This window comes from Falco peregrinus, chromosome Z (genome assembly GCF_023634155.1).
Source record: "Falco peregrinus isolate bFalPer1 chromosome Z, bFalPer1.pri, whole genome shotgun sequence".
Classification (NCBI taxonomy): Eukaryota; Metazoa; Chordata; class Aves; order Falconiformes; family Falconidae; genus Falco; species Falco peregrinus.
In genome coordinates, this window is record NC_073739.1 from 2308358 (window position 1) to 2596715 (window position 288358).

Here is a 288358-nt window from a genome sequence, read left to right on the forward strand (position 1 = left end):
TTGAAAGTCCTTTTTTAGGCTGTGTTATGTACTGAGACACAGCGTGCAACGCTGTGCTTTCCTGCTAGGGCTGTCCTGCTTAGGACCTGGACCTTGTTTCTTATCATGTGCTAGTCATCAAGGCACTCTGCCCTGGTCAATCAAAGTAAAACTAAGGTTTAATTGCAGTGGGCTGATTTCTCCTGTTAGCTCACCGACGCATAGAGTAACCTTTCCACTAAAATCCCCTTTCTGACTTGTAACATAGACTCTGTGAGACTTCTCCATGCTTACCCACTCTCCATCCAAGATTGCCAGAGCTCTGGTCTTATCTTTCTCTCCAGCTGCTCAAAATGTTTGAGATTATTCTGGCATAAAAAGATTTTTTTAAAAAAATCTTTATTATTTTTCTCCCTGCACTGTACACCCACCCACCCCGCCCCCAACATGTTGCTGTACTTTGGAGCAAAATCCACATCAGAAATGCAACATTTCATATGGGGAAGAAGAGGAAGTCTAGCTCTTGTCACTTCTAATCATAAATGGTGGTTCATCAGAACCTTCCCTGGCTTCAGACACCTTGTGTGGGTTCCGCTGCGCTGGCCATGGCAACTCTGAATGTCTCTCCTGTCTGCTGCTCTGTGAAGGCACAGATCCTGTGTCATACCCACCAGCCCAGCACAGACAGCTTGAATGCCCCAGGCTTATAAAGTGGCAGTGTTTGTCTCCTGCTGGCAATTAATTGCTCCTCTTACATTTAACCTATGACGACCTCCGCTGTTGAAGACCTCCATAATGCCTACTGCAGGTTATATTGATCTATGTTTTCTAGTTGGTCTCAGGTACTCAGCATTTTCCGAAATCTTGAAACAAATGAATTTGTAAAAATGACAGTAATGCTTAAACACATTTTTTGGGGAAGAAGAGTAACAAAGAGACCAAGCAAAATGGATGGAAACTACTGAAGAAACACAGATTTTAAATTTTAACTCAGAGCTTGCTTCCTAAGGAGCAAACAAGTGGAAGTGTATTGCGTATGGGGCATCACATGCAACTGATGGCTCTTGTAGGTCTACACCACTGATCTGTATAGCCATAGTAAGTGTTTTGCAGCTGGTTCATATTCACCAAGAAAAACTGAACATTTATCAGTTCCATAGGACTATGTTAGTGGTCAGGGAAAAAGTCTGAAAGTGCGTGTGTGTTGGTCCAAAATTTTGGAGCCACAGGCTATCCAGCCACAGTAGTATCTACTAGATTTTTTATTATTATTATTATTTTTTTTTGGCAAACATCCAGAGTGAGCATACAGGTTGGGATTGTCACAAGTGCTGTGGCACACAAAGATGTTCCTGTGATGCTAACAACTCTCTTCACAAAATTGTCATAATACTGAAAAATAGAGCCTGAATTTGTAGTGCCAAACAGAATGCTGATGCAACTTAAGTTAAAAAAAGCAGTACGTATCTCTAGCATCCACACCTGGAAAAAATTCCTTTCATGAGCAGTCAGCAGGAGACATGCAGTATTAGTACACTTGGGAGAGCATTTCCCTGTGCCAGGGACTGATCACTGAGAAAGAGGGCAACAAGACTTTAGAGTCCTTTTTTTGGAGCTTATTCCCTGGACCCAGAAGAGAAGCTTGGAGCAGGAAACTCAATTATATTCCTTCTGTAGCTCTATGGTTTTTTAGAGAACGAGCACCAACAGTGAGGCTTACAAGTCGTACCGCTATCTTCCTCAATGGCAAGTGCAGTTGGCATTCTAGTATGCTAGAGAAACATGCAGATGACTAATCCAGATTAAAAAAAAAAACATTATCACTGAAATTTTTTGGCAACATTGGCATTTCTGGTGGAAATGTTTGAGGTTTCAAAATATTTCCTACATATATCATTTATGGAAGAGCTACGCCAGTTTTACATTGATGAGAAATTCTAATGAAGGGTAGAGTCCGGCTCTTGCTGGGGTCTACAGCAGTTTGGTGAAGAGTGCTGATTTATACGGTTCGTAGTCCACAATCACATTTAATCCAAAGAGCAGTTTGTGTATGGTTATAACCAATGAAGACCTAATGGTTTAAGAACTACGTACCATGGAAATATGTATGAACTCTTTAGCACTGAAACTGTTTGTTTTAAGGCCCACATTGCCAGATAAATGTCTACTATAAGTAAATATGACATGATGTAAGATGTTCCTTGACATAATCGTTTTCATTTCATCTTGCAACTGTGAACCAGCACAGCTACCACCCAGTCCTGACAAAATGAAAACCTAACCATGAGGCTGGGCATTGTTCAAATAGCTTTATCGTGTTCACATGGAATTACAAAACAGCCTGTAGATCTGGTTCTCTTGCCACATTGTTAACAGATGTTTTAATTTAAAAATGTGAGAATTTAGGTGTCTCTACAGCATCTCTAAAATGGTAATTCATATCCTTCTCTGCATGCATTTCTCTGAGAGACAGCTGGGGGCTTGACTTTTGAGGTCTTCATGAGAATAGACTGGTAAGGTTACACTGTAGGTTGCATGTCCTTCATTATCCCAGTGCAAGTGATGAAAGCTTCTAGTAACAAAAGGACATTTGGTAAACAAAGGCCGGCTGACTTTTGTATGAAGAGCAGATCTGCCTTTTTGTCCCAGTTATGCACAATGTGGTAGCCAACTTGCTATTTGCAAAGAGCCTGGGGCTGGAGAACCAGAGAGTCATTTACTTTCTGCAGATGATGTTTAAAAGCAGAGAGCAGCAGAAACAAGATTTTTTTGGCTGTGACAGTGGCCTTTCCTCTTACGTTTTGCTGTCTCACCTGACCACTGCTGCTGTACAGCACCATGGACTCCTGTCCTACGCATGAGTGAGGAGTCACGGTTCACAGTTTCACCCACTGTGGAAGAGAAGCTGGTCGTTTTAGCCGGATGAGTGTTCTTCTGTCATCTGCTCTCTACCACAGACTATGATTAGAGACCAGCAGCCGTGTATTTGTTCTCCTACTTGATTGAATTTTGACAATTAGCCATAATATTTGTGCAGGTTGGCAGCAACTTCTTTTGGTTTGATTTATTCCCTACCCCTTCCTTAATCATAATCAAGTCTCTATTCTAGTGGTAAATTCCTCTTTCATCTGCATTATCATGCTTGCCTAGAAAAACATACTCTTTCTCAACCAGATGTGATAGGAAAGAGAAAAAATTCTCCTATTTCTAGTCTCTTCAGTTTTCTTAGAGTTAAGAAGGTGAAAAAACAGCGGACTACTTAACTTCAGCAGTGTTCACTGGTGTTATATTAACTAATCCTAGCATTTCATTCACCCAAGACTTTAGAGATGTAAAGGACCTGAGGAAGGAAAGACCTTAATTTACTGTTTGCATCCTTTGTAGTCTTGCCATTTGATTTCCCTCACGGCCTCACAGTTTTCCTTGACTCTGTCTCCCAGGCTGCTTATGGAAAGGAGCCCACCGAGCAGGAGCCAAAAGAGCAAGGAACAATGGTCAACAAAACCCAAGTCCTGAGGAAACAAAACTCTTTCAGTGTTACAACCAGAAAAGCAGCAATGTTGAGTATCTATCATCTTGTACACTTCAATAGCTGCTGGTTTCCCTTCCGAAAAGGAGGAATAATGCAGCAGGTGTGACAATTTTAGGTGAGATGCTATTTCTATTAGGCTTAGCAGAAAAGTGTTATGCGAGTTATACTGCAGGAATAAATTGGTGATGATCGAACATCTGAGGAAAAGGCAGTGCTGCACATGAAAATGAAACTGGGAGAGAAAGGAGGCTTCCAAGTATAAACATAATGGAGCATTATTATCATAAAATACAGCATTTTTATCACAGAATAGTAGAAATGGGGCTAAGTGGATTCAGGAGGCTATATTTACACTTTTGACATGAATAATATTTGAACTATTTTATATCAGCTGAAAAAGGGACCCAATATACAGCTTAAAACCATTTTGGTGCCGTTTGGGTTTTGGTATTTCAGATACCAACAGTTGTTCGATTAATTCCCAGTACAAGTGAATGTAATTTATGTGCTCACCAATGGATATCGAGAAACGCAGAGGAAAACCCTGAGACCAGAGTGTTTTAATTCTACTTGTGTGTGGTTTATGTTTACGTGCTCCATCTTCCCTTCAGTAAATGCATAATTTTCCTCCAGTGTAGGATATTTTTCCTTCTCCCTAGTCCATACGCTCTTGCTTGCCAGAGCATTCTAAACTACTTCCATTAGTATTGCTGTAAATCACAAGGACACCTAAGATTAGTTAGCACTTTTGGAAGAGGTATAGTATCCAGCTGGACATTCATTGCAATTCTCCATGAGTATCATCTGGTAAAATCCTACACATTTGTGAGTTGTAAATTTGGTAGATGTGAATGCTGTATGAGAAGCATCATTCTTCATGCTTACATTGAATGGAAAAGTTTTCTCTCTGACACAAGAATACTTTATTTTGACATCGGAAGTACTAATGCCTTTTCTGAGATAAAAAGTGTCAATAAGGGTCTTATTTCTAAAGATAAAGCTTTTCAAGAGAATAAAACAACAGTCTGTTGGAATAGAAGTTTTTGGACGTAAAGCTGATTTAGGCATCCAGAAACAGTTTGTTCCAGGTGGACACGCAACAGAGAAATAACAGCTTGGAAGGTGGAAATGGCCAACGGCCAATGGCAGCACAGCACAACAGCACAGTACTTGAAAATTACGTGTATAATCTGTGATACAGAGACAAAATGGCTTCTTAAAGGTATCCTAGTTTATTATTGTTAAATTACTAAGGTCTGGACTGCAGTTTAAATTGACGAGTACTTGGCTAGAAGACCTGTGAGTAGATCCCACTCCTTCAGCAAATCTCTGTCTCTCTCTATGTACGTATACATAAACACAATGTCATAAGTGTTCTTCATGTTAGTTCTTCAGCTAATAGTCCATCAGCAGCCTTGGCCATCCTAGAGCTGGAGCTGGAGCTGGTGTTTCTTTCCTGCCCTGGGCTGCTAGCTCTTCTCTGCGTGCCTAACCCTGAATGCCATTCCCTGTGAAGCTACTGGATGTTCTGGCATGGAATGAGAAAAGGTCTATGCCCTCCCCTAAGGAAGGTCTGAAGCCTGATTAGCGCATGGCTGAATTGCTCCACAGACCTGCAGGCATGAGGGTGCACAGATGAAGGGGATGCTGGGGCTGGGAGTACCGCAGCCTTCCACATTCCCTGGTTCCTGCTCCAGGGTGAGACCAGCAGGTGTTCACAATAAACTAAAGCGGCATCAGGGCTGCTGCCTGCTTGCCAAAGGAGCGCTCCAGTGCCAGTTTGCACCAGAAGCCACACCAGAGTGCTCTCCGTTTGGAGCACGTCTTGCCACCCTCTGTGCTCTGCATGCTCCCTGATGCTAGCGGGCAAATAATGGGGGAAATGGATGACCTAGAATTTGCAAGCTGGGAATTTGGGGGACTTTGTTTTCTTTTTGGTGCCATTTTGTCTCCTTTGTGCCATCAGAATGATGAAAAGAAAATGCATCAAGTGTAGAGAGACTGATGAGGAGTTTGCAACAAGAGAGTAGGCAGGGCTTTGTGTTTAACTGTATGAATTCAGCGCTGGAAGAGAACTCGGGAGATCATTGCAGACAGCCTTCTGAAACAAAGCAAGATCACGCATAAATTGCTGAAGAGTTTTTTTGCTGACTCCTCAAAGCCTCATGTGAAGATGCCTCAGGATTTCTAATGGGGCTTAAGAATTGCTTAACAGCATATTCATCTGTTGAAAACTCAACTGATTTGCTTTGATGAGGTCTCTAATTTTCTCTGTGCCAGTTTCCCCATCAACAGAATGGTATGCTATAATCAGGAGTATTTTTAGACTGAATTATTCTATCTTCAAAATGTTTGAGATTGCATGTTAAAAAAAAAAAAAAAAAAAAAAAAAAGGGAAGAAATCCAGAATCTGTTTAAATATCACATTAGGAGGAACAGCAATAGAAAGGGTTCAGCCACTTCCAAGGATCAAATTCTGCAATGCAGCTTCTAGAACTGGGCATAGAGGGATAAAAAGAAAATCCAAACATGACCACTGCACACATTTGGAGCTTGCTGTTGTGTACCTTTGCCACTTTAACGCCATCTAAGCAGATTCCACTTAACTTTGCCCAATTCCTGGGCCTCAGGTGGCCTCACCAGTACTGGCAGATGAAATGATGTGCTGCTGCCTGGCTCAGACACACGGCGTTGACACAGGAATTCTCTGTGGTCCTGCACCCCTTTCAGTGTTAGGGGTGAAACTGTTCCAGGTATGAAGTTGGGTTAAACAGGGATGGGACCTTGCTGCTTTCACTGAGGACGATGGAAGATGTATAATGAGTGCGTTATGGGCTAAGAGAAGATAGATAGCTTGATGCTCACTGCAGCTAAAGGAAAAATACAGAATTTCATTTTCTCTTTCTGTGCTGGGTGGCTTTAGGTTACCTAATCTCATTTTTCCTCACGTGTTCAATAATGTTGCTTTCCAACTGTGACTTTTATTTTTTTCCCCAAATGTGTTGGTTGACTTCAGGTATAATGCTAAAAAAGGGAGCTGTGCTTTAAATGTATGAAATGTTACACAGTGCTGAAAGCATTCTGAAATAATTGCTTCCCAGGTGACACAAACTGGGTCTTCAAAAGTAGTGCATGCTACCGATCTAAAATCTGTGAGTACTCCGTAATTCACTGTCCTGGCCATGGCAGGGCTTAGGTGAAAGGCATATGTCCAAATGCAAGAAAGCGGCTGGAAAGGCTGGGGCCTGGGGTTTGGGGCACAGCACCCCCTGAGTGCTGGAGTCAGCCCAGTGTGGCTCTTCTGTGGTTTGGAGAAGAAGGTAGCTAGCTCTGGTTGGAAACGCCTACCTGTGCCGATCACTTTTACTAAAAAATGCTTTTGGCCCACTGTTTGGAGTGCTTAGCCAGAAAGGAGACATGGGTCCTTCATTGCCTTCAGCCTCGGGCGCTCACCCCCTCCACGGGGACGGCTCCCACCCTCTGGCCATAGAGAGCCTGCGGGAGGCACCGTGCAGCGCTCACCCTGAAGCTGGGTAAGTCCAAGGTAAACGATTAAACCCTTTGGATGGCTGAAGCAGCGTAAAAATCTAGTCCACGCCACCTGTTTTTTTCCTCCTTGCTCTCACATTTCCTTGTCGTGCTGATTTTCGCCGGGTATTTCGTTTTCCTCTGTCCCTGCCCCTTCTCACTGTGTGTTTTGCACTGTTCATCTTGAATCAATGGGGTGGTTTTGAAATGAGTTTGTCAGTTCTTAATCAAGCACAGACTTTCTGCTTGGGGAAGAGTTGCACGGGAAATGCTGAAGTTAGGGAGGTCTGGAGCATAACCAAACAGCTAGGTCAACATCTGCAAGACATGGACCGCAGTAGACATATGCACCGCATGGTCGCATATTGCTTATGATGGTGCTAAAATGGGTCTTAAAAGGCTCTTTGTTTTCCTGCTTCTCCATCCAGAGTTTGAACCCTGAGACTGATAAAGGGCAGGTCGTGGTTTTGGGCTTGTTAGGACACAGCCTGCTGTCTCAGCAAGGAGTTGGACTCCCCAAGACTAGTGAATTATTTAGTAATGGAAGTGAAGAGGACCAAGCTTCCATTCCTGTGCTCAGGTCATGGCACTCACCTGTCTGTGTATTATATTGTACTTTATTATGACAAGGAGCGAAGAGGTCTCTTTGTGTACACACAATTCAGAGCCCCTCACCAAGGCATACTAAATAAATATAATAAACTTGTCATGGGGAGCACTTTTGTGGTTTGTGACCTGGTTTTGCTTTAAAAAATGTTTTCCAAGTGTGAGACAAGTGGTCTGAATGAGTTTAGGGAATAGCCGGTACCGTTATGGTTCTTGTGAGCACGTATTGAATCATTCCATCAAGCCTGCAAGCCAGCACGATCATCACCTCCAATGTACAGAAGGGAAAACCAGGGAAACGCATGAAGCGCCTCACTCTCCACTCTCCGTGGTTGCAATGTGCTGTGCTAGGAAGAGGCTGTGCACAAGCGTGGCAGTCTTAAAATCTAACAGATTAAAACAGGAGTGGAAAATAGGTCATAAATGGGAAGGAACAACGCAGAGATCTTAATCAGTCGGGTCTTCTTCCCTTTTTAGTTGGATTTTGTATTTCTGCTCTGGGAGAAGAGGAGGCACTCTTCCTTGGCAGAGCTGGACTGAGCAGCTCAGGTGTGGCTGAGTAAGTATCTGTTTAGGTTCCCCCAAGGTTTTGATGCTTACTGGTTGAGTTGGTTTTTGTTTGGTTTTTTTCTTGGTGGGAGGGTGGGGAGTGGAGTAGGGTGTAGAGAGACACTTAGATGCAAGACTGGAGCTTCCATTGCCAAAGGGCACAGAAGAACTGAGCCTTAACTTTTGTGCAGAGACTCATGCACCACGTTCAACACCATACCACATACTCTGGTCATTAACAAAACTTCTACAGTTACGTATGCATAACTTGGCGCAGCTAGATAGTACCTAGTATCAATCAAATGTGGAGTTTTGTGGTCTTGCCATTTTCTACGTTTTCGGTAAACAAACCATGACCAGGTGCTGCCAAGTCACTATGACTTTGTTAACTTGCACTGTGTGGGTGGAGTTTCAAAAGCAGTTATTGATGGATGGATGTGAAATGAAGGCCAATGATGTTAGCCACTTTACATGCATAAAGACCTGCACACAAGAGAAGAGCTGTTTAGGGCAAGCTTGCTGTCAAACCCAGTGTTACTGAGTTTGCTAACGGACAAAGTAAGGAGGAAGAGCCTTCTGTTCCCAGTGGGGAAAGAAAGAGTTTAAGCGGCTGTAAATGCAAAAGTGAAAATCTGGGCAGGAGGGGTATGAAGGAGGTGGTGCCATAGTCAAACCAACAGACCAGGCTATGACCTGAAGCAGCTGGATTTCAAAGGATTTGTTCTTCCTTGTGAGGAGAAGAGGAGGAGACAATTCTTATTGCTTCCAGAAGTCACTATAAATTCAGAGATGAAAATCTTTTCCATGCCTCCAGTGTCTTTAAGGAGAAGTATCATTAAACTACCAGACTGATGTCAAAACTTGTTCCTTGGCAGGCAGATGCACGTTCTGTGTAGGGAAGTGGTGTGGGGAAGAATACATTTGAGTATTGCACGCTCAGAAACTCCTGAATGAGGAACCCAGTTCAAGCCCTCTAGCCCCAGGCACATTGCCAGTGATGATGGTAATTTTAACTGCCATCTCTGGTATCACAATTTTACATCGATAGTAACAAACAATTCAAATGTCAAGAATGGTTTATCATTAGAAAGGGATTTTTTAAAATTTATTTATTTATTTAATCCTGAAGTTTCACCAGTCTGTGAGAATCCATCATGAGAATTTGGAGTTAACATATGTTCCAAAGAGACGAAGATCAGTGTGTTCCCTTGGCTTCCTTTATTAGCTGAAAAGGGTGGGGGAAGGAAAATAAGCATGTAGCTTAATAGGAAATCAAAACTGGTCTGTGAGTGTGTCTGGTCTGACTTATTCATGACTGTGATACACATGTAAAATATGCTGGTGGTGCTACATAGTCAAAAAAGCAGCTTGCCAACACTGTTAAATTACTATATATTTCCTTTTAATTCCACTGGGTGTGACATTTATGTCCAAATACATCTTTCATTTTGTTGGACTTTTTGTTAGCCCTACTACAGTCCTGAAAGGTTATTTAAGTTTTTGCATGTGGGAGTGACCAGCTGTGAAGGCTTTAGAATTGAAAAGGGTACTTTTATATTTTGACCTGACTTGACTTTGCTTAAAAACAACAGGTCTTTTGTGTTTTAAAACAAGTCCATCTTGGAGAATAAATGAAACCATATATAATTTTAGCCTTTTATAACCTCCTTGTCTTCCTTTAGGGGAAAATACAGTATTTTAATCACCAAGTTTGCCAAGAATAAATGTTGTCATGTGATATGAATGTCGTGATAGGCTCCTTTGACTAGTTTATGTACGATGTAAACAGATGATGCAGAGGACATCAAGGAGCCTGGTTCAGTGTGTTTGGATTATACGTGCTTACATTGCGTTGAAAAAGAGATCAGTGGCATGCTATAGAGTTTAACTAGGCCTACCAAACTGGTGAATTGGTCTACAGCTGAACTGGTCTACCCAAACACGGCAATTTACTGAAATGCAGCTGGATATGCTTAGGGTTGTGCTGGAGACACATGCTGACTGCTTCCCACTCACTTAGCTGAGCTGGAGGGAAAACCTCTTTCCTCGTGGTGGAGCTTCCAAAGAGCTCTTTCAAGTAACAGAAATGATGCGATGTGATGAGACGCTCTGCTAGAAAGTTTTGCATCTGACAGAGGAGCCCATTAAGTAATTGTCTATTGACATACCAGGAGCTGGCAAGAGTAGTTGTGTCACTGGAAATGTTTATACCCAGACCCTTGAGAAAATGTTGGCGTTTCACTCCCACACCAGTGGGAATTACGTGAGTTAGTAACATACTCCTTTTGGGAGGTCTTTCTGATTTAGATTAATGAAGCATTTGACAATCTTCCTACAGCTACTGGTTCTTGTGCAGTAGGAAGCAGTGGGTGAGCTGCAGTGCTAAAGGCTGTTTTGTTTCTGAAGTCTCTGAAGCTTGAGCGACAACTCAGCCTGACTGATGTTTCAACAGAGGAGCCTGGGCTCCAACTGTCAGAAAGCCAGACAGGAGGGTGCAGCGCAAAGCAAGAGGTTACTTACTGCAGACTACCTGTGGTCTACTAGCCGAACAGGTCATGGAATTTAGGCAAGAGTTGTCTGGAGATACATTATGTCTTGTCAGATATTGATTGACTGAAAAATAATAAATGTGCCTTTGAGCACACAAGCCGTTCAGGTTTGAAAGCATCAACTGAAAGCCGAGTACAGGTTAGTTCTTTGTGTAAGATTTGTAATTTTGGACCTGAAGAAGATCCTTCCTGTCCAAAAACATGTGGGTTTTTTTTCCAATTGTCAGCAAGTCTTGCAGAATGACTGTATTTCTCCACACATTTTGCCTTGCTCATGACCTCAGGGCACCATGAAAAAAGGTATTATTCATAAAATCTAAAAACTGTCATCAAGCAAACAACTCCGGCCACATGTTCAAAACCTGTTTTTTCAATGTGTAGACATATCTTCTATACCCGGCATGCTGATCAGACTGCATTATATGAGCTAAAGGAAAACTACTTTTCTAGCCAGCCAAGTGCCATCAAATACATGTGGAACCTATACGGGCCTCATAATGTGTGTTGAAAGCACTCATCAGCTGCGCCTGCAATGACTAACAATGATCAAGTAAAACAAGAGAAAAAGAAGGTAAAAAACCAGGCTGAAAACCCTTCCTTAATGGGGAACGTTCTGACTAGATAATGTAAAGTCACCACATGAGTATGAGAAGCAGGTTTAGATCACACTTTCCTGGTATCTGGTGTTTTTTACCATGGTTAGCATTTTAAACTATTAGGAAGATTAATAGTTTAAATAGTTTAATAATAGATTACAGTTTTCTTTTTGTTTTTGCTTCTCCAGAGAGTACTTGCGGCATGGAAAGGGTGGTTTTAACTGCAAGCAGTAATCAGAGATCCAGGTATGTTCTGAGGGGTTCATCAGTAGGGAAACACCAGTCATAAGACTGGAAGCAACAGTAATCCTCACTGTATTTCACAGAATCACATTGTCACAGAATGGTTTGGGTTGGAAGGGACCTCAAAGACCACCCAGTCCCACCCCCCTGCCCCGGGCAGGGCCCCACCCCCCCCCAAAGCCCAGGCTGCTCCCAGCCCCGTCCAGCCTGGCCTTGAGCCCCCCCAGGGACGGGGCACCCACAGCTGCTCCGGGCAGCCTGGGCCAACTCACCACCCTCACAGGGGAGAATTTCTCCCCAGTATTTCTAACTGTTGCAACTGTCCATTGCAAAATTGCATGTTCAATGCTTTGTGTTTCTAGGAGTCGTAGAGAATGTCTGCAGGTTGCTTTATCTGTGAATAATGTGAACCAACTGAAAGATTAAAAACCTTAGAGCACTAACAGAGTAATTATTTCCTCTACCACGTTGCAACTTCGCCTCTTGGCCACAGTGTATTTCCACTGCTCACTGACTGTGGTTAATGAGGTAGAAAGAGCATTCATAGACAATAACATTGTTCCAAGGACATGAAATCTTCCAGTCACCCTTGGATTCCACTTTTTGTTTCCTCCATCACTAGCTATGTCTGCCCATTTGCTTATCAGTCTCTCCAGAACATCAGACCTTTACGGCAATCCCATCTCTTACTCATGCTTTACTCATTTCCCAACATGGCCATTACTGCTTTCCAATTTAGTCTTCCTAAATTCCCGCTTTGAATTTGAGGTCATTTAGAGTGCAGATGCTGATGAAAATTAACATAACGGTAATCCGCAGCTAGTACATGCAAGGGTATAAAATATGCTGTGTATTCAAAGAACAACACGTTATGTTTCAGGTTCTATCGCGTTATTTATTACCAGCTGCATTGTTAAGCAGTAAATCTGGATTTGCATGCAGCAAACAGATTGCCACATTTTGTTCCAAAATTTAAAATTTGTGCCATTTTAGCAAATTTTATCTTGGTACACCTTTAGTGAAGCAATACGAATACAGCCATGGCAGCACACAGCTCAGTTCAGTCAGTGCCTGAGAAGAGAAGGGCTTGCAAATGGACTCCTACTCTTGCCTGTAATTCTGTCAATCCACAAGACAGCTCAGGTATGTCTCTGAGCTGCAATCAAACATAAAATGCTGCAAAGACAGTGCATCTGTCACGTGCCAAACACAAGATGAAGAGTCCGTACCTGTTCCTTCTGCTCATGCAACTCTTGGAAGGGAGAACATTTAATATTTTTCAAGTTGTACAATCGTGATCCAAGGTATGCTCTTACTGGAAAATGCTCTTCTATAGTCCTGCATTCTCGTTGTTCTTGTTAGTAGAGAAAACCAGATGGGATCCCTTCTCTGATCTGCACTTAAAAACCACCACCTACACCACCCTTACCTTTCATGCAATGTATGCAACAAGTACAGGTGGGGAAGCTTGCCAAATGTTAGAGCCATCACCCATATCATTTAGATAAAAGGATAAAGCTCCAAGGTGGAAGTACTGTTCTATAATAGTAGGCACAACTATAGCATAAGGCATATTTAATCACTATTCCGTTCACTCCCAATGCACCTTCCAGCGCCTCTCCAAGGGAGAAGGTGTACAGACTTGCCATGGTTGTAAACTCCTGCCAGAAATTCCTGCTGCTGTCTCCTCAGCCACCTGTGACAGCCATTACCTACTCTGTCAACCTATGTCAAATCCTACAATTGCCCATCAGAATGACTGAATTGTCAGGTTGAAAGAAACCCTTAACAGTTCACCTAGTCCAACCCCCACCCCCCCGCCCCCCGCAATGAGCAAGGCCATCTTCAGCTAGATCAGGTTGCTCAGTGCTTGAATGTTTCCAGGAATGGGGCACCTACCACCTCTTTGGGCAACCTGTGCCACTGTTTCATGACGCTTATCATAAAAAATGTCTCCCTTACATTGAGTCTAAATCTATCCTCTGTTAGTATAAAACCTTTATCCCTTGTCCTATTGCAACAGGTGGTGCTAAAAAGTCTCTCTTTCTAATAAATCCCCTTTAAGTATTGAAAGGCTGCTGCTGTTTCAGGCTACTTTAGCACCTGCATCATTTGGTAGTATCATCATTTCACTTCTCTTAGTCTAGAGCTTGGAGCAAAGACCAAGTGCAAGAAAAGACTACTTTCCCTGACATCTCTTCTGACAGAGCTCTGTTGGAACTTACTTATTGCTCTTTGAAAATGACACTGTTCAGGCTGAGAGTTTAAGGATGACTTACGGCACAGCTTTAGCAAGTGTGTGTGCCCAAAGTTATATTCTCCCCTTCCTTCCCACAACATCTATACCTTGGCCAAATGTCACGGTATTCTTGGTTTCTCATGTCTCTTTTGCATGAGAAAAAAGAGAGCAAAGAAAGCAAAATAGCTTTAAGAGCTAATATGGGAAAACAGTATTTTCTTCATGTCATAGTAACTGAGAAGAGGTAGCAATTTCTTCAAAGCCAAAATTTTGAAAAACAAAGAACTCATCCTGAGGCAAACACACATCTAAAGCAGTCATTTCAAAACAACGGAGATTTGTCACAGCTTAAAACTCCTGTTTTCAGATACTTTCACTGGAGGCAGCTGTTGAGCGGCCCCACCATACGTGACGCTTACCTCTGCCTACAATCACTTCTCATGCTTGCATACAACCTAGTTGTTGCTGAACTAGTATTGCCAGCAGCTGCTAAGAAATGTTATTTACTTTGCTGCTGAAGTAGCACTGTTGAGCAACTATGCAGCTAGTATGCCATGAATATCCTATAAATGTTGTATTAAGTACAAAATAAAAACATCCCTAACTAGGAAGTATCCATCAACAACTTGCACTTAGGACGGAATGAAGAACTGCTGCATAAAAAGTAATTTTAAAGTTTGAACAAATGACAAACAGTAAGAGGCCTATTTGTCTGAAACCCTTCAATGATAAAATGCTGTGAACAGGACTGGCATCTGCAATACAGTGCGTTCATGTCAACAGTTTTAGGATTCTCCATGGGTTGTTTCACTGGTATTCCTAGCCACAGCTAAATGTAAGAGATTACTAAGAATTAATCTGGTAACTGGAACAGGTTGGGATGAACTGCAATGTGTGAATATCATACAAACACCATTATTTATAATACAGTCTTATAAATATGAAAGCCTAGAATATAATTGCTTAATATAAAAAGTTATCAGATGACTCTCTGCATATTTTGAACATGTATACACCTGACAGTCAAAACTCAAGACTCTTTAGGAATTTCCCTCCCCCCAGTCTAGGAATGGCACCTTTGAAATCCAGAAATGGGTTGCTTTGATGCTATGTTTGGAGCAGTATTCACATTTAAAGTTACAGAAATAGATATTGCCTCTCCCCAGATCTCCTCCTCAGTTTAAGGCTGCTATGCATGCACAGTATGGTCATCATCATACAGCTCTGTACCCCTCTGAACCTGCCTGGTTTACAGCCAGGGGTATTTATTTGGCCTAAACTGGAAAAATCTAGTTTTCCTGGCTCCAGATTAGAAAACAGTTTTGGATGAGTACTTCCAATGGTGATTTAGACATGCATCTATATGTGAGATAATACAAAGCTAATAACTCATAATCACTTTCTTTCTAAATGCAGGGTAATCTGGATCTATGAAACAAGTTTTTCAAACAAGAATAACAACAGTTATATACCTTTTACTCTATTTTACTGCCAGTCTAGCTACTTCTCATCACACATAGTTTCAGAACAGTAAGCATTGCTGAAAATTCTCTCAAACACAGAAGGTCCGGTGGAAACATACGTGTCAGGCAGTATACTAGATTACTAAAAATTTGCAAAATTATAGAATAAATGCTAAGGGCAAGCATTACTAAAGGTAATCTAATATTTATTAATATAAAGTATAATCTAATTTAGGTGTTTAACTTTCAGAATGCTGGAACCTGCTACTTCCTTATCTGCAGACTCCTAAGAACCTAACTCTTCACTTAGCTGATTTAAAAACCTTGTATCAAAATCCTTGTATAACAGCAGCAGACCCTTTAGAATCCTTTTCCCACAATCCTGGAAAAAGTTGGGGAATAATTAACCTGGGATGTAGAGGTCAAAGTGAATAGATATGATACTTTACACAGAGCAGTCCAGGTTCTTCAATCCCACATCTGTGCCTTCCAAGCAGCTAGCCAGACATCACTACAATTCACCAAAAGGGTTGTCGATCATTGGAACAGGCTGCCAGGGAAGTGGTGGAGTCACCATCCCTGGAGGTTTGAAATACCTCTTTGTATTTGAAATAGTATTTGAAATATCAAATATCAAATTTGAATTTGATCATCTGAAATATCAAAATTTGAAATATCACAATTTGAAATATCAAAAGGTATTTGAAATACCTTCGAAATAGCCCTGTAGATGTGATACTCGGGGACCTGGTTTACTGGCAGACTTGGTGGCATTGTGGGGTTAATGGTTGGAGTCAATGATCTTAAAGGTCCTTTTCAACTTAAATAATTCTATGATTCTATGAATCATGGTCCCCTGCCCTTATTAGTACCTTAAAAATAAAAACATTGATAGATCATTTGAGGAATTAAATGTTTAGGCAATAAACGCTGAATGTAACTGCTGCTAGAAGTCATATTTTTATTATATGAGTGCAGCTATCACAAAATGACAGTGATACTTCAGACAGCAAAAACTGAAAATACTTTCATAACATATCCCACACTCACAATATTCTTCATTCCTGTAATAGTGGTGTTATTGCTATCGCTAGATTTAACTTTTTTATGTTTCTACCTTAGATCAATCAAGCGATAAATTAAAAAACTTTTCAAGTGCATGGTGTAAAGAAAGCTCTCCTGAAACTCAGATATACAACAGACACCCTTTCAAGAGTTACATCAGGAGTGTCAGTACTGACTTGACATTAATAAATACAATGTCATCTGGAGTTAGTTACATTATGATCGCTAATATTGTACATGATGTTCTGTTTGCAGGAGGAGGGCTGTCCACTAAAAGACAGGCTATCCAACATGTGAGAAGAGACTTGATGACACTTTCCTATCTTTTCTTGCCAGAAGTTCTTCCATGCTTTGCTGTTTGGTAGTGGGGCGTATGGGACACTCTCCAGTCGCTACTGTACGAACAGGATGCTGAAGGCCATCGCGACACAGCAGACAGCCACGTAGGGGCTCTTCCGTTCACCTGAAAGGAATGAAAAAACCCAAACTAAACAAAAATTCAGGCATGACTAAACAGATGTAGACTGCTCCTAGCCTAACATGATAATTATCCCTTTGCACATGCAAATTAATATTTAACATTTTTAGCTGGAGAAATGCTATTATGACCACAGTTGTGTATGGAGGAAGAACAGGCAAGAGAGTGGGAAAACTAAGATGCAGGATAGAATATATATTGCTAAATAAAGAAGAGCTGGAGCTGTTTGCTTTAAGCAAAGGTCAATGCAAGGGCTTCTATCTTATTATAAACCATCTTTTCTGAGATGCTATTTCCAGGAAAACATTTGGGGGGGTGTGTGTGTGTGTGTGGAGAAGAATCTACTGCTGCTACCTCTCAGCATCAAGAAGAATCAGGAGGCAGGTATTGGAAAGCCGACCAAGACACCAAATCTTCTACTGGTCTAATTCCAGTTCTGGCTAAGGTCTATCACTGCTCAGAAGCTGTTCTGTGTCAGCTGAGGTGTACCACAGCACTGTCTGGCCATGACAGCTGCTATATGCAGCATGAATCTTCTACGCATGGTATCATGCAGGAGCCAGCTAACTGGGAGGGGGAGATCACAGCAGCCCAGACACGGCCAGATGTTTGCCTTTTTTCTCTGCTAGAGAGACATAACATTGTTAGCACGTGGAGAGGGTCTGGTCCACAGATTTTCAGGTTAGTGATAAAAATGGTCAACACATTACAGAAACTGCACAGACACCTCTATTTCTGACTCCTTCGAATTAGTGTTACAGTTTTCCAGGGCAGACCATGGGTGAAAGTTACATTACTCCAGTAACAGACTTACAATTGGTGGCAAAGGCAATCAAAAAAGATTTATTCCCACCCATTTGGCCCACAACAAAATGTTACAGAGGTCTCTTGCTCACCAAATAAACTACAAAAAAAAAAAGAATCTTAGGTAGTGAACTGTAACACAATCAAGGGAGTATTAGTAATGTTACTCAGACTGCTATCTATTCACATGGGCACTTCTCCCATCTAATTAGCCACGCTTTTTTACTCTTCTGCTTAAGCATTCCTCTTCATGGATCCACTGACTTCTCCCTGGAGAGCAGAGTCCCATGCACTGGATCGTACTTCATGCCTACAAAACTGTCAGGAAGTGTTAACACAGCAATGCCTCTTTAAAGTGAGAAGATTCCTGGTTTTATGCATTCAGAAGCATAAAGACAGAGCTGGAGCTGTTTGCTTTACACAAAGTTCAATTTCCTTTTGCTGTGTGAGGTCTCTTGTCTTACTAGAAACCACCTTTTCTGAGATGTTCGTTTTCAGAGAAACATTAAAGAAAAAACCTGCCAAGGCTCCCAAGTTTATCATTAAGGTGCAATCCTCAGAAAAGAAGCTGTCTCCTAACAGCAGGACCTTCAAATACAGGAGGAACAAACTTTTCCACAGCAAAAGAAAAATAAAACACTTGTGACACCTGCCATAAGTGGGAGTGCCTGCCACAGTGACATTACAAGATGTTGTCATGATCTGGCATATATTTAATTAAACTTCAAATAACTGAATGAATTAATGCCTGCAGTTTCACATCTGTTTAAAGTAAATTTTTGAGGAAGTCCACCTCCTACAGTTTAGAGAATTACAATTTTCATATGGGTTATACTTTCCTGCTCTTCGTTTTCTTGAAAGAGAAATCACCATGTGGCAGGATTAAACATAATTTTGCACAACTCTCTAAATATGTAACGACTTGCTGGTTATTAAAATCTTATGCACACGTGAAAAGGTTGTTTAAACATACTGGGCAAGTTAAGTGTAAAGGAAGTCAGTAGGCATTTTCATTTATAAAAGCCTACACTTTCTACATGCCTTTTTGATTAACACAGTGATAGGAACGATCTTCAAAGTTCATTTCCCATCCAGAGGATATGGTACCGTTATGTAAGGAAATGTAAAGCAAGGAACATTAAGATGCTACCTCCTCACCTGCTACTCTAAAACAAAGTCAAACTGGACCACTCAATGCTAAGTTGAAAACAAATTAAGTGCTTTACATGAAAAATAGAAAACAAAGCAGTTCAGTATGGGGCACAAGAGTGCATGCATTACCTTGGATGTAGCAAATGCAAACATGTCAATATGTTAAATGTGATTGGAAAGGAAGACTATATTCCAGGTGAACCGTAGTTCTTAACTTCATCAAGTTGACAGGGACCTCATAAAAACTCATGTACTCTCTTAAATAGTTTTTAAAATTATTTGCTGTGCACAGCTAACAGAAAAAATATGCCTGCACTTAAATAACTAAAAAGAAGATGGCAAGCCAAGGTGTTTTCTTCAACCTTGAACAAAGTTTGGTGCAGCTGAATTTTTAAATTTGCTTTTGCTAGTATAGCTCAAAATTAATTTCTAACAATGGCCACCTTGCCAGTCTCTTTCAATTGCAATATTAAAATTGGTTCTGCTATGTCTATGATCTAAATAGGGCAGTATCTGCAATCATTTTAACAACAGATCTTCACAAAAAAACTGGGTTTTGCGTAAATGCTTTTTGACATACTGAATAATGTATGTCACCTCCCCTTCAAACCTGAGAAGGCAGAAAAGGGAACCATGCATCTTTCCTTTAGGTTCAATGACAAGTAGGAAGATCTACAACTACAAGTTCAAAGTTTCTGCTCAGCATTAACAATGCAATTTGAAGAATAGTTTTGATGACAAATTTGTAATTTTTAAAAAACCTTGGATATATGTTAATGTTAAGACCGAACTTCTGTTGCATATTGCCATTCCCTTCTCAAATTCAGATTCAGAATAAGGATTAAAATAAATATAAACATGAATGTTAAGGGGAAATGTCTAAAATCAGATAGACCTCATCAGCCTGCATATAGATGCCACTTGACACCAGCAGCCTTGCATAATTCAAAAGCGCACAGAAGCTTAACTACAGAAAGGAGAGAAAAAAAGACATTTGTGATTAAACAGAACCTTCCTGCAATATGAATTCCATGTTTTATTACTATAAGGTAAATATCTGGCTTTTGTCAGTAGTTCATTAGAATTTCAAATACATAGCAGTTTACACGGGATCATTGATTTCTTTGTATGCTAATAAGAAGTATGCCATGTATGCCCTTGGTTATTTCACATACTAAAAATTGCAGAGCACGTACAGGAATTTACATTAGAAAATGCAGGCTTCCATGATGCTAGGTAAGATAGTCATGTGGCCTGCTACCTCCACTATATTTCATGGAAGTAAAACCTGCATTTTTTAAGATGATACACGAGTACGGGCTTCATTGCTACAAGGAAACATTATCCTCATAAATAATGCATACTCTAGAATAAGCACTGGTGTTAAAAGATTTCAAACAAAAAAATAATTACCAATCCTGGCGCATTTCCAGAAAATTCCCAATAATCTGTAGAGATAAAATAAATTCATTAAGCTCTTGGTTTAATGAAATACTTTAAGTCAACTAATTTTCTTTCTTCTGTGTTGAATGAATCCTAATTAACTGTAGTTTGTCAGCTTGACACTCTTCTCAACATCACAAAACACCAGATACCTGCATAGAGGGTTACAGGCAATGAAGTATACAAGTGGTAAAGTTCTTTCTGAGTCTAGCAAGGGTTTTTTGCATACAAAAAAAAACAAAGATGCTTTTATTCAGTCTCTGTTTCAAGTGTAAAGATTTCATCAGAATCTACATTCTACTTTAAGGTACCCCAGACAGAAAATTATGTAAAGAAAAAAACAGAACTAGAAGAATACTGGAGTAGGAAATACCAACAGGCCTCCATGTCATTGTATATGGGAAAGTCTTTATGTTAAGGTTTTGAAGCCAGTTCTCCTGCGGGTGTGAGAGATGATATACCTGAGTACCTTAAATTTAATGCTTTGTAGTCTACCTTGTATTTCCCTTGGCAATAGTAAATAAAAAAATGCCTTTTCTAGCAGAACACATTCATAAGTGTAATCTAATATAGAATACCTTTGTTGAAATACGTAACAAAACAGTTCTTCAGGTTTGTTTTCACTCTTTTACCAAGGTTTACTTTGCTCACGTCTCTCTAATGCTGCTTGCCCAGGGCATTAATTCTCACAAGTGGAGCAACAAAGGAGAAAAGCAGGATTCAACTATCCAAAGCACATCCGAAGATATGTACAAGCATGTATGCCACAAATTTATAATTTCTCTGTGTAACTAAAATAATCTCATACCAACTGCTCAAGAGGAGCAAGAGAAGAGTCCGCTTTAGAATCTGTGGAAGAAGAGGGGAGGAATACTGAAGCATCCTGAACTAGAAGCCAGACTTCAGCCTTTCACATGTTGGTCAAAACTGTGTTGAAAGCTTGTCTACAGGAAGGTTTCCTTCATAGCATGACCAGTTGCAATGCAGTAAAACCACCTGGATTCAACTATACTGTCTATTTATAGATTTATGGACTAAAACCCCCATAATTATTTTTCCTCCTTATCCCGATAAGTTTATCAGCAGTAACTTCAGCGTACATAATTTGTGGGGTTGTATCTACTACCTGCTGTGATGGCAGTTCTTCAAGTGCTTTCCCACAGTGCTCTGAACCCGTACCCACAATGATTTGATTATCTATCTTCCCTTGTCTTGGGCTCTGGCAATTGCCTTCTTTTTTTCCTGTTTAAATGCAGGCAGGTAGTTTTGGGCCACTTGCTCCTGCACACTTCGTCAACACACTCTGTACTTTTAAAAAAAGAATTTCTGAGCTACTTCATATTTTATGGCCTCTTTTATGGCCTTAGTTTACTTCAGCATTTCTCCCTCTTCCCATTTATCAGCCTCCCCTTTATTTCTGAAATAAAGGTCTGGTGTCAGGCAGGTGAGAACCAAGTATTCCAAGGGGCAACAAGTGACTAAGGTCTTCAAAGTCAAAGTGAAATGCTTTTTGATGGGCGCTACTCTTGCTAACCAATTTATTGTGAACAGCAATCAAGCGTTTTCATTTTTAGAGGGTTTTTTTTTTCATTTGTGCTTTAAATCATTTTACCTCAAGCCAAAAGTATTTCTGTATAGTCAAAGCTATTTTTTTCTGCTTTTATATAGCTCCACAAGCAGAAGTAATAAACCCTGCATGAAGACCATGGCTAAGAGGTCATACAGTAAAGTAACCTGCAGACATCTGTGTAGTTTTTGAAGATGCGTGCAGACAAAAAGGCATGCATGTGTAAATCTTAAAGAACAAAATACACATCCCCATAGTGCTGTGTAGATGGCACACAAGACTCTCAAAACTGTAGTTACCCTCTGCAAAATTTTTACAGATTGCATGCTGCAAAACCAACACAAAAACTTCCACAGCCCAGCCTCATGTTGCATCTCTCAAATACTTGCCCAGAACCTCAAAGAAATAAAACATTAGTGTCCTGTTCATATGCATATTAGAAGAATCTTATCTGGGAAAAACAGTATTAACTCCTTCAGGCAGTCTACAAATCTGTTGAAATTGCCTCACAATCTCAGCAAGGGAATATTTCTTTGCCTTCTCAGGGTTTTCTGACCATGTGTAAAGTTATGATTAAGTATTGTACATTGTCCCTCGCCCTAAAAAAAACCCTTGGTGAAAATACGGATTTTCCTTTATGATGTGGGTGGTACAGCAGAGTTAGAATGTGGGTTTCATCAGCTACCCTTACCGCAGTTAACAATTTATGACCTTAAAGTCAGCACTGACATGACGACTGACAAGCCTTCCAAAAGATGACAACAGTACTTTTTTAGAGGCTTGTGCTGCTATTGGAACAGCTCAGTACATCTGTTTGTCCACATAGTTTTCTGCTGAGCAAAAGCAAATTGAAACCTGGACCTTCTAAACAGCTACAGTCACAGCCTCTGAATGAACTGGGGAGCTCACATTGAAAGAAAAGCCTGTGCTGGCCTTCTGCTTTGCTGAATTTTTCTATTACTGTTCCTCTCAGGTCCACAACATGCACCTCTTGAAGTCCAAACCTGTTTGACTATCACAGAAACAATGCTGCCTTGAATGAATCTGCTCCAAAATAATCCCTCCTGCATGAAAATGAAGCAACTACTTGAAGTCATTTCACTGTTTGTTATTCTCCCTTTCATGCTCATCTTCATCTCTGTTTCGATGCAAGTGAAGTCTGTCAGTCTGGCTTGCATACCTGCTCTTTTCTGGCAGCCACAAGACAAATGTGCATGAGCTGCTGCATATTTCCTGGCTTTCAGTGTTAATGTTAAAAGCAGTGATTATGAAAGTGGTGTTGGTTATCTGGAGAACAAAAAACCCTCAGAAATGAAGCCCAGTAAGAGAAGAAAGGGTTAGTGGGGCTTTAGACTTTGGCTGCTAGACTGGGAGTGCTGCGAAATGCAGCTGCCATGTGTTTACCAGGACAACTCTGCTGGCACCGCAGGAGGGAGTGTGAGAGATACCCCACTGCAATGCTTATGGCAAGTCAAAGGAGATCTCCACTGCATATAAGCTAACACATCTTTCTGGTTGGCAGGGAGGAGAGAATTATGTTGTGGTACACATTCTCCTCTAAGCATGAGACAGTAAATCTCCACTTGCTTTCCCAACCTTAAACACTTTTGCTTCAGGACAAAGCACATGGAAACACTCAAGACACGTCAGGGAAAATGAAGGTTTAAAATTCTGTTTGGCTTGGTACGAAAAGACACATTTTGGCAGCCGAGTCGAGGGGATGAAATACAGTGTTATGAGGATCGGTGACATCACTTTGCAACACAGTCTCTCAACCAACAGAAACATGTTTCTTTACTTACTATCAACAGACCTAAATCTTCAACAAAGTTACCACTCAGTCAGAAATACAGTGAGCAACTATCAACATTTCTCCTTTCTGTCACTTCAATATTTTATTGCTATTTCTTATGCTATTAATTTGGAGCAGGGATAATGAGGTAAGATCATCTCTGTGGTAAAATGAAATATCACTAGTATTTTATTTTATCCAGTACGTCTAGACATTTCCATTTGAGCATGGAATATGTTAGCAAAGAGGGACAGGGGTTTAACAGCATATGAGCTCCACGTAAACATCTACCATTCAGGAAACAAATTTCATTGCTTCCAGGCCAACATTTTATTCTCCAGTACAAAGTAGTCTACATACATATATATATAAAACAAAAATAAAATAGTATGTCCAACATATATATAAATACAAACCTACAGATCAAACATCCCAACTCCTCCACTGTGTCAGCACCCTTTGAAAATGTTTTATGAAGAGAGTTCTATTGTATTCCAGAGAGATTTGCCTCAAGAATAAACAGAGTAGCTCCAGATTAAAGGAAATACTCCTTGCCAAGAACAGCACTAAAATTTTAATCAGTAAAATAAATATTCTTACTTCTTACTGTGTATACCTCATTGACTATTGTGTTATCTCCAACTAGCAGACACCCAAATTCCCCCTGCCCCACCACCAGCCCTTCATGAAGTCATCCTTTCTTTCAATCCTTACTTTTATCAAAAGAAATCTCTCATGTCAGTGACAATCTCATGTCCTCATATGAAAGGACAGAAGCATTTTCACGTTAGAACTCCAAATTCTAAAAAAAATTAAAAAAAAAAAATTAAATTTAAAAGCTAGCATACTCTGGCTAGCTTACACCGCTGCAAGAAAACTTGTGTGATAAAACAGCAATTCCAGAGGTTAATTTCAACAAAGGCTTTCAGAAGACAAAACACTCAGGGTTCTTGGTGACAAGAGTCTACTTAAAACTTTGACACTTTTTCTGAAATCAAATGCAGAAGTGACAGAAGATACTTAGGGAAAAAAACATTTTCTTTAACAACAAATGATCTAATGGAAAAAGCGGCCAAGTCAAAACACCCAGCGCCCAAAAGCCTGTCTGTTTTTTCCACCTAGAACATTACCAGCTAGAATTACCTCCTACTTCTATAAATATTATCTATCTCCTTTGTATTCACTTTAGGTAACAGTATTACTGTAATACTGTGGATGGCCTCAGTGGTTTCTAGGTCAAAACTGCCCAATCATTACTTTAAGACCACAGCAATTAAATCACAGTTCTGCATACTGTTGATTGCACCCAACATCCCATCACATTCTTTATAGCACAAAGAAAACTGGTAAGCCACTAACAGCATGAGTAAGGCATAGATTTGTCTCTGTTGGTGTTCCCATTTCCCTTCAACCCAAAAATTGTGCTGCCAAGCAGGGTAGAGAAGAACTGTTTTGCCACAGTATCGGCCCCACAACATTAAGCACATTCCATGAGAATGGGGAACACAAAGGAGAAAAAACACTCGTCACCTAGGAACATGTGCTTCATGAACAGAAGTCAGATGAAGTTAGAGTGACTAAAGGACAAAAATATAGGTTAGGTTTTGTGGAAGCTTTCAAAAATTCTTCCTTCATCTTAGGGAATACAAAACAATGACTTCAAGAGACCATAGAAAAAGATAGTGTTGCTGACCTTAATATCCATTTTTTTAGTTACAGATTATTGCTAATGCTGTTTCAAACCTGAACCTCCAAAATGCTGATCTTGAAAACAAAGAGCTAGCTTCTGCAGTTCATGTTTTCTTACCTATCCTAAGAACCAAAAATAAATCATTACAGCAATAGCAGCATGTAGGAATTTTTTTCTTTCTGTCAGTCATTTCTGTACCTTTAATAAGTATCTAACAAGAAAGTTATAAATCCAGAAAATCACTAATAAAGCAGTATTAGCTGGCTTAGGTAACAAATTCTCACTATACAATTGCAAAATAAGTGTTTGCAAATACCTTAGTGCATTCTATTGTAAGGTACAAAATGAAGTTTTTTATCTCTAAAGAAGAGAGAAATATTTAAAAGTAGGATTTGTATTATCACTAGAGGATACTAAAATGTTGCAGTTAAAACCAAACAGCTTGCGTATTTATAAAATGATCAGATTACATACCCTGTCTTATTTTTGTCCAGTAAGCTGGGAACCAAGGATCTGATATAGGCGCAGGTACATATGAGCAGCAAGATTACAGTCAGCAGGCTCTGAAAGTTGAAGATGGCAGACTATGGAAGAAAATTAGAAAAGAAAAATTACATCTTCACAGTACAAAACTTCCCCTCACTGCATAAGCTGATGAAAACAGGTGATCCTGTAGACAATACCCACTAAAACCAAAATAAACCTACAATGCTAGAAACTCTTTTTAACAGCCTCTTGCACACAGTGATGGAAGAACAAAGTTTTCCTTTCTCAATCCATCCTGAGAAGGGTAAAGAAACAGCAGGCAAAATGGTAACCTTACCGTTTTGCTCCCAGGGACCTGTTCCAAAGCCAGTTTGTGGAAACCCATTAGCAGCAGGCTAAGAGTTACAGAAAACAGATGTTCTGTCCTGGCCGAGAACACGTGTAAGTGCAGTCTGCATCCAAAGAGTATGGTGGTGGTGGTGGTGAAAGTGGAGGTGAAGAGTATTTGACAAGTAAACCAGTGGCAGCCAAGGCAGCGAATCACAAGAAATATGTAGGAGGATTGTTAATATACTGTTTTATGAAGACTACACCAAAAAATTCCACAATTTGTAGAAATACATACAATTAAGCCCACCTGAACTACAGAAAAGATAACTGATTCATTTTATCTTCAAATCACCTTTAGATTTTAAATTTAAAACATCCTCACTGTTTTAAACTTACGTACTTATTAAGTGCTCATTTTATGGAAAATGCTGGAAGAATGGGGGAATTGCATTAGGATGGAGAAGTGCTATTGTTTGATAGTAAAACTGATCTGCCTACTGGCAGTAAGAAAAAAACAGTTCCTGAGAAACTGCTGCATGATCTGGCTATTTGCTAAAGTTTAAAGTATCACTAATATGCAGGAAGTGCATCTCACAAACATTTTTTTTAGCTAAAGTCTGAGTCCTGTGTGGCCAACATCTTTAATCATTAACTTAAAAGCAACCATCATTGCTTATGTGAAGCAATCTTTTCCAGAAGTATAAACATTATAGGGGGAGAGAAGGTACTCATGTAAAGACTGCTGTAACTCCATAACCAAGTGCCAAACCTGGCAGAAGGATGGCTGATGCTGATTTCTAGTGAGTGCCACATCACCATTCCAATGAATGATGCACTAGCAGCATGGTTGGTTTTTTTTCCCCAATAGATGCACCGGAATTTTTAGTGGAAATATTTCCCTACTAGTCATTGTGATTTTAGCTTCTAACAATTAGTCCCAAATCTGAGACTTAAGATTCTTCTTACAATGTGAAAGTAATTCAGCTGCATGAAGCACGATGCTGCAGTTTTATTGGTTTGTGGTTTTTTCTGTTGTTGTTTGGTTGTTTTTTTAACTTAGCATGTCTCAACTGACATTTTGGTCAACAGGGCCAGGTAGTATATCAGGCAATTGCTTACTTCAAACAGCCTTATCTTCTCTGCTCAGCTACCCTCTTTTGCAAATCCTACTCGGTCTGAACTCCAAAAAAATGGCAAAGCAAATATAGTAAATTAACTTTTATTTCTGGAGTTCTGATCAATTTTTGTCTGAATATCCCATATTATTTTTGTACTGCTTAACCCAGAAAGCTGTATCTAATTAAATGTAAATATTTAGCACTTATGAAGGGATATTACATTGCAGTTTCCTTCTTCAAGAACACGATGGGATTTAAGAGCACATCACAGCTCCCATTTCCATAGCCTGGGGCACATCCCTGTTGATCTATGTACACTTCCCTACTATGTCAAAAAATTCTAATGTTTTGAAGCTCCGATAAGCAATTTCCCTAGATAGTTAAAGAGACATAAAAGAAAGTCAGTATCTCAGTTCAGTATTGCACTAACAGTAAATTAAGAGAGAAAACCAAGAAGCTCTAGTAGGAACAAAGCCACTGGAACATCCACAGCCTTTCTGATACTGGGATCTAAAACCTAGTGACAAAAAAGAATAACCTTAGCTTACAGAGAAGTCTCCATCAATCACAGGAAGCAATACTAGAACATGTGTATAACTGCCAGCCTGAATACATGCATTAGACAGGGCTAGATACACAAACCAATGTAAATGTCTAAGTTAACGGGGTCCAACAGGCGGCCCATGGGTGTGGAGCTACCCATGAGGAAGGAACAGCACAGAGAGGCTCAAGGAGCCTCTGCAGGCTGTAGGAGAGTTTTCAGCATCCCGGAGGGCATGTCCTCAAAGGCAGCACCAGCCACTGGCGTGGGTGCGCTACTGCTCCCTGCTGCCTGAAGCTGGAGCCCTCTTGCATCAGCCATCCCGCAGGAGCAAAAATTCCCAAGCCAGTTCCCTCGTTCCTCACGCTCTTTCTGTAACAACAGTCTGAGAGACAAAAAAAGGGACAGGGTGAAAATGTGATTAGGGTGCAGAGACAAGGTAAATAGTGGAGGAAGCTGAAGAGCAAATGGCAACTACACACAACAACTGACATGCAGGCAGGTTTCTGCGGTGAGTGCGAACATGGAGAGGGGATGTTACACAGCTCAAGTAGAGCGGTGATACAACACCGAAAGCCAGCCCTCAAGTTCTAAAGGTGAGGCTACCTGCCTTTCTGCTGATCCACAGCATTAGCTAAATCATGTTTAGTGTTCTAGCTTAGCTAGCAGAGTCATCATTTCTGTTGTACCATGTTGTAAATAATGACAGATTATTCACAAAGGACAAAACACTGCCCATCATTATTGGTAGACCCTTGCCTTTGTACTAGGCATAAGGTTTTGCCAACTTCAGAATCCAGGGAATTCTCAATTCTCCTGCAGAGGCAACTCTTACGACCTACGAGAGGCAGCATCTCCTGGCTCCTGCACGTCTAGGAACGTGATGGGGCCAGACCCAGGAGTGGCTGCCTCTCAGCAAAGCCAGATACTCCCTATCAACTGATTATTTTGATCAGTCCTCTGGGACAGACAGCTGCTCTCAACATCTCACAGTGCAGTGCCTGCCAGAGCTTGGTTCCCATGAATTCCTGCAAGCTTTCTCCTGCAGCTGCTTCCCAAGGAGGCTGGCGGTATCGGGTACTTCAACATATGAAAATGGCAGAAGGGCACACTTGCTTCCTCTTAAGCAGGGATTGTAAATGTATACTCATGAAATGTGTTATTAGTCAATCAATAGGGGCAGTATATAATTGTCCTTTGTTGGGCTCTTCATGTGTTTCTCCAGATATGCAGCGTAGGACGTCACTGTAATTACAGACGCCCTTCCACTGAAATGTGCTCTGAATTATACATTTATCCATACAGTGACTTTAAAAGAACAGACGTGCATATTTTAAAATTTGTTTACAATTCTGAACTGGAAATGGAAGTTTATTTCTGAAGTAGATGGCTTCACATTTCACATCTGAAGTAATTCTTAGGACCCAGCTGAATTTACAGAAAAGGGTGACTTACATCCGGCTGCTCCACCTGATGTAATTAAAGGTTGCTGTAAGAGTCATACATTACTCAAAATCCTTTCAAAAAATAGTGCATTCACATACCAAGCTATTTGGAAAATGTAATGTAGGTGGATTGCAGTTAATTTGATTCAACTGCATTCCTCTGATCCAAATGTAGTTGGAATTCTTCAAACATGTTGACTGGCTTAATGTAGATCCTACGATCCTCATTCCCATTATAAAGAAATTTCAGCAGACTGAGAACATGATGCTATCTCTCAGACTGTGTCCACACACTGGTGGAAAGATAACTAACTTCCCAGACTCAAACTGCAAAGGCAGAAAAGATCACCACTGGTATTATATTCTTGGTTTAGACAGTACAAGCTATGGCTGACATTCTACATCTGTGTCTGGCACATTTCTGACTTGGTGGAAATACCTCAATAGTTACATTCTCTGTTACTTCAGTAATTACACTTTTCCCCCTCCTCCCTCTCTTGTGTGCTGTCTCCAGGTAGTTGTGGAGCACTATCAAATCACCTGCAGCGTTAATGAGGTATTATATTCAGCTGAACGTGCAAGAGCAAGTTTTTTCATAAGTCTTTAGAAATTTAAGACCATGGATGTTAGCTTTGAGAGCTACATGCCCAAAGGCTCTTTTAAATCCTTCAAAAAATCAGCCCTTAAAAAAACCCCCCTCAATATTATTTCCCTGATCATATCATATCATATCTTACTAAAAGTAATTCCATGTAATACGCCATAGGAATAAAGAATGAATACTCTTGGAAGTTTTCATGTGTTGAGATTAGCAGTGGTGGCATGCATTATAAATACTCATGTGAATATATGGTAGTTAGAAGACAAACTACAGCTAGGGACATTTGAATGTGTTCCCATCTGAGCCCACATCTCAACAGCATAGCTGTCAGTAGAGAGATACTGGGGCAAACAGAGAGTTATAAGGAAAGAAATGGTCTCCAGTTGCCTATGGAGGATGCCATCGGTCACTCTGCTGCAACACAGGAGCAGGGGATGTTGTGACAGCTACTTTTACTGGAGTTTCTAGTTCATTTCTGGAGGGAGGAAAGGAGGAGTTTGCAGATGGAGTAAAAAGAAATTCATGGAACAGTATATGGTAATAAGATTTCAATATAATAAAGTATAACATACTTCAGTTCATTTAGAGTATGTATGTATGTAACTGAAAAATGGAATCACAATGGGCTGTAACGTTTGCACAGCCCCTCTCAACCTGCTCACGACAACGTTGTCACTCCTGCAATTTAGGCAACATTAAATTTACTACAGCTGGGGAGAAGAAAAAAAAAGAAAAAGAGGCAACTCAGAGTTCTGGTTATCAACAACTCTTGCACTTTATATGAGTATTTAATTCCATGTGCTGAAAGGAAGGGCACACTCAGATGACTGCCTAAATTTTTAGTGCTCACTAGTAAATGCGTATTCAACCTCAGCAGACACAGCTGTAATAGATGCAAGAATCCTAAACTATGTCTACAGTGAAAACAACAGCCATAGCCAAGACTTCCTGTATGTGCCTCGGCACTTTTTATTCACTCCATCACTCCTACATTCTCTGATTCAGATACTGTTTTGTTCCATGTCTTTGCAGGCAACACCACAGAATTACGAACCACTTAATGATGCAACCCTTGGGTAGCACTGTAATAAATTACATCTTAACTTCTGATGCGACTGTACGTGTCATGGAAGGACCCACTGAATTTCCCCTTGTGTCATACATTTACTTTCACTCAAAATACACCATGTATCATGGTTCTATAAAAGCTCTCCCAATTTATCTCAACAGACTGAACACTGAAACCAAAGATTTATCTTCCCTAGACTTCTAGTATTTACAAAATGATTACTCCATCTCTGATTGCAGTGCAGCCATGATTTCATCTGTGCATACTATAAAAAGAAAGGCCACTGTAGTGCCAGCAAGCTGTTAAACTTTGCCCCACAGTTACTATTACAATAATCAATTTCTGTGGGCAAACCCAGACAAATTATTGGAATATCCTAAAGAAATGATAACTTCATTTGTGCAATATGCGGTGGAATATACAGTCTTTCTAGAACAGTTTTCTTTTTTCCTCCTCAATATTATACAATTGATGGATGATTATGTTCTGTGGAACCAAAGAAACAAATACTGATACCCGACTGTTTAGCTGCAATTGTCATATTAACATGTGAGCAAGACTGTAGTCTTACACTGTAGTTAAAGTGTGGTTAAGCAAGAGCTGATAAAAATGAAAAAGCCTACATTAAAACAGTAACGTAGGCTTCAAATCTCATCACAGAATACTGAAATAAATCAATGAAAGAGGTCCTTAAAAAACTGAAAGAGGAAATCAATGAAATTTTAATGAAGAGGTCCTTAAAATACTGAAAGAGAAAATGCTTAGTATCACAGGTTTCCACTAGGTATTGCAATTCTTATTTCCCCAGTCTCAATCTAATTTTTAGGAGTATAATATTGAAAAAAAAAAAAGGAAATAAAACATGTAGCACTACTCCCCATCTGAAGATCAAAGAAATTGCTAGAACTTAATTAAAACATGTACATAATTATATTATTTTCAACCTATTCAGAAATAATTTGTTTTCCCACTGCTGCCAAATGCAATCTGATAAAAATGAATGAAAATAAGAATTTGTAAAAGAGGCATGCTAATTAGTACTGTAAAAAAAATACAAAACTTGCAAATCAGTTATGTTTGAAGTGATTATTGGCAAAACTACTCTGAAGAACTAAGCAAGAGGTGTTTAGACATAACTGGTTTGTGCTTTGTAAGTATCCAAATACCATCGAGGTAGCAGTTACTAGTTGTTCCAACATGAATAGGGTTTTTTACTTTGAGTTTACTGGACATTCACCCCGGTACTTACTTTCCGAAGAATTTAAGCACGGTATGTAATGCTCATTCACATTTCTGCCTAAAATATTCAAAGTTCTGTCTAAAATATATATTTTTGCACTGATAAAATTTAGGCTAAGGCTTTATTACAGTAATAGGGAGTCTTTCCTGCAGACATTTCTTGAAGTATACTGCCCAAATTAAATGGGAAGTATAGTACATAGGAATGAATGTATGCTTCCTGTCACCTGAAGACTAATACATCTGTTTAAAAGTAACCCATCTCTCTAAACAATTAGACAATGAATTAACACATGGAAGCAGTTATCTTCTCCTACAAAAGCTTTTGACTTTAACAGATTTAGGTTTTTTTACTGCAATTCAAATCTACAGACCAACAATGAAATGATACCTCAAGCTGACAACGCTGAAATTCCATGCTCACTTAATTCCTCCTTCTTTGCCCCAATACCTAGAGAAGTTTCAAAATTGAGCTTTTGGTGTGAGCAGCTAGCAAGTGCAGCACTTCACCAAAAAATCTTACAATAAAAAACTAAATTGAAGTTACAGTATCAAGCTTTTTTATCAGGGCTATTGTAACACATATGTGTATATGTCCATATATTTACTAAACATAGACTTGTTAGATGTAGCAGTAAATGCTTAAGATACCTTTTCCTCCCCACCTTCTTTGCAGATTATATAGCTTGCAATTTTTTTGTCTGCTGTCTTCCCCCATTAGATAACAGAAACAATTTCTATAACCCTTTTATTAGGATGTTGAAGCTAAGCATGTTCTCTAGAGTAACATGAGACTAAATAGTTTCTAGAACTATGAATGGAGAGGTGATACCCAGCCATTACCACAGAGCTCTCCAAAAGGACATAAGTCTTGACCTGCAGCTCTTCTACCTCACCTGCCCTAAAAATGTGTACATTGGAAATTTCTAGAGTGCAGTTGAGCAGGAGAAAAATTATCTGTGTAAAGAAAAAGGCATCTTTGGCCACGATGAGTAAGTTCTGGTTTCTCTTGCTGTTCATTGAAGAAGTATGCCTAATTATAAACTTGTACCATTCCTGTGTTTTTGGTAACTGATCAGCGTATTTCTGTCAAATCATTTAACTCTCCCTTCTGGAACAGTATGGAACTTGCGTACCATACTGTTTAGTTTCTTTACCTCATATTTACTAGAGAATCATAAGAAACAGAAAAACTGTGTGTGTGAATGGAAGATGTAAGTCATTCTAACATGCCAGCACATTTTCAGTCAGGTGACATCCCCACTCAAATAAAAGCTGGATAGAAAAAGCGTGAGTTTGTAGCAGAAGGTGCTACAGTAATTTGAACATAGAAGGAAGTCAAAGTTCTCAGAAAGTAAGATACTGAAATATTTTTGCTTTGTTGTATTGAATACTTTGACATTTGCAATTCAGCTAACATTCTATCTGCTGGTATCTGAGGAATTTACCAAAATAATGTTATAGGAAAAGTTTTACTGTCATACCAAACTCACAAGCAAGAATCAAAAACTAACTACAGATAGGGCCCATAGCACAACAGGAAAAAACCACACGCATTCTATTTCTCTGAATGTCTCTTATTGCCACAGAAAGCCTGTGCAATTCAAAGCTGAACTGCATTCCTGAACATCCTTACAGAATGCCTGAAAAGTTGCTGCATGCATTCAAGAGATGGTATGTTCCTTCTGTTCTAAAGGCTGCACAAAAAGCTTATCTTTTAATTTACCAATTAATTTACTAAGGATTTAAGTATACTGTTTATATACTTCTTTTTTTGACCATTAATAGTACAACCATCTCCTTAAAACATGAAAAATAAATACTTGTCTATCAGGAAAAAACATACGTAGTTAGTCAAGAAATAATGAAAAGCTCTACTAAGTCCCTGATGTCCCATGGCACCCAACAGGCCTACAGCCCCTCTGTAGGTCTCTTTGGCAGAGTTCAGGTGTGTGGCTTGGATTCTAAGCATCTGTAAGACAGGTATAATTTTCAGCAAGATGCCAGCAGTTTCCACTTCTCTCCCTGGTCACAAAATCAAAAATGAGAATTTTTGGTGAGTTTGAACACCAAGCTCTGTGCATCAGCAGAAAAACTTACTCAACACTGTAGCTATTACAGCGGATGCACATGGTGTCTAATGCTGCAGCCAATGAAAAAAACGTATTGTGACATAGATTATTTTATGGTAACTTCCTTTTTTGTTCAACTTAAAGTGTTTGGATCGTGAGTGGAAAATCTACGGTGTAATTCATCTACAATTAGTCTGCCCATTATTAACTTCAAAAAGGCTGCAGAAAAATGTGATCCCCACTTTTCATGCTATTACTAAATAAAATGAAGATATTTAATAGTAGACAGAATGCCAAAGATGTTTAATAAGGACTGCTCGGCATTTAGCAAAGAAACAGTTTCTCACAACTGGTGTCATTCCTGGACTGTTTAGGTATGTGGTAAAAGTAGAAAAAGCAGATTCATTGCACCCTAATCTTTCCAAATCTTTACAATGGCAGAAGAAATAATTTCTTCTGTTCTATAACCACAGAAGCAAACTATTGATGATATATGTTGATGATATATTTTCATATCATCTTGTAAACTGGCAGAGAAGTACCTATACTGAATGCTTCATGTAGTAATTACGACATGCCTACTCCACAGTAGCATTACAAATGCAGTGACAGATGGCATGAGATTTACTAAGCACCAATACTAGTGTAGTGAACAACATACTTCATCGTCCCTTCCTAACCACGGTGCATCTCCTGTTTCTCCCTTCCTCTCGCCTTTCCAATTATCTGACAAGCTTGTTATTCTGATAGGAGTACACAGACAGCAGATTCTTCTTGCTTTCTCCTCAATTAGCAGGTTTTGCTCCTACTGCTAGGGGCATGCCAGAGCAGCCGCGGGAATCAAACAGTATCCAGTGCAGGGACGCGAGTCAGTTGTTGCACAACTGGTGACAAAGGAGGTCCTAACACCTTCTTGCATTACAGCTTTGGCGCAAGACTAAAATCTTCAGATTTCCAGTAAAATCAGATTAGCAAGGTAGCACAGGCTTTATCAGATGAAAAATTTGCTACCGCAGCTGTAACTCCCTGAAATTCCAATTGCTTCTTGTTCAAAAAATTCAGTGGCTGATGGCATTATAATACTGACATGCAAACGTTGTTCACCATTAATCTAAAATAAATTCACAATACAAAGACACCTTAAGACTCTTAAGTTGAACTAGATGTTTATAATCCTATTTACCTTTAAGCCATGGTAAAAATCTATTAGCAATTTTGAATTAGGATTGATTCCTCCTTGTAACTTTGAATAAGCCAAACACAACTTTGTACTTGAAGACTCCTGAAAGCTCTTTTGCAGAGCAGTGTCTCAGATTCTGGTATGTTTATATCCAAGTGCTTGGTTTGGATCAATATTTACTGATGAATGTTTTTACAATTGGTTATATGAGCAATTCCCCTTCCTTCTATAAACACTATGCTAAGACAGCAACAAAGATTAGTACAGAAATGTTTGTCCTCATGGAAAGTTCCCAAATCAATTTTTTGGCAGTAAAGTGGGGCTCAAGGTCAGTCCTAGCCAGAGGGTGAAGGGAAAGAAGCCATCTTTGTCAAGTTTTCTGCAATTCTTTATTTTCTTAAACACCAAATTGCAATTACATACACAAAATATATCTACAAAGACGTTTTTTGTACCTGTACTGTTTGGCTCTAATACCACGTTTTTGCTATGAAGGAAAGCGAAGACCACCCTTCAACAGGTGAGAGGCTTATCATTAATTTTAACTACTTTAGGCTTCTTCCCCCTTTCTGCCCACCATGCCACATGGAAATTTTTCAACCCCACTAGGGAAAGTTTTGTTGAGTTTTCAGATACGTTTCGAGTCAACAGCATCAACTGACACAAGGATTTATGAAAGCCAGTAAACAATATATAATCTGCCTCTAAATAAATTAAGCAGCTGTGTCATTAGACTGCATCCCTTCTGTTTCCAGTATTTTTTAAATCCATTGAGCATCTTCTACGTGCTTTCAAAGTTGTTTTAAATTAAAATAGTAGTTTTTTTCTACCTACTGGCAGTGAACAGGAAAAAAACACAGGTTGCATTTTCACATGAAGGAAAAGATAGGTAGAAGACAACATATATGTATCTTCTGTTTGGCAGAAGCTGGCTGTCACCCAGCACAAGTTTTGACTTGCTTAATAAGGATATGGTAAGGAAGCCCAGGAGACAATGGCATGGAAAATTCCAAGGGGTAGAGTCCTTTGGAAATTACGCTTCAAAAAGCATGCTATTCACAGAGCTGCTGGTTTGCCACAGTTACAGCTCATTTTCTTTGGAGAAAGAACAAACTGGAGGTGTAGCTTTACTCTCTTCCATTTGACAATACACAGACAGAAGCTCTTTCCTATCTCACAGTCAAGTGTGAGCTCAAAAGAAAGTGTCATTAACTACAGCTCATGACTGGTAATCTCACCAGACAACAGTTTTTTTTTCCTAAAGAACCACGACACCAGAGGTAGAATCATAAAGAATCCAAAGTCCTGGATATGCCATGAGGGCTACTGTCTTCCCTGCAGAATTCAAACACTGCAAGACTGAGGAATCTTATTTTCACCTCTTTTGACATCAAATCACAAGAAGAATCTCATTAAAAGGTTCTTACTTAAGGTTCCTTGAAGGATACAGGGTAGCCTCTAACAAGCAACATGGACAAATGGAGAAAAAATTCTCAAAAGACCTCGTATGCTTGCCATAATATTTTTGCGAGATATAAACAGTGTTATAGTGAAGTGCTAAACTGAGCAATATAGATGTCACATTGATCATCAAGATTTTCTTGCCTTTTTTCTACAATTTCATATCCTTTTAAGTACTATGAAGAACAGCAAGGTGATGCTGTACTTCTACAGTATCTACCTTTCCAAGGCACTGATTAGAGGTGAGTTATTCACTTCCCTTTTGTCTCTTGTTTTCTGTAACCATGGTTTAGATCTTCTGAGATAATTTATGCCTCTTATCACGAAAAACCCTTTGTTCACTGCTTGAAGCCACAGATTAGAACAGGTTCATCTAGAAGATCTGCCAAGGAATGCTCAGGTGAGCAACTTCCAGCAATTTCCTGCTGGTGACAAGATCTGGAGCCTAGAAACATTTTTTGAACTGAACCGTAAGAAAGTTCACAAGATATTAATCTTTCAATGAATATGCAGGAAGTATAAAAAGATTCAGTGGTAGTTGTAAAATATACATCCCTGGTGATGGATAACCTGTCAATGGCAGGTTGGATGGGGCTTTGAGCAACCTGATCTAGTGGATGGTGTCCCTGGCTATGGCAGGGGGGTTGGACTAGGTGATCTTTAAAGGTCCCTTTCAAGCCAAACCATTCTATGATTCTAAGAAAAAATCTGAAAATGCTAGTCTTAAAATAATTCTGTGTTGAAATAAAAGTTAAGTACAAATCTTTATTTATACAGGGAAAGCACCCCCCCTTAGCTATTTGTTTTTCTTTTAAATTTAAAAATCGTGTATCTGCACGGCTCAAATAAAGACCTTTAGCTTAGCTGAGAGAGACCATTTCAGAGTACAGCTTTAGCTCTAAACCAAATACAAATCTTCCATTCGTATTCTCTGTACGTAAAATGAAAAAAAGGCAGAAACCATAGGAAGCAAACAGCAATGTTAGTATGCCTCTAGGTCAACTCCATGTATATATCACTCATACTTTCTGTTAGCAAACAGGACTAGGCCTCTGATGCTACTCCTAAGAACAAGAACAGCAGTCAATGTCAGGCCTTTGCCTGCTGCTCAAGAAGCAAGATGTCAAACATAGCCACGAAATCGGGGGAGACAGAAATCCTGAGAGACAGCGCACTGCCCCACGGAAAACCCAGGCTAGGCCGCATTAGACAGAAAACGTGTCAGGCTGGGGGTGGGAAAGGCAGCAAGGGGGTGCAGACATGCCCGGTTCAGGTCACTGCTAGGCCTGCTGCTAAGCAAGGCCGTACGGTGGAACTGGCCTGGGCTCGCTGCCCCGCGACAGCCGCGAATACCCTGAGGGCGTTCAAAGGCCCGCCCCAGATGGGATATGAAGGGCCCCTGGGGCGCCAGCGGGCCTGGGAAGCCTCGCTCGGCCAGACGCTGCCGGCCGGGGGGCACGGAAGCCGGCAGTGCCGGCGGGAGGGGGCCGGGGCCGGAGCGGAGCAGGCACCCCCCGCCCGCCCACCGCCCCGCGCTTACCATGGCGACCCGCTCGCGGACACATCACACTTCCGGCGGGCGGGGCAGGGCGGAAGCGCATTTACGGGGCGCCCCCTCCAGGGCATGGGCGGGGCCACCGTCGGGATTGGAGGTTGGCCATGTGAAGGGTCACGATTGGCAGCAATGGCCGAAAGGAGGCGGGACGAGAGGGAGAGGGTAAATTTCATTGGCTTCCACGTCGCCGCCAGGAGCGCGGCCTTTTCGGGCAGGCGGAAGCGGCGGGCGGCGGTGCGGGAGGAGGAGGTAGGCCGAGGCGCCCCGCCTCCCCTCGGCGTTGTGGGGGGGGGGTGGGGGGGTAGCCGCCGGTGGGCCCCGGGCGAGCAGGACCGTCAGCTCCCACCGGTGCCCCGGAGCCGGGACAAGCGGGCCTGTCCCCTTAGCTGACCCGCTAACGGTGGGGCCCGGCCCCGTTCCGCAGGCGTGGAACGGCAATGGTGCCGCTGGTGTCAGGCCCAGGGCAGCGTGGCCGCTCGACGCTCGCCCGTTCGCCAAAAGTGGTGGTTTTGGTGTTTGAGGCTTTTTTTGTTTGGTTGTTTTTTTGTGAGTTTGGTTTTTGTTTTTTTTTTAAATTTGTGCTGACGGTTTCCAGCGGGCGTCCCCGCCCTGCCGCCCAGTCCGGGCCGCTGTTTGCCCGGGGCCAGGGGCGGGGCGGGGGTCCGAGGGGCGGGCGGTGCCGCCGGGCACGGCGGGGGGAGCGCGGCCTCCCCTCCCCGCGGGCGGCGGCGGAGGTCGAGCCGCTTGCCGGTGAAACGTAACAGCGCATCAAGAACGCTTTACTGAGGCTGTGTTTTAGTAAGGTGCTTTGTGATGTGAAGTGAAGGTCCTGTTCCTCCTTAGGGAAAATCCTGACTGGCTTCCCTCGGGGAGGGAGTTGAGGAGAGGGAGTGGGCCGAGCAGAGCCCGGTCTTTGCCCCAGCCTGGTCTCCTCTTCTTGCGCTTGCCCCGTGCTCCAGCACCGTAGGGGTGTTCCTCTTCCGTGATTGTACTAGGTTAGTTGCGTTAGGTCAAGTTGAAAACTCAGGGGTAAAGGTAGTATATCTCCTTGTTGAGACCGCAGTGTATTTTTCTGTGACTGAAGTCACAGAATTACTAAAATTCCTGGATGGTCTAAATGTCTGACCTCTAAATACTTGCCTATAAGGGAACCCTGTTCAACTGAAGTCTTCAATGACTCTTGCATTTTGCAGCTGCTTTTGACAGTGCCTGGTCTACCATTGAGCCATACTAAAGGGATGGGCCTTCATTTTGGCTTGCCATGAAAAATACACGGAATTTGTTTTTTAAACCAGGGGATTATTATTTTTTTTTTTAGGAATTAACTTTGATCCTGTGAGAGACTTCAGTAAAGTGAAGACTACATGCTTTCTGACCAGTTCTGTCAAAGAACTTCATTGTAATAATATTGTATTTAAGAGTAAGATGCCTAGTTGTTGCCATCATGACAAACCTCTGAAGTTCTATGAACAATCTGTTCCTCCTGTTAGAAGTACACTGTATCTTACAGAACTTGAAAAGCATTAACCCTTTCAAAGATGATGGCTTTGGCTTGATGTCTCTGGCACTCGATATCTTTCAGTATGGGGGACAAACTGTGTTTGCTTGTCTGTTGAGCGTGGGACAGGTTTTACTTTTTCCCTTGGTAAGAGGAAACAAATTTTTCATCCTAACAGAACAAGCAGGGATAACATTTGACATATTTCCAGAAGCTGCTGTAGGAGGCTGCAGGGTAATGGGAGTGTGTATAAAATGTGTATAGTGGAGTCAAGGCAGTATTCTACTACAGCAAGTAAGAAAGGAAACATACACAATCCACTTCTAATGCTGTTAGTATTTTCTGAAGAGCAACTTCATTGTAGCAGCAACTTTGGTAACTACAATTTTGAGTTCTCTGTAGAATTTAAGATGGGTTTCCTTGTATAACTATTTTTTTTGGTCCTGTGGTTTTCAGATATACGGATTTTAGATTTGTTCTTATTTTTCTTGAGGTTGTGTAAGTCTAGTAGCTATGAAGGGTTCCATTAATTTGTAAATTTATCCATTGATGTAATAGGTAATCATCAAGACGCGTGGTCACTTTGTCCTAACATGTTCATACTTCATACTCCTATTTTGTTAGTGCATTACATTCACTGGATCAATTTCTTTTATTCACATGTTGAGGTTTTGGATGAAAGTTGGAATTCAATTAAAATGCAGAAAGACAGTTCTAAAAACAGATGACTTGCCTCGTACAACCTGTTGTCAAAGTGTCTGATATTGATGTCCCATTAAGGTAGATTTCTAAACTGAGAGAAATTACACCTATAATCAACATACAGTTCAACCTCTAATGCTTACCATGAACCTAGAATTTAGAGGCAGTAATACTTCTGAACTTGCTGATGTGTCTCGTTTTTCCTTTTTGGTTTCACTTTTGATTTTTCAATGTGGGTTAGTGACTGAAATTGAAAAATTATTTCTGTAACTGCAGAAGAGAGTGCAGCTGTCAGTTCTCAGTCACACTGTAGTCAAGCCTGCTTCCAGGTGATCAGCTAGCCTTCTCTAGTTCAGTAGTTTTGTTTGCAAACATGGCCTATATGATAGTTTTTATATACTATTATTTACTTTGATGGCTTCTGGTAAGTTCACATATGAAATCCATTGCAGATTTTTGCAAAAATGTTTTTTATTTACCTTAGCACTTTAGTTTTCAAGTGACGTTTCCAATGGTCTCAACCATTTGAAGAAGAATTTACATGTTGTATTAAAATGTTTTCAGCTGCGTGTGTCACTTTTGTGTGAAAAATGCCATTAGATCATTAATGATCTTGCAGGAGCCTTCGTGGCATCATTTAAAAGAGAGTGTAGCTAGCATGACAGTGTTTTTTAGGGATGCAGCTGTGATACACATATGTATTGATTGCAATATCAGGTTTCAGGTAGTGGTACTCCAGTTTTCCGGGTATTTCTTTCCTCCTAATTAATATATTGTCATGGAAAACCAGCTACAAGTGACTGAGATATCTCAGTTGGGTAATGTCTATAGGAATTGGCTGGGTATGCCTTCTTGTCTGTTGAAATCTTAAATCAGAAGTTTATATAATATATATATATAATGTATAAATTATATTGTTCTATGTAGCAATATTCAAATAGGTAGGTAAAAGAGTGTGATAAATACTGGTTTTCAGTGTTTGTTTTGTTAAAGAAGGTTTAATGATATTGTCTGGGCTTTGTAGCACATATGCAGTAAGAAACATTTTTGTAGTGTGATTTGCCAGTGAAGAGATTGCATACTGTTCAGTTGAGTGTTTATGTAATAGAGCATACTAAGGAATTTCTATAATGAAAGGTTAAAAAAAGGTGACTTCAGAGATTAAGCTTCTAGGTTGTTTTCAAATGCAGGAAACAAAACAATGTCCATTGCATGAGGGAGGCTATCTACATAACTTCTGTCTCATAGCTTTCATAAGAAGTAGGAGGATTGGAGAAGATAATTTAAAAATATCACAGGTGGGTGACTGACATGGCAGGTACATTTGTATAAACAAGTTTTTGTGCATAACAAAAGTGTGTATATATCGTGAAAAAAACATTTGCAAATAAGATATAGATGCAGGGTTGGTTGTGGTGTGGTTTGGGGTTTTTTTTTGTTTGTTTAGATGTGCTAGTTTGATTGGCCAAAGCTGGTAATGCCCTTTTTTGACTTTAATGTTGCATCCACTTCTGTTGTTCCTAGTATCTTCAAGTACAAGCATGAATGCATAAAAACTTATTTGCATAGTTGCTACAGCTACAAATTAGTTTAGCTGTCCCACTGGAATAAGGAGGCAGCAGAACATACAGGATATGCATTATTCAGGCAAGCGTGTAGAGAGTAGGTAGTGTTCTATATGCTGGCAGTGGTAGTAGAACATGGCATTTTGTTTGTTAATATCATTTTACAAAAAAGATATCTACATTTAGGTGTGGCTTCTGTTTCTTTCTGTTTCCTAACTCCCTCTGTCACCTAGCAAAAGTGCACACTGTATTCACTATAGTAGGATGAACCACAAGAGCTGCAAGATGTTGGAGGTTGCAGCTATTCTTAGCCAGAATGAATCCTCAGTCTTCACATCAGAGGTGCTTGAGAGGAGTGCTTTAACCTAGTATTGTAACATTTTAAAGAAATGTCATGTGATGTATGATAAGGGATGTTCACATAATGATGGTAATTCCTACACCTTAAAATTTCTGCTTTTTGTGGCAGGTTTCATGTGAATTGCTGTCCTCTGTCAGTATGATAAAGTTGTGTGAGTTGTGTAGGCTACTGTTTTATAGGAGTTGATTTAGAGTCTGGACAGAGTGTGAGGAATGAATATGCCAGCTATTATGCTATACTTGACGTGGGGTACACAAATACTGAGTTTATAGTTTGGGATGCCTTTATTTGTCGGATGACATGATAGTGGCTACATTGTGAAGATTGTGGAGAGAAGACACTTGCCTGTTAGTTTATATGCTCAACATTTTTGACTGCAGTTATGTAGAGTGTTTAGAATGGTGTGCTATGTGAAGCAAGGGCGTTACAGGCACATCAGGAGTTACTTTGACATTGCTAGTGAAAATAAACAGAATAGCAGCATCTTGGATCTTCAAGATGATGATTCTAGTGTATCCGTTGCTGAAGTACTTAAGAACTAAACCTAGCAAGGCTTATACATACACTGTTACGGTATACCAAGATGCATAAAGGGTTTTCAAAATTGCCTCAGCACTTAAATCCCATTGATTTCAAGCATTTATCTGGACTAAAACAAGTACATCCAAGTCAATACATCCCACTCATAAAAGAAAGCTTTTCCATAAAAAAAAAAAAAGCTTTTTAAAAATTATTTTAGAACAACACAAAAAGAAAAGATAAAGCAATATACAACTAAGAGGCTGATGCCAGGGTTGCTGAATAACTTAGCAAGGCATCCCATCCTTTTCTCACAAAATAACCCCAGTGTCACAGCTTGCAGTAGAAGTATGCTGTGCATGACACAGATGACCTGACATACACAATTCCAGTGTCACTGCTGCTGGTGCCTTGTCTTGCCAGCAAGTTTGCAAGAATGCTGGATAGCTTTTGGTGGTCTGTTTCAACCAATAGACTTCCATTTCAGAACAGATGAGAACATTTTAAATGGTTTGCTATACTACATCGTGGCTTCACTATGTTACATGTTATGTGCTTATGTATGTGCAATGAGCCTTACAGGGTCACTTGTTGTTTTGTCTCAATGCCTATTTCTGATGTCCTTGTTATCTTTCAGTGCCACTTGAAGATGAGAAATTTTAATCCTTACTACTTGTCACCTAGGGTTTAGCAGCAGGTGGAGAATATTTTTTAAGTGGTTGTGTTACAGCTCAGGAGCCCCAAATGAAAAAGCACCACACATCCTTGAAGAGTAGGTGGAATCACCAGCAGTTTAGGGTTGATTTGCAACATCTCAAACCATTATTTATGTCTTCAAGGTTAATAGGATGCAGCTGTGATTTCTTCACTGTTACATTTGGCAAAAAGTCTGTAGTGCTTGCTGTTATTGTGGGGAATGTGACATAATGCATACACATTTAAGTTATGATTTTGACTAACATCATAACATCAAGTAACAAAGAATCCAAGTTAGAAAGCTATTTTAAAATATCATGAAATGAAAATTTTTGTATCAAAAAATAGGTTTGCTCTAGTTCCATCCCTGGTCCCTGTGCCGACTTGAGCTGTGAACCTTTCCTGGATTAATTGGGATGTCTTTATGGATTTTATTACGTGAGATGAAAAAAAGGAAAGGTGGCAAAAGGCTCCTGTGAATTTGTAGATTATTAGTGGAACTTAGTATCAGATAATATATTATTAATGACAGCTGTCCAAGATATGTCAAGATATAAAAGACTTACTAGATTATGTATGGTACCATGTTGACACAAACGAAGGTGAAATTTGGAAGAGAATTACGAAACAAATTACTGTTTGCTAAACTGACAGTAATCTGATCAATGTGAAGAATGTATCTTGCAGGAAAAGTACCAAGTTGAACTGCCTCTGTCTTCTGAGGCATACTAGTAATTTCACAAAAAATTACTTGACTAAATAGTCCAAATTTCCAAAGTTTGGAAAATTACTGGAATATTTCTACATCTGCTTTGCAAACATCTAGGTGAGTTTGGAGGGAAGGGGTGTCCTCCAGCAGAGCAGACAGATAGAGCAGGGATTTGTAAAGTAACTAGTAAAACAGAGAGACCGATCTTGTGTGATTTTAAGAGTGCAGAGACTGAGAACTTTTGTGTTCTTGATCTAGACATCAGCCAAATCGCTTCCTATCTTGGGATGGAAAAATTAATGCAATTAGAGGAAGAGTGAGGCTATATATCCTATCACAGGCTGCATTTGTTTTTTAAAAAATGATTCAAATGATTATGAAAGGGATTGTTTGTTTACAGGTCTACAAAAGGATCTTAGAGGCCACCCTTTTCAGCACAGTAGCTGGACAGGAAAGAGGGAGCATGGGGCTTTCCAAATGCTGTCAGCTGTGTCAAGCTTATGGTGGAAACTTCACAAAAACCTGAGGAGAGATTTGTGTTGACTGAGCCAATGGGGGAAGCTTAGACAGCCGTTGGAGACAGCAAAGTGTATTGTGTGAGCATATATTAAATTTCTCCAGCTGTGAAATTTAACATTAATTTACAGAGTACAACACACAGTGGCCATAGGCATAATGGAGATTGGGCAGAAATGTTAATTTCACTGAAAGCTAGGTATTGCTGTCGTAGAGGATAATTATTTTTTGAGGTAAGAGGCAAGGACCCAGCTGAAGCATTCTTATTTGTATGTCTTGGTAATAAACCTACTTGACTTAAGTTTCATAATCTTCTGAAGGCAATATTAGAGGGAAGGGTTTTTTTTCCCTCTGCCTTTGTCAGGAAAGTATAGCGATGAAAACTGCGCTTTATATTTTATAATCTTTCTTTAATCTTGTCTGTTCCAGGGATTTGTTTTATTAACCTCAACCATCCTAAAAATAGACTTCTTTTTCCCTCTTTTTTTGAAGTAATGATATAGAAGAGGCTTTTTTTTGGTATGTTAATTTTTTGGTATGGAATTTTTTTGTCTGGTAATTCAAGGTTTGTGTTGTGATTTTGGTAGTTGATGCAAAACAAATGAATGTACTTGTAATGTTGGAAGGGTGGAAAATGCAGTGTGGGTATTGTATATAAAACTGTACTGTACTGAAATGGTTTGTTGGAACTTTAGAGAATTGACTTCTGCACAAAGTGGGGGGGGTTTATGCTCATGTATCTGCATTAGGTCAGAGCTGTCATATTTATTCACTGTTTCATTTCAGACAGTGATGTGCAGTAGCGGTTCTGTTAAGCTTCTGCAGTTGGGAACCAGAAAGCCCAGCAACATGAAGTGCAACCCAATATGCAGTGAAGCTTAAGCTTAACTGAGGCTTGTTTTAAAAATCTTTTCTCCTTTTGTTCTAGTTCAGTTTCTGGCCTACCCCCAGTATTTTTTTGTTTCATTGTTCCATAAGATCTGATTTAACTTACCTGGGAAAGCAGTGACTTACAGTCTTAGAGCAACACTTCTGAGACCTCTACAGTGATGCTCCACATATTTGCTTTGTAGTAATGTATACTTTAAGATCTCAAGATTGTATCTAACTCATGAAGTATCAAAGCACTTCTGTGCTGTATTTTCCTAATTAGTACCTAATTACCCTCTCAGTTCAAGTTCCAGTGGCATTTTTCCACTGGTGTGCCCCTGCTGTGTCCTCATATTAGTCTGCAAATTTCTTTTCACTCTGGTGCAAGCTAGCATTCTTTAGTAGTTGTGAGGGAAAACTAATATTGAAAAGCTGGCTTCCTTAAGTAGACCCCCTGCTTGGCATCAAGTGTCTTGGGCAAGGGTTTAATTTTTGAGAGTAGGTTTTGCTGATATTTTTTTTGCCTAGCCCATACTAGGGAAAAATAATCACCACAGGAAGGAGTCAGGAAAACTACTTCGAAAAGCGGTGTGCTGATACGTCTTGAAAAGTTTTGTATTTTTAAGTATAGAACTTAAAATGTAAAAAGCACAAGTGACCCTTGTGAAGCTCTTTCTAATCGTGGTTTGTAGACATAGTGCTGATGGAACACAAGCTGATAGATACGTGGTTGCTTAGGGTGTAGAATCAGTGGTAAATGAATTTGCTGTTTAGTGGAACTCTGTCCTTATTTATTTTATCTATTTTTTTAAAACAAAGTTGCTTGTGTTGCTTGTTTGCTCAGAGCTTGGTGAGGCTGTGGGACTTGTGTACTGAGCACCCTCCTTGCTGTACTACTGGCATGTCACTCATTCTTGGATATGTACTGGTGCTTCACTCCTTTTTTTGGTTTGTCCAATGTGCATGGTCACAAAGCCTAAGCTAAACTCGTGCCTTGCTTTCCTGTGGGTTTCTTGCCTCTTTTGACGGTGCTGCACCATAGGGCACCAGCATCATATAATCCTATGTATGTCTGCCTGTCATGTTACATTGAATATTGCGGCTCGGCATTCAAGGCAAATTAAACAACCAAAGCTGAACCTGTGCCCATCTGTGATTGAAACAGTTGAAATCTGTGTTCAGTACAGATGGATACGGATGCATGTCTGCCGTATCTTCAGACTCTGCTCAGGCTAATCCATCAGAAAAGTAATTAATTTTCAATACAAAGTGATAAACTTGGCTGAATAAAGAGCTTCACAATTAAAATTTAAGTGCATTGAAAGTGAGTATCGCAGTTCATTGAAAATGTCTTGTGACGTATTTTTCTGTGGAGGCCAGATGAAACAAAATCAATTATGTATAAATTAGTATGAGCTCTTTGTTTTCAGGAAGATCAGTGTTGCAAATAGCAAATGGAAAGAAAAACATAATAAAACTTTTGTTAAGTGAAGAAGGGGTAGTGCAGGAATTTTCTTCAAAGAAAATGCCTTAGGAAACTGTTTAGCAAGATAAAGCAGTTTGAGTCTAGGCCTGTTTTTTATTATTAATGTGACAGGGATGTGAAATTAAAATAATCCATCTTTTTGAAAAGACTTGGGTATAGAGGTGGGAGGAGAGGAGAATATATAAGCCTTCATATTTATACCTATTCTTGTCCCACTGGTGGCTACAGTTGGTGAAATTTGTTTTCCTAGGTTACTGGGCTCAATTTTTGAAAGCTCTTCAGAAATCTTATGTATAGAATTACATCCATCCTTATCTGGCTGACACTGATTTCTTTGTTTCATTTATCCTTGTTTCAGATTTGTTTCTCTTGCCTACAGAGCTATTGTGGATTCAATAGTACTGAATTTATTTCACTTTATTTCAAATTAAAAAAAAAAAAAAAAAAAAAGAGGCAGACTTCCGTAGAATCCTTTGCTAAGTGATGTTAAGTCAAACATTCACAGAAACATGTCAGATTGAGTGGGATTATAATAGGTCTATATGGGGACTAAAGAATAGAAAACAAAGGAAATCTGTAGGACAGATTTGTGTTGAATATCCTGATAATACTTAATCCTAAAGAAGGCAGTGTTTTGGAAAACAGATGATACCTCGACCAGACTACTATGTTATCCAAATATACATCAAAAAGACATATGTATCTGAGTATTTTTGGATGGGCAAGGATGGTTAAAACATGCTGCTTTTTCTTATTTATTTATTTATTAATTTTCTTTTTATTTCCTCAACTTTCCCATACTCAAATGGGTGATGCGAAGTTACTTAAAACTGCAGACATGCTTTTGGAAATGTGACTAAGACAGTAGGAATTCCTGATTCTTTCTTCCTACTGATTGTATATGGCAGGCTCAAAAGTTGCATCTGGCAGAATTATACAGATCTGCTTCCTTTTCTTGTTTATCTGCAAAACAAATAATTATTTTCATGCTGTCTTTTCAGAGAGATTATAGGGAAACTGATGTATATTTAGATTGTGGTTGGGGTGTGTTTTTTGATATTTTTTTTTTCCAGAATTATCTTTCTTAATAAACAGTCCAAGGTTTCAGTTTTCAAGGAAAGGCAAAGTAGGTGTGGCTTCATGCTGCCATTGGCTTTGGTAGGGCCTTGGAAAGCCAGGCTGACCTACTGCCAAATTAGAGTTACGAAATATATGTTGGGGCTTGCATCTCCCAGAGGCAACAAAGGTAAGTGAGTCTGGGTCTCCTAGGCATGCCTGCTGACTTTGCATCCCAGATCTGCCCACTTGAAGCTAGTGTGGTGGTTGTCTTTGATCCTTGCTCTAGTTCTATACACACTTTTTAGTAACTTCAGTACTAAAATTAACTTTTTCATCAGGAAATACTTCACTTTTATGTCTTAATTTTATTTTTCACAGGTTTACAGTTAGTGTATCCTGATTTATGTAGGGAAACCTTTGGATTTTTCTGATGTGCATTTTTGAAAGTGAGGATTTGACAGCACGCACACACTGAACTGTGTTAGTGTTAAGAAGAATTCATAGAAAAGAGTGAAAAAGAAAAGTTTGTCCCTTTTGGAAGTCTATCCAGATACTCCCTTACTTGCTAGTATATATTATTATAACTGCCCACTTGGGTGTTTGTTCTAATAGACGAAGGCCTTTTTTAAAAATCTTATTATAGCTTAAACGGTCTCCTAATATAGATGCTTATAAGTAAGCTTGGCAAGCCTGAATGCCTGGAGTTGGTAGTGGGTTAGGTCTGAGACTTCAAGAGGATGAAAGACACCAGGGTGGGCTTTGTCTCCAGGCTACAATTAAGATCAAAGCTTGTTAGTAAGATTCGTACTATAAAGGTTGTTGCCTGTCTGCTTCCTTCTGTTTCTCCTCATTTTTCAGCTGGTGACTGTAGTAAATAAGTCTGACAAGGGTTGCTCCTTATCGTTGATTCCAGATCTTTTTGTGGCAAATCTTGCATATTTTATTGGCCTATGGAGTCTCACAAGCTGAAGACTGCTGGGTTGTTTTGGACAGTTGCACAAAAAGTACGTGCATGTTTCCAATCCTTTTGTGGCTACCACGAAACAGTGGGAAGCAAGCAGTGCAAATGTTAGCCATGTGAGTCTTGCATCTGCAGTTGGGTCCAATGAGGACCAAATACTGATTGCAGCTGTCCTGAAGTCAATCGCTTGATCAAAAGTTGTCATGCAGGACTGAATTTTTAAAATAGGCCATTCACCCGTCTGCACAAAGTTATAGTCGTTCAATCACTTCTTCATATCCAGTGCCAATTTTTGATTAGTTTCCTTTATCTGCAAGACAAAGTTGCATTACTGACAAAATTGTGATCCTTGTGCTTTTAATATAGAAGAAAGTTAAACAAAAGATCGTCTAGGTACAACTTGGGTTGCATGTAATACAAAAATGTGTTAGCCTTCTAAATTTCATCAGGAAACAAAGCTCTTTCAAAAATTTTATCTTCTCTCGTCTTCAGATGTGTCTTTAAGTTACAGCTGAATGTTGTTATTGAATTTTTCTTCAGTGTCAACATAATGTGGCCCAGGGGATGGGAGGCTCATGGTGAGATGTGATAGGAAGGATGCTGTATTGTTTTCTTCATGTTTGTTGGCCCAATCATGTTCTTCCAAAATGAAAAGAAAAAAGAGGAAATCCTCATTAGGTTGATAGTAGTTCTTAGGTTAACTGAGTCGTATTTGAAGTTTTTGTCAGGTATTTTAATGCTCTTCCTTTTGAAGTATTGAAGTTAATGGAATTTTAAATTAACATGAGAGAATATCAATTTGTATGAAATATATCTCTAGAAATGTTCATAAATATAGACATCTTCTTTCCTTCTTTTAGAAAATGTGGTAATAGCCAGTTTTAATGTTTAAAAGCAATCTGAATTTTTCTTGACTGGTTTAAATTGGCAATTATCCACTTATCAGTACATATAGCATCTTCTGAATAGTACCTGTTCTCTGATTATAGGTTAGCCGTTCACTTTCTTCTGAGATTTGTAGTGTATGTTGTGGTCAAGCCAATGATAGAAAGGGTCACATTATAGACTTTAATAGCAGTGTGCTGTATGTGCTTGTCTTCTGTTCTGAACTCACTGTAGATAGCGCCCTATTTTTCTCAACAAGAAAGCACTTAACTTAATTGCTCCATTAGAAGGACACAGTAGCTCTTTCAGATCTGCTAGTAGCCTTCCATGCATAGCTGCTGAAGTTTGGAACACCTGCTGCCGAAGCAATTTGAAAAAAAGCCATTAGTCTCCATGGAAAAAAAATGAAGTGCTGGAGTTCAAAATATTATCAATGATGCTGTGTTGGAGCAGCCTAAAATATTTGGCTTTTGGTCTATGCCTAGTGCTATCCAAAACAACATATAAAATTCTTTGTAAACCAATCTTTAAAAGTGTCTTGTTTATTCAGAAGTAGCTGTGTACACTGTTTATTCAGAGAGTAGACTCCAGTCAATTGCACATCAGCCAACAGCTGATTTCTCCTTAGAAAGAAACATTGCCTAATGTAGATCATAGAAGCCAAAAAACAAAGAGACAAAGTGCTAAAGATAAACAGCTCAATCCTCAACTGTTTGAAGGCCTCAATAAAACCTCTGATTTACAAATTTGGGGTGGGACTCAGCTGTTCCCACCTGCAAGCTTGTTTCGAAGCCTTGGCTCTAACACCCAGAGGTGCTAATATGTGGTATGACCTCCTGTGCCCTTAAGGAGAAAAACACTGCTTTCTTATGGCCCTAATCAATCAGTTTCTCTGCAGTTTTCTTTATAATAATTAAGGGAGGAAGAAAGTACTGACTGCTCTCAGTTTGTTGAGCCAGCGAATGGAAAGAGCCTGCAGAGATGGTGTTGCTGAGTATTGAATGGCACTCAGAGGTACTCCTTTCGTCTGATTGACTCAGAGGTGCTTTTTAGACTGTAATAGTGAGGGTCTGATTTCATTAATTTAGGTTGTTCTGTAGCTATCAAAATATTCTGTTTTTTTGCAATGATGTTTTCTTTTTCACGAGCTTCAACAGCAACTGGGATGTTAAGTAGAGAGAGTACCAAAATTCAGGTGGCTGTTTTAACCATTTTAAGCACTAATACAGTTCTTACCTGTGTCCCTACCTTTCCACCCAAAGATGTGAAACTGACTCTTAAAAGTTTCAGCTCTCCCTCATCCTTGATTTTTTTTGGCTGTCTTTGATATGGAGATTATAATTTGGTGAAGATGGGGATGTTATTAAAACCTTAAAAAGCAGTACCAGCTTCTACAAGCTTGTGTGACCAGTTCTGTGGAAGGTCAGGTCCCAAGCTGACATGTATTTTTCAGACCCCTTTGTCTGTACATCTGCAGTTATTTCATTCTGCCTGAGTGTCTGGCCCTGAGTACTTAAAACAGCTGTGACGCTTAATGCTTCAGTTGTAGGTGTAGTGCTAATGGATTATTGGAGACAATAGCCACAACAGAGAAAAGGCTTGGTGTTCGTTTAAAAATTTACTGGTAATATTTCTAGTGGGACTACTTTCTGAATGTATAAAGGTAGATTCTTAGACGAGCACATGCAGGACTGTTGGCAGAAATTTTGCATGTGTGGTAGTTATTCAACAGGATAATTCATTGTCATAACTGGCCTTTTAAATTATTATTTAGGTATTACATAGGTACCCAACTGTTTCACTTCTAGAACCTACATTTAGGGTTTGGGAGGTAACGAAGTGAACAGAAACAATGGGAAACCTAACTTGTTGCAGCCTTGATGCTATGGTAACTGTCCAATTTGCGTGTATGTGACATCTTCTCCCATGGTAGTGACTAAAGAAGTGTAGATTCAATCAAGTTTCTTGGAGGTGTGTTATTGGTCTCCTGCACGCCTGGAGACAACACTCATTGGTAGCCAAACTAAAATATTTTTAAGGTGGGTGGCAAGGTTTGAGTGTGAATTTGGGCAAGGGGAACTGAAGAATCTGCTTTGGCAAATCTGTTCTTCATTTGCCCCTCAGACTTTTTGGCAGTGCACAGCATTTCCCTCACCACAAAAACCCTGGGGCAGAAACTCTGTTAGGAACACGGTCACCTTTTATGCACGGTCACCTTTTATGCACAAGTACTTGGTTTTTGAAGAGTCATATATGCTTGGCATGTTGAAAGCTGACAGGGTGATGAGAGACTATAGTAAGGAGGTAGATGAACTGAGATAGTTTAGTTATAAGGAGGGTATTATAGTTTACTTCAGTTCTTGAAGTATAGAGTGATACATCGTATAAAGATGTTGAACAAAGTTACTAGTGAATCCTGTGAATGTACAACTACCTTCAGGTATTCAGGTAGGAAGTCCCAACTTCCTCCCTCTGAAATTCATATTTTGGAAATACACTGGTGTAAGTATGCTATTACGTTTTTGCCTTTATAGTGGATGAGGTGCATACACTCACCTTAGAGTAAGTGAAAACAATATGCTTTGATTTAGTTTCTGTATTTTCTTTTATTAGTGGTAATTGCTAGTTGCTAAATAGTTAGGTAACTCCTTTGCTATCTTTTTTTTCCTATATTCACACATCAACTTTGTGAGGTTTATCCGTTTACTCACAACTACACTAAACTCTGTGGAAGCATTGTGTTGTTGGGAGATTTGTGAAAGAGGGGTTTGTATTTGGTTTTTTTGTTTGGGTGTGCTTTGGTTATTTTTTCCTTTTTTTTTTTTTTTTTTTTTCAAACAGGTTTTAAAAAAGCAGTAAGGTACAATGTTTTTATTTGCACTGATTTTTCTATGTGTTGTGTAGGTCAGACCAATTTTCATGAAGAAGGTTTGTTCCTCTTGAACTAAATAATAGCCATTATATAAAGCTAAGAATCCTTAAGCTTTTGCTGATGGGTTGGAACAATTGAGTGCCCGGAGATCTCAAGCAAGGCTGAGCTCTGCTTTGTAAGGCAGTTTCTAAACATGTAGTAGTAGCTAATACTTCTCTCAAAAGGTCAGTGAGCACAATGAAGGACTTAAAGGCTGGGAGAAAAAGTATTTTCAGTTTATGTTCTCTTGTAAAATTGTTTGTTCAAAGATGCACAATAAAATGTGTAAAAGCTTGACAAGTGTATTTTGCATTTTATTATGCAATACAGAACATTCCTCGGTGTGTTTGCTTTTATTGAAGTTGTGTTTTACCACAGGTAGACATCATATGGAATCTTTCTCAGTTCTGCTAACAGGCTCATCCGTTATGCTGGCAGCTGAGCTCTTAAGATTGATGTCTAAACAGAATCTTAATTTTTAGCTGTTCCACATCACTTGAGTGAAATATGTGAATATGGATGCATGCAAAACACAGTATTATGATATGAGATGAATTTCATCTCAGGCGTTAGAGACCTTTTTAGTGCATCTTTAAATAAATTCATTTCCTTTCTTGTGTGACTCTTGACATAATTTTTTCTGACTGAGAACTGACACTTCATTCTCTTTATCACTGTAATAAATAGAAAATAAAACTCCCTTGCTTTGCTTTCTGTTACAAACAATCTGCGTTGAAAAGACAGCCTCTGATTCACTGAGTGCGGCTCTGCTTTGTAGTAAGAATGAAATGCGACAAGCAAAAAGTCCCTACTGAACTATATATGTGCCTTAGTACGTTGTATGCGGTGTGTCTTGGTTGTCTGCAACTATTTATGTTTAAGTGAAAGAATAAAGTCTGTTTAAAAACACTTTCAGAGAAGGACTTTAATGAAAATATTTCATAAGGGACTCTGTATTTTTCCATAACAAGCAAAAAGGTACCTGGCAGGCAAAGGAGAAGACATGCCAGTGTGCTTGAATGTACTGCAGACATTACTGTGTTTCCTGTCCTGTGCTCTTTATTGACCCATGCCCAGGCAGTTAGTGCACTACATCTCTTTAAAATGGCTTTAGTTCTATAATGACTAATTGCAAAGGCCTTGCTACAGGCCTCCATGCCCCAAATACTTTATTTTCTGTTCTTGGTTATAGGTGCACAGATGTAGTGTAGATTTTTCAGAAGTGGCCAGTTGCTTGGTGGAGGAAATAAAAGACTACTTTTTTTTTTTACTCTAACTTATTTTTCAATATCGCTTTTAAGTAACTCTTCAGTTTGACACATACTCTGTGAATAGTAATAGAGTATCACATCTGTAGTAGTATATGCAGTGGTGGTTTATAGATGTAAAATCATCCTTCTTGGTGTTGTTGGTAGTTTATGATGCTTAGCTGTATGTACATGATTTTTTCCTTCTACTCCTATCATAGCTTTTGAATCGTAAACTCTTTGGAAAAATTTTCTAAATAGGGAAATGTTATGGTGCTTATGTGTACTTAAGCTTTCAGCCTAAAAAATGAAGTATTTGAGTATTTGGTGATAAAAATGTATGGGAATGCTGGAAGTGCCTAGTGACATGCTTTAGCCAAAGTTCAGCCTGGAATAGCAGGATATTTCCATGATGCTGCTCTTGTTGTTCAGAAATGCTATTTATTAGTGCAGGGTGATCTATATTGTGATTTAATTACCCACCAGAGGGACTTAATGTGTTGTTTTCATTAACCTTATTGATATCTATAGTGAATGTTTATATTATTGACAATGCAGCTGCTGTCTAGGTGTTAATGTAGCTTTATGCTTGAAAAACAAGTCATATTCATGTATTTTGCTGCTTTTGAATACTACTGCATGCATTTGCATTTTCAAATGTTGTTGGCTGCAGCGTTCAGCAAAGGTCAGACAACTGCAGTCAACTACAGTTAAAACTGTTCTTCCTAACCTGAAAATGCCGACTTTTGGGGAGGCCAGTGGTAGTTAAATCTGTATGTAGGTTTGGCTTTCAATGTCTATGAGCAAAGAAAGAGCAGTCCCCTGAGGGCCTGAACTAAGCCTGATCGTGATTACTTATTGCTACAGTTTAGATAGAAGACTTGAACTTTTAATACTTAATCTGCCCAAGCATCATTGTAGTCAGTGCATGTAGTTTAAATGCTTCAGTTGTGTTTTTTCCTGCTTTTATTAATTCATGCTATTTTTAGTGTATGTGAACTCGTAGCCCTTTTTCATTCATATCATTCTTTTAAAAAAACTCTAAAATTAAAAGCACAAAACAACTGAACACCCCAAAACAAACTCCTCAGGTACTGGACAGCATGAAGCATTCTCAATGAAAATGCTGTATGTCAACGTTAATGGCAAAATTGACTGTTTCTTCATTTTTCTTTGGAACAAATTGCCAAATGAAGCTTTAAAGTTCTTGAGTACTGTAAGAATTTGTTATTGTCAGATTAGACTGTATAAATACAGGGACCCTTTAGAAGGTCTTATGTCAAGTACAGATTGCCAGGTGCCTTTGACACTGAGCAAAAAATTCACTGTAGCATCATAAATTTTGTTCTCTGCAAGATCCAGGTTTCTACATAACTACTTTAGTTGCTGGCAGTCATTATAAACCTCTGCTTTGCAGTGAAACTTAGTAGCGTGCCTTCACATGGCAGTGGTCCAGATGAATATTGATTATTTTGAATTATTACCCATGCACTGTATGTTGGGTGATACCAGCCAGTAAGTTAAAAACATAGCCATGGGGAAGTGCTTGTGTATTGTAATTTTCTGTTCCCCAGCTTCCTGACAGTTTGTTAATTTGGGACTATTCAAATATATGCGATTGTTGGCACTGCTCTTTTAAACTTTACGTACTGTAATCCAGTTTTCTGTTTGGAAATATCACTAGTTCTCTGAAAAACTGAAATTGTGAGGGAAGGTAAAATAAAATTCTAAGTATGCTTATATTTGTGTCTTTTATATATTTATTTATTTATTTACTTATTTATGCAGCTAGTTACATGAAACTGCTAAGCACCTCTGGAAAATAAGCCACCGGTTATAATAAGATTATCTTACTTCCTGAACAGGTGTCTGGAAAATGGAGAAGACTTTGAACAGAATTCATCCAGTTTCTAATCCAGAAGCAACATATTTTCTTCAAGTGTCGTGGGAAAAAGATTTAGGTGCTGGCTTTGGTATAATACTTACTGATGGTCAATGTGCATGGACTGGGACAGGTAATAGTAGAAAGAAACAAAAATTTGAAATTATTACTATTATTTATTGTTTTTAAGCACTTTCTAAACTGTGACCCATAACGTGCATCAGAAACTTACAACCATTATCTCTCCCCAGTGATGGAGTAGATGGTTTTGTTATCTTTTGGTATCCTCTCGGACATGTTCAGAGATCTTTCAAATCTGGACAGCTTTTGTGTCAAACCCAATACTAAGTCATTTAGCATATGGATATGCAATGTTTTGTCCTTCCTCAAGAATATAATTTCTTGCAGTGATATTGGAGTACCACTTCTGTGTTTTATCCAGATTCCAGAACAAATGTGTCATGCAAGTTCCTTTTGGAAACAATAGTTCATGGAGCGTTTTTATATATGGTTTCATAAAATCTTGAGAGCTGAAGGTGGCTCTATTTGCTACTGAGGTGAATTTTTGAGAAGGAGAATAGACAAGAAAGTATTTTATTCCTAGGTCTAAGTTATCAGAAGAAAAAAAATAGCCTGTGAGATTCTTTCTTTCCCCACTTGGAAACCTAAGTAAGAGCATGGATCTCATGAGAGCATGCTTCTCATTCATGGGTAGCTGAAGAAGGAAAGATCTGTGTGTTCCTTTAGAAATGTATCAAATACTTAATGAAAAGGCTTTTGGTGGCAAAAATGTTTCAAAAGGAGGAAAAAATAACATATGTTACAGTGTATTGTAAGCAAAAATGTTTTCCTGACTTTTTCTGAATTATGAGAATAGTAGGCCATGTGGTTCCTTCCTTCCTTCCTTCCTTCTCCCTGCCCAGAGGACATTGTTTCACCCCAGTTCCTACATAAGCCAAGCTTTCAAACAGACCTGATACATATTAAAAAAAATAAATAAAATAGGACTTTGTGTAGAATATCTATATACAGATCCACACGATATATATGTGTGTGTCTATACTTTCTGTGTTTGAAAAGAAGCTTAATCATTCATTAACTTTCTTTTAAATACAATTTTCACCTTCCTTTCAGATCTAGGAAACATGACCAAGTTAAAATATGTCTACATATGTATTGAATCTACTCTTCCATATTCCTTTTAATGTTTCAAACACATTATTGAATAGGAGTTCCTGCACAAGACAAATATGTATATTTCAATGCTGGTTCCCTGTAGTCTGGCTATGACATGTTTTTCTTTCTTGATTTGACAACAGAATAGTCAAATTATGTATTTTAAAAATAACAATAAAAGAATGTTAACATTGATTAAATAACTAATTGAGCATACTGGTTTTTCTGTTTAAAAGCTTTTCTGGTGGTTCTTACGTAGATTTAAAATCCCCAGCTTAAAGAATCAGCTTTTTGTAAATTTTAAATCTGTTATTTTTCTGTAACTGGAAGAGTATAGAAAAAAATACGTGAACATGGTTCTCATTTTGTTAACTTCCTGCATGTGGCAGAATGGCTTGATGATGGTTTTCCAAAACAGAGGCCCAGTGAAAGCAAGAGGAATTCACTCTATCAAAAGGAAAGTAAGAAACCCCCAAGAGTCTTAGCATGAGCACTAGGTACTCATCCAAAGAAGAGTACTTCTGTTTCTTCTGCAAGAATCTGAATTTCTAAAGAATTCTTATTGAATTTATAGTCCTTTGAATAATTTCATTAGGAGTTGAAGTCCTTATGCATAGGGCTTTCTGGCTGTGCAGATCTGTGTTTTCATACACTCAGTGTTGGTTTAGATCACTTATTTCTAAGTTAGTGCATCATGTTTGAGACTGCTTAGATTCTAAATTCAAAACCTGGAGGGAAAGCAGTGGTCAGAGAATGCTTGCTATGGGAAATCCCTTTTGGGTTGTTCATGCTGTGGATTATTTTGCTTGGCAAGACCTACCAAGAAGTGAATGAGGGTTGCTGACTGAGTTGTCTTTTGCGGTTTTTGTGTATTTAATGTGATGATGAAAAGTGTTAGGAGTCCTATTTAAGGAGGGAAAAAAAGAAGTAAATCTTGGGGGGAGGAGAAGCACACAAATATGCAATATGATCTCATGTATTAACTTGGTATAGGATTAAAGAACTACAGCTATATAAATTTATGCATTTCATGTTTCTGTAACGATTGATCAGTTCTGCTAGCCTTATAAGATAAGGTAACATGCAGCATGTACAGGCACCACAGGAAAAAATAAAAAAACCACAGTGCTTTATTATAGTGTATTAGTATCTTTTGTTTTTTTAACTTTCTTATTTTAATGAAAAATCTAATTTTTTTCCTCAGTGTTGAAATCATTGTGGTAGGCATACACTTATTTTTGCAAGTATATCTGATTTATTTTTGTTCTGCCCCTCTTTGCCTCATACTGCAAGGTATTCCACATTTCTGTCTGTACTGTTTTGAGGGATTTAAAGGGATTGCTGATGTACCAGTGGCCTTTTCTCTCTCAGCTCTGCCTAGTGTCCTATACAAGCAATAAGCTAACTAATGTGGAAATGATTGGTAACTGTAGCTTATAATAAAATAGAAATGTTTTGATGGTAGATTTCTTGCCTGTCTTTCCCATTGCATTGCTATTTGTAGCGGATTGTTAGCTGTGCAGGATGAGTGTTGACCAGCACTGTAGCCCCAGTTGTTCACTAACATGTAGGCTCAGCTTTTTTCCTGACAGTATTTCTACTGTATCATATCAAAGTGCTGCTTTCAGTTTTAAAAAAACCCAAGATGCAGCTGTAAGTTGTTAAAGTCTTAAGCCTTTCTGATAACATCCATTTCATGCTTAAGTTATGTTTTAAAAATTTTGGAAAATACTTTTACTACTTCATCTGACGTACTTGGGTACGTTCAGTTATGTTGGAGCTGAGGGTTGAACACTTGTCTTGCAATGAGGTACAGAAGAACTGGTAGCATCTGTAATGGATAGTGTAAGTTTACAACCTCCAGCTTTGTAGCACCCCTTGTAATGGTACCAAGTTCTGTTCTGTAATTCATACCTGTCAGCCTCAATGCGTGAGGATTAATGCCCAACTGACATTGACTTAGTAGTTGCTTGCTTGTACATCTTTTCATGTCTGCCGTGCTGCCAGCTGGCTTTGCTTTTGTTCATGTCCCTGTATGCCAGCTGCAGCTGTGTCTGGGGCATAAGGAAGAAGGCAGTGATGCAGCATTGCAGCGAAATAGTGTGGCTTTGCACTCAGAAGTCCTGTTTGCAGGACAAGTACTGTCTGGCTATATGCGTGACCTTCTGTTTTGGACTCTGAAGGGTATTACGTATTAGAAAAAAGATGGTTGTGATGTCCATGCAGTGCAAAAAGGGTTCTGTTACACCTTGTTCCATTCCTCTTTCTCTGTGTTCTGTGTTCCTTTTCATAATGTTTTTTTTAACCCCCAACTTAATGAAGCTACTTACTTTTGCTCTGCTTAAATTTGTCTTGTTGGGTTGCAGGAATAAATTTGAATTCTTCAAATGATGACACTAAAATATAAATGTTTTGAATGTTTAGTTCATTAGGTGAATCAGCATATTTCAGTGCCCTAAAGGTCATCAGTATTAGCCTGTATACAAAAACATTTATGTGTGATTGTCAATTACATCTGTTACAATGGACAGCAGAACAGAGTTTCCATTTCGGGAGATGTGCATTTATGAAGGGCAGACGTATTGAATTTGCAAATCTGGAGGGACATACATACATAGTATGTCACACTTGTTTGTCCCTGGCCTCTTTTTCACAACCTCCTCCATTTCCCATCCCCCACCCACCCCACCCCCAGCCCTTCTCTGCAACATAGATAATGCAGCTTAAAATGTGAGGATATAAGCATCTTCCCCAATCTAGTAATACTGATTATAGAGTTATTTTGTTTCTGATTTATTCTAATGCACGCTCCACAGCACTTCTACATTCTTTTTAATGTATAATAACATTCCTGCAATTTCTTACATCTGCTGAATGTTTGTGTTTCTGAAGATCTGGTAAAATGCTGTGTATTTTGCCCTGTCCTTTTACTTTATGTTAGGCTAGTATGAGTGTGACAGGTTTTCTTTTGTGTTTTTAAAAGAACAGGGGAGCAGAAAACACACATTTTTAAGTGTTTTCTCTTTAAGGAGAATATGGGGAACTTTGTGACAGACTTCAGACTGCCATAAGTCTGACATTTTTCATCTTAGTGTGACAGAAGACTGACTGGCTCGTATTTATTGAGCCTAATTCTGTACTGTTTTTACTTTTTTTTTTTTCTTTTCCCTTACCATAACTCCAAAGCAGTTCAGTTGCCTTGCCTCCCTTTGCTTTCTAGCTTTTGAATAACACATTTGAATCTGTCTAGGAAGAAATGCCTTGTGCTAGGGGATAACTAATGTGATTCTGACCCACTAATTATCTTTTTAACTGAGCATATCTGCAGGCTCAGATTTTCAGCAGAAGGGGGTAGCTGCTCCTTGTGTCAGGTCTTTGTTTCCTTGCAGTGGTGACATCAGCATGCTCTCTCTTGCCACCTGCACCTCCTTTTTTACCTGTTAGCCTCTCTCTTAGGAACAGAGTAATAGAGTGGGGTGTAAAGTGACTGACTTGCCTTATCAGATTTTGCAGACATACTTAAGGTGATTAGCAAGTTAGTAGTTCTTTTTTGTGTGCAAAAATAGTTAATGTGTTTGTGAATAGATGACCTAACTGGTTATTGTGACCTGTTACTAAAAAAGAAAAAAAGTCCAAATCCCCCAACAACAAAAAAGCCCCAAATCCAACAAAAATCCCTTCAATTAAGTCTAAGATCGGTAAAGTCTACCATCATGTTTTCCATATTTTGAGATGTGTAGAGAGGAAGACTACAAAAGCTAATAGTTGTGAGTAAGGAAGAGCTGGTTGCGTAAGTCAAAGCGGGGGGCAGCCTTTGGCAGCAGTGGCTGTTGAGTTGATGTTCAGGATCGTGAGAGGAGAGAAAAGAGTAAGAAGTGGGATAACAACCCTAGATTTAAAGAGAGCAGACTTAGACCCTCTTCCAGGATCTCTTTGAAAAAATCTATGTGATACAGATCTGGAGAGAAGAGAGGTTTAGGAGAGAGGGTTGGTTTTTCAGAGATCACCTCCTCCAAACTCAGAAATGGTTCATCTCACTGGAACAGGAAATCAGGCAAAGGTGGCAGGAGGCTTGTATGGATGGACGAAGAGTTCCTGGATAAACCAGACATAAAAAGGAGTATGCAAGAGTTGGAAGCCAGGGTAAGGTGACCAAGGAGGGATACAGAGACAGTGACCAAAGACGCAGGGATGGGGTTAGGAAAGCCAAAGCCCACCTGGAATAGCATCTGGCATGGGATGTGAAGGGCAAGTAGGACTTCTGCAGGCTAATCAGTAGCAAAAGGAAGATGAGGGAAGATGTGGGCCTGCTGCAGAATGGGGCAGTGGACTGGTGACAGCAGACATGGAAAAGGCTGAGGCACTACTCAGTGACTTCTTTGCCTTAGTCTTTGCTGGTTCTGGTTACGATTTAGCTTTAGAAATCCCAAGCCCCTGAGATCAGTGGAAAGGTCAGGAGCAAAGGAGACTTACCCTTGGAGGAGGATCAGGTTAGAGAATATCTTAAGAAACTGGATGTCTACAAGTCCATGGGACCTGGTTGAATGTGACTGAGTACTGAGGGATCTGGCCTATGTCATTGTGAGGCCACATAGTGATCGAGGGATGTTTTTAAGGACTGGAAGAAATGTCTTTCCTATTTTGGGGAAGGATAAGGGGATGCATCAGGGTAACTGGAGGCTAGTCAGCCAGAGGGTGTTGGAGGAATAATCCTGGAAATCATTTCAAAAAATACTAAGGATGAGATGGTGAGTAGTCAGTATGGATTTACAGAGGGGTATTCATGCCTGACCTACCCAATAACTTTTTCTGAAATTACTAGCTTGTTGAATGTCGGAAGGGCAGTGGCTGGGTTTTTTTTTTTTTTTTTTTTAGGGTTTCAGCACTGTGTCCTCTAACACCTTTATGGACAAATTGGTAAAGTATGGACTAGATAGCTGGACAGTGAAGTGGATTGAGCTCAATGGGTTCAACCACATTTCAAAGTGTTGTGATCAGTGGCGTGAAATCTAGCTGGAGGCCAGTTACTAGTGGCCTGGTACTACAGGACTCGATACTGGGTCCAATACATAATAGATCTATCACTTGGATGATGACCCAGTGCATCCTCAGCAAGTTTACAGATGATGCAGAACTGGGGGGAAGGGTTGATGGAGGACTGGGTTGTCATTCAGAGGGACCTAGACAGGCTGCAGGAAGGCTGGGCTGAAAGTAATTTCATGAGTTTGAACAAAGGCAAGTACAAAACTGTATATCTAGGTGTGAAGAAGCCCCCAGCCTGTAACGGTGCCTTGGGTGACTGGCTGGAAGCAGGTCACTCTTTGAAAATCACCTGGGAGTCAGTGGTCAGGAAGCTGAACATGGGTCAGCAGCATGGCCTTGTGGACAAGAGGACCAACAGCCTCCTGGGCTGCATTTGAGAGTGTTGCCAGCAGGTCAGGGGAGGTGATCCTTCCCCTCTGCTCAGCCCTGTTGAGACCTGTGACGCAGTGTCCAGTTTTGGGCTCTCCAGTATAAGAAAGATGTGAACTTACAGTGTCGAGTCCAGTGACAGCTGATGACAGTGACTGAAGGATTTGAGCAACTTTAGTGCTAGAAGTTGAGAGAGCTGGGACTGTGCAGCCTGGAGGAGAGAAGTTTCGAGGAGATTTTGTCAGTGTGTATTAGTTAATGTCTGATGAGAGGGAGTAAAGAAGATGCAGGTAGGCTTTTCTTGGTATTTTTATACGATGGATTGATTTGATATATACTGCCTCCTTTGCAATATGAGGTTAGCTACTGTATCAAGAAAATTAAAGAAAAATGAGGCAATTTGAACAGGCTCATGTTTGAAATGCTGTTCTTACAGTATGATTTCCAATACATGTGCGGGCTTATGTCTCAATATGAAATTCTCTTCAAAGGCATTTGTATAGAGAAGAGATACAGTTGTTATAGTTATTAATGAGGATTTTAAGGGGGATACTTTTTTAGAGTCACTTGTAGTTCTGTGAAGGATGTGTTTTGGATCTTTTTTGTTGGGTTTTTGGTGTGTGTGGTCTTGTTTCCTTTGTTTTGGTGGGTTTTTTTGTGGTTTTTATTTTTTTTAGGCTGTCATAAACTAATGTCCTTTTCCACATCTTGGTCTCTCAAATGCTGGGCAGATGCTAGAAGTAACAATTTAGAGCAGTCTTCCTCAGAAAGATTGGTCAGAAGAAAATTAATCAAGTAAACAATCTAAAATACTGTGTTGTTAGGTGACACATTAAAAGACTGCATTATATTATACACATCCTGTCTTTAGAGATTTTGCTTCTATCTGTCTGTGCAAGAAACTCTGCACTCCTCATTAGAGTTAGTCGGCATAATGATCTCAAAAGTACTGAGGATACAGTATGTAAAATAAAATAAAAAGGAAGGAAAATAACCAGGGGCCCAGGTGGTAAAATCAAGAGCTGTTTCTTGCTGCTCCTAGTGAAAGGTGAGTAGTCTTGGTAAGCTGCCATTTCAGTTTGAGTGTTAACCAAAAGAAGATTTAGGAGGAAATAAATGATCAAAAGCAGCCAGGAAAGGCTATCAGGGATCTTAATGACAGTATATCTTTATTGGCCTGTTCTGTACTGTATTCAACCATTCTTCGTCTTCAAAGGAATGGAAAAAAGTCTTCTTTTTAGACCTGATGTAATGCAAACTGGAGGAACATTCCCCATTTAGTGGTCCTTGAATATGAATGGTAAAAGATGGATTCTCAAGTCTCCAGATGTAGCTTCATTTGTAAATTGATAGTTTATTTTGTTTAATGTTGTTGTAAGTTACAAACTTGGAGAACTGGATCAAGAATGTGTGAGGAGACAGTTGCATCTGTTGTTTTACAGGGTTTAGATTACGTACTTTCAAAGAGAACCGAGAGGGCACAATAAATCATAGTTAAAACATTCCAGTCTTTGTTGTAAGGTTAGTGTTATTCAGAATAACTTTAGGCAAGTAGAATTGTGGGCTAGTAGCAATAAACCATTTTGAGACAGGAAAAAAAGGGACAGGACTTAATTCTCATGAAAAACACTGTATTCCTGCTACATTTCCATTGGTGTCTGGCATACCGGTCTATGTCAGGGGAAGAATAGTCTACTAATATTTGCCTGTCCTTTAAGGTGTGTGAGCATGTGTTCGTATGTGCATATAAATATATATGCGTGTTCACATACACATATGCGTATTGATTTCTCACACGTTTCTTTCTGATAGTGTCTGAAGCTGACGTTTCTAGGGAGGCTGCCGACATGGAAATGGATAGAAAAAAGTATGTTGAAGAACTGAAGAAAGCATTGATAGCTGGAGAAGAATCAGCTGGCAAATATAACTTTGCTGTTTCAAGAGATAAAGAAAATATGGAGTGTCACTTCTCCTATGAAAAAAATCTGAAAGATGGCTCTGTAAGTATCGTTAAATGTTTAAATTTGAGTGGTAAACTGTGAGAACAACCATCTTGGTACATTTCTGTATTTTATTAGTTTCTTTAAAATTGAATAGATCTGTGATACATGTTTGAGATTGAATGAATATTGTGAACTCTGCCGTGGGCCAAACTAGGAACAAGTTTGTGGTTTCCCCAAAACCTGGTATCAATAGAACTATTGTTGCTTTCTTAAATGCTACTGAATAACAGTATTACTTCTCTATTTAAGTTTTTGAATAGTGTAGTGATAGGATGACAGATAAAGGTTTTAAATGAAAGAAAATAGTTTTTGATAAGATATTGGGAAGAAACTCTTTACAGTGAGGGTGGTGAGACTGGCCCAGGCTGCCCAGAGCAGCTGTGGGTGCCCCGTCCCTGGCAGGGCTCAAGGCCAGGCTGGACGGGGCTGGGGGCAGCCTGGGCTGGGGGGGGGGGTGTCCCTGCCCGGGGCAGGGGGGTGGGACTGAGTGGTCTTTAAGGTCCCTTCCAACCCAAACCATTCTATGATCTATGTTTTGAGGTTTTTTTAAGGAATGTATGCTTACACGTTAAAGCTGTAGTTTACTGTTAGGATGGTATGTTTCATAAACTGTAACTTTGCTTTTAATTCCTAACTTGAGAACTGTGCTTCCCATTTAAAATTCCGGCCCCCAATGCATTTCTTCTTTGCTTGCTTATTTTTTCTCTCTCTATCCTAAACTACATACGAAAAGTATATTAAAATTTAAGTAAGATTATCTTCAAATGCTAAAATGTAATTTTAAAATGAGCTTTTCTGTTGCTTTAAAGATTTTCAAAGCTACACTAAAATTGTTTCCTGCTTGGAAATGCATGAAATTGCAACTGGGAATGTGGTTCCATGTTGGTTTCCAGGCTGCAAAGGAAAAGACCCTCTTAAAGCAAGAAAAAAACCAGTATAATCTGTATCTGTAGACACTTTTGGTTATTTCAAGTAGTGGTTTTGTGTTAAAGCTTTTCTGGGAAAGAACCTAATTTAAGGCAGTCATCTTTGCTTATACGCTTCACCTCCCACACCCCAGAAATTAATGTTCTGCCTTTCCCCAGGTTTGTCACAGCTTCAGTTGTGCTAGGATAGCAGTGGGGCTGATTTACCACTCAGCCACATTAGTGAAATAATCTGGGTTTAAAAAGCACTGATTTAAAACTGCACTGATCCAGTTCAGGGCACAGTTCTGCAATCAGTTTCAGTGGCATTATGAAGGGCAAGAAAATTGTGGGCAGAGAATGGAGACAAGATTGCAGATAGAGAAGAGTAGGAATGTCTGGACAAATCTTTTCCCTGGGGAAAAAATCTAGGATGGGATTGTGTCTGAGTGCAAAGTGTCTAGAGATTGTCCCACCTGCTTTCTGTTATATTTCTTCTTACCATTGGGACATCCTTTGCTTCTCATTTGGCTAATTTTAGCAGGTATAATCTTTTAAGAAGCTGGGAGAGGTGTCTGACTTGGAACATAAAATGAAACCAAAGACACTACTTTCTCTGGGATGTTTCTCTTGGAAGTGGAAGCTGGAAATACTGTTTTCCTCTATATTGGAAATAGGCAAAGAATGCAGTACAGGTATTTGTCACAAACCTGAAACTGGAGAATGGATGTATTTTGTGTATGTCTCCTGGATAAGGAGAAACTCACTTTAAAGAGGGGGGCAATACAGATTACCTGATCAGTAGCAGCTCACTTCAAGTGCTTATTGTCAGTCTTGGTTTCATTTTAGTAAGCAGAGAAAGAGATTCAGTGGAATGAAGTTCAACTTCTTAAGGGTACTTCATTATAGACCTTTTTCCCTGTGCAATATAGGAAATTTTAGCACAATTTGGCTCTTGACTGAGGTGCTAAAAGTTAGTTGATATAAGTGTTCCAGTCTGCATTATCAGTATTTCTATGTATTTACGCAAGGCTTTATGGGCTCTGTACCCCCTTCTTGACACTTCTTGTGAGTGCACAGAGCTCAGTACTGTGCACAAAGGGTCTAGGTCAAAAGTACTGTATTACAGAAGGATTACAAGGTTAGGACCAAATTGTACTTAGAAAATCAGAGCAGTAATTTTAAGAATCCTGTTTTTCTTGTCTGTGTCACACATAATATATTCTAAATACCAGACAGATGAAATACATACTATATTTTTATTAAGGAAAAATATCTTCATATATGAGGGCCCAATTATTATGTGTTTCCATCAGTTAAGGCTTACAAGAAATTTAATTCATATGAAAACATCTTTATGTCAATTTGGGAAAATAATAATCTGGCCAAAGAAATTGAAAATACAAAGTGTCCTGATTGCTCTGCATGGTTTTAACTTTGGGTGACAAAAGAATTTGACTTTTTAGAAAAGATGTCGCTTCTTGGGTGAAAATACACGGATTTTTTTCATCCTCTACTAAACTAATGCCTAGAAATAAAATTGCCTAAGCTTTTCTCAGAATTACAAATAGCTTCAGGTGTATAAGTTTCAAACATTTTGCAAATTCTCTCTGAAAGTATTCAGAATGTATCTCTTTCAGCATCAGATTAGGAAATTAATCTTCTTGGGCTCTGTATATCCAGTGGGTTGAGGTTCAGCTAAATGTACGTTTACCACAGAGGAAGCCTAGAGAAACTACTCTGCAACTTAAACATGACTTAAATTCAGTGTTTGTCTCTTAGCCTTACTTATTTTTCTTACTGGGTATTTGTCTTTGTGTCTTTCATTTAGTCGTGGATATTTTTCTCTTTTCATATTTCAGCAAATGTATACATATGCAAACTACAACCTTCACAGTCCTGCAAAGAGCATTGTGGGGTGGCAGGGATGGGTCGAAGGTGGCAATGTGTGTGTGGAGAGAGGGGAACTTTTGGTTAAAGTACTGCATTTCTTTTGTTAGAGGTGCTACCTGCAGTCAAACTGAGAGATACAGTTAGTCTGCATGGTTTTTGTTTAAAAATGTGGACATAAAGAAGAAAGAACAATCATTCCTGATTTCGATAGTAGTGTACTTAATACTACTTCCAAGTTCCCTACTTCTTTTCTCCTACCTCATTATATTATTAACCACTATTGTGAGAAATGTCCATTAAATCATCAGGAATAATTAAATGGTTACTATTCTTAAACCAATGTTTTTATCATTTGATACACGACAAAAGAAGAGATCACAGAAAAGTGTGCATGAAGATGTGGTTGGTTGTGTTTGAACACTGAGTGTTTTGTTTAGTCTTAAATAATGCAGTTAAAAAACTACCAAAACTTCTGAAATGCATTGTTGTACTTTGTGAGTTATAAAATGCTTATCAATTCATGCAGCTATCTATTACTGCAAATTTTCTCAGGTACACAAGTGTCTAAGAATAAATTTTGTGCTCTTGGAAAATCAGTATGCCTTTTGTTAGAGGTATATATGCATGCCTGTGTACACACTTGATTATTTGAATTGGTTTTAATGAAACCTGCCTACAGCATGATGTTGATTTACCAACAGTCATCTAGGCTCATCTCAGCCAGTAATTTTCAGTGAAGTGCTCTGCTATAGTTCTTCATCTAGTCTGCATAAACCACTAATTCCTATCAAAAATGAAGAGTAGAATTTCCACAAAAGAATTTGCCTTTTTCCTTCTACATACCTCATAGATTCAGTTGAATTCTGTCCTGGGTCTGTATTAACAAATGATATCTACACAGTCTATAAATAATTGCTGGCTGAAAAGTCTGTGAGGTTTAGGTACAGAATGGGTATACCTCAGCTGATATGAGCATTTTAAAAGCATCTTAAAGAATTCACAATGGTAAATTCTTGCAGCTTGTAAGATATGTTGCTGCTTATTCTGTCTTCTTGCTAAGAAAACTCATATTTATTTTTAGATACCACAGTTTAAATGAATAGTCCCATATAACAGAGGCATTTATTATTCACACTAGTTAATAATAGTATGGTGTTTACTAGTTTTTGTTACTTTAATTCACAAAGAGAATGTGCCTGAGAAAGCAGAGAGAGTGATAAACTACAACTCCTTTTTTTATATCACATCCATGTTGAAGTATACTGCTACATCTGTGTACATCATGGTGTATCTGTTGATCCCTGTTCCTTGCAAATATCTGCACATGTGAAACATACTCTGTACATGATTACATGCTTTGTATATAGACTAGGGACTTGGTAAACAGATTCTAATTTGTTATAAATAATGAAAGTTTTCATACGATAGTGCATCGGAAGTTAGTGTTTAAAATTTTAAACCTTAAAAAACAGTCTTTACAGTGTTACAGATCAGTAATTTAATCATTGACTGATGTGGAGTAAAGTTAGCTATGTTGCCAGTGTCGCTTCATTTTTTTCCTCTTGATGACCATAATTTTCAGCTTGGTAATTACCAATGTTGAAATAATATATATATACACATATAATATAATTTATAGACGCATACATAATTTTCAGTGGCTTAGTGAATGTGTAAATCTGAAATACACTGTTTTCAATAGTCTGTTTTTCTGAGGGTTTGATTAGTAGTTGTTTTTTTTTTTTCTAATGATGCACTTGCACATTTATTTTCCAGTTTTCTGGTAGAGAATATCTGTAGGTGATTTTGGACTAGCGACGGGTAATTGTCGCTTGATAATGATAAATGGTAGATACAGATTTTTAGTTTCCATAACTGTACTAAACTGTGGTATTTGAAGTATTTTTTACCTTCTTTGGAGTGGCTTGCTTAAAGATCTGCTTCCCTAAAATAGAATTATGTGCCAAAACTGTACTGGGTGGTCTATAGGAGTGCAAATAAAAATAATGGAGTGACATTTAGCAAAGGAAAATGTAGGCCTATTATTGGGAAATATTTTCTGACATAGAAATATTGTTTTACTGCTGAAGTGTTTGCCAGAGAGAGTGGTAGCAGCCCTATTGCATCATTTACCTAAAAACAGACTGGGTAAAGGAATGGAAAATGCGCTGTAAGAAACTCTCCTGCATTGTCAGTATAGTACATTACGTGACTTAATAGGTGTTTTTCATCTGTGAAACCTGTGAATCTCAGTTTGCCAGCCTAGACTACTGTATATATGAGCTCCTGTGGTGCAATGAACGTCTTCACTAAGGAACTGGTATTTGTAGACAGATACACAAACACAAGTTGAAGAGTAATAGGGCAGAGGATGTAATTTTTGCAAATTTGCTTCATGAATATCATCTCCCATTAGGTGCCACAGGCTGGTTATTCAAAGTTTATTGTGTCATTTATAGTCTTAGATGGAAGTCTGCTGAGTGATTCTCTCCTATAGCAATGGAAGTTGGCATTGTAAACATCTCACCGAGGTAAGCTTACAAACAGGGCCTTGAAGATCGGTTTGGTTTTCCTTTCCTAGCCGATAGGGAAGAACTTGCCTGTGGAAATAAACAAGTTTTAGATTAAAAACCCACCTATGATTCCTCCAAAATTACTTCCCCATTTTTGGTACAGGCTCATTAAGGCTGGAATTACATTTGTTGGCCAAAGCCCTGTTTTGAAGGCTGGGGAGATCTGTAGCAACTTAGGGGAGTGTAAGAAGGCAGGTTGCATCCAGATTTGAAAACCCTGTGACAATTCTTTGCATAGCTTTTACCATCCGCACAAGTAAAGATCCGGGGAGTCATTCACAGCGTCTGTGTAGCTGTCATTCAGAAGACTACAGTTTACAGTTCACCTGTTCTTTAGTTGCTGAACAGGTAGACTCCTTACATGAACTCTTACCTACCACCGAAGTTAGATGCTTAAAAGTCAATGCTTGCAACTACTCTAGCCCTATTCTGATAGGATGAAAACAAACCTGTGTCTCCAAATCCTTTTAAAAATCTTTATAATGATTAATATATAATAATGATGTATATGTAGGATTTATGTAATGAATGATTCTGCTTAGGTGTTGATGCTGTTAGTTTTTTTTTTAATGGATGGAAAACTTAAGTGGTAGATAGATCTCCTCTGAATCAGACATGAATTATGTAACGTGTGTTTTGCAGTGTCACAGTTGCATGTAATTTCAAAAGTACCGTATTAAGAATCATCATCTAACTTAAGGGACATCCGTGAGGATTTTAGTACTTCCTTATCTTTTTGAAACAGTGATCAAAAAAGATAAAATGCTGTATATTTGTGAAACAAGCTTTATAAATACTTTTTCTAGCTGCATTGCAGCCTGATGTAGCTGAGCCTAAAAAATTATGCCTTTAAAAATTCTGATGTGTTTTGGGATTTATCTTCCTTATGACAGGTGGCTTTGCTGTAGGGCGTACAGCACTCTGCCCTTAGGAACTGTTTTTAGGGTGGTGAGGGCAAAGTATACTGTTAAGAGTCACATTAAAATAACAATGGGTTTGGTATACAGTGGGACTTGTGTGTCAAGCCAGCTGCAGTGCAAAATGGGCCACACACACAGAGATCTCAGTAAGGGGCCATTGAGGCTGGGCCAGCTAAACTGCTGCCACCTAAACAAACACCATCACAGAGTCAGTGATTTAGCGCTTGATCTAAGTAGGTGACCACTTGGAAGTAAATCTTTCCAAGTACTTTAGCGAGTCACTCCACATATAATAAATAATGGAAATCCGGCAAGATTTTTTTTTTGGTACTGGCAATTAAATTGATTAAATAGCCTTTGATAAACAATTATTTGAGTGCTAGCAGTTGTCGTCTTTACAGTAATGTGACAGGCTCTGGTTTTTTTCTTGCCTTTCACATAAATTTGTAAACAAGGAGGATATATGCTTAAGAAATTCCACCTTAGATGCAGTACTGTTGCCAATTAGACTGATGGAAGAGATGCTGTTACTTGTCTCTTCCATTTCCTGTGGCTGCTTTTCTGTGGTCTGTTCTGTGAGTGCATTATGAGCTTAATACAAGTTAAGTCGTTGGAGAAAATCATGCTAACCAGGAATCTTCACAGCGTACTGAATGAGTGCAGTAGAATTGGTAGAATTTATGCTGTCCGAACTGTCTTGGTTCAAGGTTTAAATAGTTACTTTGCTCCAAACCACTGAGGATATGTTGTTTGCATAACAAAGGTCATTGAGAGTTCAGATTGTTTCCCAGGCAATTCGACTAACTTGCTCAACTGAAAAGACAGAAAGAGAATACGATTAAATTTACATCACTGTAAAAGCAATGATTCTTCTGTATCACTTATATCTATGTCCTTCAGGATTTAAGAGTGTACGCTCGAATAAATTTTTTGGAAGCCCAGTTCAGAAATAGCTTACTAGTGGGCCTTGTATAGTAAAACTGTCAAGTGCTACCTTTTGTGTAATCTCAGACTTTTAAGTGCTACATAACTTTCTCCATCTCACCTGAATGAACTCTTTAGGACTTGTAGGTACTCTTCAAATGCATTGGATCACTTCTGTAGCCTTGAGGTAAGAAAAGCTGTTTTCAGAAAAAAAATCATTTTCTCCCCCAAAATATTAATATGTGTACAATAATTGACAAAATGCCTGGAAAATTTATTTATGCCGTTTTCCTTGTTAGGCTATTTGATTGTAATAAGCTATTTGGTTGTTTAGCTGTCTGGTTGCTGCTTCTGCTAAGCAGTAGTTTGGAGAACTGTTGGGGTGAAATGCATTTAAAATGCTCGTAGTATATACCTTTAAAAATGAGGGATTGTTGAAAAAGGAAGAATCAAAACACTGCAATGAATAAATACTCTTACATTTTCTCCCTACCTGTTAGGATTTGTGGATTTCACTGGAACTATCCAACTAAACAAAAATAGTAATTTAACTGGTTTTGAGGCCTATTGTAAATGACACTATCAAGGCCATTTTCTTGTTTCACGAGTGCAATGACAGTCTAAATATATTAAAAATAACTGTAAAATGTTCTTAAAACAGCAAAATAATGGATATTTATGTGATCTATACAAGAAGAAAAGGCAGTTGTCCTTTCTCCCTCCTGATGTTATTGTATTATCTTCCCTCCCTTCCTCAATTCCTTCAGATTTTTCCCTTTTAAGCATACCTGCTGTGCATTTCAAATCTCTATGTAGATATCAAGGCTTACTTTTACTTACACAGCTGAGTACAAATGCTTTCATTTTACGAGGAAAATCTTTAAATCATGGCATATTGACAAGCCTTAGTTTCCCAAGAAAAATATAGACGACAGTAGTTACTCTGGAAAAGATGACAAGAGTTACTCTGGAAAAGATTACTGTTTAGAAGTTTTAAAACTTGGTTACAAGACCCTGTCCCATATTCTCTGTAAGAATGCACAACAGTCAGAGCCTGAAGAACAGCAAGAATCTCACCTATATTTCTCTTCAGAAATGCTTGTACAGCTCCAGAGGAAGCATTCCACTTTCTACCTGCAAAGGCAGAGAGAAACCCTCAAGCTCAGGGTAATAAATGTTTGGTCATTTTTTTGTGCAAAGTACAAAATATTGAATGGATATGTTTTAAGCCTCAAAGCTTTGAGTAGCTGCTTCCAGTCAACTTCAACACACACACTAGTTCTGCTATAGTTTTTTTTCAATATTGAAATTACCTTGAAACATAAGAAAAGAAAAAGTTTGAGATGTCTTTTTTTGTAAAAACTGGCAAATGGAAATATCTTTATGTAATATGGTGCAGAAATAAGGTAGCTGTAGTAGAATCATTTAGGTTGGGAAAGACCTTTGAGATCATCAAGTCCAACTGCTAGTCCAGGACTGCCAAGCCCATCATTAAACCATGTCCATAAGCACTGCATCTATGCATCTTTTAAATACCTCCAGTATTTAAAAAACAGGATGATGGTTTTCCCACCTCCCTGGCAGCCTATTCCAATGCTTGACAACCCTTTCCATGAAGACATTTTTCCTAATACCCATTCTAAACCTCCCACAGCATAACTTGAGGCCGTTTCCTCTTGTCCTGATGCCTGTTAACGGAGAGAGGAGACCAACCCCCTCCTGCCTCCTGTCTGGTAGTTATAGGAGATCAAGAAGATCCCCGCCCCCCCCCCCTCCCACCCAAGTCTCCTCTTCTCCAGTACTTTGTCTTGAGAGAGGATAAGCAAAAGAAGCGAAGTACCGAAGCTGTTCCACAGTAGCCTCCAAAATTGCTTGATTAGTAATGAAAAGCTCTTTCTCTTCAAGCACGCAGTGTATCTTGTAAATAGCTTTAGTAATTTTCATGGATATTAAGCTCTATCTTTAAAAAAAACCACAACAAAAAACCGTTGTATTTTATTGTTAGAAAATCAGTGTTTATGTCCATCTTTAATAATGCCTAACTATACAAGAAGATAATATAATCAGATAGATCTCTAACATCTTTGTGGTTCAATGCACCAGAGAGTGCAAATTATTCAAGGTAAAAGTGTTCTGAATTTGTGAGAAAAATAACTCCACCAGACTGTGTGTGGTAGGGATGGGCGGACAGGACTTGTTTGTTAACTCTTAGGCTACTGCTTGGTGTTTTGAATGTCAAAACAGATTCAAGGGGCATTACAAATGGACAAGTGCACTGATTTGGAAGTTGAGGAAAGCGAGATGAATGCTTGGGCTCAACAGCTTTCACAAGACTCCCATACGTGTCACTACTGAAAACCTGATGAAGGCCTGACTATTGCAAATGGGTTTGGTTTACCATGCTAATGTAATTTTCCTTTTTGTCTATGGTCCTTGAGAATTTTTGAATCCATTTTTCTAAAGCAATCTGTTTTCTTTGTGGCTGGGATGCCAGGAAGATAAGTTACACAGTGTTTTACCACAGGGTGAGACTGGGACCATTTGCTGTGACTAAGTGTGTTGGTTTGTGGGGAAAAAAAATGGGGCCAATGCTACTCTTATTTTCTTGCCATTATATTATTGGTCAGGGTAGTGGATCTCTGTAGGTGCTATGACAGAAACATAAAACATGGGCACTACCCCACCGAAAAACCCAAACACAAGAGGAAAGATGACAGATACACATCCTTCATGTCTGAATGTCTCACAAGGAAAATAAACCCACTTCTCTAGTGGAGGAAAGAAATTACAAAATGTTGCTGCCTTTAATAGCAAAAAATAGTCTAAGATCCAAGGAGAGATTTGAGCTGAGGGTGTTGCCTGGTTCACAGACTTTAACAGCAGACATGATGCTGATACCTGTATTAGCCTACAGAAAATAAATATCAGTCTGAAAATAAATAAATAAATGAAATAAATAAATGTCTGGAGGAGGCAGCATTTATGTTCTCTAGCCATGCCAAGCTTAGGCAGACAATGAGGTATTCAGGAGATGGGCTGAGGGGGCTATGAGGTTTTGGAATAGAAATGGAACTGAGGCTCATCAGCTCAGAAAGGATAGGTGAATTTGAGTGTAAATAGCATCATCAGGAATTAACATACATGAAAATAAGAGACCAGGCTAAACAGGAAGCAAGTATTTTAAAGCTGTCCTTGTGAGCTAACAGTTTTAAGTAAGTGTTTGATTGGAAACAGGAGAAAAAAAAAAAAGCTTAATTTTAGTTTTAACTTCTGTTGAACAAGCTAATATGTAAAGTTGACTCTCTAACAATTTTTTTAACCTTTATTACTAATCCTTTTTTTTTTTTTTTTGAGTTGGAGTTGGAAGTAGTGTATTCCTGGGTTTTACCCGTCTTAATCTAGCTGTGTGGTTTATCTCTAGTTTTTCAGACAGTACTTCTATATCATGAATTCAGTGGTTTCTTTCTAGTGCACTGCCAGAGCTGCATGTGTTCATCAAATGTTGTTTACTCATTGCAGCATGTTTATGCCATCTGGAAATGCATGTGCTTCCCTTCCTGAACAATAGTCTTTAATCAAGACTGCTATTATGGAAAGGCTAGAAAGAGCAGTATACATAATCAATAGGATGCCAAAATTAGAATCAGCCGTGAATTTTTTCTAACTCTATCATGTTGCACTCAGGATAACAATATTCCAGAGGGTACTGCATCTCTGGAACTAGTACCTTTTATCCATGATCTCTTTTACTTCTGTGTATATTATTCAGAGTCCAAATCATTTAGAGAGCTTCAGGGTAATAATAACAAATCAACAGTTGTTGTGGAGATTTGTAAGCTTATAGTTGTTGTTGCTGTCTTGTATTTGTTAGCAAACTCCATTTTTCCAGGTTTGTCTAAACAGAAACATCCACAAAACCATTTCACATCTGTTATGCTGCTTTGTTCATATTATAAAAGTATGAGCTTTTTGTTCCACATGTTTATGGAACAATTTCTTGATTGTGTTAAAGCTCCACTAGCCTTTTGTACTTGGTACTGAAAGAACACGTAGAAATGCAAGTATGTTTGAGATGGTGTTAATTCACTTGGTAAGAGCAGGAACTGAAGTGTGCCTGGTAGCGTTCAGAAAAACGTGCACTCACACAATATTCAAGCATTAGGAATATATATTTAGTCACACATGCAAAACCAATCCAATGTTTGTTGAATTCCATAATTACTCGTTTATCTTTTGCTTGGTGTGTTTCTGTTGATTTCTAGTATTTTTTTATGCCAAATAAAGATGTTTTGTTTTACCGCTACCTCTTGTATTGACAGGTTAATCTTTTGTTGTGGACTTGTTTGTGGTTAGTTGTTTTTGGGGTTTTTTTTTTTCTCTTCATATGAAATTCAGTAGCAGGGGGCAGGAGGGAAATGTCTCTCTTCAGGTTTTCTGGTGCTTGATAAAGCTGTGCTAGTTAACCCCGGTATTCCTAGAGCTGGTTGAGAAAACTGTTATGGATCTTTCTCTTCTCTTAAGAGCAAATTTATTTTTTTTTTTTTTAGAAGCTGATTTTTAGCATTTTAACTTTTTTTCTCTGATTGCTATTTTAAGGCTTCAGACAGGTCAGAATCTAGCTGTCTAATAGTGGGGTTGATCCAGACGTATATTAAGGGTTTATTATCCTGCTTTTTGAGGAGCCTTTGAGTTTCCTTGTTGAAAAAGAAGCTAGAAGCTGACTCGGTGACAGGTCTGTCTGTCAGCAAGGTTTTGGACCTTGGTAGAGAGGCTTACAATTTCATGATACTACCATGTTTGAATGAAGATTTTCAGTGTGATTGTACAGCTAATTCAGAGGTTGATAGCAGATACTTATGTTATATGCCTCCTGATGAATTTACCACACCTGGCATACTCAGTTTTGATCCATCTCAGAACTTTATAAAAACGTGGGTACAATCAAATGGTTTTTTAGTTATTTCTCAGCCTAGGATTTTGGTTAATTAGTTTTTTAGTTCTCTGTTACTTATACATAAAGAAATAAATGTATTTCATGGCATACGAGTGACTCAACTTGGTAGCTTGTGTATGTAAGGCTTAGTGACAATTTGGTGTTATATATAGCCAGTCTTGATCCTGGCCTCCGTGCTGTCTTTTGAAAAAGAAGTGGACTTTCCCTTCTCCCAGTGCAGTACCCTCTGCAGGGAGGCAGGAGCAAATTTCATTATCTGGCAGAGTTTTCCTGATATTGGATGCGTCAGTCCTTGGAACGTACGCTTCAAATGTGATTGCTTTTCTTAGCATAAACTGAGGCTCAAATCCACAATTCCATCCTCAGTGTTTTTCTAGATACACTAAGTTTCTCCTGTGCGATAACTTTTTTGCCCCTGGGGTGCTTTCTGAACTGTGACCAGAAGGAGTTTACCCCCCAAGTTCAAGTGGGGTACTGGAAGTGTAACTGCTATAGACCATTCAATTGGAGCAGTACTAGCTAAAATGTAACTCTAACCAAACAAGAAAGAATACAGAAGAAATTATAACAAATTAGAGAATGGCTAGTTGGTGTCCTTGAGCATGGGAAATTATGTAATTCAACAAATGGCAGCTAATTTAACTAAAAAAAAAAATAAAACAAAAAAGTCCCTGAATGTCAGGTCATATGCCTTAGGAAAATAACACATAGATTCTACAACATATGAGCATTATCCTTTCAGCTACAACTTCAAACTTATTCTGGACCATGACACTGGAAAAAAATACCTTTCCATATGGTAAAGAATTTATTAATATTTGTTAAAAAATTCATGTGGGTTTCTCTATAGTTAGGGCATAAAACTGTTAACGCTTCAGTAGTCTGGTGGGTGACTTCTGTGCCTTACTGTTTTCAATACCTTTGAAGGGAAAATGGTTAGTAAGAGAAAGTTGTCTTTGTCAAATGCACTGTTTTTGAGAGCTAGAATGATGTAACTCATTAGCATGTGATTGAAAGCCCTGATGTACCAGGCTATTGAGGGCTCTGTAGAAATTCAGAATAGTACCAAAATGCATTGATTGATTTTTTGAGGAGGAAATATGTATTTTGCTCTAAAGGTTAAGGTAACAGCGGAGGAAGAAATACATAAAATTCTGAAATAATTTTTAAAGTACTGAGATACTTTGTGGGAAATACTTTTATTCAGTGGGCAGGTAGTACTGATGCAACTAAGACCCTGAGTCTAAATTTTCTGTTTAATTGAATCCTTATTCTTTATCACTGATGTACACTATAAAATTTCAGTAGTGTCACTCTGAAATGAAATACTATTTTTTTTTTCTTCTTGTTTAAGAGAACCAGTTTATGATTCATTGGAGTAATTTTGGCTTGCAGGTCAGTAGTCTTTTGAATTCAGTGGGATCACTTGCATAATTTTAAAGTTTCAACGATATGGAAATAAGTGTTTTTTCTGGTTTTTAGAATTCAGGAAAGTGGAAAGATAACACTTATATGGTGGGACTCTCTATTGGATGTTTGAATCCTTAATGGATACTGTGTAGGTATTGTCTTCAAATTGCAACACAGGATGAAGATCGACATTCTTGCATTTATTATTAAAGCTTTTGGGTAGTGCTCAAAAACAGCTTACAGCTGACAAGTGACAGAAATTGACTGTTGTTAACACCCAAGCTATAGACATTTGCTACCTTAAAAACTAATCCTGTCTCTGACATTAACACAGTTTCTATTGTGCAATGGTCTTGTTAGTTGAAACAGACTGGCATTTCTACAGAAGCTCCACTGGAAGCTTGCACAAGTTGTAATTAGTTTTGAAAAGCTCTATTTAACTCCTTAAGCAATTTATGTGGCCTTTTTGAAGGACGGTACCTTTTAATAAGTGAACATATATTTTTACTTTATATAACAGGACAGCGGGAGGTGTTACTTTGGTAAGGCCCCAGTAAACCTGGTTCCATAAAGAGATAGAAATCTTAGCTGTGGTATTAAATGTAATCTGTAAAAATATTTTGTGGATTCAATTTTTGTTTTTATATCTGCTGGTCAACTTGTGAATGATACTCTGGAATACAGACAATGTATTTCTTATGGGACAGACTAGCTATAATCTCAGAAGGGTGGAAAAAGAAGTGTTGAAAAACAATATTGATAAGATTTCTCTACTTTGAAGTATTGCAGTTTCTCAATATGTCAAGCATTTTGTAACATTTATATTTAATTTGTATTTAATTTTATAAATGTTTGTTATACAAGTTTGTCTTTTTTAAATTTATAGCCACAGTTATTTCTCCCTTTTCATCAGACTGAAGGTAAGCAGAATCCTGAGATCCAGGCAAATGGCATACCTCTTTCTTTTAAAAAAGAATATAATGTGTTTGGACAATGCACTGAATACAGCTTGTCGTTGCGCATTGGTCAGATTAAATATGCTACAGCAAGGGAACCTTTAGGCTGTTGTCACTATTTGAAACTCATGAGTTTATGCTGATGTTTTTAGAAAAAACTATGAGAGGCATTGACTAAGTCTGTATTGCTTTGCAGCGGGAATGAGGTACATTTAAAACAAAAAAGGTATAGACCTGTTTGTGAAGGATTTTATCTATGTCTTGAGGGATATTTTAATAAGTGATCTTTTAAGAAGTGGTCTTACAACCTTCTTGCCGTGATTAGATTTCTGAAGCAAAAACTTGATGATAGTATCGCAATGCACACAATCTGTTTTAAGTTATTCTTTTTCTTTTCCTACAAGAAAGCCTATCCCCTGCCTCAGTGGTATACTGTAGTATGTGCTTATGTTAAAAATTCATTGTGCATTTTGTGTAACAGGCTAAAGCAGAGTAGGCAAAAGGATCTCTTCAGCAGATGCACCAGGCAAGTTCTTCATTGATGAAGTCAGGACCCTCTAGAAGGCGCCAGGTCTAGGGTAAGAGGGATTCTCCCCATGATCTTCCCTTCAACAAAATCCTTAAATTAAAGAGAGGACAAGAGAGGTTTATTTTCCAGGTAGTCCTCTCCATTTCACTAAAATATTCTTTGTGTGTGGTGGCCTTTCTTCTATTTCCCTCCTTCCTTATAAACCTCATTTTAAGTAAAAATAAGAAAATTTAAATGAAAACAGAAAATAAAGGTGCCAACAAAACCTGAAGTTGTAATTAAGACACAGTCAAGCCTATGGTGGTTTCTTGCAACTATTAAGAATTTCCCAAGTGCTGTCTGTATGAATGAACCCATGGTTTCCCCTGAAGTTGCGCATTTTAAGCTGGAGATCATTCTGTTACAGATCCCAGCTGCTCTCTTCAGTGAAGAAAAGTAAGTAAGTATTCGTAGCCATGGCCTAAGGAGAGTTGTTTAAGAGGTAGGATCTGGTTTCCTTCAGTGTTTGTTTTCAAGGATTATCTTTTGGTCAGAGTAGATGCACAGCTGTTTCACAGGTCCTAAATTTTCCATTCATTATCAACTTGACACCTATGGAAGATAGGCAAGATCTTGAGTTTCCATCAGTTCTTTCCCATGGGCATGGAAACTAATTTTAGAACACTCAGTAGATAAACAGTTGAACGGATTACTTCAGAGCATTTTAGGTCACGTGCCTGTATTCTCTTTATTTTACTTCATGCAATATTGTGACTGATAGAAATGCCAATGGCTGCAGACAGTGGCATACTAAGACACTGCAGATAGTTTTACAGTAGTGCTACTACTTGGCATTTCAATTTGGCTACTTTTGTCTACAAATCCGATATGTTTTTGCTGAAAGTTCCACTAGAAATAACACTAAAAAAATGCTGATTTTTTTTCTGAAATCAATTTCTCTTAGTCCCCTACATGATGACATTTAAAAGTGATCTAGCTGACTGTTGTCCTTTGTGTCTTCGGGGAGACTTTGCTGAACATATTCTCTCTGAGAAATCCCAGTCTGTGTTTTTTATTAATTGTTTGCTTATTCCAGACTTTACATGAGAAAGCTCACACAAGTGAGAGTGATGTGCAGTAGTTAAGTCAGCAGCAGAACAGATAGCCAAGAAAAAGAACCTGGAAATTTTTAACGTATTTGTCAAACACAATTACATCTGAGTTTGGGCTTCAGAAATGCTATTTATTGTTCAGTCCCTTACTTGGATCCTGTTGAAACAAACAATGAAACTCAGCTGAAGTAGCAGCTTTTCAGTTGGTGCTTCTAAATTTTGATCACTTCAGCAATGTGGTGTCCTCATCAGTTGAAAATTATGTCTCTGTTCAAAATTAATGCAACTGGAAAGTTTAATTTGTTGAAAGGGGAAGTGCAAGATACCAAGGGAGGGCTTGGTTCTTATATTTGTGCCAAGCCTTAAAAACTGGCCACTAGGTCAACCAATTTATGTCTCAATAGCTTTAGATGTACACAGCAATCATTCTTTCTTCACAGTGCTTCAGTCCAGGCAGATTTCCATCCCCTTTTACACCCCACTCCCCTAAATCAGTCATTTGCAATTTAGCAGTGTTACAGAAGCTGTTTCTTGACTCTGTCTGTGGATAGTTCTGATTATCAAAAGACAAAAAAGACTTCATTCACATATAGGTTGTAACTTGGGGACTTCATTCTTAACAGAATAGAAAGCCAGTTTCCTTTTAAAAAAGTCACTGTGATAAGATCAGTGTCTGGATCTAGTAAAGAAAGATGTAATTACATTTTTGTGCTAAATTCCGTTAGCTCAAAAATCAGCTCAAAACTGTTTCTCTCTCTCATGGTCTGTTGATAATACTAATCTCTTCTGCATTGTTTTCACTTGCAAGTTTACTGTTATCTTGCTTTTTGAGTTCTTTTCTTGAAGTTTATTTCTTAGTATAGCTATAAAACTGAAAAACAAACCCAGTAAAATACCAAGCTGATGTATGTTACACCTTAGAATTACATGACTACATTATAAACAAAGAATTTCCGTGGCTTCCCCTTCAGTATCACAGTTTAAGCTGCTCATATGGTATACATTTGTGGTCTTCTGGCAGCATGCTTGGCTGCTGCATGGGGGTTTTTTGAGTTTAGACCTAACCTTGTATCTGTCTTCCCATCACTTTAGTTATTAAAATCTTGTGCATCTTTACACGGCTGCCATGAAGTGAGCTATTAAAATGTTACAGCAGCCAGGAGGTTGGATTAATAATGCTGCATGATGGGAATGAAGGGGCGGGGGTGGTGGTGGTGGGGGTGGTTATAACAACAAAACAAATACTTTTGAGTTCTTTTCTTTAGTGTTTTGTTTGTATAGATTACAATGGATTTCCTATACACTGATGTAAAGGATGATTGATCTTCGATTGATTAACTTGATGCATACTGAATTACTTTCAGGAAAAGTAGTAATGACCATAGAGATGGTTCAGTCAAATACATGGATGTTTATCAACAGGTTTTAGAACATTTAAATGGTCAAAAATCTCACTGTTTCTTATTTAACAAAGCACATTTAAATGTGGCTTTTCCTGATTAAGTGGGAGCTTAAAAATACAAAAGAATAGATAGGGAAAAAAATGAATTTACAAAAAAAAAAAAAAAGGTCAGAGTAAGAGTAATTTTAGGGAAGGATCTGCAATTGATAGAATTATGAGCAGAAATGCTTTTTTTAAGTTTTGTGAGTCATGTTAGGCTGATATTCTTGTTAGTCTTATTGTATTTCTGTTACTGAATGATGATGAAAACAATGCTTCCATCATTTCAGAACAGGCCAAGATGTTCCATTACCATTTCTGTTATGAATCTGAAAAGCAAAAACATTTCCATGTCACAAAGACAACCCATTAGTTACTAAGAAAGATATTACATAGATATCAGTACATATAAATTATCATCCTCTTCAAACAATTTGTGCCCAAGGGAGCAAAAAGAATTGACTGAACTGATTTCTGACTTGCTTAAGTAAGTTTTTAATGCCATATCCTTAGGAAGTTATGGAAGAGTAGAAAATGTGCTACTGTTCTGTCAGCATACGGTGGGTATCCCATCCCTCTTGTCTGTGTTGAAATCTGATGCTGCCTATGCTGTAGTCAGTCTGGAGTTAAAGTAATAAGTCTGCTAAAATATTAGGGTATTACAGAATGAAAATGTAGTTGTTGCCGGTACATTTCCTTTAAAAACAAACAAACAAAGAAACCAACCCTGCCTTTCAGAATTTTAGGAGAGGACCAAATTTTTAATTCCTATAGTTAGTCAATTACAAAGAAAAGAAAGTCAAGGCCACTTAGACTGACCTAAAAGTGAAGAAAGGATTGTTAAGGAAGTCTATGGATGAGGGATGCTGCAGCAGGTTCTTCTGAGGTGACTTATTGGTGTTCCATATTTTACATGAAAACTGGTTTTAATTATTTCCTATGAAATACCTGAGTATTTAAGACTCAGTGAAATAAGTAATAGCTATGGTTCTTATTTTTGTACCATTCATCAAATTTACAGTAAGTATTGTATGTTTCATTTCTAGAAATGCTACTGCAGATAGGAAGTCTCCAAGTGTAAGCATTGTAAAAACTTTTATTGAACAAAGGATGCTGCAAAGAGGAATGGGAGAGTGTTAGAAGTAGCAGCTCTGAAAAAGATTTTGGGATTTCAGATGGAAAACAGCTTAAAAAGACCTGCCAGTCTGGTCCTGTGGTAAAAAGGTCCACGTTTTTCATAGCTGTATGAGTAGGAAGTTGGTTGTTTTATTATATGGAGCACTGAAGACTTATGCTAGTGTATTGCATATTTTGTTGTCTCAATGTCTTTCAGCATAATTCTAAAAATGCTGTATATGTGACAAAATGCCACAACAGCCTTTTCTATCAAGTATGGTAAATCAGAGGAAAGAACTGTGGCTGGAAGCTGAGTCTAGGTAAGTTTACATACAGCAAGTAATAGGGGAACAGGTTGTTTATCCTCTGTTAAGATTTGACATAGCCCCTTCTTGGAGACATGCTTCTGAAGAATACTTTCACTCAAAACTTATTTCTGGGCTGTGAGTGGGTAGTATTTTATTGACCTGTCAGCTGCAGAATTATTTGTTGCTCCCTTGAAACTGTTTTCCCTTGAAAACCGAAAACATACCTACAGGTTGTATTCATGTTGTATAACTGCTGTATTTTACTGTATTCAGGTAATAAAATGTTAGTGAATTCCTGTGATATTTTTTCAGACCCTGTATTTTTCTTTGCCTTTATCCTACCTTGCTTTGAAACATAGAGTAGCTAACTGGCATGCAAGTTCTATGTTTCAGTCCCCGATTTCATTTTCTGTTTCTTTACAGCTTAAACCATTTGCAGTGGTTTAGGCTGCAAATATGTAGAACTGGACTAGAGTAGTGGTTTTTTCCCCCTAACAACATTATTTAAAAGTCATAGCCTTGTGGATTCTTTTTTTTGGTATGTTTCTTTTGGTTTGATTTCGTGGTTTTTTTTTCTTTAGCGCCTGTAACTGCAGCCTTTTGGTGAATTAGATAAGGCAGAATAAAATCAAGAAATGAAAACTGTATCAGAAACCAAACATTTTAAAATGTGGGGAAGTGATATAGCTCTTCATCCATAGATCTGTTTTAAGGCTTATCATCTACATAGTGACGAGATGTGGTATCACTTAGACTGACATGGAGAACAAATTAGGAGTGTGTAAGTGCATTCCGCTAATGGTGGCAATGGCAGTAGGTTAGCGTGAGGAAACTAAGCGCTTCTTCCCTGATCATAATGGATGTGATCTCCTTTAAGGAAAACAAAAACACCTGAGTGACTTTAGAATTCAACAGATGAAGATGGTCAATGTAGGAGAAATATTTTCAAGTTTCTTTAGAGAAGGATCTCTGTCGAAAGGACTCCAGGGGAATTTAGGCTTGTAGTTTTTGCCAAGCAATTCTGCTGTGTTTGAGGATATTTTAGAGTGATTTGAGCAAAGGGCAAAACTCAGAGACGGGAAATGGCATTGGTACAGTTTTTGTTGTGGTACTTGTATTTTGTGGATGCTTTTTAACACTTGGAAAAGCAAACAATTGTTTTATCCCAGTAAACTTTTGGTAGTGCCAGTACTATTAAGGAATAAAGTAATTGTGTGGTTGTAGCTCTGATAGTTTAGATACAGATGATTTAAGGCTTGGGAAAAAATAATCTTTTGCTAGGTTAAGTTTTGTGTAGTTGGGAGCCCTGCAACACAGAATTTTAGATACACAATTCTTTTTCTCTGAAAGTTGTTCATGTATTATTTTGTGAATACATTTGTCTGAACAATAAACAATAGTATTCCTCTGTATATACTTTCGGCTTTTACGGTCTCCTTTAAAAAATAAGAAAAAGGCTGAACTTTTTTATCATGGAGTTCAATGTCAGATGAGTGCACTGTCAAAATTTTCTGTGTTGTTTTAATTATTTCACTTCCAGACTATTAGCAGGAATGGCTGTCTAAAACCTAAATATCATTATAGTTTGCATCTGTTAATAATAGTCCATAACACAGACCATGCTATTCATTGTTTTGCTAGAATGGTAATGAATTTCATGCCATTGCTCAGATGATTTAAAAAGTGAATGTATGCAAGTACCTTCTCCTGTATACCAAAGGAAGAAACACATTTAAAAATATATTTACAATTTAATCTCCTAAAGAACTTAAAAGGTAATATTTTTGTATATTTTTCATGAAAATTCTGAGATTAAAATGCTGTATTTTCTTAAGAAAAAGAAAATCGATAATTTAGTTATGCATTCTGGGACATCCCATGATGAAGTGGGGTTGCAGTGGGAATGCAATTGTGAAAACTTTGTGTTAGATTGAGTATGATGAACAGGACTGCTATGCTTCAGAAATGGGATGGGAATGTGGTAATGTACTAGCATTAAATATGGGAAGGTAAGCATTAAATAACTTTGACATCAGTGTAAGTTGTGTAAAGCAAAAATTTCAAAATGTGTGATGTGTTCTGTGATGATTTCTAGAGTACTGGTAGGTTGATTGGAATGAATCTAAAATTTGTGGAAAACTGCAACAGCTAATGTTGGTTGCCTTTTGCCTGGCCTTAAAGTACTTTTAATGCAAAATTACGTGCTGCATTTATTTCATAAGCAGAACAAGAATGTGTGATGTTTTGATCAATTTCAGTTCACAGTTTTCTTTTAAATTCGCAGAGTATTTGTTTGTATGGTAAGAGATTAAAACAGAAAAATCTCAACAGGTTATACTCCATCCATGCAAGAAATCGTGTTTTGCTTCATCTAGCAAAATTACTTTTCTAGGCTGATTTACATGCCGAAGTAATAAATATTTTTCAAAGCCTTTAGAAAAACTCTTTTCCACAGTTTTTAAAGTAGATTGTGTTTGTGTGCAAGTCAGACATGCAAGTGAGAAAAGGAGGACATAAAGCAGGATGCTTCTTTATGAGATACATACATTAGTGAGATAAACTGACATTAGGTCACTGGCTTCCCTCTGGGGAGGACAGAGAGAGGGACTGGGTTAAGCTGGGCAGTACATCTCTTCATTAAGGCAGAACAGCTGTAGTTTGACATTTTGGTGCTCTAAAACTAGGATTGGCTAACGTTCATTTTGGACTCTTTTGGGTTTTGTGCATTCAGAGTCCTGTGTCCTCTTATGCCTGAAGTCATCAGTGCATGTACAGTATAAAGATGAGAAAAAAGTGCCTTTAGTGAATGTACTGTCCGTGTAATGTTCAAAACAAACAGGCAGTGTATTGCTGTGGCAACCAGACAATAAACAAGTGAGAAAAATACAGTCTATTTTAAATTCACGATATGTGAGCAGTTGATTCATTGAACAAAATAATCTGCAGAGTATGATCACTGTTTTGTAGCAGCACAAAATATTTGTATAAGATGTCTGGTATTTCTCTGTATGTCTTCATAAAATTTTGTATTTCAATAAACATGAGAAAGATTCTGTGAAGATTTAAGAAGATTGCATTATTAAAGAAAAAAGAGACCGTGAGGATGGCTCTGATGATCTTAGAAACCTGATACAAAATGTTGTCTTTTTGCATTTTGGTTTGGTGTTTTGTTGTGTGGTTTGGTTTTTTGTTTGTTTGTTTGTTTTTTCCTCCAGGCTTCTCTTTGAATTCATAAACAATGAATCAGGCTCAGCCAGGTCTTTAGTCTATGCATATGTACCTTAAAAATGTGTGTTGCAGCTGACACGAAGCCTGAGCTGGCAGGCGGGGAGGCAGGGGCCTGGTCCAAGACAGGGTGGTTCCTCTTGGTTACTCACCCACTGGACAATAGCAGTGGAAAAGCTTGCAGCACTGCTGTCTTCACCAAGTTCTTGAGTTATGAAGGACTTCTGTTCAGCTCCGGTTACAGGTCATCAAATCCTGAATGACTGCTCTTTCCATCCTTTTATCGTATATCATTTTAAGTTGTTTTTTTGAAATGCCTTTTAAAACTTGCATTTGGTAGTGTAATTTTAGTGTTCTGATGTGGGCTACTTCGTAAATACTCCGTGCTAATCTTTAAAAAGGATTTATCGAATATTTGTAACTTTCCTAGCAAATCTTTACACAGTCCAGATGCTGCATTCATCCTTCTCTTCATGGCTATTTTCAGGCTGTATCCATTAACCTGAATGGATCTAGTTCCTGATGATCTGGGTGACAAAGAGGAAAACCTTATATGCTCCTTGGGTCGTAACTACAGCAGCTATGTTATTTGTAAAGAAAACCACAGCAATGCCTATGACAGCCATATACTGTAGACGGTCAGATGCTGATGTTTCCCAGTGAAGTCGCAGCCAGATATGGAGTGCCCCTCATTGCCTCTTCAGCCCCTCACCATAAACATGCAGTTCATTCAGGAGCGTCTGGACACTGAGTAATTATAAAGTAATCTTGACTTCCGCTCCTAGGCTATTTTCTGCCTCCTGACTTGTGTGACAGGTGCAAACCTTTTGATCTGGAGGAAAGCAGCTGTTTTAAATTTTAATGATATCTAGGGATTTGTATTCTTAACGTAGTTTTGAAATGTTGATCCAGATTGGAGTTGCTTTAAGGCCTTTTCCTCTAACTGTCTCTGTTGCAGGCTAGCAGTCTTGTTGAATAAAAGTTTCAGTCTTTCTTTGAAAGAAGTTTCTTTCAACTTTGTTACTAAGGCTCATATAAACTTACATTTTATTCCTTTCTTGGCTTGACTGAAGAACCACAGAGAGACTACTGTGCTCTGAGCCTCAGTGGGGCTGAGATGTAGTGTAACTCCCTCCCAAATCTGACTGCTGTAAGTCGAAGATCCAATATAAACCAGTAGCTAGTTCTGAATGAATAATGGGAGTACCACGTACTTACATCAGTTTGGAAGCAAAACACTGTATTAAAGGTACGATTTTTGAAGGAGGAGCATCAAAGTGATGGTTGTATATAGCTTGATACACGAGATACGCATCCTCTGAGCTTGCTTCAGTTGTGCAGGTTTAAGATTGTCTTTCAGAGAGGGTTCAGAGTAATGCTCACAGAAATTTTGTCTACACTTGAACTACGGTAATGATAACCGCTCATGGAAAGTGGCTGGGGTGTGCAGAGCCCTTCAGCTGTGCTCCTGCTTATTTCTGTGATGTACTGTAATACTGAGAGGAAAACTCGTGTTCCTTTGTGCTCCGTCGGCTGCAACACTGGAAACAATATGAATTGCCTTTCAGTGCATCTTGGAGAAAATCTGTCTCCTTCAGGCCTGTGGTGGGACAGAGTGAAAGCTTTGATGGATTAGTGGCCCTTGAGTGGAGTGATCTGATAACCTCTTTGTGGAAAATGGTCTTATTAGCATATAAGCTATTCTCATTCATCCTTTGACATACACCCTTTGACAGGAGGGACAACCCAACTGGAAAAGAAAGCCTGATAAATTTGAGTTGAGGATTTTTTCACATGTACCTAGGACTTTAGGTCAGCAATTGTTCGTTCTCCCTTCAAGGCAGAGTTATAAATCTCAGTAGCTGTAAGCAAATGGGAACATGAGCATTGCAGAATAAAATAACAGATGCCTACTGATTAATTAGGAGTCTGGATTTAAATAGGCCGAGACTTCTGCCATAATCTTACTGGCAGGAGATAATTTCTGAGAAGAGTGTTTCTGCCTTGTCAGGGAGTGACCTACTGGGAGTGGCTGAAAACCTGAGGAAGAAATCTCAGCTGCATCGTAAAAGTTCCACTAAAGGTCCAGTGAATCACTGGTGCTGCGGATGCCCTGAGTCATGGCACTGGGCGGCGCAGCATGCAGTGATGGGAGCCAGCTCCATAAAAGGGCGTAAATTAGTTAATGACTACTGAAGAGAAAGCCATTAATAACTGTTTACTTTTTATTCAGCCCTACTAAATGTAAAGAATAATGCAGGCTGAGAAGCAACATGAAAGAAATAAAATAATTCAATGTTTTTTACTGTTGTTATTTATAAACCACATTAAAACTGCTTTCTGCTAACTTTTTGTCATGCTTCCTAAGGAACTGAAGTGCAAAGTCAATTAACAGGCTTAGGACTAGCTTTCTGATGTTGGTAACTGCGTTGTTATACATGAAAAATAGATTCAAACTATCACAAGGACTGTAGAGGTGATGTTAACTTTGTTGGGGTTGCACAGGATTCTTAGTGTGGAAACCTGTTGCAGAATAAATGGTACAGAAAAGAAGGAAACATGAAAAAAAAAAATCTGTGCTTCCTTGACATTATAGTCTACTTCCTGTATCTGTTGATCGAAGCATAATTTTAAATTGTGCTTCAGCTTTTTCCTGTGGGTTTTGTATGCATTACTGTGTCATCTAGAGCCTTTTTTTTAGATCATATCTTAAAGAAAAAGAATTATTGGTATGAGAAACATCCAACCTAAACAATAATACACAAGGTTTGAAGGGGAAGCATGTGCATTTTTACTGATCGGTTTGTTTATTTAAAGCCCAACTCCCACAGTTGCCTAGCGGAGTAAAAATTTTAGCTTTCATTTAAGTTTTGAGAGTCCCCATTGTGCATGTTATGAAAAAAACCCTTGAAAATACAACCTTTAAAATCTCAAAAATACAGAAAATAATTTAGGGAAAAATAGAGTTAAAGCTGACCCTTATTTAAAAAGGTTTTCATTTTAAACTGATATTATGATTTTGGGATCATGAAGAATCTGTATTACAAATTTGTAGATGGGTTATTAATGTTGAAGTTTTAATGTGAAAAAACGCATACAGTATTTTGTTTCCCAGTGCCATTACTAACTCCTTCCTTCTGAATAACAATGATTTGAAATGTTTAAATGGGAAAGGAAAATCCCAAAGAAAGGATAAAGGCAGGTTGAGAATGGGGGGCATGTTTGAGTCCAGACTGAGGAGAATGTGAGTAAAGACTGGAGAAGTGCTTGCTAGTGCTGCCAGAGAGCAAGAGGAAATGGATGTTGCGTTTTCCTAACGTGCCTTCTCAGTGACATCCAAGAGTCTCTAATCTGATTTTGTGAAGTTGGAGGGAAATTTGAATGTGTGTGGATCTTGGGCCACTCTCTCACAGAGATACTTATTCAGATAATTTTAAGGTAAATATCATTATTTCTGTAACTCTGGAAATATACATGGTGTAAATAACGAATTTCTCAGTCAACTGTAAATTGCAAAAATGCTTCAGTTTCAGGCTGACATGAAGTAACTCAGGTATTGTCACTTTTTAATGTAAATGTTAGAAAAAAACAAACAAGTTGAACAAGGTTTGGTTTTGAATTCAATTCTGTTTCTACATTTATTTTAAAAACGGTGAAGTAGCAGGTATTCTTAAATACCTTGAGTTTAAAAAACACACTTTCAATTTAGAAAATACAGATAAAGTTGGAAAAGTTGTGGTATAGAAATAGTCTATGGCAAAAGCAGTGCTTCAATTAAGTTGTGGAGGCAGGGAGAAAAATAGTGGAATAATGAAAACAAGTGAAAGATTTCTGGTTTTGGTGTCTCATAGTTCACAGTACAAGTGGTTTGTGGCAAATGAGATATGATGAAGGCCACGCTCGTAGAAAGATATCTGTGTTTTCTAATGCTTTGTGAGGTCTAAAACAGCTGAAAGATTATAGCTTTCCAGGAGTTTTAATTGTCACAGGATAATTATGTTCTCTGGAATTGTATTGGAATTCATCCTTTGCTGCGATGACAGCACATGTATGGGGTATTTTCTGTTTTCTTTTTGCTGAAGACAAGAGTTGGCAGGTTGGAATATGGAAGGAGAAGGTTTTGGAATAGGCACTATGACGCTGAAACTGAAGTATTTCAACAGCCAGACAAGATGCATTTGTAATACCCTGACATTTATTTCTGCTCCGTCATCTTTCCAGTTAACACCCTGATTGTTGAAACAGCCTGTAACAAGACACAGTAACAACCAGTAATGTGTGATCAGATACTATTATGATCATAAATTCAGAAAAGATAAGCCAAAATAGTGCAAAGCTAGAATTTCCACAGACTGTTGTTTTCCATTTGTTTCTTCAGTCACTGTCACATTGTTTTGTTGGGTAATATTCAAGTGAAAAAGGAAGACGCTCTATTTTCTAAAACTTTTTGTTCTTTTTGAGAGAACATGTCATATTTACAGTCAGCAAGAAAAAAAAGTCTAAGATGGAGTGGAAAACTACATTGACACACTTAGAGATTGCTAGTATGCAGCCTCCTAAGTATTGTATAACTGCTGTTAAAATTCTGCTCAATTCAAGGGTCTCAAACTGAAATACAAAACTTCATAAGTAATTTGTATGCATATGATGATACACGCGGTAAGGGGATGAGCAAAAGGCAGAAACAGAAAATACTTTTGTGAGTAGATGCATTTTATTTTAATCATATTAAAAATAATGTGAATATAAAAATAATAAAAATCCAGTAATTAGTATCACCTTGCATTTTATTGGTTTAGTTTGAGTCCGTTGTAGAAGCAGACGTCTTGGCTGTTTGTTCGTATTTCCTATTAACAGAAAAGAATGACAAAGGCAAAATGATAAAATTACACGGGTAGTAGGTGCTGTACGAGTACATGAAAGATTAAAAAGAGAACCCACAGTACTGTAAATATTTGCTGATACTAGACTTTAAGAATTCTATGTATTGTAGTAGTGCTTGAATAATCCTTTATTTTCTGCCCATGGTAACCATGACAAATTAGCCCAAAACATGCACTGTCACTGGAGAATATAAATCTTTCTTTTCTAACATTTTGCTGTATGCAATTAAAACAAACAATTTTATTTCCTGTAAGCCTTTGTGAAATAGCCATTATGAATCAAACACTGAGAGTTTCACTCTCAAGCATGAAAGTCTCTGAACAATGTATATTTTGGTACATATTGAACATTTTCTGTAAGCCCCCATAAATAAATCCAGGAAATGTCTGTCCCTTGAGTACTACCTTCATTAAATCTGGAGCAGCTGTTGTTGTTGAACTTGTACCCAAACATATAATGGAGTCCTTGACATCAAAAACTCTTCCATGACTGGCATATTATTGTAAGTCATTGTAAACATACGTTTGTTCTGAAATAGGGCTGATTCTGTTACAACTACAAACCGGTTGATGTTATGGAAAATAGAACTCTAAACCCATATGCTCCAGAATATGATTAATATTAAACTTTCATTAGTCTTTTGGAGGGTTTTTTGTTGTTTTGGAGGTGGGGGAGCTTGGCAGTGGGTTGAGTAGTCTACAAGATGACAGAGTGGCAGAGAAGCCTGTTGTTATATAAGCATTTCTCAGAAATTATGTGATACCTTCCCTGAAATCACAGTGATGCCAAGATTTAAAATATGAATGCTACAAAATTCTTACAAGCTGAGTAGGGCCAAATAGCATTAGTGGGCTGCTTATTTGGAAAGAAAATATCTAGGAAACTCCTTTGTACTCCACAAAATTATATTGGTGTTAAGATGTCAATAGGTATCAGACTTTGGACAGGATGAGCTCCACAGTTCCCAGCCACCTATGTTGTTCTACAAAAGTAGAAGTGATGTCTCAGTTTTATCTACTGACACCTTGAAAGAAGTAGCTTCTGACATGAATTATTAAGTGGCTGCTTTTTCTTTGTGTGTGACTTAAAAGTAGTAATTCAGTTAGGAGAAACATGAGCAGTCATAAGTCAAGCTCAAGGCACATCATCAAGGTCTGGATCAAGGATTCCAGTAAGTTACATATTGTTTATTCATATAGTTTCTGATTTTTAACTTTATTTGAAAGACTTCTTATGATAAGAACAATAAAGTTGCAGTATGCTGTTATGAAGTCTAAGGAAGCTTCCAGGAGGAGAAGGAGCAAGTTCAGAACAAGGTTGAGTTAAGCTATACAAAAACATAGGTTATGTTTCATTACTGTAAGGCATGAAATTGCCACTAATTTTTGTATAGCATCACTTTTCACTACTTGACTGACTGACTTTAAAGTCTACTTCATTATTTTCTTTTGAAGACCTATGTTTCTGGGTAAGTGTATTCCTCATTTGGTAGGATGGTTGATTGGTTTGTTTTTATTTAAGGAGTATTCAGATTTAAGCATTTAATTAGAGGAAAATTTTAATTTTGTTTCCTCTTTATGAGTATATTTTGTATGATGCACTCACATTTTCCTGTTACCTTAGATGGATGAAATTACATAAAGTAAGAATGGACTTACTAAGCTTTCTATATTGTATACAGAAATTATAATGGCAGTAAGGAATTTTGTGTTAATGCATTCTTGTGTGCTGCAAAACCTTTGCAGTTGACCTGACCAGAGACAAATCCTTCTCCAGCACCTCGTATATAGCACAGTAGTACGCAGTACTAACTAACCATAACAATGTTTATGATCCAGAGGGTGGTGATGATCTTGGGATATGCTTAGATATCAAAGCAGAGGGTGTAGACTGAGCTTGTTCAGTGCTAGCAAACTGCGTTTGGGGGACCTGAAATGTTGTTGTCTACCTGCATCACAGACTGCTCATATATCTTCTCTAAGAAATCCCTCACAATGGTGTGGGTGCATGATGATGCTTGTATCAAAGTTTGGTTCATAACAAAGGAAGGTTTTGCTTTGGGTTTTTTGGTGTTTTTTTTTTTCCTTTGTCTGAGATAAGGCTACAGGTCTTCTGGATCCTGGGAGGTGTCAACTTGAAGACTTCCTTACTCAAAGTGTCCTGAAGTTAGTAGTTTCTTTGATTAACTGCAAGATGAAAAAAGTACAACTGAGAAGCCAGTGTTTAGGCTGAAAAAAAAAATGTGTCCTTCATCTCTGCCTACAAGTACGAAACTGGATATGCCTACAAATCTAGTTGTAAGAGTTTGTAACTGTGAGGTTCACCATGCTGATATTCAGTAGCAGCTGTTATCTTTCATTAAGTGACAGGAATTTTGTGTTCCTCTTGAGCAATGTGTTGCACCCGCTCCTTTGTTTCTGCTGCAGGGGACATGGCAGTGAACCACAGAGGCTATGGGCTCTTCAGCTGAGTGAAGGAATGCAAGGGATGAGGAGCTCACTGTTGGAGCGCAAGCTTTGAAGGAACTGGGGGCTTATTCCTTCTGTGAAACACTAGTTTTGTATGTCTGAGGAATGTGTATCTGTGAGCATCGTAAAGTGATGGCCCAGTGCTGAAAATGCTGCAGAGTCAGCGTGACCTGCAAAGGAGAGCTAAAACTCTAATCTGGTCTCAGTATTTGCAGATTTTTACTCTGTAAGAATCTGTCTAGCATCTGAATTCGCAACATATTGTGCATGGGCAGGGACCCTATCTGTTCAGGACAGGATTAAAGGCTGGTGAGATTCCATGTTTCAACCCTCTATACATTGTCATTGTTGGATCCAAGAGTCCTTTACAAAATCTATTAGTCTTAAACAGTATGGATCCAGTTTAAGGAACAAAAAGAATTGTAGCAGTAGAAAGTCTTCCCTTGAACTAAGAAGTGTTTTCTTTTTCAGTAAAATTAAAACCGCAGAGCTCAAGTACTTATGCTTAGTGCGTGGTGATGCATGGCATGCTCTGAAGATCTCATTTCAACAGCCTAGTTTTGGCCAAAATCCCACTCCTGCTGGGTGGTTCTGGATCCATGGTGTTTGACTGAAAGAAATAGTACACATAGGGCCTTAAACTTCCTGAACTGGGCCCAAGTTTTCTCTCAAATCTGCTGGGTATTTGCCCTTCTCACCTGCCTGTGGCTGAGGTTTTTGCAGCTTTGTGGAGCTGCTCCTTATGATACAGGCTTTTCCAGGGCTGGGAGGAATTGTTTCATCTACTTCTGTAACACTGCAGCTTCTTAACTTTTGTGTCTAAATGCGACTTCTCTCTGGACAAGTTGAGCAATTCAGTTAAGCATTTGGTCTGTGTTATTGTTTGTTTTACTTATGGCTTATTTAAATATGATATTATATTAAATATTGCTCTTAATTTGTCAAGAAAAAAGTGAGTGGAGTCATCCTGTTTGGGTTCTACTTTTCAATTACGATTTTTTAACCTGAGAATCACTGGAAGGGAAAAGTAATTATGTATATAAGACTCATATTACTGTTTTATAAAAGGACGGAAATCATGGTATGATACAGAACTTATATTTATAAATAAATCAATCCTTAGTTACAATTAATGAACTTAAGTACAAAAGCACTAACTATTCTGACACATTGCACAACAGGATCCTCCCAGTGGGTTTTGAAATACAGTATTTGTTTTCATAGTAGCTATGATTTCTTCTAGCTGTGGCGTGAATTATCTTGCAGTTCTGCAAAGAGCTATCTTTTCTCTTGGGAGGTGTATAACAAAAATGTTTTGTTCTTTGTTGATGAGAGCTGCCTCGTAATGTAGGGGAAAGAAGATAATATCCCTAAAAACAGTTTTGCAATTGCACAATTTTAGGTGCAGTTCTATGATTTTCATATGCTACTACCCAAAAGTATTAGTCTGTGAAACTTACCTTCGTATAAGATAACAGCTAACTCCTCAAAGTTTATTCAGATGAAAACTGCAGCTTTATTTCCTGTCTTGGAGATTCTCATTATACTCTATCTTTACAACTCCATAGGCTTTATTCAGTTGGTAGTGTGACTTCTTTCTTGGAAGTGGTTGCGTGAGTCTTGTTCAGACATGGCACAGGTACTCATGACTGTGATCTTTTGGGTAACTACCTCTCTGCCTTCAGGTTTAAGGAGAAATTGTGGATGCAGTGAGTTGTAACTACTTAATTTTGTACACAGTAGATGATTCTGTACACATGGATGTTGGTTCTGCAGAGAGCAGGTGATCTAAGATCCTGCTCAGATTTACCTTGATAGCATTTACACTCCTGTTGTGGATAGTATAATATAAATCGAAGATGGCTGTAGGTATTAAACACAGATATAAGCAGGTGGACACAGAGGTGATAGAACCTTATCAAATGACAAAGAGATGGACAGTACTGTCACTGTAAGTAGAAGAACATTTTCTGTTATAACTCCATAACTTAAGTATTTCATATTTAAATATTTTAAAAGGTTCAGAGAAGTTCCTCTAAATATTATAGTGCAACTTAGGGTCTTCTTACAAGTTTACAGTTGTTTCACTATCCCCTAGAGAAATGCTGGCAACTTCTCTTTTATTTGTCTAGTGCAAATTTGCAATTTGCCATCCTTTATCTTGGCGCTTTATGAAGTCTTCCAAATATAAATGCTTAGACCCATTATATACAATCTTGCTGGTAAAGAGTGTGAAAACTTGGAAAGGCAATGTTTGTCTTGCACTTTGGTGCAATTTCTAGTAACCTCTTTAACACCTTTTCTCTGTTTGCACTTGTTTTGCAAGTAATTAATCTGTAGTTCCTGATGCAGGCATTTGGTATTTTGGACTAGTCCGTTTACTGTCTCTGTAGAACCTCAGCTTGCCAGAAGTTAGGACTGGCAGATGGCACATGGAGAATTGCATTTGATTTTGAAGTTTTACTTGTGGATTGTGAAGACTTAAATATTTCCAATTTATTTCTAAAGATTAAACAATCTTCCTTCATTTGCTATGGAAGACTGCTTTGCAGGTGGATTTCACACAGATTCTCTTCGTGATTATCTGATCTTTTTCCTTCTTGGAAATTTTGTCTCCATGTTCAGTTGGAGTTCTATCATTCTCACTTCAATTTCTCGCATATTTGATTCATTACACTTCAGTAGATTAAAAACAAATATAAAAAGAATAAATGTGCTGCATTTGCCAGTATCAGTGTGCTCTAACTTATAATTAATGTTGTAACAGAAATTTGGATAGCAGTTACCTATTTTCTTTTGCTCCTTGATATACTTAACCAAGCCACATGTGCTGTAACTACCATCATCACTTTTAGCTGGCTTCAAAAGGAAAGGAAATATTTAACAATGTTGAGCATCCTTACTGAAGTTAGATTTATTTTAATGAGTGATTAAATCTTGGTCTGCCAAAGAATATAGCCAGCTCTGAGGTTTGCCTGACTGGTATTGGCTACTGAGTACAGGACACTGGTCTTGCAAAAGGTGAAATGGTATTTCTCACTTTGCAAGGTGATATTCCTCACTTTACACACACTGCAATGAGTTCTTATACTTTGGTGTTCGGCAGTGAAGAACTATTTCAAGTCTTCTGTTCTGAACCTCTGGCTTATCTCTCAGTTGTGTTTGTGTGGGCTGGTATAGTCACTTTATGCTATTTGCTTCACAGTCTGGGCTATTTTGTGCTACTAGTCATTCCAGTTCAGCTGCGTAGGGCTCGAAAGCACTACTTCCTTAAGCTTACAGCTCAGAATAAATAATCACATCTTAAATGTTTAAACTAGCTGTCCCAGAATGTGATATGGCTTCTTTTCAAATCCATGTGCTTTCTGTGCACGAGATGGGATTTGTGTAAAGGAGCGGTTTCGTGGCTTTTGTATATGCCTAAGAAAACCATTATGTTATTCTAATAGGAAGAAAATTTAGTGATCAGTTCGGTAGTTTCAGAAACAGTGGTGGATCTTTGCTTTGCTTTTCCTCATGTAGAAATAGATTTAGATTTTTATTTGGGATCAACAGGTTTTTGCAGATCTCTAACTGACTGCACATGGAACCAGACTGCTGAGGACCTCAGCAAAGCTCTATTTAGCAACAGAGAGGTAACTGCTTGCCTGAGGAGAGTTCAAACCATGGAAGTACTTGCTTTATCCTACTCAAAAAAGAACTTACGTGAACGTATTGGATCCTGTTAACTCAGGACATTCTGTTGTCTCACTGAGCAGTGACCCTTTGACAGTGGAATATAGATATAAAATCTTTAAAAAATTGTAAAATTAAGCATTTTACTGCTCCCTCTCTGTGCTGGCCCCTGGGCTGGGCACCTGTCTATGTAGGGTGGTCTTTGAGTCTGTTTTTCCGTCACAGCTTCCTGAGCAGGACACAGATGACCAAATCACAAAAACCAGGACCCTGCCTTGAAAAGTGGTTGAGTTCTCAGCAGTACTGTGGTTCTTCACAGACATGTTGCCTCTATAGATCTTGTTTTACCCATATATTAGCATACTGATATTTTTTTAATGCTGATGACTGATGGTTAACGTGACATTAAGGGAAAAATTGCCTTTCCGTCTTTGGCTGTTGCTTGCATTTGCTGCTCTGTGTGTGGTTTTTTTCCAGTTTGTTGCTAACTGAAATATGTGTTTATTGAGTTTTGCCTTGTTTGCCAGACCACTGTATGCATTGTTTTCTGCCTTTTTTTTTTTTTTTTGATAATGTTAAACAGCACTGGCCCAATTACAGTTTCTTTAAGGTACTCCTTTGCTAGTATTTTACTGTTCTGAAATAAAATAATGTGGGTGTTTAAAAAACAAACAAAACCAAAGCTAAACAAATAACCCCCACCATTTTCTGATTCATATGAAAGTTTTAGTTCTTCTACATTACTACTATAGACTCAGGGATTTAAAAACATCAGCGGATTCTCCATTTTGCATATGTAAAAAGATTAAATGAGATATAGAAATATAACGGACTTGAGAAATACTGTTTTTCTCAACTGAAATTACAGTAAAGACGAAATTCTTTGATTCTTTCTTACAAGGAGCCATTTTTGTGATAAGTAGAGCATACTTCTGCTGGCCTCTGAGACGTCTGACAGACAGCTGGGGCTGTCCAGAGGGAGTCTGTCCGTGCCTCCAGGTTTGAAGACATAGGGCTCATGCTTTCTAATTACACTGTAATATAAAGGAGACTTCACTCTTTTCCCTGGGTCCCTGAAAATTTTTGCCTTTAGTGTTGTGCAAACAATATGATGTGGCTGTGACCTGTGGGTGCAGGCAGTGTAGCTTTATGGTGCTTCACCTGAAATCATAGTCTAACCAGCAGCTGCAAAATACCCTGCCACCTGGCTGAGCAGTTATCAGGGAAAACACCATGCCACCAGGCTGAGACATGTAGCAATGCAGGTAACTGTAGGGTGAGGAGAGTAGGTGGTCTGCCCTGTTGTCTCATAGCACTGTTGGCTGAAACCTTAGTAATTGGCTTAATTACTTTTTACTACTGGCATTTGTTTCTGATGGCTCATAAACTTCCTAGGGGTGATGTATCAGTCCAGTTACAAAATATACTCACTATACCTTTCGCTATAAGTATAATGAAGGAACCTATTTCACTCACTCATCTGAAAAATAGAAAGAACGTTCCAAAGCAAGTAGCGTGCAGACTTTTTGGAGGACTGATTCGGGAACTCAGATCCTAGTGAATTAAAATGCTGTAGCTTTAGCAGGCTGTGTATTAACGTGTTGTAAAACGCTGTCCCTTGAAGTAGTCAGTCGTGCTCTATAGAATTCTCATTGTGAGAAAGAAATGCCTGCCTTCTTCCAGGATTGTCTTGGCTTCAGAAAACACCAATTGACTAAATACTTTGTGACAACAGCTTTTGAAAACAGTATTATGTGGAAAAAAGTAAATGTTTGGTTTGTGTTGCTAGCAACCACTTTAACATTTTTATCTGTTAACCGTATTTCTTTTGCAGATGAGAATTTATAAGAATTCAAGGAAAATATTTTCTAATTGAATCCAATCCAGTCCATCTCAGTAAAAACTTCCCTTATGAAAAGACATACATTATAATTTAATGTATTTTAGGCATTGGTTTGTTTGTATGTAAGGGATTTTTTGTCCTTTTTTTAATATATATATATAGGTACATATGTATATAAAAATAGATTTGGTGGATTTGAATTTTTAGGAAAACATTAGTTTTTACTTGATCTTTACTAGAATTTAATGTGAATTTCTTGAATGCAAAACTTTTGACACGTTTTGTCATGATAATAATCCACATGGAACAATTATTTGCTAGAGCTGAGTTTGTAGTACCAATGAATGCATCTGACGTATCAGCTTAGTAATTACCTTGAATCAGTCAGTGTATGGAATGACATTTGATCAGTTGGAAATAACCTGTGATCAATCAGTACTCTGAAATGACCTTTACCTATGAAGTAAAAATGTCATATTTTAGTTACATGGTAGAATGTGCAACATGGTAGTACATGTTCTTAAATCGTCCTGTGTTGTAATGCGTCTAGGTAGTGCCAGACTTGAGAATGGAAACCTTAATTTCATGCCCAGAGCATCAACAAGGCATAAACAAGATTGTAGTAAATTACCTTTTTTTCTGACTGTAGGAAAACCTCTGAGAAATAAACTATACTTTTTTTCTGTGTATTCATTTGTTCCTTTAAGGAGCCTAGAAGCAAAGCAATATCTATGTAGTATGGACAGTTGAATACTGGCGTCCTGAAACAAAGTGCAGTGATGCTGTAGAATCATAGAATTGTTCAGGTTGGAAAAGACCTGTAAGATTGTCGGGTCCAACTGTTAACCCAACACTGCCAGGTCCACCTCTAAACCGTGTCCCTGAGCGCCGCATCTACACATCTTCTAGATACCTCGGGGGATGGTGACTCGACACCTCCCTAAGCAGCCTGTTCCAGTGCCTGACCACCCTTTCTGTGAAGAAATGTTTCCTGATACACAGTCTAAATCTCAGTTGGTGCAACTTGAGGCTGTTTCCTCTTGTCCTGTCACTTGTTACTTGGGAGAAGAGACCGACCCCCACCTGTGTGCAACCTCCAAATTTCAGGTGGCTGTGGAGAGCGATAAGGTCTCCCTCCCCTCAGACTCCTTTTCTCTAGGATAACCAACCCCAGTTCCCTCGGCCGCTCCTCATAAGACTTGTGCTTTAGACCAGTTTGTGCTCTTCTTTGGACATGCTCTAGCACCTTAATTTCTTAGATCCTGCTTGAAGACCAAAACCGTATTGTGAGCTGCTAGTTCATCTGGACAATGTGAAATACAGTATTTTCCAGAGTCCCTGTATGTAAGTATTAGGTGTTGAACTGCTACTGACTAGAGCAGTTACAGGAAATTACTTTTAATAATGGCATCTTAATTCCTTAACGTCCCATACCATCTGCATCTGCTGTTTCGTTACATCCTTCTGTTGAGATGCATATATCCAAAGGAAACTGGGTAGAAGTCTGGGAATTCGGTGCTGGGAGTTGTCATTCTGAACAGTGTCATGCAATGGTCCCTGCAGAGGTTTTGAGAAGAACAGCTCAAAGGATGATACGAGTCCCACCTCTTTCAGGTTACAGATGTGCTGCTGCTGCAGGGCCCGTAAATGGCTCAGGGTTGAACTGTCTTCCTTGTGTTGTGATTTCACGCGAGATTTGGGTTTGCTTGGTGGGTCCTTGATGGGATAGTGGTCACAAACATCTCGTTGTTGGAGGGGAGTATTCTGACAAAAAAGGGGATGCGCACCCCTCACCCTCCAGCAAAGTGAGAATCTCTGTTAACTGTGAAAACATATGTCCTACTACCACTAGAGCCTTTTAGGTCCATATAGTCTAGAACAAGTTTTGGTTGTCAAATTTCTGTGTCTCTGACAGTGTTTTAGAAGGAAATAGAGGCAAATACACCTTGTGGGTTTTTTTTTAAATACTCCTGTGAAATAGTTGGGGGTGTGTGTGATATGCTTATGTAAAATTAAGTTGCCACGAAGGCAGTTGTGTATTCCTGCATGAAGGCAGAAGAGATAATCGTTGAGGATGGCTAGAAGGGTTCAGCTTCTGTGTGTAGGATCGCACTCTGCATATCTGTGGATTTGTTTAAGTCTTAAAGGGGATGGGTGAAACTGAACAGTAAGAAAAGGAGTGTTAACGTAAACAGATATAGGTCAGTAAAGTTTATTTCACATGCATTGTATTCCTGAATCTGAGCTGTGCTTCTTTCTATAAAAAATGAGTTTAGCTTTTTTGTTTGTTTGTTAGACTCTTGGATAGATAAAAATACGCTATTCATATCTTGATAATTTACAGAAGCCTTTATGTTCTCCTATGGACTTAACACTGCTTGGAATTTTGTTTTTACCAGAGATATGGCATATTCACTATGCATATCTCAAGATGCACAGAATATTTCCATGCTTGTGGGTGGGGCAAGTGTACGCAGATAGGTGAGTTTATTACAACAGAGGAAAATCTTCAATTTCTTATTTTCTTGAATGGGGTGAAATAACTCCATTCAATGAACTCCTTATTAAGTAGTCAGATGTTTGGATCTTAAAGGTTTTAGCAAGTGTCTGTCAGCGTCCTGAAAGGACGTTGTAAACAACGGGTGAAAAACCACCCTGAAAACAGTCAGTAGTTGTTCTAAATGTTATTAGTCACACTGGAAAATTGTTTGTAGTACTTAGCTGGGAACACTTTTATTTCGCCTTGGTCTAGGCATTATCTCATGCTTATTCACGTGGTTATACATTTACTTTCCAAGCAAAGAATCGTGCAATCACTGAGCTGTTAACCACCAGAGTACAGCATATTTAGGGGGAGTCAGGCTTAAATTACTGCAAAATGTTGGCATGTTAGTTCCAAGGGTGTATTCAAGAAGCACTTTATAATTTCCGTTACTTCCCAAACCTAAAGGTCAATGGTTGAGGGGAAGTAGCTCCCAAGACAAGTTGTCTTCGTATCTGACAGTTATTACTCCAGACATTTCAGTTATATTTTATTAATTTTTTTGAAGAAAGCTGCAGTCTGGGTTTCACATGTAGGAATATGATCAGTTGACAGGTAGTCTTAAAATACTGCCATTATGCAGCAGCTAACACATAATGTGGTGGTGTTTTTTTTTAATCTTGGAAGTATTAGTCGTTACCTTGGAACTTTTACTGACAGTAATATCACAAGCACTCCTGCAAGCCTTGTTTTTATTTTGGAGATCTTTGCTAAAAGTACATTTATCTGGGTCTACCTTTTGTAACATTTACAGAATCTTTTCTGGATGTTATCAAAAGGGTTGCATGGGTGGAGGCGGGGGGGGGGGGGGTCAGTATTACATGTTCATGCTATGCATACTTTGTGATTAACTGCTCAGAAAAAGAGCTTCACACTCCTATTTTAAAGATTTTCCTTAAATGAGCTTGGTCCTGGAATAATTTTAGAGTTGGAAACCTGAATGTATATGCAGAATATCCAGCAGATAAAGCTAAAAATCCTTGGGAGGTATTCTTTCATACTTTTGGGAGACTTGAGCCACAAACACAAGTTGCTGTGTGATAATTTTGTGTATCATTTATGGTAATGGCCTATGTTCTGTTCTTAGCCTGTAGGAAATGCATTCTGATGTGAGCTATCTTATTAGGCTTTCCCTAAGAAATCTAAATTAACAATAGTTGGGAATTGTGCATGTATTTGAGTCCTGGGATCCGAATCCAGATGTTATACCTAGAGTCTATTGTATTTATGCCACACTGTAAGTTACATGAAAAACAAGGAAGAAAACAAGTTTAGAACTCAAAGTAAAGCTCATTTCCTAATTAATTTATGGGAGTTTTTAAATAATAAAATGTGCAATTATTTTCCCCCGCTTCCTAAGGAAACGGGGATTATGTGGTCATGCTATGTGCCTCTGACTGCCAGTTGCTTGCCTCCTCTGCCTTCCCCCCCAATAACTTCTGAAACTACCAGCCAATTTCAAACAGATTTGACAGGAGTAAAGGTCTCAAAGATATCAGGTTCCTACTAGTTTCATGGAAATGGGTGGCTGGAGCGAGAAGAGAGATCCTATTCATATGTCTGCTTTAGAAAAAACTGTGGAATGAGATCAACTGTATTATTAGACACTAGCAAATCCTCATGGGAAAGAGAAGTTATAAATGTGTTAAATAAGGGAAAAGCTTTGACTGGATTTCTCACCTTCTTAGACATATGGGGATCCAGCACAAGAGTCATAAACATAGGAAACCAGCCTTCAGTAGTTCCATTGCTCATGGGTCTGTTTGCTGCTCAGTGAGGTAGGAAAGTGCTCGATTATTCCTGGGGCCATTGAATTAATGAGGAAAAAGATGAAAAAAAAAGACCTTCTAAGGATGTCTTGCTTCAGCTGTCTTTGTGAAGTCGCTTCAGAGCAGACTGTTAGCAGAAAGCAGAACGAACACTATTGCCTGAAGTATAGAAGGGAATGATAAAATAGGAGAAGCATAAAAGAAGATAAAGTGCTTGGATGTATGTGTAAAACGCAAGCCGGCCAGTTTGCATGGTGAAGTGTAGTGATTTCATCCCAAATTCAATAAACTGCTCAAATTGTTCATATTTTGCGTAACCATGATGACTCTGTTATCACTAAATGTGGAACTGTAATATAGTTGCCCATTTCATATTTATTATTCTAATAACGAGCTATTACACACGATCTTTCTGGAGTTTTGCCTTTGGCCGTTCTACTCCAATTGCTCAGATTTTCTTAGTGAAATGGAACATTGTATCTGATGACCATTAGCAAAGAATTGGAAGAAATACCTAATATCACAGGTGCTGAGTGTTACTGCTGCAGCGCATGTTAGTATTCAGTGTATTTCTGATTTTAAGGGATTCAGTTGCATAGTGTTCAAGAAAATAGAGGGGAAAATCAATGACAGCTTTCTGTAGCTTAGCACCTTGAGAGATGAACATTGCTTTAGGGCAAATGCTCGGTAACTTTACTCAGTTCATGCCTTTTTTGACATGTATCTCATTTTTCACAAAGGTGTGATTTGGTTCTTGTTGATACGTACGGGTTGAAGTTCGGAGGAGCAAGTACTCTCATGAGCAACAGTTTTTAGACCAAGTTTGGGGAAAAGATTGCAGAGCACTTTCAGGTAGTGAATCATAGCCTGAGTAGATTTTGCCCAGACCATGTCACAGCTGTCAAAATTCAGTAGCTAAAGACCATTTCAGCATGGGTGCCATTAAGCTTTGCAGGAGTAGCTGATTGTATCGATACCTGGAACATGATGTTTCTGAGTAGGAAGTTTTCCAAAGACTTTAAAGAAGGACATATAGATATAATGCTGTTCATTAAATAAACCAATTAGTGTCTTGCTCAGTAGGCATCTTTGTAGCGCTCACACAACAACTCTTACCTGCCAACGTAGCTCAAGTTTCTTCTTTTTTTCTTTTTTTAAATTTTAGAGGGGGTATTTAAGCTGTATCTGCTGTGCTTACAGTTTGCATTTATAATTTTTTACTCTAAAACTATTTGAAGAACCAGGTTTCCTGAAATACAGATAATCACCATATCTTGGCGATTCTTACAGGGTAAATGTGGCAGGGTGAAAGAAAGAAATGAAACATGCAAATAGACTCAATATTGATGACTCGCAAATGCCACAGAAGTTCTTTGTCTATTTTCTGTGTATTTGCACAGTCTACTTGGTCATGTTATCTATTCATAATTACATGTATAGTTCTGGTCATCCACAGTTGAGAAATGCAAATTGAAATTGGGAGGAAGCTTGTATGATGTGAGGAATAGAGAACCCTAACATATGTGTAGCCAAAGCTACAACACTGAGCTTTAGTTCAACAGAATATATACTGACAGAGAAAAATAATTATGAATTTCTAAGTCTGAACACTAGAGAGGGAGAAGAATGCTAATAAGCTAAGGAACAGTATCTGTCCAAGAGCAAATGGATGCAAGTTGGGCATGTGTGTGTTTAGGAGGCAAATTAGAAAAAACTGTCCCAAACAGCTTTCCAGCTAGACTAGTGAGATTAGGAAACTAAAATTTCAGTTCCTCTACAAAAGGGTTTATGGGACATTGTTTCCTGTGATTGCAAAGAGCTGGCTTTAGTGAGGTCTCAGGCAAATGATATTCGGATTTTATTACAGTATCAAAGTCTTCAAAGAAGTCTTCCTCTTCTTTCCCCTGAACAGAGCAGTGGGATTTTGAGAGCGTTTTGCTGGAACGATCTCAAATATGGAGAGTCAAAATGCAGTGCTTCCAAGGACCTTAATGAATTTTGGCAAAATCCAAGTAAGGGTGAGAACTTTAGACTGCTGAGCAGAGCTGGTTTTTCATGTTACTGTTTTCTCCGCCACAACAACCCATTCAAGTCCACTGGACCAGACACACTGCATCCTGAGGGTGCTTCGAGAGCTGGCCTTTATGAGACTGCTCCCTGTTCAAATTTGAAAGCTCACAGAGATTGGGAGAGGTGCCGAACCACTGAAGAAAGGCAAACCTCCCACCAGTTTTCAAAAAATGGTGGATTGATGCTCAGAGGAACTAGAGGTTGGTCAAGTTTGCTTTGATTTCTGGGTAAGTCGTGGGGCAGCTGCTCTCGGAGCATAATTCTGTGCACATGAAAGAGAATGTGGTGCTTAGGAGAGTGGGTTTGCCAAGTGTACACAGTGCCAGACCATGCAGACTGTGTCTGCCATCTAGCACGCCTTCTCTGATAAAATGGCTGGATCTGTGCCTGCAGGGAGAGTGGAGGGTACCACTTGTCTGGACTGTGGAAAGGCTTTTGGCACTGCACCCCGCAGCATGCCCAGGTTGGGCTGTTATAGTTTGGATGAGTGGAGAGCCAGTTGGTTGGGTGATGGGATGCAGAGGACAGTGATTAGTGGGTCCTGTGGGCCTGGAGGCTGGTAACAAGTGTTGGTCTCTCCTGGAACATGTCCTGTTTTATATCTTTAACAGTAACTTGGGGGAGATGATGGAGTGCACATCCCTTGAGTTTCCAATTGACACGGAACTGGAGTGACCAGTGGATGCTCTCAAGGGCAGGACTGCCACCCAGAGATGCCAGACTGGGGGAATGGGGTGACAGGAGCCGTATGAAAGTCAGGGGACAAATGCAAAGCCGTTCCCAGGCCTGGAGAGCCCCTGCAGGGGGATGGGCTGGGGCTGGTGGGGCTGGGGAGGTAGGGCAGTGGGTCCTGGTGGGCACTGAGCTCCTAGCCCTGGCAGCAGTGGCGGCCAACAGCATCCCAGGCCATATGGGCAGGAGTACAGTTAACAGAACGTGTGAAGTGGTTGTCCCTTTTCACTTGGCATTTAGTCAGTTTGATCCGGCATCTGGTTTTGGGTTCCCAGAACAAAGAGGACACTGCTCGGCTGGAATGGGTCCAGCAGAGGGCTGTCAGGGTGCTGTGGGGCTGGAGCACTTGCCCTGTGAGGAGAGGCTGTGGGACCAGGGCTGCTTGTACATGGGGAAGAGCAAACTTCAGGTGTGGCTGCACAGCACCTCCAAGGAAGTTACTGAGAAGACAGAGCCAGGCAATGTGCAGTGGTGCATGTTCAGACAATGAGGGTCAACAGACATAAATCAAAACCACAGTTCCCGATGGGATGTAGTGGAAAGGTTTTTCATTCGTAGGCCAGTCAAGTGTTGCAGTTTGTCCATAGAGATTGTGCAGTCTCAATGCTTGGAGGTTTCCAAGACCCAGCTGATAAAGCCCTGAGCAACCTCATCTGACCTTTAAGCTTTGGGCAGGAGGTTGAATAGGAGACCTCCAGAAGTCCCTTCCAATCAATGACTCTAAGAAGAGCTTTCAGGATAGGAATCTGCTTCCAGTCTGGCCCATGCTGCAGTGTACAGCTTGATGAGGGATGAATGGAATAACTTGTAAGTGGCAGAGCCTTCTTCAGCCTTATTTCTACTTCTGTTCCCCAGGATCCAGATATTCTATCAATAGGGAAATCTGAGACCTTATCCTGCAGTGTGCCTTGGTCCTCCTTAATGCTGTAAAATACAGTGGCTTCTGCTGCAAACCTGAAACTGTGGTTGCCTCTGCACCAGTAAATTAAAATTTCCTGGGAAGGTACTCAGGCACAGACGCCAACTGCTGGGGAACCGTCTGTGTCCATGATATTAAACTCCCTCAGCCTGCAGAAGAGGGTGGCTGCATGCAAACTGCCTCTTGGAAGTGGTCCCTGGGGTGCTCCAGCTCCTGCAACGTGCCTACAGGGTGTTTGGTGAAGTGGTGAATGGCATGGGCCAAGGACACGCTGTGGCCGTTCTAGTTCTTAGATATATATGATACTGGTGTATTCCAACACCTGACAATGTTCCCAGTTTCTGCTTAGTTTACAGATGTAGTCTCTTTGCACTGCAGTTATTACGGGGGCCACAGTGCCATGAATGTGTGGATTTGAGAGTGTGACAAACAGTGAAGCACTCCCCAAAATATTTGGGAACCCCTGCCATACAAAATAGTGAAACCAGATGGAATTTGATCTGTTGATGTGGAGCTAATATGACAGCAATTTACGTGGAAGGTTTCTGCAGCCTGTAGTATAAACCTGAGAAAAATAGCAATCACTTGTCAGCGGTCTTGCTCTAGAATGGAAATAATGCCTTCATCAAGATGATACTTTTTTTTGAGGATGAAGTAATACTTTGCTCATAAATAACGTTTCAGGAGGAAAAGGCAAGAGTGGGTAAAGGCAGAATATTTATCTTCAATTTGATTTTTGCAACTGGTGATCATATTTTTATACTGACTAATGTAACCGGCAAGATTTCTTGGCTTCCATGGTGCTTTGTAATTTTTCTAGCTTCCTAGAGTTTGCTGTTAGAAAAGCAACTTCTGCTTTCACATTGTCATCACTGTATTGTGCAAGTCTAGTGTACTCATTTTATTACCACACCCAGGGATGTCATGGTTACTGTTGAATGATTTCCCTCGAGATAATAGTGGCACAGCTTTAAAAAATCAAGACCACTCACTGATTGACTTAAGAAATAAAAATGGTATAATGCTTTCCAGATTCAAGCTTGTAACAATACTGTCTTTGTATAAGTGTCAGCATCATTCATTTGTAGGTCATATTCTTTAACCCTGTACATGAATTTTCATTAACATTTTCCTCTTTTAAATTCATAGGTATTTTTTTAGTGAAAACTTAGTTTTATCAAAGTATAGATTCTGTCTTAGGTCAGAGTCTGTGCTTATGTGGAATAGAAGAGGTAGCTGATACTTAACCAGCAGTAGCAGGGCTGATTCTCGCAAGAGTTCCAACGATCAACTGGGAAAAGAAAGTTGCTGTGTCTTGCACTGCCAACTGTAATGCAAGCATGGAAGGGGTTCTGCATTCTGGTTTTTGAATTAACAGTTGGTGTTGTCTGTCAGGGCTCGTATTTAACTCTGTGGTGAAGAATTTACTTTCAGTACCAGCCATAGTCAAGGTCATGAGTAGGTGACTTCAGGGTAGTTCAGTTGATAGCTTTTAATATCTTGTCTTAGCAAGATTTTCTAGGTATAAATTTGTGCAAGTGTTGAAAAAGAAGCGAGTAAAGCGTTTGGTTTGGTTTGGCTTTTGCGATTATTGAGATGGGTTTTTGAGTAATGAAAACATGGCTTCAGACTGTGGGATCCTTGTTAATAAAAACCACTCTGATTTCTCCTCTGTCCGCCCTAGTTCCCAAATACCCAGTTGAACTGGGATTAACAGCATGGAAAGACCAACCTCTAGTAAGACTGAACTCTGTCGTAGAATATTGCTCCCAGTGTAGCTCCCTTCTAGCGTAGGAAAGGTGTTGAGAGGTGCTCAGGATAGGGCTGTGACAAAAGGGTCTGTCGTTATATGGGTCTGCAGGGCTTTCCTGCCTCAACGCAGGGGTCACAGCTGCTTCTGCAAACGGCAGGTCTTGGTAAAGACAGAGAGGGACTACACAGCTGCTCCATGCTGGTGGGCTGCTGTGGAATTTTCCCTCCCCTCAAATTCTTCACTAATATTTCCCTGGTGAAAGGACATTTGCTTAGACAATACCTTGCAGAAGGCAGCATCTGTCTGCAAGGATGTAGATGTCACTAACTGTGCTAACCCAGCTGATTGTTAATGTAGTTTGAAATACTATGCTTAGATGCAGAGTGCGCGGATCTGAGTCCTTATCTGAAGGTGTAGGAGAAGTGGAAGATGAGTGAGGTGAGCTAGAGATGATTCTGTTACAGGCTGTAGTTTGGCTTGTACAATTAAAACTTCATCAATTAATTCACATAGTAGGAATATTTTAATTTCAAAGTCAAATATAAGTATCTGTAAGTGTTATCTATAAAAAATACTTGTTAAATCATTTTAAAAATGGAGAAGGAAGAAACAAAACACCAAAGTTTAGGATTTAAGTATATAATATGAATAGAAGAGAGACACACTACATGGCTGCTAAGCCTGCCAGGAGAAGAAGAGACAAAATCTGTCTAAATAAGTATGGACTTCCTTAAATATATTTTGGGTAACAAATACTGTTAGAGAGGATTGTCAAGATACTTAAGTAATACAGAGAGAAATCATGGCCAGCAATGCAGATGCAATGAGAGTTTCCAGCATGAATGTTTTTTTTTCTTACAGACTAGTATGTCATAATGAAAAATTGTTACTGGAAATTAGCTCACTGTTAGTATCCAGCTTCAGATTCTGCCTTAGAAGAGATGCAGGCATTGTCGTGTAAATGGCTTCTCCTTTCAGCGCATAACTTTTGATAGTTACTGCCTTAAATAGGATAATTCTCATTTCTAGTGGAATGAATTAATGCAAAGAATAGATGGCATATATATATATTTAAATGCAAAGCTAAAATCCACCACCTCTATAGCATAAATTAGTTTTCATGTAGTTTCAGAATTTTCCGTGAAAAAATGTGTTGGCTCATATTTTAATGACTTTTTTTTTTCTATGTGAAGCATCTTCCTGTAAATATGAGTAGGTAGAGGAAAAATTATTTGAGAAGCTCTTCAGTTTCCTTCTGAAATATTTTCTGTCTTATGCTTAAGACACCCCTGTCCTCATCTGTAGGAGACAAACAGTGGGAAGGATGAGAGAAGATGTGAAAATGGCAGTTTTGTCATAAGCTTCTAATTCTTGTTTTTTATTTCTAAACTTAAAATACTGGTCTCATGGATAAGTGCTGACTGTGATTTCTGATTAAGGGAACATGGCTTGCTCAGTGACTTGGTATTCACTTCATGTGTTTTTAACAACAATTTAAAAAAACCCGAACAAACAATAAAACAGATATTGAAGGAGAGCAGTATATCAGTCACAGTCAGTCTGTTGTCTACTGGGACCTCTAGCAGAGCTGCTTGTTATCTGTATAAATGAAGTGTTTAATGCTTCGCTGTTTTACATAATGTTTTCTTGAACGATCTGAAAGAGGAAATAAAATGCACATAAATTACATCTGCAGATGATGTGAAGATGGAAAGCTACAGCAGCTGGAAGAATGGCAAGAAATATAAATCGGTCTAGAGAGCAGCAATGTGCAGGAATTTACAAAATGAGGCTCACCTTGGAAATGCGATCCAAATCGTAGGCATGTTATATGTAAAATTAGCTTAGTGAAGTGTTAGTGTTGAGCTTTCATTCATGCAGTAAGCAAGATATGTTTGATATCCCACCTAGTTAACTGTTTCTTATAGTATCCTGGTCTTTAGCTACTTCAACTGAGTCTTTCTAGAATTGTTTCCAGTTTCACTACTGTGGTTTTGGCGATGAAGGACAAGTAAGTGGACTGTTTTTTGGTTAAGTTGCAAGCAAAATCTAAGCAATAAGTAGGAAAACTAATGCCTCCTTCTTAATGATCCCCACCTCCCCTCCAAGCATTCAATTTTAATAGAAATCTGTCTTAATCAGTGTTGCGTATTGCATGTCTGTCCCAAATTCAGAATTCTCGGGTCTAAATTTGTGCTATTTTGTGCAACTGATCCTTTCCCAGTTTGGTTTTGAATTTGGGATGCCAGCAGGACTGCAGGGCAAAAGTCTCCTGAGATGTCATTTCCTTTATGTTGTTTTACAAATGGCTTCTGCTTTGCCTTGATGCTTTGGAAATGAAATGGATCTGGCTGTCTTTATGGCTTATCAGTCTCTCGGCACTGGCTTTTTACAGGGGCAAATGCCAATCAGTTGTAATTTGCTCAGATAACAATGTTACTATTGTTAGTGCTAACATTTCTCTTAGTTAAATAGATGGTGTAATAGCTCATTGTTAGAAATGACTTCATGCTGAAGAGACAGCCTGGTACGCTTTGTATAACATTCTGTGTGAAGAAGGCAAAAGAAAACCACTATCCAATATCACGTTACTTTTGGCTTAATTAGGGCTGTATCTAAACGTCCCATGTTTTTCTGCGCTGAGGTGCTAGAGGTAGCTGCAATATAACCTGGATAATTTACGCCTACCACTATCCTAAGTTAAGATTAGATGACTGGATGGGGAAAAAAGATATGGAATACTACTCATTTTGCAGAAGCTTTATGATTGTTGGTGGTTTTTTTTCCCCCCAGCTGACATGTGACCACCTGCCAAATAAATTTAAGCCTCCAGGTGATGGTCTTGCTTTGCTTACCTTTTGTGAGCCTCCTAGAAGTGGTCCAGAGATCACAGTGTGTGAGACATAGAAAACAGTACAGTGAAGTTTGATCTAGGGAAGTCAATTGCTTTGTCTAAAGACTGAATCAAAGATTAACTTAAAGATTAACTGTTACTGGACTTTGAAATGAACACCTAAAGAGGTGGCCAACCAAATTTGTTGTGTCCCTGTAGCCATGTGGCAAATCTGTCCAGCACCTTCTCTCTGTTGGGTGACACGTTAGCAGCAGCTCATCAGGCTGGCATGCATTCCTTGCTCCGCTCTTCGCAGCGTGATCTCTCCCCCTTCTCTGTTTTGAAAACTCATAAAAAAAGGTTTCATGCCCCAAATCCTGGTTTGATTTAAGTATATCAACTTTTATAAAAAAGAAGGATAGCGGTTTTTCTTTCAGATTTCCAGAAATCCTTTCATGGCAGAGGTCTGTAAAGATGGGGATGTATCTTGTAGTTTCAGAACTCCACGTTGCACTAGCAGTATCGGTTTATGTAATACGTTTAAGTAAGAGGCTGAACTGGTGTTTGTTTATAACTGCAATTGCTTTTGCAATGTCTGATGTGTGTTTGGCACGATTTTGGTTGTGAGTGGAACGAGGCTTTCAGCTGAAATTATTTTTACTCCCTTTAACCTGTTTTAGGATCATTCGTATTTTATTTTGTGCAGCATAAACTGTAATTTGGACAATGCTTGTTTGTCCTGATTAAACATATTTGCCTATACCTTGTCTTAGCTGTTTATATTAAAAGCATAAGATAAAAAGATGTACTCTTCTTGCTATTTCCTCCATAGTACAAGTAGAAGATTGTGTTGCTGTTTATCTCTGCTACTCTGCTTCTTTATCTCTGTGGCTAGTATTCAAGTGTGGCATGAATTCTTTATCCGTATAGTATGGTGGTGGCTTGCAAGTGATGAAAAACAGTTTCCTTTACGTAAATGTCCATCTTTGTTAAAGCTGTCAAACAGCAAGTGTGATATCCAGGGAATACACGTCATTCTGTGGGTTACTGATAATGTAATCTAATTTCCAAAAATAAATTAAATGCATCTTTTCATCTATAGCCATCAGATGTATGTAAGCTAAAGGAAAGCAACATGTTAGAGACAGTACATGTGAATTTGGAAGAAAGATAAGGGGCTAATTTGAAATCAAACATTTGAGTGCGCTGCATTTTCTGGTAAATTAACCTTGCTGAAGAAGGTCATGATGGTATCATGTGTTTTTGCAGAGACTTTCACAGATAAAATATCTTAAGTTGAAGGACTGTTATTTGTTTGAAACGGTGCCTTTGAAATCTTTGTAAGCAATTTCACAAGGCCTTTGTCAGCAAAACCTTATGTATAGTAGTAGTAAACTTCTCTCTTAAAAAAGTGGTAACAAATGCTACACTTTTTTTTTTTTCCATGAATGTCTTTTATTTAGTTATTTTCCATGCATTTCCAAGTAAAATGGACCTAAAGCAAGAAGAAAAATTAATGAAATGCCATTTCTGATTTTAATAGCAGAGGTGCCACGACATAGGTTGAACTTTTCCCTAGCATGTGCGACATTATTTTTTTTTTTTTAAGATGTTATTGCTGTGTGTTCAAGTTGAAAAGACGAGTAATGGTTCTATTCATAGGGAAATGCCACAACAGTTTTGTCAATACTTTTAATAACTACAAGATGTGAGAGAGGACCCCTTCTCCTTCCAAGTACCCCTCACCAACTGGATGTTTCTGCAGGCATTTCTAATCAAAGCCAGGTCATTTTGATGCCTTTTTCCTGAAAGATCTGTTTCTACTGTAGTGTAGCCTCGCCAAAGTCTGGATAGCATCATCCAGCCTATTTTGCTTTTCTCTAGAGCTGCTCCCTCAGCTATTTTATCAAGCCAGGCAAATGGTGGCACTTCTAGGTGCAGAGAGGCATCGGGAAAGCCTCCTGTGGCTTCTGCAGGCTTTGTCAGCTGCAGAAGTGTACCTTAAGGTAGTTCAGATTCCCCATCATCTGCCTACACCAGAGCACTAGTGTCCTTCATTTCTGGTTTGCTTCTCTTAAGATGATGTGGGCGACCTTTTTCATGCAGCTTTAATATCTTTCTTCAATGGACTTAAACTGTCATGTTGATTATTTTGGTATCTTCATCCAGCTTTGCACAATTATAGTTTAGCTGATGTTGTTTTGTAGGTATGGCTGAGCTATTCCCTCTTTAAGATAACAGAAACAACAGTTTTTTGTTGTTCCTGCCAAACAAATCTGTTCAGAACTCTTGTATATCCTGTATGACATCCTCATTGCTGAAGAAATACAACTGTTCATTATAGCTCTTATCCTTTAATCTCATTGAATTATTGAGGCTACCTATTTAATGGAAGGGCTCCTTTTATTATTAAGAACTTCTTGTCTGAGCCCTGAAGGGGAGAACTTGTGGGCTAGTTTTCATCCTTCAGGTGCATGCAAGCATTATAGGGAGGCATATCTAGTGCTACTTAAAATCAAAGGTAATTAATGTTTATTCGTTTTATCAGTAATGTTTATGTGGTTGCATTGCTGTTGCAGGTACCAGAATTGGGCAGAAGGCAAGAACGTGTTAGCAATGCCATTAGTTTTTCAGTTCCTGCGGTTGTGTATTACAGCAAAAATGTCTTTTATATAAATCCTGTGGTTGCACCTTTGTACTACTGACCTCCTCTGATCTGTACAAGTGCAGGTCATTGCTGTATCGTGTTACTCTTGCTGCATGGCATCTCTTTTCCTGCCCATTAGAAAGTATGTCAGTGCTTATGTCCCGTGCTTATTAAATGATAGATGACCATTAAGACGTATTAGCTGCATAAATAATGGGCTTGTAGATTATTCCATAATTATTCTTGTGACAAATTTGTTATATCACTTTGAACTGAAGGACTGTGGAGTATTTCTTGTGCTTATGACGCATGTATTCGAGTTTCTTGGAGCAAGGCTTTGTGATCTTTCTAGTACAGGTGAAGTAACTCATTCTTTCCTTGTGTCCTAGTTTAGACTTGGATGTCTGAAGCTACATAAAGTTTCGAGCCCGGCAGATGTGGTTAAGGAGCTGATCGGTTACTGTCTGGACTGCCTTGGAAGACTGCAGGCAAAAAATGAGCATCTGCAAAAAGAAAATGAAAGGCTTTTCAGCAACTGGAGTGATGCGGAGAAGCGGTAAGTTTAAAAATGCATTCAGAGATGATACTTAAGACTGTCAGTGCGGATTTTACTGGTGAGCATTTTTGAAGTCGTACATGGAAAGGAGGACACATCTTTCTTCTCTTGACAAGTGTTTTGAGCCCAGTTATCTACAGCCCAGGTAGCTGTGGTTCTCCTTCCTATGTCAAAGATACAACTGGTATTAGAAACTTTGCAATTAAAACTGGCTTTAGATTTAGGAAGTAGAAAAAAAAAATTACCTCTTTTCTGTAGAATAATCTCCACTTTCTTCAGGGGAAGCCTTTTTCTTTCCATTATTTGCTATAATTCTTAGGACTAGCAGTTTAGATTATTTACATTTATGAGTGGGAAATAAGTTGCCGTTGCTTTAATCTGTTTGCCTTGTCAAAGCAGCCAGTATTGGAAAACCAATGTGTTATTACAGGAAGAAGTACCATTATTTTTGAGAGACTTTTATAATTGCCATTGCATTTATGATCTGAATTGTCTGCCGTTGCACTCTATAGTAAAACGATGTACGTTTCTTTCAGTTAGCATAAAACACTTCGTACATACAAGTCAGAGATCCATCTTGGTTTTCTCTAGCTTTATCTGAAAAAAAACATGTTTAGGAAGATTGATGAAAGAATGTAGCTAACTGGGGTTAATTTACCTTGAAAAAGAGAGCTAACTTCTGGGAGGAGTTAGTTTTGTTTCCCTCTCATTAAAATGAGTAACAGTTTCTCCTGACAATCTCCCTGACAAGCATATGGCCTTCCTAAGTAGTGTTTTACTGCTTAACAGTTTATTGAACAATAGTGTATTGTATAACCAGTATGCTGCACTGCATTACACGCTAACATGTAATAGGCATTAGTGCTTGTATCAATTTCCATGGTGGTGTGGCACTTTTTAAAGAGTAACCCCAAAGGAAAAAAAAAAAAATAATCACAGTTGCCTGACAGCCTTTGCTCTCGAAAGCAGTGTACCCAAGCTTCGAAAGCTGGTGGTTTTCTTTAGTGTGTTTATATTTTGAATAGCTGAAACATTATTTTTCAAAATGAATACTGAAAAGGCATATGGACACCAAACTTTGGCCATGTCTGCTAAATGGAGAATAAAAATAATTTTTGTCCAAACAGTGCTGGGGTTTTGGTTTGTTTGTTTGTTCTAATTCTTTGTGCCACAGCCTAGTCTACCCTTCTCTCCCTGCTTCTTTGGCTCCAAAGGCTGGACCTAGTGTTGTGAGTTTCTTGGAGCTGAACAAAAACTTTGCCTGTCTTTTTTCAGTAGACAGGATTTCAGGCTTCACATTCTGTATCACTCATGGTGTTGAGTGGTAAAACATGAAATATAAAGCATGTGATGTGGAGAATTGTGCTTCCTCTTCGCCTGGAGCTAAGGCACATCAGCTCCAGTGTTTCAGCCCTGCCGTTCCCTTTGCTTAAAGTATCTCTCTTCAGAACCTCATTAGAATTAAAACATAGCGTGCGGGCTTCCAAGAACTGTTTTTGTTCAGGTTAAGCATGGGGCACTGGATGGAATAATTCAATCATCCCGTTTCCCTTTCCCTACTCTAATTTTCTCTACAGTCATAAAGGATTTGTGAGCTCAGCTCAGCATCTTTGCCCTGTAGCTCTTCAGGGTCTCTTGAGGTATAAACTTGTTCTTTCCATTCAGTCTGTAAAATGGCAAGCAACTTCATTCACGAGGCTAAATCTGCCTAGTGAGCAATCTGTGGGCTGAATACCAGCCCCAGTCTGCTGCTGGCAATTGCCTCAATGTACATGAGATGTAAACAGCTTGCTGCTCTCAGCCCTGTGCCAGATACAGAAATAGCTCCTGCCACTTCCCTCTGCAGCTCAGGTTCATGTAAAGGTAAAGGGCACGAGCTGGCCAAAAATCCTTTTGAAGAGGAATCCGCTGCATCACCAAATTGTTTAATTGCTTATGTACTCTAGTCTAAGATGTGCAGGTCTGAGGAGTTGAGAGTGTTTCTTGTAGAAGCTGTAACTCCCTTAGAATTTTCATCATCTTGCTTAAGGCGATGACCTAAGTGTAGAATTTTACCTGGCTGAACATTTCCCTGCTTTTAGGAAATGACCCCTGCATAGGTGATGTCGGTATGAGAGTTGTTGGCTAGCCAGACTCTTCAGCGTTTGATCTAAAAGCATAAAGCAAAAATTACTAAGACACCATCTGGCAAGATCTAGATAGAGAGGCTATGGGAATTTTCAAAAGGACTATTTGAAAATGCTGCAGGCAGGTGCCTGGGGGCGAGTGTGTGTGCACACCTCAAGGATGGATGAGTTAAAATATCAGAGCAGGACAGCTACAGTTTTTATTTCATATAGGTAATTAAGACAGTAAATGTAACAATCTGTAGCAAAATAATTCCTTTGCCAATAAAATACAAGTTAAATTCCTGATTTGGGTATGGTATGTATTTTATATCAAACATATCTAAAATTAGTGTACACAAGCCAAAAATCAAAATACCTGCTAATTGATGTTGTGGTCAACTATAGTGACAGAATATTTAAATCAAAACCAGCTTATTAAAATGCAAGTTAGTTTGGTGCTTGAAACTGACTCTTCAGCGTTAGCTCATCAAGATTCCATGCCGTTGGCACCGTTAGGGGAAGGGTGAATCTGAAATGTAATAGAGAAGTGCCTTAAGACCAGTAGTTGTTTTAGAGCACTGAGGACAAGGATAAACAGCAGAGATCTTGAATGTTTTCTTTCTAATATTGGAGTGTGGGAAGTGTATAAAGGCCCCTAATTTACATAGTTCACATTAACCTCTGTGAAGCATGTATGATTGCTCTGTGTTTAAGCAGCACTTAAGAAATGGACAGTTATCTTATTTTCTCAATTACTAATCAAAGAAATGGACAGTTACCTTATTTTCTCAATTACTAATCATAACCGTTTCTAATACTAGCTGCTTTCAGTAGGTTGTGCAAGCTTTTTGATGGCTATCAAATTGGGTGTCAGGCACATCAAAAGCATGGAAAAATCCAAAAATATGGAAACTGGAAAGCATGTGCAGATGAGACTTGCGCTACTCTAGCCCTCACTTTATTTTCATTGTACTTGAAAGTTGTCTTTTTGATGAGCAGCCTCTGTTTGGCCTGTAGTGAGACAAATTGCAGACAGGTGCAAGCATGTGATGAATTGAAATTGAAGTTTGTATTGGTAACTGATGAGGTATTGGAATGAAACCTAGCCAGCTTTGCTTAGTGGTCACGTAATTCAGGTAATGTATGCTGGGTGAATCCTAAAGGATACACAGAGTTACAGCCAGAGCTACCCCCCCACACACGTACAGTCTGCATAATTAATACATCCCTGTTCCCAAGCAGCAGAGGACTATTGCTTTTTACTATTCCATTTTTAAGTATCATCATACGCCATACAATAGTATATTTTTAAAGACTCCTAATTTGTAAATATAGCATTAATGTCATACTATTTTACACCGATTGAATGTTACTCCAAATTAACGTTGTATCTATGGGTGGAGAATGGAATTTATATATGGATTACTTTAAACAGGAAAAAAAATCACAGGAAGTGTTCACATAAATGGAAACAATCATGTAAGATGAACTGATGGTATACTACTAATTGATTTTTCCTACAGGGAATAGTTAATACTCTGATCTATGTATATAGTCCGTTTGTTTATTTTGAGACACTAATATTTTCCTCCAGAGGCGGAAGAAATTGGCTAGTCTTGCAATAGGTTCCTATACTGTGCTTCTCACAGCACCAGCTTTACTTCACGGAGAGTTTACAGTTATGTGGTTTTCCATCAGTAGGTGTCTTTGCAGGATCCGAGGGCCTCACCGAAGTTACCTTATACGACACCTTTCTGGCTGAGTCAGCAGAGTGTCTCCGTGTAACTATTTAAACCAACCATAAACCAGTCCACTGGCAAAACAGAGGCACAGTGGTTAGCACTTCCTTTAGCTGGTATTGTTTTGTGTGTGGGAGAGGAGACTTTAGGATTTGGTAAGGGTTACCATATTTTACACAAAATCCTTGTTTTTCCATTTTTATGTATACTGACATACTTAGTTACAAGCATGTTCAGGCACCTCAGGACCCTGTATTAGTGTTTATGATTCTTTGTGAATTGTTTGTTTGTTCCCCACTAAACAGTTAACTTCCCTTTTGTAGGTGGAAAGTCTCCTGGTAGTTGATTAGTACATATGATCTTTCATTTAGGAATTATTGAAACGATCTATATGGAAATGATGTTCTGCTATTTGCATTTAAATTAGATGAATTATTTATCAACTATCAAGCATATCCCTAAAGCATTGCACAGTAGACTTAATACTTCATGAGATTATTTTCTGTTGTGTTTCTTCTTACCTCACATATAGTTTTGATCTATGGACAAATTAATTAGTATTTATATAGGAAGTCTGTTGAAATTTCTTACCTTTATAAATTAATATTTTTTAAATCTGCTGTATGTTTGGGTTTAATAACAAAGAAAGCCTTCTAAACATTTTTACAACCTTGCACAGGTTGGTGAAAAGAATGTTTATGAGTTATGACTCTCTGCTGTAATAATGGAGTTACCATGGTCAATGAGATTATCAGGATGTTTATTTGTTTATGAACGCAGCTACTGAAACATTTGTGATTCAACCTCAGGACTAAAAAGTTATGAAATACAAGAAGCAAATACAGGATTGCATTTGCTATAAGTAATCTCATTTATTGTGCTCATGTTTGCTTATATTCTTGTTTTGGTTTGCTTATGAGACGGTATACATCCATGTTCTTAATTTTATATTTCCATCGTGCTTACTTGTATTGACGTTGACCTACCTACAGGTGCACGTTAAACCTTTAAAAACCTGAATAATATTTTACTCCGAAGATTAATAAGGAACTTTGAAAACATTTTTAAATACATTGTTTAGTGTTAGTCCTTGGCCAAGTCATTGTGACCGGTTTGGGGGGGGCGGGGAGGAGTCTCTGTAAAGGTGGCTGCAAGATCTCGGCTCTGCATCTGTGTAATTCGAAATGGAGTCTGCAGCGCTGTGGTTGTTAGCAGTGAATTTGTCTGAATGCCCGTAAGGGGGGGGGTTACAGTCGCCATCAGATGTTGCTGCAGTGTCCTGTTGAAATTTGCCAGGAACTGGTTTCTGTACCTTGCCAGTTCACCAGAACAATACCTGCAAGGCTGTTGATGGGAAATGGTCGGGCAGAGGTCTGCCAGGGGGAGTAAAGTATTTGGGGATCACCAGTTATCTATTTCTTTTCTCTTTTTTTTCTTCTTTCTTTTTTTTCTTCTCCCCCCACCCCGATCAAATATATTTCAAGTTATAGTGTGTGGTCCAGATTTGGGACCTGTCAAGCTTAATCATATCTCTTCGTAATCTCATTATGTGTATCCTGTTAAAATATGCTCACTGTGATGAATTCAGCATTGGAACTAGAGAATACTTGCCTATTTAAATTTTTGTTGTCTCAGATGCATGTGTGCAAAAACCTATCAAAAAAGCATGAAGAGAAAATTTTCCCCTTTGGAATGTTCCCTTTTTGGTAGCAAAGATCATTTTACTTTTCTATGGGGGGGGAAAAAAAAAAAGGCTTCTTCTGTCCTTTTTCAGGCACAAGATGCTGGACTAGTCATGCATGGTTTGATATGGGGATTCCTGTAATAGGAAGGCTGGCCTCACTATAGAATTTTCTTCCAGGAAACACAGAATTTTAAAAAGAAGTAGTGTAACAGTTGATTTTACATTGTAGGCTGGAAAAATGCGTGGAAGCTAAAGAAGAACTAGAGGCAGATCTTTATAACCGGTTTGTTTTGGTGCTGAATGAAAAGAAGGCAAAGATAAGAAACTTACAGAGTTTGTTGAATGAAGCTGAAGAATCTGCTGCAGATGCCAAATGTACAAGGTATTTCTTAAGTTTCCTGAGTTTCCATCATGTCTGATGCTTGGTTTAGTTTAGTTTCCATTTCTTTGGCTCTAACATGAGTGACAGTTCTTCCTGGCTTAAGTGCTCCGTTATCCAAGACAATACTATTAGTCATGAAAGCAGAGGATTCTTTGTGGTATCACTGCAAGTAGCAGCGTATTGCTCTGGATGTTGTTGCCAAGAACTAAATATTCAGTGAATCTGTCCTTTTTTCTATTAGATTGCAGTTGATTTTTCCAGTCAGTGTATGCCCCTGCCGTTTGCATAGGTGGTATTTTCATATGCATTCTCACTGAATTATTTCATTCATTTTATGCTTTGGGAAACAAAAATATCTAAATCTAAACATTTTAATATTTTTTTTAATTTCAAAAATGTCCAAAAAAGATGAATCATTCTAATGCTACAACACACTTAAATTTGTTTGCTGTTTTCATTCTGCTTTTTCATCATATTTTTAATTGTCTGCCCTTGTATATGAATATACTAGGGTATTCACCAAGGGGACACTATGCTGATGTGTATCAGCTTGCATTGCGTAATAATTAAAAATTTTTTGCAGGAATAATAGATGGCAAATATGTGGTGTGTGTTGTGTTTTTTTTTTTCTCCTTCCCCCCCCCTTCCCCTCACACACCTCCAGGGATAGTGTAGCTACCACCACTCAGATGGCTACAGGGAGAGAAAATGACTATGATGGCAGTACTGATGAGGAAGGTGAAAATTCAACAGGGGCCTCATTACCTTCAGGTAAGACAGAATGTATTGTCTTTGGGGAATATCACGGACAGGCCAATCACTTTATGTGAATAAACCTTAATGAAGACAAAATACTACCTGACAAATTGCTCTGTGACAAGCCAACTTGCAAGCCTTAAAAATATCTCTCTTGAAGCAGAGTATAATACCGACATTTTCAAATTAGAGAGAGGAAGTTTAAAAGCATGTTGTACAAGTGAAGGTACTGTCATTTCTTCCAAAATGACAAATTACGTACTTTGCAGAACTAATGACAGTCTAACGGTATCTGAACCATCAACAATTCCATTTTAAATTCTAGGAATCATGATGTGTATTCAGTGATTGCTAAAATGTAAAATGTAGATTCTGACAGTTTCAATAGCATTTTAAAAGGGGAAAGAGGGGAGGTTTAACAGCTATAAAAAGCGCTGTGTGCATAAATGGAATAAAAATGTATTTATAGCAGAATTAATTTAATTCGTAAGTGAATTTTTGGCCTCACAAAGATGCTTATGAAACTTAATTTGTCTGATTTTTCCAGGACTAGAGGCTTGTAGAGTCTATGGGATGCAGCAACTGCCCATTCTAAATACAAGATATTTAACAGTGAATCATAAAATTTTGGCATATTTTGCCAAACTAGTAGGAATATGCAGGAAAAATGCTATCAAAGTTTTAGAACTGCCTTGATACTTGTCATATAGTTTTACATAGAGAAGAAGACTTCCCTTCAGGTCTGCACGGTTTGCTATGGGTTCTCTCACTGGAGCTTTCTGTTTCCACCGTAGGTAAAAGTATCCAAAACAACAACTTGTCACAACAGTTTACTGTGCGTACTGAGAACCAGGAGTGTTCAAGACCCTGACACCAGTGCTATTCAGCTTTATATTTCATATGACCCTGTTTTATATGAGGAAGTCCTCAACATATAAAGTAGGCAGATCTTCAGGCAAATGGAGAAAGTTGCTGTCGTGGGAAAAAATCACTTAATATGGTAATGTGCTCTTCAGAAGTCTTTGCTTTCAAGTGGTATTTAGTCAGTTCAGATAACGTGGGGAGAAATACATGTAGTGAAAAGGCAAGGAGAAATGGAAGGTGTTGATCCTTTTGTTAGATTCAGTAGGACTTAACTAGCTCAGTGAGAGTTTTGAAATAGAAATGTATTTAGAAATGAAAACAAACCCCCGCTGCTCCACTTGGGCAATCATGAGGAACTGGACTGATCAATGTTATAGGAAAAAATACTAACTGCATTTTTGAGTGGTTAAAAAAAAAAAAAAGTGCTTTCTGTTGCTTTTGAGGGATGTAGTACTCAGGATTTTGATCAGGACTAGAGAGTTTTTTCAACTTCAAAATCTGTAAATAATATGAAGGCTATAAGCTTAATCCTTTGGGTAACACTCAAGTTTTTCAGGGTAATGGCATTCTTGAACCTGCCCAGTAATTATCACTTAGGTCAGTTGATACTCCTCCTGTGTACACAGCTTTGTCTTCCATGCACAATCGAAAAGCACAGACAGGAGCTGAATATCTTAAGTGTGGTCAAGGATTTTCATGTGCAAAAAGATGTCTGAGGCAGTCTGTGTCTCTATGAAGACAATAGTGACTCACGGGTGAGTGGCATGAGCATATTTAAGCTTATAGCTACTTCAAACATCAAGGACTGTAAGGCATAAAAGATGGTACAAATAACGTTTGGATTTTTAGTCCAGCATTACATTTCTTTTCCTTTTGGATTTGGAATGTCATTGTGTGGGTTTTAGGAGTCAATGAGAATTAGAAGATCTTTGAGAATGTTTTCATAGATACTGGTGAAAAACACAGGAGAGATACTTTGAAGGAAAGTGAAGGCAGGTGTGTATATGCCAGATACACACATTAAGTGTGCTTTTGTATAGGTGCAGGTCCAAAATTTAAAAAAGCAGGAAGCTGATGCTGGTTGTCGTAAATGAAAAGTAGGAACTGTGGGAGATGGCTGAAGAAAGCCACAGGATACAAAGGCAGAGAATCTCAAGCCAGGAGGTAGAAGGTCAAGGACCAGTCTTCAGCTCAGCTGAGAACACATACGTGGCTGTTACTGGCCTCATTAGTGCAATGATAAAAATTCACCAGTAATTGACAAAGCAGCTGTGTTCAGTAAGTGCTTTTGGTTAGTGTTTAGAGGGGAAAACTAGGTGTAGTTCTGTTTTAGCAGCCGAGGGGGCATGAAACAGCAGCTGTGAAATCTAGACATTTTCAAGTTAGCCAGCTGGGAAATGTTGAACTGCAGAGTTTAAAAAGCTGGCTGAGGACTTGTCTTAACCACCAATAATTGTTTTTCTTCTAGAATTTTTGGGGCACTGAGGGCATTCCAGGGGATCAGGAAAAAAGCTGCTAATATTTACCAAAAGAAAATGAAATGGCACATTCAGTTATGGGAGTATCAGTCTAGGGTTGATTTGAGGCAAATACTGGAACAAGACCCGATAAAGAAAAATATTAAGAAAAAGAGTAAAAATGGTTAATTACAATCTTTGTGAAGTTACATAAACTGGAGCTTGAAAACTAGGTACTCCTGTCTTCTGTGATGAGATCACCAGCTGGCTGATGAAGGTAAAATTAGCAAAGTAATAGACTGACTTCCATAAATCCATGATACCATGCTGCACCACATTTTATTCAAGAAATTAGAATATGGAAATTAACGTAACACGTGATAAATATATTCTTAAGTGAGGTAATATGTCTATCTCAAAATATAAATGGGAAGTTATAATTCATATCTGTGGAGTGTGAAATTGAAGATAGTTTATATAAACCAATTTGCATTTTGTGATACAACAACTATAAACAAAACATATGCATTCTAATAGTGTAATGCCATGATTCCTGGTCATTTGACAGCTATGCTTCACTTGAGAAAACCAAAAGTGGCTCAAGCTTTGCTTTCTCTAGCTCATTCTGCCACATAAAGCTGGGTACCTCCATGGATTGCCATCCTCTTCCCCATGTGGACCCGTCTAGCAAAGCCACAAGCTACTTGCACAACGTTTGTGCTCTGCTCCGTACGGCACCTGTTTTGGGAGTGTACCACTGTCCTGCCTGGCCTTGCAGGAGTCAGCTTGGGCTCAGCCACATTAGTTCAGTTAGTCTCTGCCTGACCTCTCATCAGTTTGTAACCTCCAAGTTCTACCTGCCTCATGTGATGGGGAACCACTGATCGAGGGTAAGGCTACTTTGGGTATTAAAGAACATATAGACCATTATCTGAAGAAACAATGATTTTAAATATTAAAAAAAAAACCAAGGCCACAACAAAACAAAACAAAACCAAAAAAAAATATCAAAGATGACATCGAGTTTGGAAATAAGCAGACTTGCAAAGTTATGACAGAAGGGACTGTGTGATTTTGAGTCAAGATAAGATTTGGCTCCTTGATGCAGTGCTGTGTCAAGTTTGGACATCCAGATTTAAGAAAAAGGTAAATGTTAGCAAGCTGGGGAGAATAATGTTGTGTTAACAGTGGATGGATTAGCAAAGGATTTAAATGAAATGCTGAGAAGGACCTTAAACAATCATTGTTTTCATGGTCTAAAAGAAACTACATTGTAAACGATGTCGTTGTAGATGGCCCTTCCATCCAGCAGGTACAGGTGTTTAATGAACTTGAGTAACTGTAACCTAACATTAGACAAAGACAAAAAGTGGGACGTTATTCCTGGTAGCATAATTAACTGTTGCAATATTTTAGACCAAGTTATGATGGGTGCTGTCCATCACTGCCAGCACTGAAATCACAGTGGCATGCTCGTAATAAAAAGACAAGATCCTGTTCATAAAAGTGTGAACTTCAAAGAAGTACACAGCCTGTGTTGTGTGGGGCACTGCAAACAGCTGTTACTATGACAGCTTTTCCTCTATAACAGCACATGAATTGCAGAATTTCTTGTGTCTTCTACAAAAATGAGTTTACTCCTATATGAATACCCAGCATGGCTATCAGGTAGGTATTCAGCCTCTGCAGTCAGTTACATTTATTTGTTCAGCTTCAGATAAATTTTGTGTAGAGGCCTTTTCCCTATAATGGCAGCTAAAAAGTAACCTAAATGTTTACCTAAAAATGTAGTGTTTTGGCACTTCCAGTACCATTTGTACATATGATTTATGGTTTGGTTTTTGACAGCAGTTTCTACTTCATAGCTTTAAGCCAAAATCATCTGAAACATGGTAGGTGTTGTCTCTAATTACATGATGATGTAGTTAATGCTTTGATTGTAAAAGAACAAATTAAAATTGAATTACTAGGTATTTTAGCATAAAGCACTCAGGAAAACAACTGATGTATATGAGAAGTACAGCTTTTAGGAACAGTACAACTTGGATGAATAATACTCTGTGTATTTGTGTACAACAGCTTTGCCCATCATGCCATCGGTACGTATGTATTAGTATGTTTTTGACATATTGGTTAGGATTATGATGTGAGAATGAAAGAGGCACGTGATTCCTGCCTTCACTGCGGTTTAAAAAATTCTTAAACAGCAGCTATATATGATGTGCCAGGTCCTTGTGAATGCTGGGATGCTCTTTGAGAGAGTTTCTGCCCTGGAAGGAGGGCAGGAAGGAAGTCCTACTCTTCAGCAGTTCTTCACGAATGGGGGAGGTATGAATGTTTCTTGGAAGCAGGGGGAGGTTGTTTTGCTTTGTTTTGTTATTTGTTTTACTCCAGGGTTGTTAAGGCTCTAGTTGAGGCACCAAAACCAGATACATTTGTTGCTTTCACTGCTGCGACTTCAACAAAATTCCAGCAACTTTGCAGGCGCCTCACACTTGAGATTGCTGATGTTCTGCCTTGTTGTTTCACTCCTCCGTCACACATTGCATCTAGTCTTTCACCTTCAACTCTTTCATCAAATGTCTGGTATTTTGTTTAGCTTGCTAGTGTCTAGCATTTTTAGGTCATCACTTTTGCTTGGGACTGTGAGGTCCTGTGGCAGTAGAGAGAATGATACACACACACACAGATGAGAAACATCTGGAGCAGGCTTAGAAAGGTTGCAGAGTTGTAGATTTGAATAAGACTATGGTTCTTGTCACGTTCTGTTGCCAACAGGACCTGTGGTGGGTTTTGTTGTGTGTGGGTTTTCTTTTTTAATACAGAAAATATTTATTAAGATTAGCATGATATTTTAAAAAATACAGACTGGCAATTTCCAGCCTTTTCTTTTTTTTTTTTTAAACCAAAAGGTTGGAATTTGCCAATTCGTATTTCTCTTAGCCCGCAAGAGTGACTTGGTGACTCAGTGTGATGCCACCACAGTGATGCAAGATGCTTGTCATTTTAGAATGCAGAAAGACTTTTGCTGATTAAGGACAATCCAGAACACAACCCAGCTGTTGCTGATTCCTCTTTTCTTCTGCTCAGTGCTAAATGTTACTCTTATTATTTACTCTAGCTATTGAGTCCTGTCTCCTAGGTGACCTCAAATGACAGGTTATCAGGCTAGGAAAACATCATTTGATGTCATGATTAGCAATCATGTTTTCGTCACACAAATGAAAACCTTTTATTAACTGAAAATACTTTAGTGGTCCATATGTCAGGAAGCTTTTAAAACAGGAATAGGGATTGGGTAAACGTCCACCCTTTCTGCTTGCTTCCCAGGAGCTTGAAAGGGTAGGTGAAAGGTAATAGTTTCCCTCTTCACAGTGTTTGGAAGATGGCCAGAGAAGAGAATGTTACTACTTTTCCCACGTATACGACAAAACTCTAGGGAAAGATGTTATGCACTGAGATTTGTAATAGATACGAAGGATAATGTAGCAGGCAGGAGATAAGCAATGGACTAAATTATTTTACAAATTTTTATTGTTATTTTCAGTAAATATGCTATTATATGTGGTTACATGTAGGCAGAACAAGGCTACTGGGCACCAATTTAAAGTCAGCTTGCTTTGTCTCTGCTTTATGAAATCCTTAGTCATATTTCACTTTGAAATTGGTAGAAGTTACTGCTCCTTAGGGTAAGGAAGGATCTCACAATGTGGCCTTTTGGATTAAATGAAATCTTATGTTCTGTGTTTCTTGCCATATGGATGGAAATATTCCATATTAAGTGAATCCTCAGACTTTCAGTACGCGTACTTTTCTACATGTTTTATGATGAGGACTGGTTCAAAATTGGTTCTAATAAACTCGCTATAATGCTCAGAATAAATAAGAGCAAGCACCTTGCCATTTTCCACTGTTTTACTATGCAAATGCTCTCAACCCCTTCATTCAGGTTCCTGCCTCAGGGATTGCATGTTGTGCCTTCAGGGGGCTATAGCCCTTTAAATTTAATTAGCTGTCTTGTGTAGTCCAAACCACTGATGCTGCTGGTTAATAAGCTTTGATCAAAGTTTTTTTTAAAAAAAAAAAAATGCCTGTTATAACAGCACCCAACTGTGCTGTGCAGTTAAAGTTCCATCTGTGAAGGCTTCTATTTTAAAGCCTATTTTAAGGAGTTTCGGAACTTGACCATTTTAATTGACCTCAAGCTTAAATTATTACTTTATTTTGTTGTCAAGCTATAGTTGGAAGTGATTCATCCCAAGGAATAATCTCATTTCCCTTTCCCTTAAAGCTGCAGATACTTTTTTTTTTTTTCTTAAACCTGATGCTGATCCTCACCACCCCTCTCCGATAGTTTTATGCCTGTAAAGCATTTGCAGTTGCCAAACTGCTTTCCCTCTGTCTTACACTAGGTGCCACGGTCAAAATGCATTTACAGTAGAAATATCAATATGTTTCATATCCCTTTAAAAATCCTGTTGTGAATATTATACTGAGGGATTCATAAGGTATTGCTTTAAAATATTACTATGAAAATTACCAAAACTGCTTATACCTCTGCGTGCATCTTCTTATTGTGCATGCTTCAGTATTTAAAGTGATGTAGCTGAATGTGGTTGCCCTTAAATGAGTCAATATTTATTCAGTGAAGTGATACAATGTGATATAATCTTAATGGATTTATGCTTTGGTTAGACGGTTGCCGATTATAAAGTTTGGTGATTGACCAAAAAAGTAAGAGCACCTAATGACCACACTGCAGGTTAGGTGCAGCAGCACTGACTAATATAAAATTTAAAAATACTTGTTTATGTATTAGTCACATATTACTAAATGTTACATAAGAAGGAGCTTGATCAGCTGTAAAACCTTTTGAAGTGCAATTAAAGCCTTACTTAAATCATCAAATTAACTGTCTTTATCAGATTTAAGTCAAATAGTAAGACTCTGATTTTAGAATTGTTTCTAGTCCAACCTGGAAATTCCAAGCTTAAGACACGTTCCTCTACTTAAAAACAAAGCTAGTTTAAACTAGCAATGTACTTTTCGAACAGAGGTGGAATTTTTTAATATTTTTTCCTGTGGGTTCAATATATCCATGTAAAGAGGAACAAATAACATCAAGTTCCTGTCATTAAAAAAAAAAAAAGTCAAAATCAAATCCATTAATGAAGCAGTACCTTTATAAATTGTGTCTTCTTCCATGACTAAACAGGTTTTCTCCCAAAGGAAGCAAACTGTCTGTGTGTGTGTACCTGGCTCGCTGGCATTTTAACGCTCCCTCTACTCCTCTTCAAAATGTCTTGTGCTTTGCTACGGCTTGAGAGCCTGAAAGTATTAAGCAGCATTAGGCAGAGATAACAAATCCTTATTGTATTTGTGTAGAGTACCAACATGTTCCTATGGGGCACATAAAGGAAATGCAGACCCTCCTTCTGTTCTTGCTCGTATTTCACACCAATTTGACGTGTACCCAACAGGCTGTAATTAGAGCAGAGTGGGACATAAATTCCGTGAGTCAAGGCACTTTTGCACTGAGCATGCACATTCTGATACTTGTTTCCTTTGCAAAGTCCTGTAGCTTGACCATCTACGAGACAACACTAATTCGGTGGGACCCTTTCTTTGTTTTCTCTTCTTCATGAACTGCAGAAGACCTATTTCAACACCTGTTAGTTGAGAATGTAATTAATCAGTGGTGAAACTGTAACATTAGTGGTCGTGGGGCAGTGCTGTGAATAGCCCTGCTCTGTTTCATCCTCTTTCGATAAACAGTTAAACAACAACTGCTTACCAGGTAAATAGGAAACTTCTGCCAGTCATATATAACTTACCTGGGGTAATCCCCGTGCTAATACTTTGTTTGTTCGTGTGCTTTTAATTCACGGACTCTGTATGTATTTGTTTAGTATCCAGCGTAATGGTCCTTTGGGGATCTGGTGTAATTAAAAGAACTAGCAATAATTATTATACCAAAATATGCTTCCATACATGTGTTATGGACTACAGAAATTACCTCCCTGTGTGTTCGTCTATGCGAACCTGCCACTGAAGCCATGCTTTTACACGGTTTCATTATGATCTTCATGCCATAGGCCTTCTCTAAACAATTATTTTGAGTTGTAGGTCATAAATTGGTTTACCAGAAGGTACAATCAGAGGTTTACCTTTCCTGGGGGGTATTTTGAAAAGGTAAAACTGAGCCAGACTTTTTTTTTTTTTTTTTTTCTGTAAAGGATGTTTTACTTTATCATGAGTGTTAGGGTTTAACTCATTATTATGAGTGTAAATAATAATCAGGTCTTATTTAATGGGAATTTTTTTATTTTCTATTCAGTTCACACCATTTATTATGATAGTTTTCTTGTGCATGTTTACAAAGCTAGGTATTTGCTTTTGGTGTCTGGATGGTTTTATATAGACATGCAATTCAGAAAGGAAGAAAAGGCGTAGAAAACACTTAGATATACTTCATGGTGTACTGAAAACAAATAAAACCATGCACATGCAAATAATGCCATGCATTTGTAATCATTTCCCTCTTGGAAATATGGATGTGCTTCAGAAGAGTTCATCTTGGGTTTAGCAGTGTCAGATCTTGGAGAAGTGTCCTTTCATCAAAGGGTAATATTGGTTCTTGAGAAAAATGGTTCCTGCAGGGGTACTGATAGCAAGTTTCTGTAATCATGAACATGAGGATAAAAGCCTTTATCTTCAGCTGTTGAATAGGCTGCATGTCAGTGGCAACCAGCAAAGCCCAGATACTGCAGATTCTTGCTAGACCAGAGTCCTGTGTTCTGTGAGCAGTGCATTCAAACTGCATTTTCTGGCATGACTTGAAGCCTGTGGCTGTTGCACATTTTATAACAGCTCTTCTCACTTGAAGATTAGTATTTTGTAGGTTGTCATCTTAAACTTCATGGTTCCTGTCTGATATTTTTAAATGGCTGGTAGTGACTCAAGTAATCAAAAGTTTCCACTGCTGTTTACCCACACTGGGGTTTTTTGTTTGTTTCGGTTTGTTGGGTTTTTTTCACAGTAACAACCTTCCAGTTCTGTATTTTGAATGTTGGTTTCTCTCTGACAAAATGGTGGAAGGGCACATACTCTGGCCACCTGTGTAACATTCATTGTAATAATTATCTTAATTACTTCCCAACTGTAGTACCTCTCATTCGAGCAAACAGCGTATCTTGAGTAAAAGCTGGGTTGCTGAAGATTGCACTATAACCTCTGGTTGTTTCCTTGATTTATTACTTTTCCAGGTTAAAGCATGCATCCTTGTTTTTAAATTGAAATTTTCTTTTGACTAAACATCATACTAAGAGTCTGATAGGTCTTTGCTAGATTTAAGAGTTGTTTTCCCTGTTTGGGTTTACTTTCTGTACCCTTTTTTTTTGGTTCTTTATACCCAGTGCACACTTGATTGGAAACACAGTTTACATCTAAAGAAAAGTCAAAATCTTCATACGATATGAGATAAGAATAGGAAGAGGTTACATTTTCTTTTAATCTTGTAAATAACCCTTGGTTAAGAAGAAGGAAATCCCTTTGCTTCATGAGCTAAAACTCATGAATGTAGTACTGTCCTAAACTTTTTTATGTTTGGGGTTTTGTGGGTTGTTGGGGTTTTTTTGTTTCTTTTTTACTTCTTCCCTCCTCCTCTTCTGCTTATCTTACTGAATATTTTTGTTATTTATGTCCATCTCAAGTAATAGGCGCTGTCACAAAATCACTTTCCTATTTGTACTTTAGCTTTTATTCTTAAAACAGCACATAGATCAATCTAAAAGTTATTGAGGGTGAGGTGATAAAATTGCATTAGAAAAAAGTTGCTCTAATTATTAGAAGCCCTAAATGACAGCTCTAGCTGATACACAGATTCCACAGAAATCATTTGGCATGATGCCATACTTCTTGCAAAACAGTTTTGTGTTGAGCATTGTACTGGAAAGTTTAGAATTTCCTTTTCATCTTTAGGATGAAAGGCTCTTCTCCAAGACCCTTTTCCTTAATTTGCATAATACTACATACATCGCATATACAAGTTTCATGTAGAATATTAGGCATCTGCAAAACTTAGAAGGGAAAAAAAAAGTAACAATAGGCAAATGACATCTGTAGTTATTGCTCTGGTTTTGATAGTGCGTTTCACTATATTCCGCTTGGTTTTAAAGATTAACCTGAGATTGTTGATTTATGCTTTTATGTACAACAGGCCAAATTATCTCATAAAGCAGCTATCAGTTACAAAGCCTGTGTTCAAGGAGATCAAACGTTAAGTTACACACTCCGAAAGACAGCTTACTCACATGTGACCTTATGGAGGAAAGACATTTTCCAAACTGGAGCTGTCAGCAGTATCTTATTAGTTTTTTGACTTACTGTATAAATTAAGAGGAACAAAAGATATAATGCCAAATTCAAAGTATTGTAAACTCTGTCTTCTGCTTTTTTTTTTAATTGAGTGGAGACTAGAACCCAGCATGCCTGAAACAGAGAGAGGATGTATTTCCTTATGCTTACAAATGCCTCACTTGATTTACATGGTTCTTTATAGGGTTGATGTATTTTGCTTTGGTATGACACATACAACATGACAACTGTTGAACCTGATGAACTGATGTTTTACTTTTTACAGAGGGTTAGAGCTTTCCATATATATAGAAAGACGGGTGCAAAACCCATTCTCTAGTACTTCACAGTATATGGTCTAAAACAGGCTAATTTTGGATGTAGTTAGATTAAATCTCTTGTCTGAAAGCTGTGTGTTCAGAAAAAAACTGATGATATGGATCTGTGCATCCTGACTATGACTCCCCTGTCTTTGAAGCTAAAGATCTAACTTTCTTTAAAAAGGGTAGATTTAAAGAAAAGCATGACCTGAGATGGATTAGTTTTTCTGCACTTTTCATCCCCAGTTCACCAGTCTTTACCTAGTGGACAGCTTTTTTCATATGCCTGTGAGACAGCAGCTAGTAGTGTGGCCTTGATCACCTGGGACTGATCATCATAGTGAAATCACTGGGCCATCACTTGTATTCTTCACAAATTTAAACCTAGTAATACATCTTGCCCAAGAAGGGGTAGCCCTGTACTCAACCTGCTATCCTTTTCTTCCCTTATAGCTTATAAAAATGTCATTCATAGCTCAATTATAAGTCATTACTGATTCTGTCAGCAGGTAAAAAGGTACACTATCGCTCTTTTCATGAGCTTGGTACATTGTTCTAGAAATTTGTGCATACATTTGGATATCTAAAGAGAAATGAAAACAGGTGCCCATTTTTAACTCTCTATTGTTAAGGAATGTGGATTAAAAGGACTTAGCCCTTTGTGTATATATTAATTGCGTCCAAAATGAGCAAAATTAAAATGAAAAAAGGTACATTAGTATACTTTCATATGTACTAGTATTCTGGAATCTATTAAGAGTACAATAAAAAATAAAAATCATCAGTTATTCCATAATAATATTTCTTAACCTCTCTTAACCAAATAACTGCCTCAATCATTTGAAAAACACAGACAAAACAAACTAGTCTGCAGTACTGGTGTCCATGGCAGAAAACCAGTTTATTCTGCCAGTTTCAATTGCCTCCCGCTTTACTGCCAGGGGATTCCTTTGTTTAGTTTGAGAGGAGAGTTTAATATTTTTACTAAACAAAAAATAAACTTTCCTAGCACAAAAGTGAATAAGCACCTTGTTGGCAACTGTGCCAGTAGCTAATAATCTCAAATTTCAAGAATGACCAAAGTAACTTCCATAATGTCATTAATTATTCTGTCAATAGCTTGGAACGTTATTGCATGCAACCAGGTCAAACAAGACCAAAAATCTCAAATCTCTTATGCTGAAACTTCTGTAGAGGAGGCTGTTGCGTCCGGGTTTGGCCATCTTCAGCAAACAGTATGGCCTGAGTGGGAGAACTGTAAATGTGAGCTGGGGAAGGGGAACTGAGTGGGGAAAACAACAGAATGCAGAAAATAGGGAGAGGCTAAACTTAATATAAAGCTGCATTTATGTGTTTTATGTTGTTTTATGTTTTATTATGCAGTGTTTTATGTTGTTGTGACTTTTCTTACTCAGATCTGAGGTCTGTAGACTACTAGAGAAAACTGCTGACACTACACAAATCCCTGTTACATATGCCTTTGACTGTAAAATACTGGTTTATATTCACCACCACCTTTTTGCAAATCAGAAGAACGTTTTGTCTAATTCTTATACTAGCCACTGCGTTTGTTTTCCTCATCCTCCTCTCACCATGCACTTTCTTTTTGCCTACAGTCTTTTAACACATTCATGGCAATAAATTAATTTTTGTCTTCATAAGGAACCTGTTTGTTTCAAATGGAGAAATAAACTCAACTTGTAGGAGAACCCTTTCCAGCAGTGCTTGGGCTGCTAAGCTCAGCCCTGCTTCGGGAACTGAGACTTTGGATCTTCCAGGTCCGTTTACCTGGCTAAACTGTTGTCTCTGCTTATACAAGCTGTCCCTAGATTTCCATCTGCTGATCCTGCAGCTGTGTCGAATTCAATAAGGGAAAAGCAATGCTTGTTTGGGATCAGCCATACTGCGAGCTGTTGTCTCAGTCCGTAAAAAATAGCTCTTTAATCTATAGCCACGAGTTGAATTCTCACAAGGATACTCATTACTTAGGTTCCTGGGAGAGAAGGGTCAGGTCATGAGTGTCTGATTGCCAGCCATTTCCTTAAGACCTTTCCTGGGAAACATGTGGGGCAGGCAATCAGAAGGCTTTGGAGTGGGAGCTGAGAAACAGTATGTGAAACTAAGTGCTTAACCTGTTTGTAACCTCCGGGAGTTCTTGCGTAAGGGTGATGTTGGCATTCTGGCTCTCTCCGTTGCGTAAAGTTATTTTAGTTTTGTACCTCCGTGTTGTGTGAATGCAACTTGTATGCTGAAGACTTTAAGGTAATTTAAAGGAATTCAAAAATTCAAATGGAAAAGAAAGCTGTCGTTTACTCACTAGTCAGTAGTTTACTTTGTTATACCTCAACAAATATTAACTTCTTTAGTTATGCATAAAACTTGGTCTGTTTGAGGAACAGTATCATTAACTAAATGGCTCACTAGTAACTCATCGCTCCTGCAGAAAGCATTGAAACATTTTACATGCAGTCTTTTAATTCAAACAGGAGTTTCAGAAATTTGATGGAGACGAAAGCTTCATTGCTTGTTCTTTTTTTGTTTAAGAGGTGAAGAGAGAAAGCACATTATAAAAACTTAGTCACTTCCCTGAAGTTGCCCCATGGCCAACGAGAGACATGGACGGAATATGTCTCGCAGCAAAAAGGAGATGATGTGGGACTCTCCTCTGAGAAGTCAGACACTGGCTTCTTGCATCATTGATCAGTGTATGCTAAGGGAATGTAAATGAAGCAGACAGTAAAATATATGCCTTTGTATTAGAAACAGCATACATGGCATTATATGACAGAGAATCTAACTGCTGGATTGTATGCATTAAGAAGGAGCATTCAAAGCCGAGAACCCCATAGGCAACGCTGGAAGAATTTCATAGAAATGCTGTTTTTTCCAAAGCAGTTACATGTTGTGAACCACTGGATATCCTTTAATTAAGATACTTGGTTCTTGCCTTCCAATGACTCCTGTTTTCTAAATGTGAAAGGTTTGCAGCATTTTTTTGTTGGGATGTCCAGAAACACTGTGTTGATATGGGAAATAAAAAACAGAAACAAATGTACAATATGAACAGGATACATGGTAATAAATAATTTTCTTAGCCAATTTGTTTTTAAAAAATCCTTCAAAATCCACAAAACAGAATTGTGTGTAGATCTCTAATGCCTGTAGTTTTTACCTAGCTGCTTTTCTTGGCATGTAATTGCAACACAACTCATAACAGCTCATTTATGTTTAGTCCTAGTGCTAAACAAAGTTTAGTAACAAGGACTTTTGTATGACCAAAATCACCTGCCTCTCTGTTTGCTGTGAAACATCACTTACATTAATTGCTTGGCATCAGCTCCCGCCTGTATCCAAAGACAAATCCTCATCCACAGCTTATTCAGACCTAAGTTCAAATTAGCATTAAGAGTATTCAGCTCGTTACTTGTTCCTTGGCAAGGGTCTGTCACTTACTCACAGTTTGCTTTAACTGAGACTGATTGTAGGCTGCCTGAATACTCAGTTCCCTGATTTCCTTACTTGACAACAGCAAAACTGAGTCACAATTCCCAGTGCTCACTTGTTTTAAAAGGTGTAGCAAGGTGTGCTTAAATCTCCCTACGAAACACTGCTGCTTGTTTGCGTGGCTGCTCCATGAGAAATGAGCCTTTATGCAGGAGATGAAAAACATGTTGATTCTTGTCCTCCAGTTGAAGCTGCTTGTAAATTATATCTGATTTTATTTCGGTTCTGTTCAGCAAAAAGGTCAACTCGAATATTGTCACCTACCTTGTGTTTAAAAAGAAAATGCTCACTGGCATAGCTTAGCCCTGTTCCTTAAAGGAAATCTGTACCATTAAAAGGTGCATTATCATGGGGACACAGCACCCAAATGAGCCATCGACTTTAGGACGGTGGTTGAACTGTTAGAGCCACATGCTCAGGCAGCTGGGTTCTGACTTATTAGAGACTTATATCAGTTAAAAGTCTTGTGTTGGGTGTGATAGAGTAGCTCATAAGAATGGGAAGTGGTGGATTTTCATGAGTATTACTGAAGCGATCAGTTGTCTTGCTGCAAAGCAATACAGGTATGCAGCCGTGGGGTCAAAGGAAACGTAACACGTCTCCCAAGCAGAGGAGGAACAGCACTGCAGAGTGCCCTCCATGCAACAAAGTCAGATGATTTGGGGGCAAATAGAGGAGAAAGGAGGAAAAAAAACAGGAATAGTCAATTTTTGAGAAAATGGCACAGGAACAGAAGTGACTTTACTGCTGATCTAATTTCATTCCTTTGGCTGTCGATTTAATGGCATGAGAAGGGTGGTGGTAAGTTAGGCAAACATCTGCTTAGCTTTTTGGTAATTACGGCTGTTGAAATACAATCACTTTGGGCAAATACAGCTACATTTACTTTTATATTGGACTGTTTGGTAGCTAAGACTTTGAGCCCGTGTAGAAGGCTGAACTGACAGTGACAGAGCAGGTCCACTGCTGATGTTTATTTATAGAGAAGATAAGAAACTTGGGGATTTTGGGATAGATGTAAAATAGCGATGCACCTTTAAATTAAATGAATTTTCAATCACTAGACAGTACTGTCATTCATTTTCATATGATGTGCCCTATTTTTATTTTGCTTGCTTGTTTTTTTTATGTCCCCCCATGTTTAAAGCCATATCATTAACGAGTGACATCTGGGAATGTGTTCCGTCGTGTTTGTAAGCTCTGAGAATATTAACAAATCACTAACCAAGCACAAGTTGCCATCAAGATAGAGAAGAAAATTATATACACATCTTCTCCAGGTGCCCCGGAGGAGTAAAGTTGTATTGTGCACTTAGCTTTTGCAAATGAAGCTTGTTATGTAAGCATGTTTTATATTTTCATCGGGAAGAGAAGGGTGTTTTCTTTCAGGAATTTCTAGTGTGTATGTCCAAGAAACAGTTGAGGCTTACAGCTTTCAAGGAAATGTGAAAAGTGCTTCTGGCCACCAAGGAATTGATAAAGATTTTCGACATTTTTGACACAAATCCATCATTTATAACCCACGTCCATCTCCAATCACAGAGAAAAGACAGATGTAAGTGTGATCTTTGATTTCCCACCTGCCTGCATCTAAACTGATATTTTTTTTTTTGGGGGGGGGGGGGAATCCACAACCAACCAACCAAAAGATGTTGCACAGCTAACTATTACACTGAGCAGCTGACCTCGAATGTTGCAGGCTGACGACATTGACTCCGTCAGACCAAGGGTAAAATTGGATCTCTGTCATGAGTTCTGTCATGTCCGGAGTCTCTTACCTGTGAAACAGGACAGGGATTAGAAGATTCTCTCTGGAATATTTTTAAGGGCTAGGAGTGCTTTCAAACTATCCTGAAGATATTTGGACCATGAGATTGATGTCAGTCATTTTCACAAAGCATCAGCAAGGTCAGAACAGTGATTGGCCTTTCATTTGTGCGCTTGTGCGAGTGAATCGTATTACTTTCTAGGCTATTGAACTGTAATGTATAACGATGGTTTATTCTTTACTCAGTTACAACATTTGGTTCACAAACTGCTTAGTGAAAAAATAAACTTCTTTCTAGGCACGTGAACATCAAAAAAATGTTTAGATGTCTGAGAACTTCCTCATTAGCTTTGTAACATGATTAAATTTTAGTAATCTATGAGAATAAAAGATGTACAATCATAGTACGCAAAAATCCCACAGATCTGGGGAACAAGCATCATTCCTTCTGCATCCTGAGAGAAGGAGAGTCTTGTCTGCCTCATGCTGGACCTTTGAGAAGGTAATCATTAAGCTTTGGAGAGCTAAGGAGAGGAGCTGATTTATTGCTTCCCTGCTTATCCCCCAAGGCAGGATAACTAAGGATGGAGGAAATACAGTCATCCCCATTGTAAGCAGTATATCATCCCTCACTGTGTGCCTTGCTTGTGAGGCTTGGCTGATGTTTGGGGGATTGAAGTTACTTTTATGTGCAGAGCAAGGCCAACTCTGTGAATGTTCCTCTGTTCTTTGAAGTGGCATAGACATTGGAGAGCTTCACTGAGCATCCAGATAAGAAGGCACTTTCAGGAGTTGTTTATATTTTATGGCTAAAATACATCATTTAAAATAGTTTTCTAAAGCTACAGCCCTAGTAGGGCTGTGTCTCTAGCCTATTGAGGAGAATTTTCTGTGCACAAACAATGCGAAGTTGCTTTAAAATAACTCACTGGCAAATCCCCTGGGCAGGAGCATGTCAGCCAGTCTATGTCCAGCTGGAAGGAGAGGAGTAGTGGGCAGAGGGAGACTACACCGTCTGGGGGAGATGTGCTGTAGCACAGCAAGGAGAGAACCCACAGTTCCTCTTTTCTGGTGGGAGACAAGGTAATAAATTTGTGGTACAGATGAGGGATTTTGCAGATGGCAGGAGCCTGAAGGAAGGAACCATGCCTCTCTCGCTCTGTGCTGCTCCATCTTTCTGCAGCAAGGAGTCGTAGGAGTAAAGGACAGATCAAGTTGCGTTTTTATTTCTTTTACGAAATGGGATGTCAGACAGAAAGGAGCGACACCGCTTTTTGATAAGTGTAAGCTATTTCCCGCTGCACCCTCTTCTCTTTACTGTGGCTTGCTAAAATACTGTAGTACAAGCGTGAAGTCAAATCCCGTTTGTTAACAGTAGCCAGTGGTTCAGTCAGTCTTGACCCTTACCTCTGTGGCAGCGTGTTAACCCTGACCTGTGCTATATATCTGTATCCTGCATCAGGGGTAGGAGACTAGGAAGCAAAACCAAAAAAAGCAAACCCTTCCTTCCAACAGTCTGGTGTCCAGGATTTAACTGCTCCTGTCTCCGGATTGCTCAGGCCAGATCCATGCTGCTGCTGCTGCCGTTCAGAAATACACTGACACTTTAATTCGTGGCCCCATCTTGGAATAAATCGTCCCCTTATTGCACAGGGATCTGAGGAACTTTAAAATCCCTGTTGGGAGAAAGCAGCACTTTGAACCGCTGAGCTCATGCAGTGATTTATGGTAGGAAAGATTCTGAATGGCTTCTGGTAGAGAGGGGGTAGCTTTATTTTCCGTAGATATCCTTGGATAACAAGGTCAGCACAGTGCTTGTTATTAGTAAAAATAGTTGTAGAGAAAACAACAGGTATTTTTGTAGTAGAGACTATTGAAAGTAAATCATGAAGGTACATAGCATTTCCCTTTTTGTACCACCAAAATAAGAGGCTCTGAAATAGCTGCCTTTATATACAGCCATGCAGGCTACCAGCAACCCAGGGACCAGACCAGCTGGCTGCATGGGCTGGGAGCCCCTTGGAGCATCCAAGAACATCCCCCTCAAACTGGTCTGGCTGTGCAACTCCCAAAGGTTGGGAAAGATTTATTGTATCAAATAGAATGTCATATTCTGGAATAGGTATGGTGTGTTAACAGGTTAAGAAATGTTTTACAGAATAGTTGTGGTGATGCTTTTTTCCTAGCTAACTGAGAGCTTGTGGGAAAGAAAAAAGGAATTGACGGTAGGTCCTTTTGTATTGTATAATTTAAAAAAAAAAAAAAAGTACGAAATTACTATCTACAGCTTTACTAAAGAAAAAAATTGTCAAGGATTCCAGGTGTTTCTTAGGTAGTGATATTATTCAGCTGCCTTTTCAGGAAATACAATTTAGAATTACTATGCTAATGCATAGCATGCAATTGGTTTTTTGCTTTTTTTTGTGTATTTCAACAGCAAGCTATCCCAGAATAATACTCTGAATCCTCAATTGGTGTAATTCATTATAGTTCCATTAACCTTCAGAGAGGCTACTCTGGTTTATTCTGGCTTCGTTTCTGGCTGAAGTGTTCAATTCTGAATATGTAATAAAAGTGTTAGTCATCTTAGCAGCCGTTATTCACATTAGTAATTTGTACCCAGTCCTGGATGTTTTAATGTCTTTTTTGTTGATCAACAAAGAGGGTGTTGTGCACAACAGGGTATACATGGGCAAAGATTAGATGTATCTTTCTCTGCTTTTGAACTTTATTCTGACATTTTTACTCTTCTGCATAATATTCTTCTCCACGGGCAGTCTAATCAGAGCTGCTTTTCCTGGGAGGCACTGCCAAAATAACAGTCAGTACCAGTGACCATGGGACTGAGGGCAGTACTGTTAAGACTTCCTTGCTTAAACTTGAGCAGTCAAGGAAAGAAAAGACTTTTTTTTAAATGTCTGATTTGGAACTTTCTGTGATTCTAATTATTACTTTTTTTTTGAGTCAGCTATACCAGTATAATAATGATTAATCCATCCCAATAAAAGAAAATTACAGGTTCTCAAAAGTCTTTTTAGACAAGTATTATGATGGTTAGAAACAATATCAGTTACAGGCAAAAATTCCATCATTAAATAATATCAACTTCATTATTTCTAAGGATCAAGCTGTCAAATACAGTACTATTTAGGAGAGCTGGAGTACTTGTAAGATGTAATCTGTAATGTGGGAAAATATGATATTGAGGTTCTCTGTTGTACTTTTTTTTTTCTTGAAAAAAAGTCTAAAACCAAAGGATAAAATATTTTCTGCTTATATAACCTTGTTATGGCTTTCTGTCATCTCACACATCAGCCACTTAACCTCATGACCTTATTCTGATTTTACTGTTAGTGAACTTAATTCTGTAAGTCTTTGTAGCCTGAAGTGCTTTTTTTTTTCTCTCTTGTTTCTTCAGAAAATGTCATAAAATCATGCATGCTTTCTAAAATCTTCAGGAAATTTTGCTGGAAGTAACCCACTAACATTCTTTCTTTGAATAAATCATGTTTTTATAGTATTTCATCACTAGAATTTAGTATGTGGTTTATATCACAGTGACCATCCCTTCATATTCTTCCTGCAGCAAGATGCCAGAGAAAGAGCTCTTCCCAATCTGTTAAATTGTCTGCTGGGTCTAGAATAATGATATTTTTTTTTTATTTATTGATTTCAAGCAGTGTATATGCCTTTTATGCCTGTTTCTTGAAAAGTGTGGAAGCATTTGTTGAACCATTGGTTAAGAAAAGGTTTTTAGTCCTCCATTGCCATTTGCCGCATTCATTGCGGTTGCCTTCATGGTTCTCTCGTGAGATCAGTGTCACCATGCTGCCTTCTCCCCACCTCTTCCATTTCACAGATGAAGAGTTACTTTTTCTTGGAAATAGAATAGATGAAATAATTAACCTCTGTGCATTTCTTTGTACTCACATCAAATGATCAACGCACGTATTCACCGGGGTTTTTTAGCTGTTTAAAAGAGGAGGGGGGGGTCACCCCTACCCTTCACTGATCTTCTGGAATCCTGTTCTGATAAACTCAGTGTCTGTAGATGAGGCTTGAGCTGTGTTGTGGGTAAAAGGAGTGTGTACTTACACCCTATGTGTTGAAATCCCATTTTCTCTAAGCTTGCTTTAGTTGCAGCGAGACTGCATTACTTTTTGTAATGAAACTGCGTTCCCATTACAGTGGCGGTTGTTTTGGAGGAGTATCAGTAAGTGTTTAAATCTTCACAAGGCCTTAATAGTTTAGATCAATTTTTGGTGCTAAAGGTGCATGAGAATTTCCCAGTGTAATGAAATTACAAAATAAAAACATTAACTATAGAATCAGATATTTTGAGCTTGCATAAAATAGTAAGCAGCTGTAAATTATCCCTAGAAAGAGAGACACTCCCCTCCTTTTTTTTACTTTTTTTTTTTACTTTTTTTTTACTTTTTTTTTTTTTTTTTTTTTTTTTAAGAATCACTGCATGCTGATGGAGGGGTAGAGGAATTACATGAAGCTTTGTCGAGTCCAAGCTGTGTTCTACCCTTAAGCAATTTCTCAGGCTGCTGCATGCTGCAAAAGGCTAGTCTGAGTATCAGAAGGGCTTAGTAGTAAGACTCTTTATCAGAAGAAAACAGTATGTTTCCTAGACTTGAACACGTGTTGCTTTGTTGTATCAAGTGGGTTTGGTGATTTAGGTAATCAAAAACTTGTCTTTTGCATTTTACTAAAGAATTTGTGTGGCGCCTCTTGGCCCTGGTGAGTCGTAGGGACGTTGGCTGGGGAAGGAAACATGGAACATTAGCACAGCTCAGGGCGTGAGCCTGTTTTTTCTTACTGAGGAGTGGAGCTTTTGCCATATGGAAAGACTATCCCAGAGTTAGTGGATCCCAGGGGGAACAAAGCCAGTTCTGCATAATGAGTCTGGCTGTGACTCTTACCATCACACCACACAATTACTTCATCTTGCATCCTGGCTGTGAATCTTTATTGTCCGATTAACTTTGGGCCAGGCTGTTTGCCATAGTCCTTTGCCATTCATTGTCACCGTTACCCTTTAAAATCTCCCTGAATATCTTCCAGCTTGTCAATAACAGTGTGTTTCATCGTGTAGGTTAACGCTTCTGAAGTTGAGCTCCTTTCTAACCACATCTTCAGCTGTGGTCTGTTAGTGGTGAACTTTGCATGTGTGTACAGCCCAGCCAGATCAGGAGAACCCTGCAGATGTCCAGGGACCTGATGAAGAAAACCAGCCCAGGTCAGAATGTAAACACGGGTCTTGAGCCCTACCATAAATTTTATGATCCATTCACAACGAATAATAAATGATTAATAAAAGTTGAAATTGTGCTATGTATGTCTTGCAGACTGCATTGTAAGTGTTTAAAAGCATCTAAAATAGATGTTGTTACAGATTAAACCAACCTCTTGGTTCTGACTGAGACATGCTGATTGATTATTTCTTGTTCATGATATGTTAATGTCTTGTACATGATCAGATTTCATGTTCATTGCTCAGTAAATTTTATAATAAATATTAATGTATTGCTTCTCTCAGGGTGCTTATTGAGATCTTTAAATTTCTTGAAATACATTCTCAGAACCTCTTAGTGTAACCGAAATTACATGTAGCATTTTCCACAGCAAAATTATCCTGTTATGTTGATTGAAATTGTGCCAGTGCATCTGCCATAAAAACGTTAATGTCATGTCTGACTGAGACACATGCACCTTCTATGTTCATTATTTCCGAATCCATCATAAAGACCTTAATGGCAGCTGTATATAAAGACATGCCATAGTGACATCTTAAATGCTGTCTTTAAATTCACAGCATGTGAAAAGCCTTTTAGAAGCACTGTATGAAAAAAGCAGGTAGCTAACAGCAATTTGTGGGCAATATTAATGGTATGTCTTTTATTTAGTGAAGGTTTTATATTAATTTTACTATAAATAAATGGGTCCAGGAAGCTAATGTTGTAAATAGAACTTTGTTCCTAGTGAATGGCGTTTGAGACCTCAGGTCAGCTTGCTCATTTCACAGCAAGAGTAAGAAAATGCATGCCAGAGTTTGGAAGCGTATCAGCTGGTTATGTAAAATTTTAAAATGCACAATAGAAATAGAGTATCTAAAGCATATTCAATTTGGAAAGAGGGTATATACATACAAGTACAATATAAATATTCTAGTAATCCTTTCTGTAGCAAGGTTATTTGGTAAGGGCACGAGCTTCTTTGGAACAATCTTTCAGAAGGAACGGGTTTGTACTTTGTTATAATTCTGTCAAGGACATTGCATAGTCATTTTATGGGCAACGACCTCCTTTTACGAGTCACCACAGTACACTCAGTTTGTCTCAAAATTTGCTGAAGGCAGAAAAGGGATCAGGGGAATAGATGGAAAAGGCGGCAGTACTAAATCTTACGGGATACACCCAAAATTTTTGGTAATCATCACTGAAGCCCAGAGGGTGCGGAAGCAAAGCATGGGCTTTTCCAAGCATGTCTTATGGTGTCATGTCTAACTTCCCAGTTTTTCACTTCAGTAGTCAAGATGTTGAATACTTTGGGCAGTGGATTACTATTCTAAAGGTTTACTTTACATAGAAGTAAAAATTCTAAAAAAACCCACAACAAAAATCCCACAGTTTTGACCCATGAGTGTCTTAATTTATTTTATTAATTACACAGTTTATAATATTGACATGACCTTTGATCCTGTCAGTAGTACTGTTTGTATTAATCAGTCTCCATTCATTCAGCTATTTTCCATCAACATTGATTGGACGATTACAATAGCACTTTACAATCTTTCACATGCTGAAGAATCATATCGGTCATCGGAGCGGCTCACTGTACTGTTAGATCCCAAGCTTATTTGTGGCTGAGCCTTGCTGGACAAAACTGTCCCTTTTGTCACACCTACCCCCGCCAAGACTCACCGTTTGCTCCACAGACAACTAGCCTCCCTGCCCTCTCCATCCTCCAGAGTCCCTGCACACATGCACGTAACTGGTGTCTGCAGAAACAGTAATACCTCTTAGCTGCTCTTACATGACAGAGGTGCCTCTGTCCTTTGGACCTGGCTTGTGTGATCCTTTTCATTCCCCAGTGTGAAGATAATGTCAAGCAGACATTACTCATGGTTTACACACAAAGAAACCAAGTATGGGTATGCATCAAGGCCAGTGGTAGGACCAGGAACAGATCCTGAGACCCCCTGCATGCGGTGCAGGACTCTGCGTGTTGAATAACTTTGATCCTTAGAAAATTATTTGTAGTATTGGATGCCAGAATATTGCGGAGTTGGGAAAAAAATATTAAACTTCTGCTTACAGGTTCCAGAAGATTTTATCCATGTTTAGGTACCAGCGTCTTACTCAAATGTCAGCAAGTAACAGATATTCCTTTAGGAGCATGATGAAATTAAGTCATTTTACACTACTACAAAACAGCCACTAGTAGTGGTGACTTTTAGTTGGCACAACCATACACAGAATTATAATTGGGGAGCTAGAGTTAAAAAGCATGTTAGTAACTTTTTGAGTAAGCAGCTGCCCTTGGCTGCTTCCGATGCTATTGTTAGGGATGCAGGGCCACCATATAAACTGCAAGCTCCGTGTCCTTTTTCAGTCGTCTAATGCTTCCTCAGCGTTTTTCCTTTGACAACAAAATTTTGAACAATTAGGCTCAATCCAATCATTAGCTATGCATTTTCACATACAAGGACAGTTTTAATGTAGCTGTTCTGTGTTCCAAGGTTAAAGTTGCATATTGTTATAAAGGGACATAGGGCTTATGTCACTAACTTTTAGAGTAAATTGTTTTAAACTTTGAAATCTGTCTTTTTGTCTCTCGGAGAAAACAGATAGGACAACATGTTTATGTTGCTATATAAGCAAGTAGCAAAATAGTTTCCGATCTGAATGTAGCATTTGTTTAAACATTATTATTCTTCCTTACTAATATACGGTGAAATATAGGCAGGCAAAGTTCATGTTTAAATAGAATTTTATTTTAGATTTTTCTGCCTGAAATGTTTCTCAACCTGAAGTATCTATTCCCCAAAAAATGGAATTTATAATAGTAACTAAAAATAAATAAATAAATTCTAAGGCAGCTTAGAAAATGCCACACAATAAAGCTTTTGGTAGAGGTTAGTAATTTATTCACCATAAAATGCCATCATTATGAAAACACAGATTTTTCCAGAGTTATTGCAGCCTGTGGCTTCCCTTGAGTTGTATTGATTTCCTCAAAAATAGTGTAATGGGGAAAGAAATCATTTTCATGGCATAAGAGTCTAAGCTTCACTATTTCAAAGCCCTGTGGTGCAACTTCAGGGCACTGGGTAGGTTATGGCCGGAGCGTAGCTCGCACTTGCTTTTAATTTAAGACTACCTTTGGTACACAGAGGCGGATCTCACTGGCCTCATGATTCCTGCAGGCTTCTTAGTGAATAAAATATGTGTGTCAAGATGATCATCTTCTAAACTGGCTTTATGTACAATTCCGGGTGACAGACTATATAATCTAAAGACTAGTCAAGCACAAGGACAACCCAGTGCTTTATCTAAAGAAACGAAAGAAAAAAAGAAAAAGAAAAAAGAGTCAGAAGTCTTTATTGTTTACAGATCTTTTCAGTCACTGTTGTGTATTTCACCATGCAAGATATACTGATGTTGAGTGAAGAAGTTAGTGCAGGAGTAGCTATATTTCTTACAAATGCATGTCCAAGGGCTTGAGGCTTACCATTAGCTTAAATTCAGAATCCCTGTTTCAAAATGCTCGTAAATAGCTATGCTACTTTATCTTCGCATTCTAAAGAGCATTACGGTGACAATTTTACATAAAGACTAACAAAATATCAATGATTTGAAATAGATAAAGTAACATAATTGCCATTATTAAACCTCCTCTTTAGGGGTTTTATGTGTTTTAGGTGTTTGAAAGGCAACTTTCAAACACCAGACCCCCCCATCCGCACAGGCAGGGTTTAGGCATAATAGTAAGTGGTGTCTGATGTATGGGGTAACCTTAGAGGTGGTACTTGGAAGCCCACCGCTGTCAGTGCTAGGGCTTGGATAAGCTGGGCAGGCTCAGCAGCCAGCATAAGCTGTAGACCAGAAAAATTCACTAGAGCAAAAAAGCTGTCAGCTGGAATTGCAGGCATGAGGTATATGTTTTACATACCTGGTGAGAAATGACTTTGTACCCTGCTACCTCACGCTGCATCGAAAGATCACAGCCCGGATTTTTTTTTTTTTTCTAAAGCTTTTCTTAGCTTGATGTTTTTAATTCTTCTCTCTGTTTTGTTGTTTTGTTTACTTGACCTGCATGCCGTTTAATGTCTCCTGGGGATGCTGTTCAGAAGCCTCCTGCCTCCACCCTGGGTGGTACAGATGATCCAAAGAGAACATCAAGGGAGTCCAGAGAATGACTCCAGCAAACAGTCACACCCAGGACACTGAGCTCATCTAAACCTTTTCAGACAACGACTTTTTAAATGCTTTTGCCTGAACTCGGATTTGCTGGTGTGCTAGGCGACAGCACGTCCAGCCGTGGTACACAAAAATCAGCAGTCTCCTCGGGCAGCATTAATGCAGTTTCAAAAAGATGTGAGGGTCAGAGGTGGAAACGGACTTCGGAAGCTACAGGTGATAAACCTGATCTTTCAGCAGACCATTGGAAAGCTGGAACATGCTGTTGCTGAGCAGCCCAACTTGTCACCAAACAGCCCTTGGCTAGTCAGAAACCACCACAGCACCTGAGCCGCCAACGTTGCCGCTGCTTCTGCAAGCATCCGTACAAATAAGGCAGGGAAAGCAATGGTAATTGTTAGTAGATTTCAGATATCAGAGCTGCAATCCCTTAGCTTTCACTGCTTCATGACGGAGCCCCTACCTGACCCATGTCAGGAAAGATTGGAGCATGTTGCAAAGCTTTCTGTTTGCATTGTAAAGCAGGTAATAATTTTTAGGGGCCAAAGACACTACAAATATATGGTAGACAGCTGTGTACTGTGGGAATTTTCAAGATCGCTGAGTTACTGGTAAATCGTAACCTTTAACCATGTTTATAAGCAATGACTTTCTTAGAATTATGGTGTTACTAAAGTACTTTTAGCAACAAACATTATTATGGATTATTGAAAATTAGTATCTCATCGATTAAGTGCATATGTTTCATTGAAATATCCCATATCGAAGTATTTTTAAAAGAGGGCTTTCTATTAGAGATCATGGTTTTGATGTTTAAAATTAACGAGCTCCTTCAGAGTCTCTGCAGATATTTTTAAAACTTATTTTTTCTCCTCTGAAATTTTGACATATGAAAAGAGACTTGTTTATGCTTCCTGGCCAAAATTATTATTTGTCAAATTTACACTGATTTTTTTTTTTTTTTTTTTGGCCATCTAGTTTCAAGATGATATCAACTGGTAACAGATAAGCACCTGAGTTATCTCCCATAAATAAGCATTGAGAAGGAAGCCATGTTTTTATTATAAATTGATAAGCTTCCCTGCAGGTTTTAAATAAGTTTTTTTTTAATTAAAGAAAAGAATTATATTTTAAAAGGTTTTGAAAAGGGGTGACATCAGGAAAAGAGCAGTCTGTAAATAGAAAAGTTTACTTGTTAAGACAGAGCGCTTTGTCAGTGGTAATATAGTCTAGGAGGGTGAAATGTAAGCGTCCTTACTGAACTGGATACAATTTATAAATTTTGTATAGCTGGATCTAAACTTTTTGCTGGAGTTGTTTTAAAATGTGTCTTCATAAACACTTCCCTTGGAGATATTCTTTATAAAAATAAATGTTAATGACTAACTGACAGAAAATTTATAGAACTGCAGTCTCAACTGTCTGTAGGCCCCAGGGTATTATGGTACAGTAAACCCAAATTTATACAAAGAATGAAATATAAAGTAGAACAGACAAAGGGAATGGAAAATGGTTCTCACTGTTTTCCTAAAATTAAAATAGTGACATATTCCTGTTACTTGCACTGAAGCGTATGCATGAACCGTAAATACCAATATTTAATTTTGGATCTCTGAGTGATCTAAATAGATGTATTTCTTATGAAAAATGCCTGATTATGGCCAGAATATGTATATACAGGATAACTTTAGCATAGGTAGAAGTGATGTTTCCTAAATTGCCTGTCAAGAATGACTTAATCCTACTTTGCAGGAATTGCCTACATCAGTGAGACACACTCATTTCCATACCCGCTCATTTAGGAGACTCTGCTGAGAATGTCAAAGAGACGCTAATTATTATCAGCTATGGTGATCCCTTAGGAATTAGGCTGAGATTGAGAAACCACATAATTACTGAAGTTACACTATAGTCAAGGATTAAAGCACTAAGTTCTGCTTCCCCCCCCCTTTTTTTTTTTCTTTCATGACTTGGGGAGCAGCTGTCACAGGTAGTCCTGGTGCCCATTTTGTGACCACTTTGTCATCTTTCAGTCTAGTTTATCTGCTACCAGTGCTGAGTAAAGGCACAGGCAGAAGAGGCAGTAATTTTGTGTGCAGCCTGGTTGTTTCCCAGAGAAACCATCCTAGTGAAAATGGCAAGGTCCTTGAGCAAGGGACTGATTTTAAGTTAAATTGTATAATCATAGAACCATTTGTTGGAAAAGGCTTTTAAGATCATGGAGTCCAACCATTAACCCAACACTGCCAGGTCCACCACTAAACCGTGTCCCTAAGTGCCACATCTACATAACTTTTAAACACCTCCAGTGATGGTGACTCCACCACCTCCTTGCGCAGCCTATTCCAATGCTTGACCACCCTTTCCCTGAAGGTGTTTTCCCCAATACACAACCTAAACCTCCCCTGGTGCAACTTGAGGCTGTTTCGTCTTGTCCTGTCACTTGTTACCTGGCAGAAGAGACCGACCCCCACCTGCCCACAGCCCCTGTCAGGCAGTTGTGGAGAGCAGCAAGGTCTCCCTGAGCCTCCTTTTCTCATCTACTTCATTAAAGAGAGACAGCAGAACTTGGAAGTTCGATTGATACCTCTGTGGAGCAACACATGCTGCCTGGAGTTGAGCAGAATTCAGCCAGGAAATTCTGTTCTGTTAACGGGGGGCTCTGAGAGAATTTAGGGGACCTGTGATGGCATTAATATCTGAAAATCTGATTTTTTGAATGTCCTTACTACTCTGATGAAAAAGGAATCGGGTAAATTTTCGTTCAGAACAGAAATTAATATTGGCAGACTTTTGTGCTGCTGTTGATAAAATCTCCAGGACAGGAGATCATTTTAAACAAAAGCCAGTCCTTTTCTTGAGGATAAATGCTTGCATCCTTTGTAATTTTTTCCTGTTCCATTCCAATCCAAAAATAAAGTTGGGTGGGTTTTTTTATAACATAATTTTTTTATAATGCAAATTCTTTATTGTGAGGAAGCAAGTTTACGATGCTAAATACCTTTAATCTAGTGGTACGTGCCAGAAATGTGTATGTTCCTTGAATCCCGTTGACATTGGTGACTGGTTTTGTGTTATGTCCTGATAATTCAATGAAATAAATCTGATAGCAGTACAGAGTTTAAATATGTTTTCCTTTGCAGTGTCTCCTTTGCTGGAGTTACTGTGGTTAACTTAGAATCTGTCCTGGGCATTATAACCAGTGGGACTAATCCCACGGGACCTGTGGCTGTAGGGATGTATTTGCAAAGGACACATCCCCCTCTAATGTAACTTAGCATGGTAAGGAACACAAACACTGAGAGAGGAAAAGAAATATTTTATCAAGGGAAACAAATGATGGGTATTAAGATAACAAAAAACATACGATAGAAATATAAGTAGATGAGGACACTGAGGTAGTCTTTCAACTATAAATAACAAGGTCTATGTTCTGCTGCCATCCATATTGCATTAAAAGTCAGCAATAGATCATTTTCAAAATACTATTAGGGTACAGAGTTTTAATCTGGACCTACACAGGACAGTTTAGCTAAGCAAATGTAGCAGCTTCACGAGATGTTTCCAATGATAGGAATGAAATAAGTGTTCAAGTTTGGGAATCCTTTGTTATATCTTAAATATATGGTAGCAAGGTAAAGAGAAGCGATGTCTGTGACTGTGTTTGCTATATGTAAAATCTCATGCACTACTACTTTTTGTTTCCTGTTTGCAGTACACCTGTCAGGAATGTGGATGTTGAGGGTATGTTTTTTATCTGTGTGAAGTTAGGTCACTGTAGGCAAACAGATTGCTCAAATGTGGACTGATTTTTTGTTTGCTATGCTCCTTTCCATTATTTTTTTTTTTATGGCAAAGCTATTCTTTTAGTACTGCTTTTAGTCCTTTAATGAGAATAGAGCTTGTACTGAGAGGATCTGGATTCTGTTTTCTGTGAGTACAACACTGTCATTAATAATTAGAAAAGTTAAAGCTGTAGAATTTTCATTATAGGTAATGATATACAGGGAATGAAGGTGGGTAGGTTTTTTTTGAGACTGAAAAGTGAATGTGGTAGATTGGAAGGTATTTATTTTTAAATAATTGACTTCTGTGTATCAAAATAACACAAAAGTCAATTTAAAGATATAGCTGTAAGGGAGCTATAGAAATTAATTTTAAGGCGCCTGTAGTTTTCAGAGGTCATGATGCTATGTTAGTGCAGTAAACAATGCTGCCAGGATCAGACCTTGATGCGGGGAGTTGGGCGAACATATCTGCCCCCTTTCATTGCCGGCATGTCCCCTGCAATGATTTTGCCCCCAGCAGAGAGCTAGGAAGAGGCAGTGCTGTTCTCTGTGGATGCAAGGTGCTATGTACCAAAGGTCCTGCGAATGAGTTCCTGGTGTTTTTCTGTATTAGAGTAAAGGCATCGTCTGTTTCCAAGCTCCCAACATTATGAGCCTAAATTGATTTAATTTCATTCTGACTTCCAAACCAGTGAAAGCTATTTTTAGTTTTCAGTTGAAATTATTTTCTAGAATATCCTTTCTTCTTTGAAAACTCCCTCTACCCACAGAATAGTATCACTCTTCAAACAGCAAAAAAAAACCCGTAAAGTTTTTATGTAAAGTCTCTAATCCTCTTAAGCACAAATATTCTTGAACTATGATTCCCTTTCTTGCTCTCTTATCAATCTTATTTCTTGCAAACTTACTCACCAGCGGAAGTTATGTTGTATATTGGGAACTTTTCTCTTCTTCATCAGCCCTGGTGGTTTACATGGTTTAATTAACTGGCTTTCATCACATCATGCTCTTGTCTGTATTTGAATTGGTACTGTTCTTCTCAAAGGTATAACAGTCATTCATATCGTATTACACAATGCCGATGGAAGAAATTAAATTTCATGAGAATTCAAGGAACTTAACTTCCTTAGAATGGTGATGAAATTTTAGACAGGAAAGTTTTTCAGAATTAAAAACTAGGTTTATGTTCAAGACTGTCTCTCAGTTTTCCAAATGATTGTGTGTTGAGCAATGGATAATATTTTGCTGAAGCTTTCTCTGGCTTTTAGTCAAGTGCTATAAATAAATCCATTAATGAGAATTATTTTTGGGCAGCAGTAGTGGGTGGGTGTTAAAAGTCATATGGTGATGCATGATACTTTAAACTTCAAGTATATGCCATCATTTCATTAGCAGTTCTAACCTAAGAGGTAGTTTGGCTTAAAAGAAACAAACAAAACAAACAAACAAAAAAAAACCCCACAAACAAAAAAACCAACAACAACAACCACAAAAAAAACCCCAAACCTATGGTGATCAGCAATTATCTCTGAGCCAGTTTACTACTATTCGTAACATTTCATTCTAGGCTGTCTGAATGAGAAGCATTCTTCTCGGTGTTTTAAAAAGGAACATTCTCACAATAGAAACTGTCAACTCTATTGCACAGGTTTAACTGAATCATTTAGGTCAATATTTTTTATTTTGCTGGGTTTAAATATGTCAGAAGAGCAACATTTTTTTAATGGGAAAGATTAGATTGAGATGTTTAGTAGAAAACTGAGAACATTTCCCAGCCTGAAGTTAGCACAAATGCAATATGCTGCAAATACGGACATTTCTCTTCCATTTTTCTCACTCGAGCACCACTAGAGCACCAGTAGAAGATAAACAGTACTTGTGTCTAAACAGTAAAGAATGCTGAGCGTGGGGGTCATGAGCACTGTTGCATATTACACAAGTAAAAGCACGGAGACATTATTTATTTAACATCAGCATTGTGTTGTTTATGTATATGTAGCTAACTTCTGGATCTGCTTTTTGGCAGAAGCAGAGTGTGGGAGGAGAACAGCAACAAGAAAGGATAAGAGCTATCATAATAAAATTGTTCAAGGTTCTTGGTAATAAACTATTTTGTGTGTATTAATTAAGAAGGGGCTGACTTTAGGAAGTGATGTTGAAATATACAAAATAATGTTAGTGTAAATGTTAGATGCACTACCCTGAACGTGCTGCCAGTAAATAGTAACTATCATAAACATACTTTCGACATTTAGCACTGGGAAAGTATTCACAGCTAGTTAAAGTTTAGTGTGGACAATTGGGCTGTAATTTAATCCTTTTCAGCATTTATTATAGGCAACATGTCTTGTCTGTACTGGACTTTGAAACTTAGTAATTAGCTTATGCCTTCAAAATATGTCCACTAGCACCTGTTTTCACCCTACAAATCTAAGTCGGTGATGCAGTATAAAGTAAAAACTAAGAGGTTCTGGTATTTGAGCATATGCTTCATTGTAAGCAGTGGTTGCACCTGCTCTAGGGAGCCTCTATCTACATGTTTCATTTTGCAGTGTTATTGGTCAGAAACTTTTTTCTTTTTTGTTTTTTTTGAGATACAGTGGAAATGTTACTTGTGGGTTGCATATTTTCTTCCCATTTCATTGTCAGTAGAGGCTGATAGCTACTGTGAAAGGAATGAAGGAATGGGACCCATTACACACTGCCAGTGAAAACCTTTGGTATTGAATCTCAAATTATGGTGACTTTCATCCACATGGAGATTCAATCTTCCTAAAACACACAGAAAGTAATAATCAGGGAATTTCCCATAATAACATCAGCTTCCGTCACTACATTATTATTTCATATATTTCAGTTGAAATGTGTGCTGTTCTGGATATCATCTTGAAAATTCAAAGCAATTAAAGATTTTATTTTTAAAACAGGCATACCAAATAAAAGCATGCTACAGTGATGTTGATAGCTGGGATAAAAATATCTCCGTATCTTCTGAGTGCATTAATAGCAAGGGAAAGGAGGGGTTTAGCTTAAGGAAGGATCCAGTTGTCTCGACATTTTTGCTTCAAGTAGGTGACTGTCAAGGCAGAGCAGGGATTGTTTTTCTAGCGTGATGATAAAGCATCTTTTATGAATTCACATGATAATGTGAGTGTGAACCAGATGTGAAATCGTAGTTTCTCTGGTAATGATGGAGATTAGAATTGTAGGTAAATGAACCTGAACGGAGCCTACTTTACTTTCCTTCAGCAGAGGCGTCGGTGGAATCACGGACGGGATGTGCAGGTTTGGGCTGCGAGCTGTTAGGAGCTCTCCCTGTCTTCCTTTCAGACTGCAGCTACTGTTTGTCACTTGGAGAGGTTTAGTCTGAACCAGGGCCACCTGCTCCACGGGTTCCACCAGTGAGCCGGTGTGACCACTTCTTATGCGTGGGTTTGCTCCAGATGGATGATTTCATGCTTCACTGAACAGGTGTCAGGCTGTCCATCAGTCTTTCTGCCTGTTGTCTCCAGCAGAACCTGTAAGGATTCGTTGCCTGGAGGTCCGTGTTAGTGGAATGACTAGTACATTACAAAATACAATGCTGGATCACAACAGTAACCTTCTCTCAAGGGTTTATCCTAATGAACATTGACAGTTATTTAATTCTTTTTTGTTCTGGGTGTATATAGCTGTCCATACTGCAGACCAGTAGTCTGAAAAAAGCCATGTAGCAGGCGGAACACTCAGGGTCATGTCCCTGTGCCATGTGCACGTCTTCCTCAGTTATTTTGTATGTAACAAAGACTAACTTCAGGTAGGTGACCCTGGGCTTTGTAAGCTACCTCTCTAGTTACTGTAGAATCTGAAATGAGGAATGAGGAGACCATCAGTATATTTCTGGTTTATGACTGCCCATCTTTCTGTTTCCTGACTACAAAGAGATGTTGAGGACAGCTTATCTGTCTAGTTTAAATGTGGTCTTTTTTTAATTTCCCTTTATGTCATCTGTTTGTTTTGACACAAACTGCTGTCAAATCTGACCCCATCTTAGCAGTATAGAGATTTTAATAAAAATAAACAAAATTTTTTAAGCATCGTCTTGCAACACTTCCAAGTTCTTTTCAACTTTGATGATTTTCCTTTTGGCAGCACTGGAACAAAGGGATTCCCTTCTGCGTAGCCCCGACGTCATTGATGCTGCTCCAAGAAGAAAGCGAAGACAAAGGACAGCAAAGTCTGCCGGGGTGGGAGCAAAGATGGCTGCGTACGAGACAGAGCTGCCAGCCAGGAAACAGTAAGCAGTTTTCGTATATAATGAAATGTTTTCATATCTAAAGATGTCAGAGAGTTTGCGGTTTGGGTTTCTTTGTCCTCTCTTGTGCAGTTTCGTATTTCAGACTGAGTACTCTTGTGTTGCATTCCGTATAGTCATTTACAGTAATTTTACCCAACTTTCAATAGATGTGAATGATTAAATTGTCAGTCCCAATCACTTAGTAATTTTAATACAACTCTGAAGTAACAACTGTAAAATTCTTTAATTGCCTTGGATGACTTTTAAGCAAATACTTTGAAGCCTACTAAAACAATGTTCTGTAGGTTACCATGTAACCCTGCAGACAAAGATGGGTGCATTTATAGCAAGTGTCAGACTAAGATGGACAGATTCAGCTAAGCTGTGTCACCGAAAGTTAGTAGCATTATGAGTGTCTTTTTTCACGGTGGAGGTGGTGAAACACAGGAACAGGTTGCTTAAATAGGTTGTGGAGTCTCCATCTCTGGAAATATTCAGAATCCAACTGGGTATGGTCCTGGAGAACCTGCTGTGGTTGAGGAGGGAGGCTGAGCTAGGCAACCTCCAGAGGTCCCTTCCAACCTCACCATCCTGTGATTCTGTCTTTGTAATTTCGGTAAAAATTAATTCACAATATCATTGTTAACAAACAAGAATAGATTTTTGAAAATAAGATCAGTGGGGAGAAGAAAGAATTCACTCTTAAAGACAAGGGGGTCAGAATTTATAACACAATAAAAGTCGTCTTCGTCTTGTGTCACTCTCAACCTTTAGAAACATTTTCACCTGATCGGGGAGGTGCTTAGTTATGCATAGAATTACTTCGGAGCTGCAGTATGATTGGTGGTATTTTCATCAAAAACTGATCTTTTTTTTAAGATCTGTGGTAAGTTAGATTTGAAAATACTTCTTTTCCCTTTTTTCTGTAATATCCAAAGGATTATAAACTGTTTAAACAGACATGGACACAAGTAGACTACAAAGACATTTCCCGTGTTTAGCAAAGATTTCAGTTCAAATGAGGAAGATAATTATCTTATTTTGATGTAGAAAGTTGTGGCTTGATGCCAGCGGTCAATGTTTATACTTACAATCCTGTTTTATTACTAAAAAAGAATAATAATATAATTATATTTTTTTAGAACGGTCTAGAAAAAACTTCAAATTCTGCTCTTCTGTTCATTTAAAGTCCAGTATATTGCAATGAACAATGCCCTTTCCCCATGGTACGTAGTCAGTTTGATTTTGAGAGCCTGACTGTGTTTGCCTGAAATACAATTTCATTCTTTTTAGTATTGATCATGGAAGGAAAACCTACAGAGGCAAATGATTGCAGGTATATAGAAGCCTTGGGCTGAGCAATCCTTGGTGTATGCATACCGGAGTCCTGTGTTTAAGGGCAGGGCTAAGAGGATATTGATCTTTTTGGTTTAATTCCTTTAATTACTGCAAGTTTTAGAAAAAACGGCACAACGCTGTGTTTTTCGTACTGTGCAAATCATTTCTAATATGCTTCTAGAATCATGTCGGGCTACATCTGAAGATGGGCTCTTCTTCTTGTCTATAACATAATCAGTAATATTTTAAGGCTTACCATATGGAACAGCCATTCTGTCAGTCTCTATCCCCATTTTTCTTTTTGCAGTAAGCGTGTGTGAATTGTATTGTAAACAACAGTTTTGCACTACAGGTCAGGACATTGCTTGGCACGTACCTGCCAGAACAGTGGAGGTGTATCGGACAATGAAAGAGCCACGTAGCTCTATGATCCTGTGGTGACTTCAGAAATCAAATGTGAAATTGCTTGGTACAGGAGTGTGTTTTTCAGTCCTTTCTTTAGTTTAAAATACAGTGGTAGTGTGAATTGTTCGACTGGATAAAAAGGTATTATTCCTCATTTACCTGGAGCATTACAAAAGCCGGACTGTAACAATTTCCATTTTGCTGATTATTTTTCTCAATGTCCCCGCTTAGTTCTTGGGTTTGAACTTCACCTTGTCTTTTGCCAGCTGCTAACCAACCTTTCAGCCAGTTTGCTTGGCTAGTAATTTTCACTACTCCTTGGCCTGTCAAAAGCAGGGAGATACAGAATTAGTATCATAACCCAGTTCACAAATATAGATGTCTCTTTTTATGAAGCCTGTTCAGTGATTTGTAGTGACAGAAGGCTAGATCCTACACAATGTGAAAGGCTTTATCTTAAGCTGATGGTACATTGGGGTCCTGCCCAAAATGTTTTCCAGTATTGTGTCACTTAACAAAAAACTACTGATCCAAGCAAACCACCCCAGCCTGCTGGGGAGGCAGGGAGGAAGTTAACCTCTAAATTCCTTCACCTTTGGAAGTGCTCCATCACAAATATGGAATACATACAGCCCTTGGAAGCATATCATGCTTTTCTGTTTGGCAGGAGGATCAAATGACAGATTGTGATCACATTTGCAAATGCACGAATGAATCCTTATTTCTGAGCTCTCCTGCACAGACCTGCAGAAAGATTTGATTCTTTACTTGTAATGTAAATACTTTAAGGTGCTGTCACATAGAATTGTATCCCACGGTTCTTGCTTTAATGAATTAAAACTGATTTAGAGTTACTTTCCATTTGTGAGTTTTGCTGACATCATCAGTGCTTGTTTCATGACTGCCAGGCAATGAAGGGGCAGTTACAAACCAAACATCAAGAGCATAATGCTGTCTTTATATTGTTGCATCGTAAGTTGATTGATACGAGATCCTAAATCAGAAGAAAAAAAACCTCTTTACTGAAGGAGAACATCCAAGTTTTTCTTTTCTTTTTGGCTTTTAGATTGTTTTTTGAAAACACAGCGTTTTTCAGCACAGTCATTATTATCACATAATAGGTATTACATCTTCTTTGTCTTTCTCCTAACATTTTAAAGTATGGTAAGAAAGTACTGTTTATGCTTGAAATTAAGAGCATCTAAAGGAAACAGTGAGTCATGAAAAATGAAAGGGTTCTGTTTCCGCAAGTATTTTAGATTTATGGATGTTGAGGCTAGTTATGTTAGCAATTCTCCAGTCATTTGGAATGAAAATATATTCTTAGATATGACCAAGAATACTGAGAAAAATGCAAATAAAAATCTGTTTAACACAGAAATTAGAGCAAAAGGAGTACTGCCTTTCTCATGCTTTGTGTGTGGGTGCAGTGGCAGGAAAACGAGTCAAGTTGTATTTGTCTGTATAGACATCTAGTATTACTGTGGCAGTTTATTCAAGGACTGAACGTTTTTAATGAAACTTGGAAATGTGCTTTGGATAATATTAAGTTTAGTGAAAGAAGTATAGACATGAGATCAGCAAAGGACTGAGCTAGGATTAGTGGAATAAGGATTGCTAAATGGACTGTTTAATTATTTGCTGAGATAAAGATACTCTTTAGGATAAAGTGGAAATTCAGAATAATTAGTTGGTCAGTCAACTGCCAAGATTCAGGTTTATCCAGGTCTCTGGCAGGTTGTTTTTCAAATCTGAGGTACCCAATGAAAGGAAATGCTTCTTTAGGCAGACAGATGTTACTTATAGTTGATAACAGTCAAACTGTGGTTCACAATTTACACATCTTTAAAATGTCACAAAGGGTGGTTCTTACAGTTCAAAATATGATTGAGTCAGGAAAGTAAAATACAATTATTCTGATTCCAGTAAACTCTGATGGTATTGGTGAAGCTTTAACTGTAACTTAATATCTGGCCATTTCCTAAGGTGCAAAGCAGAGATAATGTGTAAGTCAAGTTAAGATGCAAATTCTACTTTTCACAATTTGCATTTCATACTCAGAGGAGAAAAATTAATAAAAGCAATCCCAATCCACAGTTAGAAATTATGCTTACTGATGCATTACCCAAAGCTCTTGGGGGACTACGTATGAATAACACTATTAGCTATGTAGAATATGCATTCAATATAGAGGCTTAAGTGTATGGCCTGTCAGCATGAATCCTATAAATAATTGGATGTTTCTATAATAGTTTTACTTTAAAAGTATTTGGACCTATTTGAGAGAAGATAGTGCCTACTGAAGATGAGAAAAATTTTTACACACTTCTATAAACTAATCATTGTCATTGCATACAGAATACTTTGTGTAGCTTGTACAATCTGTAGTCACAGAGTACAGTGCAACCCAAGTAGTGCTGGTATCTTTGTAAATAAAACAAAAGTCAGGGAAAAGCTTCCTTTTCTGTTACAGCTTAGAACTATTGCTTTATTTCCATAAGTAAAAATCTGTCTTTCTGCTTTGGTTTATCAAAATTATTTTGATTTAAATAGCTGAGAAAAGCAAAACCTTTTTTTTTTTCTGTCAGTCTGTTAATTCCTAATAATAAAGGATGTAGCTTTATGGTCCTCGTCCACACAGGAGGAAGCCTTTACTGGATAAGACCCAAAATTTCTTTACAGATATTCTTTATGTTTCAAAATGTAATCCGTTCTGGCTACTGCATAGTGTTTATAATTTCTTTGCTGTTGAATGTGTACATACTGTTGAGGATATGTACAAATACAGAAGTGGTTTTGGGGGAAAGCATCTTAAATGCAGGAAAAACCTTATTATGGATGCAAATATGCTGGATTCTCTTGAGAATAAGAGTAGAGACAGCCAAAATATGTTATTACAGAGAAAATGCTTCATAATTCTGAGAAGCAAGTGGCAAGAAACTTTTAATTCAGTTGACTGAGAAACAACAGGTATTATTTACTTGCCTTTTCTATAAAGAAAAATGTGTTTACACCAAGCACTGTGGCTCTGACTTCGCCTGTGTGCCAAAACTTTCAGTTTCGTGTAAGTCTAGTTTTGTACATTTGATGTGGCTGTTACTGTCTTTTTTTTTTTAATTGAAATTTTACTTTTGCTGGCTTGACACTTCTTGCTTGGTTGATAAAACTGAGTGACGGTCAGAATCAGGCCTACATTTAAAATGAAGGAAAGGGATGCTTTCCCTTAACTTGGATATGTTTGGTTTTGCTCAAATACTTACATGCAGTCATGGTGACACTGATTTTGATAGGATCTTTGCTACCAGTTAATTTAAATCTTTCTTTTCAACATATGAATTCTGCTTTTTCAAAGAGCTCAAAGTGTGCAACAGGTATTTGGAGTCCTCAGAAACATCGCAATGAAGTGAAAAAAACAGATCCCGATTGCTGACTGGGTGTTTGGAAGTGCCAGGGGTTTCCAAGGGGTGTTCTATGCCACTTGCATTGCCATCACCTGCCCCATTAGAAGAGTCCAAAGAGAGAATGACATTTTTACTTTAAATACGATTTCTATGGTCCCCATGCTCAGTGTTTGTCCTGGACTTAAGGGTCTGGTTAACATTAGTCACACATGTAATTGTGGGTGGAATCAACTGCCTAGTTTTTGCTTGTTAATGATAAATGGGGGGGGGGGGGGGTGTGGTGGTGGTGGTGGTGGTTAATTTTCATACTCTCTTTCTGTACCTTCAAAAGGTTTTTGCAGTCTTCGTAGGTATATATCATTTATTTGAAAAGAAAGCTCTTAGCATTATATTACAATACTGTAATAAGCTGGACTTGTCTTTCTTTTGATAACCTTCCACCCCTTTAAAAGCACTCGTAGCCTGTGGTGTGCCAGGAATCCCCCGGAGATCATCTCTCTGCGTTTGTTTAATTTATTGCTTGCGGTTCACATTTTTAAAGTCCTAATGCAAGGTTTATTTAAAATGTGGTTTGCCACCACCAGTGACTCAGGTAGCAAAAACATAGATTTATCCTGGAATTTGGCATTCTCAGAGGGTTACACACAGGCATTTGTGTTACTGTCCACACCAGTAATTCTTTCTCATAAAAGTTTAACCAAGTGAAATTTGGATTCCACTGAAAATGATCCTATAAACTTCCATGGTCCAGAGGAGGTATAAAGTTTGCACCACAGTTACCCACTTCTAAAAAAAGTTGTATTTGAGAGTTCACGTTGACATGCCACTCTTTTATTCATCAAGTGTATTTATTTAATACAATTAGAGAGAATCTGCAGAGAGCCTTGCAGGGTGTGACAAAGCACTATGGTCGTTGGTATATCAGTGAGTCAACGTAGTGTCCATGCACAAGAGTGATAAGCTCGTATCTGCCATGGAAAATTTATGGAATGCAGCTAGAAAGTTCTTTATAATTAACTTATTCAAGCAGAAAAGTACACAGGTTAAGAAGTCTCTTATAAGTGGACAGTTAGGTTCACTTGATACTCTTAACATGAGATTCAAACCACAGATTTTTTAAATAGCTGAATTAAGTCCTTTTTGTGTTTCATTCATGCTCAGCAATTTTTTACACTTGGATAGTTTCTTCCTTTCCCTTTTTGCCATGACGTTGGCAGCAGCGGTCAGTCACTGGTCATACCACACAGACTGCTTTGACTCACCTGTGCAAACATTAAAAATTGTCCTGTAACTGTGTGTGGCCTGACAGGGGTGTTGATAGGTGATACTCATCTTCTGAACAGTCACCTGTAAATAATTGAGGTTGCGTAAGGCTGCAGTGGAAAGAAGAGCTGTGTTTTAATACCTGTGTTATGTGAGTGTGGCTGTACAAAAATGAGGTGTGTCACCAGAGGACAAGATGGAAACCGTTGATCACAATGTATAGCAATATTTGCAAAAAAAAAAAAAAAAAAAAAAGGTTGCAATTCCATATTCAACTGCAATGAATTAAGGCAGAAATAAATACAACATAGTACAATTGCTTTTCTCTTGGTGGTATCCTGCCTTCTTGTGCAGACAGTGTCTTTGTTTTAACTGAGCAGTAGATAATTAGGCTTCCACCATCCGTGTGGGGAAGGGGTGATTTATTTCCATTGGGAAGTGCAGGGAACTGGTGTCCACAATCACCGCTTCTCCCGACTCCCCAGGGAAAGATGGGAAAATATTAAGGCTGAAAGCCCGGGGCAGGGAAAAATGATCATTATCCACTGACCTCCGAGGTTGCGGTTTCTCCTAAGCCAGGTCACTCAGCTCTCTAGTTCATATCACATCTCACCAATTTTTGTCACTAGTAATAGCCTAATAATCGCCTGCTGATGGAGAAGTTATTACTCAATAAGACTGACAGGACTCTACCCTGTGTTTTCTCAGGGCATGTTCTTTACAGCACGATTTTACTGCTGTGACAAATCCAGTGAGATACAAGTCTCAAATGATTAATCTATAATGCATTTCAGTGAAACGGGTAGCTGTGAGATTATAAGAGGATAGCTTAATAAATGGAAAAAATATCTTCTTCCGTTACCGTTCTGGTAAATTTTTAGTGTTTTTTTCCCTTACCTTTCTAACAAAGTTTTTATATTGGAATGATGTTTGAACCCAATTTTCTATTTTAAGCCTCTCTTAGGTAGGTTGTGCGTTGGTATAGTTTAATTTATTGCACTGTGGATTAGTTTTGTTAAATACAGTGATGCCCGCTTGGGTGTTTTAACATGGGAGGCAAAAGAATTGTTCCTTGACAGGAAATTACAGTAAGAAGGAGGAAAGATTGCATGGGGTCGAGCTAACTGGCAGTGCTGGAGTATTTTGGCTTCTGATGTAGACCAAGATACAATATTTTCAGTCTTCCAGGGGGAAGGGTGGGTAGGAAGAAAAGGAGATTGCATTAAAAACAACAAAGAAGGCCGTATTTCAAATTCCTTGTACATCCTTGTGATTAGAACATGGCAGCAAGTGTACACTCTGTGAACACTTCTGTGAAGGGCTCTTGATGATGGTGTCAATTAAACCTCAATTTCCTAAAACAGCTCTTCAGGCAGAATTATTTTCACATTACTTGTAATAGGAAGAAGCAGGTAATGTAGATGCCTGAGATTTTGATTATACACGTTGGCAGGAGGTTAAGATTAGACTGATGGAAAGCCTAAGTAACCATGCTTGCCGGCTTAGTTCTGATGTCAAAGATAGACAGCACAGAACAGGATGAGATGAAAGCTTGCCTATATTAATGGGATAAAGCTGCCTCAGATATCTGTTTTCATTGTTCATTAGACTGATCATGAAGTCTGTCGTCTTACCTGGATTAGAGTATTCCGTATAGCACAACTGTCTGTGAAGACCAGTAATCCCTTAACTCATTATGGATCCCAGGAAACGTTCTGGACAAAACCCCATACATAAAAATACACTAAAACTCAGGATTTGGGAAATAATTTCACAAACACCTGCAAATGCCTCTGCTCTGTTGAGGTGATTGCTTCGCTTCTGCTCAGTTCAGTGCACTCTTCAAAAGTCAGATTCACTGCATGAAGCTATTAATCTTTTTACTTCTATTTCTATTTGCCCTTTTTCTGTATTTTTACCAATGAACTATCCTTTCTTCCTTCCTTTGCCCCACCAACTCCCCCCACCCGCCAAAAACAGTCACACCTCAGCAAAGTTACCATTTGGACTTAGCAACACTTCTATTTCTTTATGCTAAAATAAGCAATTAATCCTCTGTTAAAAAAACACAGAACTAAATCCACGGAATTTATTTTTTCCAGTAGTGATATTGCTTCTCAAAATACTGAAGGTTCTGTCTAGGTTGCCTATTTGGTTTTACCTGCTTAATTTCACTTATTACTGTGGATGGTGAAGACCTGCATCTATCCAGTAAGAAATACTGTATCAGACTTTGGTGACCTGGTAGACCTCCTGTATATAATGTATAATGCAGAACCTATTCAGCAACGTTTGCTGTGGCTTTCTCTCCATCTATTTTTATGTCTTTTATGACAGGTTCTTGAGATTTACTGTTTCATAGTTGCCAAGGATGCTGTTGGAACTGAGCAAGATACAGGTATCAGGACATTTCTGTTCCAGACTGCTTGAAATCTAGTGAAAAAACATAGGAAAACCAAAGGGATAAGGACTTCAAGTAAACAGACTTGTGCTGAGCTTTCTTCTAATCCTCTACGTGCTGCCTTATAAAGCAGGTTGATCTTTCAAAATGAGTTGGAGAAGGAGCAAGAAAAGGTCTAGAGAGGGTTACAGAAACATATAGAGTGATAGTGGTGGGCACGTGACTGAACAGACAGATGAGAGTGAATGTGATGAAAGGCACTGATTTCTGCATTTATTTTCCCATTTATCACATGTACACATTTCCCCAAAGCAGTACATTAAGCACTTGAAGTCCATGACAATGGATTTTCAATAATATTTAGAGCATCCCTAAATCTGGTCTGTATGGATAAATATTCATAAATTTATACACTGTGACTAATACATACGGTATGAGCAAATGCACTTTCATGGTTGGTTGAGAGGACTCATCTCCTTCTGTCAACTTGAATCAGGATTCAGCATGACATTAATCAGTATCTTTTCTGATAAGTTCTGCCATCTGTGGGGGGTATATAGCACATTCTTATGCATCAGTCTAAAAACTTGTAGAATAAGAGGAAGAGTTGGACAAATTTCACATTATGTCTTTCTTAAAATAATTGAACTACCCTTTCAATCTCCTTGAACATAAATAAAAACAAGAGCTTGTTAGAAGCTGCAGGAGGTACAGAATTATATTAATACAGCCCTTGCTTACATAGAATACTGCTGAAGGACTTCCTCGATTACTTAATAACACTTTAAAAATCGCTTACTTTATTCAGCTGTCAAACCATGCATAACAGTTTTCATGTAGCTATTGCATCATTCAAGCGACATACGAACAGTAACTTGAAAATTAATTACGTGCTTGTATTTTCTTCAGATTGCTAACTGTATACCAACTATTATAAGTGGACCTGGTATAAAACTGAAGGAGAATGGTCAATATTCAAAAATTCAAAAGAGTCAGTGTTGTAATGCACGTTAAATAGCAGAAGTGAGATAAAAGAATCTTTTCAAGATTATCTTAGTGATTCAAAAGACATTGAAGTACTAATGTCAATTCAAATCTTTATGATAGTCTAGCCATTGACATCAATGTTTCATCCTATGTATTTAGAATGAACACAATAATAATGACTAAAACTGAGAAAAAGGGCCAAATGTGCATGTAAACACTGCTCTTTGATGAGGGTAAGTTTCATACTAGGTTTCATTCCAGAAGAGATTTCTAACGTGTTTCTTTAAGGGCTGATAATTATTCAAGAGTATAGAAATAAATATTTTGTATACCACTTCTACCACTTATTTAGATATCATAAAGAAAATTTGACATCAGAGACCCATCAGTTAAATTAAAAAATGGCACCTCTAGCCTTGTGTTTCTCTAGAAAAGATAATGAAGGTACCTGACTTTAGAAAACAATGTAAGAAGGTTGTTGAAAGAGGTTGTAATTTTAGAAAAAGGTTGAAAGAAATTTGGTTTAAATATTAGAATTAAGAATTAGAATTAAGTATTCACAGAGAGTGCTTCACTGAATTTAGAAAAAGTTTGGAAAAATGATGGATCTCTTTTTTCCATATTGAGAAGTTAACTACATATTATTTAGAATTATCAGGTTCTGAATTACTACTTGGCCACAGGAAGAAAACTGTTATCAACACTAAATTCACATTGTGATCTGCACCACTCCACTCCCTAGGTTCCCAAGCAACACTCTGGAATATTTTAACAGGGGTTATTTTTTTTCTCAGAAAGGAGTATATCACTTCAGTGTTCCAGTGCAACTCACTAGATGTTGAAGTTCCTCAAGTGTAAAACTGAAGTGGTGATGCATCATGTCATTTAGTTTCTAGTGGTGGTGTAAACCATCCAGACTATTATTGCTTTTGTCTCTCTGGAGTTGCTCCCTGGATAACTATTAAACTACCTGAACAAAATTCTACTTCTATTACAGTATCCTGAAAAATTATATGTATCTATATATAGAGAGAAATATATATTATTTTTTTTTAAGAATCTCCTCAAGCCTTTAGTCTAAAATACACCACTAAATAATACAACATTTCTACAAATTTTATACCTGCTGGATTTGCTGCTGATCACAACTACAGAATTATTTTTCTGCTCAGGTTTCTACCACTGTCAAGCTGTACTGAAACATTAGGTTGAGAAAGAGTCCCTCAGGATGTAAATACTCCCCTGTACTTATATGTCTGTGTAACTATAGCATTGCCTGAAGATGTTCAATGAGAAAAAAAATCAGTTCATACCCAGTTGTGTTGACAAAATCCAAAGTGATCGAATCTGAACAGCTGTTTCGGTTAAAGTAAAAACAGATCTGAAAACACAAACAGAAAATCTCCAAATAAAAATAAAATGTCATCAGGATATGATGAGTTCGCTGGTGATTCTAAAGGATACAAAATACTTCAAGAGCTCCAGATTAAAAGTTTTAAAAAGAGCCAAAAGCATCAGCTTTTTATCAGTGTTACTCAGAGTGATCCCAGAGCTAGTATAAGCAAAACTTCCAAACCAGTATCCCCCAACCCATGATAATGGTGTGGGAGAGAAGCAAGGGCAAGAACAGAAGCAGAAGGGAGCAAAACAGTCTTTCTACAATATATATCAAGTTTGTGCTTATATTATTGCCAGGGTATATGCTGTACTTCCCAAAGCTGGGAGCAACAGTGGTTGGTTGGGCCAGCAAGCCACCAAGAAGCAATGTCCTGTTTGACCCTGTGTGGGCAGGTGATGGCTGATGAGTCTAAACAGAGGTGATGCTTACGGGTCCAGCTGCCTGTGGGTTCAGGTGTACCACTGCTAGCCAAACAAACAGCATGGCCACAGCTCTCCTGACACGTCTGCATGGGTTTTGCCCAGTTAGCACCTTTGGTTGGGTGGTAGCTGAGAGCACGCTAGTGGGGAGGTGATGGACATGGTTGTTTTGCAATAGGACAGTGAGGAAGTAGAAACTTTTATGTATATAGCAGGAGACTTAGAAAAACTGAAATAAATGGGATGGGATTGTAAGAGCTGGAAAGGTTATAGTGATGTGGGTTTTAGTGCTAGAGGGATATAGGGCTGCCCAACTGAGTCTTTATCCACTCTTTTGTGCAAGATCTCTGTCTTCTATTTGCCTTCATACTTTCTCTTACCCTGCATAACATTTCAGAGGTGTGTAACAATGGCCTTCTGCATGCCTGATACGCATCTACACCTTTTCTGCTCTAAATAATACCAAATCAACCATCACGTCTTATGACAGAAGTATGAATGCACGCTAGGCTCTTTATTCAGTATGACTTGGTGCCGGATGTTGCCAGAGACCGCAATCCTAAGTTCACAGTGTCTCTAATGAAACTATTTGCAAGGTTGAGACGTTTCTAATGCTGTTATAACCTTTTCTTAGGCTAGATATACAAAAAAGTCAATGTTTCATGTTACCCTACGACAATGTTAGCTAGACACTCCTCTTTTTCACGGTTTCTTGCATACCACTCCCAGTCCTGCACCAGATCTTGTGTCCTGACACGTTCTCAAGCTAAAAAGACACAACTTATTTCTTCATTAGTTCTATACTTTCTGTTGCTGAGGTCCCTTTGCGAAACCAGCCCATATGCAGATAGGTCATATTGAATATGATATGTGTTACTGGCCTGTGTAGCTTCTGGTGTCAGCATTTGACTGATCAAGATTTTTACAGCTAACAAGATAAAGGTGACTGCAACATGACCTGCCTTTTTAAAGCACAGAAAGTGCTTTTCAGATGCCTTGGAAGTTTACCCAGCTTTCAAAACAGTGGCGCTGAGTGCTTGAGAATTTTCCAAACACCATTTGAGTTTCATGATATATCCACCAAAAGATAAATTTCTCTCCAATAGAGAAACACGCAAGTGAAAGAAAATGATAATTTGAGGGACATTTGTATTAACAAAGTTCAGTATCAATTGTTATAGATGTAAGCAGGCTTGGATGTTGTTGGCCAGCTAATTTTGCATGTTCTATGCAAGCCTTTCAAATGACTTGAATCATCCTGAATCTCAGCTGGCTCTTCCTATTTTTGTTTCACATCGTCACTTTTTCACTAGACATTCCCATCTTGAGTAATATTTAAGTGCAGTGTTTAGCTTTAAAGCATTCACCTGATATTTATTCAAATTCTGTTACCTTAGCATTAAAAAGTTGAGTCTTAGTTAGGACTTTCAAATCATTAGCATTAAAATTTCTGTCACACCTAAAACTGCTGTCCTTAGCAGGGCACAGACATTCCAAACGTAATTGAGTTCTCTGCTTTTAAATATATTCCTTGGCTGAGTCATGTTGACAAGTAGTTTTCATCTTGAAAACTTTCCAGTTGTTAGACTTAGTCAATTTGACACGGAATTCAGAAAATGAGCCGAAGTGGAGCCTAGCACTGTCTGCACAAAGGTGCACCTGTGTGTAGGTTAACTTGCCATCACCTCACATCTCCAAATATTATTCTTCCATTACATGTTCTTACAAAAGTATGATGACTCCTTTAACACAGTCTGTATTGTCTGCTAGAGCAAAATGTGTCAATATACGTGAAGAAACAAAGAAGAAAAGAGAAAGTCAGATTGCTTTTCTGAGCAGTTTCACCTAAACATGTAGATGACGGAAACACAAATATGAGATCCACGGCTGGAGGTTTTTTCTTGAGACAACTCATAACCTTGTCAGTAGCATCTTGGAATAGCTTTTGGAACCCAGTCTGCTCCACCTATGGTGTCTAACTCAGGCAATTACATCACCTCAGTTTTAGGTCTGGCCCGAGATAAGGTAGGTCCTGTCTGACAGACACATCAGCCTAAATTTCTTATAGGGTTAACTGACAAAAGCAGGTACCTTGGAAGAACTGTGAAGAATAATCTGATTCATCTATCTTAGATTCAGCACAGTCTCCATTAGCTGCTGCTCAGTCCCTCAGGGGACTCTGGGGAATCAACAGGAAAAGCTAGGTCCTTGCATCTGAGTATTTGAACCATCTGCTGGAAAACAGGTGTAGTTCAGTCTCTCAGGCTGTGTAGCGTCTAGCATCCCGAGTTCCACTAGACAAGTATTCTCATCTAGACTTTGGAGAAGGAGGCACTGTGTGGTGTGCATGTCAAGCTTAGAATTAATTTCATTTCACCTCCTCTAACTTTCTGAGCTTCTCTAGAAGATTCTGCTGGTAGTCCTGGGGCTTGCCTGCTAATTCTGGGTATCAGAGCTCAGTGCAAGGTACCAGAGGACATATGTGTGTAGCTAATGGTAAGTTCCCAAGGAACTTTTAGGCTATCTAGGGAGCTGCTTAATCATTTCCAATGATTGTGAAATTGGACATTGCTAGAAACTATGTAGACCAGAGAGTTGTTTTGGTTGTTAAGTGGGCTCTCGGTAGACCAAGCTCATCCAGAGATTTCAAAAATTTTATATATTAATTTATGGGTTACTGATTCCATCATGTTTCTAGTGTGAAATCACTCTTGAACTAAAAACCTCTGAATTAATATTCAAGATAATTTTAAAGCTTTGATGGCAAGACCTGTATACTTGGAATCCCGATACTCTTCATACTTAGACTCTGTAGTACAGAGGAAATTAAATAAGGTCAGCAGGGTGACAGGACACTATCAGTGTCCTCAATCTTTAATAAATTCTTATAGATACTATTAACATGTCAATTCTTCTATTACGGATCTATTGGCAGAGAAGAATTTCCAAGTCTTAGAGAAGAAGGTGGGTTGTTGGTTTTTTTGTGGTTTGTTGTTTTTGGTTTTGTTTTTTTCAAAAGACATTTTTATACTATGCAAAATTAATTTTTAGTTAGCCAGGGAAGTAATCTGTGCTGCAGGACAGGATATTGCTGGGCTATAATTGACAAAGTTTTATTATAAAAGTGTGAGCAAGAATCTCCCTAGACTTCTGTCTTTTTCTTCTCAGAAATGGGAAAACTTAAATTTATACTCTTTCATTCTCCTTCCTTATTTCATATTATTTTCCATACGGTACTATTATTTTCTTATGGTTCTTTCAGCAAAATGAATTCTCCTGCCAGGAACCAAGCCATCAGATAAATTATAATGAAATTTATATTAACTTGAAAGGGAACTAAAGAAGTAATCCACATTAAAGTATACCATAGCAATTCCATATTCAGTCTGTATATGAAGCTTACATGAGAACTCATAGGTAATGCCAATTCCGAAGCTACTGTTTTTATTGTAACACTTTCTGAATTCAGAAGGATTTTGCTCTAGATTTTAGTGTGTACAAATTAAATGAAACGGTACAGAGCTTCAGCACCACGCAAGTATTCAAGAAAAAATATAGTACATTGACAATGTGTACCTGTTTAATTGGATAAATGGGACAACCCCCTAGATGAATGATGACTGACAGATCATAAAGCTCTGGTGTTTAATTATAAATGAACTGACATCACAAGGATGGCACAGATGTGTGACAAAGGCTTAAGCAGCAGGCTTCAATTTTATTAAAAAGCACTTCTGAAGAAAGCATAATTAGGCATAAACAGTGCTTGGGTATAGATAGGGGACAGAAAAATTCTTGGTCTGTTTAGAGACTACATTAAGCAAACCTCTGGGAGGCTAAAGGTATAGAGCCTGACAGTGTCCTCCCCCTTTCCCAAACCTCAAGTTGTGCCGTGTTGCTAGCCGGACTGACCATTTCTTTACGCCTGCCAGCTTCTGTCATACCTTCTGCATTAAAGAGATGGTTGTCAGGTGTTCCACCACACTAGACTTTGCCTATTGGGAGGTTTCCAAAGTCACAAGTTACGACAATTTGAGTGGTATCCATCTTCTGCAACTTCGTATTTTCTGATGCTGTGAAGACAGCAGAAAACCTGCTCCAGCCTCCTCCTCCCAGGAACATTACTTCTTCCTCCTCCCTGTTTCATATTGTTTGTGAACTATATAGACTGTCCTACAGAATACTCCAGTGTCCCTGTACTGTGGGCAGGCTGGTGAGCTTTCTGTGGTTGGAGACGGATCGGGTCTCAGCTGAGGTATGGCTTATCTGTCTTCCTGCTTGCCAGATCATCTCAGGATCAGGTGATTTAAGGAGGTAGTGACAACTGTAGGGCAACAATCAAGACCATGTATTTTGTGTAGGCTACTCAGATCCTCCTACTATCCAACTGGGGAAGCATTTACTGTGTAAACGTGACTAGGAAGTGCAGTACACGGTTATCCTGGGCTAGAGAAGCTGGCTTCGAGTGTACAGTTTTCATTGCATCCCTCTACTCTCATACCTAGACTCCAAAGCTAGACATTTTTCACTCCTTGTATGCTTTGCAGGTATTAGACACTTCCAAAAACTGCTTATAGCGGGGCAGACATTTTCCTTGCTTATTACTGTACGGATCTGATGATGAATAGAGTACCTCTTCTTCAGCCGTGAACAGGTGATCCCACGCAGGCATGAGACCTCCGAGAGGTCCCTTTATGAATCCATGGAACGAGACACCTCCTGGTCCTCCCAGGGACCGCAAAAATTAAAATATAATTAAAATAATAGGACTGCATTAATTGCATCGCAAGTCAGTGGGCGGTAGGATCACTCATCCAACCTGATCAGTCAGGCATTTATCTCAGCACAGTGCGTTGGGGCAGACGCCTGTTTGAGTACCTTCCTGCAACTACTGTAGGCTCAAGCCTAGGTCAGAACAATTAAGTATATTCCATGTATTTCAGGCGTAATCTGTTGGGGTTTGTCACTATCCAGCAACTGATCATTAGCCAAATTAGTATGAATTTTACTAACAAAAGATGCAGTCTTAAATAAAACGTATTGTCCCTGCATTCAAAAATCAGGGAAAAGTAGTTCATAAACTGAAAAAGCCAGTATTTACTAGAATAAAAAATGTCTGCTGGAGTTGTTTTGAATTCTGATTTAAATTTATTTTTAAACTGGGAGCCCCATCTCTGGAATATTTATGCATTTTCTTTTTGGCTCGTAACATCTTAATTAACAGAACACACTTTGAAATAGACACTTTTTCTTGCTTTTCTGTTTTAATGTTTCTTATCTCTTCTTCCTCATACCTCTAGCTGGCTGAGTACACCCACTGTTTTTCCCTGAAGCTAATGTGAGAATTAAAAATTCAAATTATGGACAGATGTGGATTGCTGCTCAAACCAGACATCTAAATGTTCTCAAACACCTTGATGAGTTATTTGTCCAGAGGGCGTTAGATCAATAAAATCTATCATGTGTTTTTATTTATAGTCTCTTTCCTATCAATGGAGATGTCTTTTACATAATCTCCAAAGCCCAGTCTGACAATTGCTATAGTGTTTCAAGTATTTTATGTACTTACCTCTGAAATACAAAGAAGAGAGTAATAAGTATTGCATGCATGGCGTGTGGTCCCTAGACTTACCCATCAACACAAAAGGTTAATTGACTGCAGTTTACAATTCTCTCTTTACGTTCAGAAAACACAAATATTTTCTCTTTGAATACATCTTAGACTGATTTTATTGTACCATGTATTGTAGTACAGTATACAACTATTCATGGTATTAAATAATGCAAAACTATTACACAGATGATATGGGGCTTTTGTAGCCCTAACTAGAAAGCGACTGAAGATTTCTTATGCATCCATTTGTTCTAGTAATGAAAAAATTACATGCAGCTCGTTGTCTGAAAAAAAAATATATACTTAACACAGTACTAAGCGTAAGAGAAGGAGCTTATAGGCTGGGGATCATTTGCATTAGGGAAAGAATCCTTTCTAACAAACACATGATCAATACAGTGTGATTGAATGGATGAGTACAGATACTTAGCAAAACTGAAATAAATATTTTTCCTTTGATATATGGACCCAGCCTCCTCACTTAGTCTCATCAGTTGTAAAAATCATTTGGAGGTGGACCTGCTTTTAGCCTTTGAATGGTTTGTTTATGCAAAGATCAGTCAGGTGCTTACTGAGCTTACCTGCTGGAATACTTTAATGGGGCCTCTGGTCTCCTCTTTTTTTAATCTCACCGTGTCACTGTGTGTATGCCTTTCTAAGAATTTTAGTCAGAAAGAAGGGGAGCATAAAATATTAATTCTGGAGGACTGAATCCTCCGTTATTTCAGAATGCAGGTCTTAATGTTGGGCGATGTCATAACTACATGGAGCTGGAGTAAACTACTTTTGACTTTTGTGGATTGAAATTTAAATTTCTTATTGTACATTTCACAGAAATTATTTTCATAGGTGATTTCAATGTGTGAGAAAAGATGCGACCAAAATCTTAAGATCTCAGTTCTTAGAAAACGTGCAGGGCTTCGGTAAAGAAAGGGGATTTTTGTATCTAAGCAAAATTTCATCTGTATTTCTTTTACATAGCATGTGGGGGTTTGTTTGGGAAACAAAAAGGCCTATTTTGTTCTCCAACATTAAAGGGTAATTATGGAAAATACAATTACTGATCTCTCTTCCTGTGGTCACTCAAATCATTAGGACTTTCTTCAAAAGATAACTTTGTAAAGAGGTGGTCTGCAAAAGGTTAAAGTCAACCCAAAAGTCAGCGGCAACAACCTATTTCATCCTGATTTGTAATTTAGTGTATGACATCCATTCAAACATATGGAAACAAAAGAAAGTAGGAAGCCACTGTGTCCTGCGGCTCCCCAAAAAACTGCAGGAAGCCAGGGGTGGTGTGAGACGAGCAGCAGTCTCATGTGTGGTTGTGTAGCAGAGGTCCGTCATGTCTCTGGCGACTGCTCTTCGGTCTGCCCACCTTCTCAGGAAGCCACCATTGATTTGGAAAGGAATGCGTCTCCTTTCTAAGGCAAAAGGTTTTGTGGTAGAATATTAAAGCGTAGGTTGCACTCTTGGAGTAAATGGGACACCAAGGACAGGAGGCTGGAATGCGATACTTCAGGCTGGTGTGTGGTGAAGAAATCAGCACCCGTGTGATGTCCCAGTGAAACCACCAGTTTGAACTGCACTGGGCATAAATATTTGCATTGCTACTTTCAGTTAGTGAAAGCATAATAACACAAGAAATGCTCAAAAATGCTGATGACAGGCAAGCAATACTTGCCATGCAGCTGTGGGGGAGTACTAAATTCTCAGATATGGATTATCTTTGAATTTGTACTTGCTGGTAATCCACTGTGATTCCCATTAAAAGAGCATTGTGAACAATCTGTTGGTTCTAGAGGAGATAGATGAGGATCTTAATAAATTTTAAATGTACCATGTTTATGTATGGAGAAAAAAGCTTTCATCTTCATTCCCTCAGGTCTCTGTGCCTTCCTAGGGAGAATGGTCACCTACCGAATTGACCAGAATAATGTGCTGAAAATGGCTTAATAGGAGGAGAAGCAATTTATCACCAATCTGCTTCAGCCTTGCCAGAGGTGATCTCTCATTTTGAACCGTAGCTGTTGAAGCTTAGAGGGGTAGTGAGTGAAAATGGGCCGGTGAAATTTTTCAGTGCAAACACTGCTTGCCAGAAGCTGCATTCCTAGGAGTGAGGCTTTGGAGAGCATGCGTGCCGTTTAGGCATCTGACTTCTCTTAATTATCAGTAGAAGGAAGGTGCCTGTTCATCCATGACCAGTGAGTTTGAAAACCTCTTCGTTCACCTTCCTAAGATGGTGTCAGAATAGGAAGTTTGAATTTCATCGGACTGAATATAATGCGGTCAGGGCAGCTGCGGAGCGCTCGATTCTTCAGAAAAAGGCCACTCTGTCCTCTCAGTGCGGAATGTTTTCTGCCATCAGACATGCATTTTATCCCCTTTCTCTCTCTGGCTTTTACAAGTCATCCTGGTATTAACAGTTCTTGTATTCCAGGCCTTGCTATGAGCTTGATTACGCAAACAAATTATTGCAAAATAAGCTATTAGTTTAATAAGTGGAGTTAAAGAGCAGTAGTATGGCATGGGTCCACGAATGACACAGTATTGTACAGGTCTATGAATGACACTCTTACTCCACAATTATCCCTTTTTGTGCTCCAGCTGTCCCCAGCTCCATGGGGTGACAAAGCAGGACCCCAGGGAAGCAGTCATATACCACGAGAGTCCCCACCTGAGAAACTTTCTCCCCTTCCTCTTCCGGGCTATTTAAAAAATGGAAAAGTCCTGACTGTTGAAAAATGTTATTTTATCGAATAGATGTCCTGCTCTATAAGCTTGCTGATAGTGGTGATTTCTGGGACGTAGTTCACCCTGATCAGCTTTCAAACAAAAAAATGTCTCTGGAGCTGAGAAACCCGAGTGTTCCATTTGTCTGGAGCCAAATGAGCTAAAAGTAATCTGATTTAAAATTTGCTTTATTTCAGCACCTGGGTAACATTGGTAAAGTTACCTGTTTTGTATAACACTGGCCCTGCATTTGGCACTCAGCCATCTGATCTGTAGCGTTTAATATTTCTGCAGCTTAACCCGCAAGATCGCAGCACCAGCTAAGAGTAAGTGGTGTTATAGGGCAGGATTTGTAATGCTGCTCAGTCTGTACACAGCACAGCTGGAGAAATAATGCGAAAAGTATTTAAAATTATTATGGAAAACATGAAGAGTTCTTATGAGAACTGCAGGCTTTCTGAGGCACAAGAAACGGTACCATATGTGAGGCTGGCAGAGAGCGTTTGGGGGGGGGGGGGGGGGGGCGGGGGGCGGTATATGGTCCTTGGAGGAACTAGTCCTGACAGTTTATCAAAGGCACGAAGCAAGACAAACTGGGAAAAGTAAACAGACGGACAGAGCTGCCTTTGTCGGGACAGGTTTGGGATACAATGACCGTGTGTTGTTGCTTCCTGCCGCAGCCGCAGCAAGTGCTCCTGCCCCGCTGCTGCCCGTTCAGCGCTTTTACTGCGCCCGATTACCCCTTTCATCTCTCACTGCCCCCCTCTCCACCTGGGGTAGGAGGTGGGGGGTGAGTGGGACATAAAATAACAGGGCTTGAGCCGGAGCTGACGCTGTTGTGCTGCAAGCTTTTTCATAAATGGCTCATTTTCTTTGTGTTTGGTGGGTGTGGGTTTTTTTTTTCACCGAGATGCCAGAATTCTCGTCAGGTCCGGTAAAACGTGAGCTTCGTCAACCCCTTAAAGACTGGCTTTTTTAACAGTATCTGGATTCCTATGGATGCAGGCAGACGTTTATAGGGATACTTGTATCTGCCTTGGCTCACAAACTCCCAGGGGAGTGATTTGCTGTGTTCAGTCAGCATCTAAGAAAAGAAATAAACCTATAACATCTGCAGGGGAGTAAACATCTAAAATAAAAAATGGTGGTACAGAGTATCGTAGGTTTTCTTCACTCCTGTAGGCCTCATCTTGGACAGAAATAGCTATAAAGTCTTACATGCTTTGAGAAATGTGCTTGTGGTTGTTTTCAGCCAGTACACATGAATTCTTTAATGGCATCCGTTATTAGAAATGGTTTCTGTTTTCAATGTTCAGAAAGCCTTAAAAAGGCGGAATAGAGCAAATTTAGAGGAAAAACATCAGCATATATTACATATTATTTACAGATCATCTGGAACATCTTTGCTCTCTCCAGCAGGAGTTAGAATTTTTCTTCCAAAATAATTTTGCTGTTTTAAGAATTCTTTTATGCTATAAAAGCCTTGAAAAGCTGCTTGTTCCTGCCTGCAGGCAAATTATAAAACTTACTGCTCTGAACAAAAAGAGGACTTGATACTTCTATGCTTTCGTGGCTTTGGTAGGGCACACTTTGGTAAGGTGGATTGTACGAGAGGGATGCAGGGAGCAAAGGACAAAAGCAGGAGGTGCATTTCTGTCTTTTCTTCTTCAAGGTTTTAGAGTTGAAGACCAAGATCTAGTATACTGAGGTCTGCAGGGCAGTAAGAAAGCATTTTTTAATTTACTTAGTCAGGTACTAGCTGCAAGAGGGCCACTGGCAATGTGCTTCATGCTGAACTGCTTTGCTTTGGGAGCAGGGAATATAAGTACTCAAAACCTGTAATCTAAGTCTTCCATGTGGAAAGATGTTTTGTTTTAGCTTTTTTGATCTAATGGCTTGAATATTAAAGCTAACTATAATTAGAAAGTCAGATTTCCAACTGCAGTAAATTTACTATAACTAGAAATTTCAGCTTTGGAGGAAGGATGGAGCAGGTAATAACAGCCACAGAACTCCAGTGAGCGGAGTGGTGCTCTGTAATCCTGTTCCTGTTTACTAACCACGTAAGCTGACATCGGGAGCTGTCTGCTGCTCGTTTTCTTCTCTGAAGTGCAGTTGTGAGCTATAAAACCAGTCCGATGAAAGCCCTAAAGGTCTAGTGGGCAATAACTGAAACAAAAGGTACAGTTCTCTTTCAGCACAACCAACACAACATTTCTTTGATTAGACAGCTGAAAGTCCAAGTAAATAAAGGAAGAAGATGATCACTCGCTCTTACTTTGGGAGCAATTAATAGTCCTTTGATAACACACTATTTCCTTTTTTCCGGCTTTTGCATTGCCCTTCCTTTCCTTCTGCTGGTTAAGCACTCTCAATAGAGCTTCATCTAAAGTTGTGGGCAGTAGAAATCCTTACGTTTTTTATCTTTTCCAGGTGATTAGTTTTTGTCAGTTTGGGAGACAAAGGCTACCTTTCTAAAAAGAAAAATACAAAAGGTGTTCTCACATTACTTTTTACTTCCCTCTGTAACTAAGAGAATTAGGCTAAAACATCTTATATATCCTGGATGGAAAATACAGTAATTTAATTTTGTTCTATTACACATTTATTTTTATCTACTTCAAGCCTGAGTGTTAGAAAGTTCCTGTGTATCTTACTGGATTAAGAAAAAAGCAGGTGGGGGAGGGGGAAGAGGAAGTTACAACTGGATATGTTTATGAAACCAGAAAATATTCTGGAAAGTATATTCTTTTCTTTCTTAATGAATTGTTATTTTTTTTCTCTTAAAACCATGCTCTGTGCCATATATCAAAGAATTTTATTGTTACAAGTGCTGTAAAATTATATATATTGTTGTTCCACTTACTGTTGATGAAGATACTACTTTAGCAATAAAACCAATAATTAACAATCATGAATAATTAAATTTGAAAGTTTCACTCTGCAGCTGTCATTTGTTTACAGTCATATCATACTTACTGCCACGTTTAGATACCCATTCCAGGACTTTCTTTTTTTCTTCTTGAAACTGTTCATGGGAAATTTTTTTCAGTGTTTCAAACAACTCGAGAGCTGACAAGTTGAAATCTTTGTCCCTAGCAAAAAATTATTTGCGTGCAGTTCAGATTGACTTGTTTGATTTAGTCCTAGCATGAAGGCTATTTTCCTATCATGGTAATGTTGTAGAGATTAAAGCTTTTAATTTATTTCATTGTTTTCCTGACCATTTTTTTTTCCCAGCTGATAGCTCACAGTCTGTAATTTCATACTGGATATATTTATAATGTATGAAGTCTTTGTGTTGTCTATGCCCTCCAGAGGAACACCATGGGGCAGCCATACAGTATGTCCTTTTCAGGTCTGTGTGTATGTTTTGACCATGTTGGAGGTGGTGGCTCGCAACAGCTGGTTGGTGGGTAAGAAGGAACTGCCAGTAATCCAGGTTTTGCAGATGCGGCAGAAAAAGCCCTTGGGCTGCAACAGGGCATTTTGTAACAGTGCTCCATTTCTCTGGTCTTAGTCTTGTGAACATTTTAATCCCTGATCATTTTTTTAATGCTTTTGAGCTGCGCTCCATGGGTGGAACATAGTTTCCCCACCCTTCTGCAGTTCTTACCTTGATTGGAAACATTAACTCAGAGAAGCAATCTTACTGTTAAAATTAATGAAGATCCACGCTGCAATGGCAAGGCTTTACGCCCAACACTTGACACGATCTGTCGAAATCAGTGTAAGGATCCAGCTGATGATTCTTCCTGAGTCGTTGAACGCCCTTTAGGTGTGAGGTTGTAGGTCTGGTGTATTTAGACACAGGCTGACACGTAATCCACGTCTGCTTCAAAGTCTCTGATCAGGTTTGGAGGTGCTTCCTGACCACTGTTTTTGCACGTGGATGGCCAAGGAACCTTTTGAAAAGGTCTGCGTCATGTGAGAGCATCCAGTCCTCGTGGCTGCTCTGCTCCTGCTTTGCTCATTTATCCTCATTCTGTTTCTATGGCTGTGTGTGTTTATGGCAGAGAGTTTTCTTAATGTTCCACGAATTTATTGCCATCAGATGACTAATGTTACAGCACTGCTGAGACCAGATCACCCACTTTGAGGGTAAGACAGAAGGTGGCTCTCAATTCCCCCTGTGCCGGCATGACAGCTCGTTGAGTCATGGTCTGACTCATCTTTCACCCCCTCAGACAGCCCAGACCTACAGCACAGGAGATACAGAATTCCTCATTCGTGTCTTTTTTTTTTTTTTTTTCTTTCTTAATTACTTATCAGGCATAAAAATTACTGATCCCATAAAAATAATAATTATAAACAGATTTGTTTATTCCCTTAGTCTTTACAGAAGGTCCCTTCTGCTACCACCTTCACCTTATGTCAGCACTTAAAAACAACACTGAAACTATCTGTTCGGAGAGGTTAGACACAGCGACTCCCAGCCTGTCTACTTTAACTACGAGAGAACACAAGCCTTTGCTGATAGCCTTTATCAACTTCTAAAAGCCTTTCCAAGCAGCTTGCTGGGTTGTTTTTTTGTTGGGGTTTTTTTTCTGTTTTTGTGTGTGTGCATGTTGGTTTTGCTGTTTCCTGGATTAAGTCTTAGCCAGCAGCTTTTAACCAAAGCTCTGTTTCCCAACTGCTGTATTTCATCAACTTATTGCAGTGACACTGATTTTGTCTAATGTTTTTAATATTTCTTCTGTGAAACAAGACTCAGTTCTTGTCTCTATTCCTGACAGGTAACATCTGATACCTTTAGGGAATGAAATGGTTCTCTTAGTCAAGTAGAAGGAACATTTTTTCAACCGCTGCCACAAAAACTGGATCTTTAAAAGGATTGAATGCTTTAAGGAAATGCTGTAGCTGAGGGCATATATTTGAATGCCTGATGATATTAGGTTACTGCTAGATGTTATAAATAGCATTTGTTTCACTGTCCCAAGGTGTTATGCTAGCAGTGATTGGGTTTCAGTTTCGGTGAGGAAAATGACTGTTGCGGGGGTTTTGGGGGAAAAAAAAAAAAAGTCAGTATTTATTAAATGTGTTGCCTGCAAAGGAGCTGTGTGGAAGGGAGAGCAGAATTGTGTATCACAGGTCACATCTCGGTCCTCAATCTCCTGATGGAGCCGAGAGCTAGCATGCTTTCCTTTCTGCTCTCAACACCACCGTTAGCCCAGTTTTCAGAATCTGAACATCTGAATCCCTGGACCCTGTCCATATCCATCTCCTCCACTTACGTCTGTTTCTTTTTCACATTGCAGCTTTATCTTGCAGAGGCCATTGTTGAAAAAGTAATGAACTGCAAATTTTTAGAAGTAGAAACATTAGCAAGGGAACCGGAGAGTTTTGGTAAGAAGTTGGTTGTGTATGTTAATGAGGACCTGGAGTTTCTATTTGATTCATATTTCTGAATTTAGACAAACGTTGATTGTGCCATTTATGATACTGGTTTTATACTGTTCAGGAAAGACATGTATTTTAAGGATAGGGACTATTTTTGTGTTCATGTTTCAGAATTTTGTGGTACAAATATAGTACCCTGAGAAATAACATATCTTAGCAGACATGCACTGACAAGCCATATGCTTACCCTGAGGTATTCTTACTCCTTATGGTGGTATCAGTAAAGTCTGTGCAAAATCTCCCTAGAGGTTATTAGTACTTTTACCGTAATTACTAGCTAGCTCATTCCTCAGAGCCACATTCCATGTGCAAAACTTTCCTATTCCATAAAAAGCATAAAATACACCCCAGATATTTTTTTTATTATTATTGTTCTTGTTGTATCAAAATAAGAAAACTGAGAAGTGAGAGCAAGTGATATCTTTGTGACTAAAGCCTGTACCCATTCAGTTCACATTGTCTGAAAGTCTACAGTGGGGTTAAGAAAGCAACACACAAAATCTGAAAAAGAGTAATTTTTTTCTGACCTATATTTTTTTATGCCATATTTCACATACTTCTCAAGATATACAGAGCTCTATTTTAGGCTAAGGGTGGGGAGTGGGATTAAGAAAAGCCAAATGAAAAAGAATAAAATTTATATACACAGAAATCAGTAGGACTTAGTGAGACCAACCTAAGAATACCAAAAACAGCAATAACACTTTGATTAATCTAGTGGATTTATTAGAGGATAAGCTTTTTGCACATTCACTGTATAGTTAACAATTAATAAGGCTGTCTATAATAGTTCAATTACAGCGTGCACCCAAACTGCAAAATGAAATTGCATATATAATCAATATATTGATCTATAAATATTTAGTTTATTTGGACTGCTTTGACAAAATAAAATTCACTTGAAGAAAGGCTGGAAAGTGTAGATTAAAATTAAGTTATATTCTGATTAAATTTCTCCTGCAAACTGGTCTGACACATTCAATCCTACGTTGTCCTCTGCTGAGGCTGCCAACAAGTGTGCATGAAACGGCAGTTGCAATGGTGACCATGTTATATGGGTACCCACCGCATAGGTCTGGAGTTGGGGAGACAAGGTCTTTTGAGGAACGCTGCAAAGAATCTTTTACTTTACTAGCTGAGAAGAATTTGGTATTGCAATTGCAAATCTGATGGGTTTTGTGAAAGTTAAGCTCTTGGTTAGTACTTTTTATTACGTATTTCAGTGGGCAAGAAATCTTCATATCAAAAGTTTCTCGTTATCTTCGTGCTAGGAAATTACTTTTCATAGCTCTAGCTCTTCCACTTGTCGAGTATGAAATTATGTGCATTATGAGGGAATGCATTTTCATCAGTATCAGGAACCGTTTGTTACCAATGATACCTGTTTTTCTCATAGGTTTTGTTAGTCGGAACTTATGCAGAGGTAGATTACTTCTCAGTTTTATAATAAAAATGGTTTTTATGAGTGTATAAGAATTAAAAATAGCTTTGCACCATCCTAACAATGCCTTCACATGTCAAATACTAACGCGTAGAGTAACAATGACAATGCCATGGTAATATTTTGTATTCATACATCAGATGAAAAGTGATATGGGAGTGACTTAAAAGGTAAAATGCAAGTGTTAACAATATCCAGGTCAGTTTGCATAGGTTATTTGATTTTTAGAGTTGCCATGTTGGTGGCACAGAACAATTTGATTTTTTTTAAAAAAAAAAAAAAGAGCTAACTCTTCAGTTTATTTCTGCTTCCTCATTTAATCTAATACTTTAGTTTATGTAAAAGAGTGAAGTTGAGGACTATGTTAATTTGTATTAGCTGAATCTGCTCACCTGAGTCTTCCAAACAGACCTTAAAAACCAGATAGAACAATGAGGCAAGCAGGTAACACATTTTCCAGGCCATTTTAACTTTATTTCTAACGGTTCTGGTGCTACCCATGGCAAATGGAGGCATAAGTTCTTCACAATATTATACACCTGGTACCCAGTTAATTTTCTGCTGCCAGGCTGATTAACACAATAGATACAGCCATTTGTTCCCTCTTTATTTCTGCTGGACTATTTTGTTTCTTTGTCCATTGCTCTACAAATCATTAATATTTCATTTCTTCACTCTGTGAGTCCCTTGAAAAAAACACAGTGTCGATATCTGTGATTTAACCTGCCCTCTTAGTGCTACCTTCCTCTCAGTGAAACAGCTCACATGCATACTGAATTTCAGGGGAGTGCACAGATTTTGCAGATTAACCCCATCTTTAATGTAAAGGAAAATGCGATTTAAATTCCAAGTCTGCAGCAGTGGCAGGTTTTGGAAGCTTTGCATAAGCTAGTATGTAAAGTCTGACAAATAACAGCAATTTTTCTGGTTTATCATAAAAGTTCAAATACAATGAAACGAGAGGCATTATGTATTGTAAGTGATTAAAATGGTAATGAAACAATCCAGATACTCTATAATCTTCACTGACTTAAGGTGATGACACTCACTGTCTACAGATGTCCTTGAGCAGCATTTTCATCCATCCAAGACCAAAATGTCTATTTCAGTATGTACAAAGACAGCCTATATCCAAGGGCATAAAAATACTCATTAATAAGAAATTCCTAGGCTTTTTTCTTCTTTAGTTTCTGTTACTGTTGTGCTTTAAATTTACATTTTTGTAGAGCAAAAATTTTCAACCATACTTTCTAGGATCATTAGGCTTGTATTTGCAGGGCATACCTTTGGGATTGGAATGAGTGGCAGTTCATAAAATTTGGAGGCATTGGAGACCTCTGTATATGATTGACATGAAAAGCAATGAATTGCTTCATTTTAAGAGTGTTTGTAGAGGCTCAAGGCATAAGGCTATGCATTTTTAAAACTGTCTTTTCTGATATACTATGTGAAATGCTCATGCCTTTTGTTTTTGTTTCACGGCAGAATCATCTGTAGCCCTTAAAATAACTAATGGAAAGGATAAAAGGGATGTAGACTGCAGAATATTTCCACGGGGTAAAAACCAAGAAGAGAAAAAAAAAAAAAAAAAGAAAGAAAAGAAACTCCCTTGTGGAAGGTGCTTTTCTCATTATTGTGAAGTGGATAATTGCTTCATTATCTGAACGCTACAACTTCATTTTCCTTTTGTGATTTACTTGCTTGTTTTTCCTACCAGCTATTAAGCATAGAGGAACTCTGTTCACCTACTATCCTCTGTAGGATACAGTGAGTCATTTGGTTAAACATGTATTTTATACAATGTGAGTACTTCACTCCACTCACTTGTTTGGCGTGGGTGTAACACGTGCTTGGATGCTGCGTAGGCAGCTCTTGCTCTCCTTGCGGCAGTGTTGGCTTATCAGATGGAAGAAGGGCAGTGTTCACAGGGGAAGCTCTCAGCTGCCCCTTGGCACCCACCGTACCTGTGGCTACGATGACCACATATTCCTCCTCCATCACTGCTAGCAAACCCGTGAGGGGGTTCTTTGTTCTAGTCTCATCTCATTTAAAATGCGTTTCCACTCAGCCATTAGTTTCTCAAACAGCGCAGGGAACACTGAAGGTAACGGAAGATGTACTGCTAATATAAATCTCTGTGGTGAAGAATCATGGCCAGCTACTTTAAAACTTCAGTATACGTAAACAAAGCTGTATTTTGTAAAGTTTGTCGTCCACTAAGATGTCGACAGAAGCAATTCTCATTACTGAGTATCATGACAGAGATCTTCTGAACCTTCTGAAACCTTCTGAAAACCTGGTCCTACTGAGCATCTCGGTGGGAGTTGAGAGGATTTTTATTGTTCTTGCGGTGGTGTTGGTTAAACTGGATTCATGGTAGGTGCTAAGCATCTGAGAGTAAAACCCATGCATTTTCTCACCTAGCTATCTGAAATCTATGCTGCAAGAGACCTCCAAGCTGGTTGTTCTTGAAGTCTCTTTAGTATCATTCTATGATGATACCCCACTTTATTCTGTATGGGTAAACACGGTGGCTTCGAAAGTGTACTGTTGATTTAAAAGAAGAGTGTAATAGTAGTTGAATTAGTAACAGATCTGTATTAAAGCATGTGTGAATGATAGTGTAAAAACAGTAACAATAGGCATTTATATTTTACTCTTAAACACGCAGAGCTGAGATTTCTGAAGCAGGCTGATGCATTTTGAACTAACGTTGAATTTGCCTCTCTTAGTTCATAAAATCCATCTCTGCTGCTAGGGAAGACTCTACAAAACCAACGTAAATATCAGACTGTTTTTGTATTCGCAGTGCAGCACCCTTTAAACACCCTGTCTACATTCTTCAGTCTAAACTGGTATCCTGGGATACTTTTTTCTTTAACAGTGTCCCCAGACTTCAGTGGGACTCTTCTCAGTGTAGTGTCACACCTGAGAGTAAACATCTGAAAGATTCAGTCTTGAATTAAGATGCGTACAGAGAGCTATAGACTACAACACAGGAAACAGAAGAATGACAGAAATTATATTGTCATTTTGAAACTGATTTTCTCATTTTAACTCCATTTACATTTATAAATGTTAAATAGTAGTGCAAGGGATGAATTTCCTTCTGTGCAGGAAAAGCAGTTTTGGAGTTTGCTGGTTTTTTACTGCATGTAATGCAGAAAAGTATGCCTTTTGCAATTTGAATCCTGAGTTTTATGACCTGTCCTACCAAATCACTTTACAGAAAGATATCATCTTAGCTCAGTATAGATATCTGAATTGTTCATATTCTTGAAATAAAAAAGTCAGCCAGCTGTTACCTGCATATTAATACTACTTTCCCAATAATTGAAAACAAATTTGGAAATATCTTCGTACTGGTTTTCAACTCATTACAAGGCAAAATATAAGAAAATCCATAATTCCTTTATGCTAGAAACTTTCACTTTTTTGTAGTTGCTATGCAGTAACAGATAGTGCTGCAATAAATTTGTGAGGGAGGACAGAGTATAGTGGAGAGAATAAGAACTACCACATATTCATCTTCCTCATTGGTGAAGTCTTTCCATGATGACCACAAAAGTGTTGTAACTAAAGCTCCTCTATTTACTATGAAAACTAAACGAGTGAAAAACAACTATGCAGAGCCAATGACAGGAGAATTAAAGTTTCGGTAGAATCTTCAGAGAATAGATGAATTAATCTCAGAAGCGCTTATGTGTTACAGTTCAGAGAAATGAGACACTGGACTTCATTGTGAAAAGGAGAACTTTTAGATGTAAACAAAGCAAAACTTCAAACTGCAGTGAACTTAATGCCCAAGGACAAAAATTATAAGAAAACAAGCACAGTGTCATTGGCAAGTAAGAGAAGAGTATTGTACACTGCAGAACTATGGAAAAGAGCCCCTTTGGAAAGAAGACTTAGAATTTTTTAATCTGGCTTCATGTAAATCCACTGTCAGCTTGTAAATCAACAAGAAAATTATGGCAGTGCTATGAAGAGTTTTTGTCAGTGTGGGATGCACAGTTGAGCTGGTGCAATTAAATGTCCATGGCAAACTATTTATAACAAAAGAGAAATCCACCTCCAAGGAGATATTAATCAATCTTCCTGTATTCCGTGCAATTTCCCATTTTCACAATCAGGCATCCTAATATCACTGCAGTCAAGTATGGAAAACGCAACTCATTATCGCATCCCAATAAACTGCAGCTTCATAAAAAGGCTGTCAATTCCAGGCATTCACCTTGTGAATCTACACCACTTCATTTTCTTTCAGGTATTGCCAGAGAAAAAGCTGAATTAGGCCTGCCTGAATGTTTATGTAGCAAAAATTGTTGGGTGGTTGTTGTTTGGGTTTTTTTGTAGTTATGTTGCTTAGCTGAAAAAAGTTGTTGAAGAGGAGTTTACAACTTGCTTCATGCACCAGAGGCCATATTGCTTTGAAATTTTGAAATCACTAAGTCCAAAGACAAGCAAACGATTTTGCACAGATTTTACTTCACTAATACAATCTATCTGGTTTATAGGCAAAGATGGAGGTATTTCTTCATCAAATGAGAGCATAAACCCCAGCATTTTCAAAATGCTCATCCATTGCCAGACATGATTTTGCTCTAGTACATATTATTTCCATATGGCTGTAGAGTGATGTGGAGAAATTTTAAGCATCTTTTGAATAATAATGGTTAAGTCATACAGTAGGGTAAGTCTTTCAGTTGCAGTGCAGGTTACTGCATATAAGTGTTCTGGCTTTTTACAGTTGTGTTGAATATTCTGGCTACTCTTTTGTTACTGTCAGGGTTAGCATGCATAAATGTTGCTACGTCTAATCATTGCATTGTACATTACTTTGATTGGCCTAAATCAGAGAAAATAATATTCTACATCATGTGAATTATTCATTATTAAACTTGCTTTTCCCCACCACCGACTCCCGTATGTACAGTTTATTGAAGAGAATGGTGAAAGGACACCAATGTAAGATAAATAGATGACCTGATTCAAGATGAAATTGAGATGTTAGTCCTTACTACTTGCACAAAAATTACTCAGCCATGCAAGCCATAATATTAATGAAATACAAGATCTTGACTAATAACGTCACTCTAACTTGTTGTGCTTCCCTTTGTCCCCATTCTGATTTTATACTCGGTCAAGCAAAAGAACCAGCCATAGTAGTTTTGTTCTGCAATGACTGTGCTTTGCTGTGGCACCTAATGCGGTGTCAGAGATGATACTCTTTTATATGATCATGGTTCAAATCTAAGTCAATCCACCAAGAGTATATATCAAAATGTATGCTATTTTCTCTTGTTTCATGAGCACAGGAGATAATGGGATCTCTTCTTCATTGCTTTCTGAGTGCAACAGCTTGTCATTTTGGCATCATCTAAGGAAGATACTAATACAACCACATCTGGTATAGACCATATGCAGTTTAAAAGAGACAAAAATCATCAAGTAAAAATGTATTGAAATGTCCTATTGTTGGTTTGTTCGTTTGTTTGTTTTCTGAATGATGCTACATGGTAATATCTTTGTTCCCTGTAATCCGATAGGGTTTATTACCATTGTTACCATGGGGTTTTGAGGGGAAAATATTATACCAGCTTGAATTTTAAAATAATCAGTGGATGAGTTTGTTTTGCAGTCTTACCATCAATATAATTTATTTGACATATACTTGAAAATTTCTTCAGCACTGTCTATCAAATCTTGGTAGGTTGCTTCTCTCTTACCCTGGGCATTGTACTGCCCTGCTTGGTTTGGAAGCATCTAATAGACAGGTACAAATAAAAGAAAACTGTATAGCCACACGTCTCCCATACTGAAGTGTCACTGAAAAGTCTTTTATAATACACAAGAGAGAAATCAGATCATTTAGAGGAACAGCCCATGAGTTTTTTTATAACTTGTGGGGACTTTGTTTGCAAAGGTGGCAACATAGGATAGTTACACTACTATACTGGAACTGCTTTAGGAGAGATCAGTGTATGAACACTGTTCCCACTACAATTGCATTGAAAATTCTTGTTATTGATAATAAAAAAAAATATTTATGTGATGGCAGTGGTTTCAGACAATAGCTATCAGGGAACCCTGCAGGAATAAAATGCTGCAGTGTTTGATGAGAAAGTCCAGTATTGATTCAGGCTGATAAAATATTTTTCTTCATCTTTTGAGAAGTCTTACTACATAGATGCTATGAATAAAAGTTTGGCATTTCTAACATGTTGAGAGTCCCAGTAGACAGAGTTCTTTTTTGTTATAGAAACTATTCTCTCTCTGTCTCATTTGCCGTTTGACAATGTATGTGAACAGAGAACTGCACATAGAAGTAGGGAAGTATAATTCTCTTGTGTTTCTGAGGCTGAGGCTACTGAATAGGTATCGTTGTATCCATGTCTCTAGAGAAAAAAGCACTGCAAAAATTTCTTGGAGCTTTTTTTTTTTTTTTTTGGTGTGTAGCCTCCTACTGTCAGCTGCAGAGAGAAATGTCCCCTGGTGTTTTTATCCCTTCCTCTTTCTGTATGCTTTTCCTATCAAGTACCCCATAAATATTTTCCTGTAACTGGCACAGATGATGTGCCTTGCTCAGGACCTCATCAGAAATGAACATGTAATTTTAATCTGCATTAAGAGAGAAGCAGCGACTTTAAGGCAGCTGGAGCTTAAGCCTGAATACCGATCATCGTCCTTAATTTAAGAACTTCACAGTCCCTCTTGTTCTCTGATTTCAGTCAGATGCTTGATGTTTCATGACCAATTCATATTTATTCATGCTAGTGCCAAAGTGTGTCCTTTGTCATGAACAGTTTGTATTTGTGTTTATCTCTGATCCACACTGTAGACTGCCTTAGTATCTAGAAAGTCTTCCTTGCAAAGACATCTCCATTCTGCACATCTCTGGGCTTGTCTCTTTGTGCAACATACCACTAATATGCCAGAGTGCTTCAGATTTCCAGATTTGGCTTTTGTCTGTCATTTCACAGGCATAGCTGAAATTCATCGTGATGGGCATTAACACTGAACAGGATAATACTTCTCAGACCAGGACAAATCTCCTTTCTTGCTGAATTTATCTTGATAGACACCTCCTTCATAAGGAGGGAAGAAAGGCGCACATATTCCATGTTCATTCTTTGTACTGCTTGTATGCCATTTAAGTCACTTATTTGGGATATGTAACAACAAGACTAAAACATAGTTTTCCTGTTCGAAGTGGGCTGTGGAAGATAGTGATACAAGGAATTATAACTTCTCACTTTAAAAAAAATCAGGTATACTGTAAAGCTTGTAAGAGGTGCTGACATCACAGTGGTCTGGAATCGCGATTACCTCAATTACTGCGTTTGGGATTTGAAAACGGAACAAGTTAGCAAAAAAGACCCTAACTGCACTGGTATTTCTAAACTATGTAATCTGACTTACAGAGACTGGTGAAAAAAAATCTTTTTTCTGTGACAGCAAAGATTAGCAGAAAAGTCACGTATCATTTTTTACAGTACATTTATCACGTTGCAAGATAATATTGGTTTCATCCTAGGGATCTTTAAAGCTATACTTTGGTTCTTGCAGGGAGCAGTGCTATAACTTTTTTTTTTTTTAAGGGAAAGCATAAACTTGCTTATGGGTGGATGTTTAAGTGTTATACAATATGGCTTTAAACTTTTCCTGCAATTAAAGCCTAATCCAAAACACTGAAACACGTTATCAATTTTATGCTTAACTGGAGCATTTTTTCAACAGGCCTATTCATCTACTTAAAATTAAGCACATGCTTAAGTGCATTGTTGAATCAGGGCCAGAGTAGTTATGATGAAGCAAAAACCCCACAAAAAATGTCTAACAGATAATATTCGTATTTCTCGGATTAAAATGTTAATTTTCAAGAAGAGCAAGGGCTTAAATATTTATCAGTTAGCTTCAAGCACAGGTGAAACAGGCAGCTGCGCAGGCCATTGCTGGTGAAAGCTGTGGATTGCTGGCTTTTCCTAGGGCAGAGGAGATGAGATTGATTATTCCAGCAGTATTTGCAGCTTGGCCGGGCCATTCCCTGCAGATCCTGCTGAACCGGGAGGTCAAGCTACCAGGAGCAGCAGCTACCGCTGCGGATGATGAAGCTGCCTGAGACAAAGGGGTCTTTGGTTCCTAACAGCCTGTCCTGAGGGTACTTAGCAGCCCTGGGTAAACTGAGGAAGGAGCAAAAAAAGCAACAGACCTTACTCACAGCTGCTGGCCACTTCCAGTCCCACACCCAATCTCCCCATAGCCCATATTTTTCTCTTTCTTAAGAGAAAACTAAAAACTAAAACATCCCTTTAAAACTTCTCCCTGCATATTTTTGCTTGCGTATTAATTTTTGCTGATGCTGCTAATAACCTCTGATGTCTGGACTCGGTGTGGTTTTATAATTGGTTTTGCAGGGTTCAAATTTTTAAAATTTTAAAATTTAAAAATCTAAAAACTTTAAAAATTAAAAATTTAAAAAATTAAATTAAAATCGCTGCTTTTGTGACTTGTTTGCTGTTGCATACAGGTAGTGACACCGGTAGCAGCAAGAGCACTGTCGTACTGCATAAGCACCTCCATCGGCTAGATTTGCCGTGTAGGATGTGTCGCTGCAGAGCAGAGATCAAGCGTCTGGTTAAGGAGGAGAGCTGTGTGGTCTGGGCCACCACGTCGAGCCGTCAGGCTCACATCCAGGCTCACCACAGCTCCTGTGAACTTCAGAGGGTACCTTGGGATGGAGGTGAAACTTGCTCTTTGCTGTCAGTTATCCAGCTAATCTTTTGATGGTGACAACATGTGGCTTAAAACATTGGTCATTGTGCAATGTTCCTAGGGCTCGAGTGCTACCAGGTACAACACGGAACTTGGGAGGAGCAGGGATTCCCATTTGAAACCTGGAGGTCATGTTGAAAATTGAGCACTTTATCAGAAGGACAGTCGGGGAAAGGAGGAGTATCTTTAAGTGTATAGATAGTTACATTTCTCCTTTGGGTGACCTGATGTTTCCCCTCTTTTTCCCTGAATTGAGCAAAGCATCTACACAGGGTACCAGCCTCCCACAGGAATCCTCTAGCTTCAAAGTTAAGTAGGTGTTAAAGTGCTTTGTGACATTAAGGAGGGGGAAGAGGCCAGTGTGTTCCAAACGGTGTAGCTGCTATGGAAACTATGGTGACTTGCAGAAAAATGGACAGTGGGGAGGAAGAGAAAATACAATTTTTTCTTAATATTTAAATCATAACTGTTGATTAGCAACCTTACTTCCTGTATTTGTTTAAATTACGTGGAAGGCAAATATGATTGTTTTGAAGCTGCCAGAATATTCCTGTGTTATGTTGCATGCCTTGTCCATGAGGTAAAGATGCTTATATGTACAATTATCTACTGAAAACAGTTGACCTCATGCTCATGTATCCTAAGCTATTTTGCAGGTTGCTACAGTTCTCATACAGAGCAATGTATGTTGTCTAACGATTTGTTAACTTTCCACTTCTTGGCCCATGTTTAGCTGTAAAACCACAGTCCTGTTAATTACAAAGAATCTGTGTCTGTGTTTTCTTTACTTTGCCTTATGGGGGGAAAAATTAAATGTTAGGGAGGGGAGTTTGGTTTTCTTTTTTTTTTTTTTTTTTTTTTTCTTTCATATAAAATGTTAGTGACCTGTGGCAATTTCCAAAGTATTTCAGTATGTTCTCTGATGTTTAAATTGAACTTTACATCATTTGTTATAGTGACACCTGCTACCCTTGTAATGGTTAAGTGTATGTGAGTACATAGAACCCACTTTTCAAAAATTTATAACTCCACTGTAAAGATTTTATTCTGTGCTGAGACTTGGCATACAGGCTTTTTGACTAGGAACAAATTATTCTTTTAAAAATGTGGTGGGGAGAAGTTGGTCATTCATAAGAGCTTGCTGCGCAGTAAAAGCCAACTGAAATTATTGCCATATTTATCTGTTTATGTCTCTGTAACTTGGAATACGAGCAGAGTGAAATAGTGCATTTGTTCACTTTTCATGTCTTTAAATCTCAATTTAAGCTTCTGCTTAGGTCACTGGTGTAAATGGGTCTGATTTTCTTTTCCTAGTTCTTCTGAATATTTCTCTCTGTCACAGACACCCACCAGAAAATTTGATTAAATATTGCTCAGCCGTTTTCAAGCAAGCAGCCCAGCTGGTTTTCAGCCAGGGAAGAAGCATTCCTGGATGAAATCTCGGAAAATTCTTTTAAACCTGTCCCACTTTCTAGGTCTTTTAAACCTGCTGCTTGTGGAAACAGCAACAGGTGGTTTTCTTTCATGTTAGGGTTGGCTTTTTCTATAAATATTTCCTGCAGTACAGAAAGGAGGAGGTAGATGTTAACTGGGAAGGTAATCACTACTCATACATACATTTGTTTTATGTAGCATTGTCACTTGTTTAAAATGGCTATGAATTTTCCAGTATGTTTACTGAGGATGCTGTAATCACCTCAGATATCTCTTTTACAGAAATCCCTTGCAAACCAATTGTGGCAGTCCTTATCATCTTCATAGTTGTCTTTTACTGTGAATAGTAGTAGAAATAAAAATTGTGCATGTTGTTCATGTCGCCCTGAGAATACAGGATTATTATTTTTTTTCCAGAGCCGTGTTGCCATACTTTGTGTACTTTGTCCCAGAAAATAAAATCTGAAGCAATTTTAACACACTGAAATGCATGGAGGGTAATATTCAACTAAAAGTGTTGTATCATCGTGTAGAAAATAAGACAGATTTAACTTGTAAGATCAAGTTAACAGAGTGAATCTACAACAAAGTATACTGTACTCCTGAAGGAAACTATCCGTATCTAGTAAAGTATGCCCTTTTCCTTTACATTTTGCTGATTCTCTTTACGTTTCCCTTCTCTCTGTGCAGACTGTCCTGAATTCATAATGATGTTACATGAATTATATGAGCACACAGTAACTGCAGGGGGATGCCTTTGCAACTCAGTGAGCTGCATTTTGTCATGCTGCTGAGGAGACTGGGGTTAACTATTATAAATAATAATAATTCTGACAGAGATATTGCAAGTCCTAGTATACTCCAGCTGGGTCTCAGAAGATGAGATGTACTTGAGTTGAAAAGTGAACCGGGCTGAGGATCACCTACAGGTGGGCTGAGAAGGTCTGCTCTGGTATGTGGAGCCTGCTGAACTGGTCCTGGGGCTGCTTCTTCATGACTGTAGGTGACCATGCAGATCTCTGGAGGGCAAAGATTATCTTAAACCTGCTTCTCATCCTTGAATGTGATTGACATACTATTAATGTACAGCTTCATCTTCATGGTAATTTAGTAACTAGCAACAGCACTGGCTTTGGTGACTGTTTATCCAGAGTCTAGACATTTTATACGAGTTTAGGGCTCCCTACTGTGTTTTATAAGGGAGGCAAACACACCTTTTTTTGGTCTTGTGGTAGCGTGACGGGTGCATTGGCTGCGTGCTGTTCTGCCTAAACAATCTCCAAAATAAGCAATCTGCTGGCGGTTTATCTGAAACTATGGTTTAGCAAATGTGACACAGGTGTATCAGCCTCCACACGTGGAAAGGAATAGTGGGAACACACCTATCAGTAACTTGGCATCACCACATACAGTTCAACAGCTATAAGCTCTCATACAAAAATATTAGATGGTTGGGTAGAATGGCTTTCTTATAGTCTTCAGGAAGATTAAGTGCTGGTTTTTGTTCTTTGTTTTGGAATTCGAAGAGCGTTGCTAGTCCAGGAAAAAAAAAAAAAAAGGAATAAGATAGAATGCCTCATAACATGACTCATAGTATTTAGGTTTGTTGGAAAAAAATACAAGTGGAAGTGAAGATATGCCATCCACCTCCCTTGGAAGTGAGGCTTGCAGAAAATTTGTCACAGAGCTTTCTGAGTCAAAAGTTGGTAGACTTCAGAGAACCCTGGAGCTAAGTGGTAGACTAGTCCTGGAGGGTGCTGGCTGTGAGGATCCCAAACAAACAAAACATGTAAACAAAAACTGAACCTTCAAATCTGAAGAACTCCATTGACTTCTGTGGTAAGTGATTTATTGGACCAGGACCAAGAATGCAGCATTTTGAAAGAACAAACCTTGCCAACCTATTTAATGCCTGCTTTAACAAATTATCTGGATCAGTTTCCCTCCTTTGTCTCCCCCAGCACTCATCAGCCCCTTGGGCACGTGCTTTGTATTATAAACCCACAAGCTATGAACTGCGAGTCCCTGAGGGCAGCGTGAGGCATCAACTCTCGTAGTGAGAATGGATGCTGCGCAGTACCATCCACGATAACAACAGTTTGCCATCTTCTTCATTATACCTGTCGTTTAGAGGTGCTAAGGTGTACAGAAATATTTTGGGTTTCTTTGAAATTACACACATTAAACTCAATTGTCTGAAATACTAGGTAGCAAAAGTACAGGGCCTTTTTTGTTGTTCTCTGAATGATTAATACCTAAGCTGCCTAAACTTACCAAACATAATTTCATTCAGTATTGAACAATTCCCTGCACCAGACGTTGCTAGACAGTCAATAATTCAGTAAGACAGTGTTTATACAATGAAAATTGGTGCAAAATACATATGCAAAACTGCAAACTCGACTAAGTTTCTGTTTACATTAAACACATAAACAACAGAGTGGTTTGAGCTATATTTTGTGTGTGTAACACATACAGTGCATGCCCCAGCTCTTATGTGTACATAGGCTACATATAAATATTTCCCATTAATGTATTCAGTTAGTAATGCTTTTTAGAAAATCAAGCACCCATGACCAAGGACGATGCATAAAGTGTGTTGATGTGAAGTTTATGTGACAATGGTAATGGAGCATGTTTCCCATTACAGATAAGGATACTTAATATTTATATAGTGCTTTCCTTTTTAAAAGCATTTTAGAAACATTAATTAGTGCAAGCCTATCAAGGGGAAAATAATCTGAGACATGGATTCCTATGGGCGAGAGAAACCTTCGAAAGCAGTAATGCCAAAAGAGATTTAAAAGTAGTAGCTGACAGGAAATTAAGCATTAATTTAGAATACTGATTTGACAGCAATAGACCAATTCAATTTTAGTCTAATAAGCAGAGGTCTCCTGTCACTTGGGATGCTGAAGTCTCATTAGCAGAAAGGTATTGACAGCTGGAGAGATGGAGAAAAGAACAGCATACACAGGAAAGGTATTTGGAGCCTGGATTTGTAAGGAACAGCTTTACGTTAAATACATACAGGCTGGAGGAAGGACAACAAAGGAAATATTTGATAACACTTGAAGGGTATCAACATTAAGCAGAGAATGTAATATGAAAAATGGGATTAAGGAAGATGACTTGAAATGAAAAAGAGCTTTTGGACAATATATTAAGAAATTGTCAGTTATATTAACTGGCTTGCAGGAATGGCATTTCCAGAGAAAAATTAAGCAGTATCTCGTTTCATTTAAAACCACACTGCAAAAATGCTAGTAATGATGAAGAGTTCTTCTGTAGCAGGAAATAGATTAGTTTGACAAAACTCCAGTTTGTTACTCTTCACAGTCCTTTGTAAGGAGTTACAGCTAAATAAAGACCCCTCATCTAACACTATATTCTGGAAAGCCAATGTAAATAGAGAAATGAATTAGCTTGTGCATGCAAGAAAGCCAGTACAGCTCTAGATTTGTATACAGAAATAGATGCAAGCACTGAAGTCTCTGACAAATTTCTCTTCTAGATGTCAGGGCATCCTGTCTCGTTGTTGTGCACCTTGTTTTCATAGAAATTATTTATATGGATAAAAGGTACGCTCTGCATTGGTGGTACCTCATTTTCCCTGTTTGTGCTTCTTGCAACCACGCTTTAATGTTTTGTGTTCAGATGAGCTCAACATGGTGTAAATTGAGATTTCTTCGACGGTATCAAGATGACCAGTTCAAATGTGGTGTCCCCATCCACATTAAGGAGTACTTTCTGCTGAAATGAGTTACTGTGATTGAAAAACTCATCTTTGGTCTGTGTAGAAAGAACCCTGCCGCATTTTCAGTACATAGTTCATATGCGGAGAATACGGGTATGTGCCTCCTCTACTGTCTAATCCTGCAGTTCTCAAGTGAAGGTAAAGTATTGGGTCTGTTGTAAGGAAAGGATACCATTTTCTGAAGTACTGAAAACACTGGGACACCTAAATCTTATGGCCTGGACACTTAAGAATAAAGCTCTTTTAGCTTTTAGTGGGACTGAATGCATACGTAGATAATGTAGGCAGATTGATCCTGTAAGTGTAACACATGAATAGGTAAGTGTAACACATGAATAGGTTTGTAAACCTATTTAAGATAGGCAGTAGGAAAGCACAATATCTGACTTTCTGTGCTGGGTCTCCTTCCATCAGGGGCAGGTGGGAGCAGGGCTCTTCAACTAATCAAACTATAATAAAGAGAATAATCCTGTCTCTCTCTTAGCAGCAGCACACAGAAGAGTAGTGCTATCGGATTTTTTTCAGTTTCAACCATAGCATTCCATGGCATGTAAGCATCTTTTGTAAGATCAGTACAGCACAGTATATTTTGTAAAGTCTGCTTATGCCTTTTAATTTGTGCATTTTGTTGAATTTATTCTTCAGATATTTATCCACATCCTTTGTGGAGTCAGATTTCCAGCTCTTGTGGACTACATCCACAACTCTTTTATAATAATCAGTGCCTTTCTGGGGTTTCTGTCTGTCACTCTCTTGCACTACACACCACCAGTAATCAGACAGGTGAAGCCCAGGGTCTTTACTTTCAAGGATGCAGGAGCTGCAAAAGCATGAGGGCTCAAGGACCAGAGAATCTGATGTTCTGGTCTACAAAGGTATGTGTAAAGTAAGCGGCCAAAGATGGGAACCATCTTAGTCTTTATGTTCAGATCCATATGTGAGTGTTTAAAGCCACTGGTTAGATGTACATGGCTGGAGTGCAGTAGAGTAGCCTACTCGTTGCCCCTGCCAGATCCAACAGAACTACTGTGCTGTGGTATATGCATCTGTTCATTCAATTTCACTTTTTTTTCTCCTTCCTTTTATGTTCTCAAATCATCAGTTAAATCCACTGTGTTACCTATTTCTGAACTGAGTAGAAGTGTGTTTTCTGCCTGTTTGAGAGAGCTTCACCTTTTTGAATCTTACTGCAGGCTCCTGCTACCAGGAGGATTGCTTTCAGTAGGGTTATGATAGCTAAGCTGGGACTAGTAGAATGAGATTCCATTCAAAGTCCCTTCTTTTTTATTTAATGTGCAAGACCCTAGCGTGCAGAATTGCAAAAAAAAAAGCTTGAAGCCTCTGAGGCCTCAGGCTGCTTGAAGCAAGTGCTCTCAGGGAAGGCTAATAAGTTTGAGACCTATTAGTGTGAGGGACCCCACTAACGACACTCAAGAAGAATAAACTATTAGTAAGAGAGGAAAAGAGCAATTTTTTTTTTATCTGTCCACTATGGGAGGGAGCAGGGGGGAACACACAAAAAAAAAAAAAAAACAACCCCCAAAAAAACCCAACCATGTTTCCTGCTGACATATACTCTGTTCTGGTTGTCCTCAGAACAGGTCTTTTTTCAGACCAGTTATAAGTTAGGGACATTGCTCGGTGAGATGCTTGAAGGCAAAGCCTTTCAGAATTCACAGGGCATGTTGTTTTGCAATTATGGTCTGGTGTTGCCTAAATTTCTCCTGCAGATTTAACTTCACTGGAAAGCAACCAAAAATTCTTTCCTTTCTGCAGCTCCTTCTATGAAAGCTGTGGCTGGTGGTAGCAAAAAATTCTGTAAATTTGTCCATTTAAACCTCACTCATGCCAACATGAGTGCAAATTTGTGCTTCGTCTGCTTCCAGTGATTTTAAAAATGCATCAACAGGATGCAGAGTGGAAAATAACAATGAAAAACAAGAGCTGTTTCCATTGCTGCATATGTGTTATGCTATATGCATCCCCTTGGCTGATGCTTCACATTTTGCTCTGTAGGTTAAATTAAGTCCTTATCTTCTGAATAAGTGGTTCTCTTTCAGCTTAAAATATTATTTCTTCTCTAATGCCTGTGGCTAAATGCTCAAGAAATTTAATGGTAGATTTGACGAAATAGTGAATTCTTTACACTAGTTTGATAATCCCTAACAGACTCTAGAACTTTTCATTCATTTAATTGTAAAATCCATTACAAATACATTTCGTTATCTAGAAAAGATATGCTTTATGTTTTATTTCCAAAGTTTCAAGGCTTCAGGGACAAAAGGTAAATTTTAAAACTTTTCCTACTTTTTCTAATACTCTTAAGAAAATGCTTTGTCTTATTACTTGGCTAATTTCCTTGAAATGTGGAATTGTGGAATGAGGTTTTGTTTAAACAGCTCCAGACCATGTAAGTATTGTGTTAATGCAGATGATTTTAGGAGGAGTAAACTGTGTTCCAGTAAAAATATGGCAATAAAATTTGCAACCTACGATTCTTCTTTGATCATGTAGATTCCTTGGGATTTGATTCCCAGCATTGCAAATTGAGTCAGTAATTGATAGTTCATTGTACTGACATATAATTCATGGTTTTTGCAAAACCACAGCAAAGGCATGACTGCCTCCTGGCTAGGGTGAAAGGACCGATTAGGCAACAGGAACTTGGATCCCTAAACTGCTTCTTCACGCTGGGCTCACACTCTTGGCAGAGTCCAAAGTCAGAGGAGTTTGCAATTCTGGTTCAGCTGTTTGTGCACCAACCATAGGGGACTGTAATGCAGAAAACAGTATCAGAGGGGGAGGACAGTAGAAAGTCAGGTATGTGGACCAAAAGCAGAAGGAATGGGGAAGGAGGTTTTTTTCATTCACAGGAATCCTTACAAAATCAGTCGGTTGATTGTTTCATACAAGGTGCTGAAAAATCAGTGCTAGTGCAGGCTGACAGCAATGGATTTCCAACTGTGCATGGAAAGGAGGGAAAACTGCTTAGTCCTTTGACCTGTGATAAAGGCAGGCACATTTCTGAGGGTGTTTCCTGCCTGTTGCTGCCTGTGATGTTGTAGTCATCCATGTGCCTGCCGTACAGAGAATGTGTGTAGGGAGGGGAAAAGAGAAGTGGAGGATTGTCTCAGAATAGGAGATCCTACTTATTTTGTGAAATGCATTTGCAAAAAATCAACCCATAGAAAATATAACCAACATGATATCTTTATGCAAAATTAACTCCAGCTAATCCAACCAAGTTTAAAAGGTGATCTGTCTTTATTTCAATGATAATCCTCTTAATCAAAAGCCTGCATTTCTTACAATGTCATCAGTATAACGAGACGCTGTTTACTAGTGTAAGGAAATGGTTATGTCTTTAGAATGAAGGTTTTTTGTGTGGGAAATCTGCCACAGTTACATTAAAGTATTACTCCATAGACTACAAACCAAGAAGTAGTTTGTGGTTCAAATCAGATCTGGTAAATCCCAATCTGGAATTACTCACCATTAGTTGTGTTAGTGAATGTCATTTTCCAAAATCAATTTTGCCACTTTGGGTTATTTTCTGTCCACTATATGTCACAAGTGTTTATATTGACAGAAACCAAGATGCAGTCCTCTCTGTTCTAAAATCAACAGTTTGAGTTGAAAAATAGTACATAAGGATGAATTGCTGTGATAAACATACGCAAAGTTATTTTTACATGTCTTTTGTTGAGGTAACTGTAGTTCTGTTGGAAATTTCCATTAAACTTAAATTCACGGCTGTCCAGATCAGAAGACTTGGTCCAATTCATATTCATAAAATGCTCCATTAACATACAAATATCTAGAGAACGGCATGTTTGTTTGATCATTTGGTTTTATTAGATTCTTTTAAGTAAGTTTCCAGCAGCACAGAAATTCAAGCCAAAGTGATTAATCTATTGAAATGATTAACTTTAAGTAAAAGATTGTCTCGGAGAAGGCTTTTTATTCACCTTGCAGTTATTGGTTTAATAGTTACCTCTAGACTCTCTTTAGCATATTCACCCAGAAATACAAGTTCAGCTGTATGACAGAAACTGAAAAAGCTGAGAACGAGGACTGTCCTGTCACAGCAGCAAACAGAACAACTCGTCTGTACCCTTCTCTGACAAGACTCTTCAAAGGCAAATTTAAGTTGGTGCTTAATATCTGCATTTTCATCTGGCAAACATACAAAATAAATGTCTGTATTCCCCCTCATGTTTTAGATAGTTTCCACTATACAGTGATAAATCTGGTATATTTTAAAGCAAAATACTAATACCTTTGTTCTGCGATGGGGAGGACGCTTTTAAAAGGCGAGTATAATCTGCATTTCACTTTTTGTAAATGCCAAATTAAAAGGTGTAAGCGTTCATTTTACTAGAAATGGTTAGCTGCTGTCACATCCTTCCAGATGGACTTCAGAGCCACTGAGATGCACACCTGAGTGGAGCAAGAGACGAGGAGGGCCGATACTGGCTGTCGGTAACAACTTCAGCGCTGCAGGGAGCAAGACACCCGTGATTCATCAGATGGTGTCCTGTGTGGGTTTCTTTGTTTGACCCCTGCAGATCAGACCAGGTCTGGCCCAGGTGCACTGTGTCGCAATATTCATTAATACTGGGTGCAAGACTTAACGCTGAACAGTGCCCACATTCCATTCTTGTTTGTAAACCTTTTTTAATGTCTCTTCCCAAAAATTAGAAATTTAAATCTGAGGAAGACCTAATGAATTTCTGACAATGTGTGTGGTTTAGTCTCTAAGATAGTCGTGTCTAAGAAAGACAGGAGTACCACTGGTGACGGGAACATTGCACAACAAAGTTGAGGAAGGGCAGTAAAGTTTGCTAGCCACTTTATCTGTCACTAATAGGAAAAATGCTCTATGTGGGCGAGTGTAACTATGTCATTGGTTTATGAACTCCAAGCCCTACTTTCCCAACATTTCTTAAAAGTAACATGGATGTGTATTTAATACGCATCTTTGATTTGGCTGAAAAACATAGCCAGAAAATTCCCAACTGGCTATACATATAAATAGCTTCATAGACATAGATTATTCCAAGGAGGGTTGGCAAGAACATATCCTCAGGAAATTTGCCTAACAGCCTCCAATTTCAGATAACAAGAGATTGTTGGGCTTTACAATATACCCTCGGTGCTGCAGAGCTCCCTGAATAGCTGTTGTGTAGGGGACAAGTTCAGGGGGTCTCTGGACCATAGATACTTCCTTGGACTTCTCCTGGAGGCAGGACATTGCAGGAGGTGATGACTGCTGGAGCCCAGAGGCTGCACGGGTGGCTGGGCAGTTACTCAGCAAACTGACTTCAAGATGGAAGAGTCTGTTTCCAGATCTCCTGTTTAGCATCATTTCATTTTTCCCTTGAATGGTAAGGTTGGAATCCAGCCTTGCAAAATAGCTGTTAGTGCGGCATGCGTTACTTATCATTGTGGGTTTTTTGCAATAATAACTGTATTACCACGACTGTTCTCGGTGCGATTCTTCTTCTCTGCAGTCTTTTCAACAGACATCTTGAGAAGCCTTGAGCTAGGGTTGTGCCTTGCTGGGTCTGCACGGCCGAGCTCTGGTGCCGGGGGCTGCCGGGGTGCCACGGCCCGGCCCAGCAGCCCCGGCGGGAGCCCCTGGGGGGCAGCGCGGCTGAGGAGGGGGGGAAATGGCCCACGGAGCTGCGGGAGAGAGCAGAGAGCCTGCCTGAGAGCAGCGGCCCTGCAGCCCCCGGGCCGGGCAGGGGGAGGCCGGGGGGGACCGGCCCGGAGCAGAGCCCCCCCGGCAGGGCAGGGCCGGGCAGGGGGAGGCCGGGGGGGACCGGCCCGGAGCAGAGCCCCCCCGGCAGGGCAGGGCAGGGCAGGGCCGGGCAGGGGGAGGCCGGGGGGGACCGGCCCGGAGCAGAGCCCCCCCGGCAGGGCAGGGCAGGGCCGGGCAGGGGGAGGCCGGGGGGGACCGGCCCGGAGCAGAGCCCCCCCGGCAGGGCAGGGCAGGGCAGGGCCGGGCAGGGGGAGGCCGGGGGGGACCGGCCCGGAGCAGAGCCCCCCCGGCAGGGCAGGGCCGGGCCGGGCAGGGGGAGGCCGGGGGGGACCGGCCCGGAGCAGAGCCCCCCCGGCAGGGCAGGGCAGGGCCGGGCAGGGGGAGGCCGGGGGGGACCGGCCCGGAGCAGAGCCCCCCCGGCAGGGCAGGGCAGGGCCGGGCAGGGGGAGGCCGGGGGGGACCGGCCCGGAGCAGAGCCCCCCCGGCAGGGCAGGGCAGGGCAGGGCAGGGGGAGGCCGGGGGGGACCGGCCCGGAGCAGAGCCCCCCCGGCAGGGCAGGGCAGGGCAGGGCCGGGCAGGGGGAGGCCGGGGGGGACCGGCCCGGAGCAGAGCCCCCCCGGCAGGGCAGGGCCGGGCAGGGGGAGGCCGGGGGGGACCGGCCCGGAGCAGAGCCCCCCCGGCAGGGCAGGGCCGGGCAGGGGGAGGCCGGGGGGGACCGGCCCGGAGCAGAGCCCCCCCGGCAGGGCAGGGCAGGGCCGGGCAGGGGGAGGCCGGGGGGGACCGGCCCGGAGCAGAGCCCCCCCGGCAGGGCAGGGCAGGGCAGGGCCGGGCAGGGGGAGGCCGGGGGGGACCGGCCCGGAGCAGAGCCCCCCCGGCAGGGCAGGGCAGGGCAGGGCCGGGCAGGGCCGGGCAGGGCCGGGCAGGGCAGCCCGCGGGCAGCCCAGGGCCGGGCAGGCCGTGCCCCCCGCCCGGGGAGGGCCCCGCGGGGCAGGGCAGCACACGGTGTGTGTCAGGGCCGGGGGGATCTCTCCCCGCCCTGCCCTGCTGTGGCCGGCCCCAAAGGCCCCCGGCTTCCCCCGGCGGAGCCCGCTGTGCCGGGAGGGAACTGCCGAGCGCTCTCCCTGCCCGGGCCTCGCCCCACCAGCCGGGGGTTACAGGGGCTCTGCCCGGCACCGCGCGGGGGGCGCCGGCGGCCGGCAGCGCCGGGCACCGCCGGACACAGGCCAGCAAGCCGCAGTGCGCTTATTCCCGGGATTGTTTTTTCTATATTTTTTCTTTTCAGAAGATTCTCTTAATTTCCTGTAGCATAAAGAAGCACTATTAACATATTAACTCAGCAAACCCTTTAGTGATTCTGGGATTTGCTTCTCATTAGGGGAGTTCAGGTTTGGAAAGAGTAGCAATACATCATCCGTTGGAGGTTCTGCTGGAGCGTGGTGTACATAACCTTTGAAAACTGTTCTGCCACCAAAAGCTGCCTATTCTGTAGCTGGCCCAGATCCAGTTTCTCCCAATTTGTACCGTTTGTGCCAGCCAGCTACTGTGTTCCTTTTCCCGTCAGAGGCAGCACTTGGATTTTGCAATTTGGACTGCTGGACGATGAGAGTGGAAGCAATGAATGAAATGCATGGAAAGGCACGGTGGGAAAATAGGTGTTTTTGGCACTCATTTGGGACAAGCTGTGTAAGCCACCGCAGCGTAGATACACATGTGCAATGTGGCTATTCTAACCTCTGCCAATAACAACTTGCTCTTACTACATAGTGTGACATCTGCTTACGTCTCTCCAGCAGCCACCTTCAGTCTGCCAGTGACAGCCTCTCTCCAAATGCAATTTTTGTCCATACTTGTGTTGCTGTGAGTGGTCCTCAGGAGACACGTACATTTCTCTCCCTCACCCAGGTTCTTCAATTTTTAATCTTCGTATGTATTAGCATGGAAGTAGGGATGGATGTGATATTGCTGGTGCAGGCAAAAGCTAACAGAGTCCATGGAGCAACCACGTGCTGTTTTGAGGTGACACAGAGCAGCACGCCAGTGGTGCCTGCTAGTGAGCCCTGGGACACCGACGTGGAAAGCCATGGGTCTCCCAAGGGGCTTGTGTGCCTTTGCGGCTGCTTTTACCTTCTCCACGTTATGGGATGGAGAGAAAGGACAACGCTGAAGGCAATTTACACAGTAATGCAATACTGCACAGGACAATTTTCCCTGATTTTTCTTTTCCTTTTTTTAGGGCATTTTAGCAGCGGTGGTTCATGAACTTCAACCCTTATGGAGGCCAGTAAACTCCAGTGAGGCAGGACAGTATCTGTGAGGGAATTTGATTCACCTGTGTTTTTTGCTTTAAAAAGAAGTGTCTTTGGATTCATTATTCCCTTTATTGATTTCATTCTAGCTGTTCACCTCATATTGATCTAGACTTCTCACCAGGGACAGTTTCACTAGAGTTTTTTTTCTTTTCAGCCAACGATTCAAAGGAAAAACACTACATCTGTGAATTAAGCATTGTCTGTAAGAAGCGCTTTCTAGGCATGGCTACTTTTATCATACTTTTGCTGTCTAATTTGTGATTGCTGACATGTAATAAGCATAGAAATGCTGAGGATGAATGACTGAATATGATAAAGTAGTGACTTCTCTTCCTGTACCCCTGCCCCCAAGGCTTCATTCCTTTTTTGATCCAAACTTCAAAAGAATTGGCCAGAGTGTTCATGTTATCCCATTTTTCATCCCACTCTGTAAAAAGCGGATGACTTTTTTGTTCCTCTCATTTCTGAAAGCAGTATTGCAGAAATCTTAGATGTACCCTTTCTCTGCTGTAAGTTTTGAGAAGAACTGGGTGGTTTTGATAAGCCTGCAGTCTAGTTCCAAGCCTTCTGAATCTGCTTGCTTTTGTATTGCTGGGAACAGCTCTAGGATGCTTACAGGAAGCGAAAGAACATCTTACTGCACAGTTTCTGTTTGGGAGCATGAGTATTTCTTTCTGCCTTGGTTTTGCAGCAGCTTAGTAATCAAATAGGGGTTTCATTCTTTGTGTCTTGTCTACCAACTCTTTCTTCTGCCTGTTGAGCACTTCCTGTTGTGAAGCAAGGGTCAGTTAAATGTGTGTATCTGTTCATTAAACTGTTGTGCAGGGAAGAACAGAAGTAGTTTTAAGTCCAAACAGCCTCTCCTTCTGTAGGTATAGGCATCTTATCTGTGAGCAGCAAATGGTACAATGCCCATCAGTTGCTTTTATATTTACGGCATCCTATCCCTTGTGCCTGGGGACAGCTTTGTTTTAATTCATTCCCGCATAGTCTCCTAGGCTGTGGATGAACACATGACTTTTTTTTTTTTGTTCTTGGGAATTTTTTGTCTAACAGAGGAAAGTTGTGTTGTTTTTTGGGTTTGGTTGGTTTTTTTTAATGCAGCAATTGTGACAAGCCAAAGTCATTAATACTAGTTTTATCAAAGTCTCAGTTGTTTTTCTTATACCATGCTGATTTATTTATAGTTTGGCCGCACCTCCTCTTTGCTGGAGGTGAGCAGATGTAACATAGATAGTATAGATGGCACTTTAACACTCCTAAATCTGGAACTGGGGTTTCCTTCTGTGGTCATTCCTGCCTGGGTTATGATCTCTGCCAGATCTCCGTCACATTATCTGGGTCCCTTACGTGGCCCTGTGCTGTACTCTCTTTCACAGAGTTTTAATACGCCTGGCCCCCCAGTGAAAGAGAAAATCTTATTTCCCTCAGCATAGAATTAAAACTCAAAGTGGAGTATTATTTCCACTGAGGTTGACTTCATGCATCGTTATTTATTGCTGTCTACTCACTGGCTGCTTGGCAAGCGGTTCAACTCCAGTTCAGGTTCACTATGAACTGACAGTTGTTGTTTCATGGAATATTGGAAACAAACAGGTGAAGTAATCTGTCTTCCCTGAGAGATCTGCCTCCTGGTGCATCCAGTCATTGTTCAGGATGAATTTCATCATCACAGGGAGCTTCAACTGAGGAGCTGAAGACTGATAAATAGAGTTCAAGGAGTGTCCGGATGATGCTCTTAGTCACATGTTTCAGTTTTAGGTGGTCCTGTGACGAGCAGGGAATTGGACTCAATGATCCTTATGGCTCCCTTCCGCTTTGGGATCTTCTGTAATTCCATAGACCTGGTGGCACTTTGCTGTCAGCATTGTGGAGCCAGCTCCACTGAGTATCCATGCCATACTTGACTTTCACACAGGTAGGACACAGAATGCACCTTGTTTTGGCAGTTCTGTGTTTTTTACAATCACAAAGCTTGTGTGACTTGGAAGTGTGTGTAGGAGATTCGTATCAGTGCTAGTTTTGCAAGAAGTTGTAGAAAAAACTTCAAGCAGAATATGTTCTGCTGATAAATGGCAGTATTCAGGCTAAACCTAATGACTCATTATTATTTTATATTATTTCATTGTTTCCTCCACAATGGAACATGTCTCTAGCATAGAAAAACAGAAACAATTAATAAAATTTAAATGAACGCGCTTCCTAGACCTCTGAAATTTCTCACACCCCACCCCACCAAGGGCCTCAAGGCCCTTGTCGTATTTTTTAACTAGTAATATCCAAGAGTGCAAGACAGTTCCCTTCCTGAAGAATTGCTGTAACATGACACATAGTTTTATTGGTGCCTTATATAGTGTTTTGGCATTCTGTAGTTAAATGGCTTGCTTCCTTGGTCTCACAGCAATCTCAGCAGAAAATGGCTTGCAGTCTTTTTCTTCTGGAATAGAGAAAGCATAAACTCTGAAGAATTACATTAAGCTTGAAACTTGACAGTTTGACAGTACCAAGCCCTCACCATAATGGCTTTCATCGGTTCCCACCAGATTTAGAATGAGCTTTTATTACTGTTGCCTGAATATCTTATTACAATCAGCAATACTGAGTATGAAAAGGTAGAATGGATTCCTCTTCTCATAGTGGCTGGTGTAAAGCTGGTCAACAAATTTTTGTAAAAGCTACATTGGTTATTAAACCAGACACACAGTCAAACATCTTTCTCAGTTTGCTGCTTTGTTCCAAATACCTATCTTGCGTCATGGTTTTTGCAGGGATCAATATAAATTATTTTATTATTTCATTGATGTTTAAAATGTTCTCGTAGTTTAAAGAAAGTGCATAGAATCAGTATGTCAGCACCTATTAATTTCTTACTGATTCTGTTGTATGCTTTATGTTGAGACAGGCATTTCCAATGAATGCTGTGTACCTGGCAGAACGATGCACAAGCAATTGCATACAAAGCGAACACACAAATATCACCATCAAAACCTAACCAGTGAGTAGGATGTGCTTTGGGTTTCTTTCCTTGCTTCTGGTTTGTGTCAAAACCCAATGGCACACGCAACCGGGGCAGTCTTACTTGTTAGTTTTCCGTTTTGACCTTAGTTTTAAAAGGTAAAAATAAGATGGCCATATACTTTGGACTTCTGTCTGACTAGTGAGTCCAGACGGGTGTGGGGAAACAAAGCAAATAGGTTAAAAACACAGTCCGCTGACCTCCTGCTGTGTTTTGGAAGGCTGATGTTAGCATGTTGTGTACAAAGAACCTATACAAAGCAAAATAAAGCCAGTGGGGAAACTCCATCTTTCATGACCAGACCTATAATCTTTTAATAGGCAAGAGTATATATGTGTATGTACAATGCAGTCAATTGTTATGCTACATATTGTTAGTAATAAAATTCTTTGGAAGATTCAGTGGGGGATTAGGAGGGCTGCATGCCAGCAATGTCATGTAGGGAATTGCAGCTTACCCTGCACGGTGCTGGAACAAGTGAAAGCAGGAACTCATCAACCCTGAGATGAATCCTCAGAGCTGAAGAGCTTTGGTAATTCCATGTGCAATCATTTTCGAAGTGCCAGTAACTTAGTCTGACTCTGCTCTGAAAGAAGCTGATTTTGTCAAAAGGAGAGCTAAGCTAGGTTTGGACTGAAAATCCAGGCTTCAGACTGAATTCTGAAAACTTCTTTCTTTCCCCAATGATACCAGAAATGCTTTCTGTCTGCCACAATTATTGGGAAGCTTTTCAAACAACCATTTTTATTTATAATAATCCTTGAAAAAAAAACCACAACTCCTTAAACAACTAGGTCTTTTAAATTCTTTGCATCCATTTGTACTATCTGAACTGTTCACTCTGATCATGAGAATTTATGCCAGGGCTGAGGCAGTTATGTGCTGTGTTTCAGATGGGAACTCTTATTCTTGCTCTTTCACTTTCTCTCCCTCTCTTTTTTGCGAAGATAACTATTTTAGACAGAATCAAGATACAAAACATAAAAACTGTCACAATCTTAGTTAACAGAAGACCTGCGATTGTTGGGCTATAAACCTACTATCGATTTTTATTTTTTCTCTGAAAAGAAAAAATGGAGACATCAAGCGAGGAGGTGTACTTGAAAAATGAGTGTTATTCTTTTCCTGTTTCCCAGTACTGTAGTGTGGATCAAGCCAGCTGGGTTTCCAATAACTGGACCTGTTACCAGTAACCCAAGATGCAGGTGTAATTGCACTTTCAGTGATTCATCTATACAGCACACTGGGTTGTTTTACACAGGCAGCATCTGTTTCACCATGATTATTCTACTCTGATTGACATCCACCTTCTCCTAATAAAGTCCCAGTTGCCCACCTATATGGTGCTCCCTTTTCTCCTAATGCATTTGTAAGACAAAAAAATCTCTTACAGCACTATGCTGAAACTCACAAAAAGGCAAAGTATCTAAATTTGTCAGTGGTGCAGCACCAGCACAATTATCAAAGCTCTCTCTGGATTAAAATTTTATAAAGTTTGAATACTGGTTCGAACCAGACTGGTGCAAGATGGAGGTACTTCAGGTTTATACTAATATATCACAACTGAAGATAAAATCTGTCTTCGGCTGTAGAACTGAAATGGCTGTGTTAAGAAAATTATTGCATATTGGTATCTAATCAATTTTGTCATGTTTTTCACCCTTCTCATGGTATTCTATGTTTTCTGCTGTTTTTCCTATTCCTATGTATTGCCTGTGGAGATCCTTCAAGGTTTTTGGGAATATTAGAAGTTTACACGGGCTCAGGGGAGGACAGGGCCATTTTGTGAACGAGAAATGTGCTGCATATTACTGAATACACAGAAATTAACCCCAGGCTCAGGACGCCTCTGAGCTGCAAATGCTTGGACGCTGGGAAAACACCGTACTCTTCATTCAAAGAGCAGACATCTGGTTTTGGCCGCTGCTGGAGAAGGGGTTCTGAGCAGCACTGGGTTGACCCAAGGACGGCTGTTCCCAGGTTGTAGGTGCCTGGTAAATCACCTTTTCCCTTACCTGTTCTAGACTGGCTGACATGGCCTGCTTCTTCCTTGCGGGAAGCCCAGTGCGGGTCACAGTGACCAAAATTGCTGTATGCTTTTTAGTTACACTGCATGTGAAATAACACTTGCAGGTGTCCGTGCCTCGTGCCAAGACAGGTGCTGAGCAGGCTTGGAGCCTAAAGCATAAGGTGATCTCTCCAAGTAAGGGTGGTGAGCAGGGGAGCGCAGCAGCCCGAAGCAGCCTGGCTGTGTGTCAGCAGTATTGCATGTTCTCATGGTTGCATTTGTGCATCTGGTTAGTAGTCTTGACAAGTGATAGATAGTCCAGCCACAGATGCCTGAAGTCTGTCCAAGACCCTGCTCTTAATTTCCTGATTAACGAAGTGTCTCTGAAAGCCTGGAGCCTGAGAAGGAGTATCTGGTAGAGGGACTTGGGGTGCATAGGCTCCCTGAAACTGTGCCCGTCTATATTCATGGAAAGGTCGTCATCAGAAAGTTGTGTCTAAGGTACCGAGTTGGTTGCTGTCTTTCAGCTTGCCATGTTGATTAATTCGTGCCATGTAACTCCCGTCCATCAGCCGTCTCGGTTCCTTTCTCAAAACCAGGATGGGTGGCCTGCAATGCAGAGGCAGGACCTGACTGGTGGCCATTCTGGCTCCCCTCCGTAGCACCTTTGGGGACAGATCTGCAGCAATCCCAGCCCAGTCACAGCCAGCTTAGCACCAGTTAATTGTCCGACCTTCATTGCTGGGGGAGGTCCATGTGTGCATGTGAAAGCTGAGACTGTCCCTTAGATCCTGGTACAACATGGATGCAAACGGTTCTGCCAGAAAAGGAAATATCTGAAATTTAGGGGCTAAAGAATCTTTCTGTGACTATGACCATTTATGGAAATAAAAAGTAGAGGGGCTCATTAGAAAGAAAACCCCTCTTTATGTCCGGATTTCAGTTAAAAGAAACACACAGGGCCAGTCCTGTCCCTTTGGTTAGTTGCGGGGGTTGTTGTTTTTGGAGGTAGTATAACCTTTCTTAAAAATCTTATAGTCTAGATTCTTTTGCAGCATTTACCCAGCAAGCAATGACTTGGGTATTTGGTCTGTTGTTAAGTGCTCCTGGTAAAGTACTTACTGTAGGTATTGATGCTTAGGCAGACCCTGAGAGCTCGAATGGATGGAGACCAGTTGGGGTGTCAGAGGAGAAAAAATCAGTTTTGAAGCCTGCCATACCGGCTGTCTTACAGCGGTTCCGTCATAAGCTGCAGATGATTTCTGCTTCATATGATAATAGAAGATAGGTTTTCAAAGTGGCTTCTTTACTCTACTGAACAGACATTTTGATAGACAGGCTCTCTAAAGGGAAGGTTGTTAAAACATCTTAACCACATGTCCAAAGTAAAAAGAAGTATTATTACTAGCCAGTTAAGAAGCTCAGGAGTCAGAACCAGGCTCCTCAGCCCACGTTCATTTGCTTTATGCACCCCAAAGTAAGGGGTAGGGTTGGCATCAGGCAGACAAAGCCAATGTATGTTCTCTACCCTGGGTGAGGAGGTACCTCAGGAATGGGTAAGGCATGATGAAAATGCAAAGGAGAAAAATCTCCATTTTAGCCAGAAAACCCTGGCTGTTCCAGTGTCCATCTCTGTTCTGTCTCAGCCACTGTTCCTATTTTTACATTTCTCCTTATGTTTTCAAAGGGCTGAATGTGCTGTGTCCCAGGCACCCCACCCACCACCCACCCCCTTCCCCCTTTTTTTTTTTTTGTACTGCTGTTTGAACATGTTGCAGCTCTCACAGGTGTCACTGTAGGCAGGGATTTGATGTTAAATATCAAAGGTTTGATCTTATTTCAGCCAAGTATGAATGAGTTCAGATCTGTGGCTACGGCGGGGGCAGGAGGAACATAGTAGAGGCTGAATAGGAGTTAAGAGACGGCAGAAAGGAAAGTACAATTATCAGTACTAAAACAATTTTCTACTCAATAAAGACCTATTACAGGGAGGAAAAAAAGGCTTATTATACTTTATCTGCTCTACCTTAACTTGTAAATTGAAAACCCCTTCCATTTTATTCAATTCGCTGCTTCCGGATTTATTAATAACTCACTGCTACTTTATCTTTCTAAGTGCATTTTGTCATCAGAAAATGCGTACTTAAGTCATATCCGTACACTGTACCGACCCAGAGTGGTTTTCTGCAATAAGCTGATTAAAGTGAATGATTCAAAACCTGCCCAGCAGATCTGTGGATAGTGGGTGATCTGGGCAGTAATAGGTTTCTGCTGGGGCACCAGTATATGTGTACAGATTGTTCAGCAGGGAGAAAGAATTTGCCTAATTCAATTATAGGAGTTTTTAAAAGATCATTTTTAGGATTATGTCCGTCGATTCTCCTACCTCCTTCTGATAAGAGGATTTTTTTAGCTATACCTAGTAATTTAGTAAAAAGAGTACCCCAGTCTAGTATTAAGAGGGAACTTTTCATCCTATGAATGCGGGACTAATCCATTTTTCTTTAAGAATAACTTAAATTTTATTAATTTGTGAAGTTGTGGGTTTCAATCTATAGCAGTCAGTGCGAAGGGTAGACCCCCGAGAGTTGCGAGCTGAAGCTGTGGTTCAGAAGCTTTGTAAACAAGTGCTTCTTTCAACTTCAGGTTCGGGAAGCTTTGTAAACTTCAGGCAGGCGCTTAGCTCCTGTTGAATTCATTGGGATTTAAACAGAGCCTCAGTACTGGAAAGGAGTGGAAAAGACATGGAACATCTGAAGCACAATCTAGGTTTTAGGGTTGCTAGGTTTTCCTCCAGTTAAATGCTCTTGTTTTTTGTGATTTGATTCAAGGTGGCTTTGTAGTTGTAGCTGCTGTCTGCAGGCTTCAGATTTTCAGGTGGAAGACCTGCCCCTCCACGCTCCACCACTGTGCAACAGCCATCTCGACCCCTTCTGTCCTGGAGGGCAGCAGACAGGGGAGCAGGAGGACACGCATTTCCTACATGAAAAATTGGTTCGGGGATTTTTATTTGCCCCCTTCGGTCTCTGGCTACTGTTTGTGATCACCCTGAGGGGATAAGAAAGGGTTAGGGAGAGAGAGCAGCTCCAGGGTCTGACAGCCTGGAAAAGGGTTATGACACAGTTTAGCCAGTGCTGGTGTTATATAAATGTATATGTGATAAATAGCTCTTAATGGCTATGAGGAATGGCTTCTAGCATTTGCCAATAAATCTGCGATGTACTGGATTTATGAAAGACCTTGACAAAATTCCTAAACAAACTAAGTTTTCCTTTACTATGTGCTTTTGTAGCTATGATTAAGAGATTTGTGGGTTTTTTTCCCAGTGAAGGCAGTGGTGCTAGTATGTTCCTCAAAGGCAGTTTGGTCCAGTTTATTTAAGCAAGAAGGAGTTTAAGTGGAACTGAGCCACAGAAATATGTGCCACTTGTCTAAAACAAACATGGTTTAGGGCTTTCCTTTATAAGTGACATCTATTATTACATTTTTAAGTAGATCTTTGTTAGTAAGCATCTGCAAGTGCATTCAGTCAGATATAAAGATCCAAGACTATATTATTAAACTGGAATGCTCTCTTGAAATAAGGACTTGCACCTACGCCAACTGAAGTTAATTGGGAATTTGCAACTGAATAAAAAAGTACGGTCAGTATTGTTTACACGACATGTTGTCTGTGAAGCCGTTTTGGACATTACATACTGTTTTCTGAGGATCTTTGGACTTCTGTTTTGTAGGACTAAATAGAGTGGATTATTAATAATGTTGAGAACAGATCTAAACAGTCATTGGAAGTTATATCAATATTAAAAGTTATATCAATAGGAGATGTATGAATATCATCTCAGTGTAGCAGATTTGTTAGTGAATTTGTTCTCGCCACAATCACTATACCAATTTCTGTGACATTTCGGGGACTCCTAGTTCACTTTTTTCCCTCTGGAGGATTCCAGGGATATGTAAAGAAAAAGAGCGTGTATAAGCATAAATCAAAATTGTCCCCTATTTGATAGTTTCTAGTTCTAGAGAGCAAAGAGTGGTGCTTGCATGAGCTTAAGACAGTGTCCTGGTTTTTGAAGTTTTGCTTTGAGTTTTGTTTATTGAAGGAACTACAGACTTATCTTACTGCGCAGTGGCTGTGATGAATGCAGGTGCAGTTACAGCTTGGCTTTCAGCCAGAGGTGGAAGCTTATTAAGGAACGTTGATTCCCTGGCTGAACATTAAATTTGTGGTTGCTGCATTGAAAATATTCTTCATTAACTGTGTAATTGAACAAGCTGCTTATTATTATCTGTCTGCTGACGTTAACTGAGACTGGACTGTTTGCTTAATACACTGCGTGTAGGAAAACGCCACGCATGGAAGGTTCTCTAAGAGGGATGGGACAGTATCCCTTAAGCTAGAAATAATTCTTTTCAGCTATTTCCTAAGTATTTTTCTCTAGCCTCTGTGAATTTGTGTCGGGGCCAGGTACAGCTTGAGCTCTGATGATCTCTGACACCACTGATCTCTTCAGATGATTGAAATTGGCAGAATTTTTTTCAGTTTCATCAATGACATAGCTTAGAGAAAAGCCCATCAACTGTAATTTCAGATCATGAAGGTGAGGGTGTCCAGCAAGTTCTCCTCTTTTGCAAGATCAATTAGAAATATATGGGTTTGTTTTCACATTATTTCTAGGAATAAATGCCAGAGTAGACTATATCTGGAAGTTGAATGCTCATAATATTGCCAAAACCTAAACCAAATTACTGAGTTTGATTTTCCATTATAAATTGAATTTAAAATAAAAATGCCTTTATAATTGACCTTAAATTACAATCCTGGTAGCACTTCTGTAAAGGGGAATGTCACTGTGTTTTTAATCAGATGTAGTTTCAATTTAGACTCCTTACATTTTTGATACCCAACTTTAAAGGGGTCTGTCTGCACACAGTGTACTTGAGGCATCTATTCACATAAGAGGCTTTCCCCGCTCCTCTGTTACACCATTTCTTTTTCTTTTCATGGTTGAAGTTTCTTCTTTTTGTCCAGTAGCCACAGGCAATCAATATGGTGTCTCCCAAGAGCTTGCACCACAGGGCATTGGTTATTCAAGGCCAAGGTTTTACGTATAGCCATGAGCCATGAGCTCCTTTCACAATCCTTATTAACAATGGCTGATGAGCACCTTTCTTCTGAGGACCTTCTGTGAAGACAATGTTTATACAGCCAAGACTGCAGATTGCTTATAAATCAAAGAATCCAAGTTCTTTTCTCAGGGTGAACTGAAAATACCATCTGTGGAGCACAAATGCTGCTCTGAGCTTTCACCCTGCCAGTTGCAATGTGAGCGCTCGTTAGTGTTTGAGGTGCCTCACCTTTGTTCCTATGTTTATGCTGCAATGGCTACCAATTCTCTGTTTATAAGCTGCTGCTGCCACCTATTTTTATGATACCGAAGAAAGTATATATCAGGTTATATCCCCTGTTAATATCTGCTCATGGTATTAAGCCTTCGTTTTTTTTCAGTTTAATGACAAAACTGAAGCATTAAACCAGGCTAAGGAAAGATATGCACGCTGAGAAATTCAGCCTTTTCCTAAAACACTGCCACACATCTTCTGGGAGAGCCAAAATCTCCTCTTCTAGTAAAATGCCGACTTTTGATTGGAACTGATTAATTCAGTTTCTAAAAAATGAGGAAAATAATGTAGTGGTCCAAGGAGACAACTATGCCTCCTAGATTGCTTAAGTTTCTTGGGAAACTTTTCTAGCTATGTTAATTTACAAGGATTTTTTTTTTTTTTTTTTTTCAAATCCCATGAGAGCTGCTGGAGAACACAAAAATTGTAACTGTAATGTGCTAGGCTGACAATACAAGCATAGCTAAGTGCGAGAACATTTCTTATTTCCAGCAAGAAGTACCTCGTGAGGAGCAGTTGTGCTGATGTTGGAGCTGATTTTCCTTCAGTGCAACTACAACTTGTGTGATCTTTTTGCCACTACAAAGATCTTTTTAATCCTGTCATTCGTAGCAGTCACGTAGGAGGTTATTTTCTACTTTCTACGGCTTCACAAACATTATCTTGTGGAACTGGTGGTCTGTTGCAGCTGGAACGACGTTGTGCAGATCTTCTCTGGGGTCTGTGTGAACTCAGGAATAATTGATCACAAGAAACAGATGGGAGTGGTCCATCTGTCCTACTGCAAAAGGTGTTGGATTTTCTCCCAAGCTATGCAAAACCGTGACCCTGCATAGCTTTGAGCTTCTCTGCTGTTTACTTAAGTACTGAAGTGTTGTGTGTCTTCTGTTTCTTATGGCTGTTACTCAGCTGTGGAAAGAAATACCAAGTAATGTAACCACTTTCTTCCAAATCTTGGGCCAGAATCTCAGCTGGTGGAAGTCAGCAGAGCTCCACTGACATTATTAGTTCTCCAGTGATTCACACCAGCTGTGGATCTGGTCTTCTGTCTCAATTTATGAAGGGCTTGAACTAAATGTCAGGAAATATGAAATGATCTCTTACAGTCAGCAGTTCTCCAGATGTGTTAATGGAGTTTAAGTTTACCAAAAGGCAAGACTTCAAAAAGTGATCCAACAGAAGAATAAACTTTCAAGAATGCCTTACTTGCAGGCTTTTTGGCAAGAGAGGACTATACAACTCACTGCAATTTAAAGAAATTAAGTCAGTTATGCATTAGCATATGGTAATACAGCTTCAGTGAGAATCCAAGGTTCAAAATAATTTCACAGCACAAAGCAAGCTGTTGCCATTCAGTGAATAATTGCCATGTAAATAGGAATCATCAAGTCTTAAAACCAAAGTTAAGTTGCTTGTGAACTTCATGTAAAGAGCCCAATGCTTCCACTTTGCAAGTGTCGTTGGGTTTATTCACAGGCATGGTAATACAGCTTGTGGAGATTAAATGAGGACCATGTTCTTACAAGAACACAGAAGCTTAATAGTCCTAGCTGTGTAAAGTTGAGACTCCACAGTGATTTGGCTTATAGATGTGATCTCGTGTATGGTGCTGAAAACGGTTATTTTAGCCGATGAGGATAAAATTGTTGTTCAAGTTGCTTAAGCACTGTCAGACTTGCTTTTCAAAATCAGAAAGTGCTGGGATAGGTGAAACCTCAAAGTCCACAAATGTGGAGTCCCAGAAGTCTTTTAGTCATGTGCCTGTATGGCGTATGAGGATATGCTCTAAAAAAAAAAATTCCACTGCCTGAAGTAGCCTGTGGTAGTACAGAGGTCTTCGCAGCCTAATTTATTTGCTGATGTGACCTTTCAGAATTAATTAAAATTATCAATGTGTGGCTTTATACTGTGTGTTTTACATACATTCTCACTGGAGTCTTAGTGCTTTAGACAGACTTAGAAAGGTAAAGGCACGACACGCCTTCAATAAGTAACCTTGAGCATCACACTGTGTTGGAGTATGCTACCTATATTTGAAAGAAAATTATGGTACAAATAAATTGACTGCTGGCTGTGGAGTGATCTGATCCTGATGACCAGAGGTCATTGGCTAAGGGTCTGATTCTGGCAGGTTTGTTCCACAGTTAGTCCAAGTGACTTTTGATGAGACACCCGTCTGTCTAGATGTCACTGCATACCAACAGGAAAAAAGATATGCTTGGACACAATTTATTCGGACCTGAAGCAAAGCATTTTGGAGGAATTCACAGAAAACGCTAGTTAGACTTCCAGAGAAAGAAAATATCATAATCTGGATATACCAGTACATTGACTTTACCATGGTTTGCAGAGCTGGAGTGATGGATAGCATGGTGAGGAAACCCTTGTGAATAACAGAGAGCTCTTAGGAAGTGACAGCATTCCAGAATCGGCATTTACTGGGCTTTTGCTGATTCTCCAGGAACACAGGGGCTCCACCTTGAAATGAAAATCATTCCTCAGGTCCACAGCAGGAAACATCGTGGTGAAACCTCTGAACCTCCAAGGGCCTGACAAACTTGAAGTGTGAGAGGCTATGAATCATGCAGTGGCTGGGGTCTTAGGAAACTTATTGTACTTTGAAGACTGCAACGTTTTATAAAACCTTCTGCTCCCTAGAGATTTCTGGGTAGGGGTTCTGGGAAACTTGGTTCCGAATCTGTTGGAAATTCTTTAAAAAGAAGAAAAATTACTGAATTTTTGTAACTATGTTGGCTCTACAACATGGAGCAATTAACGGCAAATGGTTGAGTTAGTCTGAAGGTAAAGATTGCTTTTGCAAGACTTGTAGGTGTGGCTCTTAGGGACTGGTTTAGTGGTGGACTTGGCAGTGTTAGGTTAATGGTTGGATTTGCTGATCTTAAAGGTTTCTTCCAATCTAAGTGGGTTCTATGAGTCTATGATCCTATGCCTCATTGCACTAAGCCCCCATATATGGCAGCATTTGAGAGTAACACTTTCTATCGCTTCTGTCTAGTTCTTTCCATCCTGGTGGCTCATGTGTTGGCCTTGGTAATACATGAATTTTTCACCTTCTGTCAGGATTACACCACTGGAATATACCTGGGCATGAAGACATCAACCCTTATGAAACTTCAACCGGTCCAAAATCCTACAATACCAGCACATCACATCTGTTCCATGCTTCCTGCATTGATTCCCTAGGGCATACTGAGCCAAGATTAAGAGATTCTGTCTTATTTTCAAAGCAGCTAGTGATATCAACCTGGTGTATCTTGTCACTGAGAACACCCTTATCTGTGACTGATAATTCTCTTAAAGCTTGCAAAAGCAAAGTTGACTCTTCAGGATTCAAAGATTTTTTGCAGATCTGGCCTACGCATATAAGATTAATTCCTGTGGGGATCAGAATCTGTTGCACATGCCACCATCTTTGGAAACACGAGCTGTCTTTACCAGAGTGGTGTCTCATTGAGAGAGGAGAAACAGTGAACATGGGTTTTTGAGAAACACAAGGAGCCATTATAGCCAAGAGACATTTAAAGTGTCTACGTTGGTGAGGGCAGCCAAAGGTGTGCTAAGTAGGACTGATTGATGCGGAGTGGCACGTTAATCAGTGCAATGGATGTCTGATTCAGGCCTGAAGTTTTCAGATAGGGCTCTGTGATGCCCAGCTATACGAGTGCAAACGCACACCTCAGCGTACACACCAATGAACGGCAAGTGCTTCTCTTTGCATACGTTTATAGCAAATGTAAACACAACGTACATAGGGGGAAAGGCCATGGATTTGAAAGTCCCTGTATTCCCTGTGGATTCCTGTATTATGAAAGGATTTTCTTCTTTTGCCTTTGTTTTCTTCTGCTCTGCTGTTTGGGAGAGAGGCTTGCACCTTCGGGGAGTGGACCTTTGAGACAACTCAGATTCTTCGTGTGCCTCTGTGTCAAACTGATGGACAACAGACACGTGCTTAGCACCAGGGAAAAAATAAAGAGCAGTTAGTAGAGCATCATGCTGTGCAATAGCAGCAGAGCAGATCCTTTGCATATTTTCTGCATTTGGCTCTCCCTAGCTTTCCATGTGAAAACTGTGGGTGAAATGGTCATTCTCAGGGTCCTAACATTCGTAACGAAATAGCTGAAGCCTTGACATTTATAAGCTGAGTTTCATCTGTTTGTTTTGCCATTGCCCTCTCAGAAGTAATTAGCGCTTACAAAAAAGCACTTTTCTCTTACATGTAGCCTTAACAAAAAGCTCAAAATACACTATTAAGTGGTTACCTTGGCTGTGTATATGTTGGGATTGTTTATATCTGTATCTGAATTTGTATCAAATCTCTCTGTTTTATATTTCCAGACCCAGTCTGGCCTCACAGAAGACGTTGGGCAAGCATTCCCCGGATGTGATGAATCTTGAAACACTGGAAAACACTTGTGAGCCAGAGGACCTCTTTGGTGACATCTAGCTATCTGTTGGCTGAGAAACTGAGAGACTGACGCTTCTAATAGAGATAAACTGCAAAACAGAAAGGCTTTGTTGTAGACACTGAGCTGAAATCTTTGCTCTGAGGTAGTATTCGATGACATATTGCTGTAATCCCCTTGCACTGTACTTGTCCCCATTCTTCACTACACAGCTGTAGACACTTGGCCTGCTAGACTTGATTTGTGACAGCCTTGAAATCAGCTTAGCTGCAGTGTAGATCTTGTATCATGTGATGTGGGGAAGGAGACCACCACCATAGCGTTTTTACATCCTAACAGTCTCTGGCTGCCGATTGTATCCAGAATCAACTGGTTTCCAGTTGTCCCCAGAGGATGTCAGATGTAAAGAAGATTAAGGCTACCACTGTACTTACCTTATATGCTGCCCTTTTTTTGAGCAGCTCAGCGTAGGCGTGGTCTAGCTAAATCATCTTCCACTTTGACTGAAATACAACTTTCCTAAACTGTGAGTTCAGAACCGTATCTTCTGACTTGGAGCATCCAAAGAAATATCCTTTCACTTTTTACTTGAAGGTTCCCTGCAGCATTATGCATTATAAAGTATTCCTGCTTTAGGGAGTAAAGTGTTAATCAGGTCAATACTGACTGTATTTGAACATTCTGTAGAAATCCATAGCCTTTAGAATTGTAATTTTTGATAATTCATCACTTTTCTTAAGGTGATTTTTAAAAAAAACCAAACAAAACACCAACAAAAAACGCCCGCATTCTAAAAATACATCAATTTTGGTTTTATTTGCTTAGACACTGTATGAGTAAAGGGACTAGTTAGCAAAGTGTGTTAGTGCATGACCTTTTCCTGCCCAAAGCTGGTGCATACATTTAGGTTTAGGGCTTCATCGAAGAAAAAGGTAGCAACGTGTATTTACCTTCAGCGGTCAAAATCAAGTGTACGGAGCTAAGCATGCATGTCAGGTTTCTGCTTTGCGGCTTTAAGAGCCTGAACCCATTCTCGTTTGAGGCAGAGGGAGCCAGTGCTTCTCGGAAAGGACATGCTCCAGCAAGGGTGTTAAACATGTGAGTAATCCCGTTGAAGTCAGCAGGACTATGCAACCTAGTCCTGCCTCTGTGCTCTGCGGCTTGCAGTGGTCCTTGGAAACTACGTGGTATTTTTGAAAAGGCAGCTTATTTAGGCCCTGATTCTGCCAGAATTCAATCCTATGTTTAACTGAAAGCATCCGTGTCGGTATTTGCAGGATCAGGGCCACATTTAAGAACTTACATGAGGATCTGGGAATCCTATATTTAAGCATTCCTTTCTGGAAAACATGGTCACAGCATTTTAAATTCACAAAGGGCTTTGGGACAATGATATAAATCACACAGTAAAACGTGAATGGCCAAAATATTTTGCTTGCTACAAAGACTTTGTGCCTGAGAAATGACAGGACCACAAAAGACCTATTCATACAGCCATTCATAGACATTGCCTGATTTAAAATCTTCCAGCGCTGATCTGACAATGCTTTCAGCAAAAGCCTGTATATCGTTTCAGTTTTAATGTGAAAATGTTCCATGACTTAACCCACAATACAAGAGCTTGGTTTAATTGTGCCTGCAGCGTAAAATGAAGGTAAATGGAGCTGAATATCCCGCGAAAATCTGCTTTCAAGAAACTGTTGGTTTCTAATAGTAAAACGTTCTTATATAAATAGGAAATGTTACACACAGTTGGCAGATGTAATAAAGTCTGTCGGAATGTTTATTCTTTTCGCTTTTTTTGAAGTTTATAGAGTCAAGCGAGGAGTTGAGCAGAAAATTACATGATGGTGGATACATACCTTGGGCTATATGAGCACAGGTGTGTCGTCTAGTTAGGGTTGCTGTGGTACAGACCCAGTTTCCAGCCAGCTGAAACTGTTTGTATAAGCAGGGACACCTCCTCTTCCCTCAACGCCTTACACTATGTCAGTCTCCACAACTGTCTATAAAGTGTTAGTGAAATGCTCTTTCCTGAAGACGTGTGTGAGAAAGGATTGCTTTTCTGCTGATAAGGTTTCATTTTCCAGTTGACTTTGAAGAGGAAAGACACGACAAAATGAGCACAAATTATTTGTGAGAGCAGATTTAGTATTGCAAAAGCTGCAGAAAATCCGTGGAACTTCTTTAGGATGCATATTTGTCCACAAGGAATGGGGGCATCCACTTTATCCTCAAAGTCATTCATCCGGATGCATTGAAATAGACCCAGTGGCCTTCATTGACCAAGCCAAGTAAAATCTGTTTCAGATTAACCTGTGATTAAGTTTGGGAAGGGAACTCAGTAAGAACGCCTCTTACGTATTTTTCAAAACCCTACTGCATTAATATGATACTCAGTGGTGCTTGGTTAAGTCTCCAAGAAAAGCTGGGATCTTTTCTATCACTCCACGCCAATGGAGTTTCTGCTGCAGGGGCTTTCCAAAGCTTACAGAGCAGAAGGGTTCCCTTGTGAGTCAACAGACAGTGCTCCTATTCATATATCAAATATAATGTTCACCTATTTCACAATGGCATAACATCTCATAGTTAATGTTCATGCTGTGATCCGCCATAATCATTGGATTCTTCAGTGCAGAGTTACTGGGTAGTCACTTGTTTTTCCATTCTGTGTTTGTGCAGCTGACTATTCCCACGTGGGTTTCGTAACTGGCATTTAACCCTATTGACTTGCATCCCATTCTGGAGCTGATTTCTCTAGTTTGTCAAGATTATTTTGAATGCTCATTCTTCCTCAGCTTTTTGGGGTGTGATGGGTGAATGTTGTAAGTTCGTTCTCCATTGCTAACATCCAGCCCATTAGTGAAAACACTAACAGTCCTGGACTCAAGCCTCACTCCATTCGACCTTCTATTTAGTAGAACTACTAAACTTAGACTTACTTTGTGAGCACGGTTTTCTAACTCACCTTTTGGAAGGCCATGTTTTCCAGGCATGCCTATAAAACTGTCACATGCAATAGCCTGACATGAGACGTCAGTCAATTGCTTCTCCCTCGTCCAAAATATTTCAGTGGTGACAGAAGACAAAATAGAGAAACATGCCCATAAATGGTTTTTCAAGACAGGAAATTAACCAAAGTTAAGAAACGCAGATCAAATTTTAAAGGCCATCCTTAATTAATACTTCTGTTTGATATTACTGTGCAAATGATTTCCCAAATAATTTTTTTTCTTCTGTTTAAACTGTACTTTTGAGGAAGACAAAACATGCATTTGTTTTACAGGAGGAAAGCTGTGCTATCTTTCATTAACGGTTAGACTCATCTAGAGTTTTTCACTTTTAAAGTAACTATTTAAACAGAGTGTACATTTTTATGCATAACAATTTGTCATTTGAGGTTTGAAAATTGCCTGTTCACCCAGCAGATCTTTTAGTTCAAAAAGATTGACAATGTATTTTTCAAGAGCAAAATAATTGTTCTGAACCAAAGAAAACCCACCTCTTTTCCTGAGAAAGTGCGGTGTAAAGTATTGCCTTTGGGATGAAAATATTATTTTGACTTTGAGATAATGTTTTGCCTATCTGTATCACTGTTGTAACTAACTTCTGGCTATTATTCCCAAAAGTAGACACCCGTGTGTTTATACGTGTGTATTCGTTCTATTGTTCTTCCTTGCTTTGCACCTGTAACATATAAATTATTGTGTGTATAAACATGATTGTCTTGAAATGTTTAGTACAGTCTAGCTGGCTTTGACAATTTCTGCAGTTTGATCTAGCAGCCCAGAGGTACTTGAGGAAAGAAAAAGCCCTTACACATGAGAACTGAGATGCTGCTAAATGTTTAAGGTTAAGCTGCTCTTTTTTCTGACTTGCCATCTGCTTTGAGGGAAAAATAAAATGAGGAAACAGTGAAGTAAAAATGGTAGGAAAACACGGCAATGAAAGTGTGTCCAGACTGCTTAGAGACTGAAGGTAATGAATGTCTTCTGAGCAATACCAGCTTAGAAAAATGTGCCAGGAGCTGGTTTTCCTACTGAAAGGGCAGCAGCTAGGAGAAGCTTCGCATCTTCTGGAAAACCCCTTCTGTTCCCCTTCGTCTCCATAGTGCATCAGGGCTTAGTACCTCTTTTCTGCTAAGTATTTTTCTGCTCTAATTTGATTCTAATTCCCCTCACAAAGTCTGAGGTCTTATCAAATCTTTTTCCTAAATTTCCTTTTGGCAATCTGTCATCCTCCATCTCATTTCTTTTCCATATAAGGTTGGTCAGCTTCTGAATTTTCATCCTTCTCTGACCATTACATGATTTCCCTGCTATTATAAAATACACTCCAAAACCAATTTCATTCATAAAATCTATCAGTATTAATCTGCTACTGTTAGAAAAACACTGTGTATTTTTAAAATGGACATGACTAAAATGGAAAATACCAAGCTGAAGGAAGATAACTTCTGCGGATCTTAAAGGATGAGTCTTGCTACCAATCTCATTCGTTCGGCACTTTCATCAGTGGCACTGACACAAAAAGTAGGAACTCCAGTGAAACCTGCTGAGGATGTGTGTCTGGGAAGCCTTATGAGAAACAGCTGTTTATTTTTTGAAGTAAAAGCAGCTGCCACCTTTAAACAACACGTGAGCAAGGCATGCGGGATCAAAAATTTCTGATGGGTCATGTTGTGGAGTTGTGTATGCCTGTTCACAGAGGGAAAGAGCACGGGGTGGGGGGAAACAGTAAAGCTGTGAAAGCCCAGGAGCATGGGTGGGGAAAGCTCTGGGAGTCCAGCCTGAGAAAAAGAGAGAGCATGTGAGAAACAGAGAGAGAGACAAAGAGAAAGTGAGAGGTTTTTTGGCCTAAATATTGACTGGAAAAAGGGATGAGGACTGAGCCTGAGCTAAACACTTGACTCTGTTTAATTCATTCTGTTTGGGGAGCAGGACTGCAGCAGATGCCTGGCATTGTCTGATCTTGAATTGCCTGCTAATCCCACTGGTCACAGAGGATAACAACAACTGGAAATTGCTTTTTTTGCCAGAATTCTCAAGTCTTGTCAAACAGCTATAGCTGCCTAAATAGCGTCAGAGGTGAGCTGTTTGTTAATGCCCTTGAGAAAAGGGATGACCATACTATTTTTAGGTTACTTCTTGGAAAGGAAGGATAGCACTGGTTTGGTTTTTTATGGCTCTGTTTGTCTTGTGCAGAAGTATTTAACTGAAGAAGATTTTACCATTTTACCTACAACATCACAGAGTCACAGGACAGCTGGGGTTGGAAGGTGACTCTGAAGACCATGTAGTCCAATGCTCACGCTGTGCCTAGTCGGTTGTTACTTAGCAAGCAGAGAATAACATTCATCTGCATCTTCCAAAAAGCTTTAATATAAATAGCAGTTCTGAATGTAAATCACTCTGCTGGGACTTTATAAAGCTTTCTGCACTCACCTGGCAGCACTGCTAATGAATGCTGCGGTCCCATCCCACTGCAAGTCTCTGTCTTCAACGCTTACATGTACCCTAGGTGCTGTAAAGGTTTCTTCTGAGTCATAGCTTTATGCCTCTGCTGAGGCTGAAACCGGTGGGTCCTAGCTGGGATGATCTTCACAATTGGGAAACTATCAATTCCATTTTAACATTTAAGCCAAAACCTGCTGTCCTTACTGTCCTCTGTTTACAAAGGTCCTCTCCCACAAAGAGCTGTTGTTTATTTGAGAGAGACTGAGAGGAACATCTGATGGGAAAGTTGAGGTCCAGATGTAGACAGCCACTCTAGTACTTTCTGAAGGGCATGAAGGTACATATTTAAGCACATGTTTTTATGCAGCTCCTACTGTTACAGTACTCATAATGTAGTAGTCATGACTACAGCATGAAGTACCTATGTTGCTCTGAGTAAATTAAATTATAATATCACATTGTCCTTCTTTTCCCGCTTAATTAAATATCACTTGAAAGTCCTGCCTTTCATTTCTACTGCATGGTCCTGATTCACATCGGTTGAGTGTGACCCCTGGATTAAATCGAAGCATCTACCCCAGTTTTCTCATGTTACCCGTTAACTTCTGGTTTTCTTTCTGGGCTATTACAAGATCCTCTTTGACTCCCAAGGTAGATGAAAAGTTATTTTAAAAATCAATTTTAATTTTAACCAAAAGCCAGAGTTCTAAGCAGAAAAGGCTGGGGATAGTTGCACACCATCCTGCAGACAACTCAGGCCATATAAAACACAAAAAGGTAGTAAAATACATTTACAGGACTATTCACAAGCCCAGTAAAGACAGCTGATTCCAGGGGGAGATTAAAACCACTGCCCAGAACCACTTAAATTTAATGGTATTCTCATTGTCAAGCGAGAAAAAAGAAAAACAACTAAGGAACAGCTTTGCTAATGCCTCCTTAGCGCTTGGTTGTTCCTAATGCTTTGAAGTGTGAAGGGAGAACCTGTGTCATAAATGACAAAGCTGGCGATGGGAAAGCGCTGCCCAATTAAGTCACCTCGTCTCCCTTTTGTCAGACTTGGAGGGGAAAACTGCAAGACTGCTCAGAGGCACCGGCTGGAGAGGTGAGGCACGGGTGGAGCTTGGGAAGGAAGAGAGCACCGTTCCTCCCAGGGTGCTGGAGCTGCTCAGCCACCCCATGCTGGAGTCCTGGTGGCCAGGTTGGCTTTGGCTCCTGCGGTGAGACCGGGAACGTTAGCCTATCAGCCTAATGCAGTATCCCAAATGTGGGAAGCTACTGTACTTGAAGGATGTAAGTGAGTGGAAAACGGTCTGGGCTGAATTAAAACGTATGGGTTGAGATGTTCAGCCCAAGACAGTCACCCCAGCTCCTTTGGCAGCAAGGAAAAGTTGGGTATCTTCAGCTTACCTGTCTTGGGATGAGATGACTTGCTCCCAGGTGATAGCCCTCTCTTTCTCCGTGAGTACTGAGGGAATGTAGATGGCAAACACTGAAGCTTGTGGCTGTTTCAGGCCAGGTAGGTGACCATGGGTGGCTGGGTAGGTGACCATGGGGTGGCTGGGTAGGTGACCATGGGTGGGTGGTGGGTAGCCACCATTGTTGTGGCTTCTGCACTCCTGAGAGCAACAGAGTGGCTGAGAGTCCCTGATGTACAGGGTTATCAGACCCGTTCAAGGTGGTATGCAAAAAAAGTCACAGCGCACGATGATGTGTCTGTAGACAGTCTGAAGGTGGTCTGTTGTGTTTCACCTGGCGCTGCTGATGTCCAGGGCCCCAGGGCCTGCTCTTGGGGAAAGGTACATTCTCCTGCTGCCTTGGCTGCTGCTTGTTCCTCGTGTATCGTGCAGATGCCAAGCAAAGTCACCTCAAAGGAGAAGCTGGCTTTTAGATTTTTATTTACAAGGACACTGGAAAAGCTTTTATGCCACAAAGAATTAAGAAGACAGAGAAGGAAAGAAAAATGTTTATTAAATAGTCAATAAAAGATATATCAAAATATTAAATACTGTGATCAAGCACAAATCCATCTACTGTGACACAGATTAATTGGGGGGGGGGGGTGTCTGGATATTCTGGGTTGTTCAGAGACCTGTCTTATGAGTTTCCCACACCATCCGGGTGATATTTTTTTTCTGCTTTTGACTTCTCACTGTATTAGGAAAGGAAGTGCTAGCAATACTCGCTGGTACCATTTCCACATAGCAAGCACATGGTTAATGTTCCTTCATACGGAGGGAAGAAGTTAATCTTTATCCTTTCTGGTAACCTGCTGGAGGCTGCTGGCAGCCCTGGAGCGCACCCCGATCTAAATACCATTTGCTCCATCCCTCCTAGCCTCTGTCTTGCAGCCTCATCCAGAAAACCCTACAACCTGTCCCGAGCCCAAAGGGCATTTATGAGTATGTTCAAACTGAAATGCTGCCAGGAGGTAGCTTTCTCAGTGCCAAGAACAACTGCTGTAGCACTTTGGGTTCAGCAGAGTCCCATTAAAGGCGGCGTAGTCCAGCTTTCCCCGCTGCACTCAGAGGCACGGTGCAAAGCACCCCATGGAGCTGCTGGCACGCACGAGGCAGACAGGGCTGGCAGGCAGGTAGCGCAGACTCCTTCTGCAAGGGGAGTAGTCGGAGCAGAAAGGATCCTGCATTCATACGAGCTGCTGTAAGTTTACTTTGGAAAATCAAAACCTCGTTACACATTGTCTGCAGGGAACTTTTACCAGACATGTTGAAGTAAAGTTCACTCCACCCTCTTTTCAGCAGCTAAGGAGGAAGCCAAGTGCAAATGTTATATTAGGTGTGGATGTAGTGAGTGCAGCAGTACGGCCGGTCCTTAGGAATGGATATGTAAAGCTGAGCACTCAGGTGCCTGACATGCGTAGTAGAACCCAGATATTAAATAACCGAGGTTCAAAAGGGAAGAAAATAACATCTGCCACATCTATACTTCTCCTGCAGTGTTACCCCTGCAAATGCTGGTTGATTATTCCCTACAGCTGGTGCAAGGGGCAGGTAGTAACCCTCACGTAATGCGGGTGACTGAGGATGAGTGAGCCAGTTACCCCGAACTGTCCACAGAGCTGTTCACCTGAGAGTGGAGAAAGCTCGGCGATGTGGAACACCAGTCTTCTGCTCACGTCAGACCATCCCCATCTCATTTACCCAGGACACTGCAGTACAGTGATTTTAAAACAGGGAGAAGTAGAAGTTAAAATACACGATGCTATGAATCTTTCCTACTTGTGAATTAAAGGCACGTGTTGCTGCACAGCAAGGACAGCAAGGCAGCCTTGGGTCTTAGGTCAACTATCATTCGGTGGTCGTGTTCAAGGCTTGCCTGGCTAACCACATTTCTTCCAAAAGCTGTGGCAGGTCTGTGAGAAAAGAATAGCTGAGTGTGGGTTTCTGAGCGGCTTCTCGTCTTCCCCCCGTTAGCCACGCAGCGTGGTGTCGGTGTGGCTGATAGAGAGAAAAGCATGTGTCCTGCTTTTTAAGTCTGCGGGTGCTTTAGTTTTATGACTCTATCCTTCCCACAACAGAGCCAAAAACAAAGAGATGGGAAATGAAATCAGCTGTCTAGAAGCTGTACTAATAAATATCTATAAAAATAAGATTGGATTCCCAAGAACAAAAGAGCAATTGAGACATTTAACCTAAACATCCATAATAAACTAATCAGAGGTGATTTATGGTGAGAAGTATTTTATGCTGCAAAGACACAGAGGAAGTGAAATAATTTCTGCCTAACACTTGGCCTCTTGCGGCCTGTCTCATTCCTCCTCACGCAAGCTTTGGAAAGATGTGACAAACCTCCTCATGACAAATCCCAGGAATGTTGTGTCTTCCCCTTTGACTTCAGTTGAGCTGAGCAGCCAAACTGGATGATGATTTATTGCAAATGCTCAATAATAAGCTGCAGTTAGCCCAGAATAAGCTGTTGTTTTGCAGTTTTTTTAATCTTGATTTTGCTTTCATTTTTGTACAGAGGAACTAACTAGCAATATTCCAGTTTTCCAGTGTTCTTTCTCCAACTAGAAGTGTGGTGAGGACCTTTCCCGTTGCTATCACCAATTTCAATGCATGATTCATCTGCCTTCAGATGCTTTTTGCATCTTTTAGCAGGTGCATTTGCTTAATAAAACTTTGTCAGAGGCGTGTATGAGCATGTGATTGGGATTCAGGCCACCAGAGGAGGTAAGATCAGTCAAAGGGAAGACTCAAGCAGAACTAGAGATGTCTGTTTTAATGGAGTGGTGCACTCAGATCTGAGATGGAGCTTCAGGTACCGTTCACCGCTGCCTAGAGCTGTTCCCTGTCACAAAGTTCATGGACAAACTTGCCTTCATGACAGCAGGGCATACGTGACCCATCAGTAAGATTTACAGGAGAAGTGATGTTGTGTGAAGTTCCTCCTAAAGCATAGGGGTCCACGCCATGGAACCTGCAGGCTTGCCTGGTGCAAGACCCCTGCAGAGGGGACACCTCTGAAGTTAAAGTCCCCAAATTAGGCCAAAGTTTTATGCATGAAAACCACTGGCAGTTCTTAAAACAATGGGATGGGGGAGGGTGACCCTGCTGGTTTCATCACTCTGGTTCAAGACCGTAAAATGAGAAATGAAACTTAACTAGCACAAGATGATACGTAAGCCAAAAAATGAAAGATGCAGTCTCTGATTTCACAAAAGATATACGTGTGTTTCACAACAACTTCTTCATATTATTTCGCTCCCCTTCAGCACGTAACTGATATTGAGAGATATAATTTAAAAAAAAAAAAAAAACAGGCTAGAGTGGAGGTAGTCACATTCTGGGCAGCTTTTCCTGTTTAACAGTGATTTCTGTTTCCCAGCTCAGGCGAAAATGTTCAAATTGATCTTCACATCTTGGTCGGGCTGGTCTGAGGTTATTTGTTCTCTTATTGCTTGTGATTGTAAGACATCCACCCTCCCTCTCACCGGGACTGCGTTGCCAAATAGAAGTTACTCCACATCCAGCCCTGTGATTACAATTTGAATAGAAAACTGTCACAAAATAAAATCCCTTTGAGGGCTTCGAAAATGTCTCAATAAATTCTAGTGACAGTGGTGCTTTTCTTTATTTGCCTGGCTAGATTTATACTTTAGCCCTCTTGAATTGCTTTCCATTGTAGCATATAATTACTTGACAGAGTTTTGCTAAGGGGGTCCATGATTCAAATCCTCACCTCACTCCAGTCAACCCCAAAGCTCATGCAGACCAGGAAAGCAAGGATGTGACCCACGTGCTTTTTAAAGTTCATGAAAATGGTACTGCATGGCTAAGATGACAGACTAGAAGTAAACCAGAAAATGCATAGGAGCACCTTAAGGCAGGAGGGCTCTGATGGTCAGGGTAGTGTATGAAAAGGGATCTCCCTTAGCTGTGCTTTAGAGGAACAGGGTAGTCCTTGGCGGAGTTTTCGAAAAGCAGGAGGGTTTGATTTATTTATTTTTTTTTTATTTACTGAAGAGAAGAGCTTAGGCTGCAGGCTGTGGTACCACCAGTGGCCCCAATCCTAAAGATGGATGCAGTTTAAGAGGTCCTCTCTGTCTTCCTCTGTCTCTGCTGAGGGATTCTCCGAGTTATCCAGGTGTACCAAAAACAGCACTAGGGGCTTCAGATAACTTCTGAATCAAACTCATACATCTATGAGTTTAATTGAGTATAGCTGCCCTGAATGTAGGATTGACTGAAGACCTGTGAGCTTGTGCAACCAAAAACTACCTTTGCTGTTAAGATCTTTGATGGATCGTTTTGTGATCTTTCAAAATCCTAAGCAGAAATACTAGGTCACATTTCAGCATCCTCTGATGTTTGTCATCCACAGAGGGTATCTATAAGAGAGATGTATCATAAACAAAAAGGGTTTGGAAGGTGGCATAAGGCAGTGGGAAATGTGAGAGGGAGCCAGTAACGGAGCTTCAAGCATAGCCAAAGAAGAACTGAACAAACAAACTGAACAAACTAAAACAAACAAAAGGAAGTGGCTCTTCGTGCAACCCCTGAAGCTCGTTGCCAAAAGGCAGGGTGGATGCTAAAAGCTAACACGGCTCCAAGAGGAAGCAGCTGAAGTGTTCTGTAAAAGGCTTACCAAATGCTGGCCCAGAAGGTCTCATCTGGGGGATGAGAGAGGAACGGGGGAGAGGTATCATACATATTTCCCTGTTCCTATGTGTCCCTAAGCTACTGCTTCTCACTGCTGTTGTGAAGAGATGCTGAACTGGGTAGAGCTATGATCTAAGCTAGCCATGACTGTTCTTACGGGTATAGCTCATTAATAGGTCACTGTATGCCTTGCCTGGGAAGTAAAGCAGTTGCAGGACCAAAAGGGAAATTCCCACAGACATTGGTGGTGTAATGAACCTGGGGAACGTTGGCTTACAACCAGTCATGCGATTTATGAGTAAGGCAGGTTGTTATCTCTGCAGTGCTCCTTACTGCCCGTCTCCCTGTGGGTAGCCCTGCTGCGCATCATACGGCAGCACCAAATGTGATCGTTGTGTCCTTCCATACGAGGTCAGAGCTGAGTCTGGCCCTTTGTCTTCTCTTCAGCCTCCAGAGGTTAAAGTAATGCTTTGCCATGGTATTTGGCACAGTGTAGTGAGCTGTGTTTCAGCCAGCGTCATAAAATTTCCTATTCAGATATTTAAATTTAACACCATGTAGTCACATATTAAATGAGGTGCATATGTTTGCAACTGCTGCAACAGCAAAGCCTTTGCTGTGCAAGTCAACATCTGGCCAGCTGCCGACAGGGACAGGTATCAACCCATAAAGGCACAATGTTAGGCACAGGTACAACCCTGGAGCATCCATAGGCTGCTTGTGGGAGGTCAGTGGTAGAAAAATGCAGTTTCTGTTTCAAGTGCAGAACTTGTAACCTTGCAGCTGGACAAGGTCTAGTTTGTGTTACAGCATGTTGTCTACCCGTGTGTCTTCTTGTTAAACATCTTGGTCTCCATTTTCTTTTCTACACATTTTCATAGTGCTCCCCTATGTGAAAAACATTTCTTGTGTTTCAGCCTGAGACACATTTTGCTGGCTAATTATAGTGTTTGGTTTCCGTGGCCAATTGCTTTTGGATTAAAGTGCAATGTTCTTGAGATAATGTTCTTATGATTGTTTGATTTGATCATAAATGGAAAATAACAGAGCTGGTACTAGGGAATCAGCCCCAGTAGCTGCTTGCTCCCTCCCCTCCTCTCCCTGTCAGCCACATTCATGTTGCTCAATCTATTGGGAAGATTGTTGCAGCGCAATTGCTTTGTTAGCTGTCTCCATTAACATACCAGAGCCAGCAGCTTAGGGAGGACGATCGGTCATGGTGCCTTGTTTTTCTGTTCATATCTCACACTAGTTCATTAAAATTATGAACGTGTTGTGAAATGAAAATAAATATAATTCGGGCTTATCCGGTGTAAAACTAGCTTAGTCATGCCGAGATAGTGGCTGTCTACATCTGTTAATTATATCCTGACAGGCCTCAGCTTGAGACTTTTAAGACATCACAGGATTTTCTGAGATCTCTTGATACAAACTTTTTTCCCCTAAAGTGCAGGAACAAGGGCCAGAAAAAAAAAAATTTTGTTCTTATAAACATCACCGTGCTCAGTCTGTCAGTCGAGATGTGAATTACACTTACTCTCCATTTATCTGGCACACAGGATTTGTCTTCAGAAAACCCGTTGGCCGTGTGCTTGCATGCCGCATTCGTAGCTGCACACGACAGCCTGCAGTGCTCAGCGCTGGTGCCTGTCATGCCGGGTGCCACAGCTCTCCAAAGACTAATTCGGTTGGGAGCTGGCTTGACACCAAATAGCTTTTGTCGAGGAAATCTCTGCTCCCGCTCCCCCAAAGTGGTCTTAGCTTCAGGAGCTGCAAGCATCAGTTGGTGCCCTGAGGGTGCTGGAGACCAACGCCCTCCAGTTCCTCCTATGAAGCATCTCCCTTCGGTGGTGGATCTGCTAGGAGTCCACCGCTGAGGTCACATCTTCACGCAGTCAGCAAGGGAAGACAAAAAGGCAAACCCTGTTTCTTGTTGGAGTCCTAGCCTGCAGGATATGTGTTATTTCACCTTCATTTTAATATCTTGCGTTTCTCTCTTAGGTTTCTTGAGCCATCCTGCTCAATACATGGTAGATCTATTTGGTGTACTGATTGTGATGGTGCAACCAGCACTGGTGCACTGCAGATACACCTACAGAGGGCATCTGTTGGGCAAGCTACTGAACCTTATACAAAACAACCTGTTGTAACTTAGAGGGGAATCTTCATTACAGAAACTCTGAAAAATAATATTATCTTTTATGCTTAAAGCAGGTTATTTTCTGTTTTGAATTTTAAAATGCTGTAGAGAGCCCAACAAGTAAGTGTTAAAACTTCTGTAAGAAACACATATGGAAGAGGAAGGAGTTGCGAAGTACAAGCCAATGCTGGATACCTAAAGCCCAGAGAGAGAACAGATGTTTTACCACCTGCATGTCTTTTCTACCAGAAAATAATTCAGATTTGGATGCTTCACACTGGATCAGGTTTTTTTTCTTTTTTAAAGCTGACTTCCCTTCTCTTTATGTTTAAAGTGTAAGTGGGGGGTGGGGGAATACATTAGCATTATACTCTAGGTTTGCACGGTGCTTACAGGAAAATGTTAAAATGAAGTTTCTGTCTCTAGGGGTTGATAATGTATGGTTAGTGTAGGGTTGTTATGAAAAGAACATAGTTACAGCAAGAGCATATGGCCAGATAAAAGAAGGGATCCAGCCTTTTGGAGATGCTCTTCTCATGGAAAGGGAAAGGCAAAAGCTCACTGGAGCACAGGCATGTTGTTAGTTGCAGCTAAGCTCCGTGTTTTCCTTCCAAAATATAAGGATATTGCTTCAAGACATGCAGTATACTTCAACGGTAATTTTTGGTGAGAAACTGTTATTTCAGCCATAGGGGTAAGGTTGTAGGGAGAGACCCAAGTGAAGTGCAAACATTGTGACACAGAATCGCTGAGCAAAAAAGGTGCAAGGAATGGCTTAGAATGGGGTGAAATCCAACGAGTGTGCCTGGCCTAGGGGATGTGAGGTGATGGAGGTGTCCTCTCGGGGGCTGTCCTCTGTGTGCTGATGGGTCAGAGTACAAGAGGGCAGCAGGAAAGCCAGCTACAAAGAGACTGAAGAAAGGGGTAAGTTAAATTAACCCAGATAACCAGGTTTGTAGGTGTGCATCTTGGTAGATCTGAGCTAACAAACAGGATTAATTTTGCTTATCACAGAATCATAGAATGGTTTGGCTGAGAGGGACCTCTGAAGGTCATCTAGTTCCAACCCCCCTGCCGTGGGCAGGGACACCTTCCACTAGACTAGGTTGCTCCAAGCCCCATCCAGCCTGGCCTTGAATGTTTCCAGGGATGGGGCATCTGCAACTTGCCTTTGGCTCTAAAGATGCAACATCATTACTGCGCACTGTCACCGACACAGAGCTCTTGGCTCTGTTCAGCAGGCGTTTTGCCTCCCACCGTGCAGAGCATGGCTTTCTAAGCATGGCCGGTAACGTAATGATAGCTCATACTCTGCCATGAGCGACACAGCGCCTAGACACAACAGTGCAGAATACTTCCATTTCTAAACAACTAGAAGAGAGTTTACTTTACTGACAGATAAACAGGAGGAGGCAGCTGTAAAAAGAATCCCATTGACCACTGACCTGAAAACATGTAGCTTTCCATAAAATAAGCACAAACTAAATAAAAGTGAATATTTAGATTCTGCAGAAATACTTCCTACAGAACCAAGACAATCTTAGAGGGTGATATGAACAGAATATGTGAATAGGGAAAAGGCATGGCTTTCTAGGCTGAATTACCATGCATTTCAGTATTACCATGTGGACATCTTTATTGTCCCAGATTAGACCAAAGCAGATGGCCTGGCTGCTTCTGACTGTACATGAACCAAAGATGAATTCAGACTCTGGCTTCACAAAACAAGCCCAGATCTACACATTGTAGGCCACATGCCTTCAATAATCTAAAGAATGGTGTTAGTGGCGTAGCACCAGAAACAGCCTCAATTTTTTTGGTTCTTTTGGTTTGTGGGTAGGGTTTTTTTGCTTGGTTTTGATCAGGTTTGGTATGTACCTAAAATAAGTGTGCGTGTTAGGGGAGGAGGTATACATGGATGCCATCTTATTCAATTCTATTCTTCACTTGCAAAGACCAGAAATAAATTTAGTGATAGCTGCAGTTAATATATGCAAAGTTAAATCACTGGTAAGATAGGGGAACTTAGAGCAATCTGGAATTCTGATCTTTCACTTTCTCATAAATAAAAATACTGATTTACTTTTTTATCCTTCCCAGTCACCTTCCCCACAACAGGTACCTGAATTTAAATCCAGTTGCACTTCTTAGTTGGGGTAACAGGCTGATAAATGACGGGCATGTCAGGAGTGGGGTTGGCATACCAAAATACAAGAGATTTGTTTATCTGAATTTGTCTCAATACCATTGAAATCTCTGAAGAACTCTGCTACCTGAAGTGCCTAGGAAAGATGACCAAGCTCTGTACATGTTCTTTGGAGGTCACCTGAATTAAAGGCCAGTGTCTAAGCACTAAGCTTACCTGCTACGAAGTTTACATTCACACTCAAACATCTATCCACCAGATCCTTCCAGGATGCTATCCCTGGTATGTAACTCCTGTTTAAAACCCAAGCTTTATTGTGACACAGCTACACCTGGCTTAAGTCATAGTAAAAAATTTTGAGATTCTATATAGTATTTCTCTCAGGTATCACCTATGTTTACAAGGGGATTTAAGGTTCAAACCAAGTTGCTGGGTTTTGGTGGGGGTTTTTTGGGGGGGAAGGGGAGGACACCACCACCTCCACACCCAAACTTCAATGTCAAGTCATTCATCTTCTAAATAACCAACTGACTCTTGTTCCCCACGGGATGTTTTACCTGGATGCCACAGTGCATGACTACTACTCAACCACTGCAGATCATCTACTGTAAACTCTTTCCTACCAAGGTCAAACTGACTGGTCCAAGACAAAGAGCAATACATTCCTGAAGAAAATCTAAGGAGTAAAATACTGCCAGCAAGCTCTCACAAATCAGTGGTTTCCCAATGAAGATTGAAGGAAATTAATAGAAGTCCCTGCGCTGTTGGAAAGTGCTGGTATAAACTGTGTACAAGCCACAGACCCTGCAGTAGCAGCAGCAGATGGACACACCAGACCAGGTTTGGTTACACATGCATCTGGAGAATGTGTAAGAGGAGTGACCATCACGAGACGTGTTATTAAGCCGCCTGCAAAGGCAAGCGAGCTCTTAGTGTATGCGGCGAGGCAGCACTTACAGCTCAGCTTCGGCGATACCACAGCCTTAGCGAGCAGCTCAAAGCATGGGCACAGCTGGCTCCTGCCGGAGAAAGGCGCAGGCAGCCTGTGTCTCTGAGGTCACAGACCCAGAAATCCAGACACCCAACACAAGCCATCCCATCCCAGGGTGCTGCAGAGCGCTGGCACCCTCTCACTGTCCGCCGAGCGGCACACCAGGGTGCCCGCAGCCAGCGCCAGCCTCTTCTCGTGATGCTGCAGCCACATCCAGGCCGAGCTCACGGCACAGCGGCTTCGGTGCGGCAGCATCTGCGCCTTGGTTTGCCTCAGGGTTTGGATCTCTGAGTTGCTTGTGGATCAGCTCCTGGCGTGACACAGTTGGCAGCGAGGTATTTCAAGGCAAATGAAAGTTGTCTTTGCTTCCAAGTTCCCACTGTATACCTCTTTGGTGCCATACCACATCCCTGTACATCCAATGGACTTGAAAGTAGTAATTATGGAAGAGTGAAACACTTCTTTGAGAAGATACTGTCCTACAATCAAATAGGGAAACTGGTTTTATTTTCACTTTCAACTGATGGACTAGTTACTAATGGGAAATAACCACCTTTCCGAGCTGTATTTATTATTGTTGCCATGTGGCACTTCTGTCCAGTGGATTAGTTGGCTAAACATTTTTTCTAGGAAACATGCAGATGTGGTGATAGCATCACATCTTAGAAATTCAAATTCAGTTTTTGCCAGGTGGTGTGTCCTATAAAAATTCCCAGAAAGTCCAGGAAAAACTGGAAACGAGAAGTAAACAGAAGTCCAAATGTTGCTTCAGATTATTTTGGGGATTCCCATTCAGGCCAGATTTTTGTTCCTCAGTTTCCTTAGGTTGAAACTCTCAATCCAAAGCAAAATTATTTTTTAAGGATGAGAAAATGTTGCTTAATCCCAAAGTAATGTTTTAGTTGACTGAAAGCTATAAACTTTGGATCAGCCTGAAATAAAGGTCTTATTTTCTGTTTGTCCTCTATTTTGTTTGTTTTCAACCAGCAGTTAAAAAAAAATAAATCTGTTTTCTCCTCAGCTCTGATTATAGGTGAGAAGTGCCAACAGAGCTGCTGGGAATTATCAGAATGAAGCAATGAGGAGAGTTCGACCTTTCCCCATCCTCCCCAGGCAGCCTGACTCTTCTGCCCTTGGGGCCTTCTGAATGTATTTAGGAAAGGTGAAGGACAAAAACTGCCTCAGACATGAGATCATCTTTGATGAAGAGTTGCTTTAAAAGTTACGCCTTTTGCCATAAGCATTAATAAGCTTTTTCATGCTAAACTTTTCTTCTGTTGTTTTTGTGCTTGAAACAGTTCTTTTCAAATATTCTGATGTGTAACTTGCATTGACTAACACCAACCGATGGATACTACATGCTTATTAAACAAGTTAAAAAGTGACCTGCTTGGGGACCCTCTTGGTGACAAAACACCAGGATTTCAGAACTTGGTTTCTGTCTAGGAGACATATGCCAATGCAGCTAAGCAGGGAACCCCTTGGGACACCCCCTTTTTATACCAATTGGACTCCCTATTGCTGAGAGCTATAAAGCTTTTGCTGGTGCTAACCACATCTTTTCCACTAGAGAAACCATGTAGATAACATGTCATCATGCGGGGAAAAAAAAAAAAAAAAAAAAAAAAGGTGTCTTCCAATGCTGTCATATTATCCAGAGGCACAGCAGGTTGCTGTGTTGTTAGTTGTTTAGGGTTTTTTATCATGCAGAGCATACAGGCAAAAACTAGCTGACAAATATTATAGTTACTCTCAAAATACGCAACCAATGGATCCTACAAACATTGGCCAACAGCTACAGTCTGGATTTGTTTTGAATGCAGAAGAGACAAGTGTGAGCTGAGAAATTAAGTCCCATAAATCTATGCTGTGCACATTGCCGGTTTGTTTAAGTCGTACAGTGTTATGTTAGTTGAAGTGATCATAGGAGAGTGCTAATAGCAAGTGATTAGTTGCTTAGGCGTATTTATTTAGGAAATATAATAGATTAAAAGCCTTCTGGTCAGAGCAGATACTCCATCATCTTTAAAGTAAAATAATTCCTGCAATTTATGACTCCTTTTGTCATAATTCAGGCTTTAAAACCATGAATCACAACTGGATTGCTGTTGACTGGGCTGTAGGCGGAAATATTTCTAACAATGATAAAATGAAAGTGGAAATTTATGATTGCTGAACTTATTTTCCTCTTGAAATAGGTTTGAAAAGAGAACATTGAAATGCTCATTACCAATGTCCCCACGCCTCTGACATTTTCAACTTCAAAATCTCTCTTTAGTAACTGAAAGTACTGTTACATTATGTAATAAAAGCATCAGCTTTACATTTTCATGTAAAGTCAGTGGAAAGTGATGTGTTAAAAAGACAGCAGTAACGCTTCTGTGAGCTGTATGTATTGAACTCTTTGTATCATTTTTTGCATTGACATTCTGCATAAGCATCACAAACATCATACATAAGTGGTGTGTGAGGCTAATTAGATAAACACAACATGAGAAGAGAGAGAACAGAAACTTCAGCCACTGTGTGCTGGTGGTCCCAAAGCCTGCAGAAATTGAAACATTAAAAGCTGGTTGAGCTCATCAGGAGCAGGACTATATCCCTCTTTCATGGCATCCTTCTGACAGCTGTGTTTCTGTACACCGGTGCCTCACCTCTGGGTAGAAAACTACTTACAGGAGAAGATGCTAAAAGGAGAGAGAACAGCAAGAGGTGACCTGTAATTTTTAAATCAAAGTGGGATTGGTCCCTTTTTGTGTACACATGGATGCTAACAAACTATGGTCCTTTCTGTGCAATCGTGGTACAGCCTAGCGCTCGAACAGGAACAAAAGCAACCAAAAAGTTGCCAAAAAGTTTGCATGTTGATTTATTTTCTGGAGGTGAGAGACCAGCTCAGTCTCATTACCAAAAAGTCTTGACTCCTTTGTCATGACATGCTGTGGCAATGACATCTCAGTAAGGTCATGCCAGGTGTCTGTCGCAACATTTTGGTGTGACAAAGAATGAAGGTGAAATCACACATCGTGCAAAAAAGTGGTAGACGCTGGGTACGCATTCTCAGATACAGCTGAAGTGATCTGAATACGATCTACTGATTTCATCTTCCTTCCTGCAAATTTCCTCAGCAAATTACCAACCATCCCTGTAGTTCATATAATCCTCCATGTGCTACATGTACCTCATGACTTTAGTTTGTCCATCTGCCTTGCTTTCCAAAGAAACACTCAGTCACTCTTAGTGCTTGCTCACTGTGAGTTCCCACCATTCCCTGACTCACTTTCAGTCTGGCTGCCTTATAAACATTGCATGGATGATGTAAAGGTTTTAAGTTATCGCTCAAGGGTGGAAGGAATACAGTATTGCCACTCTACAGCAGTTGTGTGTTAGGCGACCACCTCCCAGATGATTTAGTGTACCTCTCACCAGACACAAAGCTCCCTCAAGCTCCAAATACTTCTAGTTGAAAAGTGATAAAGCAGTGATGTCTTACCATGCGTTTAGAGAAATGAAAGAACAGATGTTGTGGTGTTGATGTCTTTGTTAGAGCGGAGAGATGTATTTTATACCATATCCATTTCTGTGTTCTTGCAATGTATAAAGATAATGAGTATTTTAGTTTCACATTTTGTACGTGGAGACAGATTACCTGTTTTGCAATAGTATGGGTGTAGGTTAGTGATGGGTAATTGGAAAGGCTTTGGGGAGTGAATGCTAAGATCTCTTGAACGATGCCTCCCACCAAACTAGAAATGGCTACAATATTAAAATATCTGCTCTTTTTAGTCTGTCTGGGTGCTGATAGCATATCTGTTGCTCTAAAAAAAGGGATGTCTGTATAACTTCTGATCTGAATAGGTCATTGTGCAAGTCCTTTTCTGTAAGAGCTTTCATTTGCTATCTGGGACCCAATAATGGAATTGCTCTGTATGTGGGAGCACTTTTTCAAGTTAGGAATATGAAAACATTCTTGTGTGACTTGCTGCATGGCAGTATAAATGTTAATTTATGGGTAATATGTAAGCAGAAGGCCTCTAATATCAAATCCTTCTGAAGGACACATGATCCGCGGTTGAACTAAAGCTTCTTTATGCTACGTGCCAGCAGGAGTTGTGGTACTGGTGCATTTAAGTCACAGCTTCTCAATTCAGAGCTTACTTTTATTGGGCCAGTCCTTACATGAACATTATAGCTGGGCTTTTCACTCCGGGAGTGAAAATCTCAGTCTAAAATTGTGATCATTTTCCCGAATCAGTCATCAATGTGCCCATAAAGCAGCTGCAACTGCATTTATGTTGGTTTTCCTCCATAATTCCTCATTCAAAAAAACACTTCACCTGTATACATAAAAGTTCAGTTGTATGAGTACCTACATCTAACTAATGATACAAAATTATCAGGATTATCAAGAACTTACTGCATTGGGCTATATTCCTCCGTGTTTAGTATCTATTTTTCCTGTCTTGGGGATGGGCTCAGAAAACAAAAAAGCCAACGTTCAGTTTCTGGCCATTCTTTAGAGGTACCATTCAAAGACACCTCCTGCTCTTTCTGACAGGCTATTGTACACATGCTATTAACACACAGATTTGTGGACCGATAGGATGAATGCCCAGGTGGTCTCCACTCTCCCAAAGGAGCTCTCTCTTTCTCTCTGCCTTCAGGCAAAAAGAACTGCTCACTTAGGTTAATGCTACCTTATCTTGCCTTTCTTCAAAGCCTGCCTAAGTCAAATCAGGGCTCAGCTTTCAGCTTGCAAAGTCAGAATTGTGAACTAAGCCCCTGAACTGAATGTTAATGTATTTTTTCCAAGGGTAATAGGCACACAATAACAAAACCCAGGGAATGCTATTAGTCCTCTTGATAGGTGAAGTGTGTGCTGTATGTGTGCGTGGGCATGGGTGCATGAACTCACACAAACAGGGCATCCTATTTTAGCCTATTAAAGTAATTGCATTATTATGTGAAGAGCTTATTGCAGTCTTCTGGGCAGGCTTAAATGCCTGGCCCTGAAAACATGCATTTCAGAAAGATAACATTTTTCTGTTTAAATGGTTTCAAATTTCCTTTTGTAGAAGCATAAGAACAGCCAACATATTCCTTTTGTTTGACCTTTTTACTGATCACGTCAGAGCATAAAGCTCTTCGAAGTCAATAAAAGAACTCTGAGGAAATTCAAAAGACTTGGGATTAAGACCTAGATATATACTGTAAAAAGACACAAGAGATAAAGATACCTCCAATATTTTCTTCTTTTTAAAAAACGGGGCTAATCTAATAATAAAATCTAATAATAGCTAATAAAATAGCAATAAAAATAATAAAAATGCAGCAAAGGTATATGGATAAGTTCTAACTATGTGGTTACATATACACATCCCACAAGCAAAAATTGCAAATTAAGCCTTAAGAATCCCTTTAATTCCTTGGGAACTCAGAAAAACCCAGTGGTAAGACTGCAATGGCTCCTTGGCAGTAGTTACAGGAGTAACCTCCTAGTTTCTTTGGGTTCAGTGTTCCTTCCTTGTAGTTAATTTTCTGCTAGAGAGACCAAATACCTGGTTCCTTCACCCAGAAATGTTTCCCTTCAAGACTTCAATAGCCAGGTTTTAAACTGTTAGAAGTTAAAATGTTGTCTGTAAGATGTAATGGCCTCTTTCAACAGAGATTCCACGTTCATGAGTTTGCTCACTCTGTCGCTGAGATCTGTAACCATGGCTCAGGCTCTTTACCTGCATCATCAGGTCAAGAATGTGGACTAGGAAGTAATGAATATTAGTGGAAAAAAATCAGTTTTAAAAAAAAAAAAAACAACAGATTGTTTTGCGGTCTTTTTTTTTCCTTCTACTGCCAAGAGAGAAGGTTTCTTATCAGACTCAGCTCTGTGCTGTACTATCAGCAATAGTTGCACGGTACTCATGGCCATCTTCACCTGCTGCAGAAGTGAACTGCATGTGGAGGGCTGCCTCCATTGCATCCTCCCATGAAACCCCCGTTCTCTCTCAGGGCATCTCTTTTGCTCATCCAGGCTGAAGAGTGTACTGCTGTTGGTTGGGTACCAGCTATCTTTTGGCAAAGTGAAGACTGCAAATGAATCCTGAAGAGCTACAGCACATAAGAAATAGCTGATTTTTTTCTTGACTTAAACCTTTGCTGTTGCTTTGCTGGAAAAAACGTCAACTCTTATGAAAAAGACTGTGTAGAGACTTTCATGTAAAGTATGCATGTTACGTGTGTTATTTCCAGTCTTAAAAGTCAGTGAGCATCTTTATAGCTTTTTGGCACCCAAGGATCATCTATAGTCGGATAGTACATTGCAACAGCAGGACATTGCTGTGGAACTGTCTCAGGGGTGGCACTTAGATATCCCACAGGTATTTTAGTTGTGACCCTAATTACAGTGAATAACTTATTACTACTTCAGATCTTAGGGAGCATTTTTGATCTAGCTGGTTAATTTATTTTTACCACTTAATATCTGTAAAAGAATGAATCAAAATCTAACAGTCTAGAGATTTCCTCAAGTTTCCTTCTTAAGAGAAGGGCTTTATTTGCTTAGATATTTTTTTGTTGTTGTTGGGTTAGAATTAACACCATTCTCACATCAAAATCATAGAATCATAGAATCATTTAGGTTGGAAAAGATCTTTAAGAAAAGCTTCTGCAAAAAGTTTTAGCAGAAAGCAGTGAAAGTAAAAATCTTGTCTTCTTCTCTTTGCCCTGTTCAGCCCTCCTCTCTTTAGTGTCACAGTTGGTCAAAGTAATTAAGAGGAACAAGGACTGTCAAGAACATACGTGCAATGGGGGTATTAGCACCCATGATTCAGACTCCCTCATGCTGATTGAAGTGATTATGATTTCAGGAACAGAATCAGTGCTGCTGAAGGCTCCTCGGACACAAGCAGCTACTCTGCGGCACTGGGAATTTGAAGAACGACCCTGTGAAAATAGATGTTGACAAGACCTCGGATCCTGTTCTCCATCAGCACCCTGAGATACTGTAAGCACTGGTGTGTGGGAACTCAAACACAAACCAAGAGTCAGGATTTTCTCAGCTTTTAAGTCAAAATAGAAGGAGTGTTTGCCCAAGAAAAGGACAGGCACTGGAAGGAAGCAGACACGTTATACATTCAAGAAAGACATGTATGAACAGAAAACACTGGGCAAACTTTGCAAGAAGAAGTAAAGCTCATGGAGAGATTTCTCTGGTTACTGCTGACGAGCACAGCAGTAGATTTCCCAGGAGCTAACAGGCTCTAGGACCTCCACTGGCCCCAAAGCACCTCTCTGTAGAGTCTCCTGATGCAGTCCAGCATCCATACAGCCCTCTGACACGTCCAGCAGCCCCACTGCTTGTCCAGGGAAAAATCATAGTCAATACAGCATCCGCAACAATGAACAAATTCTAGTCTTCAGACACGGATCACTTTCAAGGGATTTCACCAATGTTACAGCTCTGAGCTTCAGCCCCGCATTCAGAAACTGGAGTACTTCTTCTTGTCAGCTTTGGAATATTGTAAAAACACTTTCACCTTTTATCCCTCAGCATTTTGTACCGTACAGTTCTTCTTTCCCCCCCCACCCCCACCCCCCCCACCCCTTGCATGCCTGGGTTGAATATAAGGCAACTATTGCAGTTGTGTAGCTGCAGTGACATGATTAGTGTTCATTAATAAGGCACCAAATCCATAGTACAGAGCGGTGCACCGAAAGGCTTCAGTGTGATGCTGAAAGCAGCAGAATGGACCGGAATATGTTAGGAAGTTTTAAAAGGCATTAATCCTGAGGGTTAATCACAGGAAGAAACAAGCCAGCCCTCTGTGAAGCAAGTGAAATGGCTGCGGCGGTGCAGGAAGCGGAGTGCAGTCAGCGGAGGTTACACTGGGTGAAGGGTTTCGCTAGAAACCACTCAGGCTCTCACAGCGCAGAAACAAAATTACAGCAAAGTGCGTAAGTGCTGAGGAAAAGCATTGTTCAAGCCCTTGTGTTGCTCTAAGCCTATGAGAGCTTATTAGACCGTTCCACAAATACGTAATTATGTGTTCTCATTCAATTTTAGAACCATACAAGTATCTCTTAAACTGAACATCTCAAGGCACTCCACAAAAAAACATACAAACCCTGCCCCGCAAACTAAGGTCTCTATCCCTATACGACAGCAGTCCTACTAAGCACAGAGGAAAGTGTTTGAGCACAAAGAAGCATGCAAGGGTTAGCAAAACCGAGGCCTCCAAGTCCGCCAAAACATGGAGATAACAAAGACGGATGGATAAAAAAGTGAAAGGGGCAGTGGGAGTGTGCAGTTATGAATGGATATCTGGTTGCATCACAGATGATACAGTATAAATACATCTGTGCACACATTTTGAAAAGTGTATAAATCCCTTCGTACCCTTTTCCCATTTGCATCCCACATGCTTCCGCCAAGCCACTCAGGACTGTGTAAAAGAGCCCACTGTTCGCCAGCAACCAGGGATCTAGGGGCAGATTCTGAGCTTGGAAAAAGCCACATTTCACTTACCTTTCCTCCTCTGCTTGTGCCCAGATGCTGTGCAAAACGAACAAACTACGTATCTGCATATCATAGCCAAAACTGCGTATCAGACTACATTCACTGAAAGCCTCACTGTCTGGAGCTGTAAGATTCAGCAAACCTTGGCTGGACTGTCCATGAGCCTGCTGCTTGATTTATGTTTTCAGATGGAAACTGTATGAAGCTCTTAGTTATGCCTGGTTTTCTGCCAAAATCAGTTTGACCTAAACTAGGCTTTATAGAAACTTAAAGCACAAGGTGAAATGTCACATAATCCACAGTAAAACTTGGCTCTTTTTTTTTTCTTCCTTTTTAACGAAAGTGTATGTTTCCTTGAGTGAAACTAATGTTTTCACTCATTTTAAACTTTCTCTGCGGGTGCTGTGAAAGGAGTAGCTGGAAGGCCCAAATTGGCTTTCCTGTCTTGTCTTCTTTCATGGTGTATTGGCTGAGTCTGATACCAAGGCAACAAAGAAGGAATGATTGTTGAACTGGGACGTTAAGTTGCCTGTTTTCAATAACAGGCACTATCTCTAGAGGAAAGGATCTAACTTCACACACGTGTAGGAGGCTGACAAGTCTCAACAAAACAAATGCAGAGGCAAAGAAATCACTGTGAGCATCCGAAAAAGAAAAAAAAAAAAAAAGGGAAAAAAAACCCCCAAACAAGCAGAGAAGAAGCTGAGCCGGAGCATATTCACCAATCTTGCCTTGGAAAGAATAAAAAGTGAAAATTGTGCATCATCTTCCAGCCCTTTTAGCCGATTAGAAAGCGCGGGCTGCGCTCATCAGCGGCACCCGCCGCTCTGCTTAATTACGGTAATTGGCAAGAAGGGAAGCGCCACCTAGCGGCGCGGGGCGCGCGGCGCTGCCGGAGGCCCCCGCAAATGTGCGACATGCCCTGCGCTAATGCACGCTATTAATTCCCTATCAAGTGCCAATGGGAATCGAGGCACCAGGCAAACACAGGGGGCCTCCTAGTCTAATTTAGATGGGACAATAGGGCCCAGAGACCCAAGATGGATATCCCCCGTGCAGATGCATTCCTTTTAATGCTGTTTGGTTTACCAAATAAGAATTCCTCTAGGAAACCTCAACAAAGAAGTGGATTAATGAGAACCCTAGCAGAGAGTGTTTGCTGTATAAGCAATTCCAAGCCTAAGTAAAGCAAGGGGCAAAGTCTGATCAGCGTTCAGTACCAAACTCAAATAAATTCTGACAGAAGTGGGTGAAAAATGCGCCAGCTGCAGGTCAGCAAGAAATGCTAACAACTCTCAAATACTGGCCTGCCTATTTTCATTAAAAAGCAAACAGAGAGAAAAACAAACACTTATTTTTCCCCTGCCTTTTGTTGTCCTGCAGAGTTTGTTTTGACATTCATTCTCCTTCAGCTATACTGTCCCCTGGTTTCTCCTGCTTTCATGGCATCTTGCTGCTCCTCTACCCCCTTTACCTCTGCCTGGCTACATGCAGGACAGACAGCTCCTGCGATCAGGCCATGTCATCCCTCAGAGTACTTTCGCCTTGCTGACGCCAGGTCCATTCTTTGTCTCTGCTGTCCCAATGGCCCCTCAAATTCCCTGGTGCAAAAGTCAGCTTTTATTTGTTGAACCGGGAAGACCCTCATGCCCCGAGCTGCTTACAGCTGTTCCCCTGAAGTGTATTGGGGTGGGAGGTGCATCCTCTCTCCCTTTGGACTGACCTGAGCCTGCAGTGCCAAACACTTGTTTAATGCAAGAAAGAGAGGTTGCTATACTTCGGAGGGCTTGGTCATAGCTGGCATGCAGCAGCTATGTGCAAAGGACAAGCCAGCTTTTGCTCCACTAGAAGTTGTTGCTTCTATGCTGTCAGGTTTCCTCTAACTTACACACTCTGTATTACTTTGCTTTCCTGATAGGCTCTACACGTTTTGGGACTGTGGGATACATAATGGGAGCAACCCAGAAGGCAGCCTGCAAGAAGCAAACTCCCCAAAACTGTGTTCTCTCCTACTATCCCATAACCAGCATGGCCCTTGGGGTGGCTGTCAATTGGTTACCTGTTTGATCCATTGCACGCAAAAAAGTGCAATAGCCTGCAATGTTAGTAATAAGCAAGACACCAAAGCTGTGAAACTGGGTATGCTTCTGAGTAGCGTTACTACTGGTTTCCCTAGAAACACTTAAAACCACAGCTTCACTTGTGCCTTATGCATCTGAACCAGGGGAAGAAAAAAAAAAGAGGAAGGTGATCAAATAACTCCTTCTTAAGTGGCTTTTCTTGGAATATTCTATGCAATGATGTAACTGAGGCCAAAGACAAGAAATCTATGCCCTCCCAGCCTGAGTAGACCCGAACCACCTCTCCTCCAAAATAAAATACCAGGCAGGTGGGTTTATCTGTATTTATTGTACCACAATCGCCATCATTTCTTGGCTTACAGGACCATTACTGGTGGCAGGACCATCAGGAAGGACCATCAGGGATCATAAAGCATCCATATGGCAGCAGATTTTGGAGAGTCTCGGGGGAGCTTATGCCCCCAGTGTAAGAGCCTTTTATCTGCTGCAGACCATGTCACTGACCCTGTTTGCAAACTCACCAGCCAGAAGAGATAGCACAAGCTGCTATCTAAGCACTTTGGGCATAGAAATGTCAGCTGCTGGGCTGTTGTGCTGAAGGCATGTGCTCAGCCAGGTGTCCTGTTCAAAATAGCAAAGAGGACCCCTCCATTGCACTCCTGCACAGGCTAACAGCGGTGGTAGATCCACTGGCATTTGTGTGGAAAATTATCACAAAGTTCATGGTACTGTTATGTGATTTTATACTGAAAAGGGCATTTTTAGCTCCTATAGCCAATGTTATAACAACTAAAGTTGTTCCCATTCTCTCTCATCCTGAGAGACCCCTGTCACCACAGCAGACAAAACCTTTTGCTGAGTATCTGGACACTAGAAACACTTCTTATTATCCTTCCTTCAGCAGCTAGAAGATAATGGCATGTGTCTTCAGGAGGTGGCCATTGCTAACAGAGTAGCAAAACCAGGTGAGCAGTCCTTGATTATATCAGAGTCCTGATACTTGCTCATAACGGAGACCTGGAAACTGGGCAGGGGGTGGGGGGCAGGGACAGGGGACATAAGGAGCTTGAGGTTCCTTGGGCAGAGGGCCCTGATTTGGTTTGCAGAGGCATTTCAGCAGCATTGCCCAATGCCTGACTTTCAGGGCACACCTTGGGAGGTGGCTTCGTTGGCTGCAGCTGTTGGAAGAGGCGTGAGCTGCAGAGCACGGCGCTGGTGCTCGCAGTGTACGCCACACATGGATTCTCACTTATTGACTGTTCCAGGCTTCCCAAAACACTCGGCCCATCTTCCTCTCAAACAATGAGATTGCTTTACAAATCACAGTTTTTTCTGTCTTTGATTAATTTTATTTGCACATTGGGTCTTCAGGGCAAAGTTGCTTCCTCTTTCCAAACTCTTCCCTGCTACCACCATGATTCATGTGCTGTGTCAAATGCAAACTAGCTTCTTGAGCACTATATTTGCTGCTTCAAGGCCTTTGATTAAAAAAAAAAAAAAAAGGGCATTAAAAAATCACAGACCATTCAGTAAAGTGGTGTAGCTTTCATCAGAGAGAGGGACTCCTCCAGCAGCATAAGGATCAGAGGCTGTGCTGGGGGTCAGCAGTGGTGGGACCTGCAGCAGCATGAAGAAGCCATCACAGCTGCTGGCAGGAGCCAGTACGATCTGCAACCCTGTCCTCAGCACCAAAGGGAGACAGTTCTCCAGTGGAAGGACTAAAAAGTTCTCCATGCTTTTATACCCATCCTTTCCCCACTGAACAAAAGAGGATCACTTCCTACATAGGAAATGATAAGCATTTTGTGAAGGAAATGTTTGCAACTACCCCAAGGATCTTAGAAATTGTGTAAGATTTGCAGACCATCTTGCACTTTTTATTTATTTATTCATTTTAAATGATGATATCAAACATTATCCTGACCATGTCTGAGAGCCAGCCAGAACATGTGGGATGCTCAAGGTGGTTTATGACTTTTCTTGTAGATGTGGATCTTTTCATCTTTCCTTGCCTGCTAACAGCTACCAACATCTCCACCTTTTTATTTTGATCTGCAGAAAGAAGACCTCAGGGAAGAAACGCAGAGAGTTGCCTGCATGATGGAGGACAAAGAAAAAGCCTACAGTCTCCCTTTCCTCCTCCTTTTAGGGTCCTCCTGCTTTATTCCATTTCTTTTCTCCCTTTCACACATGGCAAAGGAGAAGAAACTATTGACTGACACTTGTGGAGTCAGCGGGATCTTTCTAGTGACTTCAGTAGGTTTTGGATAATCACTTTGCGAATGTTTGTTATGGCTTTAGCAAAGGATGAGAAGGCCCAGGAAAAAGAGATTAGTTAAGAAAATCTCTCTTAATCCGTTTCAAGAGCTTGTCCTATCAGTGTGGAACCAGACCCAGCAAGTTTATTCTTTGCACAATGGTGGTACCTTCCTATCATAAAAAGAAAAAAAAAAAAAAAGAAAAAGAAAAAAAAACAACCGAAGAAGTTATGAAAGGCTCATTTCATTTGTTAACAGTAAGTGAACAAAACCACATTTGATTATTCAGGATTACTTCTGCACTAAAGCTTATGATGCAGGCACAGAGTTATCAAAACAAAAATAATGTGTGTCCAGGATGGAGTTTACCAGAGGAAGGCCAGGACAGTATGGATTAGCGCAACACTTGACTATGGCTGAGGCCACCAGATGCAGATAAGTTTCTTAGTTTCTTTTTCCCCTTCTTGCCTCATCCTGCGTTTGGTCCTCAGGGGGATCAGTGTCAAGAAGGATCTCAGCAGTGACCTGCCCACCCTAACAACTCCTCCCCAAAAGTACAAAGCAACTATTCTTTAACAAGTCAGAGCTCGCTAGATAAAGCAGACTGCTTGTTGAGCCTGACCTGAAGACAGAGCTCGATACTTTAGCTTACACCAGGCAGAACCACCACCTTTCTGACTCAGATTTTGGTGAGACTTAGCTCTGGAAGCATCGGCAAAAATATCCCAGCCTGGCCCCTTGTCCTTGGAGTCAGGGCAGAAGTGCTGTGGCAGAACAGAATGCAGCATCGAAACACAGGAAAGAAACATACTGTTGTCTTTTGCCATGGTCAAGTGCCACTGAAAGCTTCTGTGTCCTAGACATCCTCCTGATAAACCCTGTTCTGGAAGCTGACAATCTTAGTGGAGATAATGCCGTGTCTGCATCATTACATTTAATGCAGAAATAATACCCAGCTATCAATTATGGTTTGTTCTGTTACCAAATGAAACGCTCTATTCATAGTTTTTCATAGCTGGAGTTCTCTCTCCTCTGCTGCAGAAATACGGAGTAAAAATAGGTGAAGGGTTTTGCCACAAAAGAAACATTGACATAAGCCATCAAGTGTTTCATTTGAGAAAGTGGTTGTATACGCTATGGTTACCACTGCTACTAATGTTGACTCCTTTGAAGAGTTTTAACTTGGGTCTAAAAACATATTTGACTTGAAGCAGAGGAAAGAAAAGGACTGGGAAAAGCTTTTCTTAAACACAGAATCTGAGAACTTACAAAAGTCTATTGTTTCGAAAGATTTGTGGTTTCTGAAAACACATTGGGTTTTAGATAACTGAATCACAGCAGAATCAGGAAGAAGCCTGCGTTTCGGTACCTTTAAGAGGAAAATGGAACTGATTGACTCATTTTCAGCACAGGCGGCATGGCACAGCTCTTTGCAAGTAGATGGGAATGGGAAGTTAGACCTTCAGAGCTAATGGCCAAGTAGAATCATTTTCAAGGGTAGTTGACTTGCCTGAACTGACCTTACTACTCTGGTATCTAAATTACATGAATTATTTCCTTGACTTTTATGTAAGGCTTTTCACACACAGCAGCTCAGGAGAAAAAAAAAAGAAAGAAAGAAAAAAAATGCCTAAGAAAAGATGAAGGAAAAGTCACAAGAGACAGCTTGAGAGAACCTATGCTAGACAAATTAGTTTTTCCTTGGTAGGCTGTATTTCAGATTCACAATATTCTTTCAAGTGATAGGAAGCTTTTTTTTCTACAGATGTTCAGTTTGATATTTGCACATTGGCTGTAGCCATAGTCTAATTAATTTCAGATATTTCAAAACAATGGTTTCTCATAAAGAACCATTTAGGGTCTGTGTTTCACATTTTAAACGATAATCATTGTTGAGTCAGTAACATAAAACCTGTGCTTAAAAAGTGTGTAATGAAAATTCTTCATCTCAGGGCTACAATGTAGCTAGCAGGATCTTTTCTTTTTCTTTTCTTTTTTTTCTTTTTTTTTTTTTTTTCCCTCCAACGATACTGCTTTAGGATTGAGACAAAGCCTAAACATTTTCCCTTTGTTGGGTTTTCTCACACAAATCTGAACATCTTAAAACAATGATTTGTCATGGGAGACATTTGGCAGCCCGAGCAAAGGTTTACTGTTTCTACTTTGCCTAAAATATTTACAACGAAACATCCACAGTAAATCAGACAATGTTTCAGGCCTCTGACAACTCAAGGAGGAAGTCTGTCTGGCCGATATTTTTTGGAAACCTTAGCTCTGGAGGAAGAAGGGGAGAGTTAAATAAAGTGGGATGAAAATACCCAGGGGTTGCAGAGGTCTGCTTTTCATGCTTGGTCAGTTCCTCGCTTTCCCCAGTCCTTCTCCCCGTTTTTAAAAGTCCTGAGGGTCTCCAGTGCAAACCACTCTCCCTCCTCCTGGGTTTTCTTCCCGTCCCGGGCTGGGGATGCCCAGGATGAGTTCCTCCTCCCTCCCATCCCGGCTCCACGTTTCTGGCGGGCGGCAGGAGCACACCCCGCACAGGGAAGGGGCGGGGGGGCTGCGACCACCTTCACTATCTCCGCCCGTGCCTTTGTCTTACCAGCCCGAAAGTCTCCCCCCTCTCCAGAAATCTCCATCCCACGGCGGACCAAACGACCCCCTAACGCTTAAAGGGGAGGGAAAACGCGGGGCGAGGGGAGGCGGGGGACACACAGCGACACTCGGCTCCTCGGCTGCCTCCGCTCTTTGTCGCCCCGCTCGGGGGGGCGGGGGCGGCTCCGCTCCCCCCGCCGGGGCTCCGCTCCCCCCGCCGGGGCTCCGCGCTGCCGGCCCCGGGCCGCGAGGCTCCGCGGGGGCGCCGGGAGCTCCGCGCCGGGGGCGAGCGGGGCCGGGCGGCGGGGAGAGCGGCGGCAGGAGGAGGAGGAGGAAAGAGGAGCGGGGGGACGGGGTCGGGGGCGTGATTGCTGCGCGCTCCGGTTTCTTCCCAGCTCCGCGAATGAGCGCCTTGGTCGCCCGGTTCCCATCAGGGCTCCGGGGTTCGGGGGGGCGGGGGGGGCGAGGAGGAGAAAAGGGAGGTGGGGAAGCTCTTTTCTTTAAAAGTAATCTCTTTTCTTTCCCGTCGTGAATAAAAGGACGCAAGCGAGCAGACCTGAAGCTGGGTTAGCCACGGGGTTTAACTCCTCGGTGCTTCTTGGTGGTGCCTGCAGGCAAATAGAGCAGCACCCCACCCCCCACTCCCCCTCAAATTTCTGGCCGTACCCAGCGCCTCCCCGTCCCCAGGAGGGTTGGCCAGCTCCTCAGCTGGACCCCCAGCACGGCGGGTGCCCCAGTGGGCACGGGCAGCTGCAACTTGCCTTGTTGGGGTTGTCCCACTTGCTCATGGGGTGGCCACAGCTCATAGCCCAGCTCTGCAGGGGAGCAGATGTCCCCACGCAGTGGCGGGCAAGCAGAGTCACCAGCTCTCCTTCCTTTGCCAGGAGCAGTTGTTCAATCTCGAGTGGCTGAGAGTGAAAAGGTGGTGGAGAAGCAAGACCAGGACTGCAGAGGTGGCTTCTGCTCTATTAAAGATCACCCATCCTGCCTGAAGCCAAGGCAGGTAGCAGAGTAAGAACAGATGGAGCTGGAAAGACGGGTGGAGGCTAGAGAGGACAGCTGAGCTACCTTCGGTTTGACCATGACACCTGATCATTTTTGAGTTCCCTGTTTGTCCTGGAGGGTGGCTTGGAGAAGGGGAAACACCCGATGCCACAGGTTATGTCCTGCCCTTCCTTTCCTGAGGCCTGGGATGGTGGCAGAAGTCCCACCACTTCATCCAGAACAGGGAATGGGCCACTGGGACTGGTGCAAAGGAGGAGATTTGTCCAGAGGGATTCCCACCATGTGCCTGGGTCCTCAGAGGGTTTCATCAGCGGCCTGAGTGGTGGCTGAGATTGTACGGGGAGAGGGAAGAGTGCCCTAAGTGTGCATCTCACATAAACCCCCGTACATCTGAGAGAGCCTTGTCTGAACAAATGTTGGGGAAATTCAGTGTTAGTTTTCTCCTTGCATCACATTATTTTACAGAGGAAGTGTCCACAGCCTCAGCAGTGAGGCTTGCCATCTACACATGGTGAGGCAGGGAAGGACAGCCTAGCAAAGTGGGGGTTAAGCCTGACAAGCCCCTTTCCTGTGACTTTTGTGTGAATTTGCATCAGAAAGCCTAAATACGGTGCTTGTTTGAAAGCACAGAGTTTTGTATCTGTCAACAGTTCTGCTGCACAAGGTTTAAGGATGAAACCTACAACCCAGCATGGAGCAGGTCTAGACTATTGCGATGGGGCATTGCCCAGGGGACACGCATGCTGTGTAGGGACAAACCCTGCAAGAAGAACTGGAGGGACTGGTGCCAGAAGGGTGGCAGTGATAGGGAGGCTTGCTACACACTGTCTGCATTCACATGGGAGAAGGGGATCATCCCCTCTTCAATGCCCTTGCTAGGAAGTAAGCAAATGTGGATTTACCCTATTTAAGAAGGAAAGACTGACATTCTGTGCGAAGCTGAGATAAGGATTTCACAGCGGAACCAGCTCCATTCACACCCAGGCCACAGCTCGCACAAACCTGATCTGGTTTAAGCTGCCAGGTCTCCGTTTCACCCTGCTTGGCTGTCATCTCTTTTACCTCCAGCTCCTCCAACTTGGCACTGAGGGCTGTCTTTGGAAATGGGGGCTTTGGGCCGGTCTCAAACTCACTGTCAGCATAACTCTGGGGACAGAGTAGCTGGAACAGTAACACTGAGAGGCACTGGAGGAAAACTCCTGCCTCTTCCTAGCAGTTGTACCGCAGGCTGACAAAAACATGCCCAGAGCAGTGTGAGGAGATACACCTATTTCTCCAGGCTTTTCTCTTCTGGCTCCAGGTTTACACCTTCCTGGCGTAGGGGAGATTGTGGCACACGCTTCTCTGAGAGGGAGCATGCCAGAGCTGCTGATCTTGCCAGCATTTTGTGCCTGGTTAAGGGTGCCTTAAGCATCTGCTAATTACCAAGATAGGTACGTTTTAGGAAAGGAGCCGCTCGAGGAGCACAGCAGACCCTTTATTAGTTGGTGAAAGTCCCTTGTAAAAGGGTGGTTTCTGCTTATGACTTAATCTCTGAGAGGTTTGGACAGCAAGCGCAGAGTCTAATCTGAAAAAAAAAACCCGGGGGGGGGGGGGGGGGGGGGGAAGAAAAGTGGCTGGAGATGCGTAAAACTAGGGTGGAGAAGCTTGGCTCAGGAGGCTGCCGATGCGAGACTGCCTGTGAATTGGCACCGGCTGGGGAAGTTTGGAACAAGCACCACTATGTTCTTTCATTGCAGCCTCCGCTGAGATCGGGGAGGCAAAAAGGAAAAAAGAGATTTCGGTCCCAGTCACTTTCCCCATTTCAGCCGGCGTCGGGAGCCAGGGCGGAGGAGGTCTCTCCATTCTCTTCCCGGTTAATTGTTTAATTGGGGAACAATGCGCCTTTCGCACCCGCCTGCCCCTCTCCGGAGGGCCGGGGCCGGGCGAGCAGAGGGGCCCGTCCCGCCGCACGGGCTGCGGAGCTCCCCGGCGCTTGCGGGGCCGCTGCGGGCCGGGCGCTGCGGGGCTGGCGGGGGCGGGCGGCGGGGGGGCCGGGGCGCGCCGCTCCGCGGAGGCAGGCGCTGGGGGCTCTCCTGCGCCCAGCAGCTGCGGGAGCTTTGCAAATTGCAAGGAGGCTTGTGAACCCTCCTCTCCCCGAGCCAGCGCCCCTCCTCTGCAGCGCTGACGGTACAACGATATAATAATGATGGGTGGCTGAGGCTCGCATTTGAACTTGCAGGCGAGCTCCCTTTGCCCACAACTCGGTACAGGCTCCGCAGCTCGGAGTCAGGTGCTCGCCGGCGGGGTGGGAGGGGAGACCGAGCTCTGGGAGAAGGGGAGACCCCGGAACCACCGTCTCCTTTCCAGCACTAACGAGGGGATTTACTCTTTCATGCGGCCACTGGGATCTCTGGACTAGCCTAGGCACCACGTTGTGATTTTTTGCAATCTCTGCAATACGCTACCTTTTAAGGTAACTATAACTCCTTTAATGCGGGTTGGTTTTCTGTGTTTTTTGTGTTCTTTTTTTCTTCTTCTTTCTTTTGCCTTCACATATGATTACCAGCAAACACCTAGTGTAAGATTTAAGGCGATTGTTTTAGTGCTGGTACCTGTTAGGACAAAGAGTTGAACCGCAAATCTTGAGCGGGAGAGAATAGCGATGATTGGTGAATTTAAACAACCTGGGGTAAGCTCAACGACACGCGGGGGGAGAGGAGAAGGGATGCTCGGGGACCCACAAAAATCCCCTGGTGCAAAGAGGAGAACAAAGAAAACTGGGAAATAAAAGACTTTGGGGTGGGAGCCCTGACAGAAAGAAGTCTTTGGTACTGGTTGTTTGAATGGCCGGGAAGGTAGAGGTGCACCTTGGTGTGCGGTGGGGCTCAGGAGGGAGAAAGGAGGAAGCTATTTCGTGAGGGTGTTAAATACACAAAGCGCCCGTCTTACAGGAGCGACAAGAATGGACCTTTCCTCCGGCCACCAGGTTTTCTTGCGCTGGGAAAAGCGTGCGCTCAGTCTTCTCCACTCTGGTGTATTCCCCCCATCTTTTTTTTTCTTTTTTTCTTTTTTTTTTTTTTTTTTTTTTTCCCCTCCCCTCTTTCCTTTTCCTCCCCGATGTTCCTGGAAAGCTGCTCACAGGGCAGAGCGGGGCTGAGGTACTCGGACAGCATCTCTCCAGAGGAAACGGAGAGCAAGACGTCCTCTGAGCCACATTTTCATTGCTGAAAGGGGGGCGGTGGGTGAGGAGGAGGATCACAAGGTCAGTAGAGCAAAACGCCCCCTTTTACACCCACAGCCAGCTTCTTGGGGCAGGGGCACTGCCTTCCCACTCCGCTCCTTGGGATTTCGCCTTTGTTTTACAAAGAAAAAGTGAGAGCATCGTGGAAGGAATTAAGGGAGTTTCGACGGCGGGAAAAAGCGGGTGGGTGGGTGTGGGGAGGCGGCATCGGCAGAGGGTCGGGATGCCCGCGGCAGGGGATGGGACCCCGCGGGCAGCCTCCATCCGGCCCCCAGGCACCGTCCCCACACAAAGGGGCGACGGGGAGCAGGCGAGGGCCGGGGCCAGCTCATTGTCCCCCTTGTCACGTCCTACCCGGCCACCCCCTCTCCCTGCGGGCACTGGCTTTGGGATTAAGCCCCGATGGCTTTTTCTTTTCTTTTCTTTTCTTTTCTTTTCTTTTCTTTTTTTTTTTTTTTTTTTAAAAAAAAAAGGCGTGAGTGTTGAAACGTGTTGCAGAAACCCATCCCAGGATGGAACAGTGCAAATGTCGGGTGGGTTTGGAGTCTTTTTTTTTTTTGTGGAGGTTTCTGGTTGGGTAACCGCAGTCCCCCGCTTTTTTTTGTTTGGTTTTTTTTTTTTGTGTGTGTTTGCTTTTTGCTCAAAGAGGCTGAGCGAAAGGGCAAGTTTCCTTCCCAAAGGGAGTGAGTAAGACTTGGAGGAGCGAGAGGGGCGCAGCGCCCGGCGGGGAGCCCTGCCTGCGGCGGCGATGCGCGCAGGCGGCGCGGACCCGGGTGCCCCCGGGACGCGCTCCCGGGCGGGGAGGGGCGGCCGGGAGAGGCTCTGCCCGGGGCTCGGCTGTGGGGGTCGCCGACGGCCACGGCTCAAACGCGTCCCGAGTCCGTCGGGGGGTCCGCGGGCAGGCGGGGGAGGGGGTGGAGGCAGGCGGGGGGTGCCGGGGCCGGTGCAGGGGGGGTCCCGCCGCGGGCGGGCGCGGCCCCGGCCGCTCTCGAGGAACGGGCCGGGCGCGGCGGTGGCGGCACCGCGGCGCCCCCTGGCGGCGAGCCAGGGGCCGCGTCCCTTCGGCAGTGGCTTCTTTCCCGCCAGAGGGCTCCGGTTTCCCTCAGCTTCGAGGGGAGGGGCGGGTGTGTGTGTGTAAAAAAAAAAAAAAAAAAAAAAAAAAAATCATAATCATAATAAAATATTTTTTTTTAATTGTCGCCGTGGCATTTCGGGCTGTTTCTCACTCTTCTCTGACCGATGCGGGAGCCGACGCTGTCGACGGGCGCTCTGTTTGACAGCGGGGCGGGCCCGGCGCGTTTCCCGCCGCCGGCCGGGCTGAGGGCTGAGGCGGCCCGGGGGCGCCGCTCCCGGCTGGGGCGGTGGGGCCGCATGGGCACCCGTGGCCTCCCGGGCGCTCCGTGCTCACGCCGGGCGATCCCGCCAGAGGCGCTGGGGAAATGGCAGAGGAAACCCTCGACCGTTCAGGCTGCGCGCCGGCCGGCCGGTGTGCGGAGGCCGGTGGGAACGGCGCGGCGTCGAGCCCCGCGGGCGCCATGAGCTGCATCTGTGCATGTTCCCGTTGCTGCTCCTCACGCTTGCCTCTTGCTCGCCCTCACCGTGGCGTGGGCGCTGGAGCGGGAGGGGGCCAGAGCAGTCCTGGGAAGCAGGCAGGTGGGCGAGGAGGCAGAGCCGGCGGGTGGCAGGAGCAGGGGGGTACCCCTGGCTCCGCAGCCGTGCGGTCCCAGTCACCTCGCTCCACGCGCTGCCTCCCATAAATTTTCCGCTGTGTCTCTGCGGAGAGCCCAGAGCCACTTCTGGCATAAATTAGCGCAGGCCTGGGAGGGATGTCCTCAGGCAGCAGCTCCTCGGCAGCTGCCAGGGCGAGGAGCGCCAGAACACGCTGTGCTCATGTCGCTTCTCCCGCCTGCGCCCGGCCTGCGCCAGCGGCTCGGCTGCCGAGGCTCCAGGGCGGGAGGAGTTCCCTGCGGCTGCGGGTGCCGGGGTGGTGGGGAAGGGGTGGTGCAGATGCCCCCGGGACCTTCTCGAGGCCTGAGGAGGACCTCTGCAAGTGATGGCGGGCTAGGCAGGCGCCACCGACGCATCAGATGCAGGCCGGGTTGGCCATGTGGCAGCACAGTGGGCTAATTAATCACATGGCAGAGAGGTGGTGAAACCGGTGAAGTTAATGAGGCAGCACTTAATGGTGAGGTTGATACATGTCAGCAATTAACAGTCAGATGGGATAAAAGGATCAAAGGACTGCAAAAGCAAAAGGAGAGGACTGTGTGCCTTTGGGAAAGGATAGCAGCCGTGGAGGTTTGAGGCAGAGCTTGGAAGGTGGACAAGGGGTGTGCTACACCTGGGGTCGGTCATTTCTAGCGTGCTGGGGTTTCACAGAAAGCTCTGTAATTTACTGTTTTATCCATTAGTAGGAGCAGCAACCCCAATTCACTTCTACAGAGCCATGTTCTGCTAGGGTTTGTGTCACACCCCACCCCCCCCACACCACACCCCCGCCTTTTTTTTTAATTTTATTTTTTTAATGTGAACATGACTTCCAGTATGGAGGCAAGGAGGGTCAATGGGCAGATGCTGCTTTTTAAATGTTTAAAGGATGTGTCCAGCTTTCATAATACAGCTGTAAATCATGCACTGAATCAATCTCAGTGTGACTGGAGAAGCTGCAGCCTTTAAAGACGGTGTCACCTCTATGAAAGTAGCTAATTTCTCATTGTCCCAACTTCAGAGAAACTGGGACTAGCTCTCGGATGGTAGATTTTAGTGTGTGACACATCAGGACAATTCTCTGTCTTTCTTAACCTGCAGTTTAAAACAGAGAGAGAGACGTGATGTTCTCCCATCTGGTTAAATTAAAATAGCATTGGTGTGAGATCAAGCTTACACTGTAAACTAAACATGAGCTGGAATCTGATCAGAACTTACTGCAGCTATGAGTTTTTTTACTGTGGTAAGGGAAGGTAGTGGTGCCTGCAAAAACAGGAGCCTTGCTCTCCCCACGGAGAGAACCTCTGCTGCCAGTTTTTAAAGATGTGGAGTTAGTCAAGGACTTGGCATCTTTGGGTTAAAAGATGATGCCCTCAGGGTTGCTTCCAGTTTAAAAATTTAGTCCAAATGACTACTGTAGATCAGTCTGCCTGTAGTAGCTCCTAATAGAATGGCTCAGTGCAGTTGGAAACTAGCCAGCAGGCAACCCGAGTTTGGTCACGTTAAGTGAGGCACTTTTTTTAACAGAAGGAAGGTGGAAATTAAACACTTACTCAAAACTTGCAGTCCTGAGTTGGCAGGATTTTCTTACTGTGTCCATAGTATTATGGCTTTCTCTAAGTGTAGAGACACCAAGGGACAGTGGTGGGGGGAAAGGCTCCTGGAAAAAGGTATGGTTAAGAAGGATTTTGGCTGATTACGGTGGACTTAGGGGCAGTATGGCAGCCAGCCAGCAGAGGCTCTTGTAAACTGTAAAGTGTGAGAATGGGAAATACAAACTGGTTTTAGAGCAGGGATTTTGCTCAAGAAGGCTACAAGGGAGCACAGTCAGCTGCAGCTTCTGCCAGCAAACAGGGAGGAGGCAGGAGCAGCCACATCTGATAGCAGTGGCCTGGGAGTGCGGGCAACACTGAACAGGAATCGGGGTGCTAGGTGTAAGCAGCAGCCTCTGCCTTCCCTGTGGCTTTTAAAGGAGGATTGCTGGTACCAGGTCTGCAGAACTCTGCTTTCTCCTAAACTAGGCTGCCCTGGGGGGCTGATTGAGGCACTGCCATTGCGATCTGCATGCTGTTGTTTTGAGAGTAGGGTAATTGCACATTTAATTCTGGCAGCTGTAGTGGAACAGCACTCGGTAACCCAGGAGTGTTTATGGGAGCGCACCAAGGACTGGAGTGCGAAAACCCTTGTGCATGGAGGGTTGCATGGGAATCATGCTTGTGAGCCTAAGTGCTGAAAACCAGACCCTTCCCCCAATATTTTTCATTGCTTGAGTAAGCACCTTGGGTTAGAGGGGACTTAAGAGAAAAAAAACGGTTGAGAGATGATTTTCTGAGAGTTGGGTGGGGATTTTTGGCAGGTGTCTCATATTAAGCTCCACTCTCAAACTGCAGTTTTTTTGAGCTATCCAAACTCTTAGTGCAGCAGGTGTAATTCTTGCACTACTTGGTAAAAAGCTAAGTAGCCATCACAGCCATGAGTGTGCTCTTCTGTACCTATGGTGGAGTTCAGCAGTCACTGGATATCTTGAAAATTATCCTTCCACAGTTGTCTTTCTGTTTTTATATTTCATTGTGTGTGTATGTATTGTTCAGTGACTGGAAGCTGAAGCTGTGAGTTTTTTCATCATAAGATTTCTCAAATTGCATTTGTAATGCAGTCACCAACACATTATTGGAGGATCAGTGCTCTGTGCTTGTGCACAAAGCGGAGAGGAAAGGGAAGATGAGGTCCCCCCTGCACTCTGGACTTGTGGTGCAGGGCAGAAGCTCATATTCAGAGCTCTCACCAGCTCTGAGCATAGGAGCAGGGTTTGTTTTCTTACCAAATGTGGAAGCGGTTACACCACCTCTTGTCATGGCAGTATTGCAATGAGCTTCTGAGGGCAACGGGCCTCCTGTTGGCTTGTGCCAAGTATTCAGGTACTCCTGGTCAGGGCCGGTGCAGTGGAGCAGGTGGTGGTTGCAATGTGCAACTAACCCCATTTAGGTGCAGCATGCTTGTCTTCCAGGGAAAAGAAAATCCTTTATTGTTTTTCTTGGCAAATTTCTTTTAAGTCCATTGTTTGTAGTCCCAAATGCTGAGGTTGCCTTCTGGGGGAGAAGGGAGATAAATTGTATGGGTAAACATGGAAGGCTAAACTTGTAAACAGTTTGTTCTAGATTTTTGTTTAGCTGTTGATGAAGCCAGTGTGTGACACATGGGAAACACATGGGGACAAAACATCTCAAAAGAAGGTCTGGAGGAGCTCTGCTTTCACAGAGTCCAGAGCTTTCACATTGTCTTGCAGGCAGGCCCAACATTCACCACCTTTGATGGTGAAGTCTGTCAGTTGTCTTGTGCTCTCTTCAGGGTGCTTGTGTTACTGAAGGAACTGCAGTGGTTTTGGTGCTTGAGGCTTCCAGCAGTTTCAGGGTAGAACGTTGCTTGAAGGGCCTTCTAGTGTATGCACATATGTAGGCTCAGCGTGACCTGTCATTTTTTCAAAATGTTGTGTAATAATGAGGATCATTCAAGTGTTTAAGCAAACACATGACTTTTTCAGAGCTGGTCCATTGCATTAAAAGAACTTGGATGTCTGCAGCTTTTACCTTGTGCAACCTCCTCACTCATAACAATCTTCTACAGAGGATTACTAGGGCATACCTAGTATGACAGGACACATTACAGATTTTTAAAGTTAGTTATTAAATAAGCACTTTTGTTTTCTCCATGTACAGCTTGGCATGTGGAGGTGTAGGGAGAGGTAAAACTGGCTGGATGGTGTTGGGGTATGTGTTAGAGTCTTCAGAAACAGTTTTATGGCATATAGGGCTCGAACTGAATGAAGTCAAAGAAGTCCCAGTTCTTGTTTGGGGCCCAGTCATAAAAAGTGTGAATTCCATGAAGTTAATATTGCAAAATAAGTGATATCACATTATACACTCAGCTCTATTGAATGGCTGAAGCAGAGATGGGGCGTCTTTGGCAGTGTGCAGTCAGCTCTACAGAAAGCAGCTGTATTCTTTCCTCCACGCCCTGGGAATAGATTGCTGCATATGTTTCCCAGTGCAACCAGCTAGCTCTGGCCATCCATGTATAGGGAATGAAAACCTTTTGGGTTTTCAGCCCTTTTGGGTGGGAATTTTTAACATGCTGCTGTTATGTTAGAGCTTGCCTCATTGGAAGGGCTTCGTTTGAGATGTTTTGCACCTTTTCTGAACTGTTCAGCCACTGCAGGATAGATGCCAATTCACACAGACTCATGTGAAGTTTCAGCTGCAGCTGTAAGCTGTGGAGAAAACTTTCCTGAGACTGAGCACATCACCAGTAGTTTTCTGAAGGTCTTTCTCTGTGTGTCTTGCTATTATATTCAGTATAGTTTGTGGAGGTTTTTGAATGTATAACCCTAAAGCATTATGTGTAACTACTAAAGAACTAAAATGCTAACGTAAAAAATGCCAAAATATCTATGTGCAATACAAGTTCCATAGTTATAACAAAGATGTGTATCTATCAAATCTCTGTTTCACTGTTCCTTAAAGCAGTTCAACCGTAATCTCTCTTGGACAGGAAAAAACTATCAGGTCAGGTTACTTGCCCAAGTAAAGAACCCAAGAAGCATATTTTGACAGCAATATCAGGAAACTCGGGATTTTGTGGTAAAAGTTTTTCAGCAGCAGTTTTTGACTAAGTGTAGCTGAAAGTTATTTCTTATGTAGACTAGGTAGTACATACGTGTAACTATATGGAAGAGGGACTATTTATAAACCCTTTATATTAGTCAACATTTATGGGCCTTGTAATGCTTTTGTTAGTGTACTTTTGAAATTTTTAGGACATTTACAGATTCAACATGAGTACCTAAGAACTGGAGTAAAAATGAAGATATACTATTATGAACATGCAATATATTTTTATGTACATACGATATATGTGGAGAACTTTTCAGCTGTTAAAAGGTGGAGCCTGTAAAGGAGGTGAGAACCAAACCCAAAGGGAATTGACATGTCTGAGTATCACTCTGGGCTCAATAACCTGAAGCTCATTACGAATCTGTATTGGATAGGGACACATTGTCATTATAACAAATTTCCACTGTAAAGTACTATGTGGAGAAATCGTGAAAGCAGGAAGTCATCTGGCAACCTGCTTGCAGATGGGAAGGATCATAGTGTGGGTGTGACTCACCATCAAAATTCATGAGAAGTTTGTCATGGGAGCTCCTTCTGACATTAGCTGGGTTGTTAGCTGTTGCTAAATGACAAGGTCGTTTGTGTTATGGACATAAAATTATCCAGAGGTTGGATCTGAACTGACAACACCACACCAGGAAAAAGTCATCAGATTATACTCATATACTGCTACCACTGTATGGGAATAAAGTTAAAACAGTAAATAAAATAGCTGAAGATCAATATAGTAAGAATTATTTGCTGGCCTGCTGAGCATCTTTTTTAAGTAGATATTCTTCAATGACAAATATTGATATACTGGGTTACAACACTTGATAAGGACACAATGCAATACTAACTACTTACTCCTTTGTTCTTTATTTGTAGGTCAAGATGTTGTTAAGTATAAAAAGTATCTTATGGATGTACTCTACATTAGTTATAACATATATGCTACCTAAAGGTAAGTCTGTTATACATAGAATCGTTTACTAAAATTCATTTTAATGCTCCGATCAGTAGGGTGCTTCCCAGGACTTGGGACACAACCCAGACTCAGGAGATTCAGTTTCTGGTCTTGCCGCTGCCACTCATTTTGCTGCACTGTGTAACTGACTTTGTTTATGTGTTCTCATCACATTACTGATATATACAGGAAATTCTTACTGAGGGGGCATGTTTTTGACAAGGTTTACACGCCTCTCTGATGTCTCCTGAGGTTTGTAACTGCCATTACTATAATTCAGGTAATAATAAAGAAAGTGCCATAGAATTACATTGTGTAAAGCAAAATAGATTGCCTTCTCCAAATATTCAAGAATGCATTTTAATCCTTTAACCTGTGCTTCTGAAATGTTGGTCCTGTTGGCCCGGTATGTCTCGCACCTTCATTTTCTGCAATCCACAAAGGAGCTCCTTGCAGTAGATGAGGTAAGGGCTGACCGGGGGGCTAATTTTAGTGGAAGGCAGACACCTTCCATGGGGGCTTCAGCCTGGTGCCATGGAGGGAGCAGTGATGGTGCTGGTGGCATAGGAACAGGAGGAGCAGGTTCCTGGGATGCACCTAGCCAGGCTGCAGAAGTGGTGAATGAAAAGGGGGAGTTTTGGGGCTATAGGAGTACTGGTTTAGCATGCCTCCCAATCAGATCCCAATGCATGTACTCACATATGTCATGCCACCGCAGCCTTTTGGGTCTATAGGTCACAGCTTGCACCCTCTCTGTATTCAGGGTGAAAGATGCCATGTGCAAGTGGCATACAGGGGAAACCAGTAGCCCCAGTTTCTGCTTTGCCCTGTGATCTATCACAGAGCAGCTGGGGACATGCCTCTGGAGCGGGCAGTCTGGCTGCCAGCCCCATACTGGGGTGGGGCAAGGCTGCCATGAGCTAATTTGGTGGCAGGTCCCTTGGCTGCTGGGATCTGGAGCAAGGACACATTAAGGCAGCTGCAGGTCTTCACTTTGGGTGGGAAGGAGGAGCCCTTACTACTTCTCTTGGTGATTACATGCTAACACTGGAGCATGTACTCATGTGTTGCCATGGCTATTTGAAAGTCTGAGTCAAGTCTTTAGAAAGGACAGGGTTCTCTCACCTGCTACAGACTCACAAAATTCACATAATAGTTTTCCCAAGCCTCAGAGCAAGATTTTCCTTGATTTTTTTCTTTCCTTTTCTTTCCAGGAACTCCTCAGACTGATTTTAGCCTTTGGGAAAGTCAGATATACTCATTTTTCCCCCCAGCTTGCACACTGTTGCTAGCTAAGTCTTCAGGTAGTCCTGTAAGATAATGGAATAGACCATTGTGCTTAGTGAAGCCAACTAACAAAAAATAGTTTGGGTTTTTTTTTTTTCTCAAGCTGGTTGGGAGCACACTCCTTTACCATTTCCTACCATCACTTCCTCCTTAAAGCTGGTTCTGGTTTTGTTTTTCCATTCTTCATTAAACATAAAACAACCCAGGATGACTGAGCTTGTCCTCAGGGACAATAGAGTCAAAGCTTCAGGCAAGGAGCAAGTCACTAAAACTGAGCTTCCATTTTCTTTTTCCTGGAGAGCTGAAACTGATTTGGTTATTAAAGGTTAAGTTTTTTTTTTCTCCACCCATTTTTTTACTTAGTAAAATGTTTGTAGATGTAGACTGGTGTATGAATCTCAGATCCACAGCTGACGTTTAATCATTTGTTTGTATGAAGCTTTTGGAGAGGCAAAGTAAGCGATTGTCAGAAGAGGTCTTGGACTTGCAACGTAAGTCTACATGGTGAACTTGGAAACTTTTATTTGATAAGTTACTTATACTTAAAGGGGGCTTATAAGAAAGATGGAGAGAGACTTTTTACCAGAGCAGGACAAGGGGCAACAGTGTTAAACTGGAAAAGTTTAGATGGGACACAAGGAAGAAATTTTCTACAGTAAGGGTGGTGAGACACTGCAACAGGTCACCCAGAGAAGCTGTGGGTATCTCCTCCCTGGAAGTGCTCTAAGTCAGGTTGGATGAGGCTTTCAGCAACTTGATATGGTGAAAGATGTCCCTACCCTTGGCAGCAGGGTTGGACTAGCTGATCTTTGAAGGTCCCTTCCAAACCAAACCACTCTGTGGTTCCAAGTTGCAGCCTTCTTTGAGGCAGAAACGTCTGCTTTAAGGTATAGGAAAAGGAAGAGCTGCTAGCAATAACCATTCAGCTTCAAAATGGTAGTATATCATGCACATGAGGAGAGGTCTAAAGTTAAGATTTTACCTGAAAATCAACCTTGGGATGGAGAACATGTACGGAGGTAGAATAAGTAAGGCAAAGGAATCTGACAACACATTTAAAACTAATGTTTCTGTTATGACATATTGAAAGTCCCTTCATATTTACTTAGGGCATAGTTCCATGGTCAGTCTAATCACACATACATTTTAGCACTGAAGGGCATAGTCCTGCCCCTTTTCCATCCCCTGGTGCTAGTTTTTATGCTTTCCTTCGTGCTGACACTTATATTTATGTGGGTATATGGCCAGCTGAATCAGGTGAATGACTTGTTTGAAAGAGCATGTAGCATTTCTTGCAGGTTATTTTTCCACTGGGTCAGAACTGTGATCTGACCCACTGCCTTGCACAAATGCTAGTGCTGGCAGAATTCAGGGATTGGGAGTGCATCACTGGGAGTGGGGAGGAGTAGGATGGATCCTCTGAGTCGCCGGGATGAATCCTTTACGATGGCACCTTTAGGTGTCTTCTGACTTACTCCACCTTTTCTCACCTCTTAAATGGCTATGTTTTCCCCAGAGCAGAATTTTTAGTACTTAAGCAAATTCCATATGAACATCCTGGTAAGGGCTTCTCATGAAGATAGGCCAGGTTCTGACTGGTCCTTATTTGCCTGAATCTTTTGGAAGAAGTTCAGAAACCCCCTCATCTTCCTACAATACCCTGTGAACTTTGTGTATTTTATGTCTGAAGGTGAGGGGCCATACTTTTGCCATAGAGAGTCCTAAAGATATTTGAAGTATGGCCATGGTGAAGAAGGCAAAGATTTAAAACTTTTTTTTTTTTTTCATTAATTGATCCAATAGAGTTTGTGGGATCAACTCATATCCTTCTGTTTTGTAGAAATGTCAGACTTTTTTTGAGGACAAGTGTTACAAGGTTATAGACAACCTTTACAAGTACAGAAGTTTCTTTTCTTTGAAAAAATACGTGAAGAATAAAAATATATCTGCATTTGGAAGAGTTAGACATATTAAGTTTCAACTTTTTTCCTTTTAAGTTCTGAATTTGAATTTAAAATTGCAGCCTTGAAATCTTTAATGAAACACAAATTCCCATGCTCCCAGTGCCACAATTAATTGGATCACTCCATGTAGTCACTTTAATATGATGCATAGCAATATTTCCTTTAAAGACCTTTCAGGCAAAATTGATCTGAAAGTTTAACATTTTTCTTTCAAGGGTCATATGAGAAATTTGTCAATATCAGCAGTTACTTTAAAAGTGTAAATCCTGGAGTTGTGAGTCTTAATGTTAAGCCATAACACAACTGAAGCTTAATTTAGAACACAGCAAGTTATAAGCATGCAAAGTTTAATGCGTTCACTGCTATCCATTATTCCCATCTTTGTTTTCTTTTCCACTCATTTTTGTGAACAGTCACATTCATAAATACCTAGCATGTTTGCATGGCATGCTTATTAGATTTTGTGTAGCAACAAAAGTATTTTTCCTTTGAGAGCAGATTGAGAACGGTCTTGCATGGCTTCTTTGAGACTTTAAATTATCAGAAGATGTGTGTCAGGAAGGCAGCAGAAAATACTGTGTAAGCTTCTGGGGTCACGGGAATGTCCCTCTGCGAGACCTTTGCTGTTTTCTCTGGTACATGTGAAGGATTAATGACAGAAGTTCAAGAGCAAGGTTTATGCCTACGGCTCGTGTGGCATTTACTAACTTTGAGCTAGCTGGTGTTAGGGTTTGCCGTTTACAGGCTGGGCCTTATGATTATGATAAGTGTTGGAGTTTATCTTACCCATTTTAAGTGACTATTTGTCCTGCCATGAGTGAGTATGCTTTTGTGAAAGCTTTGTAATCCAGAAGACATTTAAAAAACCCCAGATTGCTGTGTGTGATACGTTTTTTCGCAGAATCACAACATGGTTGGGGTTGGGAGGGACCTCTGGAGATTATCTAGTCCAAACCCCTACTGAAGTAGATTCACCTAGAGCAGGGTTTTGAATGTCTCCAGAGAAGGAGGCTCCACAGCCTCTCTGGGCAGCCTGTGCCAGTGCTTGGTCACCCTCAGAGTAAAAAAATTTTCCCTCCTCACATTGACATGGAACTTCCTGGGCTGCAGTTTGTGCCCGTTGCCCCTTGTCCTGTCACTGGGCACCACTGAAAAGAGCCTGGCCCTGTCCTACTGACACTCGCTCTTAAGACATCTGTAGACATCGATGAGATCCCCTCTCGGTCTCCTCCAGGCTACACAGGCCCAGCTCTCTCAGCCTGTCCTCGTAAGGGAGATGCTCTGGCCCCTCATCAGCTTCGTAGCTTCTGCTGGACCCTCTCCAGCAGTTCCATGTCTCTGGTGAACTGGGCAGCCCAGCACTGGGCACACGCTCCAGATGCGGCCTCACCAGGGCGGAGCAGAGGGGGAGGGTCACCTCCCTCCACCTGCTGGCCCCGCTCCTCCTCGTGCCCCCCAGGATCCCACTGGCCACCTTGGCCACACGGGCACACTGCTGGCTCATGGGCATCTTGCTGCCCACCAGCACTCCCGGGTCCTGCTCTGCAGAGCTGCCCCCCAGCAGGTCACCCCCAGCCGGTGCTGGTGCACGGGGCTGTCCCTCCCCAGGAGCAGGATCCCTCACTTGCCCCTGTTGAACATCATGAGCTCCTCTCTGCCCAACTCTCCAGCCCGCCCAGGTCTCGCTGAATGGCAGCGCAGGCCCCTGGTGTGTCAGCTGCTCCTCCAGATCTGTGTCATCAGGAACCTGCCGAGGGTGCCTCTGTCCCTTTACCCAGGTCACCGATGGGCAAGTTGAACAGGGCTGGACCCAGCACTGACCCCTCCAGCCAGGCTCTGTGCTGCTGGTCACAGCCCTCGGAGCTCTGCCATTCAGCCAGCTCAACCCACCTCAGTGTCCACTTGTGTAACTGACATGTCGTGAGCTTACCTACGAGGCTGTTGTGGGAGACAGTATCAAAAGCCTTGCTGAGGTCAAGATAGACAACATCCATCTCATCTACCCAGCCAGTCTTTCCATCATAGAAGGCTATCAGGTTGGTCAGGCATTTCCCCTTGGTAAATCCATGTTGACTACTGACAACCTTCTTTTCCTCTCCATGCTTCAAAATGTCCTCCAGGATGAGCTGTTCCATCTCCTTTCCAGGGATGGAGGTGATGCTGACCGGGCTGTAGTTTCCTAAATCCTCCTTCTTAGCCTTTTTGAAGACTGGAGTGACACAGGCTTTCCTCCAGTCTTCAGGCACCTCTCCTGTCCTCCATGACCTTTCAAAGATGATGGAGGGTGGCTTAGCAATAACATCTGCCAGCTCCGTCAGCACTCAGGGGTGCAGTCCATCAGGGCACATAGATTTCTGGGTGTCAAGTTTGCTTAAGTGCTCTATGTGCTCTAATGTGGTCCTCCTCGGCCAGGGGAAAGTCTTCCTTTCTCCAGACTTCCTCTCTTGCCTCTAGGGTCTGGGGAATCTGAGTGCTGGCCTTGGCAGTACAGACTGAAGCAAAGAAGGCATTCAGTAACTCAGCCTTCTCTGTGTCCTTTGTCACCAGGGCACTCACCTCAATAAGCAGCGGGCCCACAGTTTCCCTTGTTTTCCTTTTGCTACTGATGTACTTGAAGAAGCCCTTCTTGTCGTCCTTGACCTCCTTCACGAAATTTAATTCCAGATGGACCTTAGCCTTCCTCATTGCCTCCCTGCATGTTCTGGCAACATTCCTATATTCCTCCCAAGTGCTCTGTCCCTTTTTCCACAATCTGTATTCTGTTTGAATTTTGCCAGGAGCTCCTTCCTCATTCATGCAGGCCTCCTTCCCCCTTTGCTTGATTTCTTACTCATAAGGTTGGATCTGTCTTGAGCTTGGAGGAAGTGATGCTTACATATCAGCCAGTCTCAGAGCTCCCTACCTTCTAGAGCCCTGACCTATGGGATTCCTCCAAGTAAGTCCCTGAAGAGGCCAAGGTTAGCTCTCCTGAAGTCCGGGGTTGCAATCGTATTTATTGCCCTGCTTCCTCCACACAGGATCCTGAACTCCACCATCTCACGGTCACTGCAGCAAAGGTGCCCCCACCCTTCACACCCCCAATCCATCCTTCCCTGGTTTTGAGTGCAAGGTCCAGGAGCACACCTTGCCTCGTTGGCTCCTCCACAACCTGTATCAAGAAGTTATCATCAGTGCTCTGCAGGAGCCTCGTTGGCTGTGCATGCCTAGCTGTATTGGCTTTCCAGCAGGTGTCAGGGTGGTTGAAGTCCTGCATGAGAACCATGTGATCAGGAGGCTACATCCACTTATCTGTGGAAGGCTTCATCGACTTCCTGATCAGGTGGCCTGTAGCAAACACCACGACAGTGTCACCCATGCTGGCCTGCCCCTTAATCCTTACCCATAAGCTCGCAACTTGTTCTGCATCCACCCCCAGGCAGAGCTCGATACAGCCCGGTTGCCCACTCCAATGAAGGGCAACTCCACCACCTCTCCTTGCTGGCCTGCGTTCCCTAAAAAGTGAATAGCCATCCATGACAGCATTCCAGTCATGCCAGCTATCCCACCATGTCTCTGTAACTGCAATGAGATCATGGCCCTGTGACCACACACAGACCTCTTAATTCTTCCCGTTTATTCCCCATGCTGTGTGCGTCGGTGTATGGGCGTTTCAGAGAGGCAGTTGAGCGTGCAGGTTTTCCAGGAGGGGCACAAGAGGGTCCACCATAGCCATGCACACCCGTGAGGTGGCTGGCCATCTGGTACTTTTCTTGGGAGACAGCTAAGGTAGATTATATCGCTACTCTGGTTGGCCTGGCTTATTCTTTAGTTGGCTGCAATGGCATGAGCATTGCCACTTTGGACCCCATCCCCTGAGTCCATCAGTTTAAAGCCCACCTCAGCAAGCTGGCCAGCCTGCTGCCGAGGCTTCCCTTGCCTCTTCTAGGCAGGCAGATCCCATCCCTTCCAAACAGGCTATAGTCAGAGAATATACTAAACATCAGTTTATCTGATCACATTTATGTTCTGTAGGTGCTATAAAATGCATGTGTGCCTGCCTATGATGTCTGCATATGTTACATTGAGTTCTGCAGCTGAGACATACATTTGTGTGGCTTCCTGTGAGTTCCTTGCAGAATATGAAAGTAGTTAGTTCTTCATCAGTCTGTGCCTCCTTCTCTTATTCTGCTTGCTCAGACCACAAATCACCTGGCAAAGAACTCAGTGAGTGTTTTTATTGGGTCTCAGTCTGTTACCTCTGATGTCAGTTTCATGCAAGTTTAAGTGGTGCATTAATTTTAATTTATCATTATCTTCATTAAAATATTTATAGTTAATGAAAAGACTTCTCTTGGGCTCAGCATTAGTAGCCAGTTTAACAGAACACATTGATCCTTTCTGTTGCTGCTGGTAGGCAGGGCAGTATGCCATATGCCTAAGCAGGTTGTTGATGAACTAAAAAATGGTATTCAGGGTTTTTTTGTCTCATAAATTTGGCTTAAAAGACATAGAATCTTTTCTTCTTTGAGCATGTGGTTTTTGTCTGCATAGTCAGTAGCAACATTCTGTTCCCTTGAGCTTAATTACGTAGCAAAATTGCTCTAAGCAGTGTCACTTCATGTAGGGCATTCTTTTCAGACTTCTTGTCCATTATGACCCATTGGTCTGATAGTTATGGTTAATGTAATACAAAAGAGCAGGATTTTGTCCTTTTTTATTTCCTCTTTAGATTTCTATTTTAAGAATTTTATAACATTTAAAACAAACAAACAAAAAAGTAGAAATTCTAGGGAAAGAGGCTTTGTTCTTAAGCAAGAAGTTCTTCCGTAGTTTGCCTCCCACATCAAAAGAAAGATATCAAGCTATGTGTCATTGCTAGGATAAGCTGACTTTGCAGCTGAAATCGTGGACTGGGAGGACATAAGGTGATTTTGATGGGGGAAAAAAAGCATGAAAAGGCAAGCTGGAATTTTACTTTTTTTAAGAAAGTGTGTGCCACATGTCATCAACTGCATGATAAACCAATACAAATGCATAGCCGTAGTTTTAGGTTTGGAGAAAATAAGACAGTAATAAGTTGTGGCAAAATCCTGTGCAGTGTTAGAGTTGTCTTCTGTCAGGACATCTCATGGGAGAAGTTTTCATTATACATTCTCTTTCTGTTACTTGGAGATATTTAATGTTTAAACAGGGGAGGACAACAAAAGTACTCAGCTGTTAAGGCACACTGTCTACTGACTCTGTAATCTGATTGCATTGTGTTGCTCTCGGCCCAACGCTGCAGTCCCACTATCTTTTACAAATCTTCCATTGACTTTTCTGGGAGTTATGGCAAGATATGGTTTGCGGCCAGGTGATTTAGACTTAGCTGTGTATTTTATTTCTTTATTGTGTATGTATTTTCCCTAATAAATTATGCATGAGTGATACATATTAGTTAGCAACTGAAAAAATGCTTATGTTAATTGTCAGCCAGCTTAGTTATGTTAATACCATCCTCTTGTTCAAGACTATGTGATGTAACAAGTATTCTAGGTCCTACATGGTGGGATGGGGATATGGTATAAGACAATGTTGGCAAATATCTGCTTTTCTCAGCTTGTGCTCCAATTCACAAGCAGTTACAAAACATTTTGTTCATATTTTTCCCTGCCATGTTCCTTTTAAGGAATAGTCTATGACATACAGTTGGCAATGGCTGAAAAGGAGACATAACATGGAGTATAAGCGTAGGGAAAATGCTAAAGGAACAAAAGGGCTATATGCATTAATAGAAGGTATCGATGCTTGCTGCATTGGCCAGTAAATTCTGCCTAATTAACTAACTTGAACTGCAGCAGGAAATTAAGCTTTTTTTGAACTGTGCAGGAACATCACTTAATCTTATGTTTCAGTGCCAAATATTAATTCTTCTTTTTCAATAGGGTAAAGCTCTCCCCTCTCTTTCTGCTTCTCCCCTCTTCTCATCAAAACAAAGAGTGCTTTTATGTAATAAAATATTACATGTATAAAATAAAGTTTTATAATGCTTTCTACGGGCATTGGTTAGATGGCCATGTTTGTACCTACATGGTCTCCTATTCTGGGATATAGCCCAATTAAGGATAGATCTAGTTTGCATATCATGTTGATATGTTGTGTTTGCCAAGGGTTTAAGTCTGCTGATGTGCAGACAAATTTTAAAGAGAGGAAATTTCCTCAGGGTTCAGTGCTAATATTCCGGACCACTCATAACCAGAAACATCGTTCTCAAAAGTTTATTAAAATTCTGTCAATCAGGATAATTATAACTAGGTCATTTTTCATTTAAGAACTTCCTGTAATGTATATAGATGACAAGAGATCATAATAATTACTAAATATTTTGAGACTGATTTTAATCTTCCACCTGTGCAATTTGGCAGAAATGTCATCACAACTGAGAAAGCTGAGTATTCATTCTGTTTCTTTATGTCTATACCCCACTGTAACTCAGTGAAGTTTCAAGAAATTAAAAATGATATAAAAGCCAGTGGTATTTCCATACTGTACATCTTCAGGATAAAATCAATCCTTTCTAGGTTTTGGCAACCAGTTGGCTCTATGCTAGTTAAGTTTTTATTTCCTTAAGGAAATTAAAAAAACAAAACAACCAACCAAAAAACACAGTGGATTTTTTTCTTTAAATTAATGTGCATGCAACCAAAGCTTTTGAGCTAGTGTTTAGTATTCAGTAACTTCTACAGGCTTGTCTTCAAGTCTTGTGAATTCTCCAGTCTTCAGTTTCATATTGGACCTGTTTTTGTCTTTCCGTTTTACAACTAGATTCTTGCTAGGTCTGAGCCCAAAGTGTATGAAGTGATCAGTTTGTTTAACTATTAAATGTGAGTTGTACCATCACTGGTCTCTGCTTACAAGTTAATGGAAAAACGAGAATCTCACTGCATGCCTGAATCACAGAGTGAGCATCTTGCTGGTAAATTTGCTTAGATAGTGCCATTCCATGTGAACTTTTCCGCTGAGCTTTGGGTGCAATGCAGCTGTTTTGGCACAGCACTATCCCATTGTTGATGTACTCTCTCTGGTCTAATCAGTTTTGATACAGTCATCTTAAGTGCATCTGCATTGTGTTCCCAGGAATTTCCAGTTAGGTAGGTATGGATGGAAAGACCCAAGGAATTCCATTTAAACTTCTGGGTCTTCCTTGGTCAGTTAATTTTTTTCTCTGTTTTTTCTAGTTAGTACTTTTTTATTAAAATGCTTGGTCATCAAACTGATCATTCTTGTATTGAACCTTTAAAAATAATACTATTAAATACTTTATCCTGCATAAAGTCATTTGTGTTAAAAATAATCAGCTTGAGCAATTTTTCTGTGTTTCTGACTTTCGTGGTTTTTCCCCAAAAAATCTTCTGCTCTTTATGGAGATGTGATATTTTTGATGATAGATAAATAGATACATAATTGTCATGTGCTGGTGTCTCCAATTTCATCATTCTGGTGGCTAGTATTTGAAGTTATTGTATTTCTAAACTTTATGAACCCTAGCTTGCTTAAAATTAATGATCAGTGTGTTCCACCTTTCAAAAAATGTTAGATTGCAGGACAGTGAAAGAGGTAAGATAGACACTGTTGTGCATCAGCTTTTAATCTTCATTAAGCCATTACGTATGATGAAACAACATCACATAAAAATAAATCTAACAGAATTCGTCTCTTCAGACAGTTACTGTGTGCAGGCTGGATGAACAGTAGTCAAATTCCCCCTCAGGATATTATCAGATGGAAGCATTTCACTGTAAAATGTTTGCAGATGGAGATGTTATAAAAAATGATAAAGGTCCTATCATGTCAAGTCTGAGCCAAGTTGTGACTTTCTGTGCACGGTACTTCCTTCTTTGCTTCAACACCCTGGAATACTTTATTTCTGCAAAGTCTTCAAGTCCTTGAAGTGACAGGAAAATAATTATAAAAGGATGACTATTTGGGAGAATCTCACTGCGGGGGTGCAATAAAAAGAGTTAACCCTTGAAAGAATAGAGTAAGAGATGCCATATATGCAAAGTCATAGTTTTGCTTTTAGGATAGGAGCAAATGAACAAGTTACTGTGAGGTAAGACAAGGTGTAAACATCAGTAGCTACCCTGTATGCATGCTACTGGCCAGCAATAAATGTGAGGTAACTCGCTGTTTTTCACTCAGAAGGGTCTTGCTCCTATGAAGTACAAAGCCAGCTCTTAGCATTCATCTGTCATCTAAAATTTCAAAACAGTTTCCAAAGAAGGTCAATTACTGGGTGACTATAAAAAATGGAGAAAAAACATCAGAGAGTAGTGAATTAGATTTGCCCAAACAGAAAAGGGCTCCATCAGCAGCCTAGGATATTGATGCAAACTCTTTTTTAGCTCACGCTGATCAGTCCTGTTACAAATCAGCTCAGTGTCATGGATTTCAGGTCTTGCATGTCTGTGAATCTTAAGTGACAATGAAATGTATCTGTTTCTGATTTTGCTGTTCCATTGATGTGATTTGTCCTTTCTCTCCCCCTCTCTCCTCTCTTTCTAGTTAAAGCGGAAAAAAAAACCCTTGTAAAGGGTTCCCTCTCTGGAACTTCAGTCCTGCCATGCTTCTTTTCAACCACACCCACTATAGCCTCCAGCTATGCAGCTGAGTATCTTCGAATCAAATGGTCAAAGGTTGAACTGGATAAAAGTGGAAAAGATGCAAAAGAAACCACAGTCCTGGTGGCCCAAAATGGCAACATCAAAATAGGTCAAAGCTACAAAGACAGAGTGTCTGTTCCAACCAATTCAGAGGAGACAGGTGATGCTTCGCTGACTTTCTCTAAGCTGCGTGCAAGTGATGCAGGGGTATATCGCTGTGATGTTATGTACGGAGTTGAAGACACACAAGGCATTGTATCATTGGCTGTAGAGGGTAAGGATTTATCCATTTCCTTTGTAGTCAACAGTGATTTCAGCTAAAACAGTAAAAGTTAGTAATTAACATATAAAGAGAGGGTATTTAAAGGATTATCTTTAGCAATTTACTCTTCCTTAACTGTTCACTTCCCATTCTCTTTCTGCCTTTTATTTATTCTTTTTCATATTTTCCAGTCTGTAGCTCTCTATCACTTACACCTTCAGGGAGGCTACTTTTGATTCCTGGAACAAATGCCATTTCCTTATTCCCAGAGTAGTTTAATACTTTGATTTGGTTTATACCCTTTGCAAGACAAGTTTTTTCTTCTTCTTTTTTTTTTTTTTTTTAAGGAGATACCTCTTAAGTTTTCTCAGACCAGCCCATTGAAACATGATACATACTGTACTAACGCATCTGTCTGAAAAATGTCATTACAAAATGACAGACTTGGCAGGCAGAAGCAGTTTCTTTTTAATTGTTTGCGTAGGATGAAAAGGAGCAACTGCCCTGCTACTGGAGCTGTGGTGGGCCTATCTTGCCACCTGATGTACACAACCATAATGCCAGCAAAACTGGGAACCACTCTTTCTGTGATAGGAATGTCAAGCACAAAGGAGGATTTTCTTTTGTCCCAGTAATAAAGGTTGGATAGGTAGGAGGGCACCCATCTGGCAGAAACTGCAGGAAAACAAATAGGGAGGTGGCTGCTAATGTTCTTCCATGTGGAGGATCCAAGACTAAGAGTTTTCTGGTCATCACTTTAAAGAAATAACCTCTGAAACTTTGAGGGGGAGAAGTGTACATGTGAAAATACTGAAAAGATGGGACTTTCAAAATCGTGTAAAGTGGCAGAGGGGACATCTGATCTATAGGTGTTTTTCTGCTAAGAGCCTGCTTACACAGCACCATAAGTACAGCACAGAGACCACTCCAGAACCTGGTGCTGTATAGCCCTGTCAGTTTGGCACTGAGCCTGAGCTAACAAACCGTGCTGAAAGACAGGACGTATTAGCCCAGGCTCTGTGCCATGTAAATGCAAATTCTGGATCCAAATTACTCTGCATGCTTAGAACAACACTGTGCTGTGTGGATGTACCAGCTCACGTGGACTCTGCCTCACACTTCTTTGCACTTAGGTGTTTTCTGGAAGTTCAGTATTTACTCAGATGACTGAATTCCAAAACAAACACTAATATTTGCTGCTGGAAATTATGACTTCGGCTAAGATGTTTTTTTTGGTGAGCTTAATACTGCATTGTTCTTCCAATGTGCTTAACCTAACTTGAACAGTCTTTTGGCATTGATTCAATGAAAAATGTTGAAGCGCGGTCTTGATTTGGAAATACAATAATTCAATGTAACCATTAATGTCTATATAACTTCATAAACTGCTTAGTCCTAATGGCAAAAGCAAAAGAAATCCTGGTTTGAACATTACTTTCCAGTAACTAGTGTACCTGGCATTCCTCATTCCTTTACAAGTGCTCCCTTGACTGCATATCTATATCCAGGAGCAGCAGATGTTCACTACAGCAAAATATCTGATGATTTGTGGTAATAATTTAGCTGCTGTAGTTAGTGCTCCTGTATAACACTGCAATGAGATGAACTGATCAGATCATTTTTTTTAACTGAAAGAAAATTTCACACACTCTGTTTACTTTTTTGGAACTGTTCTTTTCCATGATTCCTTTAATGTCAAGATTTCAGGAGGGGGAAAAGCTAGGTCTTGACCCATATTAGGTTGTCATTTGTGCACTTTGTTCTCCATTTTCTACGTAAAACAAACAAATGCCATTTATCAGACTCCTAAGGATTTGATGTGAATGTTGCCACTCATATATTCTGGCTCATTTCAGAAAGCTGATTTCAGCTTTTATTAAAAAAAAAAAAAACAAAACACCAAACCAAACCAAATCATTAGGCCCAAATGTAATTTATTTCCGTTATGTTGCACAACTGGGAATATGTGATCTTCTTGACACTCTCTTTGTGCATGCTTCGCTGCCCCTCATTAGCCTGGTGTGGGGAGATCTTTCCACATTAATTGTGGTAACTTCAGAGCTGGCAGCCAGCATGGTTCAGCACTGTGTTTTGGTCAGCTCTCCCTGCTGGAGCTGGGGATGGTGCTTGCAGGGTGACCCATGAAGTCCTGGTAAAGTTATCACCCGTTTTGCTATTCTGCATGTTTTATACTCATCCCAAATGAAAGACAAAATGCATTTGTGCAGCAGTTTTTGAGGACTCAGCAGGTATGTGTTGCTTTAGTTTTTCAGTAGACGTAGAATGTATGTATGTTGAAAAAGTGGTAACTCTGGCTCAGGTCGTACTTGCCTGATCACATGGCTTAATCCTAAAGTGAAGCAGAACAATTTTATTAAAGATAGTAAGCTTCTGCAAAATTCCCTTTGTGGGGTAATTTAGGTGTGGGAAGAAATGTTACTAATGCTTCAGAAAACAATATTTATCTTTTCTTTATGTGTCACCACTGTTACGTTTGTTAAGTCTAATTTAATGAATTTCTCAGAAATGGCCAAATGAAGTAGGCCAAAACTTAACTGCATCATTCTGGTGAAGTAGGTGAAATTGCTCCTTTGTTGTTATGATAACTTTATGGGGTTTGTATGCTTGTTCATTAGAGTATTTTTAAACCAATGTAGGACTTAAATTCTAGATGTTTTCAGGATTTTCATTTGTTTTACAGACATTGCTTCATTTGAAATTTTCAAACAGAAAGCCCATTCCAGCATCAATGAAGCCAGGCAGATAAGTTTAGATAGCTGTACTCTTTGTGTTTCAAATAAATCAAGTAAAATAATAGATAACTGGGAGACCTAACTTGACTAAGAAAAAAATTACTGTAATTGCTATTTCTATCCTTACCTTTAGGTATACCAAGAATATGAAACTGCTATTGAACCCATGCAAATGAACGTATTTTACCAGTGATGGAATATGCTGTGAATAAAAAGTGGAATTTCTGAGAAATAATTTACTCTGTAGCATATAATTTTCCCCAGGTTAAGCTGTACAAGCTGAACAATTGGTAATAGTCACTGAAAGTTAACAGTAAAAATTTTATGCCTGAGTTTCAAGACCAAGACTGTTTACAAAAGATGTGTGTAATTGTGCATCTTTTTTTATTTTCTGTGTAGCTATCACAACAGACAAATTTTATAATTTGTATGTAAATATCCAGTTAATTTACTATTTTTTTAGATGTCAGGTGAACTTCTTAAGTTCAGAAAAGTCAGATTTATATGTTACTAACAACTGTATAAATACTGGCTTTACCAAGAAGATGGAATGTAAATACAAAACTGCCTTCTTTAACAGTGACAAACCCATATTTTGGTTCTTTGACTCAAAATGCTTCAGCATCATATCCTGCCTTCCCGTAGGGTTATTTATGTAGGGTCTGAGTAGAAGGTTTTGTTTTTAATATAATCAACTGTTGCCTAATTTTACGTTCCTAACAAATTAGGCCAAAACCAAACTCAAGTCTATTTCAGACAAAAGATCCGTCTGTCCCAGTGTCCTGTTCCAATGAAAGCAGTAACAGCTGACAGCAAAAGGCAAACGTAACAAATTTTAGTGTGTATTTCATTGCTGTCAGAGACCTGTCACCCATGTACTTTCTATGGCGGTGACTCTATGTTAGACAATCTTGCACTGATTTTTTTTTTCTATTTGTTTTTTGAATGTATGTAAATTTTTTGTATCCATAGCTGGACTTCTGGTTAAGCCACCACTTAACCACAGCTGGTTCAGTTAGTTCTTATTCAAAAGGAAGATGTACTTTAAGCACCCACATTGCCTTTGTCTCTACTTTGCATATTTCTACTACGTGATTTTTGATAGGTAAAATCTTTGTAAAAAATCTAAAGATTCTAAAGAATCTAAAGATTGGCAGGATCTTGGAAACTGCCTTCATACTGTGCTTTTCCTTTGTTTTGGTTGTAGGCACAACCTATGCCAACTACTTGGGTATCAACAGCTGTTCACTAGGAGCTCAGAGACATCACCAAGACACTGTGGCTTAACATGGTGCCTTGTTTCGGCTGAGCAGTGCTTACTTGTATGTGTACCAGCAGCTTGTGATAGAGATGAAATAGTTTGATATGAACTCCTTTTAAACTGCCCAGCTTAAAGCTAAGTTGGAACTGACTTGTTTTTACTAGGGGTATAAAAGTGGTTATGTTCATGTTACTAGCCAGGTTGACTCAGCTTTGTGTACAGTCCTGGGGATTTGATCCTCGAAAGTCAAGCCATGTAGGGTTAGAAGGACATGCTAGGTCACTTACTGTATTTCCTTTGGTACTGTAAATAACCACGTTTCATGCTGTGCTACGTGCCTTTATTACTCCTGAAATCAAGCAAAGGCACCCATTCACAGAGGTTATAAGGTGATTTGCATATTTCATCTCTAGGTTCAGTGAGGTTACACTGAATTGTACCCTATATGTTACTATTTTCATTTTACTGCTGGTTAAAGTGTAAGAGGGAGGATTAGCCCAGGCAGAAAGTTTTGGGGCAGCCTGCCCTGCTCATTAATTGCAACCACAGAGCTGTCCTTGAGGCTGGGGATAGCGCCAGTGCTGAGAGGTCTGCAGGTTTGCACAGACGGGCCGTTTCATCACACTACATACCGCCTTTCCTGTTCAGTAATTGTAGGAACTGCTTTCCTTTACACCCTGGTTGCTGTTACAATTACATGGACCTCTCAGACAGGGATATTTCATGTTCAAGGTGTATCTAACAGTATTACAGTGTTACATGCTTCAGCTTCTTACAAGGAAAGAAATATGCAGAACACATCGTTCATACTCATTTTTCCTGCTACATGTTGTCTTCTCTGCCTTCTTTGCACGTCTCTCTGAATTTTCCCCTTTTTTTCTGGAGCCACTCTTCCTTTGTCAGCACTTGTAATTTTGTCTTTCTACAGTGTTTTGAGCTTTTCTTCTGAGACTTCTTGATGTTATTAAACCCACAAGTCAAACTGTCTCACGTTAGTCCTTGGCCTTAAAGTTTTTGAATGCTTAATGTTATTTTGTCTTCGTTTTTAGTCTGAAAATGTCAAGTCTCAGAATCCTTCAGATACGTAAGAGGGATGTTTTTCCCTTCTTAGTAGGTAACACTGAGCTGCCACTTTTTTTCCCACTTTAAGCTGCTTTTGGACACTAGTGGTCTTCCACTATATCCCAGTAGAGATACATGGGAACAAGTTGGAGGTTGACGACCAGCAGGTGATGCCTTCTGAAGATCATCCCCAAGTGTCTGTGTTCCTGGTAATAGCTTACCAAACACAAATTCACAGCCTTGACTTGGATGTCAAGTCTGAAAATAGGAAACATAAAGTTGGGGTGTGATTTATTTCACCTTGGAGTGTTTAAGGTCACGTGCCCAGTCTAAGCTAAACACACAGACCCATACTGCCTTCAGCTCCTCTCTGACAAGAATCTTGGGTGAGATGAGCTCTCTGGGTGTCCATATCCCTGGTCAGTAGTTAGAGACATTTAGATGACTAGTTTAGACTAGACTTCTAACCTTTAGGCAAAGCAAACTTTAGTTAGAGTTGTGTCCCAGAAAGGATTTTATAAAAGTATTGCTGTACATCTCTATGTCCACATTTATTCCCTCTATTTACTACAAAATCCACTTGTATAAAATAGTTTTGGGATGCCTTATAAAAAGCTGACCTAGAAAGGTAATGTAACAGTACTGTTCATTCTGGAACACAGCTGGGTATTTAATGAAATTCTCATTTTGTGTGGTGCCATGGTATTGGGCAATGTGACCTAGTGTAATCAAAAATAAAAAGTCTGAACAAATCACTCATTTGAGCTGATTTTGAGCTGATTTTATTGTTATCCTCCTTGGAGGTGATTGGACTGAAGTGGATCAGAGTAGCAAATGGGATTCTTCCAGTTTCATTGCTCTTTTTTCATATCTTGTCAGTGAATATTTTTCACTGATAATGAGAACACTTTATTATTTTCTTACTGATGTTTTGGGAGACCACTGTTTTCATGGGCTTCATTTTGGTAGTTTCTGTTTGATTCTGCTGCAAGTCTGAGATAGTTTTTTAGTCTTTGTAGGTTTTGGGGTTTTTGTTTGTATTTTTTTTTTTTAAGCCAGTAAAGAAAATCCTGGGCTTAAAATACTGACCTTGTTAATGGAAAGAAGCAGCAATTAGGGAAGCAGAGTAGTGGTAATTCACATTTTCATTTTTATGCAAACTCTTCTTTCTTGCAGGCATTATAATGATAATAAATGGGAGTTGTTTCCAATGTGGGAACGCTGCCACACAATTGTGCTGTTAGCCCTGAGAGATTGTGTGTTGACAACCTAATTGATTTATTCTCTCTACAGCCAGAACTCCCCTTCATTATCTCTTAAGTATGGCATTTGAAGAGATGCTTTTATTTAATCTTTTAGATTTATCTGTCTTGAAATGTTACTGCCTCTTGATGCTGAACTTCCGTGCATCCTTGCTAACTAAATTAACATGGGCTGCCGCATTTTTAAGCTTGTGTTTTACTCTCCTGCATCGTGGATCCCAAGGAATCTCCAACCTCTGTAGCTGGGAAGGAAAAAGCACAATGGGTAGTGGCTATCACAGGACGGGAGAAGGAAATTTACTTCTGGGTGAGAAAGACCCTGTGCCTATGTGCAGTGCACATCAGGAACAGGGAAGGAAATGTTCTGATCAAGCTGCTGTGTCCTTCACACAGGGACAGGGAACATGGCAGCTGATGGGCAAGCTTGTGGGGTTTCTGCATTGGGCTGAATGGAGGAGCTTTGGTGGGAGATCTCTGAGCCCAGGAAGTGAGTGGCAAGCCTTCACGTGTGGGATGGTAGAGCAGAGGCCAGTACTAAATGGCTAAACTGGTTTTAGGGCGTTGGTCATCCATGAGGACAGTTCTGAGAGTCTGTGTTTGGGTTTTGTTTTTTTTTTTAAAGTAATTTCAAGTAGCAGTGCCTTGGCCTCAGTGAACGCTCGTGTGACCTAGTAAGCTGCTGTACAGAGATAACAGAGTGAATCAGCTGATCCCAACATATATTCAGACATTAATACAGATGTAGTAAAGAAGTCCTCCCCCTGAGAAAAATACAGGTAAAGCTCAGCATTAATCGCTTTCTGTATCTGGACCGACTTGGTCAGAGGACCTTGTGTACACCTGCATGCAACTGCATTGCTCTCTGAGGACAAACACAAAGATTTTGCGTGGAGGAGCAATATGCGAGCCCTGTCCCTGGAGAGCAGGAGGTGCTGGGGCTGAGAGAGCAGAGAGGTTGGTATGTACTTTCTCTCCCCACAAAGAGAAGTACCCTGAGGCCTTTGGCAAGGGAGCTCCTGCTGGTTCAAGGCAAGCCTGTTCTTCTCAGGTTGCCAAAGCCTAAGACAGGGGTCAGAAGATGGGTGCAAAACCTCGAATAAGAAACACAAATGAGTTATTCATGCAGGAAACTGAAAATGCTGCCCTTTTGCTTCCTTTCATACAGTGCTCAGTCCTGTAACCTGTATCTTGGCATGTATCTGTAATGTAAATCGTCTTCTGTATTAAAGACGACGAGGATCACCAACCCGTGCAGTAGCTTTGGCAGTGGGCTGGGGGTTATTGCAGTGGTCTGCACTACAGTGGCTAAGGTTTGAACACAAAACAGAATGTAGAAATCAACAGAATATACAATAACAACCACTGCCATCATAATATTTTCACTTCAGATATTCTTTGCTGTGTGAGACAACTTCTGAAATTGAGGCTTTGTGTGTCTCCAACAGTGCATCTTGCAGCAGTGTGATCTCACTAGTGAAAGTGAACTGTAATTCATTAACCATACCAGGACCCCCTCCTTTGCAGTTCCATGAGGTTTTGCTACATGATACCCTGGCAAGTAATAAAGCAAAGTTGCAACCCAAAGGTGTGAAACCACAGAACCAGGCTATTACCTGTGGAAAGCCCTAGTTTGTTAAAACTGAAATACTTTACATTTTTGTTTTCTGGTCCAAGACAGAGATAAACGATTAAAATACATTCTGTCTCGCTTAGGCAGGAGCGAATTCTGGATGCTACAAATTACTTTACTGTGAATGCTCTTTGTTGCAGATGCTGCTACTCCTTCCTGTAATTACACTGACTTTGTTTGCCACATGTTCGGTGACGACGTTATATTGCTGTAGTCTGTTTTCCAGTTGCTTTATTTCTTCCGAGGACAGCTCCTTTCTTGCCTTTTCTTTCAGAGAGGAAATTGACAAAGGGAAAAAAATCCTTGACAAATATTTTAAAGTACAAAAACTCAGAGAATGGTTTTTGCCCCTCTCTCTGTGTCTAACTGAAACAATGAAAGACTTGCACTTTAATCTTCTTAGCCCCAGGGGGTCTTCTAATTATTGCAGCTGTTGCACAGGCTTATACATACTGACCTCCTCCTTCCCATTCATCTTGGAGGCTCTTTTATGTCCATTAGCTCCTCACTGGAAATGGAAGAGCCTTCAACTCTTAAACAATAGGTGAAGTTTACCTTTTGGATCAGGGTGAGGAGAACAAAGCATTCTCCGAGTTCCTTTCCAGGATTTACAAATGACCGAAGTCTCCTCTCGGCCCTGCAAAAGCTACTCTAAATTGGCAGTGATATTAACTCTTTTAGTCCTGCCTTATTCAGGTATCACTGGGATCCCAAACATATGCCAGCTAGGAAGGACAGTGGTTGCTTCTAACATGGAAGAAATGAGAGGAGTGATAGCTGGTTGTGGAGAATGCACTCATATATTTAAGCAGTAGGAAGCTTTAAAAAAATACAAGTTCAGATAAAGACGTTTTCATCTACTGCTAAGTTAATGAACCGTTTTTGTGGCTGTACTGAGAAGCAGTGCTCTTGTGCCTAGTTGAAGTCATACAGCATCAGTTAAGCAATTGTGGAAAAAAACCCCCAAACAATCACACACACACACCCACACCCACACCCCCCGCCAAACAAACCATCCAACAAAAAAAGAGGCAATTAATCTGAATGCATATAAAATACATTTTAATTAAAATTAAAACAACAAATTCAATGGACAAATTTCTTCACATATTTGGGCATTTCTGGTTTGACCCTGAGTTTTAGAGCCAGTGTCAAATATTGTATCTACAGAAACACCAACGTTACCCTAAAAAAAAAAAAAAAAAAAGGTGTAAAATATTTGTATATATACAACAATAACTTGTAGTAAAGTCAGGTGCTCAGCTTGTGAATATTATTTTGGGTTCATATTTATGAATCAGGGTAAATGTTTTATCTGCTTCTGTGGTAAGCTCTGTAAAAATTACTCATTTCTTATTTCTAGACCCAGAACACCAAGAAGGTCACTTGAACTCATGTTTTTATTTGTTACTGTACCACTGTATATAATAATGATCACTTACATCAGCAGTTAACTTGCTCACAGTGTCAACCAATGTTACTGAAGTCTCAGTATCATAAGTATTTTAATGCATACCACAGCTTTAAAAATAATCTTCAAATAATATTTTTGCTATTTTAAGCTTTTAAATTCCAAATGCGATTCGTTGCTGTTGCCCAGCTCTTCTTATGTTGTGAGGTAGTGCTCTGTTTGGCATGTGGAAAGGGGCAGTGCTGTTTAGGGTACACAAAGCCAAGATATGTACACACGCACATGTTTAAATACATACATATATGTATAAATGAAGTTTTGCACATCTTAAGACAATGTAAATGGTATGTAAATTTGCCCTAACCAGGCAATGGAGCATGTCCTATAACAGAGAAAATGCAGGGATACTGGAGCTAGTTAAGTTATCTTTCTGACATTCCCTTTCAATCTCTCCTGGTAGAACAAGTTCACATTAATAAGAAAATGTCCTTGAGGCTGTGCTTTTAGCATGGAGGCTGCCTGGAGCAGTGTGGCCCCATCCGTGCTGTTATGGTCCTTTGGCTCCCAGCACAGGATGAAGATGCCCGTTGGAAGTTGTCCCTGGTCTTTGCTAGCTCCTGAAGTCTGCCCAGAAATCATTTGGAAGGATGTTATGGGGCCTGGGCCAAATAATGCATGAACTAATCTAACAATTTAAGACTTGATGACTGATTTTCAGGCACCTGGAATATTTAACTTATGAATATAAAAATAGCCATAATTTTTCAGGGTGTAACTCCTCACTTGTCACTGTTGCCAAACAATGCTTGGGTCCATTTGAAGCTGAAATTACATCGTTGCTTGTAAGAAGCACTGTTAGTGATGGGTGCAGTCCGTGTTCTGAAAAGGCATTTTAGGGAGATGCTGGTGGTCTGTAAGCTCCCAGTTAGTGGCTGCAGCTGGTGTGTGGCTCCGTATTAAACAATGAAATATGAGGATTCCCGGCATTTCCTTTTCCATTTCCTGTTTCTCTGCCAGTAGCTTTGATGAAATTGGTGTCTGATCACCGAAGTTTAACCTATATGTGAGTACTTTTCAGATAATGTATTCTATTTTCATTTCAGAAAACTTCTTAGTGAATCACAACAAGAACAAAATGTGTATTTTCTGTTAATTAGCCATATCCAGACCTTTGATAAGTGGCAAAATTTTACTGAATTTCTCTGCATAAGAAAAAGTATTTATAAATATGTTGGGACCCCTTGAATCAACATTTTTCCAAGTTACCCCTTTTTCTGTTTACTCATAAATTAGCAGACTTCTATCTTTCAACAGTGCTCTAATAACAAATGCTTGTTGTTAATTCCATTATTGCTACAATGCCACCATTTTCCCAAACTGTATTACAGTATGTCATTTACTTATGAAGTACTCCAATAAAATCGTCAGAGAAAAGGAAGATTTTATGGTTCATTTTTCTTGCTTTGTATCCATTTTGTATAGTGGATGTTTTATGGTGTTGCAATGCGTCTGAAGATTTTAGAGTGCAGTAAGTGAGGCTGAATGTTATTTTTCAGAGATCATCAGGGGACATCCTTTTGATGCTAAACTGTTTAAAACACTGGCAAGGGGGGGAAGTGATTTGGCAAGGTGGAATATCTGTTGTCTGCCACTTTGGAGTTGGAGCCCTTTACGGTTTTTTTAAGGTGTGCATGTGCAGCTGTGGCTGAATTCAGTGGGAATTATGTGTGTATAGCAACCAGAATGTGGCTTCTAGACAGATCCTGTGTTAGCCAAAGCCATCATAACTCTAGGCCTCCCTCTCCAAACTGATGTGCTTAAGTAACTTTTGAAATTGTCAAGATTGTTTCCAGAACCAGAAAGCCCCCAAATAAAAGCAAGCTTTGTTTTGTCTGTTTCATTGGTAGTGTGTGCAGGAAAACATGGTTATGAAAAGTTGACCAACAGCCATATATTTGTAAGAGTTGTATTTGTAGTAAGTTTTGATGCATAGGAACAGGCATCAAGGCCATCACTGATTAACAATTCTGCATCAGAAGCACAATTTTTTTGCTGTCCCCATTGGTCATATGTCTCACTGCATCTAGCAGACCTCAAGCACTCAAGGGATCCCCCATTCACTGTTGGCAATTCTGGGTGCAGTTCCTGCAGCTGGCTGCTTTGGAAAGTCTGTTTTTAAGCCCACTTCTTCCAAGGATCAGATGTGCTTAGTCTTGTCTGGTCACGCAGTTTGACTTGCAACTGGATGTGCCATGTAGGCCAGTAAGCCGACATGTCAGGTACCACTGCTAACATGAGCAACCTTGCCTGCAGCACAATCAACTGACCAGCAATTGCAACTGGGAAAGCCTGGGTTCATTCTCCTTTTTTGTCATGAATTCCTGTAATACAGCAGTGAAAATACCTATATGGTTCAATTACTTTTTTCTGTGCGTACAGTGAATATAATTTCACCAACTATTTATGACATAAGGTGTTACAGAATTACTGGTGGTAGCCACTAGAGGGGGGGGGGGGGGCATCAATAAAATGATAGCATATCTCTTAGCCTTTTATGATTTTTATTCTTCTCATCTGTTTTCAGCATTGTAAAGACACCTATGTAAAGTTTCAGTACGATGCTGGTTGCAGAGATGATGCAAAATGTGCCACTAATGTCAGTTGTTTTGTCTTTCAGGTGTTGTGTTTCACTATCGTGCAGCAACCAGCAGGTATACTCTGAATTTTACACAAGCTCAGCAGACTTGTCTCGACAACGGTGCTGTCATAGCAAGCCCAGAACAACTGAAAGCAGCCTATGAGGATGGATTTGAGCAATGTGATGCTGGCTGGTTGTCTGACCAGACTGTTAGGTAAGACATTTAAAAGGCCCCTTGACACAGTTTCCCAAAATTAATATGCCTACCATAGACTTACAATGCTGACTTATCATAATAATAAATATAACCATGCTGCATTTCAGGTATCCAATTAGACATCCAAGAATTGGCTGCTTTGGAGATAAAATGGGAAAAAAAGGAGTCAGAACATATGGGCGCCGTTTTCCTAATGAAACTTATGATGTATATTGCTATGTGGAACACATGGAAGGTAAGATAGGTCCATCTTTACTCTGC

General features: G+C 40.2%; 3 protein-coding genes across 4 annotated transcripts in view; 2 read left to right on the top strand and 1 right to left on the bottom strand.

The window, feature by feature from the left end:
* Positions 1-16231: 16231 nt before the first annotated feature.
* On the bottom strand, positions 16232-38431 carry TMEM167A (transmembrane protein 167A). The gene is made up of 4 exons (XM_055790527.1): positions 38358-38431; positions 25750-25859; positions 20197-20231; positions 16232-16812 (listed from the first exon to the last, which is right to left on the bottom strand). Exons 1-4 carry the CDS (start codon positions 38358-38360, stop codon positions 16742-16744), a joined length of 219 nt encoding a protein of 72 aa, XP_055646502.1. The 5' UTR covers positions 38361-38431; the 3' UTR covers positions 16232-16741.
* A 109-nt stretch (positions 38432-38540) lies between these two features.
* Positions 38541-223605, top strand: XRCC4 (X-ray repair cross complementing 4). Its single transcript, XM_055790526.1, has 8 exons — positions 38541-38621; positions 56223-56372; positions 64640-64827; positions 115600-115766; positions 121527-121679; positions 122344-122450; positions 156051-156195; positions 219816-223605. Exons 2-8 carry the CDS (start codon positions 56234-56236, stop codon positions 219922-219924), a joined length of 1008 nt encoding a protein of 335 aa, XP_055646501.1. The 5' UTR covers positions 38541-38621; positions 56223-56233; the 3' UTR covers positions 219925-223605.
* A 31800-nt stretch (positions 223606-255405) lies between these two features.
* VCAN (versican) overlaps positions 255406-288358 on the top strand; it is a 118416-nt gene continuing 85463 nt past the window's right edge. Inside the window, exons 1-5 of one of the 2 annotated variants that reach the window (XM_027784837.2) lie at positions 255406-255638; positions 263651-263726; positions 275504-275875; positions 287920-288094; positions 288205-288332. In XM_027784837.2, coding sequence (XP_027640638.2) covers positions 263657-263726; positions 275504-275875; positions 287920-288094; positions 288205-288332 — 745 coding nt within the window. In that variant the 5' untranslated portion in view covers positions 255406-255638; positions 263651-263656. The remainder of the gene's footprint in view (positions 255639-263650; positions 263727-275503; positions 275876-287919; positions 288095-288204; positions 288333-288358) is intronic. The other variant, XM_055791502.1, reaches the window with a different exon arrangement.

Excerpts from the sequence above, each read along its gene's own strand:
- XRCC4 (XM_055790526.1), top strand. The coding sequence starts at position 56,234 with ATGGAGAAGACTTTGAACAGAATTCATCCAGTTTCTAATCCAGAAGCA. Across the intron at positions 121,680-122,343 it reads GCAGATGCCAAATGTACAAG|GGATAGTGTAGCTACCACCA; the intron begins GTATTTCTTAAG and ends ACACACCTCCAG. Across the intron at positions 122,451-156,050 it reads AGGGGCCTCATTACCTTCAG|CACTGGAACAAAGGGATTCC; the intron begins GTAAGACAGAAT and ends TCCTTTTGGCAG.
- TMEM167A (XM_055790527.1), bottom strand. Across the intron at positions 20,232-25,749 it reads CTGGACAAAAATAAGACAGG|ATTATTGGGAATTTTCTGGA; the intron begins GTATGTAATCTG and ends TTATCTCTACAG. Across the intron at positions 16,813-20,196 it reads CTGGAAATGCGCCAGGATTG|GTGAACGGAAGAGCCCCTAC; the intron begins GTAATTATTTTT and ends CATTCCTTTCAG.